The sequence below is a fragment of the Motacilla alba genome, chromosome 8, assembly GCF_015832195.1.
Source record: "Motacilla alba alba isolate MOTALB_02 chromosome 8, Motacilla_alba_V1.0_pri, whole genome shotgun sequence".
Lineage (NCBI taxonomy): Eukaryota > Metazoa > Chordata > Aves > Passeriformes > Motacillidae > Motacilla > Motacilla alba.
In genome coordinates, this window is record NC_052023.1 from 4,946,113 (window position 1) to 5,207,373 (window position 261,261).

Consider the following 261,261-nt stretch of genomic DNA (forward strand, 5'->3'; position numbering starts at 1 on the left):
ACAGATGTGCCCAGGAATAAAACATGCTGCTCCTCTGTAAGCTGGAAATACTCCTTCAGAGTAAAATAGGTGTGCAGAAAGGCATTATTAGCACACAGATACTGCCTGGAAAGTGAGCAGCTCAGATTTTATCTTTAAGGTGACTTAGCAAACCAAGTTCTGATCTGTAAAGAAACTTACAGGATACAGTGCTGCATTTAGTAAAACTCCCAAGTAATGATACTGGGAATTAAAGTTTAGACCAACAGCTTTCTGTTCAGGGGGTAGGAAGGATGTTTGCAGCACATCCAAAATTTTCAAAATGGTATACATTATTGGTAGATTCTGTTGAAAAATACTGCTTTTTTAAAAGCTTTTAATCTGAAAACCTATTTAAATAATTTGAAAATTAACTACTCAGTTCTTAAACAGACCCCAGTTCCTGTGATACCTATATTGGAAAATGTGTGGAGTATGAAGATGAGAACAGTAAGCTAAATGGTCTTGAAAATGAATTTAGTTTGATAAGGGGAAACAAAACTATCATTTTCCTTCAGTGCTGTTAATCCTATGGTTTTTGTTGTGTTATTTTTTTTTTTAACAGAGGACCCAAGATTTGAGGATGGCCATGGTGTTAGTTATGTTGATGTGATGTGGCTGTCTAGTAAATAGGGTGTCTGTAAGGTTTGGGTAAAAGAGAAACCCCTGAATCTCCAGTGAGACCTGCATATTGCTTTCTTCAGTACAGAGAGGTAATTTTTTTTGTAATGCAGACACTGCAGATGTTAGATGTGGTAGTGAAAATGAGAATTATATTGTTTTTTTTGCACTGAGATGGCCCATAGCAAATGCAGTAAGATGACAGATAGCCTTGCACAGTGTTTAAAGGTTAAGCTAAAGCTCCCCCACACTTGACTTCTACCACAGGTAGAAGGGTAGCCCCTTCTACCTGTGGTAGAAGTCTCTTGACTGCCTGACTTTTTAAATAAATTAATTTGCATATTTTTTGGCATTGCAATGTTCACCTGATGCTGTAGCTGGTACCTCAGGTGCAACTGGTAACCCAAATACTGCAGATGAAAGTTTCAAATAAATTTTTCAGAGTTTTGAACAGGTGCAGTATTTTTTTTTATTTCTCTGGTATTTTCTGCAACAATCCCACAGCCATAAACTGCAAGTTCTAATTAAATGTTGCAGTTCTGAACAATGGGCTTAAAATGTAGATGACTTTTTGATGGCAAAGTGGTTGAGGCCTGTCCTTGTGTTGCAGCAGAGATTTGCATATATCTGCTAATGTGTGTGTGATTCATGGCATTCTCCCTATGACAGAAAAGCTTTCAGAAGCTGATTGCTTTGTGGTTTCTTTAACAGCTCCAATACTTGAAGAGCTGAAGACTTCTCTTTTTTTAAAGCCTTAACTTAAAAGTGCATCTTTAACAATATGCCTGTGAATCACAGTGTACAAGAATATTAAGTGTATTTTGGGTGCCCTTTGAAGTTGAGTAACTGATAACATCTTACTCTGGTTTTGGCTTTGGGAATAATTCTGTTCCCCTGGCAAACTGTGGTGGTATTTCAAGTCCTTTTCTATACTTTTGTCTTAACATAAGAATCAGTCTGTGAAGCCTCTGTGAGGTAGGGGAAGAGTCTCCTGAGTTCAATTCTCCATTCTGGGTATTGAGAAAAAAAATAAAACCTTTTTACAGTTGGTTTCTGTGTAGCTGCAACTGAACTGGATCCCTCAAGCCTGATATTTTCCATCTGTTCCATCATCTCAAAGCTGAGCTGCATCTTGTTGCTGGATTGCCTGCTGCATGCACAGGTGAAACAGTATTCTGGTAACCTTGTGAACAACCTGCCTCTCCCACAAGTGAACTGCAGTCAAGAGTACCTGAAATAATATCCACTGCAGCTGTGGAGAGGTACGTGGTTGATGGTTCAGATCCGTGTTCCTGTTACAGTGGAGTAATGAACTAGAGGTTTAAGCTCTTGAGCATTCGGTTATAAATCTGAAAAAAACCTATCTTGCTTCATTTTCTGAGATACAGCTTTGAAAATGCAGACTGTGGGTGGACAAATGCAGAGGCCCTGGTCCTTGAAGCTCTTGCACACTGCTGTATCCACGGGAGGCAGGCAGGACTCGCTCCCTCAACAGGAGCTCTGCCACTTTGGAGAATTGTCCCGGTGCCAGTCGTGGCTCCAGGCCTGAATGCCCCTTGAAATGAAGTGGTTTCGATTCTGTTGCTGCGTGCTTTGAACAGAGGCTCCATTGTGTGTGCTGTGCTCGGTGTCCCGAGGCCTGCAGCAGCCATCTTCCACCTCCCACCTCGCTCCTGCGGCTCCCAGGGCAGCCAGGGAAGCGCCAGGCTCCTGCTGAAGAATGTTCTGGTACCTGTTCAGTCACAGGCAAGTGGTGCAGTCCGAGGGCTCTGTGCTCGCCAGGCCTCCCCCGGCTCCTGCACGTGGCCACCCGGGGATGGGTGCTCTGCCTGGGGAGGGCTGATGCACTGGGGGGTGGGTGGAGGTATGGAATCCATAGGAGGTGGCCTCAGGAGCGCCCTTGGCTGTGGAGGTGCTTTGCCACATGCAGTGCTCTCCCCTTTCCCTGTGGGATGAGTGGTGGCAGCTCGCAGTGCTTTCCCTGTTCAAGCAGGTGTGTTGTAGCTGCAGGGCTTCACACACCAATGGCAGCCATGTTCCCATCACTCCCATCACCACCTCTCCCCAAAGATGCAATAAAACAGTGAAAGTCTGTGTGGAATCATCACAGACACTACACTGCCAGTTGAGAATCCTCCCCACTATCCCCATACCCTCCTCCCACTGTGGTCTTTGCTATTTTCCATCACCAGTACTGTGTTAATGTATTTGCTGTGTGTATTAAATGCATTTGGGTGCTGTGGACATGCCTGGAATGTGGTTTGCCAAGCTCTTGTGTTGTAAGGGGATGTAGAATGTTGCTTTCCTTTGCTGCAGACTTATGGTAGAGATTTGCATCGGGCAGATTGGCCACAAATGGTGCAGAATAAACAAATAGTGCAGCTTCCTTGTGTCTGAGGGAACAAAGCCTGCACCATGCTCAGATTTCAGAAAACAAAAAATAACCTAGAGAAGATATCTCCTTTCTGTCCTTAAAAAAATCTTGGGACTACAGTTGAGCTAGTCAGTCAGGAGACAGATGAACATGGTGTCTCTGGAGCCTGCCATGAGAACAAAACACAAATTCAAGTGGGAATAGTTCTCTGTTGGATATGCAAGCTGATTCATCGAATAAATGGTGATGGCACAGGAATTTCCTCTTCAATTTCTTTTTCTGTCTCCCTAAAGAGTCAGTTCTTACAGTAAGAATTGCAGAGCAAACTCTGGCCTAAGCCACATGTATGTACTCATGCAATCATCAAAGGAACCAGTGCTGAGTGTACTGAGCTCCTCTCTACCCCTGCCCAAAACACACAAAAAATGACAGGCTTTGCCTTTCACTTCTTGAATAACTCCACTTTTAAATCTGACTCCTAAGACACATGGCTGGGGTGGGCTGTTGTATATAACTGCATCTTGTCTGAAAAGGTATGACAAGAGCCCTGGAGGAATTTTGCAGGAATTAGGAATGGAAATATATAACTGCTGCAAGTCAAAGATTGTTGAGGACTATGTGTAAGCATCATTCTCCGCTCTTGCTAAGCAAATTCCAGTTGTGAGCTTACTAGTGTTTGTAGTTTCAGCTCAAGAGACAGGCTCTGTGCCCACCTCCAGGGCAAGCTCTGAGGAGCAGGGAGATGGGGCAGGAGCTCTGTAAGGCACTGGGTTTCCTGTCTGCTCACTGCCAGAGGTCGCTGCTCAGAGCAGGTCCAGACTGTGGACCTTGTCGGGGTGGTAAAAGTTTTGGGTTGAGCATGGCTGCATCTCAGAGTTGGGTACTGAGGGGCTTTTGACTTAACACACACTTGCAATCAGTTCTGGGAAAGCTTTATCAGGGACCGCAGTGTGTTTTAAGAAGAGAAAGTCCACTCTTGTAATTAGTGCAAGCTGGAAACTGCCAGGGAAATGTGGGTTTGTCTTTTCTGTGCTTTGCATAGAGATCCTGTGCAGCACTTCAGCTCTTCACAGGTGGCCACTTTGCAAGTCTCCCAGATTCTGCATGTTCTGTTTGGGACACCAAGGGCTGAATTTAACCAATGGAACTAGAAATGAGTTTTACCACAGACAATGATGGGAAATGCTAAATAACCTGGAGCGAAGGGTGAGGGAAGCAGTCGATCTTTGTCACAAGTTTAGCACTTAAACTGAAGATTTTGGCTTCTGGGCCCCTGTTGAAAAATGGGGTTTAGCCTAACCCCACCCACCCTCACCTCCTCCTGATGATAATGAAATGTTGGTGTCCAAATCAGTAGGCTGCTGCAGTGATGGACACCAAAGCAATGCCCTGGAGTAAATGAATAATTCTGTATTCTGCACAGGGCTTGGCTGGCGTTCAGTAAATACATTCACTGTGTGGCCCAGACACTGTGCCAATGAAGAAAAAACAGAAAGAAGAGTGACTAGCTGCTCATTCAGCAATCACTGTCTTCAGTGCATTCAATATATGGAACCCTAAGCAAAATAACTGGGGGTCATGTTATAACTCCAGTTCTGTAACTCATTTAGAGTAGGCATGAGTCAAGTTTGTACCAGCAGTTCTAGTCCTGGTACATCCCAGTGCCAAGGACTGGATTTTACAAGCTGAACATTCTTAAGTTGTGCTGTTCTGAGGGGGGTTTGTTTGTTTGTTTATGACTGAAGTTTGTTTTACTACCTGTGTTGTGTATACATAATGTGAGAGATTTATATATTTATGGATTGATGCAGAGAAATTGTACAGATGAATGTTTGAGGAAACCAACTGCAGGTGTAAACAACCACATCCTGAATGGAGCCTGGTTGGACCCTTCTTTAGAGGTGTTTTCCTCAAAGCTCACAGGAATGATCTGGTAATTAACTGGAGAGGCAGGAGGGATCTGCAGTGTCACAGTGGCTTTTAGAGATGATGGTTGTTTCTTGCAGTTTCTACAAGACAGAGGTGGATTCAAGATTACCATGTGATTTTCCCAAAAGATGCCATTGTAAAGAGGTTTGTTTTTAAAAGATTAGTCAGTACGATCTGAGGAATTTCTTTTTTCTAACTACAAGAACTATAAACAAATCAGCAAGTTATGAGGGAATAGTTGAATCCATCACTAGATAATGTGTGGTCAGTTTGACCCTGCTGCCTTAATTTAGGAGGTCATTTTCAAACCACTATAAAGAAGGGCTTTGTGCTGCCTTAAAGGGATATGGGCAATCCATAAGAAACGGGCATACTCACAGAGACAATTCCTTCGGCTCAGTTTTTGTTTGGTTGTTTCTCTTTTGCTATCTGTGGTGCAGTAAATTAAAACAAAAACAAGTCTGGACTTGGCATGCCTTTGTAAATAAACTGCTGTGTGTAAATTGACAGTTCCTTTGCAACCAGGTTATTTATAATAAAGTTTGTTATTCTCCCACCAGAGAGCTTGTTTTGCCCGGTATTAAGAGAATGCTTATGGTAACACCTCCCACCTCTGTCTGCACTGCAGCAGTTACACAAAGTTCTCACAATTTCAATTGTGTCCTGTTAAAATCTCGTTTTGTTGCCTGCTGGAATAGATGACTTCAATATGTGAACTCGAGATTAATACTTCACCTCTGCTTTTTGCTCTGCGCACTCACCTTAACTGTATCCGTTCTGCCTCGCTCCTCTCCTCCCACGGAACTGCTGGGGGAACGGGAGGTTTCAGCTGCTCCGAGTTTCTCCAAGATCCGGTTTGTGACGGCGGCCGGTTACAGCCGTCGCTTCCTGACAAAGGTAAAGAGCTTTGAAGGCTGCATTTGGTGAACTGGAGTCTCCTTCATGCAGTGTCCTTTCCCCCCTCCCCTTACAGATGATCTCTCACTGTCCTCCTGTGTATCCAGCTCTCGAGGCAGGAAACTGTGTCTCTGCCCGTGCAGCTGTGAGCACAGGGACAGTTCAGAGCAAGGAGGTCGTTGAGCATCTGCAAAAGCACCTGTAGTCCCTGAAAACACTGTCATGGCAATGATCTGATCATGGCTGGTGTCTGTAGGGAAAATGTATCAAACTTTTAAAAACTTCTTCTCCTTACTGGTACAATTTCACTCTGGCCCAAGCTAGCCTTAGACTACTGCCTGTTCTCTCTTTGGTCACCAGCTGGGAGTGAATGGGCAGATGGGCAAGTCTCTAATTACTCAGCACCTGTGTCCTACCCACTTGACCTAGTGGGAGGATATTCAAGCGAGCAGTTTCATTCCTCTAGATGCTTTTTATACTGAATTGCAACCCCACCTTTCATATGTGACTCAGAATGAAGCAGGGACTAGCTCCAGGGACTGAAGATGGCCAGTCTGCCTCAACTGAAAGGTTTGCTTTGCTGATGGTGACATCACTAATAGAGGAAAGAGCAAAGTGGCCTAACTGTGAGCCCTGCCATGGCCAATGACCACAGCCCTTGGCAACCAGGAATGTTGAACAAGAAGGCTAATACAGAGAAATCCCCCCCACTTTCCTAAGGGCAGACTATTGCTGTCATGGGGGAGAGAGGCCACTGACTGGTTTTCCCAAGGACACAAGAAGGGAGACACCCATCTAGCTCATGGATGTAGTGACAACATAGGGTGAATCAGAGTGTGCTGTACAGCTCGTGCATGCAGCAAAGTCGTGGTGACCCAGGGCATGGAATAGTCTCAGCAGCCATGATTGCACTTGCTTGACCTTTTTTCCAGAACCAAAACATGAAGTGTTTTCTGATTCAGTAGGAAAAGGGACTACTTAACTCTTGCATTAGTACAGTTATTCAAGGAGCATTTGTTTCTCCCAGCACTTGTTCCTCCACGTCTGTGCACTCACCAGAGGGACCAAGTCGTTGCTTTTTAACAGCTCCAGGAGTCAAGTCTCTATCAGACACATCCAGGTCTGGAAGAGAATTTCCATCCACCACCTGTTTCTCTTGCTCAGGGCCAGGGCTGGGCATCGCCAGCTGCATAGTCCCACTAAAGACAGGGCAGCTGCCAAATGCCTTACTCGAACCTGAGGAAACAGTGCTGTGAGCGCAGGTCTGAGTCCACGGAGCCTCATTTCCCGTGGGAGGAATATGGGGACCTGCAGCTTGAGCTATGAGGTCTGTATTTCTGTGACACGATCTGCCAAGGGGAAATTCATCTCGGTGGGAAGAGCCTTCACCCTCTGTGCTGTTGGAGCTTGGAGCTGTGATGTGCTTCAGTCTAAACCTTTGCTGGCTTGAAGAGGGTGCCCAGCACACGGAGGAGGCTCCGTGCCCGCTCCTGCCCATGGAACAGCCGAGCCCTGGGCGATTGCTGAGCCAGTGGCGGCACCTGCCGGTATTTTGCAGAAAGTTCTGGGTGTCGCTGATAAAAAGAAAGCAGCAGCGGTTCAGAGCAGGAAACACACGACCTCAGGTACAGAATGCAGTGATGAGGGTTAACGAGCTTCTCCCTGCTTGCTGTGGGAAAATCCCTAACCACAAAAGAAAATCCGTCCAGGAAGGTACACAATATATCCAAAACTCCCTGTTTTCTAGGAAACTCCCTCTAGATATTTGGGCAGTATGTATCAATACAGCTGTAATAATTTGCACAAGATGAGCCCACATTCAGGATCCACCTAAATGCTATTTATTTCCTGCACTGGAAACAGTGGGATTTCTCTAGTTACACTGCGTTCTGGAATAATATTTCCCTCTGTAAATTTTTCTGCCTCTTCATGTCAACTGAGGTTTAGGTCGTTGCCGTGGTGTATTTCTGTCTTAAATAATTACTGCTTGTGGTAGTACTGCCAGGTGACTTTAGTATTTCCAGATCAAAGAAAAAGAACAGCTTGGTCCTGAGGGCCCCATGGATGGACATGACTGGGAGATGGGGGCACAGCAGAGCACCAAGAGTGGTGTGATAATGTACACTGAAAATTTTTACTTTGTTTTCATAAATCCCTAAGGTACTACCATCCAATTCAGTATTTGTGCTAGCTAGTTGATATTCAGTTTTGTTTCCTATAGAGGTAAGGTGGGGATTTTCTCCCTTCTTGTAGTTTCTTGTTCCCATTAAGATATTCAGAGGACATTTACCAATTTTCAACCACATTTGACAGACAGCTATTAACTTCTGACAATTTAAGATGTGGTCTTACAGAAGAAAAAGACCCCATTACTGCTATTATTGAGGGGAAAGGCTGGCATGTTCCCTGCTTGGTAGACCTCAGGTCATCCACGCTAGGCAGGAATGAGGGAGGCATTGCAAATGAGAGTCATTAGTACTGCTTCTCCCAGAACTACTTGTTCTATCTCAAGATCTTGTATCTTTTATTGAGAGTTGCTTCCCTCCCACTAAATCCACAACATTCATAGCATTTGCCAAGAAAAAGTCTTGTCCCTGCTGTCCTGACCATTCCTGTACTCTGTACACTGCAGCGTGGCAGACGTTATTAAGGGCTGGATAAAACTGTGAGTGAGGCACTCTGTGCAGCATCTGTGCTACAAGAATGAAGATCTCTTGTCTCGCTGCAGGACTCTCCTCAGGAGGGGTGTAGCAAGATGCCAGTTCAGTAGCTGTCCCTCCTCCTTGTGCTAAATCTCCCAAGCCTCTCCTTTAGGTTTGCTGTGAACAAGCAGGATTTCCAGCCAGATGTCTGTCTGATTTACACCCATGTAAATCAGGGCTGACTCTGAGTCTCTCCTATCTTCAAGCTGTCCTGGTGTGTTACAGACCTGCTGTGCTGCACCTGTGCTGACAGCAGCATGTAGGACAAGAGGGTGCAGACATCCCTGAGCCAGCAAAGTGTGGGCTAGTACAGCTCTCTGGTGCAAAGCTGCACATTGTGGCTCAGCCTGCATTTGCTTGGAACCAGGCCCAAGCTAATAAACCCAACCAGATTGCTTCCAGACCCAAGCTGGCCCAGGAGGAGCCAGTGCAAATGTCACTGCGCTGTGGTGCTTGTTCTGAGCTAGCTTAATTGTCTCTGTGGGCACGGGCCAGCTCCTGCACCTGTAGGGCAGGCAGGGAACGATGCACGTCCATAGACTGAAGTGCTGAATGCAGCTGGAACTGCATCACCAGAGAGATGTCTTGGCCAGGTTGTACCCACTTCCAACACATCTCCTGTTTCCCAGCCCCTGTCCTTGGCAAGGCTTTGCCCTCTCCTGCTGCTCTGCTGTGGCATGCTGCAGTGGCTGTGGCTTTCGCACACCAGTTGTTTATAGGGCAATGCCAGCTGTTCAGTGGCGGGTTGGCTTGTGATGTGTAGTGCTGGGGCAGCCGCACGCCTGAGCGGATTGCCTGGGGAAGACACAAGGATCCTCGACGACCGCGGGCAAAGGGAAAAGGTCCAGGCCCATGGCAGCGGGGCCGCGGGAGGGAAAATCACGGACCTCTCGGGAGGCAAGTGGGCAACTGCAGGGACTCTCCCCACCGGGCGGGCACCAGGAAGGTGCGGACACGGGGCACACCTATTCTCAGGCTGGCCTCGGCCCGCTGGCCCCCTCACGCACGGGCTACGCGCGGTCCCCCTGCCGCGTTCCTCGACGCGCAGCCGGAGCGGGCCCGCGGGCGTACCCCGCTGCCAAACCCCGAGGGGCGGCCCCGGCGGCACAGCCCTCCCCCTGCCCGCCCCGACTGGCCCCGCCGCCGCGCCAGGGTAATGGCCCGAGCCGCCTGCGCTCTGGCAGCCGGCCCTGCGGCGGGGGAGTGGGGCTGAGCCCGTGCGCCCGGCGCGGCGGCGGGAGCCGGCGGGCAGCGCGTCCCCCCGGGCGGCCCCTCCCAGGTAGGAGCGCGGGGGCGCGGCTGTCACCGCGCCCGGCCGGGCTCTCCCCCCTCCCTCCTTCCGTCGGGGACCGGTGACTCGGGGGCCGCGGCGAGCCCGGCGGTGGCGAACCCGCTTTGCCACCGCGTCCGTGGTTGCCGGGGCGGCCGCTGTTCGGATGCCTCAGCTGAAAGGCACCGGCCGCCAAACGACCCGCCCGTGTGCCGGGCCCCCTCCCCGCCCCTCCCGGCCGCGCTCGCCTTCCCGGGAGCGGCTACGAGCAGCCCGGCAGTGTTGCCTAGAGAGGGAGCGAAGCCGACGCGCGGCATCGGCCGCCCCGTCCCTCAGGGACGAGCCGCCGCCGGGCTCCGAGCGCCCCGGGTCTTCCCCCGTCCGGCCGGTGTGTGTGGGACAGCGGGCGGGGGCCGCGGGGTTGAGGTTAGCGCGCTGCGGGCTGCGGGGTTGCGGTTTGCGGGCTGCGCCGCCTCACGCGCGGCGGTTGCCGGCCGTTGGCGGCGCGGGGCTGAGGCGGGAGGCGGCACGGAGGGCACGGGGCTGAGGCGGGGGCTGAGGCGGCGGGTCCGCGGCGGCCGCCCGCGCTGACAGCCCGTGTGCCGCTCGGTGCAGGAGAGCGGCGGGGGCCCTGGCAGCAGCCGCAAGCGGACATGCACTGTGAGCTCGCCGTGGGTCAGAAAGGCAGCGCCCGCGTCGAGGTGAGCGACAAATGCCAGGGAGCGTCTCCGAAGGATCTGCCGCGGGTGACTCGTCCCGGCGCCGGTAAAGCTCACTTGAATCCTCAGATGTCCTTTAAAGTATCTGTCAGTAACGGCAGTGACCACACGGAGCCTCAGCAGAGCCCCCCTGAAATGTCAGCACCTCTGCTAGATTTCATCCCCAAACGACCCAGCATATTTGAGAGGATTCCGATTCTGCCCAGGGCGCAGGAGCTGCGATGCGCTAGAGGCTCGAAAGATTATTTCCAGCAGCAGAAACATCAAAGCGTGAAGGGTGAGTTTGAAAATGCATGAACTAAACGCTGCCATCACCAAAAACCTATTCGCCGCACAAATAAACACGTAACAAGCTCTTTCCCCCACTCCCTCCTCCCTTTCTGGTCTTTAGTGTGTTTCCTAACTTGTTTATTTAACTTTAAGCTTTAAAACTTTTTTTTTTTTTCCTGAGCACCTTGGAAGGACAGGATAAACCAGACTGCGCTTTTCCAGTGTGAAGCTGAGTGTCTCTCAATAGTATTTAAAAAAAATCTTGAGACCAGCATCTTCTTTAGTTGTCCTGAGCGGGTGCTGCTCATGCGGTCGCTTCTCAAGGGTGGTTGTTTTGGGCTTGGTGCTGAAGACTGGGCTGGTGCTGGTGTGTCCTGCGCCAGAGAGTTCGTGTGGGGTGTTTGTTTGTGTGCGTGCCTGGCTGACAATAAATGCCTGGTTCTTATTCAGCAGTTTCACCACGGTTGCTTGGATTTTATAGTTTGTATTTCACGGAGGTGTTACAAATGCTGGATTCAGGCGGTGAATCCTCTGACTTGGGAACTCCTGGAGCCCGAAAGGTCAAATTCTGCTAGTTAACAAATGCCTGGTTTTCAGCTGTCCATCGTTAAAGAAGGGGCACTGAAGTAGGGTTAGGAGTTGCCTACTGAAAATCTGTTCATTACACTTTTCAGTTAGAACTGGTTAACTCAGCTGAAATTCATTAATCAAAATTCAGTTTTAAAATAATCCCTCTAAGGTGTCACTGAGTGGTCTCAGAGGGAATCGGAGCTTTTCTTTGTGCTACAAAGTCACTTGCAGAGACATATGTACACCTAAGGTTATTAATACTAAGACAATGTTTTCTGTAATGTTAAAAGGTAATTCTCTTTTTTCTCTTCTTATCAGTCTATTCCCATTCTCTATTTTAGATATGCAAGTGCAGTTATCTTGTCGCTGTAAGACTGTTCTCACTGGGATTTTTTCCAGTTCTGTCCATTCTTCTGAAAATTAAAAGTAGGCTGCATGCCCTTGGACTAGTGACATTTTCTTTTGTGAGCTTGTTACCTAGGGTGATGGCACCTTTCATTGCCACGAAGTTATGTTAATGAACACCTCGATCTGTGCTAGGTCTGTCCTACAGCCTCTAGGATGTGTTTGTTCATCACCACTGAATACAGACAGAGTGGAGCAGCAGGTTATAAATTACCCTTTTTATTTTTCTGTTTGTTAATGCTGCAATTCTTCTCTCCCGATTTAAAAAAAAAAAGAGGTTGTTAATGTTTGGCAGGAATGAAATGAAGGTCTGTTACACAGACTCCTGTTTTGAGGGGGGAGAAGAAGGATTCACGGAGTATAAAGGGAGAGCTACCAGCTCTTGTATCGTGCTGCTGCAACTGCTGCCTGTGCAAGGGACTCAAGGGCTGTTCTAGTCCCTTGTGGTCCCACGGGTGAGGTTGGTGCCACCTGACAGGGTTCATACTAGCTTAAAATCCTGCCCCTGCATTGTCCTGTCCAGGCAGACTGTTGAAATACTTTAAAAATATCTTTTCATTTGAGCTGTTCAGCCCTCTTTTCATGCATATCGCTCTTGTTCTTGCAGAGGGCAGGAGTGTAGGGAGGGAAAGAGGAAGAATTTAACTGCATTCACTTGGGACTTTTACAGTAGATGCAGGTGGGCATGGGAGGAGGTTCCTAATTCATCTTCCCTGACTGATCAATTTCCCATTTTCACCACTGGGGAAAAAAAAAAAAGTGTTTTACATTTTGTTGCTGTTTTTGTTTAGTATGTTTTCTGTCCAGGCTGTTACCTTGTGGTTGCTTCAGTGCATGGGTGACTTGAGTCATGGGAGTAAGTAGGTGTCCATGGGCAGGAGAGAGCTCGTTTAACTGAGCAGGAGGATTTGATGGATCATGTTGGATTTTTTCCAAAGATGGCAACACTGAGTTTTTTGGGTGGCTTCCTGTTTTTTGTTGGGGTTTTTTGTTTGGTTTGGTTTTGCCTTTTTTTTTCCCCCCAAGAAGACATTTTCAGGAGGCGTTAGGGAAAGTAAAATTTAAAGTAAAATTCTGAGTCTGATTTAAGATGTGTGGGATGTGCTGCTCCTTCTGACCTGGACAGTGTCAGCAAGTGCTTTAATGTCCACTGGGGCATTTTGGAGTGCTCACTGTGCTCCAGCTCACAAATCAGAGTGTATCTAAAGCGGGCTGTGCTGCAGACAGAAGAGCTGCTGCTCTTTCAAGGAGCAGTGCAAGCCATCTCCCACCAACCCTGGTTCTCTGAGGAAGATAAAGGACTGGGATAGCATGTGGATGTGATATACCAAGATAAAGCTACAATGTGGAAGTAAGGGAAGTACTCAGATTTACCCCGTGAAAGGTTTTGGGAAGGAAACTGATGACAGCTTGATTTCAGACCATCGTGCCGTGCGTCTCCTGTTCTCCAGCCCCAGAGTGCCATGTACCCAGTAATTCCCTCTGCAGTCTGGGTTAGATTACAGAATGTGCCTCCTGGTTTTGGTTTGTCCCCAGTTGAAAGCTGCAAGTAGGGAGTGTAAAAGATGCTCTCTAACAAGAGCAAAACTGATTTTTATAGTTGCCTGTAAGGTCTTTTTTTGTAAACTTGTCTTACTTTTTAATTTTTTTTTTCCAAAAAAGAATGAATCAAAATGATACAGTGCTCTATTAATAAAAAGGGCAGCTTTGAAGTAATCACAATGGGGAAGAAGTATCCTGCTGTTGCAATGTCTCTGTGGTGTTACTCTGCTGCTTCACAGTGTTTAAGTTATGATCCTGCAAAATGCTTCCGTGCCTGAGCAAGTCCTTTGGACTTCCTGAAGAGCCAAACAAAAACTTGAGGGGTTGTGGTTCCAATTCTGGGAATTGGATCATTTGGGTCTAAACTTTTCATGATGGAGCTGTTGGTTGTGTGCTGAAAATACCACTGTTTTGGAATTGTGCTTCATATTTTGTTCTGTTTGGGAGCTGTTTAAAATAAATGCCCAGTTTTCAGCCAGCCACCCCCTTCTGATGTGGCTAGCTATGATAGGCACCACGCTTTTCTTGCTCAGTGATCTCCCTGTGTGTAGGTAGTGTATTTGCATACAGACACTGCTTTTTAGAGACACAGAATACCTGTACCACAAGGTATGAAGTCCATTTTACAATGTTTTCCTGGGATTCTGTGGGTTTGGTTCCACGTTGTTGAATTTCACGCTACGGTAGTACAGTTTTGAAAGTAACACAGCAAAATACTTATTGTCTACAGGGAAGAAGCTTTTGGGAAGGCTTTAGTGGTGACAAAAGAGTAATCTATAAAGCTGCCAAATATCTCAGTTTCTAAATGGCATTGATTATGGTTGTTACCAGGAAACACTTTTCCTTTTCATTCTTTTCCAGTTTTGTTCAGTGTACCTAATTCATGACTCAGTAGAAATGACGAGATTTATCCTGTTAGCTGTGCCACTGGGAAATCATCCAAATGGCCCGGACCTTTGCAGCAACCACTTCAGATATTAACTTACAGTGGGCAAAACAATAAGCTGGTCGAGTTGCAGCAGTTGGACGTTTCCTTGTTGAGAGTATGTTTTATTCAGACAAGGAGAAAACGGCTTGGATTTTTTTCTTGTTTGTTGTTAACTGTAGCTGCTTTCAGCAAACACACAACCAATGTATTGAAATGTATTAATTTCCTTCTACTGTTGAGAAGGAGGGGTAAATCTTGCCATTTAATCCCCCTGTGACTGTTTCCTTGGTTGTCAGGGCTGTCCTTGTGAAAGTAACAGCTTATACTGTTGGGATCTTAAGCAAAAGCTTATACTTTGGTTTTATGATTTATTAGGTGAATTGACTGGTCTTGGGCCTGATGTTGCCATTTTCTTTCTTACACCTTATCTGTGTTCACCTGAATTATCCCACTGGAGCGAGTGTGACTGCCTAGAGCTGATAAATCTGTTATGGGCTGATAAGGAGACAGGGACAGGTTCACTGGTACCGTGATCTCTAAACTCTCAGTTTCAGGTAGAGCTGCAGTAGTAATTATTTCTTATTTTCACTTTAGTTCCCTTGCTGCAATTGAATTCTGCTACAAAAAGGAATTGAAAGGTTGGTCTGAACAGAATGTGCAGTTACAGAGCTATATTTTTATTTCACGGTCTCTTTTTTGCCCAATTTTGTTTTGTAAGGGGAGAAAGGAGAAGAAACTGCAAATTGGAGAATGCGTTCATAAATTCATTTGGAATAAATTGTGACTGTCCTCTCCTCCCTTAAACTGCCTATAATGCTTACTTGTCTTGAATAGGCAAATAACTTTCAGTTACTTGCTGCTGAAGGAAGTTCTTCTAATGATTTGTGTTGCAAAATCAGTCACTGACTTGAAGATGGGACTTTCATGGATTTAATTTAAAATAATTTAATTGTATCTAATCATTAAATCCATTGTAATTTAAGAATCATTAGTGGAGAATATTTAGCAAATACAAACCAGGAAATCTAATGATCAACCAGTCGTATAAAGGCATTCAGTAGTTGTAAAAACAAAAAAACTCCTTTCTGCTTCATGACAAAAACTACAGCTACTGGAAAACCTGAAGAGAATAAATGTTATACCTATTTTAATATTGTGCAGAATTATATGGGATATCAGATGTCAGATTACTCTCAACAAGGAAATAAGTCCAATAATTGGAAAAAAAATTATTTTATTTGAGTTTTGTTTGAAGGAATAGAAGTTAAAAATAAGAAATGACTTGTTCTATCTTTAAAATTACAATAGTGGAGGTTATTATATACCGGGTTAAATGGAATGAGAAGAAAAATATAATTTTTTCTTTTATAGTAAGAAAAAATTAAAGTCTACATCTTGCGAGTGGTTTAGTATGTACATTACTGTTCCTGCGAGCAGTCTCATCAACTACAAATTTTTGGACACAGGCCATTCTAAATTATCATTTAGATATAACTGAATACATTATTTGTATCTTAAGGATTCAGCCATGTATACACGTAAAACTGTTAAGTGTATGCTGAGGATCTTTAGTATACTTGAGATTGTATTCTATGAGGGCTACAAGATTCTTTTTTGTGAAACTGCTGAATTTAAAGTGAATGTCTTCTAGGACACTGTACTGCTTCATTGCAGTAAAGTGGTTTGGTTTTTTGTTGAATAAGGACAAAATTTTACCCTAAATTATTAGTATCATTAGGAATCTTGCCACTAACTTAAGCTGAGTCAGTATTTCAATCCTAATATTACAGAATAATTTTTCCTAATCTTTTTCCTGTGTGCAGGGAAAAGCTTGTAGAACAAATAGCAAGTTTCTGTTAAATCCATCTGTAAGCCAGGAAGTGGAATAACCTATGGATTATGAGAGAAACCTGTAGTACTGTGAATATAATTTCCACGCTCCGTTCCATAATTACCATTATTCTAGAAATTCTGCTGTTCAGTGATTTTAGAACGGTTGAAGATGTTGATGGCAGGGTAATTGGAGAGGGAAAATAGACGTAAACCACTCCATTTTGCACTCCAGATTTCTATCATTGTATGTCAACAAGCTTGAACCAGGCGTGCAATCTAGTAATCATTTCACAGTGCCTGAAACGGCTTTTAATAGACTGGGGTTTGTTTGCTCTTTTTTTTTTTCCCTCAGCCACCCAACGTTGTTTCCCAGCACATTGCTGCAACTCGGAATACAGGGCTCCAAAGCCAGGGCAGTGCTCACTGGCTGCGGTACAGCATAATCTTGCCCCACAAATGTGCAAACAATAGCAAAAGTATGTGTTTGGGAATATGGCACAGCTGTTATCTTCTGCCGGGAGCAGGGAGCGTTACAGTGACATAGAAGGACCAGTTGAAACCACTCCGGCCGTTTTATTGCCTGTAAATGGGGCGTGTAAAGAAAAGCAAGGGCCGGTCCCTCCATTCAGATAACCATCGGTGCACACCAGCGCGGCGCTACCTTTCTGCCCAGGCTTTGAAGAATAGAGGCAAAGAGTTCCCCTTTCTCCTTCCCCTCCTATTACATTTCTGGCGCCCTGTATGTGAAATCTTGGTTGGAACCTGAACTTTCTGTTCTGAGAATCTGTGCTTCACTGGTTACCTGGAACAAGGACTTCTTTTTTTTTTTTTTTTTTTTAATTTTATTACAGTCATTAGCTTGACTATATGAAATGATTGTTAATGATTATTTGTAGGCAGAGGACTGCTTGTAGAACAGATGAGACATTTCCAGAGCTGCGATAGGAAATTGATCCAAATTCTATCTTACAGGTTATTTTAAGGTTTTGAGCATTACAAGGTTGATCTCAGTCAACTCAAAAGTGCTTATGGTCTTTTTATTTAAAGCAACTGTTTTGCTTTAACTCTAATAATTATGTTTGACTTCTCCATCATTATGTTTGAGTGTATATGTGATTATCTTGCCGAGTGGATTGGTAAGGAGCACTGTGATTGAATTTACGGCACCAAATTTGTTCTGAGGGTTAAATGAAGGCAAAACATCATAAACTACACTTAATTCTGGCATTTATGCGTGTGATAAGAGGGCTTTGTGAGAGCTATAGAGTTGTTAGTTGTTTTACAATGAGGAGAAAGCAAATTCATTCTTACATGTTGTTCGCATATTGGCCAGAGGGAAAAATGACACTGAGGCGACATCATCAAATACAGTAAAAAACTAACTTTTTAATACAGATGTCCATTGTTGTTTTAAGTGCTTAGGGGGTTGGTGGTTTGGTTTATTTTGGAACTTGCTGAACTATATGAAGTGTGTCTCTAGGGGCCTGGTATTTTAATACCTTGTAGAAGGTTGTATAACAGTAGATGATGTATTTTGCCTGCCTTCCAGTGCTGTAAATAAATTACATGTGCTGGCTTGGGAGAACGTATGTGAGGTGTAAATCAAAGGCTAATACAAGAGGAAAAATACCAATTAGTGATGTCTTGCAACAGGTTAAGGTTTCTTTACTCATTTATACATAATCAAGAGATATAAGAGCAGTAATATGTATAAAAATGTTAACATGAGGCTCTTCCTTAGAAGGGGTAGAGGGTCTAGGATTATTTAAAATAAGTGCTGTGATTCAGTGCTTTTTCACAATTTGCTATGGTTAAATCACTTTAATACTGAAGTCAACAATCCCCTAGGCAAAGAAAGAGAATATAATTTTAAGTGTATTGTTAAAATTGAAATTTGATAGCTTCCACTCTCTAATCCTATCTAAGTCTTGGTTGTATTAAAAGGAAAATAGATACATGTGTCAGTTTTGGAGCATAATCTTTCTTTTGAGTTTAAAGGATGATAAATGTGCTTCAGACAAGCAGCACAGCAGTTTATTGGTATGAATGTTTTGCTAAATAGTACATGCTTAACGCAATCCCCATTCCTTTATAATAAGTTTAAATATTAATTCTTTGGAATGCTAGATGCCTAAAGCTAGATAGAAATGCTGTGCAGTTTCAGATATCTAGGAGTGGGCTTGTGAAACAGGATATTTAACTGGGAGAGATGAGTAGCACATTTCAGAGTTATTAGGGCAGAACAACAATGCAAGAGGATGACTTAAAAAGTTACAAAATTGTTTTCTGTGCATGAGGCTTAAATACCTTAGAGTTATTTATTTGAACCACAAGAGCAGATTTCCTATCTATGTAGGTTCTAGATTGCATTTTTTATTATTATTTTGTTTAACTTCTTAGCCGCCTGCCCCTCTCCAAAGCAGCTGGCTTTGATTTAACCTGAATCCTTCACAGAGAGGGAGGGCTCAGTCACGATGACTGCGAGTTGTGCTCTTGGATGGAACATCTCTGCAGTGACTGAAGAGAGAAGACCAAATAGGACAGGAACTTCAGAAGGACTCGCTTCACTCTACGTCAGCACTTAGTGTTCCTTACGTAAGTCCTGCCTACCTCCCAGCCCCCATCTGTGCTGGACAGGGAAGAGAGAGTTAAAGGGAGAACAGATAAAAGAGGACATTTCTGGTTTATTACCCAGTATTTTCTGGGAAAAACCCAGAAAGGATTTAACCGAAGGTTTCATAACTCTTGCTTTGCCTTGCTGCTCCTGCTGAAATTGCAGGGCATTGACTTCAGGAGGAGGCCAGTATTGAATATTTTTGAAAACTCTTCCATACTCCTTTGGGACACAGAAGATCCAAGTGTTAAATTCTCTCCTGGAGAAAAAAGGGTGCAAGAACTTGTAGCCCAGTAGCTCAGGTGCTATCAGTTAGCACAACATGTTCACCTTCTATTTTTCTTGTGTTCAAGACCATACTGGGGTGTAAAGCTGGTGTGATCAGCCATTGTATGTGAAACAGGCAAAAGTGGTGAAGGATTGTGCCAGCAGCCAACAAGGCTGAGTATATGAATATTTTGGATGAACAGGAGTTCTTGAACTCTGTTCTAGACTGTACTGTTTTATCATTTTGGGGCAATGCTGTGTACTGGTCATGCTATTTCTACAGTGAGAGCATAGCAGAGTGTGGTGTAGAGAAAGACAAGCGAGTTTTGGAACAGGGCAGTTGTTTGGGCAGACTCTCAGGGCCAGCTTAATTTTCTGTGCTGAGAGACAGAGTTTGTTAGTTCAGGTGCAGAGCTGGGATGATGTGGCTGTGCTCTGTTTGAGGTCTGATCTGGTGGTGGGGCAGGACGTGGCATTGCGGCGTGTGGCTGTACCAGCCACGGGTGGCACTTGCTGGAGCGTGGCTGCAGCCCCTCTGCACAGCGTGTGCATGGGCTGGGTTTCTTTCCTGGCTACATGAAGGTCCTGGTGTTTGCCCTGGTTGGTGAGTCTCTTAGCATGAGTGGTGAAAAGTGCAAAATCCATCTTTGCTATCTTGGGGAGAGTAAGGTTTTTAACGCAGCATTTTAGTTGGGCTTGTTGCTGCTTGGCATCTGGACTGTGCTGTCAGTTGCAGAATTGTTGCAGAGGAATAAAATCTCCCGTTTATTTTAGTGCTTGATGTGCTGAGGGAAAGGAGGCTACATTAAGGGATCAGTGTTTGACATAGCCCAGAATAAAGTACCTGCAGGAAGGGAAATTTCTGCCCCCCACTCTCCAGTTTTCTGGGTTGCTCTTGCCTCCCAGCAGATGGGAAAGTCTCTTAGGGTGTGTTGTTCTTGGGCAGAAATCACCCAATGGACTGTGTGTCCCTGGGCTTTTGAGATGCAGGTGGCTACTACAAGGTTCCCAAGATCCTCTCACTCTGGCAGAACAGATTTTGCATGCAGCTGAGACTGTCTCCAGGACTTGAACAAGAAAAAGCAACACTAAATTCCTTCTTTCTGGATATCTGATTGTTGTAATGTTCAGTTTCCTTGAAGTTACCAGAGCTGGTTTATGTTCAACTGAAACTGGGCTGGCCTGATCCCATTGTCCCTAACTCTGGTGCAGATCTGAAGTGATGCCATTTTAAATCCCAAAAGTGTATAAAAAGGAGGCAGACTTGAGCTCTGGAAGGCTTATGCATAAAAAATTGTCCTCCAAGTATGGACTCAGTTCACTTGGCAAAAGAAAAAGACATCTCACGCTTTTAATCTGAACAGTTTGCTTCTTATTTTTCCTCCTGCCAACTTACCACAAATCGGCTTTTCTTCCTTTTCTTTGAGTTCTTGAGTTATTCAAGGTTTGCTGATTTGTCATAGTTTTGTGGGGATAAGCTACAGACAATGATGGTTCTCCTTGCAGAACCAAGATCCCCATGCATTTCAGCATCTCCCTCATTTGGATGCACATGTGGGAAATTTAAGGGGATATTTACTCCTAGAGCCCACTTGCTCTTTGCCTGCCATTGAGTCTTAGTGACCTTTTCTTTGTACTCTCTTGGCCTCCTTACTGAGCCACTGTGCTGTTAGTTTATTTTCAAATGTATATACAAAGGGTTGTAACTTACTTGAACTGTGGGCTAAATGAGTGGAAGCATGGCAACTGGTGTAAATAGCTTTTGGTCTGCTGAATGTGTAAATACTCGAAATCTGTCAGGGTGATTTGGCTGGCTTTTATTGGAATCATTATTCATATGAGATCTCCTTTCTCTTGTACTGCATCCTGTCAGAAGCTATTAGGCAGAGATTGCTGGCATAAGTACTCAAACTGCTTTGTCAAAATGCACTTCTATACCTGTTGCTTTTATGCTTGCCAGTTCCATAGATACTTTTACAAGTGGCTATGTTCTGCAAGATTAGTCATAGAAAGCTAATGTAAAGGGACCAAAACCTAGAAGGTGAGAGCAAACCACTGGGACGATTAATCATCAGCAGTGTTTTGAGCTGAAATGTACGATAGCATTGGCTACAAGTGCAGCTTATTTGACAAGTTAGAATGACAACACTGGTGTGTTGCAGAGACTTGCAGCCTCAGCAGTACCCAGGTTGAGTTTCTCAAAATGAGACTAACCTGCTTGGGCAACTTTCCTTGCTAACGGCTAGTGTTAATGCCAACAAAAATTCTTTTATTAGCTGCTGGAGAAATTGCTGGAAGACTTGAAAATTAAGAACAGTACATATCAGAGGTGATAAAGAAGTTCTGTGCGTGGGGTAGATGTTTCTGCAGCAAGCAGTCATTCTGAAGAGATAGGGAGGTCATTTTGGATCTTAGATAATAAGACTTGAGAGAAAACGTGGTGAAAAATAGCCTCTTAGCCAGCTAGCATTTAGATAAAAATGAATTATGACGCTAACTACCACTAGAGAAAACAATCTGGGAGATTGAATACAGGTTCCAGTGTGAAGGTTGCTGATTGCAACATTTGCTAGTTTGATGAGCAGCCCTGATTCAGAATATGTTATATATGGGAAGGAGCTTCCACACAGAATGATTTGTAGATCAGAGTTACGGTTTGTGTGTATGGTGCCCACACATCTGTCAGAGGCACTGATCCTGTTCTGTTGCTCCAGAAGGAAATCTCCTCTTGCATCCTTTCTAAGATGAGCGTGGCTGTAGGTTTTCTCTGTTGGTAGCTAAATATTTTGTGAAATGAACCTGATCTTCAGCACCTTCTGTGTCTTCTAGATTGGTTTATTCTTCCACAGGGATTATGTGGGCCTGACAGTAGGAAAGATACCTTCTAGGACTGTACTAATTTCTGACATGTGGTGCCCAAGGATGGCATAAGTTGTTTATCCCTGGAGTTTTTAGAGACAGGCTGGGTGAAAATCCTACTGTGGAATGTAATTCTTTGGGCCCAGCTGTCTTTCCTGTGATATTTTTAATTCCCAAACTCAACCGCTTAGGCACTAGAGAGTTAGAAGAGGTCTCTCAAGCTGTAATAGTGCAGGCTTCTATCCTCTTTGACTTGCTGAACAAAGTTCAAATCCCTCCTTGTCTAACATTGGTGTTTCTGGCCACTCATTTGTTTGTCAAGAAAACACTGAGACAGCATACAATAAAAACCAGGCTGAGTGAAGGGCTCGAAGAACACCAGTTGGGAGAGCCAGTGGTGGGACAACTGGGCATGGAAAATGATTGATTTTATGTGCAAAGCAGTTGTGAAATGTTCTGTGGCATTCTGGGGACATGCCATTGCTAACAAATGATTGCCTGTTGGGGATAGAAAATGCCAGCCATTGTTCTGAAGAAGGAAATAGCCTTATTGATACTGAATTAGGCTCACATTGAATTATTATTCATTTTCAGTGCATCCTGTTTTCCAAATACAAAAATTAACTGAAGGCCTGCAGCACTATTGATCTTCAGTTGTTGGTTGTATCTACATCCTTATGGTCCAGGTGGAGTTTAGACTGTTTATATCTGGGCATGGATTGTGGCAGAAATTGGCATTAACAGAGCAGCTGAAGGAAGCTGTTCTTCTTTTCAAAAGTTCATCAAATTAGTCCTTGTTTTATAACAAGCCTGAGAGTGAGGCTGGCAGAGGTAAAAGTGTTGGTAGGTAACACTTAACTTCTGGGATGCATTTTGAATTGTCACATTTGATGTTGATGGCAGAAAAATAGTGGTATAGAAAACAATGTTATTGCCTTTTGGAAGGAATAGAAACCAACTTCTATAGAAATTGATGTGCACACCAGATATAAATATTTTGTACAGTGACTGTGTTTTGTATACAGCTCTGAAAATGTGGGTTTTTTTCCCAGTGCTATTGAATAGTTTCTGCTGAAATCCTAACCATATAGAAAGCCACTACCAGAAAAGTTTGTTCCTTCAGTTCAAGGGAAGATTTTTATTTAATAAAAATCAGGAAGTGACTGGCATTTGGCATGGATTTCTTAAGCAGTCATCAGGAACTGGACAACAGGTATTTTCTTGTGTCGTACATATGAGGCATTACCTTGGCATGGAGGATATAAAGTGTTTTTCTAGGTGGGAGGCTGTATGTTCTGGAAAGCAGTGATACTGAAAAGGATTGGCATGTCACATCTAACAGGTATGAGAAAATAACACTTCTAATAGGGTATGAAGTGGTATGATGCATTATTAAAAAGCTTAGGGAAGAGATTCTGTAAATTCTTATGTAATTCTTCTGTAAATTATCACTCTGGTTGCAGAAATATAGGTTAATGCTCAGACTTTCTTAAATGGCTTTGAAAAGTCAAAGGATTTGGAGAAGAGCTGGGAGATGCTGACCTATGTGTGGTACCCATGGACTAATGGAAGATTACAGGGAATCTGGTCTGTTCCACAGATGCAGTGGAGGAGAAAATAAGTGGTACTTGAGGGTTCTTTTGAGTGCAGAATGGTGTGTCATGGCTGGAAACTGAGAAGGATAAAACAAGAAGGAAGATGGATTTTTGACTGCAAGGGTAACCAAACCTGGCATAGTTTAGTAAAGGATAAATCTTCTGGTATTGAGAGCCACTGAATGTTCCTATAGAAGAAATTATTATTATCAACCACAGACAGTTGCATTCAGTGGCAGAATCACTAGATGGACAAGCTGGACCCTGCCAAGGGCTTCCAATTGCAGTCTGTAAAAGGCTGGATTCCAGGCCATCTCCTTCTTCCAGACCTGGTGCTGCAGTTTCTTCATGTGTCTTCTGCCTTGCAGTCCATGGCCTGGCATCCGGATGAGGCCAAATTTATGCCCTCATTCTGGGTTTTGTGCCAAAGAGTAGGGGACAGACAGGGAAGGAGGAGCATTGCCACCACCACAGTCACACAGTTTGGTCAGTAGTTATGGCAAGGGAATCACTAGCAACTAATGTGTCCTCCAAACCCACCCTGTCTTTTCTCTTGTCATGTCTCTCCCTTCAGCAAGCAGCACCACTCCTCCTGGACTAGACAAGTCTGTTCAGAGATGGGTGGTGGAACCTGCTGTCTCCCAGGGCCTGGGCTGAGACCAGCTAAAACCAAGTGCTGGGTTTAAAACCTGGACACGTGGGGAAAGGGTAAGGGTTGTGATAGTCTCTTGCCAGGCACTGATGATTTTCAACATTAATGTCTTCCCTTTCTTTGTTTTCTGAAATGAAAACCAAGGTTCAGCCTCTTTCCTAGCCCAGCAATAGTGACATACTAACACAGTTATTACAGCAAACATTTTGGCCCTCTCTGGTCATGATGTTTTCTTTCTGTGGGGAGACTGAAATACTAACTCACAAATAATGTCTTTAGAAGTCATATTAGTCACACATTTTTAAGACATTCCAAAATCATACCAACCTCCTTCTGAGCTTGTCTGTTGCTACCAATGATTCAAAGTTTTGAAAACTCTCCTTTAGTTTTGATTTACATTTTGGTCTTGGGCACTTGTTATTTCTGGCAAATGCCAGCTCAGTTTCATTAAAGAAAAATCTGTTTTACAGCCACGCGGCTCAGATCTGCTGCGCTTCTAATAATTGATGGCTGGTTTCCTTATTTCCTGCATTGTAGAAAAATAAGGACCTTGTTAGATCCAAACAAGCCTGCATAAAGTCACAGTGTGAAACATCAGGTTGGGGGTGAGCAGAGCAGCTGTGGGCAGGTTTTACAACTTCGGGCTACAGTTGATCGAGGCAGCCAAGGGAAACTGAGAGATACCCATGTGACTAAAATTCAGCTGAGTTCTTTGGCTCCCTGGCCTGAGATTTATATTTGTGACACCTTCCCCTCTGTCAGTCCCTGGGCCAGACACAAGTCTGTCTGTCTGTCTGTGTATCTAGGGCTCTGCACACCCCGTGTAGTGGCCACCGTGCCTGTTCCTTGCTGTGCCACAACGGGATGTGTCTATTCCCAGTGCTGGCTGTCTTGCTCCTACAGCCCACAACAGTGTGAGCGTGTGCCCTGGGAGAAAGCAGCTGCCATGTGGTGGGGATGAAAAATCAAGAGCAAACACTTTCTGAATTTCTGCAAGTGGGCAAATTAATTTCAATCTGAACTGTCATCACAAGGGCCTTTTTTCCACTTCCCCCTTCCTTTGGGTGGTATCTTTGATTTATATTCCTGAATGAGGCAAGTGATCACATTTTGGTGCTAAGTTCAGTTTCTTTATAAATTTTCAGCTGCAGAAGCCTGTCAGTTTTTTGGTTAATGTGGTAGCTTTTTTGGATTTGCTTGGGGTTTTTGTTTTACGTTGTTTTAAGAACCAGTGAAATTCAATGGTCCCTGTGTTAATTGAAAACAATCGATCAGTTTTAAGGAGCAGCTAATGTCTCTCAGGTATTCTTCTACAATGCAATACCTGTCAGATGCTTCCTTGCCACTCTATAAGCTATAAGTAGAGACAGGATCCTGCTTCAGAGATTCATGGAATTAAATAGCTCCTCGGAAGGCAAGCACCTGAACAATGTCATAAAAGATGGTGTTTCAGTTTTTATTTTTATGCATTTATCAGGTCCAGCCTGTTTCCTTTGAGAACTGGGTGGTTACTTTCAGGAAAGACAAATGTGTGGTGACTCTCCTAGACACTCCTTTGAAGGACTTGCCCCTCGAAGGAGGTGAAGAAGAATTTGTAGGAATTGTAGAGCTACTGGAAAATCAAGCCCTACAGATTGCTTTACTAAAGGCATGATGCTGAGAGGTATTCAAGCACCTAATTCCCATTGACATCTTTGGAAATTCAGTGCCTAAACAGTTCTCTGGATCTGGTGTTTGGTCTTCTGGCATTGAATATTACACAGTTCTTGCTTTCTGTGGGTCTCCTTTTAAGGCATCTTCTGTGAGTGGTGCTGTAGTTTTAATTTTGAATTCTTCCTGTCGTGAGTTCCAGCACGTGATGCAGACAGCTGCCTAGAAAGCTGTGCCATGTGATAATCTATTGTTCCACCAAGGAGTTGAGGCCTACTAGACAAGCAGTGGGGTGGGAGAGTGAGTCAGAGAAAATACACTGCACTTTTATTAATTGTTGCTGAGGGAGGATGGGGCCAACCTTCAGGCACTGTGACTTTGTGGAGTGGGGAACTAGAGTGACATACTCATTTGTTTGAGTGAAAATCCAGGGAAAAGTGGGAGATTTTTGTTGGCGTTTCCTCCACTCAGCACTGATCTTATCTTGCCGGTTTAGTAGCAGAGCTCCTTTGGCTCCTCGCCAGGTGATACCATTGGAGTCTGTCTGAGATGTGCAAGATAAAAGATCTCAGGGAATTGCAAGTATTATGACTTTCCTATCAAACTGTTCTAATGTGTAGACTCCTAGAATCTTCTGACCCAGAAAACTGCCTTTCTTTTAAAAATCCTGTTACTGGAGAAAAAGGAAACACAAGAGCTGGGAAGTGGGACTTGATGTTTATAAGGGCCCTGAGAGCAGCCGTAATTAAAGTAGGTTTTTGGAAGAGACTTGTTCCTTTGCCAGCAAAGGGCCTTGGTGTTCAGCCAGGTTAGATGCAGCCTGAGAGTAAGCACTTGGGAACTGCCTACCATACACTGGTTCTGTGTCTGGCACTGAGAACACGAAGCGTCCTCTCACTTAAAATACTTTGTGTACTCCAGAGTGCCCTGTGAAACACTGCCGAGGGCTGAGTCACTGCCCAGCCATTTGGGCTGCTTCTCTAAACCCTGACTTGTGGAGGGCTGCTCTGCACAAGGGTGCTGCGATGGTGATCCCCGCTCTGGGTGCTGTCTCACTCTTGTGGTACTGTGCAATTGGCACTTTCAGTATGGGCCCACAGTTCTGAAATATGGCCAACTGAGTGATGGGAGAGCCAGGGTGTTCCTGGAATCCCCATTGTCAGCCTCTTCCTTGCATTCACAGACCCACAGCTGCTTTGGACATGAAGTATAGGCCCATCTGCACAAAGAGGTAAGCGGGACTTGCAGGATGTAAATGTGTGGGTGATCAAAGTAGTCATTAAGGAAAAAGACCTTGATATTCTTTATTTTCTTTGTAAAGCTTCAAAATTGATCTCTTGAGTTGAGAACTTGTTTCTCAGGTTTCACGGTGCATGAGAGGAAAACATTTGACTTCCTGTCCCAAGGCCTCTAGAGCTGTTGTCAGTCCAGTTTCCCTGGTTTTAGGCAGGAATCAGAACTGTCCACCGTATTCCATATCCTACAGAAGTCAGTGGGACCTCAGGAAAAGAGGATTGCTTCTGGCAGAGCTACATTTGAGTGAGTTTCCTAGGACTCAGTGGGGGCTGCAGAGGAAGGTGCTGGGGCGTGGATGAAGGACCCCAGCGAAGTCTCTGGCCCTTGTTTGTGCTGCTGTAGCGCAGAAGGCCAGGCAGGGAGGGTGTCCGAGGCAAAGCCCCCTGGGCGCTAGGAGCAGGATGGGAAGGAGCATTTGACCCCAGCAGAGGGTCAAATCCAGTTTGTGGCTATTGCAGGCAGTTGGTGCTCAGTGCAGGGAGCATCTGTCCCGTGCCACCCACAAAGCCTGTAACAAACTGAGATCAGTAGCGGAAACCACCAAAACCCACAAGCTGCTGTGTGCCTTAAAGAGTAGGCAGGATTGAAAGCACTGACTGCTGCTGCAACCCTGGAAAGGCTGGGAATTTCCCTAAGTAAAAATTCCCAGATGACCCAAGCATCACATTTGATCATTACTGTAAATACCAAAGCTTTGTACCTCATGTTATTTGTGTGCTTGGACAATTGGAGAACTGGAGTGGAGGGGCTGGGGAGAGCTCCCAGGAATCCTTTGGCCTTGCTGGTGCTTACAGCAGCCACATTTCCATGCAGTGCACAGGAGAAGGTGCTGCTTTTTTTCTTTCCTCTCCCCCCCTTTTCCTTTCTTCCTCTCTCTATTAATAACTGAAGCCAATGGCTGCTCTGAGTTACGAGGGGGTTTTATTGCACAGTTGCATGGTGGAGGGGCCTGGTTTTCATTGTGCAGTGCGGGATATCAGTTTTAACCCAGAGGCAGTGATGTTATTTAACAGGTGCCTTAAAGGCATAGTGCTTATTTAATCACCGTCTCCAGATCAACATTATGTAAATTGAAATTGCTTAGGTACGCAATTAATTGTGAATGCTTGAGACATTTTTAAAGGCATAAGACAATACCTGAAGTTCCATTTTAAGAATATCCAGGTCAAAGGACACACATGTTTTTATTTTCTTATTTGAGGTATAATGTGTTCAAGGCAGATTTATGGCACAACCTTTGTTTATTGACTTGTACTTTTCCACATGAAACTAATGGAACATGACAGATGATATTTATGAGGCATGTGTTCTTGATTAAATCATGTTAGACATTAAAACCTGATAAAAGAACGTATTTTAAAGGGTGGATTAATAGAAAAGGAGGCAGCATTGATTGGGGAGTTTACACGGAACAAGACATATTGGTCTTAGCCTGAGTATTTATAAGTGAGATATGTGGTTATAAAACTTTAGAAGCTGAACAGAAAAAGATTAATAAGCTCTGGCTCTTTGGAAAGTTCGAGTATTTTGTTTTTCTCCCTTTGTAAGCCACTGGCCACCTTGTATTTTTGGTCTTTCAAGTGAATCTATTCAGTTCTGCATAAGAACCCTTTGTGGCCTTCTGCTTGTAATGTTGGCCCTACGTGCGTTCTGTATTCTCCAGGATTCCCAGTCAGCAGATCTGTGCAGGCAGCCTGTGCCACTGCTAAAAACTGCTCTGTGAACGTGCTCTAAATTGTGCTTAGATGGGTGCAAACGGGGTGAATCAGCAGCAGTCAGATGGGGCTGCTTGTCCCCACCTTGATACCTGGGGCTTTGCACAGAATTCTGAGTAACAGGTTAGCAGGTAATTACCCCAAATAGTGTTTTGCCTGTCAGCTGAAGAGTATCCTCTAAGTATTTCCTGTGGAGAGCAATTGGAGGTTTTTCGTAAATGCGGCAAGTGGGAACAGATTTCCTTGACTTATAAGACTAAAGGGAAAGCAGATACCTGCATTCTACTTTCAGCTACACAGGTGCAAACATGGAATGTTTCCTGATTTCAGCTACACAGATGGATCTGAGGACATACTCTGGCTTGGTGCAGCGTTTTCAGGGCTGAGTTTTAACCTTCTGTGGCTGAACTTGTGCTAACCTGGATCCTTAAAGCTGCATTTTGTCTGGAACAGAAAAACTGCTGCAAGAGAAGATAGCTTTGAGTACTTAAAACTCCTATCAGCTTAGATTTGCAGAAGTAATGTTCACTGCAAATGCAAGAAAAAATTAAATTCTGCAAGTTTTTATTACAGCTAAGTAATTTCATGCTGTGGTGCAGTATTTACCTCCTGCTTGTAACTGAAAGACTTGTGCCAAATTAATAGCTCTTCACTTCTCATCTGAAAGCATTATGTTTGCTAGATGAGGTAGGGTAAAATGTGTTAAAGTGATAGGATTCTAGTACTTCAATTAGTAAATTGCTTCAATATCTTCCACAGGGAAGGAATGCAAATTATAGGCACATTTATGGTTGCTTTTGTTTGGACTTGTCAGGGTAGAAACTAAAAATACTTGCAAAATGAGAAAACGGTATAAGAAATACAGTTTTCTGTGAATGGAAATGCTTTTATGGAGTGTTGTGTGACTTAATTTGAGTTAAGGCATGACCTTGCATCTCATATCATCAAAGTGAGTTATGCTTGAAAAGCTGTTAGCTAAAGTGCACTTCTGCTTTCCACAAATCCAATGGTAATTATATTTTTTTCTTTTTTTTTTTAATTTCTGTTTTCCCCAGCTTGCTCACTAAAACACCGCTACCTACCTGAGATTTTAGAATAAGCATTCTCTCCCATAAGGAAGTGAAAATCTTTGTAATGCAGTTGTTTCCCTGTAGAGATTTCAGCCCTCCTTCCCCATGCATATGGTGTAAGCCAAAACAACAGATGTTAGAGAATAAAAAGAAGAGAATAGAAAATAGCCCTGGAAGTAATATTATGTTGTTACATTAGTATTTTGCCTCCTAAAAGATTTAGCAGAATTTAAAAAGCTTCAAAGATGGACTGAATAATAGATCAGAGACTTAAAAAAAAGAAGTGTATTGAGGCTGAAAAGAAGGGGAGTGATTTTGTTGAGAATTGATATAGATCAAAGATGCAGAGTGTTTGTGCAAATAAAAGAAAGAGAAGGGGGAAAGTGTGATTTTGGAGAAAAGAAGCAACTTCACTCTCAGTCCTATAAAAAGTGGAAAAATTGATCACATTTAGAAAGATGGGATCTTCAAGTGGTAAAATGGATACTGAATGGGAAGGGCAGGTAGAAGGCTATTTATTGTGTTTTACGCTGGTAATTGTACCCCTAAGCTTTGTAAGGGCATCGCAGCTCTGCCCTCTAAGCTGGGTTCAGGTTCTCCTGGAAAAACAGCACTTCTAGTCACCAGTGAAAATGGCTGGGATGATGACCATCACTCAAGAGATGACAGAGATTAGGAAGAAATTCTTCCCTGTGAGGGTGGTGAGGCCCTGGCACAGGTTCCCAGAGAAGCTGTGGCTGCCCCATCCCTGGAAGTGCCCAAGGCCAGGTTGGGCAAGACTTGGAGCAACCTGGGCTAGTGGAAGGTGTCCCTGCCCATGGCAGGGGGTGGAACTGGGTGAACTTCAAGGTGCCTTCCAGCCCAAGACCTTGTATGTTTCTATGATTCTTTTCCCACAAGGATCAATGCTTACCATACAGTTTTTGGTAGTTCATTGCCAAGTCTGTTCTTACACACCATGAAGAACAGAGATTCTGTGTCCCTTCTGTCCTCATGCTTAGCTGTCTTTCACAGCCCTTCCCTTGATGTTCAAACTATGTTTTGTTTGCTAAGCTTCACTTCTCTCAGCAAAATCCATTCAGAGTTTCATGTTGTCATGTCAGTGATAGGACTGGATCCAGAAATCCACCTCTTGACTTTGATTTTTCTAAGTCTAAGTGTAAATTTAAGGAAATTTAAATTTAAACTGAAGTGTAAATTTAAGGAAAAATTAATTCCTTTAGCTCCAACAGGTAATTGCTTCACTAGGAAAATTAGTTGCACTATTAATGATTTTATGTATGATAAAGGAATTTTCCTTTGAGTCAAACCGTTGGTACCAGGCCACCAGGGAGGAAGCCCTGAAGTTAAAACTTCCTCTCAATATGCTTCATACTGAACAGGTTCTTGCTGAGTTCTCCCAGCTTGTCTCCTTACTTTGCTCTCCTGCCATGCTTTGCCAGTGGTTGTTCCTTTTTCACCTGTTGCTTTTTCTGTGCCTGTATTTTTGCTTACTGCTGGTTTGTGTTTCTGCATCTCCTTGCTGTGGAAGATGCAGGCTGGTGGTGCTGGGGCATTGCTGAAGGCAGCTAAACAGGCCAGGCAGGAGGCCTTTGGGAGATGCCTGTAATGGCCAAATCATACATCAGTATCTCCCTGCCCAGTGCCTGAGATACAAGGATGACCTATTGCCTGTAGTGTTGCTTTGTAAAGACAGCTCTGGTGCTGTTGGGAGGCAGCAGATTCCCATTTCCCGCCATCAGAGCTCACTGGGAGAATGTCATATCCAAAGAAGTTTGTGTTTAATCTGCATTTCTAATATAAATGGAAAGAAAAACACGTATCAGCTAATACTGATTAATTATATCCCTGTGCTGGTGGCCAAGAATGGGGGTGTCATGCCATGTAGATTATATGCAACATGTTCTTTTTATGAATCAGCCAGGGAAGGCATCCAAGCTCTTTAAGTTGGTAGGTAAAGGGTTTGGCTAGTTTTCAGGGTTTGAAGCCATCTGGAAAAATTTAACCAAAATTATCTGCTTCACAGTCCCAAGATAAATCATTTTCCCACTTACACAATTGTTCCTCATTAAGCTAGTGGGGTTAGGGCTGATTAAACCCTGATATTATAACTCAGGCTTTTACAGAGCATTTTGTAGATAGAGTTTTCGTGGTGACAGTGATACCGCTCTCAGCCCCAGCTGAGAACAAGAGAAATAATAGTTTCATGGAATGGAATAAACACTCCATGAAACAGAAACAATTCTCTTCAGCTCTGTGTGGTGTAAGACATTATCTTTTCTGACGAATGCTTTATCTAAGCAGTTCAATGTGTACTGTAGTATTTATGCTTATATACTTACATATTAATATGAGCTAAATATATATTATATATAGTATGAATAACCTTTTTTTGTGAATCAAAGATATAGACATGTCCTACATGTGACTGCAACCATACCAACTGTGAAAAGCAACAGCAAGTAATTCTCTCTTAAAAACCAGCTTCATTATATTTTTAATGTCTTCTCTGCATTCCTAAGCAAACGCTTGTAACTGAGAAGCAGAAGGAAGACAAAAAATGAATATTGTTCTTTTTTAAATGAAAATAAATTAGCCTGATGTTGTGTAAATGGAGACATAATTCAGTGATATGAGATGTTCTTGCATTTAATAATTTCCAGTGCTTCTCTGCATTTCAGAAAGCACTATGGAAAACAGCTATTTCAGTTCTTGAAAGATCAGTCTCATACTCCAGTACTTGCAGTCCAAGAGCACTGCATATAAGTAATTATTGCAGCTCAGAGGTTGTTGGAGTTTTTCGCTCTGGAAGAGTGGTCAGAAGTAGAATTTCACTTATTGTGGAACTGGTGAAGCTCCTGAATGCAGCAGCCTGTACATGCAATAAAACTATGTGCAGGGAGAAAGAAAGAAACTTCTGGTTCCCAGTTGTGTCCATGCCAACTGCTACCCGTCCTTCTTTTTTTATTTTTTTCTTTTTAAACTTTATTATTCTTCTCCTTTGGAATGAGGTTTTTGAATGCTAAGAATTACTCAAAGCTCTTAAAGTGCAGGGCTAAGAGCTATAATAACTAGTATTTCCAGGGCACACATCATTATTACTGAAGATGGTAGTGGTGTGTGTGGGTGTCGGGGCACGTGTGTCATTGAGAAATACCAGGGAGTCTTACCAGACAGAGGAGGTCTGCAGCAAAGCTAAGCTGGTTAACACACACTCACTTCAGGCATGTGCTTTAAACATCTGCCAACACTGAAAAAACTTCATTTTCTCATTAAGTTGGTGCCTTAGGATCTGTACCCCAGTGCAGTTTCTCTGAAATGAGAATGTAGACTCTCTTCTGCTCCGTGCTGTTTATGCCTTCACAAGTGTGTGGTTTTCACATGCCCCAGCAGAGGTAATGTGTCAAGTTAAAAAAAGAAACTGAGCCAAACCCCTTTAATTGCCATCCCATTTTGACCTGGGATAATGATCTTTTTGTAGTATTGAGGAGTTCCTTAATACTTCCTTATGACTGATGTGTCCTGTTTTGGAAGAGCAGTGATACATTGCGGTTTCTGTGCATCTTCTTGATGCAGGTTCTGTAACATCAGGGTTTCATTGTGCCGGAGATCTGCAGCCCAGGTGGCCTGAGGGGGCCATTTCTCATTGCAGTGCGTGTCCCTGGTGGGGACAGTGAATGAGATCAGGTGCCTCCTGCCCAGGACAAACGCAGCTCAGGAGGGACAGGCTGTGGTGGCTGGTAGAGGAGCTCTGGAGGATGGTGTGGTGAAAGCAGAACCCCCAGCCTGCATTGGCTTCGGGTTCAACATGGGGTTACAGTTTCTGAGCTAATTCTCACAGCTCTTCAAAAGCAGAAAAGAACACTCAGTTAAACTGGAAGGTTTCTCATCTTCTTTTAGGCCTTTGAAGCTCTTCCCATCTTACCTTCTTAAGTCCCTTTTTGATTTCATCTCAAGGTACAGATTCCTTCTCTTGCCTGAGGTCCCTGTGCAAAGCCTCTTGTGATGGTTGAACGTTTTGAGGTTTCCCTTTTGTTCTCTGTACATTATACTTCCATTATTCCCTGCACATTATTCTTTGTTCTCTGTACATTATTCAGTCTTGCAGATGCTTATAAATTACTTAGTAGACTTGAGAGGCTGTTTTGCCCATAGAGCCTTCTGATACCTGAATGTAGCTCCCATCCATTATGTGCATGAAAACATTTAGAAGAGGGCTCTATCTGTTGATACAGACCCAGCACTGAAGGACTGATGTTGCCGAGATCCTCTACAGCTCCCCAGTAGTAGATTAATTGGAGTTTCAGATTATGTTGAAATTGCAGATTTGAGGTTGTTTCTTTCATTCCATGTAGGTTATTCAGGGTTTGATTTAGAAATCAGACTATGATACTGTAATACTTTAGTCTTAATGCTTATTGACCTCTCCCTTCTAACATAATCCCTTTCTTGTCTGCTGCTAGTACTTCTTTGTTAAAGTAAGCTGGGAAGTTATTTGCGTTTGGAAGGGAATATATAAAAACAAACTAATGAACTAACTAAGGTGCGATTGCAAAATGTTGCAGCTCTTTGAATGGGGTGCCTGCTTATTTTGGAGTGTGTGCTGGGCTAAATGTAACATGGATTTGTCTGTGATGTGTCATAGACTTATCAAAGCCAAATTACTCATTAAAATAATGCTGAATTGGAAATATAAAGCAGTAAACCAGCGGATAAATAAGAGGTTAGCAGAAAGGTAACTTGATATATGAAACCATAAAAGAGATTTCAGAATTAATGAGGGAGACAATATTTCTCCTGTAGAGACTTTAAGACTTGGTTGAAGTAGTGTAACAGCAACACATTATTTATTTCTTGTGTTGCCTTATTCTTAGGCCCGTGGGACCAGACAGGAAGGAATTAGAGAGCCCTATATTACAATTTAATTGCTTGAAGAAAAAATATTATTTTTTATTGTTAACCATTAGCTGCTTCTAGTTTTATTAAAGTCATAATGTCCGTGCTGTAGCACCAATGTTTGCAGCATGCAGTGAAGGCCAGGAAAATTATTCAATTGCTATAAAATCAACTTAGTAGGGAAAAAAAAAAAAAAAAGGAGAGCTGGAACTAGACCAGTGGCTGTTCAGCTGTTACAGATGTCTAAGAGCTGTGTTTTCTTCCATTAGAGCTGTGAAGAAGTGTCCTGATCTTTCACTGAAGAAGTGTCCACCTATACAGCCACAGTTTTCACTGAGCTGAGCCACTGGCAGCAGCTTGTGCTCACAGTTTGTTGTTTTCTCTTCTTCATGTTGCCTTGGGATTTCTGTATAATGTCCTGGGCTTGGTCACTAAAAGGGTTCTTGGTTTTTGACTTTTCTTTTTTTCAAACTACAGGTTAAAATTGTTTGACACCCTTGTTTAATGTACAAGTTTGTGTTTTAGACAGGTTTGGGGTTTATTTTCTTTTTTTTGCAGAGACAGTGGACAATGTCTTCTGCTTTTCTAACTATTGTTCATTTTTCAAAATCAAAATTCTCATGTGCCAGCTACACTGTGATGACTGTCCCCTACTGTGTTCTTGGCCTGTGGGAAAGGAAAGACAATATAACTGAGTTTGGCTCACCATGGCAAAAATATTTGGAGGAATGATCTCACACCTGCTTCAGGCTAAAAATGCTTCTTCCATGAGCAGCCAGAATGGCTCAGCTGTTGAGCTGTGGTGATCTGACCACATGGACAGATGAGCAAATCTGAGACACGTCTGTAATGCACAGAGCACATTGATAATGGAAGCACAGCAGTTCAGCCTGCTTGGGTCCACAGGGAAGGGTTCACAGATCTGTACAGTAATCCATTGCACACAACAATCTGTACAATAATCCATTGCACACAATGATCTGTACAGATCTGTACAACAATCCATTGCATTTTTGCACAGACTCAGGACATCTTCTTTCCTTCTGATGCAGGCCAGCAGATTTTTTTTCCCAGAATGTCTCAAATCCTTGATCCTTTGCTTCAGTTCCAAGAGCAGCTTCTTGGTGTGATGCAGGGAACTGAGGTCTCCAGTTAGGAAGGGACCACAGCATTTCACCATCTGATCAGCTCTGTCTGACGTGGGCTTAGCTCTCCTGATGACTGGGAAGTGAATGGCTTTCCTACCCACAGGTAACAAACACACTTGCAGCAGTGCCTGCAGAAGTGTTGTGCCTTCCTTTAAATTCACAAAATGGTGGTTGTTTTTCTTGCCTTTCCTTGTTAAATTCATCCCCATTGAGTAGTATTTTTACCATCTGTGGTTAAACCACAGTGTGAGAGGAGCTGGCTGCATTACTGAGGTGATGGAGCTGTTGCAGCTTGGTGCTGGAGACTGCTGATGTTGCCTACAGCTGGCTTGGATTCTGTTTTAAACCAAGGGCATCTTCCAATCCAAAAGATTCTGGTGTGTGAAATCCAAATGATTCCCTTGTTATTTCAAAGACAGCAACAAGACAGAACACCTTCTCAAAACGTTTCAGGGACCTGTAGATCCCCAGGGCAGTTGTGATAAGCTGCTGTCTACTGCTCCAGCAATGGCACAGGGTGTGCTCCTTCCTAGAGCTGGGGTCTGTGGGCTTTGGCTCATGTTGGCAGCACTTCATATGTGTGCAGGTCTCCTGAAAGCCTCAGAAATCTGCATTAGGGATGTCTGTGTGTGTATACATGGATGTATGTGAAACCCTCAGGCACTGCCTTCTGCAAGAGCTGCCTTGGAAGCCTGTGAGCTGACTCTGAGTTGTTCAGGAAACATGATCTGCCTGATTTTGTGAAGGACAGCTGAAATTTGAAGTGCATTGTGGCCACTGTGACTGACTCTAGACTGTAATTTTTTCTAAGACAGAGTTGGCCTGTTGATAGCAGGGCCAGCTCTGCTTTTCTACATTCTCACAAACATTCAACAGGGAAGGTGCGCTACTTCTGATGAATACTTCCATTGTTTGCCATGGACCCTGGGCAGTAACTTTGGCCTTACTGGGAAAGATTCCCATTCTTTGATGCTCTGATTCTTCAGCCAACTCCATTCTGTTTGATATAATTTTTAATCAAGTTTTCCTTTTAACTTGTAATGTAACAAGTCCCTAAATGTGTTACTATCCACCAAAGAGGGTTTCTTGGCAGGATTTCCAAACAAAAACAAAACAAAAAACCTCTATTCAGCCAAAATACTCTTTAACAGATGAAGCAACAATTACTTGTGGCTTTGTGAAAATAGACTATATATTGTATATACTGTGGAGCAAGAGACCACGATGTGCGTAGTGATGATTTGAGGTATTGGGAAATTAAGTGATCCATCAGTATTGATGCTTGGTGCCAAGTATTAGTTCAGTGCTCCAATTTCCTATGCAATTGAAAGTGGGAGTAGGCTTTCACAAAAGAGGGTCTAGTGGTTAATGCACTGGGCTGGGCCCTGGGAGGTCTGGCTTTAATTCCCAACTCTCTCCAGGCTTGCTGTTCAACTGCAAACACGTTACTTGAACTCCCAGTGCCTCAGTTCTCCTCTTTCCCTCCCTCACCCACTTCTTTGAGAAATTCCTTTGGGAGGAACTGTCTTTAAGCTTGTGTGTGCTATCTAAACAAAGGGCACTGCATCTCAGTAGGGGCCCGGAGATACTTTGACTATAGAAAGATTTGTAAGTGTTCTGGCAAATATGAAACTGTCATGTACACACGCATGTCAGGCAGGCTGAGTTATGAATGCAGTAACAGGGGAAAAATTAGCAGGCAGAAATGGCAACCGTTACAACCGCGTGTTTTCATTTGGATATCTTGATTATGTGAATATATGGAGCAGCTGCTCCCATCCCGGTCCCTAGCAGTACTGTTCCACTTCTGCACAAGTTGGGATGAAGACATACTTGCTTGAGAACAAAGTTGTCCTTTCTTCTCTACATTCTGAGGCATAACACAGGGAGTGGTAGCTTGAGAGAGCTATGAACTTGAGGGAGAGCAGGACTCTGAACACAGTCCTGCAGCCTGCCCTGGATGGGTTTCCTAAGCCTCTTGTCTTCCATCACCTGTAAAAGACAGGAAGTCACAGTTACCATGATACTTCTCTAGACTGGGCAGATTCATTGCTGTCTCTGGAGAACTCTGGAAATGGTGTTTGCCTTGAAGTCTGACTTAATATTAGCAGTTGTGTTCACTGGAATTTGGGAGCTTGAATAATAAAGGCTCTGGGAGGGTCAGTGCTGAAGTGCATTTGCAGAAGTTACTCCATCTGACTTACTCCAGCCCAGGGCTCGGGTTCCTCAGCAAAGCCTGGAGTCTGGTAAGGAGCTCCCAGAGGTCCTGTCTGCTCTGTTTGCTGGAAGGTTTTGGTTTGAGGACAGCAGAGAACAGCTGTGTTGGCCTGACAGAAAGAGGATGAATGTCCTTCCTGCTACCTTATGATCGTTTAAAAGTAGAAAATGTTTGTAATTCTGTAATAGTTGTTTCTGAGGATAAGCCCTATAACATTATCCAGTATGAGAGCACCAGTTCTGTGTCTGTGCTAATTTTGGCTGTTGGAATAGATAAGGAAGCTTTTCCAATGAGTGTCTGATTTAACATTGCAGCCTAATAAAGACAAACCTCCTCTCTGCACATGAGTGACACAAGAGTGATTAATTTCATTCAAACCAAGGGATTAGTTTTTGGAATCAAACTCTGATTTTGTCATGACTAAAATGGTGGCAATAATTACTTTGCAAAGCAGTGTTTCACTCTCAGCCTGTGGGAAGGCAGGATTGAGTGTCATGTTTTGTTTTCATTAGCAGAATGTTTTGTCATTGGACCTGGGCCTAAACAAGGCAGTGACAGGAGAGCTGTTTTGTGTGAGTAGGTTGGGCACGCGTCGCCGGCTGTGTGCATTCTGCAAGCTGGTTCTACAGAGAGATTTGGCTGCTGGGGTCTGGCCCAAGTGCCATGCCCCTGGATCACAGCTATTGAAGATCACACCTTTGGGGCTAAGAGATTAGACTGCCTGTGTATGGTTCTTCCCACTCCAGAAGAGAGAGTGTTTTGCTTTGTTTTGTTTGCAGTAATGGGTAATAAGATCTCTTCTTGTGACTCCTGTTTCTGGAGATCTGAGTAGCAAACAGTGACTATTCATGTAGATCATATGAAATTATTTTAAGAATAACCTGACAATCTTAAACCAGACGTGCTGTGCAAACAAACAACACTATACTGGAGTGAGCTTTACTGACCTGCCATAAAGAGAACCTTTCTGCCCTACTGGTGGACTTTTACTATAGATGATCAGCTCAGTCCTTGTGAAGTATAAAGAAATGTCCTGGTCAGACCCTCTGAGTGTTTGTTCTCCTTCCTACCACTCATGGTAGAGTTAAATGGGAGTTTTGGCCCACAGAAGGCATGAAACAGCACAAAGAAGGAAAGGTATGGAAAGCAGTATTTTTTTTTAATACTTCTTGATAATTACAGGAATGCCTAGCTCTCATCTTTGTATTTCATTCAGATGTGTAAGCAAGTAAATATATAAGCCAAATTAAAAAGGAGCGTGACTCCAAGGTATCCTAGGACTCTAAAGGTAGAGTCTGCGGTGATTATAGAACCCCTACTTTTCTAGAAGACTTGTATCAGCATCTACAGTCATGCATGCAACTTCCTACCTATATTTAAAAATAATAACTTGCAAATAAATACTTCAAATTATTGCTGACATACAGATGTAGAAGTGGGAATAGAAGAAATGGCTGTTTTGCAAAGGAAATATTTGCAAGATCTTTTTTTCAGATGCAAGCGCAGTATGTGTACTTTCTTTGCCAACAAACGTCTTTAAGGTTTTAGAATAAAGTCAATTTACTTTTTTTTAAATCTCTATGGGAGTTATCTTGATTTCCAGCCAGTAGGATCTGTCTGGTCCACAGACTCTTCCTGATGGACAAGAGTGCTCCTGTTTACTTAAAGCTGTTGAAAGAACCGTAGAATTGGAAAAAATACTTAGTGATAGAACTTTCATCTGCTCGTTTGACACAGCAGTTAATGAATGTCTCATGTCTTGCCATCCAAGGAAGAGATATTTGAAAATCTAACCCGAATGCTGCGTAAAGTTTTTCACAATTAAGGCAAAAGCATTATCTCATTGAGGACTGAATTTTCCCACCTTGACAGCCAAATGTGACAGAGGACTGTAGCCAGTTTGCTCATGTACATGCCCAAGTAGACTGCTCCCTCCCCAAGTACTCAGTCTTCATCCTCACCTGATGCATGGACAGGTGCGTGAATACGGGGACGTGTTTTGTGTCTGACCCTCAGTTTTATCCTTGGAAAGCACAGCTTTAAATCTGACCTTGTAGGAGAGAGACTCAAATTGAAGGTTTTTGAATTGAAACTGTCTTTTAGGAGAGGAGTGGTCCACCTCCAGAAAGCCCTGGAGGGTTGGTCTTACAGGTGGGTCAGGTGTCACAAACCAGACCATGTGAAATTTTTTCTTTGCACTGTAGCTGTGTAAAGCCAGCAGTATCCACACAGTTACACTCAGTACACACTTTTTTGGGTGGTTGGAAGCACCTGATCTCTACCTTGGGTAATGCCTGATTTAAACACATTCCAAACTGCAGGTTATGGCACCAACTCAGTCTGCAGCTAGGGATGTATAGACTGGGTTTTTGGCAGGAACTGTCTAACTTTTGTCTGCAATATATAATAAGTCTTTATAGTGTTTAAGACACATAAATCTGATCTCCCCCCAAACTGTCTGTAGTTCATTTCCTCCAGGGCTGGGGGCAGGGGGAAATCCAGGTAAGTGGAAGGACAATTTGAAGAAGAGAAAGATCCTGTGAAATCATTTGAGCATGAAATGTTGGATTTAAACAATGAAGTAGCTTCCTTTCCTATTCTATTTATCATTTTAATTGCTTAAAGCATATTTCTTGGAAATAGTCAAAATACAGACTCAGACATATTTATATTTTATGCATCCCTGCTGTTACGTTTTTTTGGATGTAAAACGGATCGACAAAACCCATGGAGATGTTTATACAGAAAACATAGTATAATGAAAGTCTTACTGTGAATTTTGTGTTGATAGCATTTGTAATAAATCAGGAGAGTCAATTACTTTACTCTGCTATACGCACAGTAACTACTGTCACATTGCATGAAAACATTACTTATCTACTCACTGTAAAGATGCCAACTATCTTGGGATCAAACTGTGCTGAACTATGAAGTCAGACTTCTTATAAGGAAGGAATACTTGCAAATCATACAAATATATGTTCTGATGATAAAGCCAAAGGTTTCTGACAAACTACTTCATGAGGATTTATCTTATTTGTTATTTTCTGTACTGAGAGGGAGGAGGGAACCCAGATCAGTTCCTTGAGTTGTTCGTGTTGACGTAGTTCCTTGGGGACACAGAGAGATCAAGCATTGTGTATCTTAAGCATTTCCAGTTTGGCAGAGAGAGTCAAGGCATCAGTCTAGGGGGATGTCCTGCAGGGACAGAAATACTGGGTATGTAATGGATGCTCTTATTTCTAGAAGACTGCCCCTTTCTCGGGGTTTCCTCTGGTGTCAGGCTGAGCAGGGAATGAGGGACTCAAGACCAGTATTTTTAAACAAAAAATGCCTTGAAAGATGTTCTGATCTTAGCTCTGAGTAGTCATTGTGGCTCTAAAAACAGTAATACATGGCCTGTAGACCAAGCTGAGCATCTCAGCACAAAATTTAGGCTGTTGGTAACTGCAGGTTTTATAAGAAGTGAAGCAATGTCCCTTTTATGGCATGTGTGAACTTCAAAGCCTTTAGCTCTAGAACCACCAGAGGCACAAATACATTGATGTTCTGGAACCTTTAATCCCTTTGAAAAAGGGATTCTTCTTCTTCTTCTTCTTCTTCTTATTATTATTATTCTTATTATTATAACCCAAAATTCTAGTCACTCCTATTTGCCCAAATTTCTTGATATGAGTTCTTCCAAAATACCTGTAAGCTCTAAGTCATCAGTTTTATTCTCATTTTCAAAACCACCAAGCCTTGGAACAGTGAGTGTCTGAGCTTGGATTGAAGCTGAGTTTTTAATACGATAGCGTTAGAACTGCGCTTGCTTACAGCACTGACAGCTGGTAACACCAAAATTAGCAGTTGTGCTGTTCTGGACTCCAGCCTTGGCAGAGCCAGCTTAGGTACTGCTGAACGGACTACAAGGACCTTCCTGTGAGCTTACAGTTGGCTGGCAGCAGAAGACTCTGAGTAATCAGGCAATTACAGCTGAAATCAGCATCAGCCGCTTGAAGGCTTTTTTGTTTTTGCATTTTTGTTTTGTTTGGAGATGTTATGTGAGTTTAAAGATCTTGAATCATTTTCTAAGCCTCTGCATTCAAATTGATTGAATACTGGGTGCTATAAAAACATTACTTCAGCACAGATACACTTAGACAACTCCCTTCTAATTTTCTGTAACTGCGTTCAGGCACTCCAGCAATCTTTGGTGAAAAGCCATTGGATACAAACAAGTTGTAACTTTTATCCCAATTGGATGGCTGAAGGCGTTTCATGTCTTTGTGTAAGAAAGTGGCCTTCTCCAATAATATATCCAGGCCGTGCCAGGCTGTGAAAAGGTTGCTTGTTTACCATAGCCAGGACTCTGTTAATTCAGTGCCAGAGGGGGTATTAGGCTTTCCCATTTGAGCTGCTGTGCTATTAATGCAGGATTTTTCACTGTACTTTTTTCATCTTCCCAAGTTTCATGTGTGCCAAGTTCTCAGAAAGTGATTCCTCTTGCTAGATAGAGGACACAGAGGCAAGGTGATGTCTGCAACAAATCCTTGTTAATATGCTTCACCCCTTTTGGGAATTTCCAAGAAAGATAGATGTTTTCAGAAATGTCTGTTTAGATAAGGGCAAATTCCTGTGCAGTGAGTATTAATGACTTACAGTTCTTCCTTCTGTAGTCAGGCTCTCGCAAAGATTGCCATTTTAACAGCACACGTGCAGCATTATCCATACCACTGGATGTCCCTTAGATCCACACACAACATTCTCATTATTGATGAGATTTTGTCACAAGTATAGCAGGATCTGGCAAACTCTGTATGAATGTTCCTGTTGTCATCCCCATACTGCAGACATAAAACCACTGGCTGTCTTTTGGAGAAATCCATTGTTTCATCATCCATAATTGTACAGCACTTTCCAGAAATTTTCTGAGAAGCATCCCTTATGAGTTATAGAGCCATAATTTCCATTATCTCATGTTGAGTAACTGGATTTGTGAATTTGTCTTGAGTCATTTTCAGCTACTTTGAAATATGAGGATCAGATTCCGTTTGCAAACAAGATGGTTAAGATTGATTTCAACTTTATTCTTTGCTAAAGGGTATATTTTCAGTTTCTTTAGTGTAGTGGTCTTGCAGTGCAAGCCTTTGTCAGGCAAGATAATATCTCCCACTTACTGTTTTCATAAGGATCTTCCTGTTTTCTTTTTTCTTTAAAGAGCATTGAAAATTTAGCATTTCACCCACATGTTTGTGGTCTTCTGAACGGTATCAGCTGCTTTGCAGTGATCTCAGATAGATTTTAAGATTGTTTTTTCTCCCAGCTGGAAAACATGGATGGCATAACAGCTTCATCTGTGCAGTTAGTCAAAAGTGCAGTTCTTTGGTGCAAGCTACAACAGTAGAAGCCCTGTGTGCTGTGACCACCTTGCAAACCAGACAACTGTTAAAAATCCTCAAATTAGGGATCTGAGCGTGCAGTCAAGTAAGAAAATAATATTTTTCTTGATGAGCTGTAGTTGGATTCTCCTACAGACAACATTGGATAGAACTTCAACCACCAAAAGCTGAATCTTGCTGAAAGTTTGGTGGGTTTTTTTCTCTCTCTCTTTTTTTTTTTTTTTTTTTGCCCAGCAATCAGAAAGCTTAAGTGATTTTCATTTTGGCATCTGGAAGTTACTCTGTGGGATTTTGTGCTTGTTCAGTCACTACTAGCACAGTGATACAGCACTATAGTGGTTTGTTTATCCATTAGGTAATCCTGTCTGGAAAAAAGAAAGTTTTACAGAACTACTGCAGCATTACCTTCCAACAGAAAACGAAAACATCTAGAAGGGAAGCATGAAACCCTTTAATTTCATGGGTGTGGGATTTCAGGCTGCAGAAAGTCACTAAAAAGATGATGGTCTCACCATTGTCTGGCTGGTCACTCCTCATGCAGAGGTAATTCTTGGAGCTTGGTGACAGAAGGGGAAAAAATGGGCAGAGCAGAGGAAGTTGGCCAGACCTACAGCACACAGTGGGTATCCTTGGGAACATGGAAAACACAGAAAGCCATTTTTGAGAGGAGGAGGACAATAGTGAAGAAGAAATGGGAGACATGGGCAGTAAACTTCAGCCAGGCTTAAGTGGAAAGGCCATGTTGGATTGTTCTTCCAGTTGGGAAAAAAAGAGGCATCTAGATGTGGTTGCAGAAAAGGCCCATCCAATCACGAGCCCTTTTTCAAGAGCCCTTGGCTCCATGGGAGAACAACAGCAGACAACACTGAAAAGTTACTCATTTGAATTCAAGCAAACAGCAAAGTCCACACCCAAGGGACTGATCTTGGTGACTTTAATTCACAGAGAATATAGTTTATCAGCTTTTCTGCTAAAGCTGTCTCTTCCCATTGCCCTCCTTCACAGTTTCACATAGAAACAAGTGTCTGCCCCCATGGCAAATCACATGCATCAAAAAAACACATGAGGACCTCTGCAGCCCTGCTCACTCAGGCAGATCCTGAGTCCAGCTGTAAGAAAAATGCTGATGCACCCAACATGCCTTTTGTAGAATTTAGGAGCTGATGCGAGAAGGCTTTATTGGCTGACTGCTTACGTCTTCAGAGCTTGGAATTAGAGAAAAGCCAGGAAGAAATGTGCTTTTGGAGTGCTTTCAGTGCACTTTGACTCTCTTGAGGTGCATAGTATCAGTAGTGCAAACTGCAGAATTCTTGCTCAGAACTGACTGTTCTATTGTACAGACTTTTTCATGCCTTGAAATGGCACATGCTGATCCCAGATGTTAGAAATAATCAAAGCAATGTGACAACTAGAAAACTTGCTATCAAAAGACACAATCTGATCTGCATTTTAAGTACCTTTTGAAAATGCAGAATCAGAGAAAAAAAGTTCTAAAAAATTTGAGGCAACTTTTCAAAGGTGTAGGTAAAAAAGTAAAACTATAAAATTACAAATAGTTCAAAGATTAATGAGAGATTGATTTGTTTTATGTAGGTAATGTAAAAAGTAGAATATTTTTAATGTTACTGTGTATTGGCTAAAACTGTTACCTTGATGACTGTGGAAAAATGCAGATTGTCTGAGAACCAAAGGAAAAAAGACATTCTTTGAGCAGAGGACTTGTTCTCTGCTGACATAACTCTGTCATGACTTCTGTAACACCCACGGTCCTGCACTGATTGATTACATGGACACATTGTTGAAGTTGCAAATAGACACTATTGATTGCAAAAACTAATATTATTTTCTCACCTGTACTTAATAGGATTATTTTCCAGCAGAAAGTTTCAACTCAGCTGTTTATTTTAGCATTCCATGACTCCATGCTAGAGAGGCTTCAAATCTATATTTCTGGTATATCTAGATAACACAGTGGTTTAGGCCTTTGTGTAAAAGGGGACTGTAAAGATGTTTGTATAGAAGTCCTGTTCTTTTCCTCTCTGAGATGTATGTCTCAGGAATACATTTTTAAGAAAAACTCTGATATCTGGGTTCAGAACTTTGTTTTTCTTGCTGTAGTAAAGGCAAAGATAAGCCTTACCTAAAATTATTCAGATGCTTTTAGGCTTCTGGAGAACTGATATTAGATCCCAGATTGCTTGGAGGTTGATGCAGCTCAAATCCTTCTGTTAGTCTTCCACAACACCAAGTGATTAGTAATGCTTTACTTCAAGATGAAGGCTTGGGATCATGGAAATGTGGTTTAGGACTTGGTGTGTCCTCGGTGTGAGTGGGTCATGAGATGGTGCATGGAATGACTGTGCCTGTTCTGTGTATGTTACAGAGCAAAACAAGGTGGGGTCTGATTTAGAGCCAGCACAGCCATTTAGTGCTAGTGTGTTACAGTATTTCCCCCTGATCTGAAAGGTGAATTCAGGGATGTCTCTGGCAGTAAATGCGACTGCCACTCACAATTGCTTTTAGTAATAATAATAATTTTAAAATAAATGGGTGAGGAGAATTTTTCCTGATATCTGTGTGCCAAGGCACACAGGTTTGACTGCAGCTTTACTTGTTAGATAGACTTGGATTTGCTTGGGAAGGAAAGACAGTAGAAAGGCTGGCTCTTAGCAGCATGAGATGACATGCTTGGGACTGTCACACAGCTGCATAGACCACCCCTTGTAGCTCAATGTGACACCTTGATGTATTGAAGGGCAGAGAGTTGGTGAAATCATCACCTGCCTGGGAAGATTTCTGCTGGGGAAGATTTGGACACAATTTACAGAGTTGAAAAGATAACAAACATCTTAGGGATCCTTCTAATCTCTTTTCTATGAGACAGATAAATTTGATTGATGCTCCCTGATGTATAAACACCCATCCTGGAATAAAGTTCAATATTCTCTATATTAATGGAAGTGGCAGCAAATGCTGAAGGAAGAGCAGAAGGAGTCAAGCATGTAGTCAAACTTCCTGCCACTAATAGTGTCCAGCCTGGGGACTTCTTGAATTAGTGCTCATGTTTTATAGATCTTCATCTGTCTGGCTAACCCAGTTTTTTTCTAGTTAGTTTTTTAAACATATGCATTCACAATATTCTCTGGTGGTTTTTCATAGCTTAGTTGTATTTTAGTGAAACTCCCCACTAAAAGCTGACACATTGTGATTACACAGCAGCTGCCACATGATGTTTGCATTTGGTGCCTCCTCTCCTTTGCGCCTTACAGGAACGTGAGTGGAATGGTTCATAATCCATGAGCTGCTCAGTAGTATTTTACTGCTTGGATTGCACAACATATAATGACATGTTAGGGATGGAAATTTGTCATTTCTTGTCCTGAAGGAAAGTTGTCACAGGATTGAAATCAGTTGGCTGGTATAAAACTCAAACTTGAATTTTATAGCATGACCTTTAGGGTAGGATGAGATAATTTGAAGAGGCCATCATGCTCCAGGGAAGTCAAAATGGAATGAGAAGTGGAGGGGAATCATTAAAAACATGAGTACTAAATTGTTTTTGCACTGTGTTAGGTTCAGATATTTGTCCTAACATCTGGTTTCTCTACCACTTTCATCTTAAATCTAAGCTGGATTTTCTTAGTAAACAAGCAGCAAATTCATCACTGTGAGCTTTCCAAAAAGCTTTACAAGTTATTTTAAAGATCTTTTTGGATCTTTTATTTTTATTGCACAATAAGCTTCCATTCATGACTAAAGATGCCTGCTTGAGGTGTCAACAACCATTTTTCTTTCCTGCACATCAGCCATATTCTGTGAAACTGGACCAAAAAATCTATTAAATTAGATACGCCAATAGAAATTGATTTTAAAATGGAGGAAAAAAATTATTATTCCTTCTGATATCCATACAGCTGTGAATACATCTTGATTCAATTTGTACCAAGCGGTGGGAAAACACTTTTTGAACAGTTTGAAAGCATTTAATAGTCCTGTGATGCACAGTTGATTTACAGTTGAGCTGTACTGGATTTCAGTGCCATGTGTCTGAAAGTTTGAAGGTATGATATGGAAAATTATTACCTTCCCTGTTATTCTGAGTAATTGCTCTCTAATGGACTCTTCCAGCTTTGAGACTGTTTTATTGCTTAAGGTAACTGTTAGCTGGTGCCAGTTAATACAGCTGTGATTATTGACCAGCCCCTGGGAGGATATTGTCTGTTCCCTGGGTGACAGGAGCCCTGTGTGCTCTATCCCTCTTAGCTTCTAAACAACTCAGAAAATGAAAAGAGGAAAAAAAAAAAAGAAAAAAAAAGAAGCCCTTTTTCTCTAGGAGTGATAACTTAGGATAGCAGAAACAAAGGCCATGTCAAAGTGGTTGGAGGGTTCCATCTCAGCCTGCAGTGATCCTGGATATCTCAGAGAAGGTGCCGTCGTTTTGGGGTGGTTCTGTTCTGCTGAAGTCTTATTGATCATCTTCTTGTGATACAACCTTTACACCATTCATCATGTAGCTTGGTCACCTCCTTTTATCTCTGGGTTTGAAATAAAGTTCCAGATCTCTGTGGGATCTCTTACTCCGAGGTACATTCTCTGCCTTTGCTTCTGTCTGCCGTCCCCTTGTTTGTACAGTGTCCCTTTTGGCTGGAGTTTAACTGCAATCCTGAGAAAGGGTAGCCATGGATGCATTGAACACAGGTTTTTCTGCTATTTCCATTTTTTGTTTGCAGCCCTTGAGTGCTCCTCCATTGAGTTTGTAGCATGGGCATGTGCCATCTGAGGTTCCATGGACTGAAACAGTCCATAATCCATAACCAAAAGGAGTAATTTTAGGTACTTGACAAAGGAATGGTTTGGAGGGCAAATCACACATTTTTCTTGACTGGAAGAAAAGCCTGTTCACCAGCCACACATGTTGGAAAATCATGGGCGCAGCTCCATGTGGCCTTGGATGAACAAGTACCCATCTGAGTAAGTACTTCACTCAGTCAGGCATGCTTTTGTGTATTTATTCCATTCACGCCTTATCCGGCCTGATCCTTGTATTTCATTTTTAGTCTGAGTGAGGAACCAGATTGTTTCTGGTTGAAACTTCATGGGAAGAGAAAGGAAATATTTTAAATAATTGAGAAATAAGGTTGCTGCAGGTAGGCTATGAATTACTGAATATTGTGTCAAGTGCTGAAAGAAAGAATATACTGAGACTTCTAAAATCACACAAAAGCATCTGGATGAGGAGCTTTATTTCTTTGGAGCTATGGAGGGCAGTGAAAATTCCTGAATATCAACAAAAAGCTGAGCTCTAAAAATACTGTCATTATTCGTATCTCTTTGAATTTGAATAGTTTTGTGCTTGGCAGAAAGTAATTAAAGCATCTCCAGCTGAGGCTTTTAGCCCCACTTGTTTCCTTTTCTTTTCTAGGACGTTCTGCCCAGGTAAAAAGAGGGAACATCTCTGAGGTTTCCTGAAGTCCTGTTGGCTGTTTAGGTGTGCAGACATATTCAGGGAAGTATTACAGGGCATGGAGTCAGCTTGTCCCATTCTGTGCATATCAGACTTTCTGTGAGTTAATGTTCTTGTACTGTCTGGCGTGCAGGCACACTGGGGATATTCACAGGTGGTCTTTTGCTGAATAAATGAAAGAGGAGCCAGTAATTCTCTATAGAGGTACACAACTGCCATGGGGCCTTTGTTGTGGGTTATTCGTGTTCCAAGCATAAGGCTTTGTCTCCTGGATAACTTAATCTGCACCAAGGGAATTCAGCGGCCTTCCTGAGGGGAGGAGATACAAGTGATGTTCAAGTTGGGAGGCAAAGAAATGGGACTGCAGGGTGGGAGCTGCATCATGCTAAAGGACAAAAAGACAGAAAATGATTATTTGAAATGTGGTGATCCCGGTCTATAGACTGATGCTGAGAACACAGAGGAGTGTAGGGGGAGGGCAGGGCTGTCACTGAATGATCCAAGCCATAGGAGACCTGTCTAGTTAACAGAGCAGTAAATCTGGGCTTTCCTGTGTATATTTATTTTCACATCACAATCTGTTTAAGCAAGAAAAGCACATTCTAATTGCACTCTAAACAAGGATTTCTCCTTCAGCATTTTACAGCTGTTTCTTGTATGCAGTGCCAAGCTGATCTTGGTGATGAGGTGTTCTAGCACAGCATGGACATGAGCCCAGTGGGCAGATGTTTCTTCTGCTGCGTTTTCATTCACTGTTTCAAGGGGCAGCTGAGAGACTGTTTTACTCCTTCAGAAAGGTTTATAATTCATGAAGCCCATTACTGTGTACAGAGCTGCACATCTGGCATAAAGCACTCTGGTGGCCCAAAGAATGTGCTCGAAAGAAATAAGATGCTTTTGTAGTAAATTCTGCAGTCTGACTGGAATTAACTTCATTTAAGCCTAAAGAGCAAAGATAATAGATAAGATAATGGATGCTGGAAAGGTGATACCGGGGAGCTGAGTTGAGTTACAGTACCTGTGACATCTCAGAGCAGCGTGAAACGCTTTGGGCTGTAAAGCTCCTGCCGGCAGTTATCAGATCATGTACGCGGCGACCTAAGGATTTGATCCCGGCACTGGCTAATGAGGACAGCGTGAGCAGCAGAGCAAGGGCCGTTCGCTCCCTGTGGCCGAACGTCGGTAGAAAGCAAACCTTTTATCGCTTTTTCTGTCGGTGGCTCCGGGACGCGCGGAGCCGGCTCGGCCACCGCGGCCCGGCCACCGCGGCTCAGCCTCCGCGGCACGGCCACCGCGTCCCGGCCACCGCGGCACGGCCTCCACGGCACAGCCACCGCGTCCCGGCCACCGCGTCCCGGCCACCGCGGCACGGCGCTGCTCTCGGGCCGCTGCGCTTCCCCGGCACAGCCTCCGCCCCGGGAATGTCACCGCCGCACCGCAGTGCACCCGGCTGCCGCTCCTCGTCTTCATTCATGCGCTTAGCGGCAAAAGCCAGCTTCGCAGAAAGCAAAATTTCCCCCCTTTGGATGCCCGCTGCAAAACGTGCGTTTGAAAACTGCAGTCCGTGTTTGTTAATTTAAAACAAACAAAGCGAGACAGTGATTGTGGAGATAAAAATATTCCAGTTGAATAATCAAATGTGCCATAAAGTCCCTCTGGACTAAGACATCTTACTAGTGGCATCCCAGCTAATTTTAGACTTTAAAATTAAAACCATTTCTGCTGAGAGGCCAGATCTGTGGGCATGTTCTGCAGTTAGTGAAAAGACAAAGATACTTTCCAAAGGTTAATTCAGACACCTAAGATCTGAAGTTGTGGGTGTCTCTCCTGACTCTTGTAAAAGGCTCTTGTGCTCCCAAATTAGACAGAATGAGTGCAGGACTGAATTTAAGTGTAAAGTTTAGGGTAAGCTGTAGTGAATTAAGGCACAGATTTTGATTAGCTGTCAAAGGAGCTGAAGCCAGGCTGGTACTTTTTGGCACAAAGGGCTGGATAAAGAGTTTTTATGGACATGGAGAATCTCTCTAGAGGCTGACAGTAAAGTACACATTAATCAAAACAGCTCCAAAAATTATATTTCTTAAATAGAGCAGTACGAATCCTGCTGACTTTTAATGTACCTTATATTCCAGTTCCTTCTGTGATCCACTGACCACAGTACACCACAGTCCCTGTATTTGTGAAAAGTCCTCTTGATCATTTGGTTACTGCAGAGTGTCTGGGAGAGCCTTGCTGACTTTGTAATAATCTGTACCAGGCAGGTGAATGACAGCTCAGGGGAGGGATGAGTTTGATATTACATTTGCCTTGGGAACCAGCAGCATTTGGAGATCCACAGTCTAGCTGCAGTGCTGGTTAATATATTGACGTTTTCAGCTCAAAACAAGTCCTGAAGTAAGTGCTGCATGCTTTTCCTCAGTTGTCTAGGAAGAATAGGGATGCTTATCAGAATGTGGCAGGAGATCCCCAACGGAAGCTTTGGAGTATTCATTATTAGAGAGCAAAAATGGCACAGTTATTTTAACAGGTTGTCATCAAAATCATGTCAGGGACATCATTGTCTGCCAGCTCTATTGGAGGAGTTGCAGGAATCAAGCCTAGAGAAGACCAGAGGGGAAAGAAAGCACACTTGAGTGGAGTCAGTCATAACTCTAATTTATGGATGTGGAAAAGCATCCCATTTGCTAAACAAAATATTTTCCTGCTTTGCTTATTTTCAAATTCCCACACCAGTCACCTACTGATCTATTCTTAATATAAAATTGTAGGGTAAAAACCTCTCTTCATTTGCTCTCATAGCATGTACTGTATTTATTCTATTTAGTCAGTTAGAGTGAGAACAGAATTTGGCTCTTCTGTTCTGGAACAATCAGTGTTCTCTATTTCAGCCTAATAGGTACTGATTTAGCTTTATTTAAATATTATCATTTTCTTCTCCTTCTCTGAAAAAATGGAGGGAAAAAGTTATTTTAAAATTTTGACTCACCCAAGGGCTTTGTAAAACTGGAATGTGCAATTAACATAAAACCAATTCTTTGGTATCTGAAATTGTGGGGGGAAAGGCAGAACTGATTCTTGATGCCTCTCTTGTGCAACCCAGCATTCCTTCAGAGTAGAAAGATTCCAGTATTAGTGGAAAGCGTTTTTGTAAGACATCTCAGCCTGTGCCAGCACGGCATGTAATGCGCACCAAGCAGCCAGCTCATGAAGAAAAACATGTTTACAGAAACTGAAATGACTTCTTTGTTGTTTACTCGTGCAGAGGAGAATGGCGTCAGGAGTACTTCGAGAGAGAATGTTGCTTTTAAATTGCCACTGAGCCAGCACCGCGGTGTGACCAGGCAGAATTTCCGTGACCTTGAGACCCTTCCAGGGGCTGCTGAGCAGATGCCCCATCGAACAGTTGCTGTGTGGCACAGAGAGGGGCATTGTCACCAAAGACAAGGCAGTAGGCTGGACTTAACCCTGCCCTGTCACCGCAGGGAGAGTGACTCAGTGCTCGGTCACAGCAAACCCTGCTGCTGACATCACCCACCTCCACAGCACTGCCAGGCTCTGCCATGTGCCTGTGCTGATGGAGCCAGCTCACCTGAGCAGTTCAGAGCTCCAGCATGTGACTGAGATCATCAGTAATGTGTGAAGGTTTAAATGCAGCTGTGCTGCTTGTGCTGGCTCATGCTGACCTCTGAACAGTACATTGTGGAAATCTTCCTCCGGGTTACAGGATTTTGGAATTCCTCTGGTTATTTCCTGTTCACTTTTATCTGCTCCCCTCTAGGGATCTGTAATTGCCTCTGAATTTTTTTACCTCTGATAGATATGCATCATCAGTACTTGTTAAAGGTGGGGTTTGTTTTGTTTTGCTTTCCCTAAAGAGCAATTTGTAATTCATGCAGTGGATGTATCTTTTGGCTCCAGGCTTGAGATCGTGGTGATCCCACCCACTGTGGGCACAGGCACTGTTCATTTCTGCTCACCCGGGTGTGGAAGGTGTTTTGAGTATTGCCTGTGCAGTCTATCACATTAGTTATTGATATCCTTCTTTTTGTAGTGATAGCTGAGTGTTTACCAGGGTTACCAAGATCCATGGGTGTGCTGACAGTACCTGGGCAGGGGGCAGCTCAAGGCAGAAAGAAAAACCTGGCAAAGTCAGAACTACTGACTGTAGAGGATTACTTTACCTTCACCTTTCGTGGTAGAAGAGCTGCCCCACAGGGCTTCCAGCTAGTTGCTGAAGGGGTTGTCACCATGAGCAACATTAGTGGAAAGTACTTTTGTTGTGAATGTCCAGCCAGCACAGCTCTGAGTGGATTGGATAGTTTGTGTGAAGAGCATGACAGAAGTGTGCACCTTTTTTCTTCTTTTGTCTTTTCCTTTTTTATTTTTTTTCTTTTCTTTTTTTTTTCTTTTTCCTAAAAGGAGCAGGTAATGGAGAGAGGGGTGATTCACACGAGTTAGACATCACTTACAGTAAGTGTGTTGCCTTTGAAGAGCTTAACAAGGCAATTCTGCAAACACAGCAGAGCTCTTGTAGGGCTTGTCATGATTTTTAGGTCCTTACCCTTTTCATTTTCTTTCTCCTCCTGGGTGGTACTTCTTGTCTTTGCTCCACCTCCCATTTTAGCAACAGTATTCTTTACTCTTCACAGCATCTTGTATTGCAGGCTCTGCGGTTCATTTTCATCTTTACATTACCCTTGTGGCATGAAGTTACCCCTGTTTGTAAGTGGGGAAACAGAGGCTGTGTCCCCAGATCCTTTGTCCATTCCTATTGATCCTTATGTACAGAAGTGTTGTATGATATTCTCTATCCTAAATTCTGCCACAGAAGAGTTGTTTGACTAAATGCTCCTTCTGCTACTGTGGAATTTCTCTGTCCTGGAGAAATGTGTGTAAAACAGAGTAGATCTCCCTGATCAGACTGTAATTACCTGCTTTCTGTCCTTAATTTCACCCTGTGCACTTAGATTCATGCTTCCCTTTTTAAACAACAAATAACAGCGTGTTTTGTTGGATCATTGCTGTCTACTTGCCTTCCTCCCTCCAACCACCTTCCTGGGATGCATCTCCTGTTCTTTCTCCTCAGATTAATGAAACTTTGCTTTTCAAGACCTAATGTCAGTTTTTCACTTTATAGGCCTTTCCTGTCCATACTTCCTGTTTCTCTGACTAGCTGGAGTGATCCCCTCCTTCTCCTGGTGTCTGCTCTGAGGGCAGGAGCTGTTCTGGTGCTTTCTCTTCTTCTGCAGTGGGAGGTGAGTGACTGGACAGCCATTGCCACATAGCTGTCTTGTGCTGCCCTCAGCATGGCCTGGAGACAGCCTGGGACAAAGAAACTACAGGGATAAGAGGGGAACGTGGGGGTGAGTCACATGGGATCAGAAGTGTGACACAAATCAGTGTTGCAGCAGTAGCAACTGCTTCATCCTCAAAAGCTGATGGCTCTGTGGGAAGCAGATTGCCTATGACTCAGTTGGCTTTGCTGACTCCTGCACAAGTTTGAATGAAGCCCAGGCTGACCCCAGAGGTCTGCAGTGAGTTCATCCTCTTGATGCACACAGCTGGGAGATGTCTGATCCTGTCTCCAGTTGCAGTACTGGCAGGAGTTGAGATTGCTACCCTGTGCTCAGAGCTGAGCATGGGAGAAGGAGTCACAAGCTCACTGTGAAACACTGCTTCAGAGGAATAAATTAAACGGTAATGAGGATCTCAGAGATCCTCTTATCTCTTAAAATGAATCGTACTACTAAAACCATAGGATAGCTTTCCTGAGGTGTTTAATAGCCCTGAGAGGTTCTGACAGCCCCAGCTGCTCTGCAGTGTGTACCTTGGATATAGAGCAGCTACTGAGACTGACTGTGAGCAAGGCTCACACTCCATTTCTTTTCCTTTCCTCCACCTCGCCTCATTTCTCCTGTCTTTCTGTTTGATCACCGTGTACAGAATCAGTGGGTGTCTGTTTTGTTTCTGGCACTAAGGAGCCATGGCTTCTGTGACTGTTGTTGGACACTGCTGTTAGTGTATCACATCATTAGAGTGGCTCTTTTCCTTATGCCTCAGACTTTTACTGATGGCGTCGCTGTGAAAAGTAGCATGAAATGGATTTTGGACCAAAACATATAAAAATGAACACATGGGGTGGTGTTGAGCCAGTTAATGGGACTTCATCAAACCATGATATTGCCAAATATTAAGTATTTAAGAACAGGCATGCAGTTAGTTTAGCGTGGTTGTAAGGAAAGTGCATCTTGTCCAAGAAATCTGATGTCAGATTTCCTTGAGGTTATGAGGTTAATGGCTTGAGGTTTTCTTAAAAAAACCCTCAAACAATGAAAAACCATAAAACCCCCAACACACATCATGTGATATTGCTCAAACATTTGCTAAACAGATAAAAGTGCTGTCTCAGAGTAATTGACAGTAGCAAATCCAAAGGAGGTGGATCCAGTGGGTTTGTGTGTGCAGTGGTCAAACCTTTTAACACTTGAGGCTGGAGCTCCTAAACCATTGCTGATAGAACTTCCTGCGGGATGTGAAGGGGGATTCAGTGCTGAATCATGACAAGAGCAGAGTAGTGTAACAGGTACATTTTCAGTCATTTGACAAGTTGCAACCCATTGAGAAAAAATTATTTTAGCACAGCTAGGTGTTGTATACTGCTGGGGCAGTAGGAGAGACACCTTGTCCTGAAAGCCTGAACTCTTGAGGTGGTTCTGAGTTCTGGGCAGCAGTGGCAGTACAAACACTGAGGTGTTAGAGAGTTTTATGCTGTTCCCAGTAAAACATTGCAAGTTGAAGGAAGTGCATTAAAGAGGAAGAAACATTCCTGGACCTGAGTGCTTTACCTTCTATCTTACCAGAAAAGTTGAGTGACTTGATGACAATAAAGCTCTGTACATTAAAGGATTCTTAATGTAGCAGGAAAAAAAAAGCATAGCAAAAACTGGGGACTGGAAATTGAGTTCAAATAAATAAAGTGAAAAAAAAAAGTAATAAATTCTTAGTAAGAGATGTAAAGCATCCCTGGAATAAATGAAGGCTCTTTGCCTCCTGAAATTAAGACTGGATACTTTTTTGACAGTTGTGTTCAGCTAGGGTGTGAGTTTACAGGGTCAGAGTAACTGAGAGAAATTCAGGGTCAGGCAGTGGGATTCAGTAGGTCCAGCAGTCTTTAAAAAAAACGGAAGTCTTGAAAAATTGTATCACCTACAGCACAGGGTCCGGCACAGAGCCAGTTTTCTCTCATGGATGCTAAAGGCAGATGTTAATCATATCACATTCCTGCCAACCTTCACCAGATTTTCTTTGTCATCCTTAAAAGGGTATGATTTTGCTCAGTGGGAGGGTTTTCATTGCCTTCAGTGGAGATGAGTGAGTCAAAATAGCATTACTTTTACTCCCATATCAGTATTCTGGTTTGGTGGTGTTTAGATATCAAGTGTGAGGGATTCACTAACACCTTTTTAAACAGGTGCACTTTTGATGCATTTTTAAAGCGTTGCAATTTAGTTATTTGACAGATTATCCTTCCAAGAGCTGATATAGAAATTGGAATTTGGATATTGCATTTTGCAGTGTCATTTGGTAACAACTACAATAAATTTGATGTATTCCTGCCCCTATAAATTTACTGAAAGATCAGAATCAGACTTGTTTATATTTTCATGATTGAGTCATAATTGCTTTCATGTCTTTGCTATTCTTACCATAGATATCTCCTTGGACTTTTGAGTTTAAAGAATTATTTTGAAAAAGGAAATGTGAAGAGAAGATTGAGAATAAAGGCAGAGAGAGAGAAAGCTTGTCTGCAAGGCAGATTGTTTTCCAGTCTCTCATAGCTATTTTAAAAAGTACCTGGAGACAAGTTAAAGGAGAGGTATTCCTAGTCCCAGCACAGAACTTACTGTTGCTCATAAAATCAGCATAGCTGATGGTGCCTAACAACATCCTTGGGCAGCTCGTGCTTGAGCAATTCACCAGGTTATTGTAGAACAGATTATCCACACTGTCTATCTCCTTCTGCCCGGAGGAGAGGCTGCCAAGTCCTCATCAGGGCCCAAAAGCTGCCTTTACTACCTGTTTCCCAGTGATAGGAGAGGAGATGGTATTTAATTTGAAAATAGGTTGTGTTTGTTTTGTGTGCTATTAGACAAGTATCCTTTGCAGGCTCAGCAAGGATCTCTGCTGCCCTTGCAGAATTCCCGTGAATGCTGATGGATGTGCAGGGGAAGAGGCCCGGGAGGGCTTTGGAGGTCGGTGCAGAGTGAAGGGCTTGCCAGGTTTCTGTCTGCTGCTGTGTGTGCAACACAGTCTGTGGCCAGGATGCAGCCTCTGCCTGCCACAAGGGCCAGCAGGAAGGCTCTGCTGCCTGTCCTGTCCTAGCAGGAGCTGTGGCAGGGAATGGAGGGGAAAGAGCTGAATCCCCCTGGGTGGTAAGAAGAAAGCAGGACTAGGGGCGCTGAGTGGTACCAAATGGGATGCCCATTTGTAGCCTCAAGCCTTATCCCTGCTCTCCTCAGCAAGGTCTTCCCATGTTTCCTGATCTTGCTAAGCTGCTTGATAACATTTCTGTCTCTAGTTAGCGAACCAGAGTGCCCACAACTGGAGGGCAAGTAATTCATCTGTGTATTGACACAAACCATAATAATCCTGAAAATTTGCTAGAACTACACTAAAACAAGTGGTAGCAGAAATGTAATGGGTGAATGCTGCCCTTCAGAATTCCCTGGTCACCTGGATTTAAGGCAAAGCAAAAGGAAAGAAGATGGCTGTTCTGTTTCTTGTGATGCAGGTTGGTGGAATTTGTCTGATATCAGACCCAGCCTTTCTGTCCTCAGATTGCCACAGAGTTTTACATTTGACACAGAAAGAAGAACACATTCCTGGTGTTTCAGTGATTTCCAGATTTAGTCCAGCCACCAATATGTAATTGGTCTCTTTGGCATGGAAACTACATCATGTTCCTATCTTCCTCCTCATATGATTTTGAAGCATGACTCGTTGGTCCAGCCTCCATCTGCAGGTTGCCATGTATGTAGCACCTTTTTTTTTTAAGGACACAAAAGGAATAAGTTGGCTGTTAAATCACAAAAAAGATGGGCAGCTTCTGTCGTTGAAAAAATTAAGTTATGATAGTACAAATAATACTTCTGAAGTCTAGTTTTTTGATACATTGACAAAAAATTTGAGTCAATCCTTTTAATTACGCTTAACAAATCAGTGCACAGTGGGATGCAGGGCAAAATTAAACAAGCTACAGTCTTACGGACAACCTAGAAATGCATTCCTCTGTGTCAGAGCCATCCACTGGTTCCTCCAACCTATTTTTCAACCACATAAGATTTAATTGTTGCAAATGGAATACTTGTTCTACAGAAGTCCAATAAATCTGCAGTCTGTCTTCCCAGTAATCAATCACAGATTGTGAATTGCATGAGGAAAAATCTATAAGATATGTTCTTCATGTCTAGTACGTTGGGTTATTTTCATGTCTTGTGGTTTGAATTTGGCCACTGTCATTTTAGAGGAATTTCCTGCCATCTGCGTTCAATTGAATTTTCTCACAGATTTGGGCTTGCTTGTAAATACTGGGATCTGGCAAAAGGAGTATCTTTGTTCTTCAGGGGCATATTCAAAAACCGTTAACATGGTGTTGGCAATGTGCTGGGTTAGGGAAGATCCAGGAGATAAAAAAGGTATAAATTCCCCCCTGCCCCTAACAGCTGATGATTTATCTGTGAAGGAAAAAGAACGACGAGTGCATGAGTGTGTGGTAGAGTTTTATCTCAAGCTATCATGGTATTTCATATTTTGCTTATTATTAGGGTGTTGGTCTGACTCTTTGCTTCTGACCACGTACACAGGCAGCAGGCTTAGAGTAGCCAAAATATTACAGCAAATTCCCGGGGGATCTCATTGCATGGTCCCAAACAGATTGGGAGTTGGTTTACCACCAGCTCTAATTTGTGTTTTGGCTGCTGATTTTGCATTGAGTTAATATCCAAACAGTGATATTGGCATATGTAGATTCTTAGAAATCACACATACCTTGGGGCAAAGGGGCTGCTCTGTCTTCAATTTAACATATCAGCTGCAGTGTTACAAAATTCAAGGTAATCTCATCATCCTAACTGAAGGATGGAGAGAACCCTCTGCATTCCTTCTGGAAAGAGTGTGTATAATCAAATAAAAAAAATCCAAGCACTGAGGATCAAATTTAAACCAACAAAATCAAAACAACTCAGAAGGGAGTTTATTGCTGTCTTGAGCTTAACCTCTCAATGAGAAATAGCAGATAAAACGAATTTACATGTGCACTCAACTGTGTTACTCGTTAGAGATGGGAGAGATGTCTCAACTCAGAAGGAACCTGCTTCAATTTATCTCATTTTGCATATTTCAATTTGTCAGACTTTGTGTTGTTTGGGCATAAATCAAGGGCAGTTCCAGCCTTCCTGTGAAGTGTAGGCCTGTGAAAATGATGGCAAAGGCTTCTAGATTTACCACATCTCTGGTTTCTTAGCAGCCTATTCTGTTTGTAGATGGAAAGATGTGTTTGCTGACTGCCGGTTTCTCAAACTAACTTTGGTCTTTAGGAGCGGGTTACTTCACCCTGTGTGTCACTTGGCCAAGATTAGATCTTCCCCAGCTCCTTTCAACTTGAGTTGTGCATTTAAATATGTGCAACTGCCTGGAGTCCAGCACAGTGATCTGTTGATAATGCAGCAGAGGGAATCCTGCTTCTGCTCCCTTAGTTCTGCAGGAAGGGAGAAACAAGTGTTTTGGCCAGCAGTGTCCTTGGAGTCCCTGTGTTGTTTAGCCTTTGGTTTCTGTAGCAAGCATTTCCCGAATTCTGTCAGTACCTGACAGCAGTCCCGTCTAAGATGTTATAGAACAGCTCGGCCCAGGCAGCCAGAGGGTGTCATTTTTGCATAATTTATTTTTTGGAAGAACTGCAGCATGAGACTCAACGAGTTGTTTTCAATATTGCATTTTCCATGGTCTGGAAATAGTCAGTGCCTGGGAGGCACTCACTTGCTCCTTGCAATAGCCTCAGACACACTCAAAACTCACAGGCTTTGTCACTGCAGCCTCTGCTCTGCCCAGGGATGCTGGGAGCTGGGCAGAGCAAAGCACTTTACTCTTACTGGCACGAGCAGCTGCACTTGTATTTATTTCTGTCTCTGGCTGCTTTCCGGACAGGCAGCTTTACCAGCAAGGAGCAGGGTTTGCCCCGATACAGGGAGAGATTGCTGCTTCACGTGAATTCTGGGGAATATCTGCACTCCTGCTCCAGGCAGGCTGGCAGTGAGCAAATGGGCGCAGTTCAGCTGGAGCAGGGTGATGCTGTGTGGTTCTGCCTTTTGGGGTGCCAGTGTGTCACCCTGGCTGCCATGGACCTGTTCACTGCCTGGGAGGAACCTCTCACGTGGAGTATTCCCCCAAGGTTCGCATATGTCTCAGGTTATCTTTCCAAAGATTCCAAATCTTAGCAATATTTTGGAGGGATTATCCAGTTCTTGCTGGGCATACTTTTCTTTCCTTTTTCCCTGTTTCCTTATATTTTTATATTAGTCTTCCTGTCATAACATTGGTATAGATACTTGTCATTTTTCAGGGTATTTCCAGTGATGTAACTCTTCAATTAAGTTCTAATACATCAGGCAGCACTATTCTGGCTTCATAAGGAGCTGAAGCTGTTTCTTTATGAATAAATAGATGTTTATTCACTACTTGTATTTTAGAAGTAGTGCATAAAGTTAGGCATAACTATATTAGCAAAGATTTGACCTATTTGATCTTGACAGCAAAGGCCATGATAATCTGGAAACACACCTTCCAACTTTAAGCCATGACTCTGAGAGAGAGAAGCTCCTTTCTTTATTTAAGTAAAGTTTCCAAGATTCTCTGGATCACCACTTTAATTTGCTTGTTTACCAAACAAAGGGTTGCATTTTACACAAGCCAAATGAGCCTGGCACTGCAAATAAAAAACAGATTACATTCGTTGCCATTAGTCACTCAGACTTAAAGGGCAGCTCCTCCCTGAAAAGCAGCTCTAAAAACGGCATTGAAGATTTCCACGGGTTTTGTCCTTTAGTATTTCCAAAGCATAAACACTAAAGCAATACTTCTATTTCCTTGTGACAGTCTAGCACAAATTAATTTTGTTGACTGAGCTTCTACTAATAAAGTGTTTCACATTTGACAGGCCTGTCTCCTGTTCACTTATGCGGTTCACTCTGTGCAGGTTTTGTCTCTGATTATTCTGAGGCAAATCTGAGTTCTCTTGAGTCAAGAAGAGCTGAAACTCCTTATTTCTTAATGATTTTTTTTTTTTTTGAGTGGGTGAATGATGGATGGGATAAATCTTCAGAATTTTCTTCCAGTGATAAGATCCCGTCATGTCCTGAATAAATCCTGTTGTTTGCTCCAATGTTCCTTTGCTTTGGGTATAATATTTATTGCTTTGTCTTCAGGAAAGTTGATAATTTGCTTTGTCCCTGATCCTTTGTCACTTTATCACTTCATGCTGTTACCCTCTTGTTCCCTCTGTTGTGCCTTCACACGCTGTAATTTTCCTCTCTCAAACAACTATCTCCCTTCCTTCTGTGGATTTCCCAAACACATGCCAGCTCACTGAGTTCATCTGCATGATGCTCTTCATCTAAGGCTCTATTGGAGACCAATAAAACCTGTAGGGAATTAGCTGACAAAGCCAATTGTTACTGTTATTTCATAAGAAAACACGCTTGAATTTTCTTTCTCTTTCTCTGAATAGCTAAATGATCCTAACAATAGTTCTCTGGTTCTTTCTCCTTTATTTGCTTCTCCCTGCCGTTTTGTATCACGAAGTTAAACTACTGATATGTCTTGTGTGCTGAAGGGCATCTCTCAGGTTTGCCACATGGTTACTGCAGAAGAAAGAGCATCACTTAAAATTCTGTATGGTTTTGATAAGAACAGGATGTTTATCCTATGGGTAGTGAAAAATTCCTAATGGTCTTACTGATCAAGTCTGGCTTTCAAATGCTTGGGGTATGTTGTAATTTTGGTAAGTAAATCTGTTGTTGCTGGGAAGCTTCCCTGGATGTGCTAATTCAGTTTTATTTGGATCCTGAGCTGTATCTCAGTAAGAACACAGACAGTCTATGCTGAAACATTGTGAGATTGTGCATATGTATAACTCAGAAGTTTCCGGAGTCAAGGTGCTCCAGCAAGATGGAGCAAAATAACCTGGAGTCTTGCCTTAATCTCCCACTGTACACCTGAGAATTGCAGGTGTTGATGTTGCCATGAGAACTCCTGAGCTACTGATGAAATCAGATGAGCTGAGTACAATTTTGCAGTTACCCAAATGTATTTGCTCAAGCCAAGTGGATTAAAACCATATCCTGCTGCTTTTAATGTGACTACACAGAAAGGTTGTGTTGTCATTAAAGATATTCATGTGGCTTAGTAGTCTGAGCTTCAGAATACATCATGGAAGATTGCTGTGCTCAAAACTCGGTTAGATAAATCCAGGAGTAAAAACTAACATTTCTATTAGGGGTTTTCACAGATCTTCACCAAATGGTTGGCATAAATCTGTGTGCCTGAACTGTGTTTAGCCAGCTGAGATTTTGACACGGATGGCATTGATCGTTGGAAAGTACATTTGCATTTCACTTACCTATAATTTTATAGAAGCCAAATGCCAGGTGAGTAATTTAAACCATTGTGGACTATACACAAACCAGAGAGTAAACAGGTCATTAGAGTAAATTAGGGGTGAAGGTATAGAATAAAACATACCAGCTAAAAGATTTGATACATTATTCTTACAGTTCTCAAAGACATGCATAATTATCATCCTGATACAGGCGTCTTAATTTAAGTCAGAATTTGTATCTGGAGTTAGTATGAAGCTCTGAGAGATGTAGGAGCCATGGGAAGTGCCATCTGAGAGAGTGGAAAGCTCCACAGTAGGGTAGCTGTGAGTGGTGCGGGGATCTCTGACTCCAGCCATGTTATTATTAGTTTTTATGATGTGTGACTTGTGCTGTGACAGATTAGAAATCTGTTGTTGGAAGCTCAGAGAAACATAGATACATAAAGTTCTATGAAAGTGTTTTAGAAACCAGTGACATTTCCTAATTATATGCATTATTTTTTTCTAATATTTTTTCCTGTCGCTTTGGTTTGTGGTTCTTGATAAACAATTGGCTTTATTTAAACTGAAGCGCTCTTCTCCTCAAACCCTCAACTTTCTTGTGAGTTGGATGCTCAGCCTGTCATTTGTGGCCTCACCCAGTTGCTGTGGGGATGTTTAGGACTAATGTCATCGCACATCTTGCTTGTTGTTAGGTAGGAAAACTAAAGAGGTTGTTGAGGATATAAAAAGAATCTGTAGTCACGGGGAAATTACACCTTCAAGCCAGCGCCTTTGCTCTTGGAAGGTTGAGAACCTTGGGGAAGGAGCTGTTAAAATTCTTGGTTGGGTTTGTGTTGTAAGCTCACAACAGGCTGCAGAAGGTGTGGGACTGTCAGGCTGTTCTCAGCTCAGGACAAAAGCTCAGCTGCCCTGAAACCAGCAAAGGGAGCTGAAGTCAAGGCAAAGCCCAGTACAGAGAAGCTCTCAGAAATCACTCCTTTGCCAGAAGTCTGCACTAATGCCCAAAGTGATGCTGATACTGCCAAGAGACAAGAGGGCTGTGACTGTTCCTCCTCAGCTATTAGTATTAAACCAACATGACCACGGGAGAGATCAAATTGTATCTGCTGGCAGAAAACCCCTCTAGCTTACCCTGCCTCTGTGCCTGCTGGACGATGTGGCAGGGCTGCAATATTCGAGTAATGAATGTTGCTGTGCCATCTTCACTTGGAGCTATTCCCTTGCAGAACTCCTTGGGAATGATGTGGTTAACAGGGTATTTGTTTAAGAGGCAAGGGGGGAGGGAAATTAGTATCAGGTAAAAATGTATATGTCTGTGTGTATATATAAATTCCCAAAGCATTTGCAGCCAGCTACTTAATAGTTTTCATTGAATTAATTTTAAAATGTGAACCTTGTTTCCTTTATTTAATAGAACAAAACGGCTTCCATATTCTTGCCTGTAACTAGCAGGGTTTATATAGCATTCTGCAAACAAAGTAAGCATTAAAGTCCCTTTTGTCCATCTGTGGAATGAATAATTTTGTGCAAAGTATTTATTATAAGCTCACGATACACTTAAACTTTTTACTGTAGTGGTGACAGATCCAGCACAGAACTGGATTGTTAAGTAGCAAGCACACCACGCTTCTATACTGTATAAAAATTTACTGACCTTTCTAAAGGCTCCTGGGTTCAAAGGAAAATGTTAGCTCACTTGGCTAGCTTTTGGGTGCTACTTAAAACAATTCTGGATGTTGGAAGCAGTGCACAAGAGCCTGTGAGGAGTTTCAGTCAGAATTGCACAACTTCAGGAAGGTGAAGGGAAAGCTTTGGGTTGGGTACGCGCGGGCACTGCTCGCCTTCTCCCTGGGACTGCACGAGGCAGCAGCTGGGTACCCCTGCGTTAGGTACCAAAGCATCCTTGGGAACAACCTCAGAGAAACTTCAGGATTTCCCTGTTACTTGGCAGAAGTTGGGACTAACCCAGAGGTGACGTGTCACAAGTACCTCCCACTAATGTAGCTGCTTTTAGGATGATTTATGGTAGGTTCTATAATGTACTAATGTACGCACACACCAGTCCTATTTGCTGTAAGTGAAGCAGTCCCTTCCCTTCTGGGAGTTACACTCTTGTACAAGGCAGTTAATTGCTCCCAGAGTCACACTGTTCCCCCTCTGGGATTCAGTACGTGTTTAACATTCAGCTGTCTTGTAGAACCCAGACTTTGGGCTCCCCAAAACATCCTTCACTTGGGTCTGTATGCAGAGAGCCACATTCAGGCAGGGCACGAGGAGATGAGATTTATGGATTAGCACAGGCACAGGGAAGCACACACCAGGCTGGAGGGAGTCCCAGTGGGGATGGCACATGAGCCCAGGGCTCTTGGAGGTGACCTAAGTCACACCACTGCAGATTTCCTGTAACCTTGGTTATGCTCACCTCTAGATTTGGCCCATGGGCTCTGCAGAATGTCTTGAACATGGCAGTAGGGGCAGCTGGTTTAGTTTGTCTCTCATTGTACTGGTGTGACTGGTTGGAGGAGAAAAAAGAGACAACTTTTATGAAGATGTATTGCCAATGTTTTCTGGCAGACAAAGCAACAGATTCCTTTCTGTGGATCCCTTGCAATCTGCTGCCCACCCTTTGGAATTAGCTGCCTGCCATGCATTTACAGTTGCAGGGCCAGTCTTGTCTCCGGCAAAGCCTCTCCCTTATTTATTTGAATTTCCCAGGGATGAGCATTCAGGGACAGCATCTCAGCTGATGCCTGAATCTGCCTTTCTCCATCTATCTGGTCCTCTTTCCAAGGGCGGTTTTCTTTGCTTGAATTGTATTCACAGTCAGTGATAATGAATTCATGCCCAAACCCATTGTACATAATTCTTTATTGTCTTGATAGGGTTGCTGCAGTTTGATGTCTATTCTGCCCTCTTAAGTGAGGTTGTTTGTCACTGACCTTTCATCTGTGAGGGAAATGTCTTCAGCTACTCTGCTGGTATATTCTGCATTTTATGCTAGAAAAGTTCTTCAGGATTTGCTGTGGTTGGGTTATGTCTGATGTGGAGAATGGCACTTGAAGTGGACTCAGGGATGAAGAATGTGTCCCCTTTTGCAGCTGTAGCACCATCCTTAAGGCTCATGGTGGGCTGTCCCTGCAGCTGTTCTGGAAAGAAACCTTCTGGACACAGAGCTTGTGGAGAAACTCTCAGAAGAAACATTAAATTCCTTTCTGCATCTTTGAAATACAGCTGAAGATCAGAGTGGGGGTACTCAGCTATGGTAGAGGATAGATATTGTCATTTATATGCAACTGCATTCTCTCATAGGTGGCATTTTCCCCTCAGGCTTATGGTTAGTGGAGAAAGATCTCTGGATCTCTTTCTCAAAGTTCAGCAGGAATGCTGCATTCCCTTTCTAGCTTTGCTGCTTTCAGGAGAGATTTGCTCTTGTGCTTGCCCAAATCCCAGAGGGATCTGTAAGAAAGGTGCAAAACTAGAGGAGCATTGAGTTCCTGTACTGTCTTTGTGGATCAGGAAGGTGGAGGAGAAGATATTCCTAAATGGAGGTATCTTCATTAAGTTTCTGTGGCTCCAGATTCTTGGAGCCTGTGTAGGTGCCAGTTGAGCTAATGCAGCAGAGGGCAGCTACTTCCCAGCACATGCCATTTGTCACATCCTTGAAATCTCATGTTTAATCTTCCCAAGATTGGAAATCTCAGCTTTTTTGGTATGCCTTTTCTAAAATGTCCTCAGATTTATACCGTGCAAGGTTAGAGGCGTGGACAAAGACAAGGAGGGAGGAGCAGTGGGAATGTTTCATGTTATTGTGAGTTTGGGGAAATGTCTTTGGTGTGTAGTTGGAATGTATTGTTGTAACCAAGAACAATAAACATAATAGCTGAAAATACATAGAAGTATTTCAGGATGTTAAGGAGTGACCAAAAAAAAAAAAATTTCTCCTGTTAAAGCCCATTTTTTCTGTTGGATAATGATGTAAACTCTGTTTATTTCCAAGCAGGCAATTTGCACATCTGTTCTGATGTTACTGTCCAGGTTTGTTTGCTATTATTCTTTGATGGGAACACCTAAATTGTTTACAGTTCACAGCCAGACCTATTTAGTTGGGTCAGTTGGTTTCTTCATGTGTGTAAGACATTCAGGGAGTTGTTTAATATGTAGGTAGGAGGAGTCTGATGAAAATATGGAGAAATGGTGAAGGTGATTTTTACTTTTATTGAGTCCTGCACCTGACCCAGCATTAGCTCTAGGTTTAAATTCAACACTCGTGTCAAGGAGAAGCTTGAAAATAAGTCATGTTTTATAGTCTCGATAATGTGGTGTCTGTTCCAGCTGATACTTTATTTCTTCAGTCCTTTGATTCTTTCCATATGAAGGCAGCAAATACTTCCATCAGGTTGATATAGCTTTTTCTTTCCTTAGAAGTTGGATACCTTTAAAATGGCTCAAGCGACTGCATCTCTGAAATTTGCATAAATAAATCAACTGTGTACTGTGGCTTTTGTGATGTTCAATGTCTTTATTATTTGATGATTAAACGTAATGCAATTTACTAATGAAGAGATGTATTTTGAAGAGCAAAGGTCAGGGCCAGATTTGAAGACTTCCATTGCCTGAAATGTCTAAAGTAATTTTAATCAGGGAATTTACTTGCAATCATCAAAGCACTTTTCCTTTCATGATTTGAAAAAGTCTTGCTGCTGATGTTTATAATTATGGAACACCACCATCAAACCCTTTGCTCATCAAACTTCATTACAATGATTTATTTGACATGCAGTAATACTTGTAATGCAGAACAGAAACAGAGCTATTGATTTACCAGCAAATTCATTAAAATTGTGTAAGTATTATTGCCAATAGATACACAAGGAACATAAATTATTTTATTCTGTTTTTTGAGTTACAGAGGGTCTGTCAAGGAGTTCCATATAAAGCAGGGTAGAATGCTGATATTTCTGTGCATTAGCAGACTCTGCTGGAATAGCTTTTCATATTTAGAGATCTCATACTGTCACATTTTGCTTACAAAAGTATTTTGGCTGGTCCAGTCCTGTCTTGGAAGGAAACATATCTTTTGACCTGTAATGAAGTCAAGAGTATGGTGAGTGAGATATCAAGACTATCTATTTTTTAGATACTAAATAGATTACTTTATGGGGAGGGAAGATGGTTTACATTTTTCTGCATCACAAGTTTCAAGTTCATCCAGAAGCTACCATGTATTTAAAATATTTTTCTGATATCAAGAACTCTTTAACTTGTTTTTATTTATATTAAAATGATTCCAGAAGTGCAGAGGAGGGCATTTGCTGGTATTGTATCTCCAGACTATTCTTTTGTGTCATATCTCTTAGATTTTGTAGGATGTTCTACAGCACCTGCTCCAGTGGAGCTGCAGGATTGATCAGGATTTGCCACAAAGTGGTAGTGACTTTGCTGTTGTCATTAGTGAGTGATGTGAATTGTTGGTACTGTGCAGGAAGGAAAGCACCATCCTGTTACACCGGTAATGGAACTCTCTAGAGAAATGTGAAAACTGAGCTGGGCTCTGGAGTGAGTTTGTCTCTGTATAGGATTTACTCATGGAAGGCAGGATGTTGGAAGGAACTCCTGGAGCACTTAACCTGCGCTGAGTTCAAGGGCACATTTTGTTCTTCGTGTATCTTACTGCTTTCCCTGGAGGGTTTAGATTTTTTTTCCCCTTTGCTCTTTTCTCTAGGTGGTTCCATTCTGTGCTTATCAGGGCTCTGCCAGATGCCACGCTGAACAGTGTGCTTCTTTCCCCAGTACAGAGCATCTACTCCACTGTTTTTCGGTTTCCTTGCCTAGCCTCAGGCAGGATTTGTTTTTTTAATTACAAAGTTAATTTTTTTCTTTGGACACAATTCAAACAGCTAACAGTAACGCTCGTATATCCCTTAATGCCTATGACAGGTTTTCCATGTAAACAAAAATTGCATCTGTCCTCAGGGACTAACTTCTGTGAGTATATATCATGAAATGTTGGCTATTTTTATAAGGTATGTAAATGAAAATGGAAAATACTGAGAGGCTGTCCTGGAATGTGAAGAGCTTATATTTCTGTCTGAACTTGGGTAAGCAAACCTGTCCTTGCTTTTAGAAATGGTTGTTCTGTTTGATTCAGGGCTTCGGTTTTGGCTGGTTGGTAGTGTATGACCCTTCAAGTCAGTCTGGATCTAATGGAGATTCCAGTGAAATCACAGAATTGAGCAGTCAGGAGCCACATGAAGCTGCAACAAGCAGATAGGAGATGAAAGCTGAGTTATTCATTGGCCCTAAAATTGGGTGGTTTTGCAAAAGGAACTGGAGTCAATGCTGAAGTGCAGGGAATTCTGGTGATTGGCGTGAGCTGAGAACCTGTCCCGTGGTCTCCCAGCAGCAGGATTTGAGTGGGCTGTGCTGTGTGTCAGAAGATGGAGGCAGCAGCAGAAGTTCTGGGGATCTGTGTTCTGATCAGCTGGATCCACAGAACCATCCTGGGTAAGTCAGGCAGTCTCACACAGCACAGCATGAGAATGGCTGGACAGACAGTATTTCCTTCACAAGATTTTCTCTGAACTTTACAGATTTTCCAAGAATATCCATTCCATGTGTACAGTCATTGCTCCTGAGGTGCATAAATGTCTCTGGTTCTGCTAGGAGACAAATTACTATTGTGTTGATGTTTCGGCTCTTTTAAAGAGCCCATGGATAGGAGCAGATGTGTTCATGGAGGCGCTGGGCCTCAGGGCTTTGGCATCAGGATAAATTACTAGAGAGTAACAAATCACCTCGTGTCAGTTGCTCACTTGTGAGTAACCACATGCACACTCTTTCCCTGCAGCACCGCCTTGTCACTGAAAAGCACTTCAGCTCTCTTTTCTGTAAGGAGAGCTACCTTAAATTAGGTTGCACTTACTTCAGGAAAGTGCCTGTAAGAGACTGTATGAAGTGGTTGATAAGTAGAAACTTGCCACCTTGCAGTGTGGTGGAATTCTGGATCTTTTGAGATTCCTTTCACTTTAAATATAGTAATTTTTTTTTTCTAGTTCAAAAGGAAATCAAAACCAGTTTAATCTTCTTCATCTATTTCTGACTTCAGAGCATTTAGATATCTCCCTGTTAGTTTCCTTGGGAGTTCAAAACTGCTCGTGCTGTTCTATTGAAGAAAATACCCTTCCTGAGAGAATTTCTGATAGCATAAAAACTTGGCAATTTAACTTCCATGCTCAAATTGTAGCATTCCCCTTGGAAAAATAATCTTTCTTTTCCTTTCCTGAGTGCTCAAAAAGAAGAAAAAAAAATAGCAAGTTCTTCTTAGGTTTGGGTTCTGTTGATTTGATTGGCTGATTTCCTTATGGTGTTTCTCCAGAAGAACATAGGATCTGAAACTCAGTGTTGATCCCAGAATCACATAAGTCCTCTAAACTGGATGAAGCAGAAGGAAAGGAACTGAAATGGGAAGAAAGGTGTCTTCCTTTTTAAGCAAGTATTTTCTTTCAGCTGTTTTTGTGCCATGAGCACTGCCAATCTCCAGACTGCAGTCTGGGGAAAGCTCTCTTCTCATCTACTCTAATGTCAGCCATGTAAGATCTCTACACCCAGTCCTGGCCAAAGACTGTGTTTGAGTGAGGTGTTTGGCTTTCTCTTGAGCTGGAATCCAGAGCAGTGAAGGACTGTTGGCACTTCATGATGAGAGACCCTGGCCTGGGCATATCCTTAATCTTGGAGCAGGGTGTATCCTGCAGCCATTCCTGCTTCCTCTGAGGGTCTGCTGGCAGCAGTCATTGGGATGGATGTGGAAACTGCAAACATCCCAGATTCCCAAGGCAGGCTGGAGGGAGGGATGTGCCAGTTTGCTTCCCTGGTGATGACAGGCCTTGAGGCCTTGGAAATAAGGGTGTGAGGCATGGGATGGGAGGGCTGGGATGACCCAACAGCAAACAGGCTGGGGAGGGAGAAAGTGGTGACAGGGACTCCAGGGCTTCTCTTAGTTTTCTTGCTTTTGTCCCTTTCTGTTGTTTCTCTCTGTCAATGCAACGGTGAAAATGTGACTAGGCCACAATTAAAGGTGAATGGGAAGTGACTGAAATCTGATACTACAAGAGAATGTGTTAAATAATTGTCTTAGGCTGGACTTTTGTATAGAACCAGATCTCAGATTTGATTGAGCCTTGGGCTAACTGCATTGTGCCTGATTTCTGGCTGCTCCTTGGCTGGAGCTATTACTTCATTTCCAGCAAAACCCTAATTCTCAGAAAGCATTTTTCAGTCCTTCTATCCTCTGAGTGCTAAATTCAACGTACTTGCCCCAGAAAGCCTCACTGAAATGTGCTCTGGCAAGGCTCTGGCTACCTGTCCTTTCTCCAGTGGGTGATGTGTTGGGGAATGGGCTTTGCCGTGCAGTCTGAGCTAATGTGCCACAAATGAAGACAGATTGTAAAAGGTACAGCAGCCTACTCAAAAGAGCTTTCTTTCTCCCTTTCCCTTTGCACCAGTTGATTTGTTATAGGAGGCATGTCTGTGAGGTACACTTGTACTGATGATTCCTTGGGATGCTTCTGAAGATCCTTTCCTGTGCTCTAAAATTAACCATGGAGGTTCCTCCTGTCTGGCAGTGACAGCAAAGGCTTAGGAGGTTTAGAGTTCAGGCTTAGCTCCAGTGAGCATCCCAAAATATATATGTCTCTGCAATTCTGGAGCCTGTTTGAATTATTCAGACTTATTTCTGACAAAGATCGTGCAATCCCCTGTGTGCTCTCTGGCTATATTTTAAGATACTTTTGGTGAAGGCTTCATATTAGGTCTTGCCAGCAAATACATCAAGCATTGAAATGGGGGTGGCCAGACAGCAATGTTTTGACAGTAACTTCTCTGTGTAGGGTGATTGTATGGTCCTGCAGAACTCAGGTATCTCTGTCTTTAATATATTTATTTTGTTAGTATCCCTATGAGATACAGAAATGCTGTTACTCCCATTTTACTAGAAAGCCATGAAGTGCAGGCTGAACTCAATGACTTGCCTGAGGGCCATCTAAAATGTGAATTATCAGCTCCAGTGTTTCAGTCTTAGCTCTAATCCAAGGACCATCTACGTTCCAGGCCTTCAAGTAGACACAGGCACCACAGCCTTTTAAGATAAATCATATCCTGTTGAAGGAAAAGTTGAAAGCGTCCTAACCTTACCTTAATTAAGGTGTCCTGAGGAAACAACAGTAAAATACATCAGCTATGATGGAAGTGTTGAACTTGATAGGGAGGCCTGAAAGATTCAGACAGTAAAGGGCCATTGTTGAAAGGGTAGTAAAATATAGGGACTGTATGGAAGAAGAGTTCCATTAACCCCTGAAAACATATCAGTCCTATATGTCATTTTTGTTAATTGGCATCTACAAGTGTTGCCTGCATTGAGGTGATGCAGTAAAACTTAGAGGCATTTGTACAGTTTATTTCATGTTGCTGGAATCTGTCTATGCTGGACTGGACAGTCACATTTACAGAACTTGCAGTTTGAACAGCCTGTGATGCCTTTTGCTCTCCTTGTTCTGTTGGATGTATTTCACTGAGACAGAGGCTGTTTCTTGCTCCTGTAATGTCATGAGCTAAAGCAATCCTACAGTAGTTTTATTTGTTTCTTCTTATAAAGGAAGAACTCTTCCAGAATTGCAGTTAGTAGTTGTTGCTTAAAAGCTAATTTTTGAAAATAGTACTTAATTGGGCTTTCATGTGCACATCCTTTGTATAAGCAGGGCCTCTGTTTGCTATTTAGGTCAAGAATTGGTATCCTACCCTCTGATAACACTAATTCCATCCAGGAGCATCCAGAAGGCACCAATAGCAGTGGAACATGGAGCTTGCTGGGTGTCAGAACCACTTGCTGGTGCCTGAGACTTTAATTTCCCACCAAGCCTGACTGTTCAATGTTGATGAGCTTGCAAGTCGTGTCAAATTCACAGCATGAGTTAGGACAGCGACAGTACTGATGCATCTGAGGGAATTCTGGCCCCATTGACTTTGGCAAAGAATTGAGTGGGTTTGAAGATTTAAAAAAATATTTGGGGAATTAGCAATCATTTTTCTCTACATAAAGTATCTTCTCAAGAAAATTCGACTGTGTTAAAAATCTTAGTCTCTGCTAAACTTCAGCTGAGTTAATAAAAAATAAATCTTCAGATTTATCCAAGCTACTAAAAAGTTGGCAGGATGAAAACCTAAGGTAAAAGAAGTAATTTCTGGTATGATGAGTTCTTTTTATTTTGCATTTTGTTACATTTATATATGAGTCCATTGTTACTACTTGGTTGCAATAAAAGGCAGTCATTACACAAACCCTTATTCTGGTCACTGAGCCAATCTGCAATCTTAACAAAAAGATTAGATTCAGATAACTCAACTGACCTTTCTCAGAAAAACAGTCTGAGAATATTGAAGGACTGCCTTGACTGATTGTGAATTTATCTTCCAATATCCTTATTAAAGAATCAACAGAGAAATCTCAAGCACTTCACAGTAGAGAGAGAGAGAACTAAAACCCCATAGTGGTGATGACTGTTGTTGCAGCAGAATGAAGACAGACTTTGTCTTGCAGTTGGTTTTTTTTTTTGCATTGTTCTGTTTGTGTAAACACCAGCATTTCAGTGGAGAATCGTTAGGAGACTTTTAGCAGTGAAATGCTAAAAGAAATATCCGTGGCACACTATACACTCATGTAAAGTAAGATCCCCTGTGCTAAACCCTATAAAGTATATAAAAGAGTATTGTTTTGTTTAAGCTGAGGCCCCACCATTGATTTCAGGGTACGTCACAATGCAATAAAACCGTGGCCTTCTGTATCTCCTGCAAGCATCACTGTTCTGTGAATTACACAAGAGACATTAAAACTTGATGGCTGGAGAACAAGATGTAACATGCCTTAGAGGGTCAGGGTCATAGTCAGTGTCAGCTTGGAGACGTAATGTTTTTCTGGCAAGACAGCAAGCCCTGCCATCCCTTTGGATTAGGAGGAGAAGGGACATTTATAGGTAGAGCTGAGTTTATCCTTGTGAGAACCGTGCATCCTTGAGGGCTGGGAATGGTATATTGAACACAGGGGGAGAAATGGTGCTGGGATGTGACCAAAGGTCTGTGGTGGGTGCTAGTGCCTGAGGGAAAATAGGGATAATTAAAATAGGTGTAGTCAAGGTAAAACTCAAAGAATGAAAACCCAATCCCTGTAGTTCTTACTGATTTTTTTGTTTATTAGATAAAAAACTCACAGACTTTAAATAAGGTTTTGGCTGCAAGGTCCGGGTTTGATTTGCTAAGTATTTTAAATTACTGTTCCTAATTAGTTTCTAATAAAAAAAAAGGTTAAGTCCCTGAGAGCTGAGAATTAACTTTTTGATTCTGCTTCAATTTCTTGTTTTTCAGAGGGAACTTTGTCCCGTGTTTCTCTTTTACAAAATTCATTATCAATGTAAATCTCATCCCCAGATGTTTGCGTATCTCTGTAAAAATGCAGATATCTTGGAGAAACGATGTTTAATTTTATAAAAATCACTTTTTCCTTAGTGCAACCCAGACTGCTTGAATTGAAGGGTCTTCTAGATAAGAAAACTTCTAAACTTTAAAAATGTAAGAGGCGAGGAAGCAGTGCAGCAGGATGGAGATAATAAAACACAACAAAGACACTACAAACAGATGTGTCTGTGCTTCAGCAGCATCCTGTGAGCTGTCAGGTACGACTTAGCAGAGTGTAGCTACATTTGTGCCATTTGTTTTTTCTAAGAGCAGAGCATGTACTTCAAGCAAGTTATTCTAGCTAAACCAAATAACTGCTGTTAATTTTTGGTTAATTTTACTATTTATTTACTATTTTAAGTTTTGTGCGCATGTTATTTTTCAAATGCATTTACCTTTGTATCCTTTTTAGTCTCCTGTTCTGTACATTCTGTGTGAGGTTATGGCTTGTCTGTCTTGTTTTGTTTGCACATCACTAGCAAAAGAAAATTGACTTTATGACAAAGATGAATAGAATAATGAACAAGTACTCAGTTTCCTGTCTCCTTATCCCAATTGATAGTGTCACTGTATTGCTGTGAAAAAGAACTCTGTATATGGCACAGTGCAAATTAGGAAACTGGCCTCAAAATACCTTCATGTTTTGTGCTGAAACCCCATCCTGACAGGCAATGCTGAATTTAGAGTGCTAGGGTTTTAAAAATACAGGGTTTCTAAGCAACAGTGTTTAGAGAGGGAACACTTCTTGTTCCCAGTTCTGCCTTTGACTGCCGTATCTATGAAATAGCCTAAACCAACAGGTTTCCATGTTGCAGAGTGATTAATTTTGATACTAATGAAATGGGGCCCTGCTGCCTTCCACATGCTCCCGTGTACTGGCAGTGTTTTGTGGGCAAGGTGCAGGATCTTTTGATGAATGGGTTGCTTTGGGTGCTCTCTTCATTTTACAAAGCATATTGTTCAGGGCTGGTTTTGTGAGCAGCAGCTCAGAGATCCATAAAATAGCATAAATTTTAGGATTAGAATTTGCAAAGGAAAACTTGGCATTGATGAAAATCTTAGCTGCATTTTAAACATAATATCCAAAGGAACGGGAGAATGTGATACCACAAACTATGGAAAATGCTGTTTTACTAAGAAAACAAGTTCTGCTTGTCCCAGTGTTGCATGTCTTCCCCCCTCTTCCAGATGATTTATGTAGTAACTTTCACAAGCCTCATGGCAGTTCTGTTGAATTCCAAAGGAACTGACATAGAGATGTGTGTGATAGGATTAAAACTCCAGCATCTGTCATTTAAATGCTAATCTCTGTAGATTAGGAGAATTTGGCAGTATTTACCAGAGCCAGTGATGGTGCATACTGATTTGAGGTAATCCCTGATGTCCAGTGCCCTGTGCTGGGGGAAGAACCAACACCACCCTATGTCAGGGCCAAAGCAAGGAGAGATAATAGATATTGTAATAGATACTGGCTATGGATGGCCTTTCAGAGGATGCAAAGTCCTTTTGCATAGGAAGGCTGTTTGTTAGACCCAGGTGCTGGTGAAAGGCTCCTCACTGCCTGCTGTGGCTGGGTGTTTATAAAAAGCAGTTTAGAGTAACTAATGCATGAGATCACTTAAAAGGAGCGCTGGGATCTTAAGCAGCTTAAAGAAAATGTTGCCTGTTTTAATTCAAAATCTTGATTTCAAAGATAGTCTGGTAAGATTTAATGATTAGTCCTGATTTTATTTTTTAACAGAGGGTGTAAAACTTGGAATAGTGATTTGAGACAAAGGCAGAACTGTTTCATTAATCAGTATCAAGCTTACTTGAAGAGAGTCTTACTTTGCTGTATGTCTAGATTGTTGTAAGGGTATTAATCTCTACAGAGTGTCCTGAATCCATGAGGTATTCCCACATGCTAATGTTTGCATTGGCACATTCATATTGACAGATTTATGTGCAAATCCAGTCTTTTCCCTCCTGATTTGGCAGTTTAGGAGGCTGCTGTGACAGCTATTTCTCCTGCAGCCTTTGGAGACTTCCTCATTAAATCTTGGTGAGTTTACTATCAGGTGCTGCATTCTGAGTCATGGAATACCAGGGTGGAAGGAACATCATGGATCATCTGGTCCAACCATTTTTGGCAAGAGCATGCTCAAAGAATCATAGGATTGTTTAGGTTGGAAAAGGCTTCTTAAGATCCAGCTTCTATCCCAGCCCTGCTGGGTCCACCATTAACCCATGTCCCTAAGCACCACATCTACACAGCTTTTAAATTGCTCCAGGTGTGGTGACTCCAATGCTTTCCTGGGCATCCAGTTCAATGTTTGACAACCCTTTTGGTGAAGGAATTTTTCCTGATATCCAATACACACAAGATGGCCTAGCACCAGCTGCATCTTAAAAGTGACCAATGTTGGGGAATCCATTTTGGGAGACCTCACCCTCTTTAGGGATTTCTTTGGTGTCCAAACAGAATGTGTGGCAGCACACTGAGAGCATAATTTATAATTAAAAAAAAAAAAAAAAAAGCCAGGAGGTGAAAGTTATTTTTCAGTGCACCAGTTTCTTGGGCCTTTGTTTATTATGTATTCTTCAGTAACTAATTCCTCCAGGACAGTTTATGTCAAGATCTCTTTGGCTTCAGAAGGAGCGTGTTGAGTGAGCATGGAGTGGAGTGCACAACACACAAGATCTAATCTAGCAATGGCATGAGTGCAAATCAAACTCTGTATTCATGCATTGCCCCGGGGATTTCACTGGGGCTCTGCCTGGGCACCCAGTTCTGCCTCCATGGGATAAATGGTAAATAGGAGTCATGTGTCTGAAAGCAGCACAGAGCTGTCAGATGCTTGTTTTAGCCAGGCTTTACTATTTGTGTAAACACTGTAAGCACTCTACTGCAGAACTTGGAAAACATTTTGCTTTGCCGTCTTTGTTTTGGTTTGATTTTATTTGCATGCATCATTTTACATTTGAAAAGATTGACCCATTGTAACCAACCAGATTGGACAAAAGGTAGAAAAAGGTTTTACAAGCAAAATTTGTTTTCTTGTGTCCTTTCTTTCCTGGAACATAAGTTCACAAAAAAACCCCTTATTTGAAACAGTCAATGATTTGCTCATAAGGAATGTTAAAAAATATAATCCAGATATCTGCTGATTTGTGAATGTGGGTTTGCGCTTTATTGAAAGTGGATCAGGCTGAACTGTTTATTTTAGACAATGATTCTGAATACTGAGATGTACAAATATTAGTCTTCCATCTGTCTTCAGAACAGGCAAATACTGGGAGATGAACTTGCTCATACTTCCACTGCCACTTGGGTAAAGTATTTTAGACAATGAGGTACAAATTTGCTTTTTGCTGTCAGCCTGTTTTTCTCTATATCTTCAGGATAATAAATATTGAGAAAAGATACATTCATTATTGACTTCCTAGAGACTGGCCATCTGATTTATGGCTTCAAAGTGTCTCCATTTTATCTGTCAAAACTGATTTTAAACTTCATTTGTCTTCTGGTTTTGGCAGCGCATTTTACCTTGAATTCAGCTGTTTGACATGCATTGTACCAGAGTCACATTTTAAAAACATTTACAGTATGTTGCAGAAAAAAAGGTTCAAGTTGGTACATCTGCTTTCAATATTATGCATCTCTCAAAATGAAAACAATTTGAGAGCTGGCAGTGGGAATGTTCTTGTTGTAGCTGTAAGCACAGCATTTAGGTAACTTAGAAGAATAGAGTAATAATTACAGAAAATGAATTGTCACAGAGTAACATTCTCCTGTGATTATCACCCATTACAGTTAGCAGCTCCAGCGGCCTTGGTGATTAGATGCAGAGCATGGTTTCCCTAGACTGAAAGATGGGCCATTTCTCAAAAGATTTTGTTAAAAATTACTCTCAGAGGTTGAATTCCTGCAGATGGGACATCATTAACAGCCCCCTCGGGCCTGGCACAGGCAGCGCAGAGCGACTCAGCATCTCTGGGGCTGCTGGAGCTTCCTGCTCTCCCTTTGCCCCAGCAGAGCAGAGCCTCAGCTTCGGGCTTCCCTCCAGCCTCTCGTTGAGGCACTGAGCACTGCTCCTGTCCTGACTCCAACCTGAGCTGGGACAGTGGGAAGAGAGTGCATTGCAGGTGGAAGAGTGCTCCAGCATGATGGAGCTCAGCATCAGGCGACGCCTTCAGCAGTGGTGCAGCTCTGAGAGAGGGCAAGAGAGAAATCTTGGCCAAGTAGACACAGCTCCAGGGTCCCTGGAGTGCCTGTGCCTTTTAATCCCAGCTGCATAGGCTCGTTTTTATCACAGCTCCCTTCATCAGCCTTTCCCCATCTTGCATGCTTTCACCTTACTGTCACTGTGTATTTGTTCTGTCCTGCACTAGGCTGGATGATTATCAGTAAGGGAATATTGCATGAGTAAAGCTCATATGAGAGGATGTCTAGAAAAAGAAACACAGGGTAAGGGAAGCTGGGTGGATCTTCTAATGGTGCAGGTTGATGAGAAAAGCCTTAGGAATGGTCTGCAGAAAGGCCTGGAAGTGGAGTGAGGGTCGTGAGTTCCAAGTCAGAGGTGGAGCCTGTGTTATGAAGACCTCCTGGCAGAGACTGTTCAAAGAGTGAAAGAGAAGCAAACTGAAGGTGCAGCTGGTGGGAGCTGCCTGTGATGATTAACCATTTATTAAGCAATGCCAGAGACTGAATTTTTAAAGTGCTGGTAGGCAGACAGTTGTCAGTAGAAGCAGCATAGTTACGTTATGTTTGGATCTGTAATTGAGATTACAAACCAGATTGAATGTGAAGGTGAAGAGGGTGAAGAGACACAGAGAAAGAGCTAAGCTCTTTGAAATTAAGAGAGAAATGGACTGAACAGGATCCATCCTCTGGACATTTCACTGGAGTAACTTCTTCTCCCTGTGACAGGGTTTGTCGTGATTCCACTGCTTAGAGCAGAGTACCCTGGTGTAGATGTGTGCAACCACCAGTGCAGGGCAGCCTGCTGAGGCTGACACTCCTGGTCTGCACTTGCCTCAGACCTGTGTTGGGGGTTTATTGCCTGTGTTTTCATCAATGTTAGGAAGGATTTAAGCAGTTTCGTTTGTTTCTGCATGTGCCTGATGCTGAGACTGGGGTTTTTATTCTTTCAATTATGCTCTGTAGCTTGGAATGCTTATAACAGAGCCAGGCACAGGCAAGGCACAGGGATGAGAGCGCTGGAATAGAAAAATAAACAGTGGAAACCCACAGCTGAACTACCAGATGCTGGGGTTTGTAGAGACTTTTTTATAAGAACACAAGGACTCTGACTGGGTCATTATCACCCATGCCCATCACACTTGTCAGTGTAAGTCCCTCTTTCTCCATTTTTCGTTTTTCCCCCCCATTTATCTCCACTCCTCCCTGTGAAATGTCCCAGTCCAACTGTGACTGAAATAACTGATTAGTTACTACTTCTACTACTTCCCTGGAAGAAAGGGATGGGCCCAATGCCCATCCAGGCCGGGTTGTGCAGGCCACCATGTCACCTCTGGAGACGTTGCTGTGGCACTGGGCTTGCCATAGACTACAGAGAAGCAGATCACTGTAGGATGTTTAGGCAGATCTTACTTTCCTTCTTTACTGAGGGGAAATGTGAGAGGCTCCGTGCTGTAGGGGCAGACCATGGGCTCTGTGTGTGTGATCTCTCCCTGCCTTTTCTCAAGGTCCCTTTCCTGCTTTCTGTCCTGCCAACCATTAACTGCTGGTCCTCACTACCAGGCCTGAGCCCACCGTTGTCTCCTGTGCTTGGGGAGGTTGGATGTGCTGTGTTTGGCCCATGATGCAGACGAAAGATGGAGACACCTTTAGTTCCAGTTGTGCCAAGGCCATTGCTGCTGTGCTGAGTGGCACTGCCTCACCATTCCCTTGAGCTCTGCTGCCTGCATCTGTCAGTCTTTTAGGCTGTAACTTCCTGAGCCAGGAGCCACATTTTGTGTCATTCCTGTGCAGGGTAAACTGCAATGGCATTATAATCCTTTGTGCTTTGACAGTATTAATGAATAAATAACAGGATATGGTGTAGAAAGTTCTCACTGAATGTCCAAAGAATTGTCCCCTCTCTGGTGCTGAGGGGAAGGAGGGCACAAGGTTCCCTCACACCTCTGCCATGGCATGTCTGTGTGCTTTGGACAAACACTACCTGTGCCTCAGAAGCAAAAGCTGGGCGTAGGTCCTTCGATGTGACTGCCCTTCAGTCAGGTGAGAGAGGCCATGGATGATCCTGAGCAGACCACAGTAATTCCAGTGCTCTGGCCTCTGCTGGATGGATGTTCTGCAGCAGAGAGTGGAGAAATAGCAATGGCTTTAAAGGGAAAGCAGACCTGAAGCAGGTGACTGTAGTGCATAGTCATCAAGGGTCTGAGTCCAGAAGGAAGGTCAAGAGAGATCCCCACCAAAGCCAGTAATTGTTTTCTTTTTTAGCTTGTTTATTTTCTATGCAGTTAGCAAAACGTGACTCTTCATTACGGGTGGTGTAACCAGTCATTAGCTGTATACACATGGCTGGGGTTCAGTTTCACAGAAACAGGATACTTTGCTTTTCTACGCTAACTGAGAAGAGGGAAATGCACTGACGTACAGGGTGTGTAGGCTCGAGCTTTGGGAAGCCACTCTTGCTTGTGTGACTGGTTTCTGCAGCACACGAGCTGGTTCAGTAGAGTTTTGTGCTTTCTAAGCATCTCCCCTGTGAACGTGCCTGTGGCTGACAGTGCAGTGCCTGACCTGGGCTGGCCTGTGAACTGCTCTGAGAGCCATTGTGCCAGCTGAGCCCAGGCTGATACAGCCTCTGGAGACAGGCTTGGATCCCCCCTGCAGCACCAGGACTTGGGAGCAAGTCCCACCAGCTTAGACACCCCTGCAGCATGCTGTGAGGAGCCCCAGCTTGGCTGTTGCTCATGTTTCTTTCCTTGCTTTCCTTTCTGGAAAGCTGCTGCTGATGATTTGCAGAGCAAATAATGCATGAGACTTGCTTCTGTCGTATCACAAGGAGTGATTTTGGAGCTGTGCTCTTCTCATGCTTTCCCTCTTGCTGACTTGCTGACAATGAGAAGGAAAAAATTCTTGGTTTTCTCTTTTTGGGAACGTCCAAAGGTTGCATTCCTCCCCCCTAATCTCAGCTAATTTCTTAGTCAGCATGCTCAGGATCATATGGATTTCTGCCAGGTAAGTAGGGATTTTTGTGAGCTGTAGTCTGTTCAGTCAGCAATCATTTTAGCTGTAAAAGGCCATGGCTTAGCATGGGGCTCAGATGACACACACATTCAGCTTCCAGCTCCTTTATTTTTTAAATTGCTTTAGTTACTCCCTCTCTGCTTATTTTTTGCAGCCTAGCCATAGGGTTTAGATCTATTCTGTAAAACTAGTGCTAAACCAAACAAGGCAAACTTAAGAAAGGCTCAATTAAAATAACAGAAACCTCACACTCACTGAATCTATTGCTGGAGCTCTTTTTGCCTGTAAACAAAAAATTCAAATAGCTGTTTTCCCCCCCGCCCCCAGTTTCATAAGTGGTTACTGAGCTTCTGCAGTTGCTACATTCCTTAAAAAGTTATTATTTCTTTTTTGGTCACACACTAGGGGACTCCATTGTTTTCAGTGGTGCCTATTGAGTTAGGCCCATCGACAGCAGAACTCATTCTGGGTCATTAACTTCGGAGGCACAGTAGTATAATTTGGTGACTTTATTCTGTTTCTTAGCAGACACTCGTATTAAAGTCACGCACACACAAAACCAGAATAACCATCCTTCTCCCTTCCTGAAAACACTGAGTCTTAAAGGACCTCCTAAAGATCTTCTAAAGGACCCGTTAAAAGACCATTAGAATTGGTAAAGTTGTGTTTAGGCACATATTAAGCAGAAGTAGCAAAACAATGCTGCTGTCTTATGTTATTGATTCTAGTGCTGTGCTGTTCTAGTGTTGACAATTTAACAAGGTTCCTTGGAAAAACTGGCTGTGTTAAGGGGAAGATTCACACAAACGATTCATGATCTGGAGAATATACTGTAGTGTGAGAAAATGAAGAAAGCAGACAGTTAATCAGTGAAGGTAGGAACCAAGGCTGAAGTTATCTACAGAGGGAGTGAGTACCAGGTATGTCGTGTGTTTTCACACACACAAAGTCATAATGTGAGACCCAATGCCTGAACTGAAGTCAAACAAGCTGAAGCTATTTAAAATTCATGCTGAGAGCCATGGAACAAACTGCTACTGAAGCAATTCTCCATCATTTAAAGATTCCACTATGAGATTTGATGTCTTGTTAAAAGATGCACTCAAGATCCAACAGTGTGTGGTTAAACTAGATGGAGATATCCCAGAGGAAATACAATGCACCAGGCACAGTGGCATTCTTTCTGGGCTCAGCCTGTAAACTGTGTGGTCTTTGGAAGTTTCACTCTATTCCAGTGCTATGCTTGATATTCACAAACTCAGTCACTTCACCCTCGAGGTCTGTTTCTCACTTAGAAACAGTTCTTGTAAACATTTGGTCCTGACATTTAGGGAACCTCACACACCTTTTGGCCACACTTCGTGTGCAGTGAACATTTTAATCTCCATAGCTCTTAACTAGCTTTTTTTTTCCCCAGCACCAACGTCACATAAAAATGCACATGATCAAGGTTAGCAGTGTGCTAAGGTGATGGCAAAGAGAAAATGAAAGGAATGGAGTGTTTGCCCAGACTTGTAACAAGCTGAACTTCCTCCGTGACCCTCAAATCTAGTCTGAGTAGAAGTTTGTTCTGTCCATGGCTCTTCGCTCACTTTGGTTAGTCAACAATATTTACTGAGTTCCTGGCTGCACTCCTTGTATCTCTAATTGAGCGCTGTTATTAAAATGCAGATGTCAGAATTCTGTGTGCGTCTTTGGATATGCAGTTCTGGAAGACTTCCTAACTCTGGTCTTGCTTTTGCTAGTTTTGTAGGGCTGTTCACTTCACTGCCTGTGGCAGAGACTTCTGACTGACAACCAGACAGGAACAGAACTGGGCTCAGAGACAGTATGATTAATGAATTACTCTCAGTTCCATGGGATGGGTTGGATCAGCATGCTAGAATGACTTCATGCCTTTCACATATTCTTGATGGCAGGGATGGTCAGCAGAAAAAGTGCTGTAGATCTGAAGAGTCAGCCCTAATTACAGTTTTGAGACTTCTCTAGCACCAGAGTCTGGATGTTGTGCAAATATGAGCACGTTCCTGAGAGTTTTAGCAGTGTTTTATGCTGCTAAATTGTGTTTTGGTATGAGGGGACCTTGGTGGAGGCAACTTTTACCTCTGCATGTGTGCATTTGCTAAGTTCCATTCTGGGCTTTCGTGGCATTTTTCAGAGGGCAGTTTGATGCAGTAGGAAAAACCAACAGCAAAACTGGATCATGCCAAAGGTTCATTAATCTCATTATTCTCTGTCTTACCCAAGAAAAAAGAGAAATTAATCCAGATAAGATTTGACTGCTGGATCTGCCTGCCATTGTGCTGCTGGCTGTCAGGGAAAGAAGTCTCTGTCTACTACCAGCTGCAAAGAACAGGGTCTGATAGTGAAAAGTGTGGAGAAAAAAGGTGTATAAAGTGCAGAAAAAGGACTGCTGGAGACAGTTCAGAAGAGAGACAGAGGGAAGAGATCAGAGCTCTGGAAAACTTGATTTATGAGAAAAAGACTTGAATAATGAGAGCTGTGTAACACTGGCGAGAGAAGACTGAGTGGAGACAGCCTGCAAAAACATAAAAGGTTGCTATGGAGGGCAAGAGAACAGACTCCTCTCCGTGTCCAGTTTGGACAGGACAATATGTAACAGTCTAAGTTGTGCTAAGGGGCTTTTAAGTTAGACATAAAGAAAAGAATTCCTAAGTCAAGTGAAATGACTGAATAGTTTGCTGGAAATGCTGGGGAATTGCTGGAGCCTGTGAAGTAGATTGGTCAAACACCCCCTTGAGTTTGTCAGGCTGAATTATGCTGTAGGGACACAGGACAGAGTAAATCATGTTCTGAAGACTCTTTCAGCCCTGTTTTTCATAATTGCATAATGTGTTTGTCAGGGCAAAGGGTTTCTCGTGGCTACAGTGATTGTTCTGTATCTGTTTCTTCACTTCATGTAATCCCTGAGATACCTTGTTCACGGGGCTTGTGTGGAAAGCGCAGACCCAGTTTATTGAAGGCAGCATTGCTAAATAAAAACAGAGAGTACTCCACATACCTCCTAATCCATAGCAACTGCTCACTGTCATCACTGGAAGATTCACAGAGGCCTTCTAGCAGGCGCTAAACTTCTCATTGTTGTTTACTCAGTGTTCATGTAAGACAGCACCCTTCAATGAGAGTATGTTCCCTTTTTATAGCATTCTGTGTACTCTAATTCTTCTTCATCCTCCTGTCTCTGCTTTTCTTCTTCCCTGTGCCTTCACCTCTTCACAGCAGATTCCACAATAGCCTTGTTCTTACTCTGTTCCACAGTCTGCTAAAAAACCCCACAGCAGAGCAGATGCTGGTGGGGGCGCCTTGGTTACCCCCAGAATCTGACATTTGGAAGAGATGGATACAATCAGGATGTTCAGCCCTCCCAGCTGTTGTCTGAAGCCGCCCCATTTTGGATAGACACCTGAACTAGTTATATTTAAGTCAGAGTAGAGGGTTTTTTTTCTGTGTTACATGGCATATAGATATTTATTGCACCAAGAACTCATGTTTGACACTGTCCTTCAGCAGACTGTGCTTGCTGGTGATACATTAAGTTGTGTGTTTAACAGGCACTGCATATGTCTGCAGCCCTAAAACTGCAGTCAGAGGAGAGTCTGCAAGAGGCCCATTCATTGGCACTGAGTGCAGAAGGGTAAATTCAATTTGAGTAGAATTAGTCCCAAGCATAGTTCTGGTAAAATAGAAAACGACATTGCAAATCACTTGATGTTAAATATATTTCAAATCAAGCCATGAAATAATGCCAAAATCCTGGCAGAAAGAAATGTCAAACAATGAAAACAGCAAATGAAAAGTAGCAGGGGTAGGTTGTTGCTCTTTTCAGCATATGTTGTGGAAACTGTTTGTTTGTCTTGAATTTTCTTTCTGGCAGTGTTAATTCTAAGCTGCAAAGAGGCCATTACTGTATTAGGTATCAAGTGTTAAATGATCAAGGAGATGGTGTAGGTGGAACGTTTGCCTCTTACGTGGTAGCAATTTGAGCATTGTTAAAAATTATTCTCTGTAAGAGTACAAAGATTTTGCTAGGGGATGTGGGTTACTTGTTAAGTGTGAGAGGTCTGCAGTGAGTCTGGATGGAGACTGTGTGCGTGAGGATGTCTCCTTTTTTTGTAAGATCACGGAGGAGCCAGTGCAAGTATTTTGGGAGAATGTGGAATCTTCAGCAACCAAATGCATTTCGGCTGTAGCTTTTCGTCCCTGATACCTAAAGAACCAGAAAATAATGTGTGGAAGCTCTTGCAGCAAGTGAGCTTGAAGCAAAGGTAGCTGTGGAAAGGAGAGGCTCATGAAGCATCTCACAGGAAAGGAGCTTAATTCACACTTCTGGGAGGACCAGCAAAGGGGAGACGACCCATAGCTGGCAGTGATGAGCAGGTTTACTAGCTAACATGGTATTCCCTGTACATGTTGGAGCATTCCTATCACATAGCAACGTGGCAAGTTCTTTGTAGACTCCAGTGCATTTTGATTCCTGTTGTGACTGATTTTCTGACTCTCTTGCCTGTGAGTGGACTGGTTTCCAAATGTATATATCAGAATTACATCCACAAGACTAAATGGGCATCCACATCCCACCAGACCTTTTCCTCCACCCAGCTTGTGTTGCAAAGAACAAAATGCTTTCTAGTTACCAGTTTCCTCCATTTCTCAGTTGCTTTTTCTGTGTAATCCCAGGTGATCTACAGTGATTCTGTCTTTGTGGCTCTTACTGACTCAGTGACACTTCAGGCTCCTAAAAATTTGAGCCCAACATCTTGATGGAAATATTTTTTGTTGTGGTGGTTTCTTTCTTTTCTAATGTATTTAGTGTACTGCTGAGCCAGGCAGACATGAAATTCCTTCTTGGAGTATGTTTATATAAGACATATGCAAGGTGCCATATGGCAAAACCCCAGCTTTCATTCCCTGCACATCCTTGTGTTTCAAATGTTTGGGAGAGCCCAAACCCCTGTGGAGTCTTTGCATGGTCTGCTGGCTAGAACTTCCATGGCAAAGAGAGACTAAATGGGCTAAGTAAAATATGGGGGAGTGGAGATCTGGGAGTTTAAAAGTTCAGGGCTTAGTAAGTAAATGGGAAAGCAGTAACCCACATGCAGTTCATCGTAGGCACGCTCTGGCTTTTAGGGAATTAAATGACTTAGAGGACAGAAGAAAAGGAATAGATTTTCTCATTCTCTGCATGTATGGAAAGATCCTGATTCCCAGTGCAATCACACAATCAATTACGAAAGCGTCTCTACAAGGAGAACAACTCAAGTACCTCATCACAAAATGTGTGAACTTCTGTCTTGAAAGACTTGCTGGATTTCTTTCAGCCCACAGGCTCTGCCTAATGACAGGGTGCTGTGAAAACCCCGGTGTGTCCTTTTAGAGCAGCAAAAAAGACAAACCAAGGGGGCCAAGGGCAGGTAAACAGTGTATAGTTGTCTTAAAGCTTACACCAAAAGCACAATGGCATTTATTTGGAATGCCTACCAGAAATTCAGAGAATTAAACCTATTCCAGACTTGGTCTTCTGAAAAAAAAAAAACAAAAAAAGAAAAAAAAAAAAAAAACCACATCAAATTTCATTATATTGAGCTTATATTCTCCAAGTGCCCATTAGGAGGGTTTGGGGATTTCTTTTTAATTAAAATAATGTTTGTTGAGCTTAAATTTTTCCTAAAACATTTATTTTTTTATGTATTTTCCCCCATTACTAAAATCCAAGTAGTGAGGAAAGATAACGGACCACAAGAAAGGCCAGATGTGCAGAGAACAATATTTTTCAAATTGCCTGGCAACAGGAAAAGGGTGATTCCAAGCTGAAGAGACTTTGTAACAATGAATGTAATGACAAGACCTGTGTTTCATCCAGTTATGAAAGGTTTTGTCCTAATTATTACAAAAGAGGCCAATGGTCATTTTCAGTCTGCTCTTACCTCTGTTTGGGTGTATAATTTAAAGGTCTGAGATCCTAACAGAAGCCAAGAATGTCAAGTTTCAAACCTGCTTGTAGGGAAAGACTCCTTTTGATAGTAGACAGTGTATTTCTCTATTTTTTTTTTTGAGAATCTATTCACTATTGGCTAAAACAGTTCTGTCCTTACACACCTAGAGTCTAACATCAGCTGAAGCTGTGAAGTCACTGGAACTTAAGCTCATGGCACGTGTTTTCCTGAATCTTGTCTGTACTTGCTAAGTTGAAAAAGTGTTGTGCAGGTCTCAGATGGAAATCTAAACTATGTAACATTGCAGCAATGAAAGATGTAGTAGATTATTGTGTTCTTTGCTGCCTTTAAAATACCGTGATAAAGTCAAATATGGGAGCCAAATCTATCCACATGCTTGAAAGTGAAAAGGTTACAGATCTATAAACTACTGAACTGTTTTCAAATTGTGTTAAGCTGGACTGATACAAAATTAACCATGTTGCTTTATTCGGTAGTGCCGCCCATCCACATTCACTCTCCTAAAATACTGTGTGCAGTCTGCAAAAATAAATTCCCCAGAACAGACATATAATGCAATCCAAATAACTAGTTTTAAAAATAAATTGAACATGAAATAACAAATATGGATGTAGCCAACACTCAGGGTCCAGAATTTACTAGAAAGACACACATGGCTTGTATTTATCTTCCATGAGTTTTCAAGATTGATACTCGACAAATTATTTCTCTATCTGGGTTGTTTTAGTTTACAAGGGTTTCCTGAGCCCTTCTGTCTTCACTCATACATCAATGTGAAAGTAAAGGAATAAGTATTTCGGTTGTAGGATTTTATTGCGTGGTTCATAAAAACTTGGAGAAAAGAGACCCTTCTTTTTTATTTTAATCTTATTCGGTGCTATTGGTTTTAATCCTAATATTTTATATATTGTTGTCATCTGTATCTGTTTGGAAATAGGCAGAGGATCTGCCACTCAAACTCCAGTGTAGGACAATTTTGTTTTTCACTTGACTCTCACTATGTAGTATGGTCTGCTCCATGGTGAAGAATGTTTTGGCTCTCACTGTGTTTTTATTAAGGTAGTGTACAAGCATTATAAATCAATGAAGACATGTCTCTATCAGCTGTATGAAACAGACCTTCAAATGTGAACAGGTTGTAACTGATACAGAGATCCAGGGTGAACCTGGGGTGTGGTGTGAGCTGCTTTGTTCCTCTTTGACATAGGAACTCTTGAATACAGCAGTGAAAATTTAGTGCTGCTACTGTTAACCATTCCAGTCCTCAGGGAAGGCAAGCAGCAACAAAAGAGACTCAGAGTGCAGAACTTTCCTCTGTGAAGGAATGAAAAGCCCAGATGTCTAGAGCTTTGTTGTGTATGAGGTGGTGCAAATGATTGTGAAGAAACTGGCCAAGAAAAAATCTGAGCATTCCATCTTTTTGGATCTGAAAGTCCTTGTTTAGGATGTCTTGTTCCAGGATCTAACTGAAAATACCTGGATAAATACTGAAAAACCTGAAAATACTTAGGTAAAGTCTGCTAAGGCTGTAATGGCATTTGTGGCTGATCACTCCAGCTACTTCTAAAATGTTTTTCCTTCTCTTGTGTCCATAATAGAAAAATTTAGACCTCAAACTCATATCCCTGCTAAAAGTGGTTCACTGAAACAAAGAAGAAGCTATATTTTTCCACAAGGCATAGAAAATCTGTCTCCACAGTCACACAGTCGGGCCTGCCTTGTAAGGGGTGTAAGAACAACTCTAGTATCTACTTCCCATCCTTTGCTTTCTTTTCCTTTGCTACTTTTCTGCCCCTAAGGCTTGGGGTCACAGGATTAAGACAATTCCTCCCATTCACCATAGAGAATGGCATGACAAGCATACAAAACTTTGGCAAAGTGTTGATTTTGTTGTTATTGTTGAAAATGTCAAAATGGCCTATTTCATGAATCACTTTGAAGATGCTGTGTTTTGAAGCACTCAGTTCGTTCATTAGAGCTTTCATTCAGCAGTGCAGTGCTGTGCATCTCTCTGCATGGGTTTGAATTACTGGCTGTGTAGGAGGTGTGGCAAACGTTCAGGGCTGTGGATTATTCAGGACTCGTTGTATGGAATGACCTGCTGAGTGTGGGTATGGCACCTTCTCTCCCATAGCTTTGCTGTGTTGGCAGCTTTTGAGTTAATAATTTCCTCTCAGTGGAGGGATGTGGTGGCCTCTTCCATCGTGGATGGTTTTCACTTGTTTGAGAAAATCTGGTACTGTTTGGTCTTTCACTCGTCTCACATGACTCATCCAGCTGCCAGTAATGGCGTTCCATTTCTCAGTGTTGTCGTGGTAAATTTTGGACATCGCATCCAAACAAAACCAAGAATGGCAATTTTTTTTTTTTTAACAAGAAGTAATTAAAGAGAATAAGCAGTAAGAAAAAAAAAAGGCAAATGACCTAGTTTGGTCTTTGCCGCAAAACCCACAACTCTCTGGGGATATCTAGTATGTTAGGCAAATATTTCAAATCTGTCTCTATTTCGAATGTGAGTCATTTCAATTAGACATCTTTCAGTTATTTGTTCATTGGTCTTAATTAGGTAAACTCCAAAGCACTGCAACATGCGTTTATTGTTGAATAATTACCCTTTTGGTAAGTTTTCTTGTTCTTATCTTCTTAGCCTTAATAACTAATTTTGTCACTAAGGGTGCAGCCTTCCTGAATGGTAAACAAGGTGTTCCCTAGGGAAGAAAAAGAGTTATTGCCCTTTAGTAGGGATGTTTGAAATGTTGAAATTGTTGGACAGGTTTAGTTTTGTGTAAGGAAATGTTCTGTTTTGTACTAGGAGAATTAAGAAACTAAGAAACTAGGGCTGGCCTACAGGTCCTGACCAGCCAGAGCTGCTCTTTCCGAGGTGTGTAGCCTCATCACAGTCCATGGGACCAATTGTCACGTGACTTAATCTGGCATAAATCAAGAAAAAACTCCCCCAAAGTCAGTTACCCCAAAATGAAAGAAGCGAGATATCCAAAATTGAACTCACTTGATTACTCATATGGAAGGAATTGCCTGATTGCAGCCTTAGCACACTACTGTATCAGCTCCTTCTGTTCCCTTGTGAACACTTAAATGTGAAGATATAAATCAAAACTGCAGGACACAAAAAGACAAAAGTTACCTTGATGGATTCCACTTCCATGAGATCCTTCTGGAAACCATTCTGCTTTTATTAGATTTACTCTCTGTAAATTAGGATTAGTTTTTTTATATGGATTTATGGAATGGCTATGGTATAGTGCAAGCAGGGTGAGCCCTCTGGTCGAAGGCAAGGGAGTGTGTGCTCTTTTCATCTGTTACTGGTAAGTTACAGAATGTAGGTTAAAGGCCCCTCGATACCAGTGAAAGAAGAGATCTGGTTCCAGACATGGAAAGTGCTTAAATCTTATGTGTGCCAGCCAGTGATATTAATATTGTATAGAACAGCCAGTTGTCAAAGGGCCAGATTCTGTTCTCAGTTAAAGTGGTGTAAAGTGGATTTTTTCCCTTTTTTTCAGAGGTAATGAATTCGCTTTCACATGTGCTTGGACACTTGAACACTTGGGTTGTCTGTGTTTGGAGATAATCTCACAGTTCTTTTTTTAGTTGCTTTGGGGGAAAAAACCCACGAGCTGCTGGTGTTGTTCCTTGTCCATCGTTGTTCCAGCTCACATGTGGTGAGCACATTTCAGAGGCTTTGGTGCAAGTGCAACTTCACTCAGGGCACTGTTGTGCAAGAAATTTTTAGCTCATACTAATTAATCTGTAAGGTACTTTGTGAAGGCAAATGGATTGGCTGAAACGCAGAATTTCATGGATTTAGCATAAGCGTTCTGTTCCTTTGCAGGGAGCGAATGTTTTCTCTGATTTGACAGCTACAAGAGAAGATAATTATTTTTGACAGCACAGGGATAGTGTTCATGTTATTCTAGGAAATCTCTGTCTTCACACAAACAGGTATCAGTGTGTGCTACAGTTGGTATTGCTGAGCTTTGGTGGAAGCTTCAAGTTTCTATGTTTTGATAATATGATAAAATTGGTAAAGTACATATTTAGAAAGCCCTAATGAATTTCAGACTTGTGTCATTTGGGGAATGAAAGAAAGTGTTTTATTACAAGTCCGGTATAAATCTTAAACACTTAAAAAGGATCTATAGTATTTTGGAGGGAAGATACATCTTGACTGTATTCCAGGTAATTCTGCTGTTGGAAAGGGAGGAACTGTGAATTGGGTATTGTAATATGATTGATTTACCATCTTCTCTTGGTGGTGTGGCCTTTAAAAACTTATTCACAGTGTTCAACAGTGTATTTAGATACCCTTCAAATGTGATTCATCTACTCCAGCTAACAGTCAGAAATCCTGCTAAGGTAGGTATTGACCCTGAAGTGAGTTAAATTATGATGTGATAAAGCCAGAAGAGGAATGGAATAAAGCCTGATGGAGTTGTAGACTCCAGATGATATAATGATAATTTATGTCATGGTTACAAGTAGGCCAGAACTGATAGTCAGAAAGACCCACTATAAGCTGAAAGGCATCCAAAGTGATCTTAAACACCTCAGTCCAAACCCACTGAATACAACTGACTGTGCAGGCCAGAAGATGCTTCATTTCTGTACGATGAGAAATAAACAACCCCGGATCCAAATTCCTTGGCTATTAATTTTTGTTTCCTTGTGAATCCTTTCATTTCCACTGCCTTGTTGTAAAAATGAGAATTTTGCAAGCCAGTCCAAAATGAGTTTACAAAGTTGTCAGTGGAGAGAGTTCTTAGTCAAAACCTTATCTTTCTTTTACTTACTTTTTTGACAGTGAACGGTGGCTACAGTCACTGTAATTTGATCTCTGAGAAGAAGAACATGATGGACATGGAGATGACGAGTAGCTCGGTGCCTGTGTGCAGGCAAGGTCTGTTCCTGCACACGGGGAACTCCCTGGTGCGAGACCACGCGCTGTCCCGGGAGAGGCTGCTGCACGTGGGCCAGCTCAACTTGGCGCACTCGGATCTCAGGTACCGCTCCGGGTTTTACCAGCTCATGCCTTGGCTCCACCCCAATGCCACGGTGTCACCAAATTACTGCCTGGGAGGCAGGGATGATACTTACACCCGACCCAGCATCCCCCACACAGTGATTTGGCATGCCACCATCAAACCTACAGGAAGCCAGTGCCGCTTCTATTTCTACAGCATTTCCCTTAATGAAGTATTTGCAGAGTTCCCATACAGCCACATCCTTGATTTTTGCTTTTAAGGCCATAATGTGAAAATTTGGTCTCTGGTTTTGATATATACACTGTAGTTGGATATGCTATGAACAGAATCTCTATTTAAACATTTGCTATAAATTAATTATATGAAAACACAGAACTCCATTATTTTTTGTTGTTGTTACAAATTTAACATTACCAGATTTTAAACAAGTACCCTAAACAGAAATCCATTGTGAATAGAAACCTGCTACAAATTAAAATCTATCCATCTATTTTAATTATGCTGCTTTTTGGCAGTGGATGTAATAGGAATAATCTTGACCTTTTTGAAGAGCTGTAGAAAAGAAAAGCCTCAATTAAGTTGCAGCCTTTATCTTAGGTACTTGGAATATTTGGCACTCCGTGGATGGACCTATCAGGCTCTGAAATTTCCATAGTCATAGGAAGGGGAAATATGGCCTACAGCTTCATCTTGAAAATCCGACTGTTCCTGATTTTATTATACATATTCATGCCTTGCTTCCCCTTTACAATTTACTAGTGGGTTAAAAACATCTGTGTTTTCAGGAGAAAGAGGCACGGTAATGTGGCAAGCAAGTGGAAAGGCTTTTTTACATGTTTATTTGCTTGTTTGTTTGAAAAGGATAAATAATATCCATGCCACAACACAATGATCCCCTATTGCCACAAGGATTTGTGGATGTCTTTGCAGCTGGATGTAAATCTGCTCCCTCCTGGTTTCTTTATGGCTCAGTGTGGGACTGGCAGTTACCAACCTTTTTTTTTTTTTTTTCATTCTGTCAGTGAGGACAATTATAAAACAAAGATAATTAGGGCAGGAGCAAACAAAAGGAGGAAGAGAATACTCTGCTTAGATCTTTTTGAACCTTTTTGTAAATTTTATAATGAGGAAATGACAGATGCCTTCATACCTGGCATCACTGTACCCATCCTCAGAAATATGAACCCTTTCCAGCCTCCATTTGGAAGAGGATTCCCAGAACAACATAAAGGATTGTTGACTGCATAACATGAGAAAGTAGCAGGTGATGGGCCTGACTCCCTCCCTCTGCTTTGTGGCATGGTCTAAAGCCTTGAGACTCTGCTGCCTCTCAGTTTGGGAATGTTTGGAGAATATCCTGAAGGACATTACAGATTGTTTTGTATCCCACTGGTCATGCTCTGCTTGTCTGTCCACCTGGCTAACAGTGCATTTGTGTGCATGGGATTTGCAAGATGAAGCCAGTGGCCAGCTCTGCTCTGTGGTCCTCACAGACACAGTGTCTCCTTATATCACATGCTTTTCATGGGACACATGGCACAGGGCCAAAACCTTGGCATTTGAGAGAAGGTGGACAGCATTTCAGACCATTTCTTTTCATGTTGTTTGTGATGCTGAAGATTCTTGACAAGCAAGTAACAGAAAACAAGGTCCTTCCCTGAAGGACTGAAAGCAGGAGAATGAAGTCACTCAGAAGTCACTGAGCTGTGAGTGATGCTCAGGAGAGGAGTGAAGTCAGGGGGAGCCAAGGGTGCTCTGTGCCTCCCCAGATCTCAGCTTTCATCAGAAAATGGATGAGAGAATTAGGGCTGCAATTGTCAGATATTGGAGCACATGGACATCAGGGCAAACTCTCTTTGCCTGTTCTGGCCAGCTCTAATGATGAGCACAGAAATAAAGGGAGACATAAATTCAAACAGTATCGCTGGGCAGAACTTTGAGCCACTTTGAATTTCTAGGGAAAAGCCAAACAAACCAGGGAGCACCTCCCCTAGCAATCAAAAATCTTATTTTAGCATTTGGGGTTTTGATTGTCTTTGTCCTTTTTTCTCTTAAATGCACTGGAACTTGCTATCTCCTTCAGCTTCTCCCTGAAATTGTTTTCCCTCGGAAACTGTATTCTAGGGATGACTGCCTTAGTCCAAGAATCATGATCCCTTTTCTTCCTGGCCCCTTTTCCCCACTCAGTGAATAACTTTTAAGCTGTGCAGCATAATTGCTGCTGCATTCTATCTGTGGATGCAATGTGTGTGGGACTGGAAGAGTCCCAATACCTTCCTCACCACAACTGGAGGCAGCACACAGCTAATGTTGGCCTTTTGTCAAATAATCCATTATCAGCTACGGCAAACCCGCCCACACTGCGCTCAGTGCTCGGCGTGTAAAACCCAGGGAGGACATCAGAGCACTCGGATAGTGTTGCACGGGGTCCCTGGATGTGCAGCAGAACAATCCCCTCCAGCTTTTTAAAACTGTCAGTTATCACCGGGTGCACATTTCCAGTGGCAGTTGAAGGCATGTATGTTTTGTAAATAATCCGGAGATTTCAGATACAGTCATCTTTTCCTCTGAGGGCAGTTGGGAACTGCAGTGCCTCTGGCGTGGTGCTACTGGCCTCGTGCTCTGGCTCCAATTACCACGTAAGGGAGTCTCTTAGGAAACACTGCCTCAGTATCCTCTGAGAGGCTGCTGTTACTCTTCAAAGGCCTTACACTCAGCTTTCATGAGCTTCAGAGGCAGTTCTGTTCCCTTAGACTGTCCATCCCTGGTGTGTGGATGCTCCCTCTGAAGGGAGGTTTGTGGGGTATCTTCTTCTGCTGACCCCACTGTCTTTCCAGCATTGCTTATCTGGAAGCCCCCGCAGAGCTGCTCATGCTGATCCGTGTGTCCATGGTGCTCGTTGCACTGCCCTGCTCTCCTTTGTCCTTCTCATCTTACCTGTTTATATCATATGCATTTTTATTTATATTTGGATACTGTCCAGAGGTTGTGAAATCCTTACAGCCAGCACAGCCTGTGGGTACCAGGCCTGGAATCTGCTCTGTGGCTGTAAGAACAAGATGCCAGGGACAAAGAGTCAGTGGGTACAAGGGGAGCCACCCTGCAAGCTGGGTGCCAGACCCCTTGTGTCACTCCTGCATTGGTTTTGTTTCTGTGCCCCTTCTCCCTTCCACCCCCAGCCAGGACAGGGAGAAATGAGCAGGGCTTTCCCTAGAATAGGGATGGCAAAGTTCTGCCAGGAATACAGGAATTTTGTATCAATGCACCTTGACATCGGGTACCCCAGCACTCAAACATCAGGAAATTGAAGAAATGTCAGATTTCTCCCAGCAGAATTAACTAACATGGGATGTATAGTGTATGTAAATGTACAGTGCTACAGAGAAAACTGCAGATCCTGGAGAGGACTTGGTTCTGATCTGCACAAAAGCAGCCCGTGCTTATCATTTTGTAGGCAGAGAATGGATAAGACTCATCTGTGGCAATGGGAAGCAGGACTTTAGTGCCCTCATCTCATTTGCTTTTGAAGTAAGGCATTCCAGCTTGCCTTGTGGTTCAAAACTCTCTTTTGTGTGTCACAGAATCTGCACTGCAATATCATATGAGTACAGTCTTGACTCTGACTAAGATCCTCTGCTGGAAAGGTCACTGTTCCCGAGGATTTTGGAAACCTAGTATTTCTCAGGACAGGGATGTTTGTGTCCATCCTGCAGGTACACTGCACTGACTCCACCTTAATCAAAAACCAAACTTCTCTCATGGATTTCTGGCAAGATGGGAGCTTTACATAAAGCTTAATAATACAACACAAATTATCACAGGCTGAAATGTAAGGCTTGGGTTAGCTTTATATGATGTAGGAAATGTGTTGAGTTTACTTTAGCCTGAGGCTTTGGGACCACTAAACTGTGATACAAACTGAATTATTTAGAAGAGATTTTGTACAGCAGAAACCAAGTAATAGGAAATGCTGTGCCTGGCATGGCATGCTGTAAAGCCTTTCTCAGAATGAGTTTAAAACGCCACTCCTTCACTGAGCAAACAGAGCAGGGTTTCCCAAACATGTGCAATAAAAGTATACTTATGCCACATATTTTACAGACATATGGTTCTGTACATGTTAAAAAATAATGTATGAATGCTGTTTGGTTTGGTTTTTTAAAATATAAATTTGCCATCTGCAGAAGCAGGTGCTTTACGTTTATCCAGAGACCAACTGTGCAAACCTAAAGGGAGAAATTATAAACAATGGTTTATGGAAACCTCTACAATTTTTTAATGTACTGTTTTAAACTTTCTGGTGGAAAACGAATTATCTGATTTTTCTGTATCAGTGAATGGTGGGGAATTTAACATCTCTCATAATCTTAAAGGGGTTTTTACATTAAGCCCTATTGGAACTTAGAAACCCGTCAGTAGTGAATGCAGTGTTCCCAGTGGTGTGCCTCGGATAGGTGCCAATTTTTGACAGCCTTAATTTCATGGGAGGGAAGTATTTTTGAAGCTTTTGATTGTTGTTATTTTTTTCCATCCCTTTTAGTTCTTTTGAGAGCTATTACTAAGGAAGTTTTCAAAGTTATCCCAGCTTCCCATCTTAATATTATTGATGGATTAATGGAAATAATAGTGATAAAATCATCTAAAGTATAAAATAAATGCAGTTTATTCAGCAGCTTCATAGTTTAGTTTATAAATGTCCAAAATACTTTTAAGCACATGTGTTTCATGCTTTAAAATGTGTCAGACCTGCCTTAGCTGTGGTGTCACACACAGGCTGCCAAATGGCTGGGTTTTCTTCAGCTTTTGTGCTGCTAGCATCATAAAAGCATAAAATTCATTTAAGTGGAACATGTCAGCTTAAGAGCCATGGGGCACTTCTCTGGAGGGTTTATTAGCTCAGGTACAGCTTTCCTGCTCACAGATGTACTGTTTCCTCTCCTTGGTCTGGCACGATGAAGCCATAGGTTAAACCCTTCCATGCTTTAGGGATATGTAAGGAACACCCTCTGCTCCTAAGAAAAAGCACACAGTTGGATCATCCACAGTAAATGTTTATAGCTGAGATAAAATGTTTTATTTTAAGCCATAAACCAGTTGCTAACTGCTTGGAAGAAAACGTTAGGAGGAAATGTTTCTTAATGCAGTGCTTTTCTGAAAAGTCTTTTGTGGAGTTCCTCAGAGTTCTGCTTCCTCAATGAATGGATTCAACACACATGAAAAATGATGAAAAATCACTTCTGCAAAACAGAACTGTGATTTACAGTCCCATGCACTCTTTATTATGAAAAATGGAGATGGGAGTACATAGGCTGCCATTTTAAATTTACTGGCTGTGAACTTTTTATTTTGTGGAAGTAAATGCTCAGCTGTTCTCTCATTGATTCTGGAGTGCTGGTTGAAAGCAAGCAGTTCTTTTGCTGTATTCCTTTTTTCTTCAGTGATCTGGCTCCTTTTCTAATTTAGCAAAGGAAAGCATGTCTCTAACATGTAAGCAAAGCTCAGCTAGACTTTTTTGTGTCAACAAGAATGCCAAGGCATTTTCCCAGTGTGCTCTGAGGAAAATGACAATATTTGAATAATTCAAAAATGCCCAAAGTTCTCAAACTTCATTCTCAGCTATTGTTTTGCCCAATCTATTATGCACTGAAAGCCTCGATTGTGATTGATGAGCTGCCTGTAGCAGTGAAGGCTCTCTGTTCCGTGTGTAACCCAGTGTGTCAGATTAATCCCGTGTAAAACGATGCTGTCTTTACACAGGTTGGAGAGGAAACATTGCAGGTTTTTTGGTGTAATTGCTGCATTAGACGGGCAACATCAGCATAGAGCAAATGCTTCCATTCTGCAGGCTTAACAAGTGTTGTGTCTTGTGCAAAAATCATAAACCCTGTGGTGGTTAGCGATGCTTAATGAAAACTGTATTGCAGGTCACCCAGGTTTCAAGACTCAGTAGATTCTGCTGCTCCATGCCTGAATGGAAGTCACTCGGCTCAGCACATTAAACAAGAATGCCCCAGTGATTATAAGGTTCTGTCTGAGGCTTCCACACATAGGAGGATTACAGAGGGGATGGAGCTGAGAGCCTCCAGTAGTCTGCATCCTGAACTAGACCTAATGAATAATAGCTTTACAAATTCACTTTCATCCTACTTGTTTAATAATGAACACGGCTCCTCCCTGGGTCCTTTGTCACTTGGCACCCCTCAGCACTCGGCCAGGCTACAAACAAGCAACCTGAAGAAGAGATGCATCTCTGTCGTGCCGTCTTCAGCCGAAGGAATCGATATTACAGCGATCATCCGCACGTCACAGACGTCACTGGTCACCTGTGTGAATGGACTGCGAGCTAACTCAGCTGGCATTTCCTCTCATCCTGTGGAGATCAGTCATCACAGTGCTCAAAAATCCTCTCAGCCCCAGTCTTGCTCTCAGCCTGGAAACCCTTGCAGTATTCCCTCCCCTCCAGCATGTCTTGTACCTCTTTCCACTGAATGTGACAGAGGTGACTGTGAGCAGATACAAATGCAGCAAGTCGAGGAGAATGGCAGCCTCAGCCTTATGATGAATGGCACGAGCCTTCCTCACCAGAACTCCTCGCACGGCACCCAGAAGGTGAGTTTCTTAAAACAAGAACCGGCTGACGATTATTCCTCCACTGCTGATCTTTTTCGCCATCACCAGGGGCTGCCTCCCCCTTACCACCTCCACCAGCAGCTCAGCCAGACCCCAGGGACGTTGCCTCACCTCAACACCTCCATGTCTCCCAAGTCCCTGCAGCCCAGCGACGGCGATGAGCAGGACCTCAGCGGTGGCAAGCAGGTCTGTCAGTGGATTGACTGCAGTGCCACTTATGACCAACAAGACGAACTGGTCAGACACATAGAAAAGACTCACATTGACCAGAGGAAAGGAGAGGACTTCACTTGCTTCTGGGCAGGCTGTGTCCGCCGCTATAAACCCTTCAATGCTCGTTACAAACTGCTGATTCATATGAGGGTTCACTCTGGAGAAAAACCAAACAAGTGCATGGTAAGTCTGGATTATATTTGTTTGAATAGAAACATAGCTGCTATTCTGTCTTTCTCGCTCTCTCTTCGATCTTATTCCAATATAATTGTTGTGCTTTCATGTAACTTAGTCTGTAGCAGGCTAAAGGGGAATCGGAGAAAACCTTAATCTAGAAGGAAATGATTGAGTAAGAAATACTGTAGTTCTTGGAAAAGGGATTGGGTTTCCTTATATGAGAGCTTAACTTTTAATACAGCGCTTTGTTTTTTTAATATTCATTAAACCACTAATAAAGTGATGATCAAAGCACGCAGCCGTCATTTAACGTAAAACAAAGTCACTGAGCCTCGGGTGACATTTTTAATCAAGAAACATAAAACACATCTAATGAAATTCTTTTCATTCCTTCAGCTGAACAATAACCCATAGAGTTGTAAGTGCAAAAGCTTCAAATGTAGTTTGGACAAAAGAAAGAAACTTTTTAAAGGATTTTAAACAGTTAAAAGACTAAAAAGAATACATTTAATTACATTTTCAAAGGTTGTTAGGGGCTTTTTTAATTTGCAAAACAGAGCTTTAAAAATAAGTAAAAACCATTGTTCTCCTCTGATCAAGAAGATGTAAACAACAGCAGTGTTCCAAAAAGAGGATCTTGGGAATAACACCATCTCTGCATCTGCCCACCATGATGACAATATGGCCAAACTAAAATAAAAGTTAATGACTTCCATTAAGCTTTCCACATGTTTGAAACAACAATGATATAAGACCCTGACTGAAACAGATGAAGCAAAACAAGTTTGACATAAGCTTCCAAATTGGGCCATGAAATTTGGAAAGTCGCTTTTGTAACAGCCACACGCGTGTGCACGCATGCACACGCACAAAAAAGTGCAGACAAAGGGAATGGTTATGGCAGCAGGTTGGGGTTCCTGATAGGCAGCATTTTCAGCTATATGTCTATTTTATTGTTTTGATCGGAGCATGATGCAATGGAAAATGCTTGTAAGGATGTTAGATCATGACAGACTTTTCCATGGTAAGCTGTAGCTTTCTGTGGAGGAATAGGAAAGAATGTTTGTAGAAAAAGCTTTCAGGCCTGTGATGGTTATGGAAGGGAGAAGGAAGAAAACAAGAGTATTCAAAATGTGTTGTAGAGAAAAATTTTCTCTGTGAGTGATTGTCCTGATTATCTTTTTACTTCCATTGGATAAGTGAAAAGCATTATCTTAATGTCTGCACTGTTTAGTGGCTATTCCCTTAGATAATACTGGAAACATACTTAGAGAACACCATACTTGGAGTGCACATACTTAGAGAATACCATCAAATTGTCCAAGATAAAATGGAAACACTCTAAGACTTACATGTTTCTTTTTGCTTTGAAAGCAAGAACTGAGTGGTTCTATTCTGGAAGTAGCTCAATGACGTTTTCTAAATGTACAAATGAATTTAGCTTCCCCTGAATAGATCTCTTTTAGTTATAAATTATTAAAGGGTAATGCAAGTTTGCTTCTTTCCAAACAAAAGTGTAGGTAAGTAAATTGAAAGCATACTTAAAACATGAAGCCCTGATTAGTTTCCTGTGGTGCTGAAAGATCAGTAGACTCTGTGGATAAGGGAACCTGTCTCTTTTCCTGAAAAATGCCTATTTAACAGGTATTGTATGGCAGATTTCTAATGTTACATTCCCATTCCTACAGAAAACTTGGTAAACCAGAGAAATGCTGTAATATCTTGGTAAATGCTAAAAATGTCATACTTTCAATTAATGTCATCTGCAGTAAAGTGCCAGCTTTTGATAACACATCAGGGTTTTGTGGATAGGTTGGAAAAACCTCTGCATCTGATATGGCAGACAGCCTTTATGTCATATTTATATAGCCTTGGCATGTAGTCATATAAAGATCTCTTTTACTGGAGCAGATATTGTAGTTGTTCCCATACATGGAACAGCCCAATCAGGACTGGGAGCTCCACTTTGCTCCACTTGGAGTTAACTCTTCTCTTCCCAGAGTAAGAGCCATCCACTGTCCACAGAGGTGTCGTGTGTTGAATGTTGCAGTCAGGAATTCTGCAGGGAGGGAAGTGGATCCAAGAGAATACACAGAAACCATGTCTTCTTTGCAAATTTAGTTTTTCTACTCTGAGAAGAGCTTGATCTAGCAGGGGCAGGATCCAAAGCTGCAGCACAGCTCGTTGAAGTTACTAATATCAAGTGGGGATTATTTGCCCAGTGAATTCCATTCCACATGGAACAGGGGTTGCTGTGCAGTGTCGTGTTGTGCAGTGATGTCACCTCATTTTAAATGATGGCTTTTCTTTTGATGTGGTAATAATTGTGCTGTTATTCCCTCAAATTAAGAAGGCAATTCATTCTGTCTGTAGAGGTCTGAGATTTCGTTTTGTTTTTGCTGTAGTTCTGTTAAAGCAACTTTGCATCTCTTGTATTTGTGGTGGAGATATTCTTTTGCTGTTCACAATTAGCCATTGTACTTTCTTTTTAAGCCCTCGATTTCTCTCTTGCCTGTAAGATTACTGCCTGACTAGGTACTGCACTGCTCAGGAGAAGCTAACAGTGAACAGCACCCCGCCTTCATACATAAAAGTACTTTTCCATGTAAAATTATTAATTTCTTATGACAGGCTTTGCTACTATGTACTGTAATAGACAAAGGAATTTTGGAATTCAAGCTACTTGAGAACAGGAAATACATGAGACATTTTGATTGAAAAGTAAATGGTTCACTAAAACTGCAGTTAATCCTTTTATTATCTTTCCAACAGCAGTTTCCACAATACTTTCATGAGGTAAGCCTCCTTCAGTCCAACTGTAACACTCTCATCGTTGCAGCTGGTTTGAATTTAGTGATCCTGCTTCTTTCTTTGCTACAGACAGGCGACAGGCAGAACGGGATCTGGTGTGGAGCACTGCTGATGTTTTGGGTCCATATTCTGCTCACTGTGTTCCATTGCCAGAGCTGGTACTATGAGTATTCTGTTTTCATATTTTGTTAAATATTCTAATTAAGTGGTGCCTTCTCATCATTGTGTCCTTCAGTTTGGTTTTTCCTTGGGCTCTGCAAGTAGTCTAAAGGAAACTACCTAATCTCTTTGCAATATCCTGTTATGTTTCATACTTAACTCATGTTATTTTAGTTTTATTAAATTTGGGGTTCATCTGCATTATAATCAAAAATATATCCAACAAAAATAATGATGCAATGCCTTTAAGACTTTAACTTCTGAAGATTAATTTCATGCTTTTTTAGATTTGATGTCCCAGACAATTGGAATTTTGATTGTCTGAGACAGCAAAAATTAGCAAGCTTAAATGGTTTTTATTTTAAAAAAAGGAAGAGAAAAAGTTTCTCATAGCTGCATCTTTTGCTGCCTTTCAGTTCTTCGAATACTTTGGTGAGTAGAAGCATGCTGATCTCCAGATACTGCATCCTTGGTTTAAGCCTCTGCTTGCAAATGTAAATACAGAGCTGCTCATTTAGTTGTCTAGAATTGTTTGATTTGGACAAATCTGTACTTGGCTTATTAGTTTACCCTCTTGTGCTCTTGTGGCTTCATAACGAGTAGAAAATATGTTCCCATCACTGCATTCATGTGAGCTCAGGGGCCTCCCCAGACAGGATCGAGGTAAATGATTTATCTTCATGCAGTTGCTACAGGTGTAATTAGTGTTCATAGAAATTGGCTATCATAATGTATGTGACATCCCTGAAAGGAGCTGGACAGGGATAACATTTATGGTTAATGTCTTTAGTTTTTGTATTTCAAGGAAACAAATGCCTCCTCTGTGTGTTCTAGACCTGTTTCTCTGTGTTTGCCTAGAGAGTTAAGACTTTGAAGCAGAATCTTTTTTTCATGTATATATTCAGCATACTCAGCTTGGGAGGAATCTGAATGGGATTATTTGGGTGCTGTATTGTACACAGTGAAATTCAGCACCTGTGCTGTTTGTAGTCAGTTCTTTTGAGTCCCTAAGGCTGAGACACCATAGGTACTGCATTAAACATGGGGAAATTGAGACAGAGAAGATAAGTAACTTGCCTAAGGGTGTCTTTAGGCAATTCCAGCATTCCAGGGCAGATCTTCCGTTCCAATCACCATTTCACACAAACTAACAATTTGCAATTTACTGGTGAAACAGATTTTTGTACAGATTGCACAAAAGATTGGGCTCTGGCTGAACTTCCTGTTAATTTTTCACTGCAGGTCTCTGACGCAGGTGGTTTGACATGATGTGAGTGTGTGAGAGCTTTCATCAGAAGGCTTGGCTGCATCTGTAACAGTTCACGGGCAGCATCCTGGTTATTGGGAATACAGGAGAATGCCTGTGGAGCAGATTAGTATTATTGCTTCTGTTTCTGAGGAAACCAGTGTGGCATCTCTGCTCTCAGTAGATGGCGAGTCTGATGCCGTCTGCAGTCCATGGGGAGTGCGTGTCCAGCAATGCAGGGAGGGAAATGAGATCTCTACAGGGCTACAGCTACAGAGGAGTCTCAGGGACAGCCCTACATCTGTGGGGAAAATGGGTCTGCATGCAGCAGCTTATCCGCTTGTGAGTTACTTCACCTAAACAATGAGTTTCCGAGGGAATGTTGTGGAAGTCTGGAAAGTGTTTTCAGCTTTTGGAGTGGAGGGTGTCATGCGCCAATGCCAAAGAAGTGCTTTAAAAGAACAACAGTATTATTGGGCTCACTTTCTTTCCTTTGAAGTCAGTAGTAGGAAACATCCATTCTATCAAAGCTGCCTCACCAGAGATCTTTCTTTTTATTAAGTCTCTGATGGCATTTCCCGATACTGTCAAGGAACGTCAGCATTCAAAACACTCTGATTAGTGGAGTAGACAGCAATTCAGTGGTTTTGTGGAACACAATGTTTGTTTGTTTACAAAGCCCACTGCAGATTCCAGGGCAGTACAAATGGGTTTAAGCTTGCCCCAGCACTGGAGGGCAGGCCAGCAACAGGCTTTAGGCTTGGCTCTCTCTCAGCTCATGCCCAGCCAGCTGGTGAATTTGAACTCGTGTCTGCCCACAGGAAAGCTCCACAGTAACAGATCTTGCAGAGCAAAAGCAGCAGAAATTCACTGGGCCCAGATTCCATTTTGAATGGGATTGTGTTCCAGAGCAGCAGGACAGAACTGCAAATGAGGACAGTGCAATGGCCCCGCACTGCCCTTGGAGGCTTGAGACCTTGCCTTGAGCTGGGCTGCAGAGTGGGGAACTGCCAGGGTTTTCCTGAAAGAATATCAGCCTCCCAGTTTGGTCCTGGGATTGTTGGGCTTGTGTGATGTGCATCTGCTTTATCAGGCTGATAGAAGAATGAGACAGGATGCTGGACCTGGTGGAATTGTGCTCTGAGCAAGCTGGACTGGCTGCCTTTTCTCTTGCTTTCCAGCAGTCTGATATGGGTTAGGTCTGGCTGACTTACTGCCGGGGTTCTTTTTGCGTAAATCTAAATAAATTAAAATGAAGTAAATTCCAAGTCTTGCTGCCAGAATCCAGAATGGCTTTCAAGTTCACTTGTCTGCCTTAAAAATGTTATGCAGGATGCTGAAGAGATCTGAGAAATGGAATATGGTAGTTAGAGGTATAGCATGAAACTTCCATGGAGGAGGCTTTCAGATACATGCTTTTATTATCCTATGAGAACGTTTAATTCCACAAGGTTTAATTTAATTTAATTTAATTTAATTTAATTAATTTGGGACCTGTTTAAAACATACTAATCCTGAAGATTTCCTGATACATTTGTGCAGATCTGGTGACTGTGTGTAGGTATTGCTGCTGAGTGTGTTAAATAAGAAACAGAGTGGGGTATTAACAGTACTATCACCACATCACAGTGAGCGCTCCCCCCGTGAAACTCCCTGCCATAGGATATAGTAATTAATTACCACTATTATGGTTCTCCCAGTGTTGGATAATTTCCACTAACAATACTTGGTATCTGCTGAAGGTAAGGTGATAGGCAGATAGTGGTTTAGGGAACAGATAGCCTTGTGACAAAAGCATGGATATTCATTTCCATCCTCCATGATAGGCATTTTATTAAGTATTCCACCAGTTTTTTCAAACCAGCAGTAGGATCACAGTAGAGCTTTGAGAAAAAACCATTAGTGGATCAGGGTTGCCTTCATTGAGAAGAAGTGATGGGGGACAGTGAACAGGACTAGAGGATTTTGTTACTATTGACATTTTATAGACAATGTGCTATTTTGGAAATGTTTCAGTATTTCAACCCATCATTTTTTACTTTCTGTTTCAGGATGAATAAGGTTTAAACAAAGACACTTCTTTTTGTTGTTGTTTAAAAGCTTTTCCCATTTGATTTATTCAGTGTTTTTATTTTGTTAGCAGAGTCCCCAAACAATTATATTTCAGCTCATCCTGGACTGATTTATCTTCTCTTCATTCTTCAGTGTTCTGATTTGGCTACTGAAACACATATTTTTCACCACACTTCCAACTGTGACCTGATTTGAGTACAAGGAAAATGATCCATTTGCCTGCAAAGCCACAAATATTTGTCAGAATACTAAACACTGAGCTTTTGACAAATACCTGACAATGCTCTGATTGAAAGACAACATCTTCAAGTAGAGAACAGTTTAGTATTAAAAGTGGTTCTCTCCAGGGACTGTGCTGCTGGCACCCTTGTGGCACACAGGATGGGCTCTTGTACCAGAGCTCCTCCACGCCAAGCAAAGTCATTCATGCTCTTTGTCAGATAATATGGGCTGAAGTATGCCCAGCTTCAAAAAGTGAAATTTATTAGTTGTGACCTGCCCTGTCTGGCTGCCAGACAAACTTCTAGGCATGTCTCCCAGGTCTTTTTTGGAAGATTTCTTCTAGGCTCCTTTCCCTTCCCTTTGCCTAGTTTGCATACAAAAATGACATCTCGATACCATGTTTTTATCTTTATCCTCTTGTCCCATAAGACTCAGCGAGTAGTGATTCTTTCTCATATTAGGACGCTCACAATTATTTCCAGCTCTGCTGTGGCCTGGTTCTGCATGTAGATTTATTCAAACCCCAGTCTCAGCACAGACCTATAAACCTCTCATGAGGCATCACCTTTTGAAGATATCTTGCAAACAGACTCCTAACTCCCAATTCATTCCAGCTGCACCACAAGATCATTTTCTTTGCCATGCAGATCAATGGATTTTATCAAATAATCACATCTGAAGAAAAGGAAGGGAGAAAGGCTTTCCAGCCTCTAAGCACTGCATTTGCACCAACTCTTCAGGATTTCTGTAGTTCACCATTTCCCATGCAGCCAAAGTGTGACAAGGTTTCTTTCTCGCTGTCTCCCCTGCCTTGGAGTGAATCATCCATGGGTTTCACTGTTTGAATCTGCTCAGTAGTAAAGATGAGTGATACACCCTCAACTCGTCAGATACATTCTCCACTCTAGTAATAGAGTAACAGAGCAGGAAATGTAATTGTGAAATACCTGTTTCGTGTAGGAATACCGTAATACACCTCAAGAGTACCTCAAAGATGTGTCCAGCAGTTGTGTCCTAAAACCATAATTCTGCAGGATCCATTATCATTTTGGGAGGGTGAGTTGTCTCCAGAAGATCAGGGTGCATTCAGTGATTTGAATTTCTACAAGCAATGAGAGATTAATTTTATTTTTACCCCCTGAAATTTAATTTATAAAAAACAACTTCCACTGAATATTATTAATCCTGTCATTTGATGGACAGCTTGGCTGCTTGGTGCAGAACTTGTTAACTTCTAAAATTTTAAACAAAGTATTTGTGCTTGTGTTCTTGAGGTTAAGTGCTTGGCTTTATTTTATTCCTTTGTATGTGTTCTGTGGGGATTATTAAAAGTGGTAGGAATTGTTCAGAACTCTCAGTGATTTAGCCTCTCTGAACAGTGATTAACCTCAAGAAGGAAAAATAGTTTGTATCACCTGGCAGAAGGCTTGGTCAAATTAAAAAGCCATAAAATTAAATATTGTTTAAAACCTGTGCCAACGATATACTTAATAATATTTCTTATTAGGCCAATACGTTTTAATACTCCGTATTAGTGAAACCTGTGTCATTTAATAAAAATGTTAATCTGCATTTGTAGGCAACAGAGAGACTGTATAGTGTAGTCTCGGGGGAGAAAGAGGAATTTAGTGCACATAAAAAACTTTATACAGTCATTTATGCAGTTTTATCTCAGTTCTCAATGTGATGCATTTGTTTGTTGCTTTGGGGCAAACCAGCAGCAGCTGGCCTTTAATATCAGATGAGAAATGAAAAGCCATCATTGCGCAGTGCAGGGTCACATTCTGAAACCTTCGCTGGCTCATTTAGCAACTAGTCCAGTGGGCCTGGTAAAAAAACAATGTGCTGGTTGAGCTAAATGTATCAAAATGTGACCTGCTGGCATCTGACAGCTCACTCTGAGCTATTTCCAAAAGCAGGCCTGGTTTTGGGTAGGTTTGTTTGGAGGTGCCCTGCTCTGCACCTCTGAAGTTGAGGTCCTCTTCCTCTCAGACCAGGAACTGAGTTGCTGAAATGTCGTGAAAACTTTGGGATATTGTCACCTTGGATGTTCTTTTCCTTACAAGTGCAATGAAATAAATTTCTTTGGAGCACAGTGAGGGTGAATGATCACAGTGAGGTACTGAGGCCAATAACTTAATGTGCCCATAATGCTATTTTGCATCTCTAATCATTCCTTCTGCTGAGAATCTCAAAGCTCTTTCAAGCTTTTGCCTGCCAACAGCATTTCCTGTGTGATGAAAACTCTTGTGCCCAAGTTCTGGATACAGCTGAATAAGACAAATTACTCTGCTGCTTTCTCTCCCTGTTTAAACTGGTGTCATTGTAAAGAACACATGAAGTGTCTGGTGAAACAGGCAAGGAAAAGATATCCTCCTTCCCAAAGTATTTCCTCTTTCATATATTTTGTAAAGTTGGTGTAAGACTGTGCACCTTTGCCGACCAGAAAGACCCTTCTACTTTAGAACATTATTCTCATGAGTAGAGGTGTGCAAGACAGTGATTTTATTCAGCTGTACTGTGGCTTTCAAAGAAAACATCACCATTGTAGAGAATTCAGTGCCCTGTGTTCTGTCTTACACCTGTATTTTCTGTATTTGGGTAAATCAGAAATGGCTGCATTTCAAATAGCTGTGCATTTAATCACAGATATTTTTCAGTGCCTGACTTTTCTATTTACATCCCTGGCTGACTGTGGAGTCAAGGAACAATAGGAGTTTTATTTCAAAGTCTGCTGTAGCTGTCTATATCAGTGTCTTCCCTCCATCTCCTTCTTTTATTGTTGTGTACAGATAACATATGTGTGAAGAGATCCTCTGCTCAGGTACAGTGGAGCTGCAGTGTTAAATAATTGATCTTGATCTGTCTTTTGAAACTGCATCCAAGGCATTTAAAAGTGGGAAATGGAAAAAGCATGTTCTCATAATCCAGCTCAGTAAAGTTTGCACAACTGCTCTTTGTTTCATCATGCCTACAATAAATCTTTCATTTTTGCCAATTGAGAATGCCTACTAAATCTGCAAATGATTACTTCCCTGAATTGTGTTGGGATTCTTGCAATACATTTTTCTTACATGGGTAATGATAAAATAAGAGTCCATCAAAAAATATTTTATTGCCTGGCAGAGAGAGCCTTTTATGAAATGGTTTTGATTCAAGGAGATTCTTCCAAGTGTTTTAGAGCCGTTGCTTACAACTTCCCTTTAACCCTTGCATGGAGGGCTGCCAGGCCCCAGGAATGTCAGGAGCAGGGTCAGTCAATCAGCAGCTGGTGGAATGCAGGACCAGGGTATCAGTTTAACCTGCAGCCCTCGGCCTGAGAGCGCGAGCTCCTGCTTGTAAAGGGGATTGTGTTACCACGAGATTAGAAAGCTGATGAATGTCAGACTGGTGGGAACCTTGTAAAACTAATCTGCTGTATCCATGTTGATATGATTGCACCCCGCTTCAGCGGGAGAGTGAGGAAGATGGAGTATTCCAAAAAGGAAAGCACGAGGCAGAACTGGTGGGGCCATCTGGGTCACTGAGCCCAGGCACCACCTTACAATAATCCTTCAGTGCAGCCAGAGGCACAGAGCGCCTCTCTGTCCCTGCTTTCAGGAAAGGTGTATTGTCAACATTGTGGCTTGTAAGTCAGGATCTTTCAGTCATGTGAAACAAATCCTGCCCTTTTCCCCCTTGGTTTCAGATTGGGCACAACCACGTTTGTCTGCCTGTGCTCAGGAACCGGCCAGCTGTAGAAATTACCCTGCTTTCCTCACAAAGAGACATAGTCTCAACCCGGTTCCCTGCGGACCTCGAGCAAGCTGTCTCTACATAAAACAAGGCCCAGGGGGATGTTTCTGGAATGGTGCAAGTCATGATGCCTGAAAACACATTCAGGTAGTGCAGGGAGAAGGGATCTGGCAAGAGATAGATACCTTGTGGTACTTGCTTGCACTCACAAAACAGCAGCAGACCTGACTCGGTGTGGGGTGCTCTCAACAAAACCACATCTATTGCTTGACGTGTTGCCCACTTGCCTCCATGTAACAAACTGTCCCCTCAGAAAAGACATGGGAGATCAGGGAAAAAAGCAGATTGTGTGAAAATACTTTTAAAGACCACAATTACTTGCAGGGTTTTATTTTCCTGCATATCCTCAAATGTAATGACATTTTTAATTGCATGGTCGTGGTGATCTCAGAGTTCCCTGTTTACAGTACTTTGGTCCAGCTGAACATTTTTAGGTCATGCTTTGTCTTCGAGGCCAAGGAGTAAAAAGCTGACAACACTCAGGAACCAGACATGCATCAGATGAACACATCAGGGCATACCAGCTTAGTCAGAGTAATTCTTTTAGCCAGGTAGGTGATAAATAATATGTTTTACATTTCAGATTAGCAAACCTCCGCCTGCACACCTTGCTTCTGAGCTGAAGTGACAAAGTTGTCTCAGTTGATCACTGACCATTTCTGTTTAGGTTTTGAAAGGAGGCACTCAGGAATACTTTCAGGCGTGACGAGACTTTGCTGAATTTGGAGGGAGAGGTATTGGAGGTAACAGTGAACATGATGGGGAAGGCTGGGTGAGGGATTCTGCATCATCCCTCCTCCCAGATGGATGTTGAAAAGCAGCAAATTTAGGACTTCCAAAAGGAAAGGCTTTTTAACACTGAGCCAAGTTAAATGGATCAGAAGGGAAGGAACCTTTGTGAAGCTTGGGTCTTCTTCTCAGGGGACTGTGATACCCCCAGCCTTCCTCAGTACCTCTCAGGCAACTTGTAGCTAGGCCACTAGAATGACAGCACGTTTAAAACATGAATATTTGTAGCTGCATTACTTCATTTCTAGTGCTGTAAAAATACCATTCGCATAATGGGGTAATGGCCTGCAAGTTCTCATGATTTCAACTGTTTTGGAGTTACAGGAGTTCTGTTCCTTTGTGGCAAGCATCCATTTTTCATTTTAACATCTTTGGCACTTGCCTAAAGGATGGGAAATTAAAAAATGATTAAGGGGACAGAGAGACTGTCTTTAAAGGAAAGATGAAAGGAATTAAGCTGAGGCTGGGGTGGGGAGAAAAGAAAAGGGAGGGATTGTTTAGGAAAGAATAGAAAACAAGTAGGGATGATCGGGCAAAATCAGGCAAAGCAGAATTTAATTTTTCACTAAAGGTTTCCCAAAGAGGAGGTCTGTTTTAGAGTGGAATTATTTCGTAGTGGAAATAGAAGATGCCCAACTGTATGAGTAACATAAGCTGTCTTACAAAATTGGAAAATAAATTGTAGGGAATAATTTTGAAAGCAAAATTACATCACATTTCTGCCACTCTCTGAACACAGATTATTGCATTTCTAGGTGTAAGAGAAGGAAGTGCATTAGCAGGCACAAGGATACAATTTAAGCCTTCAGATGCCTGCACTCTGACTGTATTATTTGTGTATTTTTGTCCTGCTGATGTTGCTATGAGGTAGCTGAGGATGGTCCCCATGCAGAGCACCGGGTGCTCAGCACCCCCACAGCTTGGGACCCCACTGTCCTGCCAGGCCACACTCTGAGACCTTCTCACAAACAGGTGCTTGCATTTCACAGTGGCAGGTGTGACGTGGGGGATGACTGGCTAGAGAGTCCATTTGCCAAGAAAGATACCTTTTGTTTTGCTTTGCCTTTACCAGGTTTGACCTTTATAGAACAAAAAGTTTCTCCTCACCATGAAGGAAAGTCTCACTATTGATTCCAGTGAAAGCTAACACACCTCATGGAGCTTTGTGCCAGACAGAAACTCTGTGCCATGACACATGGATGCTTTATTTCTGCTGTGAAACAGGGCAGAGAGAGATTGTTGAGCACAGCAGCAGCTTCACCTGCAGTTTCTTGGTCCAACTCACTCAAAATTCAGGCAGTGAAACTCAAGTGCTGGATCCAGCTTGTTTGGTGTGCAGTGGAGGGTGTCCAAAGCCCTGGGGCTGGGTCGGTGTTCGGCTGCAGAAGGGAGCCCTGGGCATGTGGGAGCTACACAGGTACAGGACGACAGGCAGATGATGGTAAAAAAAACATGGGGAGAGGGAAAGAAGCCAGATCCTTTGCAGACATCTCTGCTACATCTGTATCTGGGCCTACATTGGTCAATTGTTTGCTCTTTGTTTGCGCCAGCCATTTTGAATGAGTTGTTCCCTCTAGCAGCTTAAAGCACTGCCATGGAGAATTTACGTGATGGTAGGTACCATCGCATAAATTTTTACAGGTAGACAGGAGGGTGCAAGCTTAGAAGTTAGGGTTGAATATTTCAGCTTGTCAGATATAGCTTCTGATACGTGTCAGTTGTTTTATGAAAATCAGGGTTGGAACACATCTCTGAATGGCAAGAGAAATAAATGGGTATCATAGTCATACCAGAGACTTTCAATTTTGATTGTTTATAGCAACGCTGACAGAAACTAACACTATACACAAAACTGGTTTTGAAACTGCCCTTTTTTCAGAGTTAATGACCCACAGGCTAATGGAAATTTGCCAGTTTTTACCAGCTGGGATCTGGCCTGATTTTGCTGGGAAATAAAAGTGCAAGGCAAAGAAACCATTTGGATTTCTGAAAGTCTGTGATGGTTCTCTTCTCTCATTATAAAACCTTCACTTTTTTTGTACGTTGTGCTTATAATTGACGTGTGCTTAGCAGAAATGCTGGCTTTGCCCAAGGACAGCATACCCTGCTCGCCCAAGAATTCCTTTTGACAACTGCATTTAGATCCACTGCTGTGCAAACCCAAACCCAGCCCAGGCACTCTGAGAGGAGTTGCATTAAATCATGGCTTTGAGGATCTGCTGTCACAGCTCAGCTGCTCTGGCTCCATCCAGTAGAGGGTAGTCATTTTATGCATTTTATGATCTGCTCCTCCATTTATTGCACTCAGGGCTTTCCCAGGTATTACCTGGGGACTTCTCACATGGTAGGCACGGTTGGTTTGGTTCCCATAATTAACCCAGGAAAGGCAGACTCTGTACCTGAGTGCATTTCTTTGTAAAGTCAACAAAAGAGGGAGAGTAAGCCATTTGTACTAATTGTATATATAAAAAATAATCCCTAAAGGCAAGACTGTATAAGGTGCATTATGTTCAGGCAAGTGTGGGATCATTAGTGTCATTCATGATAATTTGATTTACCCCCATGGCTTCCAAACAATACATGGCTCGTAGCCTCGTGAATTGGTGTGAGTTAAGAATTGCATGGCAGCCCTGCATTTTTAGAAGGAAAGCTCTTAGGTCTTATTATGATGAAGGCTCTTTTGTTGTAAAGTTTTCTTTACCAAGATAGATGTTACTTCAGTTCACACTAAACAAATTGACTCTGGAGTTTTCAGTCTCGGTTTGCCAGAAAAAAATTATGAAAGCATCTAATTGTAGCCTAAACAAAACCATATTTTCCTTAAAAACATGGCAGTGTGTCATTCTAAATCTGTGATGCTTTGCCCAGGAGCCCATTTCAAGCAACAAAAAAAAAAAACCCAAAAAAACCTGGGCAAATTAGCCACCTTAGACAAAACATCTTAGACTGTCAAACCTGTATATTAAATTGAGTGGTTTTGGTAGCAATGCTGCACTGAAAATGTTTCATTGTTTCAACTCTGTCCCTCCATGCAAAGACACTGGTGTATACTTAAGAAAATGGTAAATACGGAATGCTGGCAAATGTAGCTTAAAAGAATTACAAGTAAACAACAATATCTAGACTGTCAAATTTCTAGGACTTATTGCAGCCAGTTTTAGATTATGAGGGATGAAGAACACTGAGCTTTTAAATCACCGTTCCTAGTCCTTTACAACATTTATCAGCGTACAGTGGGTTTGTTAATGATCTGAGTCTGGTTCTGATAAATTTTGAGAACTGTTTCATAATGTTATTGTAGAAATTATAGCTGCATCATTTTAGCCATCAAGTCATTGTGCTTATGTGAGGGAAAGAGAGGTTGATGGGAAGCAAAGGGGCTGAGAAGGGGTTGATGGGAAGCAAAAGGGGCTCAGCCCTTTTGCTGAGAGCAAAGGGGTTGATTCTTCTGCTAAAAATATAGAAATATTTGCTGATGAGAAGTCAGCTCTGTTGTTGGGTGTGCAGCCAGCGTGGCCATTGCACTCCCAGGTGGAATTGTAGCTGTTCTCTCACCTGCACTTGGCTTTGTCCTGTCCACTCTGGAGCACCTGGTGAGGGAGAGACACCTCTGCTTCCCCACAGTGTCCCCACCTTTGGTCTCCAAGCAGAGCAGGATCTCCATCCTTCGTGCACCTGCGTGGAGCCTTCCCAGCTGCAAACTGCAGGCTTCTGCCAAATCCTAAAGGCAAATTTCAGCTGTGCTGAAAGCAGGGGCAGAATTCCCATTGACCACAAACAAGTGGGAGCACAGCCAGGGCTGGAATGATACGAGCTCAATAATCAATCCCCCTGCCCAAATCCTGAGTGGTTCTGCTGCAGAGAGGGATGTCTTCCCCCTCCTGGGCTGTGCTTTCCACAGCTCCCGTGTACAGCACCTCTGAGCTGCTCCCCACGCGTTTGGAAACGGGGTGATTCAGTCTGGTGATTCAGTTTGGGAGGCTTTGAAGGTTTCAGCTCAGGTTTAGGGAAAATATGCAGCATGAATCACCCAGGCACTTTGTTTTCTCAGTGAATTCTATGGTAATTGCACGTTAGAGCAATGTTCAAGGCAAAACAGAGTAAGACATTGGAGCCTTTTGTTACAGCCAGTCATATCCCACTGAAAGCCAAGCGTTCCTCAAATTCATCACACACCACATGCCCGGTGGTCATTTGGGAAGTGAGAAGTGACAAGAGGAGAGGGCATGCCTTACCTGAATGGGTCAATGTGCAGTGCTAAAAGGAAAAGAAAGGGAGCAACTCCTATATCCCTTCTTCCTTTGTAAATCCAGCCCTATCTGTTTCATGATGGATGCAGAATTCTAAGTTTACCCCATGGAAATTGTTCTAATTTTTGGTCTTGGGGCAGCCAGGAGATGAAAAATTAAGAGTAAGAATTAGTGGGAAAAGGATGGTTTATTATATATTGGCACAGTATATTAGTTAATTCAGGAATTAATAAAACTGCCAGCGGATAGTGGTGCTAGGGCCCATGTTTTAGTTGTATCCCATCAGTATCCTCTGGATGATATCACCTTAAGCTGGCAAGGAGGCACATGCTGTGGGAAAGTGAGCATCCATGGGGACTGTCTGACCCCAGTGACCCTGTGGGGAGACCTTGGCAACTACTGAGGTCAGCAGAGAGTTTTAATACTCTTTTTTCACACAGATTTTTTAATGGTCACTCTCTCAAGAGAGCTGGTGGAGAACAGGAAAGGAGCTATGAAGACCACTTACATTTATTGAAGCCTAAAGACTTGGAAGTGCCAGAGATGGGGTAGACAGAGCTGGTGTTTGGCATAGGAGAGGAGGTGATCATGTTTGGGTTCAGGACACGGGCTCTGTTTCCCCCTCAGGAAGGCAGCAGGTAGCTGTGTGGGAGTTCTGTGGCTCAGCCACAGGCCCTGTGTGTGTTTTGTTTGGATATTTCTGATCTTGTTGCCTCCTTGGCTGGTATTTTGGGTTTGAGCAGCAGTGTCCTACGCAGTATTTGTTTTGGAGCTTGGCTTCCTGTGTTTGTTCTGGGTCTATTAATTAATAATAATGGAGTGTCAGATCCTAGCTCTTGTTTTTTGAGTTATCAAAACAAATGCAGTCTTTGTGACCATTTTCAGTCTTTTGTGGCTGTATAGATCCCTTGTTATTCAAATATTTGCTCATCACACTACCTTTTTGCTGCCTTTGAGGAATTAAGTTCAGTGACAAAGGAGAGAGTTTCTCCTTTACTTCCAGAATTACTCATTGCATGTTTGGAAAGACAAATACAAGGAGAACACAGACGAAATGTCAAGAACACGTATACAAGCTAACGGTCTCGCAGAGGGAAAATAAGAAAATCTGAGGTTACATCATATTATTGTAAGAATACATTATTTTGTTTTCAAAACTGTTATTTAACAGTGGGATGAATCCTTTAGTCATTTAGTGTTGGAACTTCCAAAATGGCTTGTGGTTGTTCCATCGTTCTTCTCACACAATTCCCAAAGACACAGACGTTAGAGGCAGTGATTAATCTTTCTGTATTAGTGGCCTGATCCAGCATTTACTGGTGTCAAGAGAAAGCTCCTCGTGTACTTCAACAGACATTGGAGAAGGATGGTGATTTTTAAAAAACAGATGTAAGCAGCAAATTAGAAACAAGTTAGAGAAATCTTTCCAAGTCCTGTAGTTTTAAGAAACTGCTGTATTCTGTTGTAAGACTGTCTAGAAACCTTAAAATGTATAATAATACAGAAACACGGGGCTTGGAATTCATTGTGATCCTTCCTACCTTTGATCTTTTGCTTTACTTACCATCACTTGTGTGCATATGTGTGGATGTGAGAGTAAACAACATAATCCTAATTGTCTGAAAATATACATATGCTTATATAATGCCATAAATGAGCAGAGTGTTGGTATGTAAATTTCCTATGGTGTATGTGGCCAGTATAAATAAATTCTTGTCACGGTAGTGGGGTTTATCTATATATTTTCCTTATAAACTAGCAGGTAATAATTTAATTCAAAAGCTCCTTCCAAAAATGCAATTAATGTCTTTTGTTATAGTTTCCCTGGGTTTAATAATCCCCTCTTCCAGATTTATATTGGTTTCTGGAAAGTAATGCTTATTAGAGTGTTTTTCCAAATTGGCCACAATAATCCACTGAAATCTGCCAGCTGAATCATTGCTATGCTTGTGAAATTGCCAGGATCGCCTGACAGTTATTACTGGGGTAGAAGGGGAGGGGGAAAGGGAATGAAAGTTTCATAATATGTCACTGTTATTGATACCTTGGCTATGGCTCTTGGATTTGGATTGATATGTTTACCGAATTCTGTACGAAAGATGGAATGCCTGGTGCTGGATTGGCAGCTGCTATAAGGGAGAGAAAATACAGTAATTTTTTCAGACGACTGTATTTTATTCTGGGCATATTTTAAAGCATAAATATGTATGTGCCTGTATGTGTGTCTATATGTAAGCATACACATACATATATATCTATGTGTGCGTGTGTGCAAACTGCCTCTACCTCCTTCCCCAGCCTGGTTCATGAGAAAGGAGGGGGATGTATATTCCTTGAATCAGGGTTGTGCTTCACATGCCAAATCCCACCACTGTGCAAAGCACACAACCAAGTCAGAGTTCAGTCATTCACCTGCAGCCATCTTCATGTACTCATTCTCCTCTGTACACAGCAGGTGATGTTGGAGGCAGGGATGAGTCTCCGTAGCTCCAGTAGGTGTTGTTTTCTCCCGTACTTCCAAAAGAATTGAAAAGGGATGATTTTTGCAGTGTCTGAATTCATAGTCCTTGTGAAGTCCTGCACAACTGGAGCATAACCCTCCTTCTGAGAGGGATTCCCTGACACTGGAATGCTGCATCCTGCTGCCTAGATGAAAAGGTACAGAAAAGAATAGCAGGGCTCTGGCCTGCCAGGGCTGGGCCAGAGGGACAAAGACAAAATGCCTCTCCCATTACGAGCCTTGGCACCACTGCTGGGACAGACCCATGTAGGGATGACTGCTGCAGGCTCTGGGTGTCTGGGATAAATATTGTGTCCAACAGCCATCCCTGGTGAGACTCTGCTTGGGGCAGTGCCCACCCCCATGCATGGGATTTATATTCTGCTGGTGTACATGAGATTTTGTTAAAATCATCCATCTGAATTATGGAGGGGAGATGGGAGATGGAGCAGCTGCCTGGGCAGCTGGGCAGTGCTGCATGGACATACCTGGACACACTTGCAGGGAAAAATTGGTGTTTTCTGGGGGTGCAGGGCTGTTATTGCCCTGCTCAGGTCAAAAGTCTTCCTGACACAGGGGATAAAAGCCATTCTGGCTTGGGTTTTTTTGTTTGTGCTGTTGCAGCTACAGCAGCTTGATGATGAAAATTTTGCCTTTTTTTTTTTCTGGTTTTTTTTTGTAGTTTATGGGCTGAGATAATGGATGCCCAGTTCAGCATAGCCAGAAAAATCAGATTCTCAAACATTCTTGCATTCCCCAGTACGTGATTAAAGAGGATTTCCATCTCAGCAGACATTCATGTGTAAAATGATGCTTTAGACCAGTATCCCTCCCCTAAGCTTTCCTTGTGAAGAGAAGTTTCCCTTAAACACCAGCCAGTGCAAGAGGCACATTGCTTTGGAGGTGGCTGTGTGATCCCTTCTGTCCCCTGGCATTGCATTTGGGGTCAGCTTGAGTGCTGCACACTTTGGGGGAGCAGCCACATGGACTTGCTTCCCTCTTACATTCATTGGGATCTTTCTGGACAAGCCTAAGGGACAGGCAGCACATGAAGAACCCACAGTGCCACTTACATTTGAATCCCAAGCACTAAGTTAGCACGAGCCAACTGAGCTGCAGAACCAGTCATCTTCAATTTTTACAGCCTTATAATTTTTAAGACAATTTTTATGACTCTGATTGGAACAGAGATGATTTTTGTAGTGTCTGTTTATGTCATTTCAAACTTGAACATAAATCTCATTTTTTAAGGGGATTTTGTGGTTTTGTTGGCTTTATGATTTTTTTTATCCCTCTTTTATGCATTCTGCTAAATTAAACCAAAATAAACTCGGGGGAAAAAGTGATTCTTTAAAACAAATATATTATTTTATCCCTTCTTTGGACAGGAATTTTCATCAGGGAGACAAGGATAGAACATTCTATTCAGCCTTTGCCTGCTGATTTATGCTGCCATCATTACAAGAGCCATAATGACGTCCAATAACCAGTAACAGGAACTGTGAGCAGAAGCTTTGTAATACAACACTGCTCCCCTTCTTCTCCAGCAGCTTTGTTGGTGGTCTAGAAATAATTCCAAAATGTGTTTGATGGTTCTCAGCGAGAACCGTGCATCTTCTTTTGGTTCAGGAGAATCCAGGTCTGGGGTGGCGCCGTGTGGGCTCCTGCAGTGCTCTGAGGTGCAGTGACTCCCTGGAAAACCTGCAGGCAAAGCAACAGTAGCCAGTGTTTTTCCTACAAAGCAACCCATGGATTCTGTTGGGGTGGCTTGTAGGGAATGCTTCTAACCATGCTGTGGGATTCTGCCTCAAGTGTTAGGGATAACCCTGAAGATTAGAGTGTCTGCACAGCAGTGTGTGCCTGCAAGCCTGATGGATTGCTACAAGAAACCAAAGGTATTTGATAAACCCAGCAGTGGTTTATGGTGACAGTGTGTTGATGCCTGCAGTTCTGTTTGACATGTATTAGTACTTCTAGGAGGTCACAAGTGCTATCCAGCTGCGAGTTTGATGCTCCAGTGTGTTTGTTGCTGCAAGGTGGTAAGAATCAGTTGTCCCTTGAGGCTGAACTTGATGGTGTCTTTCAAAAGGTCCCATTTGAGCTTTGCTGTGATAGCAGAGCCAGTGGCATCAAGGAATGAGCCTCTGCCAGCATCTACCACAGAGCAGCAGGTGAGACATGACTGCTTTTCCTGTGTTTATGCACAGAAAATGACTGTGGTAACCCTGTGGGATCTGCTAGCAAATGCTGATTTGTTAATGTTTCCCAATATAAGTGGTTGATATTTTATCGGCATTCCGAAGCTGCATTTTAAAATTTTGTTTAATCCTGTCATTTTCAGCTGTTCATTATTATGGTAGTATGTTGTTTATGGAGGTTGTTTCCATGTGGGTAGCTGCAGTTGTGTGTTGGATGAGGGAAAGTTGGCTGTTTTGCCTCTGTAAGTGTGTATATAGTACTTGGTTTGGGTTTTTAGGGTTTTTTTTTTCAGAGTAAGATTGCTCCCACTGCAAAAAAAGATGTTGGCCTCCAGTCTTGATCACAAGTGTACTGCACTTGTTAAATGTTAAGATGAACAAATGACATTTGCAATAAAAAAAATCCTCTTATATGGAAAATTTTGGTAAAAATGTTTATGCCAAAGAAGTATTTTGTTCCTGACTCTCTATTCTAAGTACCATAGGAAGGTCTCTGTGGCTGCTTTGGTACAAGTGGAATCAGAATGCAGCCTTTGTGCCTGGTATCCTTTGATTGACTAAACAATGCAAAAGACACATGCAGCATCACATTGGTTTAGCAACTAATATTTGACAATTTAAAAAAGTTTTTTTTCTAGGCTGAGTTTTATGTAAAGCTGTTTACATTAAAGTGACATCCAATTAAAGTGTATCATGTAACCCACATCACAGTTCAGCACACATTTTCTATTTTAACTGACATATGGCCCTATTTATGAAAATAAAAATCATCATGTTTTGATGATATGTTCACATAATTTATGTGGAAAAGCAGAGGGAGAGAAGCAGGGAGAGGGAATGCTTTTGCTGTGTAAAGCTATTATTTTCTGTGATTCATTAAATGTCTTTTAACCCATATGCACAGGCAAATCCCTCCTCCCCCAGTTCCTGCCCAGCCCCCTTCCCTGCAGTGTCCGCTGGACAAAGGGAGTTGATTTCTTCTATGGGCAGAGGCAGCAGACAGAAACATTTTGTGCAGTATCATCCCATCCCACAGACGTTTTTACATCGAGGGATGCTTTAGTATTCTGTAGAGGAGATACATTGGTTAACCTAAAAACAGATCTATGGACAGCAGAGCTCATACAGCCCATTTTCCTTTGGTTGTCCTAGGACTGAGAGGATTCTCTGCTATCTGGGAAGATTTAGTCATCTACTGATGCCTTTTCTTCAGTCTCCCCCTTACTTAGCTGCCAACTTTCATAAAAACGAGTAAGAACTTAATATCTTTGCAACCAGAAATCCTTGGTCCTTTGGCCTGGAATTTTCGTTGTGTGTAGAGAAGTCTGTCTCTCTTGCACACCTAAGTGTTTCAGGAAAGCCAGGTTGCTTTCATTAAGGTAACCTATTGATAAGATAAATGATTCTTTCTGTAGAGTGGCCATGAATCAGAGACATGTCAGCACAAACTGAGGTATCTCAAGCCATCTACAGCCAAGGCTGGCAGTTTGGTATTTCTGTCAGCACCCTGAGTCCTGCTGACACTGACCCTGCAAAAGAGAGTAGGGTTCTAAGCTGTTTTAAATCTACTTAAGGCAAAACTGTGGCAAAGCATTATTTAAAAATATATCTTTGCATTTTCCCCTTTTAACAACTGAGTATAACCCCTCAGGCTTTATATTTTTTATGTAGCAGCACATCAGTGGAAGAAAAGTCCCTGCCAGCCAACAAAATCCCCATCTGCAGAGCGATCACCCAGTCAGTGTGCACTGGAACCCAATTAATTCCTAGATTTCCCACAGAGACTGAGGGATAGATTACCTTAAAATGTAAGCAATGCAACTACAGTGAATCTTTTGTCTATCCCCTGTTTTGGGACCGAGCGCTGAGGATTGTTGTTTAAATGGTAACTCTTGTTGCACATCAGAGGGCAAGACTTGGTGGTGGTGGTAGTTGGATTGCATGAATCAGTTTGCCATCTTCTCCTTGCCAAGGTGAGCTGCACTGTACACGTGGATCCGGGTTATGGGCAGCATGAGACTGGCAAATGAAACCTTTAGGCTGTATGGTTTGATCAGTAGATGTTTGGCCACTGTCACAGAGAGCCATTGAGTCATGTCCTCTGTGAGTGCACTCTTTATGCTCCTACAAAAAGCACCAAAGAGACATCACCCAGACATTGTATTTGGACTGTCCTGTTTCTTGATAGATGTGACTGTGAAACCTTCCCACCATTTCTCATTTGTTGGAGCAGGAACAGAATCCTGTCAGTTTTAAGGTATTGTACTCTAATCACTCTGCATTTCCTGCTCACTAATGGCTTTTTAGAATCATCATTCTTGACATAAGTTAATGCATAAAGGAAAAAGCCCCACTTTCTCATTTGTCTCTAACAACGAAAAAAACCCATAATAAATGTTGCCATCCAAAGTCCAGGGGGATCTAAACTTCTGATGATAACATTAAATCCTAAAAAATGTAAGAGCTCCAGTCGACTATGGCAACCTCTGGCAGAACCTTCTTTTTCTAATGAAGTCTCTGTGTTGTGTTTAGTTGGCTGGTGATCCTAATCAGGGTACTGAGATCTGTGCATTCACTCTGGTTTTGATCATTATTGCCAAGATTAAATAGGCATAGAGCCAAGATGTTGCAGTGTAATAACCTGGGAGTTGAGGAGGAGGGAGGAGAGAGTGAGGGATTATTTATTGGTTGGATAAATGGGGTTAGCAGTTATTGAATGTAACAGAGACTTATTTTCCTGAAGTCAATGGCCATTTAAACAACAAGGCTTATGAATGAACGATATCTGTCAATTAAGAGAGTAGAAACAGTATCATGAGTGAAGAAGGCCAAAATCAGGCCTTGTTACCCTGAAGCAGTTTTCTTTATGGATTTCTAAAAAAAATGGTTGAGGAGGATTGCAGACTCTTGGATAGCAAATATATGTCCACTAGTAATCAGCTTTTTGTAATGGTGTTTTTTGGCAGTCTTGCAGAGTTAACCTCAACACTCTACAGACCACAGATGGAAACCCCCACAATTTTTCTTTCTGAGGTGGCTGTAGGTTTGTGCATAGGAGTTTATTCAGCAGTAGGCAAAAAGAATTATTTTCCATCTTTTAAGAACACAGAAATCCATTACATATGCTCATAAGCTTCGCTTTCACCAAGTTCATTAAATACAAGTAGAAATTCCCTTCTCAGTGCAGAATTGTGCTGTTTCCCATCAACTCATCACCTCAGAGAGGCTTTCAGGTTCCCTGGATAGGTAGAGCAAAGCTGGAATTGTGACGTCTTCTTCTGTTCTGTAATTTGATTCCTAGAGTTCTGGCAGTTTCTTTAAGGAAAATAATGTTACAGGGTTGGGGTTTGTTGGCTTTTTTGTTTTGTTTTGTTTTTAATTTAAAAAGGCTGAAGCTTTCATCAGAGAAATCTTTGTACCCATCCAAAGGAGGAAAAAAAGCTTGCAAAACTACCCTCAAAATTGTTCTAATAAAAATTAAGGAACACTTAGAAGGAACAAAGGTTAATATTCTTAAGATTTTGGCTTGCTCTGATGCAGAAGTTAACAAAAGCTAATGGGAATGTCATGTGTTACTTGGGCATAGCCTACAACATGCACATACAACGTGCACATGGCAGATCTAATAGTTGGCTTTCAACCCCTCTTGGCAAAACATTTCACTTTGTTTGGAAAGCAGAGTTAGTGGTCAGCGCTCTCGGGATATTCTGCACAAAACAGAGACTCAGCTGTGTTCCTGCTGCTTCTCTGCTCTGGCACGTGCTGGGCTGCTCCCCCATTTCACCTGACCCAGTCTTGAAGCAATTCTTCTCATTATTTGATGGGAGGTCAGCCTCGCTGCTGTGCTCAGGTGGTCTGTAAGAAAAGGAACATGTTTATTTCAGCAGGGACATTTTAATATCTGTGCCTCCAAAAAACTGTTAGGAAACAACCAGTGACTGAACCAAGTGTCAGCACAAGGGATAGAGAGGACAGATTTTTACTCGAAAACAAAGTATTCCAAGTTGCCAGAAATACAGTTTGATTAAAGTGAGAGGTGGTGTCTGATGAAGAACACCTCAGGTTTTTTCAGCGGTTCAAAGCGCTGAGCACCTATAAAAACAGACTACTTCTAAAGGTGTTTAAATTAGGATTTAGGTGAAGAATTTGGTCTAGTTTCAGTTGAAATTAATGACTCAAGCAGACTTAAACAAAAATATAAAAATTTTCAGAATAGCAGAACAAAAAAACCATAAAATTAAGTTACCTGCAAATTTCAAATTATTCATTGCAGGTGGAGTCTGGAAGGTGCAGTCTGTGGCTGTCTGATTAATACGACAAATTCTGGTCTGTTCTGAAAGGTTATTTGCCAGGTACAGTAAATCTGCCCTCTGCTGCTGAGTTGAGAACTTCTGAGAGAGCATTTCCACGTGCCCATGAGGTGGCACAGGGATGTGAGGTGGATACAGATTGCCTTCCAGTGAGGTTTGAACTGTGTCTGTGTGCCCCTCGTTCCTGTGTGCCCGCTCCCTTCTGGGTTATTGTAGGTTACGAATTGCACATGTTGTGTTCAGCTTCACAGGAATGTGTTCTTACTTGAGTTGGTGAATTCTCTTTGGAGACTCTGATTAAGAGTAAAGTTGTCCAGAAGACAATGAGTCATGTCCTGCTGTCTGTTCTAGATGTCCACATCTGACTTTGTCCCTCTTTTCTCTTCTTTTACAATCACACTCTAATGATTCAGTCTAAGGCTTGCTCTACCTTTCCTGTTAAAACTTTCCAGTTGACATTTTCTTCTCGTCTCAAAGGACTTATTTCCTGTTCCAGAATAATTCCCAGTTCTGGTCAGTGAGAAACACCTGCCAACTTGACGCTGAGGAAAAGCTTCACAAAGGACCTTTTCCCACACTGTAGTACTTAATCCAGTTGTTCCAGGAGAAATACTGTCATGCTACCTTCAGTTATCAGGAATGCCCTAAAAGGCAGATTCTAGACATTAAAGGCTTGAGCCTGAACAAGGTGGTCAAATCAACTCAGAGGAACTCATCTGAGATCTGTCTTTCTGGCAGTGCAGTGTGATTTTTGTCTGTTTTTCATGTCTGACCATCCTAGACACGTAGGTTTTTGGGTAAAGCTGTGCTAGTGTTTGGTGGAGGTGAGAAGGCTCCAAGCCAGCTTCCATGGCCAGTGTGCCTGTAGCGCTGAGCTTCTAATCACACATTTTGAGTCATCTACACTGCAAGACTGAGCCTAGGTTAACCGTGGATGGAGAAGATTGCGGTTGAATTTGTGACAGAAGTAATTTTCAGGTCCTGCATTAAAAATAGGCACAAGCCAAGTGGAGCCTGCAATGTTCTGCTTCCATGCAGACAAGTCTTGTTTGTCAGAGGCATTCACAGTTGTGATTTGAGGTTAGGGAATTTATGGAAAAGGAATTACGGTGGTCATAAAACAGGACTTAGCCATACTTATTCATCTGTAACAGTGCAAGCATGCTGCTTCTGTTTTTTCTTCTGGAATCAAGTTTACTGAACTCACTTTAATAACCTGGCCAGGATGAAAGGTTAAGTACATACACCCTGCAGAGCTGCTGAACTCCAGGACCCTGGGGACTTTTTCAGCCTAGATGAGATCCATAGGTTATCTGGGACTGTTAAAGACCTCTTCTTTTCCAGCTGGCTGGAAAGACACCACCGTTACTTAGCAGCCTGGTGAGATGTGCCACAACTGTTCCCCGAAGAAGAGGTGGAAACATGCTGAACAGATTAGAAGGCTCATCTGACAGCATGTCCTTGCTGAATGGTGTATCACAAAGTGAATACAGCTTTTAAATCTGGAACACATGGCCTCTGTCTTCATTCTCTGCAGGCTGACATTTGAACAGCATCACCATGCCTAAGTCTACATTACATTTTTCTTTAATAAACAGGTAGAGAATCAAAAGGAATAATCAAAATGATTTCCAGAGATTTGTAGTACATTAATATCTTCACAATTGACTTTGAAAATAGGCATGAATTGAATGAAAGGTAGACATCAGACCTGGATATGAGACTTGGAATTGTTGATCTTCCTAGGCCACATTCCATGTTCCAAGAGGTCCAGTTTTTTAAGTTGCCTCCTTCTCATGCCTTTTAATGCACGAGGCTTTTCACTCTGTCTATAACTGACATGGACAGCACATCTTGAAGGCCATGCTAAACAAACCAGTGTGTTCAGATCATTGTCTGAATAATGAACCATCTTCCGTGCACTTCAGCAGGCTTGGGGTGTAGGGCCTGTCCCCTGCGCATCGTGTCTTCTCTTCAGTGTTTTCCTCTCTCATGGATTCTCACAGGAGGAGGCTTTAGGAACTTTCTGTCAGCCTAGCAGAACTCCCAAAGCATCACGTTCCATATTTATTCCTGAGGTGTGTGTCACTCAGCAGCAAGGGCTGTCTCTGCTGCCACAGGTGCGCCAAGAGCGGATCAAGGCGTGCGGAGGAAAAGCTGTTTGGAAAAAAATAATTTTAAAAAGAGCCTTGCATAACAGCTCTGGATTCAGGACCTTAACAAGTTCATAAAAGCTTGTTGCTGGTGTTGTAAAACTCTAATACACAAGTTCATTCCACATAAGAACACGGCTGTAAGTTTTTAGCTCCAGATGCCAGAGAGTGATCCCAGCCTGTTTAAAATGTGTTAAGCTGCAACATGCTACATAAGTTAATACCAGCTTTTTACTTCTTACCTTTTCTACTTGGGGCTGTGCCAGTGCTAGTCACTTACATACTCCTTTACCTTGATTCACTGTAGGAGATGAGGCTGCCAAGGCAGATATTTACCTTGGGAACACACATTCTTATCCTGTAATGTTTCATCAGCCACAGCTAAAGAAAAGATTTATGGACTTCGTAACACTAAGATTATTTAAGTCACTTGTTAGCCAAAAATAATGTAAAGACATACAGTGCTTGTTTCAAAAAAGTTTGTAATTAGGAGCCCATACTTTGCTCTGATTTACAATGTAAGCTTGGTATCCAATTAGCAATAATAGTGTTCTTTTAACTAAAACACATATCCTTCCAGAATTATGCAGACTTTCCAATTACTGTGCTATGATGAAATTATAGCTAGAGACTCATAAAGTTGTGCATAGTTTATAAATGCAATATATTCTTAACTGCCTTGCTGCTCAGTATATACTAGCAGGGCTCATATGTTCTCTGTGTTATGGAGGCTTGTTAAAGGCACATATAAGATTATTGAAAAAGTATGTCAAATAATATTTATGTACTTACTGCCATTGTGATAGGCTGTTACTGGTCTTTCTGATTAACACTTCTGGTCAGATTCAGCACAATCATGTGACTCAATCTCTAAAATTCAAAAAGCAGTTTAGAAACTTATCTTCAAAGCACCTGGAAACTTAAATCCCTGAGGATTTATTTTTTACCTTGTCATTATGATATCCCCTTTGTTTTTCATAAAAGGAAAAAAAGCTTTTGCTCCTTTTTAAAGCACATTGTAGTGCCTCACCAGCTGATACACAGCATCTCCTCATGCTGTTCTGTAACCAAAGACAGAGCTCCAGCTACTTTTGTTGATGTAGGAGCAGACTGATAATGAGAAAAGGTTAAATGTTGTCCTGCAGTTAAAATCAACAGGAGAAAAGGCAGAAGTGCAGAGCAGCCTTTAGGTGCTGTCCTGCAGTGGAAGAGGGGAGGGAGGAGCTCCTTGCTCTGTTTGTAGCAATTCCTTTCCAGTCCTCATGCAGAGGATTATTGATGAGAAAACCATGTCTTTTACAGGAATGGGGGAATGACTAAGGCCTGTCCAACGCTGTGAAAGTGTTGGTAACACTTAATGAGATGACTAAACAGGCTGCTCCAGGGCTTTTGCAATTTATTTATTATTATTTATTACCCAGAGTTTGCTGAGGACTGCTAGTCCCAGAAGGAAACTTCCATTCATCTTACAGAAAAATGCTGGGGAAAATGGCATGGATAGAGACTAAGAGGAGAGTGTGTGCATTGTATTCTCTGTGACAAGTATGAATGACTGTATGTGTATAATCTTGCCTTATTAGACTAATTCATGTTTGCTATTACTGTTCATTAAAAATTATTTCAACTTTGCCAAAACCTTGTGAGCTCTGTATGATGGGAGTGGACAGGGAGAGGATTCAGTGAGAATGACTTGGGCTGTTGTCATCCTCAGCTCTGTGGCCCGTCCTGTCTCACCCTCCTCTTCCTCAGCCCTTTAGCAAGGCCTGGTGTGGGATGTGCTCCATGTCAGGTTTTAGGGGAGAGGTTTTTATTCCTGGGGGGATGGAAAAGGAAAAACCAGGTTGTTAGGTAGGGCTAATGCCAAGCCCCATGTGGTACCTTCCCTGTCCTCAAAGAAAGGAAGGAAGAGCAGGCTGCCCTGTCAGCAGCAGCTGGAAGGCCCTGCCTTAGGGCAGCTGCATGGCTTTGCAGTGTAATGTGGATCAAGAGATTAGAATTAAAAGAAAAACTGTAACCTATGAAACTCCTGAGAGCTTGCTCTTTCTTTAAATCTGTCCTTATTTTTACAATTCTTCTAACTTAATAAATGAGGCATTTTCTTTAGTGTGAGTCATTTAGGGGGACAGTTTGGGTTCTTCAAGTTTTGAGGCTATTTTAATTTCTCAGGCTATTCATTGTCTGCATTTGCTTTGTTTCATTTTGTTTGGTTTTCATTCGAGCTCTCAGTTCTATATAATATAAAAGCACTCAGAGCTGTATAAATTATGGCCCAAGATGCCTCAGGGGAGTTGGTAGTGAGTTCCAGCACTGTGTGCATACAGTGTCTCAGCTGCTCCGATTTACTGGTCCAAGTGGAAGAGGCTGAGAATCATTCCAGCTTCAGGAGTGCCTGATGGCTGATGGCACTCGGTGCAGTCAGTAAATCCAACCTGTGCAGACAGGGATTCCTGCTGCCAGACTGCCCTGGCATGCCCACCTGAGGTGTAGGGCTGATGGACATGGAAAACTTGATTGCAGCATTTCAGGGTAACCTTAGGATTGTCTGCTTTTTGGCCCTGGGATGGCTGCCTCCAGAACCATCCTGTGTAATTTCTGGAATTGGCAGCCAAAGTCTTGGTTGTTCCCAGTGCCACCCACTGCTCAGCTCCCTCCCTGACCACCCTGGAATTTGTCTCTGACTCTCTCTGCAGGTTTGGCTCTACCAAGAAAAGGGACTAATTTGAGAAGAACGCACTTGGGTCATGTCTGCTCTACAGCTAGCTGGTCTTGTTGTGCCAAATGAAGTTCTCCAGTACCTTGGAATCAGAACAGTGCAAGCAGGATGGAGAAGAGACAGAATATTAACTGCCAGGGGAGCAGTCAGGACAGGGCAAAGGAAGATTTAGGGTAGGTGGGGTCCACGCTGCACAATGATAGGCATCCAGCAGCTGTGGAAAACAATAACAAATGGATAAAAGAAAGATTTATGGGAAGATGGTGTGTGCAAATTGGGGCATCAGAACTGCATTAGTTCCCATTCAATTATCTGTTGAAAACCTCAACAACACAAGACAGGCCTTCACTTCAAAGGCCCTAGGTCAGCTGAGGAGCTGTGCCTGGAGAAGGGCAGAGGCTCCTCACAGCTGGGAACAGGCCCTACCAACAGTATGGAAGCACTTTTACATTCATGCTTGCAAATATTTACACATTAGGTCATGGCAATTAGGAATAATTAGAGTGGAATGTACCTTGTGTTCACGGAGCCAGGAGCTAGGCCCATAAACACTGAGTTTATTTCTGTTCAGGCTCAGCAGGATAGGACCTGGAGTCTGTGATGCCTTCCCAGGGCTGCTCCCAGTGCAGGCACACAGTGCTGGGAATCCTGCTGGGGACTTAAAGCTCTAATGCAGTTTGGGGTCTTGAGCTATGCATTGCAATCACTCTTCATGCAACTGAATTTTTTCATAGTATCAAATAATTTGTGGAGTGATATCAAATACTCCCTCCCAGCTACCCAGCAGCAAGGTTTGTCTTCTTACAGGAATACATAATTAGAAGCCTTTCTGTCAATGCAGTTCTTCCCAGACTTCCTGGAAGAAAAACCTGCTACAAATGAAAGTCAGATTTAAGAATAACAGTGGAGGGGATTTATGCACTGGCTGGCAAAGGGTCCAGAGAATTACAGTGACCAGTTCTAGACCAGCTTTGCTGGTGGGGTCGTAAGTGGCACTGAAACTGCTCTGGTGTGGAAAACACATCCTTGATAACTATTAGGTGTGCTTTGCAGTTGGATTGCAATGGGAGCTGGAGATGGTACTTCAGGCAAATCTGATTTGTAGGAGCTATGGACCTCTCTAGCAGCCAGGACTAACAAATGGCTGCTTTGGCTTTGCCTGGACCACAGCTCTATTGTTACTTCATAGTGTTGTGGGGCATCGTTACTCATAATTGTTCATAAATCTGGTGATTCAAAATGACAGTGCACATAAACTGCTTTTTAATACTTTGTATTTATACCAAGCTATTTATTAATTATGTGACTTGCCAACATATTATTACTTCACCTTAATTAGTGCCTGGCAGTGTGTTAATCACTCCTCTGCCACTGCACCTCAGGGCTCTCTTTAATTGCCATTGGCTTTCTCCCATGTTTGCTGTTAGCGTGTGCTTGGTCATCTCTGGCTTTGGGACCCTGGGGACAGGACGTTGTTGAGGAGGTTGAAATGCTTTGTTTTGTGGACAGTTTTAGCACAGGAGCTCGGTGCTGGTAGAGCAGTTGAGAAGGTCACCAAACAGGGTGAGACACAGGGACAGGTCACATCCTCACCTGCACCAGAAGTGCCTGGGCAGCACTGCCAGCCCCAGCCTGCATCTCACTGACCCAGGCAAGTGGATTCCCTCACTCCCCAAAGGAATGATGGCCTGGGGCTGTGCAGCTGTGCCTGAAGGGTGACAGTTAACAACAGGATAATCAAAATCAACTGTGCCTCAATACTGTAAAGTACTTTCCTGGCGTGGGGAATACATTGCCGACTCTTCTTAATGTTAGGTGTGTTTTGAAGTTGGACAGTGATGTGAGTAGACTGTGCAGTTTTAAAGTGAATCCAGTCTTTAGAGATAGTTGAAATCTCCAGCTACCATGAAATACGTTGTCACTTCAATTACAGTTGCAAGTACCTCTCTCTTATTTGTTTCCTGTAATACCAGACAGACTAGGTAAATATATATCTTTTTTAAATGAAGCACAATATAGTTTTTAAATGGTTTATATCAAATTGTTTCCAGTTTCTTATAAACTCCTGATTTCTAAATATCTCATTATTTGTTCCATATGTTTCACTGAAGTCATTGTTACCAGTACAGCAGAAAATACATAAATAATCTAGTAATTTAACATAAGTTTGTGATTTTTCTTAAGTTACTGTCAATCAAATATCATTAGTATAAACTGAAATCAAAGTAGAGCCAAAATCTGTAATTAAATCATGGAGGATGTACTGAGACAATGAGAAAATCAGGAGTGCTCTCACAGGCTGTTCCACACACAGCTCTCACTGTGTGTGCTGGGAGAGAGAGCCCAGAAGTCTGGAAGGAGGGAGTTCTTCACGACAGTGACTGCCCTTTTGTCAAACAGGTTTCCAAGTACAGTCATGACAGTTGATATTAATCCATTAATTGTGTTTGGTTTTCACTTAAGTTCAATAGCCAGAGTGATATGAGGGACTAAAACCAGCTCATTGTGTGACATAATAGGAAAAGTAAAGAAAGGTTGTGGAAGATGCTCCCAACCTGCTGTTTGAACCTGATGAGAACGAGACCATGTTGTAGAAAGTCTCCATTCAGTGAAAAAAAAGGTCACAGAATGGAGTTGGCAAAAGAGTCAAGGTATGCTTCATGAAAAACCTCAGCATTTCCTGAATGCTTTCCAGAGCTTTTTATTGTTTTTTCTCCTCCCTCCTTTATCAGCAATGAAAGAAGGAAAAGGAGAAGCTACAGATGATAAGAAGAAAAATATGGAAGAGGAAAATAGGAAGGACAAATAGAATATTTAAAAGTTTGTGGAAATCCTTTTACAAACATGTAGAAAAATCTAAAAGTATAAGCATTTTCAGATTTGGGAAAATGTCATTTTTAATCAGAGGTGAAAAAGAAAAATCACACCATTCCAGGCACTAAAAATGTCAGTTTTCACAATGAATGTAAGACATCACTCAGGTGAATTATTTATGTGACCAGTGTTCCTTTTTCTCCATTAAATGCATTTTTCCAGGCTTTGAAGGTTTCTTGGTTAATAGTACTTCACTTTGTCTGAGATGGTTTTCATCCATCTCGGTGTCAATACATCAGCTAACAAACCCAACTGTACTTGTCAATCATATCAGTAGTTCTAGCTGCCTTTAAACCTGCACATTTTCCTCCTCACCAGGCTGTGTTGTTGTCCTTGAGCCCATCTTTGATTCTGATCAGTGCAGAGGTGTTTTCAGACAGGCCATGTAAGTAGGGATTAGGCTGTGAAGAAATTGAGTTACTTTTGTTCTGTGGCTAGGAACCCTTTCCTGGTTTTCTGTGATGACAAGGTTCTCTAATCAGCTGAGGTGAAAATCCTGGGCAAATTCAGTGTATTCCCATTATAGCTTTCAGTTACCAAGTTCATGGAACAGCCAATCTAATCACATCATGAGCACTCATCTGTTACTTGCTTGTTCTCTGTGATAATTTTCTTCTTTCCAGTTTTCTGCCTCCTCTGAATTTCCCTCACTGCAGATGGTAATCCACAGTCACCCTGTGGGCAGTGACTGAGGGGTGACAGGGAGGACATTTCTGCTGCCAAGGTGGACAGACAGACAGACAGACAGAGGCCAACAGTGGGGTTCAGCCCCACGGGGGAAGGCAGAGATCTGAGAGGGAGAGAGGTGTTCCCTGAGGGTGAGCTCAGAAATCAGAGCAGGGGGCAGGACGCGCGATGGATAACACAGAGTTCCAGTGCCCTGGGGTGGAGGTGGGAGGTGCAGCCATTTCAGTGATTCTGCAAGTCCCTCTGGAAAGCCAAAGTGATGCTGAGGAAGAGGAGGAGGGGATGAAGCTGGACTTCACCAGACAAGGGCAAAGCAGCATGTTAGGGCTGCTGCAGTGATAGCTCTTCCAGTGTTTCTGCTGCAAGCTCCATTTTTCAGGGGTTTATAACTTGCTCATAAAAATTTACTGCGAGCCATAATTTGGCACACAGGGCTTCAGGCTGTGAGCATACTGCTTTCCTTATTTAAACTGCATTTGGTTTATTGACAGGCCTGTTTTCAGATTGCAAAAGAGTGACGAGTGAAATAGAAATCTAATTGTTTCAGAAACTCTTTTTCCCTTTTTTAGGACTCTCTAGCCCCCAAACAGCTTTAAACATCTACTAGTGCCTTTGAGTATTAAAAAGAATTAAAACTAGTTAAGAAATTTATGTTTAAATAGAGGCTACTGTGCATATTGAGGGATTATACCTACAGTGTATAGCATCTTTCAGCCTGAATAATCCCAGTGCAGCTTTCCAGCCTTCTAAAACACAGCTGAAACAGAAATACAGGCAGGATAAAAGGAAGCAGTTAATAATGTAGACCTGTATAGCAGGGCTGATTGTGATTAGGGCCAGGCTGTTCTATTTAATGCATCTGCTCTTGCAAAAAGACACCAGAGATCCTGTGGATCAGATTTTTAGGTACTGCCTTTCTCTTCTGGAGAACACAGGTAGGAATGAAAGTGATTTTGCATTTGCAGCTTAAGCCATTGCTGGATCAAAGCTTCTGATTTAAAATCCCAGTCATGGATATACATCTTACTCTGTTCAGCACTGATGCTGCAGTGAGGAATTCAGGCTTTGCAGATCATGATCATGGTGTTTGGGTGAACACGGGGTGACTTAATTCTGGTTGTTTCTCCAGCCCTTGCCAACATCCTGGCCCTTCCCTGAGTGTTTCAGTACAAGCTCCATCCTATGTTCCCACGAGTGTCTAATTCTGCAGCTTGGAGTTACATGCTCTGAGCTTTTGAATTCTAGTTTTACAGTGAAAGCACCACAAAAATACCTGTGTTTCTTTTTGGCAAACCAGTTCACATTTTTAAACCAGCTTTATTTAATTCTCCTAAGTAAAAATATGCTGAATATGTGTCTAGGTTTGCAGATGATCCTTGCTTATGTTTGAGATTTTGGCCTTGAGCAGGTTGATGTTTTACTTAGAGGAGAAATGTCTGAACAAACGAAAGTGTTTTGGGCTGGTTAAGTTGATTGTCAATATCTAAGCCAATGTGAAATGGTGTCTTTCTTGACAAAATAAATTTCTGAAAACATGTTCAGAATGCTTCTGTAGTGTCCATACTGCGGTAATGTGAGAGCAGGGGAGATTGGCATTTTATGAATTCAGCAGGTGGGACCTTCTAGGTGTTTTTCTGGACCTGTTGAAAAACTGGTTGATGTTCCTCACTGTCTTATTGGGGACTTGGGGGCTCAGGCTTGCTAGATAAATCCTGTTTCAGACTTGAGTTGTTTGTGTGGAATGTCACAAAAGTGTCAGATCTAAATCTTCCTCCTTTTACCCAGAAAAAATGAATTTTACCATCCAAAAGGTGCTTTTGCTGGGTATTTGTAGCCTCATGAAGCATAAAACTGTACTTCCTGTACCTCCCACCTGGACTGCTCTCACTCTTTTGAGATTTGTCTTGGCTAATCCACAACTTCTGTTGCACTCTCGGGGATACAGCTCCGAATACTTTTTTAATAGAAAAGGTTTGACTACATAGGTGCAGACCAAAAAGAGCAAACAGAGGAATTTTCAGCCTGTGTGTGGTCACAGTACTTGAGCAAATCAAGTGGACAAATTACTCTGCTGCCGTATCTGTTTCTCTTGGCAGAACTTGACAGTCTTCCGGCCTCCCCTGCAAGCGTCTTCTGCTCTTTGTGATCAGATTCACTCTGCAGATTGGGTGTGCGTAGGGATTCACCTCCTGATCTGCATGGCTGGCTTTAGAGAGGCTCTCCTTGAAAGGGAATAAATTACAGATGGAGTGGTCTCTGTCGATGCACTGGGGAATATCTGAGCATTTGCAGTTTGTTCCACTCAGGGACTGCTACTGCACAGAGGTTGTGTGGACTGAGGCGCTGGGGAGAACATGGAAGTTGGTGCAGCTCAGCACTGTGGGAGGTGGAATTCTCCCGTTCTCACAGAGCACCCCGTGCTCTGCACCATTTCTGTGCCACCTCCCAGCTCCTCTGGTGTCTTTGGGAGGAAGCTGCTCCAGGAGGGAGGGTCAGGCAGCACTGGAGAGGCAGAGAAAAGCAGACAAGTGAGACAGAATGGGCATTGTGTGGCTGTTGCTGTCATTGCCCAGGGGTTGAGGGAGTGTAGAGTGAATGAGAGTGATGAGAAATTACTGTTTTAAATAAATGGCACAGAATTCTGCTTACAGATGCCCAGTGGCTAAACTACACCTTTGAGATTTAAGACATGAGGAATTCTGGTGTCAGTTATCCAGACCTAGTTGACTCTTTTAAAATAAGAGAGGGATGTGAAGTTTCTTAGCAGTCTTGATCTCTGTAGCCACAGGAGGATTTCACTGCAGATGTACAGGTGAGTCTCAGCTGTTCAGCACCACCCTCCCCTTATTTTATTAACAGAAAAAACCTAAAAACTTGCCAACATGAACCTGTATTAACCTGCAGCTACAGTTGCCTAGTGGCAACTTGCTTTTGTCTTCTGGGACCTCCAGTTCAGGTAAGCACAAGCTTCTGAAAATCCTGGGAGAGAGAGTTAATGTAAGCTGGGCTGTGAACATCCATGGCTGACACAGACTCCAGCACAGCCTCAGCTGTCCTGCAGGAGCCACTGGACATTGTCTGCCTGCCTTCCCTGTGCACAGCTGACAGGCTGTCCATTCCACAGTGAAGGGACATGGGCAGTGTCACCTTTGCCACCCTCTCATCTTCTCCCCGGCCAGCGCAGCGCTGGGCATCAGGCAGCAGCTGCAGCTGCACACAGGGCTTGCCTTCCTCAGCACGGAGCTGTGGGAGCAGGGCTGTCCCAGCCTCTTCTGCCTGGGCTGCTCAGCAGGTGGGCAGTGTGCTCTGTGCTCCTAGGGTTTGTTTTTGTGGGCAAACCTCAGCCTTTGTGTACTTCAGTTCATTGTAGCTCAGCTCACTTGTGTTTGCTCCGACAGAAAAGCCAGAAAAGCACATTCTGCTTCAAGAATTCTTCAGGCCACTGCACAGAGAGGGCTGAGATAGGATGGCTTTGCTGAGCAGTTTTTTCTGGTTTTCAGGACATTAATTTTTTTCCTCTTGCCTCTGCTCTTCAGGTGATGCTGAGAAGAAAGCACTGAGAGTTTATCAGTAAATACTAGAGCCACACAAAATGCTTCTTATGTGCAAAGATTTGTATCAGGATAATGTCATGCTCTCTCTCTGTGTTACAGCAAGGAATGATAAATATTACCAGGACTTTTTTTTTTTTTTTAATTTAGCAGACATTTCTTATCTGTGCTTGCTAGAGGATGGGAAGCCTAATGTCTCTGTACCTGTGAAAATGTAAGGTCTTGAAAATTAATAGAAATTGTAAAAATAACAATCACTTATGTTTGTGTCGAGTCTAATTTCAACAGGTCTGAGATTCATCAAGGCACAGGTCAGGAACATTGTCTGTGGAACACTGCAGGGCATGGAGACTTCTGGTGGTTTAGGGTAGGAAAAGAGAGATCATAGAGAGCTGAGCAAGGATCAGAGCGTAAAGCAGGCTGCAGTTTTACTTCATAATTGGTGTTTATTTAAAAGATTGGGAAGTGATTCCCTGTGCTTTCGATTAACACCCTGCAACCTTGGCTGGATTAGGCCATTGCTGCTCCAAACACAGTTTTGCAGTGCATGGGCTTTCAGCAGGGCTTAAAAAATTTTCCCTGGCTATTTATATGAATAAATAACCAGGGTTTGAATGTTGCTGTCCCTTTTTTCCATTATTTGTCTTATGGGATCCACAGTTTGAGTTGAACAGATGTGATTAAAAGGGATGTTCTCTGGTTTTTGCTCTGGGAAAGTCACTGGTCTGCTTCACAGCATGACTCTGCAAACACTTGCCATGACTGAGCTGAAGGCATGCAAAACAATGGAAGAAGGAGTAAAAAAAGGGTAAAAACAGGGGCAGGAAGTCAGTATTGGTACCAAAGTGCCTGCTTTGTGACACTGGGCCCTGAGTTGAGGTGAGATGACACCTGCTGAACACACCTACAATGGATTTTTGTCATCTCTGGATATGTGACAAACACAGTTGACTTTAGTGCAGTGCAGCTCATCCAAGCTCTGTTTGCTCTGAGAGAAAATTCCTTGTTCAGCACCATTCAGTGCTGAGTGTGACTGCCAGTGTCACACTGGGCAGGGAGGGCAGTGGGGGATGGCTTTGCTGGGTGCTGAAGGTAGAACAGCATTATTTGAAAACATAAAACAGCATGTACTTAGTGCTCTGAAGCTCCTCCCTCTAGAGGTGAAATGGAAAGAGACCTTTATTCAGTGCATCTTCTCTTCCCTCTAATTGTGGTGGTTAATGTAAATTCCTGGTTCACACTGAATGTGGCAGTCACCAAACAGTGTTGGGGTGCAGCTACTGTTTTGATGCTATCTCAAGTAACCAGCCTGATATTCAATATTTAATTAAAAGCAGAAAACTTGATACAAATAAAAGATGGGAATCTGAATGGCATGGTGGCCAACCTGATATTTCTAACATACTAATTGATAATTCTTGTTTTACAGCTGCATCTGGGACCAGTCTTTGTATGCCCTTTATCTCTTTAATTCTTTTTGCACGGAACAAAACAAATTGGAAATGAAAAACACTGGCTTATTGTATTCATCTGAGGACACGCTAATTGAAAATGATTGTTTCATAGTGGGCTGGATTCAAAAATATGTACATCTCTCTTTTACACATAAATCCATTAATGTGTTGAAATAGCAATTGCTAGGTCATGGGGAAGTGAGATAAGTAAACTTAAGAGGTAGCCATACAATGAGGCAAATTCCTAGGCCAGCTTCCAGATCCTTTGGCACAGGTATGGTTGCCTGAATCTACGTTTTCATTAAAAGCAAAACAAAACAATTTTTTTGTTTTGAGCTTTTAGGTCCACAGGGATAATTTGGAAAATACGATCAAGAAAATACTTTTCTCAAAAAAGAAAACCTTAGATTTTCTTAAGCACACCTAAAGCTACTACAAAAGAAGTGTGGTGTGGTTTAGGTTATTCTGGAAGAGGATTTGATGGACAAGTAGCTTGTACTCTGCTCTTCATCAAGTTTCAGTTTATTTCTCAAATGAACTTGGAGTTGTAAAGCAGTTAATGAGAAACCTTAATAAAAGGTTCTTGAAAAAAGGTTCTTCTTGAAAAAAAAATTAAAATACTTTTAATAATTAAAATAATTGTCCAAATTTTGGTATAAATTCTAAAGAGATTGCTTTCACATTCTATCACCTTAGTAGAATGACTTTCAGATTAGTTGGAGTTTAGGGATTTTTGTGGGGAGAAGATTGCTGCTGATGAAATGTGTATCATGGATATTGCATGCTGATAGTGTCAACTTGGAGAATTAGAGTGAAATAAAAGACCAGTTAATATTCTAAACAAGCCAGAGCACTGCAGCACAGAGTGTATGGCCCTTGTGTTATAAGAGCACTTTTCCAGTTGGGATTCCTGTGCACACAGCCAGAGTATAATGTCCCATACACAAGAGCAGATCAAAGACTAGCAGTAACTGTGTGCTTCAGCTGAGAACTGTTCCTGACACATCACAGATCCGTGGGCTCCTTCGTGGCTCAGTTGCCAGTTACTGAACAGTGGCCAACAGTAAAAAGTGAGTCATAATGACTTCTCTTTCCTCTGCAGGATTACATCTTTTTGTCTTGTTTATCTTTACCATTATTATATTGCCATTTACATCCTAGATCACCTACCCTGCACTGAAAGGGCATGAAATTTGGACAGTATTGTGCTGTGCCTAGAGTTTAGAATTCTCCAGTTTTTCACAACTTCCCAGCTGCCATTAAAAGAAAAAAAAAACTTCTAAATTTTTTTAAAATTTACTGTGATCCCTGCCTCCAGATCCCCGATCCTCCCATCAGTGTTAGCATGTATTTGGAGCTGGACTATTGTGTTTGGCATTAAAAATTTTTGGATTTGTTTGTTTGTTGTCACTTTAAGATATCAGATGAAGTGCCAGTGGGTTTGTATCTTGGACAGCTGTGTCAACTTTTTACTAACAGTCCAAGCCCACAGCTTAAGGGGAGAAAGGCAGGATATCCCAGGTGAACTGGTGAGAGCCTGGATTTGTTGGCATTGTGTGTGGACCAGTGGACTTTGCATTTTTTATGTGCTGGGCTGTTTGTCAGTGGGATTCCAGACAGAGAAGAGGCCAGTCCTGTGAGTTAGCACCCAATTCATCCTTGTCTGTGGGAGATGGGAGAGCTGAGTAACTTGACTGTTTGAACAAGAAAGGATTCACAAAACTTGTTTTGCTAGAAAACAAACATGACTTTTCAGAACAACCTGCAAATGAACACAATAATGACGTGCTTTTGGTAAAAGCAAAATCATTTCTTCCTACACTTAGACCTGACAGCACACTTGCTCTGTTGGTTCAGCCGTGTGCAGGGAAGGCCAGCCTGGGGGAGAAGATGGTTTAACCCAGAGCTTGTACAGGGTCTCTCCTTTGTTGGCCAGATCTTCTCTGTGTGTGATGGAGGATCATTTACATGGTCACTGGTGTTGTTTGCCAGAGATTGCTGCGTGTGGCTTTTAATGGTGAGCTCACAGATGTGTCTGTGGTAATCTGTTGGCGTAATCCTTTGTGGCTCAGTGTGTCCTGCACGTCGTCCTTGTGCCAGGGCATGCTTTAACTCAGCCTGCGGGCTGTACTCTTATGTTTAAGAGCTGTGATTTTGTCATGGTAAGTTTTGAGGGAAAATCATGTGTTAGTTATGGTGGAAAATATCAATGGAGAACCAAACAAAGTAAAGAAAAACTGGGGTATGTTTTGTGCTGCCTGACACGGGGTATTTAGGTGCATGAACTTGACTGGTCTTGAGCAGAACTGGGTTTACACATCAAAATCATTGGCACGTTGCTCATTGTACACAGGATTCAGAGGCAGAAGGAGTATTCTGTACCCTTCTTGTAATTTTTTTCGTCACCATCCTGGGTTCTGATTTTAAAATCTTTTCAGTGGGCACAGTCTGCCCCATGGGTTGCAAATTAACTCAGTAATTGTGTGCTTTTGGTAAAAAGCAGCCCCATGGGTTGCTCAGCATTTGTTCTGCTTTCTTTGTCTTGCCAATCTGGTTTTCTTGGTGAACCCCCGCAGTGAAAGCAAGATAGTGAGTGCAGTTGACTTGGTTGAGAACTGCTCCATTTTCTCAGCTGGAACCCCCCATGCCCTGCCTTTCCCAGCCCTCCAACCCAGCCAGGCTTGGTCTTGTCCTCCCAGAGGGATGCCACCATTCTTTCCCTTTGTCCTTATTTCCTCCATGAAATTGAGCTCTCTTGCTTTCCTGGCTTGGTGGGAAAACGTGATGAGATTGATGAGGTGGATTATTTGGCTGTGTACAGGTCCTGGCTCCTGGTGAGGATTAGGAAAAGGCGTTCTAACGGTGATGAGCCATTCTCAATTTAAGGAGTCCATCACTCTGGCTGTGCTTTAGGGGCAGACAAACCTTGGTGCCGGAGCTGAAGCAGTGATTTTGAACACCTGTAGCGCCGAGTCTCAGCAGGGGATCACGGTGGTGCTGGCTTGAACCCCAGCTCTCTGTGTTGCTGTAGCAGACTGCCATCCTGTAGCTCAAGACTCAGCTTTTAGAGCAGATCTCTGCACATTTTCTACTGAAAGAGGCAAGTTCAAGAGATTGATTTAATGCTGCATCAGTAGTGGTGTGTGTGGTCGCACATACAAGGGCTCTGTAACCAGTTATGCTTCTCATCATATGACAGAAGCACGACTGTGCAGTCCCTGTTTCAGAATATGCAAAAGATTGATGCTGGTGGGTGGTTTCAGAGATAAATTTCTCTGGCCAGGAATGTTTTGAAGACATTCATTGCAGAGAGAATGGCCCTGTTGATGTCATATCGTGTAATTGGTGAGATCATGTGTATATAAAAGTCACGAGAACAGGAAAGGCTAGTAGGTTGGTCACTCCTGCCCCTTTTATTTTCCTTGCATATGTTTTCCAACTGCAACTTGCCTGTCTGCTCTTTAGCTTCTCTGTAAGTAAAGACTAATTAAAAAGGCACCAGCCTCCAGTATGAAATTTAAAGAGTTTTTGCCTCATAGGTTCCTGTTTGGCAGTGAGCAAAGAACACATAAAGCTCACAAGAAAGATGGTGACGGTTTTTGTCCACACAGAATATTGATCTGGGATTGTCTGGACAGAAAGAAAGGCTGCATCTCTCCATTCCTGTGGGCCCTGGCATTTCCAGGATTGCAGTCAGTGGGAGAGGAGTTGGTGTAGGAGGGATCTGAAAAACCATGCCAAGGGTGAAAAGTGAAAACCAGAGTGGAGCAGTCCTGGGCAGAGGCTGTTTCACGTAGCCTGCTCTGTCCAAAGCATTCCCACTCCACCCCTGAGGATGGCTGCCAGCAGCCATTTCCCTGGGTCCATGGTGTGCCTGTGCACTAGGTGGTGCCCATTCGGGAAGCTTGGCACTGCCTGCTGCACAGCTGGAAGTTCACAATCCCAGCTGTGGTGTCCTGAGTCTGGATAAACGAGCTGTTTGGAAAGGCAGAGGGGAGCTCTGCCACTCTGTGCTCAGTGTGGAAATGCCCCCAAAGGCCCCCGTGCCCATCAGACCTCTCTTTGTAGAGCAGTGGAAACTGCATGCATCTGTCTTCTCCTTCTCTGGCTACGATTCCTTGCAACCAGTCTGAAAAGAGCTCTACATGGAATCACAGAATGCTTTGGGGTGGAAGGGATCTTAAAGATCATCTTCAAAGAATGGATTTTATGCTGGGAGCCTCTCTTGTCTTTTTCAGCTGTATTAGCTGGGCTAGTAAAAGGTACTGTTTCTCCCAGCAAACCTTTCCTCACTGGCATTAAAATACGTGTTTGCTTGCTATGGAGAGTTGAGGTTGTTTTGGATATTCTTCTGGGGAAGGAGAAAAAGACACGGCTTTTAAAAAAAATGTTGGCAGCTTTTGGGAAAGGTCTAATCATTCATTAAATGAAAAAAGTTCATTCTCCTTTTCAAAGAACGCATTGTGATCCCAAAGATCACTGTGAAATCAAAGCAAGTTTGCTGCAGAACTCATTTCTTACACAGAAAATTAAACTTTTTAAAGTTTTTTTCTCAATTATGAGGTGACTGAAGAAGAAAGAGGACCGGTAGGGTTTTAAAAAGACATACTGTAGATTAATTTAGAGTTCCAGCCTTTATTCACGTAGCCTATAATTTGAAAAAGTTTATCAGAATTCTTTATGAGTAAATGATGGGCCAAAATAGACCAAAATTTTGAAATAAGAAATGAGCTGTGAGGTTCATCTGTGAAGGTGCTGGTAGAATTGGAATAAAAGAACAGAATATTTTTAATATTTCAAGAGAGAATAATGGAAAGAAAGTGCCCTGCAGAAGAATCACAAAGCAGTGTGGCCTCAAACTGATGAAAATGAGCCTTTTCTGGGCATCTGTATGAAGAGCAAGGCTGGAACTGTCCTTACCTGAGGAGTGCTCACCCAGTGCAGAGATCTCAAGAGGCTTTACAGAATTAAAGCCTCAGTGAATTAGAGCTCAGTACAAGCCAGAGAGACCCAAATGCATTTATTTCCCAATTTAGTAGTTGATGAATGAGTCACAGAGAGGACACATTTAAGAGTGTTGCTTTGAGTTTGGAAATACAGTATTGTGCATACTCAGACTGGAGGCTGTACATTGCCCGTGCCCTTGAAATAACCTTATTCATCTGCACCTGGAAGTTGTTCTCCATCCACAAAACCCAGTGGGGCTGTTTAAGGCCAATTCACAGGTGTCTGAAATTTTACATATAGAGGTGTGAGGCTATTTAAAACATATGTGCAGGTGTTTACATTGCAGAGTGCAGGAGCAAGGCCGTGCACATCCAATTTAAGTTTCATGTTGAAAGACTGGGCTACCTTAAAGGAAGTCCAGGAACAGGTGGCAAGGTTGGGGTGCTCCTAAGGTGTTAGAAAGAAGATAAGCCATACTATAAAGAGCTCATTTCTATGCTACATAAATTTTTGCTGGTTGCTTGTTCAATGTTGCTTTCAAGTATCCAGGAGAATATTAGAGAGCATAAAAGGGCAGTAAAAACTACCCGAAGATGCTGATGTGTGCAGCATTCTCTCCAGTGTTCCGGTTATAGATCTTCTGCTGGAAGTTCTGATTCTCCAGACCTCTGCTCCTGGCTCAGAGGCTTAACCCCAGTGACTGATAAGATCAGGATACTCAAAAAACACCTCCCAAGTGGTGATGCAGTCCCTCTGAGGAGGCGTCCGAGTACAGAACGCACAAAGGACCAAACTCTGCACAGGCGTTGAAGTGATTTGCTCAGGGTCACCCACTGACTTGGCATGACACCAGTTGCAAGAACAGCTCCTGGACCAGGTGTCAGTTGTTCAAAAGTGTCCTGGGCTGCTGATGGCTTCTGCTTTTCAGAAATACTGCTGCTAGTGGCTGTTTTGTCTAGTTGGAGATGGGCAGTTTTATAAGGCAGTAAATTCTGGAAAGCTGATGGAGCAGAGCACTGAAATTGGACATTTCAAAGGATGTCCAGGAGAAAAGTTAGGTCTTCCTGAAGTTTGTGGTCTTGTCGAGTGCCAAGGCTGGCACCCCAAGGAAGCAGAAACGTTCCTTTCCTGTTTCAGAACCCAAGTGGACCGGCCAGGTCCATGTATAGCAAGTCCAAGCCTGCAGCAGCTCAAGTGCCTTTTCCCTCAAGTGACACAGAGGACCCAGGTGGAGAAGAGAATGATTATCAGGAATTACAGCCCCATACACTTCCTTTATCCCAGTTAATCTCTCTGGGAAGCGAGAGCAGAAGTACAAATGCTCACTTGTCTTAAGCACTTGGAGTTTGCACACAGAACTGACAGGAGTTGGAACAGAAGCTCCATTTGGGTGTGGAGTAGCTTTGCAATAGCCACTGTCCCAGAAACAATTAGGGCAGGTCCCACCAGCGGCAGAGGCTTCTCTCCCTCACCTCTGTAGGAGCTGGGAGATCTCCTGTGGGTTGCTTCTGCCAAACCTCACATGAACTGAGCAGCACCAGCACGTGGACCTCTCCAGGGCCAGGAGGTGCAGAGTCAGCATGCAAAGGTAAAAATGAACCATTGAGTTCCTGGGAGGTTTGGTTGGGGTGTGGTCCAAGTTCTGCCTGTAGTTTTGGGTCATTTCTTCTTGATTTACCCAAGTTGCTCTGGCCCATGCTTGGCCTCAGACTCCTCATTCTGACCCCCTAGAACAGGACTTGGCAGCACGTTGTGAGACACAGCTCTTGTGCCTGGTGCTTTTTGCAGAGGTGGTACCTGGGAGCATCAGGGCTCCCAGGACAGTGATAGGAGGAACAAACAACTTAAAAAACAAAATAAACTCTTGCTATCGGAGTCACAAGGCAAGCTGTCCAACACAACAGTGGTCTCTGATTTTATATTTAATTTTAGAAGCTGAAACTAAATGTTTTAATTTTATATTATTCTCAACATAATGCTAATTTGCTCCAGATGTCCACTCTGAGCTGAACACTGCCATTTTGCATAGAAAGCATGTGCGTCAGTGATTTATTCCAAATAGCTTCTATTTTACTGCATTTCATTTTATTCTGAATGAAGTACTTAACAACATGTTTCTCTTTAAGAATCTTACTTAATCATATGGATATAATTTCTTCAATTTACGTTTTCAGTTCTTTAGTGTGGTGGCCACAGGGTGTTTCTTAACCTAGGAAGATTAAATGCACATGTTGAAAGCTGCTTATATTTGATTTTGAGGCACTTTCATTTCAAAGTCCTCCACGTAAGGTACAGAAGTGATTGTGGTTTCCTGCTAGGTTCTGGGATAGAGGGATAACTCTCAGGCAAACCTTGCAGATACCTTCTAATAATCATCCATGACAATAACATAATTTCATTTCTTTCAAAACTGTGGTCTACCGAGAGTGTTTAAGACTTTTTTTATTGGGGTTCAGGAGAAAAAGAGATTTAATTTTCTTGTCATTTCTGGGCTACAGTTCAACGTTTCAATTTAAAACCTATTTCCGTTGAGCTCCTTTCCCAGTTTTCCCTCAAAATATTATCTTAGAAAATGTCTTTTATTCAGTTATTTTTGTGTTTATTTAGCAGCATATTAAACATTATGTGAGACAGCTCAATATGAACCTTTGTTATTTGAGCCTGGCTCGCTCAGCCATTCCTGTACATGGGCTGCCATTGGTCAAGTATGTCAGGAATGTCCTTTGGCAGTGGCCTGGGTGCTGCGTCACGGGTGTGAGGCGGCTCCGATGAGCTGCTCTGAACCTTGGAACAAAGTCCAGAGAAGGTTTTTATTCTTTCATTTTAAAGCTGACCCAGGGTGTGTGGTTTGTTGTAAGATGGGATGCTTCAGCAGTGGTCACACAAAATGTAATATACCAGATTCCTCAAATATCAAAACCTACTCTTTGTCCCTTTTAAAAATAATTTCACTCATATAATCCCTTTTCCTCCTAGGCTTTTACGCTGCAACCTATGCCATGGGATATAAATTTCATGAGGTCCCCTCATTTGTGAGGCAGGTTTCTCCCACCTGAAATAGTGTTCATCTGTGTTCATTTACATCTTCTTTTTGCATTTCTTTTTCAATCTTAGCATTTAATTTTCAGAACTAACCTTGCTGTTATTCTACAATTGTATTGGTTTATTATACTGAATTGTTGACACAGCTGGTAGGGAGCTAAGTGCTGTGGTTTCACACAATAAAATTTCAGACAATATGTGTAGCACTTCTTTTTCATACATATCATTTGAAAGCCATATGATTCACCAATATGTGTTATTGTTATCCACCCATGTGGGACACAATCTATTTTAAATTAGTGAAGTGACTTGCTAAACTCCCTGTAAACAATAAGACTGTGGGAACACATTAAGTGCTATTCAGAAAAGAACATTGCTGTACAGTCTTTTATCCAGAGGATCCCACAGTGCTGTAGAGAATGGAGGGACCTGGCACTGCTCTTCAGCAGAGCTCATCTTCTCAACAGGCTTCAGGAGGCAGCTCCAGCACTGGAAACTGGAGCAGGGCTTGGTGCAGGGTGTCAGTGCCCACACCAGTTCAGTGGGTGTGGTAAATCACCCTGAGCAAAGAGTAGCAATAGGGCGTTCTTTAGCAAAATCTTGATTTAACATCTGCTTTGGAGAGAAAACTGACTTCCTTTAAAGCAGGTTGAGGTCTTGAAGCCATTTTCCTAGGAATAGGTCTCTCAGATTTTCTTTATGTTATGAACATGGCCAAGCAAGACAAAATGCAAAGACTGCCAGACTAGGCAGTGACCTAGGGTAGAGTGAGGATGAGTTCCTTATTTGCAGGAGAGAAAGAGCAGGTTCTCTCAAATTATCCTTCTCCGTGTGTTACCCTGAGCTCTGTGGGATTCTGCTGTAGTGTGGTGAGCAGGTCTGTAGGTGAAGGAGAGAGCTGTGTCTCTTGGGGTTGATTTTAAAAAAAAATTTTTTTAAAGACAAATGCTTCAAGCTTGAAGATTCCAGTGCTTTAATGTTTTAGAGACAAATAATGCTTTTTTAGAAGACAGCTAATAAAAAGTACAAGTATTTTTTGCCCAAGAGCCCAACAGTCGTGGCACAAGGCAGAGCAGAATGAGGTGACCAACCCTGCAGAGAGAACCTGCTCCCTCCCGCCCCATCAAGCAGCCTCCCAGTGCTTCACCAGCTCCTCTCGTAGGGCTCTTTGGCAGAGCTCAGCTTTACACACTGAGGGAGTGTCAGGTAGAGTCACCGGAGCAGATCCCTTGCCTGTCTTGGGTCACAGCTGGGACCTCAGTCTTCATTTCTGGATAATCAGATTGGCCCAGCATGGCACAGAAAGAGCAGGAGCCCATCTGAGCACTGAAAGTCCCACTGGCTTTTCTGCTCCACTGCCGAGAACAACCTTGGAGAAAATTGTGTGTTCTTCTCATTGCTTTGTGCAGATGAACCCGGTGTTGGCAAGTTCGTGCAGTTTGTCAATTTGCAGGGAAACTTCACTCTTCGGAGCTGAATTTCAAGTTGAAATAACAGTTTGAGATAAAAGCTCCATTATGCACTTGAGATAAAAGCTCCAATGAGAACGGGTAGGGTATGAGAAGGACAGTAGGATTTAAAAATTCCACCCTCTCTAAAATGGGAGAAAACTCCAGCAATAAAACTCCCAACTTTGTGAAACATTTCGTGAGGAAAACGAACAAGCTGTGATGAACCACGTACGGAAAGTTGGATTTGCAACAAAAAAACGTACATAGATGGGCAAAGAATTACCTTGCTGCTATTTTTCATCTTTCCTAAGAGAATTTGGTTGTGCTGGAGTAGTTTAGTCAGCTGTAGCCAGCAATTTCCCACTGTAGATCAGATTTCATCCACGGGATCCTCCTCTGTTTGATCTGCCAAGGGCAGGAGCCACTTTGTAAGCTGTGATGACACGTGACAAGCTATGACTGTAAAACATATTTATTTATTGGTCTTGACAAAGGTAGGAGCTGGGTTTTCCAGAATTATAAAAAAATAGGAGTCCAGGGGGAAGGAGTGGGAAGTTAGGATGGACACTCGCTGTTGGCAGATGACACTGTGTTTGTGACACACAGGTTTGTCACATGCTGGGCTCAGATCTTCCTGTGCCTGGAGACAGACACAGCACAGACTCAACCCGGGCTGCTCTGTCTGTGGTGCACTGGAAACTCATCCCGTTCCTAGACACACTCTTGGCATGGTACGAAGGCAGACTGGACTATGTGAGGATCTTTTTGTTCCTTTACTGGTTCATTAAAAATGAAGGAAAATATGAAATAAAGAGGGAAGCTTTTCATTTTGGTTTTTTCCATGTGTTTGTTAGTGAATACATTCAGGGTATTTCAATAGTGTCTGATGCCAGTATAACAGCTTAAGACTGTTTGCTTAATTCCTGAATATGCGCATTGTTTTTAGCAAACATTCTTAATTTGTGTTTGTCCTGCCTCTCTTCCAATCTCCCACTGGATTCAGAATGTAAACCAGCACAGGCAGCTTCTCTGCTGTCCTCTTTGCAGATGTCTGTCCCAGACCCAGGGGTGAGAAGTGCCCTGTGCTGGGCACAGAAGGGTTGCTGAGTTCCCCAGCGCGCTGAATGTCCTACGCTGAAAGAGAGCGCTCAACACATCACAGGAACAGCTTACAGAAGCAGGGTGTGTAATTTTTAATAACTGGGATAAAAACCCTCAGTGACATCTTTAAAATATAAATGCCTTTTCTTGTTTCTTTTATTTCTTTGCCCCCCCTTATTTTGCCTTTTCATCTCTTCTCCTTTCAATTCCATTAAGCTTCATTGTACAATAATGTATCGCAGTGGACTTTTTTCAATTATGTTTTTGATTTTTTCCTCCTTGTTACTATAAAACTCCAGATGTTTTGAGACTTCATGGTTCTCTGGATTATTTTTTCCTTTATTTTAATCTTCTTTTGTAACATGCCACACATGTGGTATTTTGGCCTTTTAAGATGCTAGGCTATGCTAATCAGCCATAAGTTTTGGAGTAGGATTTTTTTTTTCTTTTTATAATTACTTTTTTTTTCCCCTTGTTTCTGCTGTTGTCTCTTTAATTATTTTCTTTTTTTCTATTTGTTTTATTTTTTGTTACCCCAACTGGTTAGTCCACATCAATCGTAATGGATTCTGCCTTTGCTCTGAGGCTGCATTCTTTATGTGAAGCAAATTAATTCTTCACTCCAAACTCTCAAACTCTCATACCTGTAAGGGGATTATGAGCACCTTTTTCACCTTGCTTGTCAGGACAGAGCTGTTTGCACTGAAATTGGCCCCTCCAGACCAGGAGCACAGACGGTTCTTTAAAGATTGAGATGGGTGCAAATAGGTTCTGCTTTAGATGCAAACTGGAATGGAGATGTTTCCTTGGAAATTAAGACAATGAATTACTGACCCAGAGAAACAAGTTTTTGAAGTACATGTAGGAAATGATACTTTTTATTAAAAAAATCTAAAAGTACTGGAGGGAAGCATTTTAATTTATTTGTGGTTCTTTGTTGGCATGAATGGAGAGGGTTTTTAATTTATTTTGTTCAATCTTAATTTTGTCCCCAAAACAAGCAGATCTGGCTTCAGATATTAGAACAGCAAATCTTGGATTGTGTGCTGTCCTTTAATTTCAAATAGCTTGTAAGCTATTCAAAAAATCCCAAATAAAGAATAGCTTACCAATTACATCTGAGGAAATAAAGGGGCTGACATGGAGTGTCTTCTTCCCTTATTACATGACCCTATGAATTTTGCATTTTGTTTTTTAAAATGTTGCCTCATGTAATGTTATTTTTGCCTGCAAGCCATAATACTGCATTCAGTCCAACTGTAATGAGGTTTCAGAAAATTGTTTGCTTTCCAAATGACATATTTAGCAAAACCTTATGGCAAAATCTGTGGCTGTCAAGCTGCCGATAGTAAAATACCCCAACTTTCCTGGTTCATTCTCATATGTTGTAGAAAACAAATGCAACTACCCCTGTTTTGACAAATGTTTATACTTCTTCTTGATTAAAGAAGAATTACTAAAAAGAGTTTTATTACTAGAATTCTGGTCTTGTGAAAAGGATAGGATGCTCTGATAGTTTCCCAGATATTTTGGGTTTGCTGGAAAATGTATGGAAAGCTCTGCTTGCTCACGGAAGTGGGTGACCTGCTGGCACTAGAAGAAATAAATGTGTGAATATACCAGTGCTGGAAGGAGCATTTGCCCCGTGCAGGGGATGCTGGCAGTCAGAGGGGTCTGTTCCTGTGGGAATCACCTCGTGGGCAGAGCCAGACCTGTCACTCTCGAAACCGCGTGACTTAAAGGAGTCCATCCTGGGCCAGGTCTGCATCCCTCATGGATCCATCGCTCCTGGTACTGCCCAAGGGGCACAGGAACGCGGGCTCAGGGGCTTAGGACATTAATAAAATGGAAATAAAAGGGACAGCCCAAAGTCTTATTTAAGTCAGAGATGTTCAGACACCTCCTCCAGGGATTCTCAGTGTATTCGTGTTTCCCTGTTTCATGGTAATTAGGAAATACACAATCTGTCTAACATCATAAAGAAAAATGAACTATTGGTGGACAGTGTGTGGATGTCAAATGGTTGGCCACAACTGCCCTAAACCCCAACAATGTGAAGGATGTATTGCATTTATACTGTGGCTCATTTTTCTTTCTTCTTCCTGTTCTGAACCTTTTAAGCTTTTCTTACACACTAGCTGCTGTACAACACTCTGGCTAAAGCCTTAAATGGTTTTTTTAAAGACAAATAATTAAAAGTACAAGCATTTTTGCCCAGGACTGAAATGAAATAGCATGTAGTGTCACTTTGTAAAGATAAATTGTTCAGGCTTCAGAAATAAAACCAAACCCCGAAACTGGCAAGTCCTTTTATGTTACAGTTACCTTCCACTGTCTTGTAATCACAAAGGGGAAAAAAAACAGCTTTAACAATTTAAATGTGTAGGTTTGAATCTGACTAAATAAAGTTGGATTCTTTAGGATGTTAAAGTCTCTTTCCTAAGAGTGACTTGTTATGTACTCAGATAGTTCTGTTGAGTTTATTAAAACTCCTTGCATGAGCCACGTTGCTCGTGCGCAACTATTTGCAGGATCAGGGCTTTACATTGTAGCTACAACAGCAAATTAAACAGTAATCTAATCAGGAGTTAGCTGGGAAAAACAAAGCACCAAAACAGATACTGTGATTGTGGTGTGGAGTGGAACAACTCAAGTGTTTTAAGTTCCTGAGGTTCATAACAGTTCAGAGCCCTGTGTGCTTCCAGCCACGGCCCCAACATTGGCCTCAGTGTGCTGTTAAACATTGATGCTATTTAAAGAGTGGTGTGGCTGTTTCCTCCCCTCCAGAAGGGATACGCAGCCTCAGGATCCTTTTTCTCATAGTGTGTTTTTCAGTAAAATTTTCCCAATTTTGTAATCAGTTGGGAAGAAAGAACATTTCACAATGTTCGTAAGGCTTGTGGATGTTTTGACCAGACATCAGATTTCCTATTGATAGCATTAAATGCTTTGGAATGAAATGTTTTGGGTTTTCCATCTGTAGGCTGTCTGAGATGTCAGCAGCCAATATGACCTGCTCTTTCCCTTTTAGGTCTATAAATAAAAGGCAGCTTGTTTAACTGATCTTGCAGCAGAGAGCAGAGGTGTATATTAATGAGCTTGCTCTAATGGCACACTGGACCTATTTAGCACTACGACTGTGAAGGCTTCTCTTTTTCAGTCATAACTCATTTCCTAAGAAAATGTCAGTTATTGCTTCAGCCTATGGTCTGAGCTGGTTAGTTTATAGTTTATTTCTTCTGATCTGCACCACTGACAGATATGCTAGACATGACTGTGATTAAATACGCTTATGAAAATGGTAAACATTTGATAATATAAACCCTCTTGGGAACATGCTGTTATTTCTGCGTGGCAGCATTCTCAGGTGCATTCAAAGTATAATCTGGAAGCAAAGAAAAAACATTTTAAGCAATTACAGTTATTAGATTAAACTGCTTTGTTGGGAAAATTGTGATGTGTTTAGATCACCGTGAGATAATTCTGTGTTTTTATAAATATGGCTTTTGAATGTGTGATACTGCAACAGCGACACTGCAGTGAGATTCTAGTGTGAAATAAAGATAACATATGTATTTCCATATGGTAACAAACCAGTTCAGTCAAATAAATTTCTACAAGGTATTTTTTCCTGGTAGAAGCCCTGTTCTGAAAGCAGCAGTAGTTATAAAACCCAATAACTGCATTGTGTTCTTCCTGTAATCATGTGGCATTGTTTTGTGTCTGTGTTGGGTGTGTGCAGCATTAACGATCTCACAGCAAAGACAAAAGTAGTAACTGCAATATAATTATTATTTTTATTGGTGAAACTTGTTTAAGAGTTCTGTTGACATTTACAGACTTTGAGGATCATGCAGCATTTGTTACACTTATCCCAGGCATCAAACGTCCACAAAATGTTTAGGATTGTAGGATTAAGCAGTGACAGATTGGGGCCAGATGTCTGGGAGATCCCATAAGTGGCCTTCTCAGTTGATAAAATAGCTCTTGCCATCCTGAAGCCCGTTCAAAACTGAACATTTGTTCTTTGTAGTTGAAGCTGAGACACTTATGGGATGGCTGGATCTTCCTGGAGGGTATTTAAGAGGGAGAATGAGCACCCCATTTTTTCTAGAGTAGTTTTATATAGTGGAAATGTAAATATAAATGCACTTCAAGTAGTAAGAGTAGGTGGAAGGGTTACAAGAGTTGGTGAGTAGCAGTTAAACCCAAGAACTACCTTACAAAGTTGTCTTAACAACAGCAGCCCAGTTGAAGTTGTTGCACCACTTCAGGGAAGCTGTTTCCATATGTGGACTTCAGTAGGGACAGACTGTGAGAGATACAGTCAGCAGATCCAGAAACCAGAGAGCTGAAAAAGGTGTCCTTCAACGTGCAACTGTTCTGCAGCTCTGAGTGGATTCTCAGCCCCACCCTGCTCAGCTCTTTGCACCAACCCCATTCCTCCCTTCCTTTGAGACCTTTCACCTTCAGCTTCCTCTCTTCTCATCACTTGTGGCAAGGCTCTTGTCCCCACTGCTTTTCTCTTGAATGGAATTCCTGTTTCACCAACAGCCTTTGCCACCTTGAAAATCTGAGTACTGGAGTCACATCATTCTCTTTGCTGGTGTATTTTTCCACCTGACATGTTTATCCTGAATTTATCCCTGCATTTGGACCATCCCACTGTCTGTTACCCAGTTTAATAGAGCTGGGTAGTACAAATAATGTGAATTAGAAAATAATAACATAAATAAGAAAAGCTCTGAATGTCCAAGCATATGTGGTGATGGAGGAGCCTTACTGCTGAAGGCATTGGACATACTTAGCAAGAAAAGGCAGCTGACCACAGAAGAAGGGTCTGTAAACAAGCCCATATTTGTTTGAGTGTTGCTGCTTTCATTGCAGCTCCGAGCATTTCTGGTAGGGCCTGCTCCTTCTCTCCCCGAGGTGTCGATCCAGCAAACTCTTAAACATATGTGCTTTCATGTGTTTTAAATTAAGCTTGTGTTTAGATATTTTAGGACATTTGCTGTTGGAATTTTTGCTACTGACATCAATGAGAGTGGAGCTGGACCTTTAATGAGTTTGGATTATTCTCCATACCTTGCTACTTTGCATTGGGCCCCAGCTATGGAACTGAAGACTGGTAATCCGTAAGAAAAACATTCTGAGGGTCAAGATCCTTCTCTCTAAATTGGAGAGAGATGGATTTGATGGCTGGAGTGCTCAGGGAAGGAGGAATGATGGTGACATCCGGAGTGGTGAGAGACTCAGTGTTCAGATGGGACATGGGGGACAGGTGGTGTCCCTTGGGGGTCTGTAGTGGGACCAAGTGCAGTCTCAGCAAATTCACAGGTGACACCAAGCTGAGTGGTGCAGTTGACACTCCTGAAGGATGGAGTGGCATTCCAGAGGGACCTGGACAAGCTCCAGAAGTGGCCCATGGGGTTTGAACAAGGCCAAGTCCAGGGTCCTGCAGCTGGTTCAGGGCAACCCCTGGTACCAACACAGGCTGGGGGATGAAGGAGCCCAAAAATGCCCCAAGGGGTGGAACACCTCTTCTGAGAAGAAAGGCTGAGAGAGTTGGGCTTGTTCAGCCTGGAGAAGCCCCCAGGGAGACTTAGAGCAGCCTCTCAGTGCTTGAAGGAGACCTGGAAGAGAGGTGAAAGGGATAATACACTGTGGCATCTAATCAAAGGAGGTTGGAAAGGAGGAAAATTGAGAACAAAAAGGAAAAAAGTGATCTTTAGGACCTCAGAACATTCACTCAGCTTTATGGAATGTCCTGTGAGAAGTATGAATTTGCTGAAATCTGCTCTATTTTTCATAGACTTCAGCATTTTTGCACAATTCAAATTGCTCCATCCTGAACCTTAGTCAGAGTTTTAGTGATGATTGTGAAGACAGTTTGTTTCTTTTGAAGCCTTGGTAGCTTTGGTCATTTCCAAACCCCCCTGCCTCCTTGCACCAGCTCAAGTGTTCAGAGGTGGGTCATGGCCAAACAAAGCTTCTGAACTCATGAACTGCACGTCTGCAGGTGATTTTGTGGATCTGACACAATGGCTGTGATGAGAAAAGAGGGAAAATACATACACATCAGATAGTTGTCTGTACACATACCCAGTGTGCCATGCAGACAGGTTACTGCTCAGGGCACTAAAATACTTATGGCAGTAAGGGCCACATTGGTCCTTTGATGTGTGAGTGGCTGGGACAGGCAGGGCAGTGCCAGAAACCCCTCTGCCTGTGGCGTGCAGAGCTGATCTGCATCCAGCCTGCAACACGAAGTGCTGGCTCGAGAATCACTTTGGTTGCTGTGCTGAGGTGTTTACAAAATGAGGGACAAGCAGGATGTGGTGGGCCTTTCTCCCTCCCCTTTGGCAGGCCCTGGGAGATCAGGTGCCTCCAGGCTGTAGCACCTTCAATGCTCCTCCATCTGCAGCTGCTCTCCCTTCCCATCTCTCCCCCTGCCCTGCTGGATGCCACAGCCAGTCTGCAGCTTGCCTGCCCTGATGTGTGTGTGACAAGCAGGATTGGCAAGGTGGTGATTTCTGTGATGACATCCGAGGAGCCACAGGTTCCTGGAAAGCTGCTGATCAAAATCTTGACTCAGCAAAAGGAAGTGACAAAGCACTTTCTGATTTTGTGAGAGTCAGGATTTCACGGTTCATGAGCAAGAACCATAGAAAAAGTTGTGGCTTCTAGAAACAGTGGTTGGAACGGGTTGCTCAGAGAAGCTGTGGCTGCCCCATCCCTGGAATTGCTCAGGGCCTGGTTGGACAGGGCTTGGAGCAACCTGGGATAGTGGAAGGTGTCCCTTGCCCACGGCAGGGCTTGGAACTAGGTGACCCTTAAGGTTCCTTCCAACCCAAACCATTCTGTGAAGATGTACCTACTGTGTTTCAGAATTGCACTTAGTGTTGACAGGAAGGTGGATTGGGCTGTGTTTTTAAAATACATTCCTTGAGATCACAAGTTGTCAAGGAACCAGTTTTTTATCTGTGTAGAGGCATACATAAGAAGTGCCAGTGCTGTTAAACAGCAATATGAGCAGAGTGGGCAAAGGATATGCATTCCTTCACTCGAGTATTTGCATTCAAGTATTTGAACATGTGCAAGTGTCTGAGTGCATCCGTGGGTGTGCAGGTGCACGACTGTGCACACACGAGTGTTTGTGCTCACCTGGGAGAGTTCCCATCCTACAGACAGTGCCTCCACTGCCTGTTGTCTGTAACACTGAAGCTTAGCAAAACACCCTGCCCTTGGCCTAGTAGCTGGCAATTTTACTTATATATTTATTCAGATTTAATTTGAAGCAGTGACTTCTGTTATGAAGGCTATGCAGCGTTTTATTGCTGAGCTCCCTAATGAAACGGGTGCTTAAGAAGTCAGAATTGCTCAGGTTACTGGTTGTATAAATGCTGAGAGCAGCTCTGAATGATACAGCTAGTAAAGAAAAGGGTGCAGAATAACAGCAGAGTTCCTTTGGATTGATCTTCAAATGGATCAGGTCTTCCTGTAACAGTCCGTGCTCATCTGCTCCAGTGTATAATATTTCAGACACCTGAAACCAGGTTCTAACCCGCCAGCTTCTCTTACTCTCTGTCTGTAGCAGCTAATTGCCACTGCCCACAGTGGCTCCTGTGCCAGTTCACATCTCAGAGGACCCCTCAGAACACTCGTTCTTTCTTTAAGTTTTCTGCTCTGACACCGTGTCTTTAAGTGTTCAGCTCAGACAGAATGTGTGAGATATTTATAACCCTTGTATTATTACTGAGCTTGCACACCGTGTCTTCGGTGACAGATTAAATGAACAGCACAATATGTTGTGTTTCATCCATAAATTTCAACAGATGTTTGAATGTTGGTTGATTTATTGCACGTCCAACTCGGTTCTTACACTGTTCTCATTGTGGCTGCACATGGTTTATTTAATAGAACCTTACAATGATTTTTTTTTATGACGTTTTTCAGTTTGAAGGGTGCAACAAGGCATTTTCTAGGCTTGAGAACCTCAAGATTCACCTCCGGAGTCATACTGGGGAGAAGCCATACCTGTGTCAGCATCCTGGCTGCCAGAAAGCTTTCAGCAACTCCAGTGACCGGGCAAAGCACCAGCGGACACACCTGGACACCGTAAGCATGATTTCATACTGGGAGCTGCACCCGGGTTTCCAGTGCTCCTGGTACACAGTCGGTTCTGCAGCTGCAGGGGGGCTTGCCCTTTTCTTGAGGAGTCTTAGAAAACTCAGCTCGGAGCGAGTGTGTTTGGTTTTGACCTGCATGTGCTTTGAGAAATGAGAAAGCCTCGCTCACAGAGAGGCAGTTACGTTGTGTTACTCATGCTGAGGAGTGAGTTCCGCAGGAGTGAGTTACTCAGCAGACTCTGCCATTGTTCCTGTTCCAGTAAGAGGAGGCAGCAGCGCAGTAAGGTGCAGCTGAGTCACTGCTGCTGCACCAAATGTGTGTCATCGTCTCACTTCCTGTCCCCTTCGGTGAGGGTTCTGAGTGAATGCAAAAGCTGTTCAGAGCTTTCAGTGGAAGGTAAATGCACCTCAGCTTTGGACCGTAATTTTGTAAAAAGTGAAAATAAATTTCTCTCATGACTCTGTGGAATCAGTTAAGTACCCTCCATCAGAATTAACTGAGAGAAACCCGCTTTCATCCTCCACAGTTGGCACATCTGGCTTGACTCTGCAGCTCTTCTCACTTGTCTCACAGAGGAGAGGAGCCTGTCAAGTGTCTTGGGCTCTACTGAAATGAAATCACCAGATCACGGGGAAAGAAAGCAGTGAGACAGCTCTGCAGAGCAGTCGTGTCTCAGCATAAAGCTTGTAAAGAATAACAGGCAGAGTTGTTCCTTTGTCTTTTTCAAAGAAGTGAATATGTGGTTTAGTTTGGCCAAGTGTTTATGGGGCAGAACTTTTGAGTTTAATTGATATTTACTTTTTAAGCAGTTACACATTTCAGACAGTGCAGCATTAAGGAATGTCTAATGTACATTATGCCTTGCAAAAACAAACAAGTAAGAGAAGCAAGTCAGTCACATTTTCCAAACCAAAGCACACTTAAAATAACAATGTTTTATTTATTTGAAAGTCAACCTGAGATATTTGAATTTGTAATTTGTATCTCTTTTGAAAGTGGATATACTAAATTGCATGTAGTTTTTTAATTTATTTGCCTGAATCTAGTAGATATATTTTTAATTAGCCAAACTCACAAATGGAATGCCATCTATTAGTTTTAAGAGAGAACTGACATGGTTACTAAAGTGAGCACAAATTCTTTGTATGTGTTGTCTGTGCAATATTGAAGACAAATGTCTTAACTTTCTATTTTCTTTTCTTCTCTTCTCCCTTTACCTCTGTCTTTATTATCTGAAATGCTCATAAATCAGGAAAAAGGTACAGTAATCATTTTCTAATAACTTTCTTAAATATCTAAAACCATCCTCCGTGCTATTCCACTGCAAGTTCTCTAAAACTGTTTCTGTAGTCCTGCACACAGTAACTGAGTTCCACTTACCTGATTTAACTGAAGCCCTGTGATTTAAGCTCAGTGAATTGTGTGCTTATGTGAACATGAAAAATATGAGCTACAAGATGGTGCTGCTGCACCAAACAACTGCCTGGAATGTCAGAGCAAATAGCCATGAGCCTTTGTAAGGGTGATCACATTCTCATCTAGTTTCCCTACGGCTGAGTTGAATGATTTTATCACTAATTTGAGTGACATCACTGATTTGAAAAATACTCTGCTAGTTTTTCTGCCAAGGGATTTGTTAAAGTTTTCCATAGCTTTTCCTCAGGTGTCAGTTCTCTGTGTTCCAGACACTCCCAATAAATCTCCTTTGCCCTGTAACTTTCTGGGTAGGTGCTGTGTTAGCCTGTAAGGTCATGAATTGGTGAATGATTCTATTATTCCTTCAGAAATTTCCTGCTGCCTGGACAGAGCAGCAATGCTTATCCTCTGGAGGTACTTACAAAGAAAGGGGGTTTATAGAGGCTGCTTTTTCCTTACTGAGTGCATTTGGAATTGGTTTTAAAGCTTCTCAATGTAGGTCACTCCACCATTTATCTTCTCCAAAGGAGAATCTGTAAATCATTTCACTTACTGGTGTATGCTAGTTTGATGGAATCCCTACTAAATCATCTGGAAGTAGATCCTTCTCCTAGGCAGGAGCAGAACAAAGGGAACCTGTCTGTCCTTGTGGTAAAAAGGGCACATCAGCACTCCTCCAGGAGCAGAGCAACTGGGTTTACAGGACCTCACAGTCACTTCTCCCAAAACTGGTGGGATTTTTTCCCTTCTGTGCATCCTCCTTCTGAAACCAAGGGGATTAAAGAATGTGACATCGAGGTCATGGCAAGCCAGTTTTCTACCTTTGAGAAGACACCAAAAGGATTTGCTAGTCCTAGTGAGAGGGCTGAGGTAATGTTGATAGATGAGGCAAGAAAACAGAGGACAAAAGAATGTTCCATTCAACTCGAAAGCTTTGTGAGCTGTGCCATGCTGCACTATTTTGCTGGCATTTAAGACAATGGTCACTTAATAAAAGTGCCTTTGCTCATTTTGGCAATTGCACCTTCATTTGGAGTTTGTTCTGTAACCCAGAGATCGTGTTCCATTTGTTAGGAATAGGCATAGCCACAAGAAAATTCGGTGAGGATTTCAGTCACTGGGAAGGTCCCCTCTGAGCCTCCTTTTCTGCAGGCTGAGCCCCCCAGCTCCCTCAGCCTCTCCAGACTGTTCCCCAGCTCCATTGCCCTTCTCTTGACATGCTCCAGCCCCTCAATGCTTTTCTTGTCAAGAGGGGCCCAAAACCGCGCCCAGGATTTGAATTGGGGTCTCACCAGTGCCCAGCAATCCTTGTAAAATTTATGTAAATCAGAACTCAAAACCAGAATGTCTGTCTTTATACTGGGTGATGCCATGATAATTTTGTTTGCTGTAAAGGCTAGGAAATAAAGAAATGCTCTCAAAACCCATTCAGTTCTACCTCACTAGCATTTAGCTCAGCCCAGTGAGCCATATCCAGTGTGCCAGTGCAGAATCACTTCTGTTTGCATCGTGCCTGGTTTGTGAGCTCAGAGGGGACAGAGCAAAGAGAGGGAACAGCTCAGGTTCAGCACTGTGTGTGCTCGCTGTGGGCACAGGGGTGTGACATCTGTCCCTCACTGTGTGTGCCCCTCCTGCAGCGCTCCTGTGCTCGCTGTGGGCACAGGGGTGTGACATCTGTCCCTCACTGTGTGTGCCCCTCCTGCAGCGCTCCTGTGCTGTCTGGGGTGGGCACAGGGGTGTGACATCTGTCCCTCACTGTGTGTGCCCCTCCTGCAGCGCTCCTGTGCTGGCTGTGGGCACAGGGGTGTGACATCTGTCCCACACTGTGTGTGCCCCTCCTGCAGCGCTCCTGTGCTGGCTGTGGGCACAGGGGTGTGACATCTGTCCCTTTGCTCATTCCCAGAAGCCCTACGCCTGCCAGATCCCGGGCTGCTCCAAGCGCTACACCGACCCCAGCTCCCTGCGCAAGCACGTCAAGGCTCACTCGGCCAAAGAGCAGCAGGTGCGTAAGAAGGTAAGAGCAGGCAAGGAGCAACACAGCCCCAGAGCTCCTCAATGCAGTCATTTTTAATTTACCTCTAATTCATACATTTTCAGATCAGTTTTTCTGCAGTATCACAGATGAAAACTCAAATGGAGCTGACTTTCCTGGTTTTTAATCACTGCTGTTAAGCAAACCACCTTATATATGCGCCACCCTCTAATTTCAGTTTGCCCCACACTCTCTGTCCAAGCCTTTATTTTCTTGTTCATCTTTTATACACAAGCCCAGATTGTGCTGTCATTCACATAAAATGTCCATGCACTGAGTCTCTGCAATCAGCACTAACTGATGGTATTTGCTGCAGTACACGCTGGCGGATCATCTAAAACACAAATGAAACCGAGCAGGGGTACAGTCGAAATGTAGGAAAAGAGGACTTGAAATAGAAGAGATGTCCTTGTGTCAGCCATGCCCCTTTCCCTCCTGCTCCTCTTGTAGAGTTTTCAGCAGTCTGAACGTAGAGTCCCTTTCCCAGGACAGCTGTGTGTCCCCAAATGCTGCCTGTAACCCTCCTCTCTGCCAGATGTGCGCAGTCTGAGTAGCAGTTCCCAGCACGTCAGTGACCAGAGCTCTGCACGCTGTGGATCACTCATTGCCTGGTGAGCTTTGTGCCTGGGAGACACATGGCCCAGCACCTCCAGGCGTCCATGGAATCCAGTCTGTGCACGTATCAGCACCAATCAAAACTTTCATCTAGCCTGGCCACTGCCTAGTTTGCCATCCCAGTTTTGTATTACCAGGCCTTGTGGTTTCCCTACAGCTTTCAGCTTTAGAAGGTTCCACAGGACGTGCTCTGCATGCGTGTCCCACAGATCCCAAAATTCCCAACACTTCCCTAGTTTAACCTTTATCTCGTAATGAGAGTAAGAGTCAGAGTGCCATGGCAGTAATTGATTAATTCTATGTAATTAATTCTGTGCAATGAGAGTCAGAACGCCATAGCAGTAACTGGGCACAAAAAGAGGGTGACTGTGCCACCAGCGTCTTCTGCAATTGCAAGATCTTTGTAACAGGAAGGTTTCTTACATGAAATTCTCAGCAGATTGTGGAAAGCACCTGTGCTCCCTATTCCAAAGAAGAGAACTTCCCCATTTTTCCTTCCTGTGGTTTCTGGCATGCATACTTGAGAGAAACAAGGAGGGAATTACTTCCTAACACCAAGCCTGGGTGTCATTTGTTCAGCTCTGTGTGCTGAGCTGAAGGCATTAACATGTCACCATCCTTCAGATATAGGGACAGCCCCCACTGTTACACCTTGACACCTCCTGAGGCCTCGCTCCATTTCTGCAGAGCAAGGTGGGGAAAAAACCCCAAATCCAAACTTTGTGTGAGGGGGCACAAAGAACTTCCTGCACCAGCAGCAGGAGGCCTGAAGCACAGAATCAATCCAGGACAAATTTGTTAACAGCTGCTGCAAACCCAGGCTGCTTCGATGCACCAAGACATCAATATCCAGGGTTTCATATCACTTAATCTCCTGCCTTGAGGAATTTTCCTGTGTGCATGTACGCAGCCTCGTATAGACTTATCAAATCTATCTTACAATAATGTTAGTAACTTGCCTCCCCCACCTTATTTGGTAGACCAGTCTAAATCTGCACTCCTCCAGTGGTTTGAAATCATCTTCAGATTTCCTGTCTCATTTATCCATGATAACTTTATGAATACTTGATCCTTTGACTTTTTTTCCTCAAATGAAAAGGCACCTGAAATAGCAGCAGATTTTTGTGGTTTGTGTTTTGGTCAGGCTCTCTTAAAAAGGATCAAAGCAAACCTGGCTGATAAACAAGAACACCCCCCCCCCAAGTATTTCACTTAAATATATTAAAAAACCCCGGCACCTTTCACAACTAAGTAAATCCCAGTGTTACTGAACAGCCTACTTTGGATTTCAGATGTAGGAAAAAAGGGAAAAGACTGTTTATACTCACTTGCTCATTTTTGGTTATAACTCAGCAAAGGCAGTTGTCTGTTGGTATCAACTTCCCAAGAGTTCTGAGTGGAAATGACCCAGCCAAGAAAGAAAAATTAACAAGCTGTTCTGCCAACGTGTCTTGGTTGAGACATGCTACCAAAATGTGCCATCTCTGATACAAAACAAAATGCCTGAGCTTTGACTTGTATCAAAGGAATCCTGAGCACTTAGTTCATAGCTTAGAGGATTAGTGCAGTGGTGAGATTTGGTTGTTCTGAAAGGCTTTACAGAAACAAAACAGGAGAAAGTTAGCTGTTAATTTAGTAGTAGTTTAATTGGCTGCAGATGCACTTGCCATCCAAATGTCAGATGTTTATCTCGAACCCACAAATGGCTGTAGAGCAGAATTCTGAGAAGGTTTGCCTGGGCCCTTTATTTAGAATCCCCAAGCCCAGGGGAGATGGGTATGTGAGGCTGTACCCATAAGGACAATAACTATTTATTAATGGCTGTAGAATATGATGGCTGTTTGTGTAATGCGATCACTCTGTTATGACAAAAGCTTGGCAGCATCAGCATGTTTGAAAGAGAATTAGAAATGCTTTTCTTTCTTAATTCTCCTCTCCTGCTGTTTTTAATATGATCGACATTGTGGTTTTTGAGAGTTTGCTTCAGACCCTTTTGCCAGAGCTTTAATTTCCGTGGAGCACAGCTGACACGTGAGTGGTACCTCTTCCCCATCACTGACAGCGCCTCGCTCTGCCACTTCCAATCTGATCAGCACAAACGCTTTTCTTTCCCTATCAAATGGCTTTCCAAGTGTCACAGTTACAGGCTGATGCAAACCTTTTGCCACAGAATCCAAGAAACTACAGAAAATGTGCAGTTTAATTACTCAGGAAGGTTTGAAGGAACACAGGGTGCATTATTTTTTGAAGCAAACTAGTTGTTGATGTAGGATTAGCACACTTAACTTGTGCACTTTAGAAAACCAAAGTAATCTCTAATTACAAGTACCAAGTACTAGACACATCTTTAATTATACTGAGTGCCTAAGAATGGCGTTTCTTCCTTCTCTATATAACCCTTAAGGAGATAGATGAAGTTAATTAGAAATAATTTGGTTTTACCATGTAACACAGTGTTTCTTTTATCTTCCTCTTGTAGTTAAAGTCTTGTACTGATATTGAACAAGATGTACTCAGTGAATGCTTAGCTATCCAACAGCTCCACACATCTTCACAGCACATCCTGGATGGGAAGTGTGGCAGATCTGTAGGTCCTCATGATTTAATTACAGGTAAGAATACTTCTAATAAATAAGTGTGGTGCTAAATATGTCCTACAGCAGAGGATTCAGAAAAGATTTGTCACTCTGGAAGGCGATAAAAACTCCAGACCAACAAATAAGATGAAATAGTTATGTGTGTTGTTTGCTAAGGCCTTTTTTTTTTTTTTTTGTTTTGTTTTTTTTTGTTTTTTTTTTTTGTTTTTCAGAATTAGTCAGAGAAACAGCTCCTGTTAATTTCATGTGAAGGGGCAGCAGCCCTGCTGAGAGTCTGTCTCCATCCCTGTGTTTCCTTTCCAAGTGAGCCTTGGCCTGGGCAGAGGCAGGTGCAGGAGCTGTGCTGAGTCTGGGTGGATGCTCTGGCACAGAGCCCCACCAGGAGAGTTTTCTTCAGGAGCTGCAGGAAGCTGAGGAGGCTGAGTGTTATGATGCACTTTGGATCATAACAAAAAATATGGTGATACATGAATGGGAGAAAACGTGAATTTGAAATTCAAGTCAAACCTTCTAGTAATATTCTCTAGTATTTAATCTTTCTTTCTGTATTTTCTTTCATTCTGGTGGTTTGAACAAGAGTTGGTCCTTTTCAGGGACTTTAGACTCTTCTATACATTTCACAGGAAGAGAAAAAGAGGATTCCATTCTCTTCTGTGGCAAATAAGATACAGTTTCACAGTTTTGAGCCCCAGCAGAGGATCCTGAATCAGGGATGTGCATTTTGAGGCCCTCTGTTCAGGTGGCAGAGGGAGGCACTCCCAAGGGCCAGCAGTGTAATTGTAATCTGCCTTCTGCAAGAATCTCCTGCTTTTCTTTGATTACTCAAAATCTTCAAAACAAAAAATGCATTTTGCTTAACATCTCCTATCCTCTTTTCTAGTTCAAATTGCATTAAAATGTTGGAATGCAACTGGTGAACAGAATGGAGTAGAAAGGGAAATACCCCATCATTCTGATGGCCTTTCCCTGGCAGTCTACACTCCGGGCTTACACGTGGCTCCTTGAAAAGTGGGAGAAAGCTGGAGGGATTTGGAGTTAATTTCCAGTCTCTGCCTGTGCCACCTGCTCTGAATAAGGTCTGTGAGGGCAGCAGTGGCCTGAGCTGTCACCTTGGCAGCACCGTGTAGCAGGAGCATGGCTTGGCCTCCCCCTTCCAGGCAGGGCAGGAAAGAGCAGTGATATTTTCCTCAGAACAGGCTGCACTTCAGAACCTCAGAAACAGCCTCAGATTTCAAGTGACAACAATAAAACAGGAAAAGAGTTATTAGCTCACAGATAAACAGACCATCCCTAAGCTCTCAGTGTCATTTCAGAGAATCTCTTGTGAAATGAAGGATTTTATCTGTCCATAACTCCGGCGTTGTCTGATATGATTTCTGTGCTGATTGTATCAATCCATCACCAGGATGTTGTATAAAAACTGTAAATCTTCCCTGATACTTCCATCAGGTCGCTCCATATGAGACCCCATCAATGCACAGTATGAACAAGTGCCAGGGAAAAATAAATCACGATTTGAAAGACTGTTTGGCAGTGAAACAGAAGTTGCTTCATCTTATGTGCAGTACAATCCACAGGCAGAACTGTTCCTCTGTCATTGTTTAGGGCTGAAGCATGAGGACATTCCTGCTGCCACCTATAGTCTGCAGTGATTGCACATTTGCTCTTTCAAATAAGCTGAGGTAATATTTTTGAGAAATCAGTTATAATTCTGTATGTAGGCTATACGTGGATAAATACAGTGTATGGTATCCTCATATTCCACTTGAAATATGAAAACATTCATGGTTTGGGCTTTTGAGTTTGGTTTTTGTGTTATTTTTTTTCAAAGAAACCACATTATTAATGTGCAGAGCTCTGGGCTTTAGGGACCACTTGGATTCCTGGAGAATTTCAGTTTTGTCTTTCTCCAAGTTAAAGCACATTTTAAATATGTCAGGGATGAAAGCCCATCACAGAAAAAAAACCAAAATATTAAATAAGGCCCCATCCCTTGTGTCTGACTTCAAAGTAGGTAAGACAGTGAGCAGCGGAATGTTTCTGCAGTCAGAAGAACCCATTGTTTGCTGAGATCTTCCTCCTTTTTCCCTCCTCATAACTAAGATGCTTCATGGCTGCACACATTTAGCTCAGCCTGTGGACAGGAGCTTGTATCACTCTGGTCCCACTCAGGCATTTTCTCTGGGTTTTATTACTGTTTGCCTGCTCTCAGCATAAAGCTGAGGGGAAGAGGCTGCTGGTCGCAGATGCTCAGGGCACTGCTTTGGCCACAGATGTTAAGGGTAAAGGCCAAGCCATTTAAAACACTGATGGATGACTTCTGTTTACAAGCTGAGGTGGTCAATGTGTGAGGAGGCCCAAGGTGCACAGGCCTGGCATGGGCTGAACTTGCAGGAGTCATTCCCAGCAGCTCCAGAGGCTTCTGGGTGACTTCAGGTACACAGAATATCAGTGCTCAGTGCTGAAAAAATGGAAGAAAAACTCTAAAAGGAAAGAAATTTTGGAAGTACTGAAAACTGTACTGAGAGTGGATTAGCAGCTGCTCTTTCCCCCTTGACTTGTTGGTCCGTGGGGAGGGAGCTGGGTGAGGCAGCACAGAGCATGGTGTGGGTGGCTTGGGGGAATGTGGGGACAAGGGACACCACGTGCCAAACTGCGTGTGAGTGGTGCTGCACAGAGATGTAGGGACAGGAGAACTCACTGATGACAAACCGTACGTCATGTGTTTCACCCACCCTCAGTGCACAGGTCCAAGCAGGGGCCTTTTCCCTCAGAAAGTGGGATCAGGAAGTCAAAAGATAGATCTGGGAGAGGATGTCCCCAGCTAGAAACTCTTCAAGCCCAGCAGTGGGCACTGGGTGTCCACCCCAACAGTTCCACAGATGGGTAAATCCCTCTGCAGAGAGGTTGGGGGTGGCAGAAACTGGAGGTGCCAGGGATTCTGGTTTCTTTTGGTTTTCTCATGCAGTGGGTTTGAGTTCAGGGATCACGTGGGACTCAGCTGCTTCCCACACAGAGTTGTGGGGTGGTTTTTTAAACATCTTCTTGCTCCTCTAGAGGGTTATGCTGTTTGTAGGTACTCAGCTACTCTGTCTCTCTCATCACCTCAAGGAACAGGCCAGTGGAGAGACATCCTGAGCATGCATGAACACTTCAGGGGTGGGATTGAAAGATAAACCACGGAGTGTGTTTGCTGGCCACCACACTGCTAAGATGACCCTTTTTTGAGGGCTTTTTGCACAAGTTGCTGCTGGGCCCGCAGTGTGGGAGCCTTAGAGCAGGAGCAGCTTGGTTTAGGCTCTGCAGTTTCCTCCAGGCTGTGCTGTCAGTACACCTGAACCGGTGGTGTGGGAAACAGAGCTGAAGTGCAAAGTGACACTGAACAGTCGAGGTCAAATTTGGCTCATCTTTCAAGCCTGACATGGAATGTATGAACAGTGAGGATCTGAGGGAAGTGGAAACTGTTGTATTATGAAATGCACCGAAGCCACCAGTGGAAAAGCATTTCCACAATGTAGCATCTTTGCTACTGGCTTACTGTTACCAGAAGAGGCTTTGACAAATAAATCCTCGCATCACCTGGGAACATCTGATTTCTTAAAGCCCCTTCTGTCTGGTGTGCAGTGCAGAAAGCAAGTTGTTTTCACTGGCTGGTTGACAAATGTTCTGTCTAGCTGGAGACAGAGATGATGTGGTTCAGTTTTGTTGCTTTAGATCTGTCAGCAGCTGAGGACTCATTGTTCATGAGGGGTTTTTGACTCATCTGAAGCCCCTGACAAAGGTGGCTGGAATCTTGCCTCGGTCGTTCTGCTCTTCAGTCACACACAGAAACAGATGCTGACATTCAGATGTTGCTTCTCCACTCCAAGGGTGTCACACATTCCCCACATCTCTGGATTTTCGTGTTGCCTTCTGCTTGTTCCGTGTCACTGGGAGGGTTCGGGAGGGCTGCAGTCCAGAGCCCTGCCAGTGACACAGCTGGCACACGGCTCTGTCCTGGATGTGCAGCTCTGCACACGCTGAGTGGGAAAGAATAGATGAAGGTACAGGAGGAGAGATGGCAAAGACAGGCCCCAGAGGGGTCTCTGTGCTCTAGAGCTGGACACTGGGAGCTGGCAGACCTCACTTGCTGCTCACAGCCTTCAGGTGACAGTGTGAGTGGCAGTTCTGGTCCTCATCCGTGTGCACGTTCCCTGGGAGGGTGGGACAGAACTGTGGCAGATGTGTGGTGGGCAAAACTTGGAGAAAGGCAGAAAAACTGGGAAGAGAAGGACAAGGACTAGACTTTTCCCAGAGCAGCATGACCAGGAGCCAGCCCTTTCCCCCTGCCCTAAGGTGGCATTTGCACGCTGCGTGCTTGCGCTCCTGTGATGTCTGTCACCACAGACATGTCACCACAGAGACCTGCTCTCAGTGCAGCCTTCACACCAAAGTCAGAGTGAGGGCCCTGCAGGCAATGCCTGTCTTGGTGCATGGTCACTCTTCAGAAGGGAGAAAAAACTTAAATCAAAAAAAACCTTAATTCTAGCATCTTCATCCAAGAGCTCTGGACAAAGCTTCCTCAACAAAGGGTGTGCTTGAGGGTATGGTAGGCACTTGGCTGTTGGTGCCTTGCTGCCATGGTAGAGGGGAATCCCCTAAAATGGTACATCCACACTCCTTCAGTAATTCTGAACTAGTGAACCTGTTTTCACGATCTCATTAAAAGTTCTCCTTGTTCCTCTTTGCATTTAATTTATTGGGGTTTCCTTTGTATCAATATGTGATATTTGTAAATGGTCTGGGATGTCCAGCAGCTTAGTAATGGAAAGTCAAATTACAGAGTTTGAAATGAGCAACAAAGCCCCAGGGTACCTTGGTCTGTTCTGCTGTGTGAGCTCCATCCCCTGGGCACTGCGGGTTCTCTCTCACAGCTATGGGAAAGGCAGGGTGGGAGTCCCACCAAGCCCTCATGGCTGTCAGGAGGGGTTAGGGTTAGGGTTGCAGGGTCCTGGGACCCCTGGGAGGGTCAGAGAGGGGACACCCACATGCCAAAGTACCATGGCACAGCTGCGAGTGCCACTCAGGCACAGGGGTATTCACTGACACACAGGGACTGTTGTGGGATTGTGGCTCAGGTTGGGGGGATACAGGGAAGGAGTTGGAGACTCCACAGGTCCTGCAGGTCTTATTGATGCTTCCTTGCTTATTTCGTTTTGCCAACTGCTGTGTGTCCCCAGGCATGTACAGTGGATCCAGCAGCAGCCACAACGGCCCCTCCCCAGCTGGGCTGCCACCTCCTCATGACATTCCTTCAAGGCACCTTCCCCTCGACTCCGCCCTGCCCAGCCCACATCACCACCAGTCGCCGCTGGAGAGTGCCAGGGACGGGTACGTGTGACGTGAGACATGCCGGGCCGCTGTCTGCCATGATAATGGATGATGAACTGTTTATTTTACTTTGCATGGATGCTGTTCAAAAGAAAACGCTGGCCCAAACAAAGCAATTTTGTTTGTTTTAGAATCATGGAATAATTCAGTTTTCAAGGCACCTCAGAAGGTCATGTCATCCATGCCCTGTGCAAAGCAGGGCAGACTTGGACATCATTATCAGGTTGTTCAGGGCCTTGTCCTTGTCTTTAACAAAACACAATGGGATTTTTTCCTTCACAGCATGCAGTTACATTTAGATTTTAATTTTGTTTTTTAATTTTTGTCTTTTAATTCTTGCAGGATGACTTCTCATAGGTTTGGATAAGCACAGAGAACTTTTCTCAGCTAACATGAGAAACCTCTCAGAGGGTGAAACCCCAACTGTGACTCACTCAGGAATCAGGCTGTGTTTGCCTTAGTAAGGCTCACTCAGTGTCAGAGCCATGGGCTTTCTCACTTCCTTGCTCTCTGATAAGGTTTTCTGCCATGCACCTCTCAGCAGCAGGCCAGATCCTAATCAGGGCAGAGGGTTTAATCCCACTGATTGTATGGATTGCACTGCTGCAGCACAGATACAACTGCATGGCTGCAGGGTGTGAGATTCTAAAGCTCCGTGTGTCAGGGCTCTCATACCATCTCAACAGCAATGAATCTCTGCAAGCCACAAAACTGCTCTAACCTTTTTACTCAGATTTCTTTGGTGCCTGGCCTCATGCAAATTCAAATTCATACTTACAGTTTTACTTCCCAGCACTTTGGATGGGGAAAGGGCTCTGATTTGGCATTACTGATGGGAATTTAAGATACAGAGAGATTAAAGGATTTTCTTTCCCTAGGAACATGTTGGTGTCCTTTAGCAAATACAGCAATTAAATGTAGAGTTTTCCCATCCTAGTCCAGTGACTGACCTTTACCTTCTTTTATGTGGTGCAAGGAAAGAAGGCAGAATGCGTGTGGCATGGGAGAGGTATGGTAAGGAAATTTACACCTGAGGTGGTTGGAGAACAACCTGATTGAGGAAATTCGATTAGGAGCAAACTAATCCTTCTTATTTTCCTAATTGGGGAATGAATTGTGCAGCAAGCTGAGCTTCTGTACCCTCTGCTCCTTCAGCCTTCTCTTCTGACCTTGGCCAGTAGCAGTATCAGTGTCCCCCTCCCAGTATGACAGGTAGACTTATCCTGTCCTTGTCCCATAAAATGCCTGTGCCCAGCCCTTCTCCTTCCCTGCCCTGCCACATTCCCAACCTTGTATTTCCTGTTGGCAGACTCATTCCCATGGCAGAGTCATGGCCAGCAAGAGGCACTGGAAATTACTCCAGATAAACAGGAAGTTTTCTGTAGCAGAGAAGGCAGTAGATCAAATAGGAATGGAGACAGACATTGCAAAGTGAAGGTGATCCATGAGCTGTTCTTCCCTGCAGAATGGGACTGCCTGAGCCTGTTGGAGTGGGATCCCTCCCTCTGACTGCTCCCAGAGTGCCGCTCAGCTGTTTCCTCTTGGAGCTGGTTCCTAGGGGAGTTAAGGCAAAAATCCCAACCAAGATTGAAATAAAGTAAGGATATACTATGGGAAGGATTTAGCAGGCTGTCAGGAAGGTGGATTTGTTTCTAAGGCACTTTATGTTCTGGTGCTGCTAATAAGAAATGAAAACAAAGGCCTGACCAGGGTGAGGGCAGCAGACAAGTTTGCAGTTTGAGGGGTCAGAAGCCCCCAGATGCATTCTCATTCCTGCCCCTGGTGTCTCCATTCCAGAGCACAGCGCTTCCCTTCCAGCAGGAGCACCGTGGTCAGTGGGCTGAGTTTCCATCAGAATTGTCTCTGCCAATTCCAGCTTTAGTGCAGTTCGGATTCTTTCTCTGAGGAGACAGCAGTGCTGATTTCTTATCTCAGCGCTCATGTACCTAAGTAAAGTCTTTGCCCAAATATCCTATGACAAAATGTGGGAGTGAGATAACAGATTCCTAACCATGAGCCAAACGTCAGGGAATGGAGACTGGAATGTATTTCTGAATAGTTATTTTAAAACAGGGCATCCAGTTTCATGACATAGTTACTTGGAATTTTTCAGCATCTCAAATACCGTTTTCTAAACTCAAAATAATCTTCATTGAGCATTGTCATTCCCAGTCCAGGATCCTTCTGCTGCATTTAATGCTTTATGCTTGCATTATTCATGGCTGCTGAAATGCAGCCCGTACATGACGTCTTAATTCAAGTGCAGAAACTTTGTGTGAACTAATTAATAGTCCTTGAGTTTCATTTAGCACAGTTTTCTTTAAAGCATTCATCCATTTAACTGGGCAAAATCACTTAACACTCTCCTGCTGGGAGCCCCTGGATTCCAGGGCTGTTCCCCTTGGGCAGCTCGTGGCAGTGCCATCCCTCTGGAAGGTCCACGAGGTTTGCAGTGGGAAGGGAACCCTGCCCCCCTGCGTGGGCACTGCTGCAGCTCTCTGCACGCACAGAGGGTTTGCCCTCGCTCCTCAGCTGTCTCAGCATTCGGGTTTGAGCAGAGAATTCCTGCTCTGGGGATCGGGACCGTGACAAGGCTGGATCGCATCGTGCAGTCTGTGGCAGGAACCAAGTGATTACTATCAAGAAATCTAATTACTGAGTCATCAAATGTGCGAGATGCCAAAAACTACATGAGGCAGAGTACAAATAGTCTACTCAAGTTTGACATGAGATCCAGAATTTGATTTAAAGGCTTTTTCTTTTTTTTTTTTTTAACAAAAAAGCCCTGTGTTACACTGTCCTTTGCCAAAGTCAATACCAAGCGCAGCAGTCAATTTTCCCAAATGGTTTGCTGAGACATTTAAATAGTTTGACAAAATTATCTAATTCACTTGAAAATGTTCTAACAAAATCTGACCTCATTACCGAATGTATTTATACTGGCTGTATTCAATATGGAGCACATTTTTTCAAATTCTGGAATGAAGTGTATGCTACACTAAAAAAATCTACTTATATTGATATTAATTTAGCTAAAAGTGGTTGGCTGAGAAATACTTCAGCGTGCAGAAAATGGGCTTGGCATGATCCAGATTAAAATGTATATTTATTTTTTATTTCAGGTAGCAAGGGTTTATTTTAGCATTTCTTGTAGCATTTGCCATGTATAATGTCAAACTGGGTTTCATTTTGCCCATTGCAAAAATAGTCTATTTTGATTTGTAGCAGAGTGAGGACAGAAAAACAGCTTTTAGTATTAAATCTTGGGCGAATGTTGCACTTGGCTTGCTTTCTACTATTTTTTTAGCTGTTATTATCCAAGTCATCTAAAAATGTACTTACTTTCATTTGTAGACCATCTCTGTAAATTGCAGTTTAGAACATTCAGTGTGATAAATTATCAGCTTTAAAATGAAACTGATCTGACTGAAGTTAAGTGACTTTGAGTGGTGGCACCAAGTTTGGGATTTGCACCAATTTAGTGCAATGGTCCAACAAGGTCACTTTGTAGGACCTGAACACGACCCCTGTGTGTGTGACTGAGGCTCTCTGTCACTTGTGCTGCTGTGACAAACAGCACTTCTGTTCCCAACAGGAGCTGGGCACTGACAAATAATGACTTGATTGGGAGGGTGATGTGTCTCCAAGGGAAAGGAAAGTGAAACCATTTTTTTAATACTCCTGTGGTAATTTAGGTCGTTTCTGCTCTGTAAACACACCAGTAAATGAAGTAGTAGGATTAAGACATCTGTGATGTACAGAGGTGGTGATTAATGAGGACTCTGAGCCAAATCTGGTGAGCCTTTAATATAAAGGATTAGCTCTGAGCAAGGTTAGAGGGAAGGGCTCACACACCTCCCTTTGCCTGGACTTCTCCCCAGCCAACTGCAGCCAGCTCAAACCAGGGGCCAGACCCCCCTGAAGTGACACTGACCCCCACAAAAAATCACAAGAAATGGGATTTAAGAACTATAAGTGAAAAGAGACATTTTAATCAGGGCGCTTAAACATCAGAGTTTTTGTTTGCTTGCTTCTTAGCACCTGTTATTTCAAATACCACAGGAATACTTCAGTGTAAAGAGTTCTCTGTTCAAGACCTTCCCTTCTTTTTATGTGAAGGAGCATGAGGTACACAGAGCCTCCCTTCTGCTCTACCAGGGAACACCAGATTTGAAATCCCTGATATTTTTAAGTCTGAAACGAAACACACAGGATAAAATCTTGTCAGTTATAGGAGGGAGATTCTTTCCTGTGCTATTTCCTTGAACTGCCAGGATCCAGGCCAGGTAGAAAAATACATTTGTGCCCCTAATTCTCATTATTTTAAGAGACAATTATGTGTCTTAGCCACTTGCATCTGATTCTTATTAACCTTGTTTATTGATTAATCTTTTAAATTAAGTTTGTGAGCTCATAAAAATAAATGGACTAGGAATTGACACGTTGGTAGGATCTTTGTAGGAAAGAAACTTTTACTCTCTAGAAGTGCTTTGGAAAACTAAATACCTGTGCAGCTTTTCCTACAGACCAAGGAGATCCATCCCTCATTCTCTGTGGATTCCATCGGAGAATACTCTTCATTTATAACAGAATACACAAGTCAGTGGTTTAGTCTTCCCTTCAAAAGCACTAAAACCAGTAACAAGAAACAGATATCTCTGACAGCTGAAAACATTTTCAATGGAGGAAGCCAAGAACCCTTCATAATTTATCTCAGTGTTATGGATCTGAGCACGCAAAAGGGGCATCAGTACATCTGTCCAGAAAGAACAATGTACAGGTGCTGCACTGGGCCCCACCAAACAAAGAAAATCAGTAATTAAAAACGTCTGCTTTCAAATCCCAAGTCATTTATCTCCTTGGAGAAAATGTGATCAGAATTCATTCATAATCATGTCCAGATAGGCTTATACGGGTCTCCCCCTCCCCTTAAAGCAAAATTAGCATTAGCATAGGCTTATTTCAGCAGTTACATGCTTAAGGATAACCTGGTGCTGCATCCTGGGGTAAATACTGTTTGTCCATCAGCAGAAATAGGTGGCTCGTGTTACATTTGAGTTTCTGAGAGGGCTGGACTGACACTCAGGATCCTGAGAGCCTCCGCCAGTGCCTCTCAAAGAAAGGGCTGTGGTGCCTGCCCAGAGGAGACACTGTAAGGAAAACTGAGTGAGAAATCAGAGAGTTACAGGAGAAGGTGGGAGGTTAAAGGAGATGGTCAGAGTAACTCAGAAAGCATTTAAGATGAATTCAGCCGGAGCTCTTCTGCATTACATTAATGATTTTAGCCATTACTGGATTTATCTGTAGTTAAATTTACACTAAACATCTGTAAAGCTTTTTTCCCCTCTTTTTGTCCAGATTTTGTTTTGTTTTTAAGCAAAACTGCTGCAGTTTGATGCAAACCATATACACCAAACACAGGAGTTTATCATGGTGTAACAAATAATGAAGCTAGTTTAACATCTCCCACTGTTGGGTAGTGTGTTCTACCTGGCAGACCTGAAGAGAGCAGACATCAGTACCTGTACAGAGCCCTCCTGGAAGCATCTTGCTGCCTCTTTGCCAGAGAATAATGACCTTAAATGACTGAAATAAGGTAGATCAGTCAAGCATGCAGCACATGCCAGATAATCTGGAGTAGACAGTCTCTGTGTTTGATTACATGTCTTTGGAATTGACTTCCTGGCAATCACTTGAACCTAAGGCACTGCCCTTTATTTAAATATGCTTTTATATTTCTTTGACCATATTAATGAGACTTTTCTTTCACTCCAAAAAACCTTTTCCTGCTAGATTGTAAGCTAGAATAATTTTTTAAATCTCCCTCATGTAGTGACTTCCACTGTAGGGACTCATCAGCTTCATTTCAGAGGTTATTAAACAAACCCTTATAGATACAAACATCCTTTGGAATGGCACAGTTCCCATAATGATCCGTGTGAGGAACTGCTCTGCAGAAGTTGCACATCTCGGGTCAGAACAATTGTAGAGACACTCATTTGACACAGCAAGTGTGTTTGTGTGTTTTGTGAGCTTGTGTAGATGATGAATGTGTGACAAACACTGAGTTATGTTCTATGCCCACTCAGATGTGCACGTGTGTTTGGTGGAGCAGACAGGGAGTATTTCAGGAAGCCCCTCTGGGCCCAAGAGCAGGCCCACACAGAAAACCCCTGAGTGAACCAGGAGAGGACTCTTAGGGCTCCTTTGTGATTCTGAACATGAAATTGCTTTCATATCACTGTTATTGGTATCACTAAAAATATTCTAAAGCAGTGAAATGACCTGTGACTCTTCAGTCACATGAGAGTTCCTATGGACAGTGTTCTCCATAATATTTATGAAGCCCCTCTTGCTCCTTAGAGCTGAGCAGCTCCTCACTTGTGGACTTGGCTCAGTGTGGGTGAGTGAAGGTGCAGAACTGGACCCAGGTAATCCAAGGCAGCATTTTGAGAGAAAATCAGTGTTCTGTATTTGTCTAAAAGCCAGAAGGCTGCCATTGCCTCGGCAGTACTTTCAGGATGTCACACACAGCTGAGTCACAGGCTGCAGCTGCAGCAGAGCAGGGACAGAGCCTCGGGCCATGCTCCTGGGAAAACCAGAGACAAGGTTTTGTATCTTGGTGTCCCTTGTGGTACCCTGTGTCACAGCCCTGCGCCACGGCCTCGTGTCACAGCCCTGGGACTTGGGTGCTCATTGTTTTTAGGAAAAGGTAAGAAATGCAGTGATGGCCAGCAAGGTGATCTGTGTTGAAGGATTTATTATATATCAGGGAGAGGGGGGGAAGAGGAGAAAGAGGGAGAGAAGGAAAAGATTCCTTGCATTCCAGAAACGTAGCCAGAGGCACCTGGCAGTGATTAGTGCAAAGGTTCACCAAACTTCAGATAGAGTCTGTCTTACAAAAAAGTCCAGAAGAGTGAACGGTGTAACTGTTTCCTGAGCATGTGCTGACAGAAATTCCCGTAGGGCAAGACCCAGAACAGAAACACGTGGCCAGAGATTGGGCTCTATCCAGGGACCTGATTAGCAGAGCTTTACACATCATTTTTAATATTATGGGAAGAGATGAAAATCCGTGTTAACTTTTTTTCCCATTAAAAAAAAAATAATCTCCTGGTCCTGGAACTGAATTGGACTTTCTCACAATATCAGTGACTATGATGCTTGGGGGAGAGATTTTATGAATGAACTGGTTGGTGTGCTGGGTTTTATGGGAGAACCTCATCTGATGGAAACTCTCAGTTCCTGTAAGTGCCTGCAGTGCTGCACTCCAGATAAAATGTCGAGCTGCTTTGGTTTGTGCTTCTTACTCTGGTGCTTTATTTGCTATTTTTCTTCATGTTAATCTGAATTAAATCATGATTCTCAAAAGTCACGATTGTTGAATCCGGCCGTACTGCTGTGCATGGAACTGTTGCAGAACGGTCTCATAACCCAAAATACACAAAAAATGATTTGACATAAAGGACAGATGTTTTTCAGCCTGGATTTGGTCCCGTTTCCACTGAACTTAATGGGATATGGGTTGAGGTTCTTTGTCTGGTTGAGGAATCTGCCAATCAAGCCATCACACCATTAAAAAAACAACAAACCCAGACAGTTTTCATATTGGAAACATCCCTGTCTTACATATTTCCATTTGCAGTTATACTTCATTCCTATTAGTAATTCAAAAGTCTTATTTTGAATTAATTTTTATTCTTTTTCAATTTTCAGTTGCACTCAGTATTTACTAAGTATACTGTATGTAGTGTTTGGCAGTCAAGGTCTAGTCAAGCCCTCTTATCTTAAAGAAGCTTCATAATTTCTTATTCTGTTAATTTGTCCTGGAACTGGTATTGAACAAAGACTAAAGCAGAGGGGTAATCTGTTTCCTCCTCAGACTAAGAACTGTGGATATATAGAAAACACCTATCCAGACATTGTGATGGAAATCTCAGAACAATCCGTGTCCATCTGTATTTATTTTTTTGGTTCTCTACGTTGCACTGATATTAGAACGGGACATTTGGTGTGCATTGGGAGAATACAGAGATCCTTAAACACCCCTGCCTGCTTCAGGAGGCTGAGGGTGCAGAGAGGATCAACAATTCTAAAGCGAAGTCATGGTACTTGTGGCCTTTAGGTGTGTTTTCTGTAGGTCACTGCTAGCTCATGGCATACACAGGTAGCTCCCTCACACAGGCCTTATTTACAATTTAATATAAACTTCCACCATCCAAAAGTTATTGTTAAAGCATGATCACAAGAAAAAGTTTTAGTGGTTGAGATTCCTAGCGTGTGCACTTAGAAAGTGAGAGGAAGATCAATCTTTTCTGTTTTGACTTTTAATTTTCCCTTTTAAAAAGTCCTTCTGTTCGGACCAAGATTTCTGAGTATTTCCATTGATGTGACAAATGCTTTCCAGTAGAGCTGAGGAACTGGTTTGTTGTCCATGACTGCCGCTTGGTTTCATGATTCTTTGTGGGTAGAATCCCACTTGGCGGCAGGAGTTCCTGTGGGAAGGGCTGTGGAGCTGGGCATTTTCAGGCAGTGTTGGTGCACAAATGTGCGCAGCGCCGCAGACAAGGCGGTTCCTGAGTTAGGCTCAGTTATTCCCAAAGTTTCCTTTTGGTTGTGTGTGTGAATCATGTAAGATTTTTATGAGTAGTCCTTTTCCTTTATTGCCTGCTGATGCCTCCTCAGAGGAAGTGCTGGCCCTGCAATCCCACCTGAAATCTCAGCTCCCTCAGAAAGGAATTCCATCTCCAGCTCCATTGTCCATGGGTGCTGCAGGGGGAACTGGAAAAGGCCCCCACTACGTGGTCAGTCACCCTGAGCTGTGGTGAGTGAAGAGAGCAGAATTCCTCTCCTCCTCCATGGGCGATCACTTTACATCCTGAAGCACAAGATGTGATTACCCCTCGCTTAGCACGGAAATGTTGGTTTTGGCCATTAAATTATTCAGTCCCTTAGTAAAAAAATAGGTATTTCGTTTGATTCTGTGGCTCCTGTGGCTGTGAATGGCACAGGCCAGGGCATGCTGTGTGAGCAAAATGTTCCTTTTGTTTCCAGGCAAGCTCCTTCTCTCCGTGGTGCGTGTCCTGTTGCTCCTGTGTCTTGGACAGGGTGGAGAGGAGGCTCCCCCATCACACCCTTGTATGGCCCTCAACAGAAATATTCCATAGAGCCAGGAGCCCTCAAATGTAATGAATTAAGGAAGGATACAGATTTTTTTCATGCCTGTGAGAGTATTTATATCTCTTTATATATAGCTATATATAGGCACAGATATATATTAAAAGGCCCCAAAGGACCTGCAAATTTAGTGAATTATGCGAGTTACAATTAAGGTAAAATATATGGTATATATTTATTATTACTTTCCAAACCAAAGCAAACTGTGGTTGTAGTACAGTATTAACAGGAAATGTGCAGGCTATTAGTTATTGAAACACACATGCCTGAGCTGCTGCCTGGGAATTTTAGTGTATCCAGCTGAGTTCCTGCCGCAAGTCTTTCAGTGTTTCATCTTCCACACAGAAGGCATCACCTTTCAGGCTCTAATGCATTATCTGTTTAATTTGTATCAGGAATGATTCCTCCTCTTTTAACAATCTGAGTATCACAGCAACTGAATTAGTAGGCAGATACTCAGGAGAGAATTAAAAACACGGCACTGGAGACTGGACAGTCTGGCTGATGAAAATCTCCCTTTGAGCGTGCCAGAGCACGTTCACACATGCACACACACAGAGTAATATTTTAGGGACCAGCTTGAGCTGTAGGGATTGTGATGAATATTTTAAGGACACAGATCTCCATGTTGGCCACTTGTGCTAACATGGCCAGATTTTTCTGCTGAGCAAAGTTCTTTCCTAGCTGAAAACTGTGCCTTAACTTCCAGGAAACATACTAAATTCCTTGTTGGGAGAGCTCGAGCAGAACGTAGCAGATTTTTACGATGAACTGCTCAACTCTGTGAAACTCTTTTGACGCAGAGAAGGCAGCGATGCTCAAATGTTACCCGGAGCTGTCAGGGTTTCAGCTCAGGTTCCTGCTCCTGCCCACAGCCAGCAATGTTTGCTGAGCTCCAGCACCGGGGCAGCCGTGCCCGGCGGGAGCAGCGAGCTGGCAGCTCCGCACGCTGCTCAGCATTCCCAGCTGGAGCAGGGCCTGCACCCCTCTGGCCTTGCAGGGGACCTCTCCACCCTCGAACACTCATCTCAAAGGTTTCGAGGCACAAACCCTGTTGAGCTCACACACAGGAAAAACAGGAATGCAAGAGTGTGAGTGGGGACAAGCACTGCTTTAAAAAAATAACAATAAAAACTTAAATTCTTCTCCCATGGTTAAGATTTAAGTAGCCTCTGGGAGTAGTTAAACTGGGTAGGGAAGCTGGGATTTTCAGTATTCCCACAGCTGGATACCTAAGTGTACCATTTTTGTTCGACAAAGCAGCGTGATTGCATAGAATTTAGAAACACGATGGCTCATCCTAACAAAGCACTCGGAGCAGCCCGGCAGGTCTCTATGGGGTGCTGCGTTTCCCAGCAGTAGCCGGGACAAGACATTCCAAGAGCAGGCAGAGGAAACCCAACACAGGCAGTTGCAGAGGACTCGCTCCCCAGCAGCATTTCCCTCCCCTATTCAGAGTGGTTTCTGGCTCATCCCGGCACTGGTTTCTGGCTCATCCCGGCATTGGAGTTTTTAGTACGTCTTTTGTTTCTCTTTTAAATGTGTGTGTGGTCATTACCCATATAAATGTCACTATCATGAGCCCTTTAGCTATTATCTTTCCAACGAAAACAACTGCAATCTTTTTCATCTCCTTTCAGATAGAAGCGTTTCCAGGCTCCTCAGAGCGTTGCTGGCGCGGGGAGGACGCTGTCCCTGTGGCCGTGTGCCGGCGGGGCCGGTGGCCGGGCCGCGCTCCGTGCCCGCGGCCGGGCGGTGCCGCAGCCCCGGGAGCGGCGGGCGAGGCTCCCGGGCGAGGTTCCCGTGCGGGTGCCGCCGGTCGCGGCCGGGAGCAGCGTTCTGTACGTTCGGGGAATGCGGCTCACGGCAGCTCCGAGTCCGACCGCGGCCCCGCCGAGCCCTCTGCGGAACAGCCGCGGCCCAGGGGAGCTGCCCCTGGCGTTCGGCTGAGCTGCCCGAGTAAACGCGGTGTTTGCCCGCATCTGCCCCTCAGCAGCGCGGCTCCAGGGAGCGCTTGGTCCCCGAGCTGGGCGGAGCACAGGGGCCCCAGCATCCCCCGGTCCCTTCTTGGCACCTCTGCAGCCCTAGGCCTTTTCCAAACCACAACAAATGGGACGTTTTTCTCCTTACATGTTCACTCCTTTAATTTGACAGTAGCCCTCTTTATTTTACATATTACTGATCAGCACTTACTGGAGGGAGTATCTGTATCACAAAAAAAAATTGTTTTCCAGTTCTTGTTATTTGACTTGAAAATATCCTTGCCTTCACCCATTTAGCAACACTAGTTTAATTCCTCAGTTTAGTTTGGAGAGATTCAGTCTTTGTAGTTTGTATTACAATTCCTTCTTCCTTGTTTTGGGAGATGGAATTCTCTGAGCATAGGATGGGCTTGGATTGGTTGATTTAAACCCTTTCTGATATTTAGAGTGTCACTGTGACAGCTTTTGGCAGCGTTCCTGTGCCTCTCATGTTAAATTTGGTTAAGCTGTTGTCACCATTTATTCACAGTTTCCCTCTGTTTACCTCTTGCACGCTCTCATGTAGTGCTCAGCCCTCACTGGAGCACAGCCTTGCTCCCTGGGTCAGTCCAACTGCTCCAAGAAACCGTGGTGTGAAATGATGCTTTATGGTGTTTGAACAGCTTGTGCAGGGGTAGGGGAAGACACCAGTGAGAGATTGGAGTTTTTATTTAGTTAATTTTTGTCTGCCTCCAGTGGTTTGTGCTTAATATTTTTTCCCAGCTCAGTGGCATCTATTACAACTTGTAGAGGTTGTTTAATTTTTTTCCCTTGGGTTCTGTAGCTGGGAAGTTTCCACAGGGTGGCTCTCAGACAGTGAGGTGGATTTTGCAGCATCTGAAGGTCCTGGTGCTGCTCAAAGAGGTCCTTCTTAAGTTCAGCAAAAGCTCTGGAGGCAGCAGAGAGGGTACTGGGAATTTCCCATGCTGCCTGTGCTGTTTGACAGGGCACGCTGGGCTGTGGAGCACGGGGCCCCTTGTCAGCTGTAGGAGATCCACTCTTGGCTCATCTGCAGAGTGAAACTAACGCTTGTCTTTGTCTTGGCTGCAGCGTGACCCTGTTACAGCTTTGCCCCGATAAGCTATGAAGGCACTTAAACAATTTACTTGCATTTACCCATTCTAGCTACATTTTCCACGTCTGTTTCTAGACATGTATCTCAGCTCACAAAATTCTAAATCAAATGGAGCTGTGTTTGTTGCTCACTGTGCAGTGGCGTCATTTTTATCCAATGGCAAGTGCAGGAAGTCAGTGTAAAGGAACAGAATTCCTTGTCTAACTCTTGTTTCCTAGCAAATATCTGAAGGTAGCACTGCATTATTGTCCTTTTTTTCAATATAATTTATACCTGCAAAACAGACTTCTCTGTAGTTTAGCCATTATGGAAATAGCTCATACAAGTATTTGATTTTGCCATATTATGATGTGATATGTGAAGTTTGTCTGTATTTTCTTTTTCTAGGCTTGCTCCCAACATAATCTCTCCACTTGTCAGCCCCCTGAAAGCTTTAGTTCCACCTTCCCTCTTGCAGAAACACGGCTCTCCATCATCCCACAGCCAGTCACCCAACGGGCAGCAGTTTTCTGGGATACCAAACACACCGTACGCCCCATTTCCCAACCAGTCTGTACAGCAGGGATCTCAAGGTAACTCTTCCCTCTTTTTGTTTTTTGCAGCTTTTCTAATTTCTAGCGGCAGGGAAAGAATTTATTTTGCTTTTTCATATTTGGCCAATAGTGTCAGCATTTCAGTGGGAACTCCAGTTTTAAAATTCGATTGATGTACATACAGATGGAAATTTTAAGACCGGTCCATGTCATCATAATGGGAAAAGCTGTCCCAACAGCAGATTTATTGCATTTATTCAGGTCCTTCAGTAGAAGGCTGCTGACCATGCACCTCCCCTGACTGGTCATCCAACCTGGAGTGACCCTGCAAGAGCCATCCAGTCCCAAAATACACAGGCTGAGGCACACCTTGGCAGTGTCCTGCCCCGTCCACTCATAGAGATGCACAAGACATGGAATTAGACAAAGAAAGCAAACATTTTTTCAGTTATTATTTGGAAGTTTGGCTTGTTTTACGTTATATAGTAACATATAAACGCACTCTGCACAACTGCAGAGTGCCTGTGGGATTTGAGGACAGGAATGGGAGCAGCGAGCAGCTGTCCCACAGCTTAATTTGAAACATTTTTTGTTCTGAATTAGTCAGCCTTTTTAATTGCGAGCTTACATACCTTTTCTGGAGCTCTGCTGTGGGAACTAATTAATGTTCCTGAAATTTTTGAGGCACAAATTAGCAAGAGATATTATTATCACAGATTCTTCCAGTAACAGGAGCTTGCATATTTCAGAAATCTGTTATGCAATCCAGATGGTGAGCTGCTAAAATGTGGTAAATATTCCCAATAAAGAAGTGTGCAGGACATCTGTCTGCTTGCAAGAGCCTGAGCACAGACCCGTGAGCAGCTCCCAGCTGGGATGGGGTTGGGTATCCCAGCAGTTCCCTCTGCCCCTCGTTCTCTGAGCAGTGTTTTTGCTCTTTGGTTGGAAAGGCTTAGTCTGAAGAGTTAAAGCATATTATATTTAATGATTTGTGCTGAAGGAAAAACTAACTCAACCTGATGCTCAACAGATTATTCAATTTGAAAAGATTAACTCTGTAAGGGAGAAGTGGCAGATTTATGATAGCATATAATGATATATGATTATGTTGCTATAATGAGCTAAATAACTACAAGCCACAAGAGGAAAGTTTAGCAGCTCATTACTACGGCAGAAACAAATGCATAGACAGAACAAGTTTTGAACCACTTAAATAAATTGACTTTATTCCTTAAGAAAACCACATTTCCTTTTGAATGAATTGTTGCTTTCTAAGTGTTATGTCATGTGGTTTTGAAAAAGCAATAATTTTCCACTTTGGCCAAATGTTGAAGTATTATTATAAATTAATTATGGAAATGGTCATTCCAAAATCAGTTTTGATTAGCAGCCTTTGAAACCAATTATCTGTAACCTGTACTTAGCTGTACTTGCTCTGCTTTTTCTTTTTTTTTTTTTTTTTTTTTGCCTCTCAGTTCATTAATAGCACATTTTCTAATGGAATCCGTAATAATTTGGGGGTTTTGAATTTTTGCCAAAAATAGGTACAGCACATAAACCTAGTGTAGGACCAGGCATTTGTACAGAAGCACGTAAACAGTGTGGATGTGGAATTTTTAGGAGATGGCAGCTTCATCAGGCTGGTAGCAGAAATATTGATAATGAAAGAACAAGCTGACATTATTTATATGCTTTAGTAAGATCACATGGAAATCATTACATGCTGAAAGAATTTGGCAGGCACTGGAATCCTGTAGTTATTTATACCTGACATGATTTCTTGTCAGAAATTTTATGGAATTTGAAAAGCTGAGATTTATTTGCAAATACATGTAAATGACATGACATAACAAGATGGCATTTAATAGCCATATTCCAATTATTTGCTCATTACATCATTCATTTTAAAGCTGCTTGAAGTTTTCTAGGCTGTGCCTTAGAGAAGCAGAGGCAGCCAGTGCACTGTGTGAAGTGGCTAAGTGCAGCTTTTCTGCCACAAATTATTTCAAAGCAAAATTTTAACTAAATGTTATGTTTGGAACTCAGTTTATTCCTTTATGAACTGTTATATTTCTACATCTACTGTACATAAAACACTTAACAGTGATCATTTAAACTGACAGGGCATTTGGTAAATTCTTCACTTGAAAATAACCTCAGAAAATTCTTGATTTAAATCAAAGCTGAAGGGAAACCTGAAATCCATGTGGCAAAAAAAATATTGGTGAAACACTTATTGCCAAGTTGGTACTTCAGATTTGCACTCTAGAAGGAGCAGGGATGACTGCACTGGACCAGCCTTCTTGCTTACTTTGTATTTTAACCCCTGAAGGGAGTCTTCTAAGAACTTGTAAAAAATGCTCCCTGTTCAGTTTAATCAACCATATGTGGTTGTTAACCCAATGCTTGGTTATGGGATTTTAATCATATTTTAATTCCCCAAATTTCTCAATGAAACATTTAAAGAAATGTAAAGGAACCACAACTAAATGCATGAACCCAAAGGGTCAGAAATCCCATTTTTAGTGTGATGCTTGTTCTACCTGACTCTTGTTCCTGCTGCACCCTTTCCCTTCCTCATTCCATGTATTTTCTTTAGTTTCATACCTGCATTTATCCCACCTTGCAGGCAGGTTAGAAGAGGGAAGGTGCATTTCTCTGTATTTCCCTGTGAAGCGCTTGGCAGAAATCAGGTCCTGGTGAAGTCAGCAGTGCAGTAGCACCGGGATTTTCCTACACCCCCCTCTCCACTGGGTGGTTCCAGGAACACTTTTCCCTCTGCCTTTTCAGATTATCTCACAGTGGTGCTGAGGGATAAACACTGCAGTCCAAAGAGGATTTCATTGCTCACGGCAGTTCTTTTCCAGACTGATTCTGAGGCAGTTCTCTGCTTCAGGTATTTCCAGACAGTGTAACTTAAAACACTTCAAAATAACCTTTCCCCACAGGTCTTGGGAAAACCCTGGATCCAGCTAGTTTCAATCCAGTTCTGTCATGCTTGGCTGCTCTCTGCTTTTCTAAGCCACTGTGCCAGCTCTGTAGATCATGAAGATTTTTAATTGATGTAACAAAGGCAAGCCTGGGAGCACAAGGGAAGGACAGCAGTTACAGGGACAGAGAAAAATACACGTCCTGCCTTCCCTGGAAGTGATGTTTGTAGCAGACATTCTGGAAAAGGTTCATTTTTTTTTCCTCTAGCAATGCATCTAAGTGTTCTCTGCAACCAGTTGTGCCTCCTTTGAAGCCAAGTGTCTCTTTTTTTCAGTGCTCATCTCCAAAGGATGTATTTTTAGAAGGCTTACAGCAAGGAGTTTGTTTTGTAAACAGAAAGGATAAGTATCAAAGCCAGTCAATAACGCACTGTACCTAAAACCACATCAAAAGAGGGCTGTGCTACCTCTCATAAGAGCTCCTTGGTTCTTTGAGCCAGACTCTCCAGGCAGTAAATAGAGGTGGCTGGCTGTTTGTTCCAAGGAAGGACATGCATCATTTAATGCTCAGCTTTCCAAATTTTTGGGCTGCCTTTGCCATAGCAGCAAATATGAGCAGCCCTGGTACAGAGTGTGTAGTGTCTAAGAGTCATCCATTAGGACTTCTCTAATCGTGGACATCAACAATTTAGGTGGTTTGTAGTGGATCATACATTCTCAAGAAATTAAGCATCTAATCCTTGCAGATTCTGCCAAAGCACATCTTAACCTGGGAAGCTTCAAATCTTTCACCACTCAATGAGCTGATTGCATTTCTACTCAAGAATTGCCTCACTTGGCCTTATTTATTGCTAACTTAGGAAATATGAAGTGACCAGACCCTGAGCTTTGCCTGGTGTTGTCTGCTTGGTCAGACTTTGGTAGTAGAGGGAAAACAGAGAAGTGTGAGAGATCTTACTGAACAGGACACTGCAGGAATTGTCAGGGTGTTCAGCCTCACAATTCACCCCATACAGCCCCAGCTGCTCTGGGGACAGGCACAGGGATTTGATTTCTGAACAAACAGACTGAGGAGCTGCACAGGCAGCCCTGCAGCGCGGGTCTCTGCTGTGAGTGGGGCCGAGCTGTCAGCTGGAAACGGGGAAACGTGGCTGTGACTGGGATTCACTGAACTGCCCCGAGCTTCTGCAGGAGTTCCTGAGGAAATGTTTCAGTCTCTGTAAGACTGAGGGAAGAAAGACAACAACTCCTTATTTTTTCTGCCAGTTATAGGAAAATCTTGAAGCACATTCTGCTAGACTTTAACCTTAATTTGGTTGACTCAGTTGCATTTAAGGGAAGGAGAATCATTTCAGAGAAGGCAGGAAAAGGGGCAGCTGATAGGAATGTGCAGTTAGTGTGCATTGCACCCAGAATTAGGAAGAGCTTATTGAGGCAGGAGGAGGGAAGAGAATTAAATCAGGCCATGGTTGGTGTAAATATTGTGGTGCACATTGAGATCATCCTTATGGGAACAAATTACAATTTTTTAGGATGTTGGAACAACTTCTAAATTGAAAATTTCCTCCCTCAGCAATTCGTTCGTCCTTTACTGTTAAATGTCTTCTTTTGTTGTCTACAACTCATTCACAACTTCTGATGGCAAAACCCAAACTGCTGGGTACTGATATGAAAGGCAAACATGCCCCAAAAGCAGAATGACTGAGGCAAGCAGAGACCATAGAGATCTATCTCAGCATCTTCCAGAAGCAGAAGAGCCTCTGGTTGAACTCAGTCTTCACCTGACAACTATCTGGAGTCAGTCCTGCACTTCTAGGCACACTGTGGTCCCCTCTGTCCAGTGCAAGAGGGTTCATTTGAATCAAGAACAGTCTGGGAAAGAAGTTTGAGGAACCTGTGAAGGTGTTTAGGATAAACAGCGCTGTGTCCAACAGTGCACAGCACACACTGGATGGCAAAAGACTTAACTGAAAACAAAGCAGTGCTGTTTATTTAAATATTGCATTATTGTATTTAAATTAACAGTGACTCATTACAGAGACATTCCCTCAGGAGCTGAGCATCCTGGACCTGATCCAGTGAGGGGTCACTGCTTACCTTGGATCCGAGGGTGCTGTTGACTATGTTCAGCTGATCTATTGCTTGAAATGAAGCCCATCCTTGAGATTTTTGCGTGATGGGGATCACAGTCCACAGCACCTTGTGGGACCGAGTGTGATGCAGCTCTTCTCTAACTGCACTTTATAGAACAGGAGGATCATTTTTCCAAAGTTAAAACTGAGGAACTAAACCCCCCAACAGCAAGGAAATGCTGTGACAGAAGTGGAGGTAGGACACAATTGCAGGATTGAACTGTGTGCAATATCTGCTTTCAGGTTACCAAGGCAGCTTTCACTCCATACAAAACTGTTTCCACTACGGAGATTGCTACAGAACAATGGACCAGTCTGTCAGCAGTGATGTGCTCACAGGGGAATCCCATTGCTTCAATCCTCTGAGGCAGAATGGCTATCACATACTCAATGCACCTTTAGCTTCAACAGGTAATTTATTCCACCTATAAATAATTATCCATATGATATTTGTAGCAGGAAGAGCAAAGAACACAACATTTTCTTTTCATTGTTATGACAAAAATATGTTTGTATTAAAAACAGCCCTGAAATTAATTTTCATCTATAAAAACCCTAGAAGGAAATCAATTTTTTTTAATCCTGCTGTATTTGACTGATAGACAAAGTCTCTTCCGTTCTGCTGGATGCCATAGGCAACACCCACCTTCAGGAGAGCTGACAAGGCACTGCCTGCATTTTTGTGTGGTTTGTTCATTGCACATTTCAGGTACGCTCAGGAAGGCTTTTATATTCAGGTCAAAGTTATAATGGCTGCATTACTATAGTACTTCAGTATTGTAGTATTCTTTTTTTTTCTATCTTTAAAATTAATAATTGACAGAATTGCTGAAATCAAACAAGACGTGAGTATTGTCAGAGCCATAAAACACAACCATTTGCTGCAATCTTTACTTACATATGCAATCCTTACTTAGATATCTCCAAGAAAGTTCTCTTCATGTCTGCACTCAGGAGGGCACCTCGGTTAAGGGCGATACTGAAAACATATGTTTAAGTGCTTTTTGAATTGGGGCCTGAGTCAGACCACAAAATTAGAGTTGACTTTCCTGTTTGTTTTGTATTAAAGGAGACTCTGTTCAGAGCAAGTGTGCACGCATTTGTCTGCTGTTCCATTCTGGGAAGTGCATGCATCAGTAACCAACACAAGGGAAACATTTAAGATGAAGTTTCAGCTTCAACTTGGAATTCTTTAGTGTTACTCATAAGTTTGATATTACTGAAACATAGGGTTTTTTCATGTTAACATCAAATTTCAAGCTTAGATTGACAGCCTGCAATATTTAAAGAACAGACTAAATAAACTTTCCAAAAGAAATTGTAGCAGTAAAGAATAATACTGTGGCAAGACACCAACTTCAACAACAGTTGATTTTTCTGTCTGGGCCTAAACTATCATGAAATGTTTCTGTTTAGTATTTTTGTTTTTAGAGTGGTTATTGAGGCATGCAAATACTTAAAAGGCTGAAACATAAACATGTATGAAATATATATATCTCATCTCATCTTTTAGTGTGTAAAATAGAACCATTCAGGTTTGCAGGATTCATCAAGGCTACACATTAATTTTTTTCAGGCTTTTATAGCACCATTAATATTAAATGAGATCTCATCTTGCAGGAATGCCCAATGTGACTGGCAAACAGCTGTTCCATGAATCACATTAACAGTCAATAAATTTTTATTTTCTGTTCAGGACTTTGGATAGTTTACTTTATCTGGAATCTAATAATGATTTCTGGGGTGTATGCTTATCTTGGGTTTTATCCATCTGTGGTTCTGTATCCACCCTGTATACAGGCTCATCAAATAGAAATTAGCATAACATAAACACTCACAAAACTTATCAAAATACTGGTCACTCCACTTGGCCCGACAGAGATAAACATGCTGAGGTCATCCTCCAGAACCTCTGGACATTCACTGTGTGCCAGATTCCTGCAGACAGTAGAATCTGACCTGTAAACCAACAGTAAATTAATAAGTCATAGGAAAATGCAGAAATGTAAGTAGAGAATTTGATCTCAAATAATAAAAACATACCTAACAGTAAAGTAGCCATAGTGAAGTGGACAGGTTTTCCTGCAGCCAGGACTGGCTGTGTAGGATGCAGGATCCGTCCCTGGCTGCTGGTGTGGTGCCACTTAGCCCCGAGGTCCCTGTGGAGCCTGGGCAGAGTTTGGCTCAGCCCCACCCAGGCACACCTGCCTGCAGAGGTGGGGGCAGGTGGAAAAGACAAGGGGAAGGCTAAAAGAAGGAATGGCCTCGTTTTCCACCAAGGCCCAGAAAAAGAGTCATTTCCCAATGGCCCCACAGACCCCTCAGTGGGACAGAGAGTGGAGCCAGGTCTGGTGCTTCCAGCACGAGGATCAGCCCTCCCCAGTGGAGTTCCCTCTCTGTGTCAGGGCTTGACTTCGTGTGTCAGGCACAGCATTTGCTAAACTGCATCTTGTTCCATGTGCTCCCTCGGCTGCTGCTGCTGCTTATTCCAGTTGTGGTGGGTGGGCTCTGGGGTCCCTGGGGGCTCAGTCCAAGGGTCAGAACATTGTGCTGGAGTTCACACAGATGCTTTTCTAAAGACCCAACCCAAATCAGGTGGTATAAAGGAAACCAGAATCTGTAGAAAGGATGATGCCGAGGGGGTGACGCAGCAGAGGGGAAGTAAGGAGGAGCTGGACTGCAGTGAAATTATCATGTGCATGTGGGCCTTGACTGGCCAGTTGCAAAAGCAGGCTGTAGTGGGTCATAATAGGAAATTTTCGTGTCCTTTGGGGTAGGCAATAAATGCCATAGCATCTGGTAGAATGGCAAACCTGCTCCTTTCCACAGGGATGTGCAGCTCAGGAGGTTTGTAACAGCTGTGGAAGTTTGGTGTTATGAAAGAAGGACGGAGAAATTCTTCCCTACTGCCGTGGCTTTCTGGTAGCCTGGCAAGCAGCAACCAGCTTGGCCTGGTGGGCTTTGGTGGGCTGAGGTTCACAGCTCTTTCCATATGTCCTGTGAGCCTGACATGCCCCAGCCATGCTTCCCTAGACCTGCACTATGTGGAGAGCCAATAAATACAGGATCCAGATTGCTTCTGCATCTTCAGAGCAGCTGGGAGACACATGGAATAGTTTTTCAAAGTGCTATTAAAAGGAAAAACCCAAACCAAGAGGACTGCATCACTTCTAGTGCACACTTAGTAGGATCATTGCCCACTCATTGTTTTGATGTCCTGTTCAGATAATGACTGAATCCCAAGAGAGCCGTGCTCTGATTCTTGCGCTTCACTTGCAAGTGCACAGCTTTGCCCAGAAATGAATGGGAGTGCCAGCCATGATGACACAAACGCCCACTGAAAACTGTGCATCTCCTGGCAAGGCTTTGATGCTGAGCACTATTGTCCTTCCATTAACGCTGTGCCGTGCTGTGCTGTGCTGTGCTGTGCTGTGCTGTGCTGTGCTGTGCTGTGCTGTGCTGTGGGATCCCAGCCCAAGCTGTGCTCCCCTCCTCTCGTGCACCGTGGCACTAACTCGTGTCCATGTCCTTGTCACTCCTCCAGGCTATGAGGGGATCTCCGAAGCCCAGTGTGTATCTGAAGACATGGTCTCCAATGGAACGGATGAAAATGGATTCTTCCAGAACAGTGCCTTTGATCACTGCTTGAATCACATTCCTTCCATCTACACAGATACCTAAGAGCAGTGCTGGCCTTGTTTCCTTTATTATACCTATAACTGCGTATGTAATAACAAAGGTGTTGTTCAAGTACTTTTATTTAGTCTGTATCCCTATATGTGCTCATTTAAATGAACACCTCACATTTACCAAACCATTTTATACATGAATAGTCTGTATAAGATAATATTGGAACCTGTTCCTTTGCTGTGGCACTTTGAAATTCATGCTTTAAGGGAATGAGGAGCATTTCAAGCAGCTTGTTTTGTAAGTTCTCTCAGTAAAGTGTAAATGTAAGTTATATAATAAACTTGTAAAGAAGATGTTTTCCTTCCAGGAAACTAGGCTTCAATTTGAGAATGTTGTTCCCTTTAATCAGTTTTCATTTAACTTGTTGGTTCGATCTTCCCTTTTTTCTTTTTTTTTTTAACTAAAAGGATTTTTTTTTTAATCAGAGACCTCATGTATATAGAGATCTACATTTGCTCAGCTGGTTTTGTATTTTCAGTTTTACAAGAAAGCATTAAAAACTGGAAACAAGTGTACTGTCATTTCTTAACACCACTGGGCTCCCTGCTACTGCATTCTTAACACGCCTGAGAGGGATTTTAACAAAGCAGTGACATCTCAGTCACTGTGACATTAAAACAGCCCACGTGTATGTGAAGAAAACCAAGGGGCTTCCAGTGCAGCAGGGTCCCCTGCAGCAGTTTGGTTCCCTGTCACTGTGGTCCTGGCCCCACTGGGCTGCACTTCCCAGTGTAGTGAGGATTCCTGGGAGAGACACATCCTGCACGGGGCCAGGTGCCCCCAGTGTGTGCCCAGCAGGCCTGTTAGAGCCGAGCTCCTGCAAGTGTCCCGCGGCGCTCCGGGAGAACAGTAAGGGAAAACTAACTGGAAAAAAAAGTTCTCGTTCACAAACCACTGCCAGTTGGGCTTAATAAAAGCTGTCCAGACCCTGCATCAATCCATGTCAGTTCACTCACAGTTACCCAAGCTGCCACAGGGCACCTTGAAAAGCCTGAGCTGGGTTAAACCCAGTCTGTGGCTGAGGATGTGCTTTCCTTTTTTCATCTCTTCCCTTCCCAGAAATGTGGGACACAGCTCAGGGCCCACAGCTCAGGTCCCTCATGTGCCTATGTCCCAGTCCCAGGACCCCACAGCTTGGCTGCTGTGGGAGCATCAGGATCCCTGGTGCCCCTGTGCCTCTCCTCAGCCCCTGCAGCCTCTGCAAACACAGGAACTCCCCTTGTGCTGAGGCTGATCAGGGTAACCACAGAGCCAGCACGGTGCACTTGTTTCTCCAGGGTTGCACCTTGTTAGTGCATTTGAAGGGGCCTCTGTATCCAATTTAGCTTTCTTTCCTCAAGAAATTTGAATGAAACTTAGACATTCAGGAAGTTTTAGTCACTACAGAACAAGGTTCCTGGGGTTACATGACCCGACCCCCCCGTTTTAGCGAGGGTTCCTGAAGCTCTCTGGCTCTCAAGGACACCCAGTGCCAGCTGCAAACCCATTAATTGTGGTCAAGCAGCCCTGGCAGCACTGACTCATCATTCCTCTCCTGGAACCCAAATGCAGAAAGGCCCCAAACTGTGCTCTAAGCCTGCACATGTGGCTTTGCTTCTGATCACGGCCACATTTGGCTTTCTGTGCTGTTTGTTTATTCTGATGCCTCAGAATTGGGTTTTTTTTGGTCTCAGACATAAGTGGGCAGAACTCTCTCCCGGAACATTAAACAAGGAGGCAGGTAGCTTAACAACTGCCAAGCAGGAAGAACTAGGGCTTCTGAAGGAAGACTTGGAAAAATATCCAAAGCCCCACAAAGCTGTAATGTCTGAGACAAAAATCAAAATAATTCCTGTGCTGCAATTAGTTGGAAACACAAAAAGGAAATCATGGTTTAAAAACAAGATTAATTCAATTTCCTAAAAATTAAATAAATTCTTCTAAAACCAATTTTTTTTTGCTAAAAATATAAACCAACCAATCCTAAACATATTTGATCAATTAAAAAAATTCTTATGTCACAACAACCAGGCTGTTCAAAACCACACAATGATTCACAAAGGTTTGGGAAACTTAAAGCATAGCAGCTGGGGTGATGATTTAATTCCACAATCTGTGTGAATCAGGTTTTCTGTAAATTAAAAGGATAGATTCAGAGAAATGCAAAGGCACTTGTTTGAGCCTCTATGGTTTGGAAAGTTATCCATAATAAAGCCAGTAAAATACACAATAGCACAAGTTAATGGTTACTCATGTGCTGTGTACCTTATTATTTCCTTTTATTACATGTAAGTAGGGAAGTATCTCATGTAAGCTTTTCCTAAAGACACAAAGAAACCTTTCAATGGAATTTATTACTTGGCAAGTTTCTCATTGTGGTGCTGTAAAAACCCCAACAACTAATATGTATAATAACTGGGCTGAGGCTTTATATTTAATAGTAGAAAATTATTACCCTGTGGAATTAAAATGGAACTGCTGGTTCCACTTGACTGTCAGATACTTTTTCAATCTAAGCAACAGAATTCAACTAATAAATTACAACACTCCTTGAAAAATAGCTACAAATCATTTCCCCAGTGAATGCAAACCCCAGTTACCCCTGTGCATGTACTCTGTGTGTGCAGGACGCTTTAGGAACAACTGAAATAAGATGACCTTCAGTGGCTGATCAAGCTGGGAGAGAGAAAATTAATTTCAAGTTGACACTGAAACAGCAAAGGCACTTCTCTGCTCTCTCCACCAGCTGGGCTGGAAGCCAAACATTCAGCAGGACTTCAAAGCTTTTAATATAATCAAGCTCAGGCTTTTCATTGTATAGAAAACCAAAATGCTTGCTCTGTTCCCATCCTGCTGCAGCACCTCACAGGTTACAGAGTGATGGTCCTGCCATGCTCCAGAGGGGCCTTTGCAGGTGAGCTGGTGAGATGTGCAGAGGAATCCCAGGAAAACACCTCCGTGATTATGGAGTCCAACGCGTGGCATTTAATGACAAAATAACAGTCTTGCAATGCCCTCATTCTGATGTGGCAACAGGGCTCAGGAATGGTCCAGCCCAAAGGCTCAGGTGTGCAGCAGGAATGGCCACAGCCTGCTCAGGGCTCGGATGTGCTCCCAGGGAAAGGACACGGGCGTCGAGAGCATTATTCTCAGGTCATCATCTCTTCTTACGTGCACACCCAACAGCAGGAACTGCTTGTGGAAAGGCTCCTCTGTTTCTGAGACTGTCCTTTCAACTGGATACATTTTCTAAATGGTAAAAATCCAAAAAGCCGAATTCCAGAGCGCAGTAAGAGCACCGGTTTGATACTGCAACAGCTCTGAGTTACGCAAGCAGTGCAAAAAAACCCCAGTGCTTAAAACAACAACCAAGTATGTGAAAATAAACAGTGACTGTAAATTGAATTTAAATTGCATAACAGAAAAAGATTTCAATGGGTTTTGTTATGATCTTATTAAGACCTACACGATTTTAGTTCAGCTCTCCAGTAATGTATTTGTACTAAATTAGGTCAGTGCAACAGAAGATGAAAAAATAGCCAGCCTATATAATTTAATTCACTGACAGCACAAAGCCATCGGAATATTCCCTCCTGAGATAAGCCCTTCTGAGATCTGCAGAGTTACACTAAAAGCTCCTCTCTGCTTCACTTTCAAAGCAAACTGCAAACTCCCTGAGGTGATTTGGGAGTCCATGCCCGGAGTCAGCAGAAGGAGGGCTCTGGCCATAGGCTGTCACTGCCTGTCTCGGCTCCGTGGGCTGAAAACCACTCAACCATGACAGAATTTTTCTTTAAACCATTGAAACTGTACTAAGTCCCAATCTAGCTAAAGGCCTTGTAAGACTGAGCTTTCTACTGGATTCCTACTGAGATGAAAATTGCCCACTCCTTTGGCAAAATTATTTCTGTAGTGGTGATGAAGCCAGAAGAAAATAAAATAATTCTTCTGGGCAAATACAGATTTTCTGGCCAGTGCCAGTAACTCTCATTGAAAACCAAGTGACTCAACTTTAAAAGTGCCCTGTGTTATACAGAAATTCTCTTCAATTCATCAACGACACCAAAAAAAGCATGATGCTAATTTTTAAAACTCTTACAAGTTTAGGCCTTCTTGATTTCAGTGTTTCTCCCTCCTTTCTGAGAGTCTGCAACCCTCCGAGTGTGCCTGTGTGGCAGACACTGGACCAGAATGAGCTGCTGGGCACAAGGACAATAGAGACATGGCCTGTGGAGACACTGGCCTGGGACTGGGCTAGGCAGGGAGCACACTGTGCTGTTTCATTGGAGGATTAGACCCATCTCCCCACACTTTAAGGTTCCCCTCATTTCAGAAGGGCAGCAGGACACGCTCATCCTCAGGGCAGTGAGAGCCCCAGAGCTGCTCTTCCCCTGCCAGCACCCAGGATCGGTGTGTGGGTCAGACTGCAGATCCAGGGTTTCAATCACTCAGGGAAGGCTTCCTTTCCCCTACTCCTGGTGTCCATGAGTAGTCAGATCAGCACCTTGGCTTCCTCTCAGGAACTGAGAAGGAAAAGATACCTCCAAAAGGGGTGTCAGTCTGTCCCAGGAAGGTGCTGAGGAGCCACTGTCTGCACTGATGGACATGAAAATGCAGATATAATAAACACCTCCCAGCACAGCTCCTGTGATAAGGAAGGCTGTGCCTGTGCCAGTATTCCACATCCTTTCCTGAACATCCAGTGCTCCTCTCTGAAACAGAGCATGCCCCACACAGCAATCTGAGCAAACCTGGAGACCACTGGGACCAAATGAAATCCCTGGAGTTTGCCCTGTAAGTGACATTGCTGAATTGCAATGGGCTGAGGAACAGATTTTTAAAGGTGTCTGAAAGCCTAAAAACAACAAAAAAATGGACTAAGTGGTTTGGGTTTGTTTGTTTGCTTGTTTGTTTTTAACACAACTGCCCTAAATTGGTTTAATTTCATCTCCAGGATTTTTTCCCTTCTGAGAAACCCTCTTAGGTGTCTATTTGCATCTTCAGGCATATTCTTCAAATCTGGGCTATACTGCATGAAGAGTTTTCTTTCCTATCTCTTTGATTCTCTTTGAGAATCACACATTTGCCTAAGGAATTCTCTGTGGGGCTGAAATCTGTTAGGATTATAAATACAGGCTGAGCTGGGAACAGGCACTGGAAACTGCCATGAAGACCATGTACAGAAAACAGTGATTCTAGTCACACAAGATACCTGATACAGTTGGCAGGAAGGCAAAGCTAAACAAATGCAGGTTTACATTTTACTATTTAAAGAATAAAATATTCAACTTGAGTTCCATTAACACCTGTCAGGACTTTGGTACCTACTCAAATCCACATTTCTAATTTTACTGCTAAATAATCCCAAACTTGGCAGTTAGAAGGTAAAGTAAAATACCCAGGCTAAACATCTGAAGCAAATTGTAGCTTTCTGGAAGAGCCCTTCTGCTGCATAAATGAAGGTCATATGTATAAATGATTAGAAGCTTAAGGAAATATGTCTTCTGCTTTTCTAAATTGATAACATACATATTGCATTAATATTCCCACATCAATTATTGGACATGTTCCCTGCTCTAAGAAAAATGATAATTTTTTTTAAATAATCCTGTGGAATAATATTCTTATACTAGCACAATTAACTCTTGCCAAGCAGAGGGAAGAGAGTTTGATTTAATAAACTACATCCTGGAAAAGCAGTGTGTCAGTCCCTGGAGGTGCCATCATCTGGGTGCACCCTGGTTTTGGGGAACAGATGCAAGAGTTGTCCTTTCCCTGATGAAAAAGGGACAGAGGTGACAGGTCCTGGTAGGGATGGGGTGGAAGGAAGCAAACCAAATACTTCAGCAGTGGTATTAAAGTCATAGCAGCTGCACCAATGGCTAACCCAGCAGCTCTGCTTATTTATCAGCAGCAAAATAAACCAACAAACGGTGTAGAAGGCTCTTTAAACGCTTGTTTTCTCTGTGGAAGGAGCAGCTCCTCCTTGGCAGTGCACATGGGGCAAGGTGGGACCCCAGCAGGAAGTGGGGAGGATCCCCAATTCCCAGGCATGATGGATGTGGCCCTGCCACAGCTCTCCCCAGAGAAGTCACATTGCTGCTGGTGACTGTCACCCCTTTGGCTGCCACTAAATCACACCTGCCAGAAAGAACTTAATCCTAAAGCTCATAAAAATACTTCTGGAGCAGTTTTTCCCCTCTGAAGTGTACCAGATCTCATGAAATACCAAGTATTTTCCATAGATGTTCCCAAGCTAAAATATACCTAAAGACCTCTATAGGGTCACCAATGTCATTCTGCTGGATAATGCCCCCCATTATACCCTGAGCAGCCACTGCATGTCTGGAAAGGAGGTGTCTGGAAACTCCTCCTTTCCCAAGGGAGATGGTTTTGGCATGAACATGAGGGAGCCCAGCTCTGGTGCTCTCTGCTGAGGATGGCAGCAGAGTCACCAATTCATCACAGCTGATGCTGAGCACAGAGAACACAAAAATGCAAACAGTATTTCTCACTTCTGACAGATTCATTTCTTTTCTGCTTTTTATTAGCTGACATAAAGTTGGGCTTTTCTTTTGTCAGAGACAAAAGTCACTGGGGGTGGCGGAACAGAGGAATTATTTCCACTGAGAAATACTCCTATACTTTTATCAAGCATCAGAACCCCGTGACACATCACAGCTAAGTACAAATTATGGTGCCACTTCCCAATTTTGCAAGTTGCTAGCTTCAAATCCCCTGTTTTCCCCTGTTCTCTTGTCCCAGTGGATGGAGGTATGTGCAGACTTACAGGAAAGGCTGTGGGGAATTGCTTCCCTGCTGAACAGCACCTTCACTGCACGTTTCCAGTTGACAGTCCTGCACTTTTCTGATATTTCTTTCTCACAAGAGGGAGCTCTGGCTCTGGCATAACCGTATGAAAACGTCCTACCCAGGCCCTGCTGCCTCTGAAAACGCCCATCTCTTGCTCGAGGTCAGGCTTGCAGGACTCCTTTTGCAGCTAAAAACCCATCAATAAGCACTTGAAAATCAACATTAATTTCAATGATCTAGAAAGCTGTCATTTTTAGAAACTTTCAAAGTGATGGTTTTGAACAGTGCCAGAAAGCGAAAAGCTTGTCTAAAAACTTATCTTCCTCAAAAATCAGATGGGTGTTATGGTTGAGAAATGAAATCTGATCAGTCAGAAGTAATAAAATGGAGTTATAGAACAATAATACAAATAATCCTTATGATGTCCATTTTAGTATTTTTCTAATGCAAAGACCCCACAGCAAATCCCAGCTAAAGTAACATTTTGCACAGTTTACCTTAGCCCCTCCCTCTATCCAAGGCCAATCCTGCTTCTTACCCAGACTTACGGACAGGTCTCTGTACAGGTCTGCCAAACTGGTGCACCAGAAGGTCATGCTGGCACACCCTGGATTTCTGTGCTGATCTCGTTATTAATAATTTTAATTAGTCCCTTCCCCAAAGAGATTCCCATTAGTAACACCTCTCCCTCTAAGCCCTCCTCCTTCCAGCACAACCCAGGTGGCCCAACGCAGCCGCTGCACAGTTTGGGGGCTTAAAAATAAGTTATTGCCACACTCAAAAGCAGAGAGTTTATGTCAGGAACACTTCAGCACCCAGAAAACGGCGTTGGTCTGAAATCCGCAGCTGGGACTGCGTGTCCTTGGGCTCCCTCTGCTGACCCCAGAATTGTTTACAGATCGAACCCAGGAAGTGCACTGCCACCACAGCGATGTCCGCAGCATCTCCAGGAACACAGAAGGATTCCCCAGGCTGGAACCAGGTGCACAGGGCTCCTCTGGGGCAGGGAGTAGGGACATGTGCTAGAGGCTCCTACTTTTTAGGACAAGCGAGTATGATGGACCCCACGCATTACCCAGGCAGGGGTCAGTGCCCGACGTGCAGGCAGCAGTGACAGGGGAAGGTCGTGCAGCGGTGCCCCCCGAGAACACACTGACAACGGGGCATCCCACAGGAATTGTCAGGCGAGGCACGGACGGGCTGCAGATCCTTTGGATTTATTCCGACAACAGATCTTTCTTGAAAATATAGCTCTGCTAGGATTTTCTGTGACCAGCAACCCAAAGAATTCCGTATTTGCCGGAGCCTGAGGTAAAGGTAAGGCTCGGCAGCTGAGGAGCGTCCCCGTTCGGCGCCGCACACGAGCCGAGCCGTAATGAAATGCAGCACGGGCCCGTGACAGAGTGCGAACAGAAATATAAAAAAGATTAAAAGGCGACTGTGGAAAGCTAGCGTGCTCCTCGCGTAATTAAAACAAGTTGTTCAAAGGCTGCTGCTCGCCTGCTAGCACAGGCTCGGGCAGGTTCGCAGGAGCGTCTCTGCCTTGTCCTCAGCACAGCCCCGGGATCTGACAGCCTGAGTCTGCCTCAGTTTCCCTGCCTGTCTCACATGGCAACATGCTCGCTCCCGGTTTTAGAAAATTATTTTATATCCGTGGATTAAGGATGTCATATCTATGGATTAAGGGTCTAAAATTATCTCACTGCCTTCCTATTCAGCTCGGCTTTGTTTAATTAAGACTATGATTAACTGAGAGAGGGAATACGAATTTGGTGCTGGCTAAAGGCTTCTTCAGACAATGACAAAGTCTGCCTTTAAAAATACCCACTTTGTTCACAGTCTATGGTAAATACAAAAGCAACAGTCTAATTAATACAAAATGGTTTTTGAAGTACTGTTAGCACAACATAAAAGCTTTAGCCATGCAATACATTCCCTCTAATCCTATTTTATTTTTTCTAAACATTATACGTTATTTCTGTGGAACATTCATTATACAGAATAAATACAGAATATTTCACTGCAGCAATATTTCCCAACTGCCATTTATATTATGCATTATCAAACACTATAATCAATATAAATACATTTTCCTATATTATGTAAGAACAACATTCATTTAAAGGAACTTTAAAAATATTTTTTCTCTTTTTCCCAATAAAACTAATACCCTATTTCCTTTCTTAAATCCATTTCAAATACCCAGCAGATTCCAACAGTTACAAGTTAAACATTTGAAAATGACAGAATTCACCATCTCTCTAAACTTAAGAATATAAAAACCACATGTCGACATCTAAATAAAAACTGTCAAATGTTGAACTTTTTGCCAAAGTGGTTCTAGCAGTTATAGAAAAATCAAAGTTTATAGAAAAGGGTAGAGCTTGCTTTGGGGAAAAGAAAAAAAAAAGGAAGTTCTGCAGCTTGTATTGAGTCACTTTATTCCCCTTCCAATTTGAAATTTTAGGAGAAGGCTCACTGGCTGATTGCATGTGATGAAGCAGCTACCTGAACTCCAGTCAGCTCCGAGCTGAAACTCCAGAGTATTTTAGCCAGAAAAATTGCCGAGCCAAGAGAGCTTTGAGTCCCTACCCCAGCAGTCTGCAGGGGTGTCTGAACTGCCATCCCTGATGTGAGCTGGCTGTCCCAGCACACTCTGATCCATGGAAAGTGCCCCAGAGCTGCAACATGGCCAAGCAAAGTGCACCATTGTTTACTTAATGATGCAATGAAAATCAAAGGAGAACTGGCAAATCCAGAGGTGTTACGCTGGGAAATTAATTATTCTCTAGTATGCCTGAAAGCACCTCAATTTTTTATTTAGGGATTACATTGGTGAAAACAACTGCTCCCCAGGAGCAATCAGCAAACCTGCCTGGCCACCTCTGTGGACTTTGTAAGTGGCAGATGCCGGTTGTGCTGGGTCTCCATTTTTCACTTTTCCAGAGGTGGAAAGTCATCTGCAGGGAATATCAACAGGAAAAGCTGGCAGAGTTCAAGTATCCTTTGAAACACAGCTCCCACCTCTCTGCCATTGGAGCCGCTGGCCTTTTTTTTTTATAGCAAGAAGGAAAAAAGAGGCTGAAATGCACAGGTAGGTGATGGATTCCAATGCTCTGCTTTCAGGACTAGATTTCTTCACACTAATGTGCATTTTCCCATCTTGCAAGCTGTCTTGGACTTCACTGCACAATGAGGAACAGGACGCAGTGCCAAGCATTTCCCTTCCAACCACCATCCTGTGACAGCAGCACTCAACATTTGCACTGGAATTCAGTATTACAGCAAGGATGGAAAAAAACTTGTCAGGGAACAAATGAGCCTAACTGGAGAAATGTCCCTAACCCATTCACTGCACCAAAACAACACAACTTTCCCTCTGATCCTCTGCAAACCTGGTCCTCCCATGAAATCCTGTTTGAAAATCAGCCCAAGTAGAACACTGAAGCTCTGATGCTGACATTTTTCCCTTGAATCGCTTAGCAAAGTAGTTGCTTTTCAGAAACTGGTGGAGCAGAGATGAAGTCAATCACAGAGGCAAATTAATGAGAGAAATAATTAAAATCCTGAATGTACCTTACAGCACATGTGCACTTGTGTATTTATGTTCCTTTTTGTAGCATCTAAAAACTACACCCACCCCATGTAAAATTAAATGCTGTATTATTTTTTCAGAAGAAACCATAATGGTCTTTTGTAAATAATTTTATCTACTGTTCAGCATTTTACAGTCTTGCTATGTTATACTACAGCATTTATTGTTTTACAAGTGTTAGTGTTCTCTGGTGGGAAATGCTGTAAAAAACATAGAAACTGAAATAATTTTTTCATCTCCTGGATTTATAATAAACATGGGACTCAGCAGACAGCTCCTCAAGCTGGAAGCCATTTGGTTTGTGTCAGGGGAAACGTTGGGTAATCAGGACAGCCTGCTGCTCTGCACTGGCTAAACTAAGGGAAACATACACAAAGTTAAATCTCTTTCCCTCTATATATGGGATTTCACAGCTAATGCAGCTTAGATTGCCCAGTGCTCTCCCAAACCTCTTAGGGATCCTGTCCCAAGAGAACAGGGGCAATGTGCCTGGACAAAAGCAATTCTCATCTCTGGGCACTTGCTCCCAAAGTCTGCAAACTGTTTGGAAGCCAGTCTGGCTCTGCCCCATCCTGCCCTGGCTCTGCCATGGGATTTGCCAGGACCCTGTGACATCCCTCCCCTTGGCAGGACAGCCAGGATGGCCCAGGTTGAACAGTTCACGGCACTGAATGAGCTCCTGGCACAAAATCCCACTCCCAGACTGATGGAGGTGTGAGGCACTTGGTCTCAGCTCAGTGTCAGCTAAGTGAGTTTTCACTTTTTCATGCACTTTCGGATTACTTCAGTCCTAGGCTTTTCTCTTCTTTAAAAAGCAACAGATTCTTAAATTTATGAACTGTGGTTCCTTTCCCTGGTATTTTTGGCATTTCTGTGTGCTGTACACAGTCAGATGGCTTCCTACTGTTATTTCATCTTTTATTTTCTCATTTCCTCTGGGGTTTGGAGGATTTTTTTTTGCCTTTCCCTTGCATTGTGAAGTGACCTACAGGGTCCTAATATTGCTTCACCTTTTGGGCATTTTCTGCCCCTAAGGTGGTGGTGGTTTAAGATGTACATCAGCAGCAAATGTTGCTCTCTGAATTGTTCAGACTCTAAAAAAATGCCTTTAGTAGGAGCATGAGTTTTGTTATTAGCACTTTTGAGGTTCATTGTGCCAGTCACAGTGAACAGAAGTGAAAAACCTCACAGCCCATCTCTGCCAGAGTGAAGGACACCTGGAGCTACCTGGACATCCCACTTGGGGACACTCATTAACAACCAGAAAAGCACGTTTTAATTTTGGAAGGCTTTTTTTCCCTACTGGATCTTGCAATTGAATGCATTTGGTGAGCCATCTGCTTTGCCTGGGGGCAAGGAACAGCAGACCAGGGGCCAGAGGAGGGCTCCTTCCCAAATCCAGGGCCCAGCACACCAGGACAAGCAATGAGGGACAGGGATTTGGGTAGAGAGCCTGAGGCACAGCCCCAAGCTAGGATTCATTTTTTATCTGGGTCTTTGAAAATCATTCCTAGTCACTCTGCTGCCACAGGGGGATACATCCCCCCTCTCTCAGCAGCACATATTTTCCAACATTTCATCAACTTCTTTCTGAAATAGAAACTGTCATTTTTATATGATTTCTCCCAGTATTGTTAATGAATTACCAACACTGATGTGGTATTTTACTGGTCATGGTGTTCATTACTAAAGATTTCAGATCTCATTTTCAAGTGCCTGCTTATGTTTATTTAATTAAAAATGTGATTGATTTCAGGGCAATAATTGTTAAAAGTTATTTTCCAATTCACTTTTAGATATTTTGCTAATGAAAACCACATTACATTCATGGTGTGCTCTACAGCCTTTGCTTACCCCAAACAATATACTACATTTACTTCATGTTCATTGTAGTTAATCTTCGTGTGACCCCTACCTGAAGCAGAAGTATAATTTTGGAAAGTTTAAAACTTGTAATGTGAATAAGTCTCCTTCTTTACAGCAGCAGATTTGTGGGGATTTTAGTGAGAAATGGGTAACACTGCAGAGACTGCTTTTCCACATACAATTATTATCAATATAGACAGTAACTATTAACATAATGAATTGCTTCTGATTACCTCATCATGTCTTTAAACAACCACATAAAAATAACAGGTAAAGTCAATAACTATTCAAAATATCAAAACCGGCAAATTTTGAATGCTCATCTAAGAAGAGATAAGATTAGCAGTGGGGGTAATGCAAGAGACAATTAAAGGCAATGCAAGAGAGACAGAGGAAAAAAAGGATTATGGATATGTGGAAGGAAGCCAGGAACTGGTATGTGGGTGTTTATGATGTCTAGCTAACAGCTTTCTTTAATGAATATATTATTAGACAACATTTAAACACAACTTAATAATAGCTGTATGTCAGAAATTATCCTAAAATCAATTGCTTCAGATCTAGCAAGCTAATATTAACTTAAGGCCAAAACAGTGATGCAAGAAGGTTCCCAGAGAAGTTGTGGAAAAATAAACAATACTGCTGAAGATATTTTAGTGCTATGATACTCCTGTAAGTTTCTCCCTCTTGGAGAGTCTTTGAAACAGTCAGAAATACAATATGACAGCTTAGAAATGCTGCTGTCAGACCGTGCTCCTTCAAACAGAAGGCAAAAGACAAAAAGACACCTTGAAAAAGGTGACAGATGCCTTTGATACTTGTGTCTGTTCTCACACTGCTTCTCAAACTACCTCAGCAATAATCACTAGACTAAGTGAAGCCTTACAAGTGCTAGAACTGGAAGGTATGGAAACCAAAAGGAAAGGGAAGACAGTTTATGTCCTCTAGGCAGAGTTAAATCCTGGCAGATTAAATTGGAGTGAAAACATCTTGTCAATTAATTAGTGCCTTTATTATTTTAACTGACACTCTGCAGGCCCTGAAGGTTCATAGCTTTTAAACACCAAAACTGAAAAGTGAAGCTCCTCCCTGAAAACCCAGTGGGCAAATTCAGAGGAGAAAATGTGATCTGAGCTAAAGCCACGGGGGCTGCTGAGCTGATTGACTGGGAAAGGAAGGGACAGTGCAGCATGTGGAGGGGCTGGAAGGAGTGGGATGTGCCAGAGGAGTCCCAGTGAGGAGCTGCTCATCACAGGCAGGGCGAGCTCAAAGCAGCCACGCTGGTGCAGGAAGGTGGGTGGGAAAGTAAATTGGAGCAACTGGAGGGAACCAGAACAAGCAGAAAGGCAGGAGCTGAATGTGAATTGTCCAAAACCTGGAGGTAACAGAATTAACACTGAGCCACACTGGGCATGATTGGAAGTACAAGAGCCAGTGTATCTGCAAGAAAGATACTCCTGCAAAGCGGGCATCTGAGGAACCATGGAGAACGACCCATCCCTGCTTCCCAGTCAGCCCGCAGCAGAGGGCTCTGAGCTAACACTAGCGACTGGGGCTTTTAAAGTTTCTTTAGACTCAAGCCAAATTTTCTTAAGTTTATTCAGAATGTGCAAAAAAGGCACCCAACTCCATAACCCTCCAGAAAAGAAAAGGCAGGTTCTGCAGGCAGCTTTTCAGAATATGACACTCTCCTCCTGTTTGTGTTGAACTAATTCCCAGTTTGGTGCTGGGGAAATTGAGCTGCTGGAAAGACAATCTTTCTTACAAGAAATACAACCAAAACCTTGACCATTTATTTTTCAGCAATTACATCATGGTACTTTAAAAGAAAGTAAGAAAAATGAATTTTAATCTTAAGGTCTTGGCCAGCTTGTATTCTTCCTCACCAGGAATTTCAGCAGAAGTGAGTCCTCATGGGCTGCTGGATGTGTCAGGAGGGGAGAGCAGCCAGATCCTGGCTGGCAGTGCTGCTCCCCTCCCCATGGCTGAGGGCAAATTGCCCCACGCTCAGCAGTTCTGGGCCTCTAAAATGAAATGAATCAGCTGCAAAACTGGTTTAATAAACTGGATGAACCAGGCTTAGGGCTGCACAGACACCAGCAGCTCCAGCAGAGTCACCAAGTGATGACAGTGCTGGTAACAGGCTGACAACTGAATGGGATGCAAGAGAAAGAGAGGTATCTGAGAGCCAAAGAGAAAATGCAGGTTCTTTGCTGGCACTGATTCTCCCTGGGATAAGTACTTTGGATGCAGCATTGCTGTTTGGAGCGACTGAAAAGCAGGAATACAGTCACAAGCTGCCCCAAATGGCTGCAATGCTGTGAGAAGCCTGGGGGGAAAAGAGACAGAGAAGAGGGAAAAGCCAAAGGGGTGAATCCAAAATACAGGGAAATGCAGTAACAGTTTTCTGACCAAGACTGCCAACAGGTTACTATGTGCATGCTGCCACAAGGAGCAAATGAACATTTTTTTATTAAAAACAAACTGAAGAACAACCCTTAAGAAGCTTTAGCTCCTTCCCAAAGCAGAGTCCACAGACTACATGCAGAGCAAAGCCCAAAGTGATACCCAGGCTGGCAAAGAGCTGCCCCGGCTCTCAGCGTCCTGCTGGCATTTCTGACTGTTTCCAGTTAGTTTCCTCAGTCTCCTGCTGGCTTTGTTCATTTTGCCAGTATAATTTTTTAGAGCAAAAGGATGGTGGTGTTGCAACTATGGCTTAGCTAAGTCTTAGATTTGCTCTCAGTGCACACTACTGTAACACAAATAATCATCTGTGATAATGATATGCAAGTGTCTTGTGGATGATCCACTCCTGGCCCCAGATGAGGTGCAAATCTCCATTTTCAGGCTTCCAGATTTCTTCCCAGTATCTGGTAACACTGAGTGATGCAATTGTCTCACCATCAATATCCCAGAGGGACAATCTCTAGAAAGCCCACAACTAACTCCACTTTTTATCATCTGAAAAGGGTTTTGTTTTCTGTTTTGTGAGGTTTTTACTATACCTAATGGAGGGCTGGCACATAAGCAGGACGTACATAAAGCTTGGACTGCACGATGATACAATAAAGTCAGAAGCTCAAAGAAGCTTCAGTACATTCAATATCTGAGCCTGGGCTGGTTCAGTGTCTGGTACAGTTGTTACACAAGGAGACAGCCAAGTGTAAACATTAAGCTGTGAAGTGTCTCACTACTTGCCAGGTCTTCCCACTATGCATTACAGAACATTTAATGACAGTGTTTTGACTAGAACCAGCTTTTTCCTTTCAGCCAAGCAGAAAAATAACAGAGTAATTAAAAAAGTAATAAAAAGTCAGTAAAAATTCCTTTAACTGAGGACCCACATTCAGTTATGATTTCGAAGAGCATATGTCAAGGAAGACTCCTGCTAACTGTCATTTAGCAGGTTGTTAAAAAGTTTCAAAAATGAAATAACAGTTGATCCAAGTTATGAGGTTTATTCTTTTGTCTGAATTTTTAACTATCTTTTCTATATGGAGCCCAAGTAGAAAGCACAAAACACAGTCAGAGTAGTAACTCAGAGAATTTCGTCTTGTGGCTTACAAAGTTGTTTTATGCAAAAAAAGCCATGTTGGCCTCAGTGGAAGAATTTGCACAGCCAGTACATGTAGGTGGCAGAATTCAGGCCCAAAGCTTTGGAATATTGATTACACTTACAGGTAGCTGCTTTGCAGGAAAATCTTCCTAGGAAGTGTGGCTGATATTTCAGTATGCCAGACTCTGGGTTGAAAAGCAGTGAAGAAAGCTTCCTTTCATGGCATCAAGAGGTGCTGAAAAGATGGTGGTAATTTAAACCATCATCACAAAATGTATCCAGCCTTATGCAGATAGTCATGTGAATTTACTTCTGCTGTCAAAAGCTTGTTTTTAAAATAAGCCTTGACTTAGGGTAGCATGTAAAATAACATTTTAGACTGTAACTTTTAGGCAGCAATCAAAGTCCTATTCCTCATTTGCAGTCAAAGTCACAGTACATCAAAACATTAATTTAATCTAGTGTTTCTTTCTTTTATGGGAATTTATAAAATATTATATAGGAGAAACATAGCAATCAGGCTTAGCCCAGAATACAAAGGGCTTTTAGGTCCTCTAATGAGTTGTGTAAGAACAGTGTACTGCAAAAAGGCCTGCATGTCATACATCTCTCCCTCATTGTAAAACATTGTTCTTAGCTTTTACTGCAGCCAAAACAACTTCATCTTTTTAATTAAAAAAAAAAAAAAAAAAAAAGGCATCCAATTTCATTCTGCTTGTGCAGGATGAATATGTTCTGAGTTCTTGAAATCACACTGCAACACCAGAGAACTGAAAGAGCCAGGAGTGCAAGAGCGCAGAAAGGCCAGCATGAGCAAAGCCACTCTGGTCTCACTGGTGCCAACTGATGCTTTCTCACATGTCATAAATAAAATATTATGTAAAATATTATCTCAAAATATTATGTAAAAAAATACAAACTCTCACCTTTTCTGGAAAAGTCAGCATCATTCCATTCCTTTCCTCCCAGAGTTCCTGGAGGAATGTGCTGTGTCCTCAGCATACAGCCCCTGCTTGCCTTCCCCTGCCAGTGCTGAGCATCTTTGGAGCTGTGGAGCTGACTTTGGCCTTTAGGCATTATTAGAGCACAAAAAGAGCACAAAAAGTGCTTTACTCTCCCAACACGGCAGAGCTGCCCAGCTCTAGGTAACGAAGCCACCTCAGTGTCAAACCCTTCATGCTGAAGATGTCTCAGCTACTGGGGACACAGGACAGAGAAGTGGCATAAAATAAACAGGAGGTGTTTAGAACAACAAGACTCCAATTCTAGTAAACACCAAATAAAGAATAATTTCAGGGTTTGGGTTTGCATGGGTTCTTAGAAAACGTGAATTTCTGCCCATTTTGTTGTGATTTATTCTGTTTTGACTTTCTTGAAATTAAGTGATGCATACAGCAGGTCAGTCTGAGGATACCCATGCACTATTCCAAGAAAATGCTATTTCAGTCACTGCAGTGAGCAGCCTTTTCTAGCAGGACTGGCTTCAAACAGTGCATACTTGTAACAGGCAAAATCCCACATTAAGAGGTTTAGTCCAGCTGTGATTGTCAGAAGCTGTCAATCACAATGGCTGTTTCTCCACCATTCAGAGAATTAACAATGAATATACTTTTTGACATGCTAAATGAGATTTTGGGACACTTTACAAGACTTGGCTCAAAAGTGCTACCTCAAGAAATATAGAATGCCAGCAATGTTGACACTGTATGACAAATTAAATGTTCCTTCATATACTGTGTCATTCCATTCAGTTTTATAATTGGCACTGACTGCAGCTGAAATCTGATCCAAAGTATACACAATTAACTGGCATTTGTTTTGTCCCTCAGCATTTTCTATGCTATAGATCTTGGTAAATATTTACTTAACAGGGTGGCATACTAAATTTTCCCATAAAATATACATGTCCATATTAATGATATAATTATTCTTTTTTGTCAGATGATGGGCTAGCTGTGTACAGCCAGCACAGACTGCAAGTGATGCCTACAGAGTAGGAGCAAAGACAAACCTATATAATAAAGATTTTTGCACCCTTTGACTTCTGCCCACTTTGTTAAAAACACTGAAATTGCAGAGGTTAATAGCCAGCCCATACCTGTCCAGCAGAAAGATTTTCAAGGAATCACTGTTCCATGGAGAAACACCTTCAGCATTAAGTCCAGGGTCAGACCAATTAAACTCCTGCTTAGTGCCCTGGATATTGGTGTGTAATGGTTTTGTGGGCTCCTCCCTGTTATTTTATGCAATTCCTACTGAAATAATTTCATCTTTTGCCACCAAGCAGCATGTACCCTGGGGTCCCCTGGCTTTTTGCAACCGAGTTCGTTTAGCATTTGCTGGCTCCCTGGTGATTAGGGTTCTGTAAATCTGTTACATCCATTCCCACATCTCTGAGGGCTCGAGTCCCAAGCAGCTCAATCCCCCCAGCATGGAAACAGCTCCTCTCCACTGCCTGCCCCTGTTCATGCCCAGCGCCCTGTGCCTCAGGAAGAGTTGCAAGGATGGGCAACAAAGTGCTGAAATTCCCAGGGATGCTGGGGGGAGCTGAAGTCAGGGCTCCATCTCCTCACCCCACCCCCATTCCCTTCCCCCAAACAAATCCACATCTGGACGCAAATGACTCACTAATCCTATTAGAAAACAGCATTTCAGACCTGTGCTATAGTCCAAGCTCCATCTGCGTTCACAGCAATGTAACTCAGGACTGACCCAGATTTAGAGTAGATAAAACAGTGATGTAATGCTAATATGAGCTAAGAATTATATCCTCATATGTAGATATACGCAAATAAATAAATAAATGTATAAATAAAATACATACATCTCTTGGAGAACATTGCAAACTCCTCCCATAGCCTCTTGGTAGCGAAATCAAAGCATGTGGTTTGCACTTTTCTGGAACATTAAAACGCCATTTCCTTCTTAACAGAAGAAATTCAGACTACGGTTGGCTTTATTTTCCCCAGAGCTGCTCAAAATCATTGTGGAAATTTTCAGAAGTCTTGGAAGCACAGCGTTCTCCCTGGCACACCAAGCAGGATCAGTGCTCACAGGTTTGTGTTCGGACATTACTTTTAGAACCATTTCCAAGGATTTTTTTAACTGGGCCTAAGGATGTGCCAAACAAGTGAAACTTATTATAGCCTCAAGCTCCTAGCATGAGAATTATTTGAAAGGGAAAAAATTTGCACTGGTTTTAATTTACAAAGAACAGAAACAGCCCTTTGGTTTCATTTTGATTGCAGATATTTTCAGGAATTATATATATATATATATATGACCTCTAAATGATGTTGGTCTGGTCAATGCAAGTGTTTCTTAAACATCATTTTCTAAGCCAATGTGTGCTTCTTTCCTCATCTCTTTCCCACGTAGCTGTTTATTGGTTCACTTTTTGTCGGTGCCAAATGCAGTAACATTTTGGGTAGCAGCACACAATGATCACCAGAAAGGCAGGGATTATCCAGGCTGCATTATGTGACACCCAGCACGTGCATCAAGCCCCTTCCAGGACACCTACCCTAATATAAAAGAATGAGTGGAAGATTCCTGAGCTGTGCTGAATGCTCACCTCATTCTGACAGCCACACTATGCCGTCACTATCTTTATTTATTTTTTTTTATCATAATCACTTGGGCCTCTGGGTAATTGGAACAATTAGGGTGATTAATTGCATGTTTGTAATAAAAACAGAAGACCAGGGAGCGTTACATTACAGGCTAAATATTTTCAGAAAACTCTATCAGCTGGTAGACATAACAAATGCGATCAGTTCAATGCAACATGAAGCTGAGCACATTGTGCAAACTGGTTTGCTCTGGAACTCGAATCTCCTCAAAAGGAGCCAAAGTGTTTAAAAAAATAAACGAAGTCAGAGTGCACAGGGGGAAGAGAAATATTGACATGTGAGGCGGCTGTACTTCTACCATAAAGAAACACTGTTTTCCCTTCGGTCCTTTTATTGTCTAAATAGAAAGTGCAAAGCAGGGGGAAAGCGCACAACAAGGCAGAGTGCTCAAGGGAAGGGCAGGAGCTTGTGCTTGGAAGCAAGGAGTTACACTGAAAGGAAAACTGGAAAAGCACACAGCGGGGTACCGACAGAACCAACACATTCCTCACTGGCAGCAGAGGGCAAACTCACTGCCTGCCACTGCACTCGAACACCGAGGGTTTTGGAGAGGGAGGTCAAACCCAACAACAGAAGATTCTCCCACTGAAAGTTTCATTTGTTGAATCCTCTCTTACAAATCCGGGCTCTCGACTTCTCCACAAGATGCTACTGAAAGGCAGCTTCAACCCATGCCTCTTTCTGGATTCCCTAGCAACCACCTGGTCTCCCAAGACCCACTTGAGCTAAATGGGGCGCGAATGCTTACTCACACACGCTTCCCAAAGGAGAAACAAGAGTCAAGAACAAGCATTGCCACCCCTGCCATGAAAGCCGTGCCAGATTCCCTGTTAGGGAGGGGATCTCCCACAGCAGTGCCAGACAGGCTCAGCTATCAGTGTTGCTATCGTGGCCATCCCCTTCCTGAAGAATGTGACCACTGCCATTGTTGTGCAGCTCAGGTGTGCCCTGCAGGAAGGCACAGGGCTCACAAGCCAGGGGATGGCTGCACACCGAGGCAGGCAGAACCCTGACAGCTCAGGAGACAGCTGAGGCAGGCAGAACCCTGACAGCTCAGGAGACAGCTGAGGCAGGCAGAACCCTGACAGCTCAGGAGACAGCTGAGGCAGGCAGAACCCTAACAGCTCAGGAGCCACAGCTCTGGTCATCGCCTGCAGAGAGATGTCTGTCCCATGTTCCGAGCCAGCCCTGGACATCAGTGACCCTACAGGATCTGGACCATAGTGCTCATCAGTTAAGAGTCTTATCTTTGGCTGAGCCTTCACCAGGCTCCTCGGTGAGGCGCACTATCAAATTTCTACACAAATAAAAAGCCAGCTTCTTATATTGCCCACACCCCCACATACCTGCCTGGTTACATGGAGAAAGTGAATAGTGAAAGGTTTTATGTTCCACTTGTATGATTGGAGACTTTGTGCTTTAACACAAGCACAGGGTCACAGGGCAGGAACAAGGTGTTTTCTTTCCAGTCAGCATGAACCTGACATTTATTACATGAGGGTTTTGTTCTATTTGTTTTAAGTCAACTACATTTTAACTCAGTTCAACAATGCTGGAAAACCTGACAAAATATTCCAGAGTGTTTAATCAGCATGAATGGACAAACGTCCAAAAGTTAAAATAGAAGCATATTGCAGTTTGTTCTTTACACCAGTAGGTCTTTCTTGTTCCAGTCCCTGACAAGCATTTGTGTCTCTGCCTTTGGGAAATCTGTCTTAAACATTTCTATTTAGTTGGGAAAAGTCTTTTCAGAGAAATGCCAATGTTTCTTGTGATTAATTATTGAAGAAATTGGCTTTTATTTTCAATTTAACTGTGGAATTTTTGTCAGGCCCATTAAAGTGCCAAGTGCTCACTTGTTCAAGAGAATAAGCAACATGAATCTGTAAGAGGAGTGGAGGGCAGTGGAGGAGTGCTGAGCTACACATCATCAGTATTTCTGTACATACCCTTCAGAAGGGGCCTGTATTTTCCATATGTGTTTTCAGGTATCATCACATTCAAGTGAAACAAACAAACAAACAAAAAAATGGGCAGAATTAAAGGACTGGCAATCCAAAGAGGTTAAACTCCAAACTTCTGAAGGCATTTTCTTGCATTCTCCGTGGGACTCTCACTTATTACACAGGGGTAAAGAGAGGGACAGACTTAAAACATATGTACACACACACACATATGTATAGACTACATATTAAAGCTTTAAATTTCCTTCCCTTAGCTCCAGGTTGTTACTTTTCAACACAAATACATTTGTTGTAGATGGGAAGAACAATCCTTCTCCAGCTTAGACCAAACTTTGCATTTAAATATCCAGTTTGTTATGGGGATATTGACTTTGGTTTGCTCACTGCAGAAAAGGCAGAGAAATGCTTAGTCCTTTAATGTTTCAGCACTTAATTCACCAGTTACTGAGAAAAATGTTCTGAAGGCCACGGAGCTCTGGCTTCATGTAAAACCAAGGTCCAGAAAAATTAATATAATCAGCAACAACCAGTTCACTCAGAACTTCTGCAAGCATTAGAATTGTTCATGAATATTTGACTAAAATGGTTCCTAAAAATGCAAAGCCATTTCAGTTCACTTCTCACTTATTATTCAGTACCCTACTCCTACCACATTTATGTCTTGTAAAATGCTCCTCAGCAAGGAATAGAAAGATGGCTAAAAATTCTGCTTTTCTGACACGACAGTTTTTTAAGCTGTAACATATACAGCAGCTTTGTTTAATGGGTAGCGTTTTAAAATAATGAATTAAATTTGCTACTTGATGTTGCTCACACACATGAAAAATTAACTACCTATTGGAAAAGATCTTATTTTCCCAATCAGGACAGTAAAACCAGCCTCTCAAACATGAGCTTAATTATGTAAATATACACAGTATCTATTCACACAGAACTATTCCCTGAGGATACATCACTTTGTGGAGAATTAAAAATTAACTTTTGGTGATGCAGAAATTATCCTTACAGAAGATAGCAGTCTGGCCTCTTAGTTTTAATTACAGCTCAGGTTGAAAAATTTTTTTACCAGTCAGTCTAAACCTGCACATTATCCACTCTAAACACACTTTGATTATTTTACCTGCTCAGCAACCTGGTCTAGTGGAAGATGTCTCTGCCCACGGCAGGAGGGTTGGACTAGATGACATTTTGAAGGTCCCTCTCAACCCAAACCAGTGTGTGATTCTGTGACAAGATGCAGCTCACACCAAGTCAGACACTTCAGACTGCATCAGTTTGTTGTGTGTCCTCCAAAGAGTCTCATTCCTGCTCCTGCTGAGGAACTGCCCCTCACCATCATCATGCACCCGGGGTTTATGCTTTTAGCAAGGATTCTGTTGAAAATGGTAAATTCTGCTTCGGAATCTTCCTTACGGAGTAACACTGCTGGGATATTCCAGCTGAACGTTTCCTCTGTCCTTTGCCAGAGATATTTACAGTTTTGCTTTCAGGATCACACACTGCTCATCCCCTTGGGAACAAACATCTCATAAGGGTCTGAGCCTGCATTCCGGTCATAGCTCAACGTTCAGTTTTCCTTGTGTTTTTTGAGAGCTAGCCTGTGTTTTTCTTGTCTCTCACTGTATATCTCTCCAACAGGGACTAAGCTCACTGGATGAAACACTGGCCCTCCAACTGCAGTAATCTGCTTTGCAAGTTTCTGGTTTCTTCACCAAATTTATTTCTCTCGGCTGTGGCTCTCATTTAGTCAGATGTAAAAGATTTGTATTTGCAAGAAGAAAGTCTTGTGTCTGGTATAGGTGAAGTCAATCTTGTACAACTGCTGTGCTTGAATGTATCAGAAGACATAATGTAGGAAATCACACTTGAAATACATTAAGTTGAGAAGTGAATTGTGGCCAGTATTAAATACGTTTGTGTGACTGCTACAAGGTCCCCATTGGGTCTTTGTAGCTCTGAGTCCTATTTTCTCTGGTTTTCCCAGCTGGAGATCCCACTGCACTGTGATACATTCTAGCTCTGTTTCTGCAAGGATTCTTTCTCTTCCTCTCACTCAACTCTGAAAACAGAATGCCTTTTTCTTGGAAGGCAGGCTCATACTCGAGCAGAAAAAAAATAAAATCAAAACTACCTTTAATTATAACCTGCTGCTCCAGAACACTAGCACAAGGGACACCGTGCACACAAAGTCTGTACACAGGCTGTGCTTCCATGGGTTTCTGTAATTTAAACAGTTCTCAGACATCATTTTTCTGCAAACATTTCAAGCCCAAAAAAGGTGAAGACCATTGGTCTGACAAAAGCGGGACAAGAAGAGAATTAACTGCCTGACTTTACTCAGTAGGACTGAGGTCAGGTATTGAACAAAGCCTTCCTGACTCAGCTTCAACTACTACAGCACCCTGCCTCATGAATCACCCACTAAGAGCTGGCTTATTTAACATCTACTTAGAATCTGTATGATTTAAACACTGTAATAATCACTAATCAATTTGACAAGCTTGAGCTTAGAGGGGGAAAGCCTGAAACTTGGTATAAAAATATCTTTGACCAATTCTTTTCCTACAGTTACGCAAAGAAGTTAATTTCTTTATATTGCTATATAAATATAGGTAACTCTCATGCAGAGAGGTCCTCAAAAACAGAGACCTGAGGGTAACACAATCATACTGAAACAAATGGACAGTCCTGAAGGCACAGCACTGTCCTGCTTGCAGTGCCCTTTCTTGTAGCACTGGGTCCTTTCAGCAGGCAGATTGAAAATTGCTTACCCCAGAGGGCAAGTGCCTTCTTGAGCTCCAGTCCTTTCTGTGGCTCCAAGAGCAGTTTGGATTATCTATTGCATGAAACACACATTTCACCTCAATTTCTTCAATATAACCCACCTGCATGTTTTCTAGAGAAACTTGCTTACGTGGTTTAAACTTAGAGTAATGGAAAAGTCACACCACCCTGTTGGCAATCTGTTCCCCTGGTTAACTCTCTTCCTCTAAAATTTCACTTTTGAACTTGGAAACTAGTGCCAACAAGCCAGATTTGTTTAGCCAGTATGAAGCACTGTAAAGACATAAACTGGTGTGAAAGAGATTTCATTTGACCTTGAATCTTGGACTGTAAGTTCAACAGGAATCAGCACAAGTCCCATTAGGGCTAAATGTCCATTATAGCTAAATTTAGGTCCAAGGAATCCAAAACGAAGAATAACTGTGTTGAATTACTTGAAAAATAAAGGCATTCTAGGTTAAGTCTTAAATGTTTCCTGGTTTTATGCTACAGATTTGGTGGTTTTTATATTTAGACTTCTCAAATTGGAAGAATAATCTGAAAGCAAGAACTTTTTTAATGGGTGTCAAATATAAAGCTGTATCAAGTATGGGTAATGTCTTTTGGGTTTGTTTTATACTGTGAAAGTCAATCCCATAAATGCCATCCCAAACTTGGGTCTAGCTGTGGTTATCGCCCACGGCCATCCTGCCACCATCAGTGGCTCGGCCTGGGCGCACACCTTCCCTGCAGCACCGCCAGAGGCTGCTTCTGCCCCGGCCAACAAACACCGAGGGACCGCGGGATAACCTCCGTGGAAATGTTCCTCTCAGCACCGCCAAGGCTGCAGAATCACGGAATTAGTTGGAAGGGGCCCACAAGGACCACGGAGTCCAGTCCAGAGGGGACTGGCCCATGCAGGGACAGACCCCGAGCCTTGGAGCTGCAGACGCCGCTCCGAGCAGCGGAGCTCTCGGCAGGGCAGGCTGCGACCAGCACGAAGCCACCGCTGGCCTCTACCCACACTGAGGAACTCCGCATCATGTCTGGCTACCGCGACAGCAAAACTCCACGGGACTCACGACTCATCCCCCGAGCCTGCACCTGCTTGCCCAGTGGCGTGAAAGGACAGTCCATTGGAGCCGAGCCGAGGCGGGCCCGACACCGCCAGGGAGGAGCCGCTCCCTCATGAGGCAGGAGCGCCATGGCCGCGGCCTCGCCAGCGCCCCCTAGCGGAGGGCCGGCCCCGCTCCCTCTTCTTCCAAGGAAACGAATCGGGATTCGGGTTTCCCGTCTCCCTCCACAGAGTTCCATTGGAGCACGCCAGGTGCTTTGCGTCGGAAAGTGAAAATTGTTATCCCTCTTGACCTTTTCTTGAGGTTTGGCTCCGATTCATTTGTTGCGGCGGCCATGAAAAATTCTGATGAGGTGTTGTGAGGGAAAGCAAACCCAGCAGGGAAGGTGGCCCAGGCGGCCGTGGGCTCCGCGCGTCCCCGCAAAGCTCCGGCACCGAGGGCTCCAGCCTCGGCCTTTGTGCCTGGGACACAGGCAGGAGGGATCTGTAATGCCCGCGCTCAGGAACATCGGGGAGCGAGGCAGGGATCTGTAATGCCTGCGCTCAGGAACATCGGGGAGCGAGGCAGGGATCTGTAATGCCCCTGCTCAGGAACATCGGGGAGCGAGGCAGGGATCTGTAATGCCCGCGCTCAGGAACATCGGGGAGCGAGGCAGGGATCTGTAATGCCTGCGCTCAGGAACATCGGGGAGCGAGGCAGGGATCTGTAATGCCCCTGCTCAGGAACATCGGGGAGCGAGGCAGGGATCTGTAATGCCCGCGCTCAGGAACATCGGGGAGCGAGGCAGGGATCTGTAATGCCCCTGCTCAGGAACATCGGGGAGCGAGGCAGGGATCTGTAATGCCCGCGCTCAGGAACATCGGGGAGCGAGGCAGGGATCTGTAATGCCTGCGCTCAGGAACATCGGGGAGCGAGGCAGGGATCTGTAATGCCCCTGCTCAGGAGCATCGGGGAGCGAGGCAGGGATCTGTAATGCCTGCGCTCAGGAGCATCGGGGAGCGAGGCAGGGATCTGTAATGCCCCTGCTCAGGAGCATCGGGGAGCGAGGCAGGGATCTGTAATGCCCCTGCTCAGGAACATCGGGGTGCGAGGCAGGGATCTGTAATGCCCCTGCTCAGGAACATCGGGGAGCGAGGCAGGGATCTGTAATGCCCCTGCTCAGGAACATCGGGGAGCGAGGCAGGGATCTGTAATGCCCGCGCTCAGGAACATCGGGGAGCGAGGAGCCATGGCACATCGTGAGGCGCTCCATGAGGAAGGGGATGTGGAAAATCGGCCATCTGCAGGTACACGAGGCTTTTGAATTGGTGGAATTTAAGTGTATGTTTACAGTTGGAAGAGCATGAGAAACAGTCCATTTGCACCTTGATCAAAAGAATCCATTTCTTAATGAAAAACAGAGCCTTCTGTAAAAAAAAAAAAAAAAAAAAAAAAAAAAAAAAAAAAAAAAAAAAGAAGGTTCTCCCAGGGAACTATGTATATGGCTGTTATTTAAACCACATTCTCTGGAAAGAAGACAAATTTTGTAAAAAGAAAGGAAAATTTTGTAAAAATAATTTCTAGTTTTGTAAACAAGAAATTTTGTATTTGCTGTAGCTTCTGTAGCTTGAGCACTTTTGAGTCCCTTGTACCAGTAAGGCTATAAAACCCTGACAGTAATTATTAAATGTAACCAGAAATGTCTCCACTGAAGGCAGTTGTGTAAAATAAATAAATAAATAAATAAATAAATAAAACCTGTGTGGAATCACAACTAGATCCACAGGGGATCACCCTATGTAATCAGCAGCAAGGTCACCACTAACGTTGCCTGGCTGAGGAGAAGATCCAAAGAACCAGCAAGAAAAAGTAACCCCTTGTAATTAAAAGTAATGCCAAAATAAGTCTGGTTTTTGTGGGAGCTCTTTCAGAATTGTTGAAGCTGAGCTTGCTTGTGTATGGTAAGATGTACACGGTGGGCGTGTGGACATGGCACTGCCTGGGCATCTGCAGTGGAGCTGGAGCTCTCTCTGGGCTGCAGTACAACAGGCACGCAGCCCCTCTCTGATTTCAGGAACAGTTTCCACAAGATCTCTCTTTACACTTGGATTTCTCCCTTACATTCTGGCAAGCTAAGCAGAGACATAACTCCGTGACTAATGCTAATGTTGCGGTAGTAAAATATTGGGCAAAAAAATGGGAAAAGCAGACCCACTCGCCTATAAGAATGATTTAATTAAAGTTTTCACTGTTCTAAAATAGTTATGTTTCACATCGTAAAGAATTTTTCTGTCATGAAAACTATTTTTTTAAGGGGAAGGAGATTTTTCTTTGCTGCAAGTGGACTTTATTGGTAAGCAATTAAATATTTCTTTGGATTGCAGTTCAAAATTAATTACTCATTAATGTGGAAAAACCAGCTTTAGTCTTGCTGTGGACTCAGAGGTTTCCAACTGGGTGCATCTAATTCCAAGAAGAAAAAAACAAACCTAGAAGGAGTATTATAATTACTGTCATATGAAAACCTGCTTCAGTCCAGATGTAGAAGCCAACAGACCAAGAGTGTTAACATTGAGCAATCTGCTGCAGGGAAATGACAGATGAATCCTACATATGTTTGCAGAATGGACATATTATACTACCCTTCTAGAATCTCTTGGGTTTGTTTACATTTTTCTAAAGTGTCTACCAAAAAGAAAAAAAAAAAAAAAAAGCAAATCTACAATCTGAGAGGTTTGAGTGTCACAGATACCTCTCCATAAAATCTGGATCCTAAACTTACATAGCTAACCAATGCTGTCCACTCTCTCTGCCCTCACAAGGAATTCCACTGAAAGTAAGGAAATTAGTGGTGGGAGTAAATGTTAAAGAGCTGGCTCCTAGTTCCAGGTTTTCTCCTTCAAGGAACAAAGAAGAGCTCGAGGCTCTGTGAGGACCCAGAGACCTGGAGCAAGGACAGAATGGACAGAAGTATCAGGTGTTAGGAATCAACCCTCAGAAGTTCAGCTCAAGGGAGTGAATCCTCAGAAATCCGAAAATACTGATGATGACATCTGCATATACACAGATTTCCTACTGCAACCAGTAGCAGCTGGTATGCAGAAAGATTTCAGAAGCAAAAAGAATCCTTTCCTTTTCCTTCACAAATTTTATTAATTCAACCAAAGTCTGTGTCAATTCAGCCTTAATAAAAAACAATAAAATTCTGGGATGATTTAGGCTGGAACAAGCTCTGAGTGACTTGTCTAATCCAAATCATTCCATTTCAATCCAAACTGATTTCATTATCCCTAAGTCATTTATTTAAATAAATGGAGTCAGAAAAGATCACAGAGTTTAATTATTGGAAACACTGGTTGGCACTAAGTTTGGAATTAAAATTGCTCACTTTGAAGTCCTTAAGTGCACAGTATGACAACAGCAGTTGTCAAGGAATGGTTTTTTTCCCTTGGTTAAAAAGGACAAGTTGAACACAAAGTGGAAGAATGAAACCTTGAATTATCCATGTAAGATAGTTCATCCTGTCAGCTGGGGAGTTACCCACTTTCAATTCTCTTTCCAAGTCATTTACATCTCTAGGCAGGAATGGGTGCAAGAACTTGAGGACAAGTTTCCTGAAATGTGCAAGTCTGAAATGACACCACACAGGGTTTGGCTGATGACAGGGTTAAGCACATTAAGCATGACTGGCCTCCCTGTTTTCCTACAGCTGTAGGAACACAGAGTCTTAAGCTGTGCCAAGGGAGATTTAGGTTGGATGTTAGAAAAAAGTGTTTTACTGAAAGAGTGATAAAGTACTGGAATCATCTGCCTGGGGAGGTGATGGAGTCACCATCCCTGGATGTGTTTACAAAAAGATTGCATGTGGCACTGGGTGCCAGGGTTTAGTTGAGCTGTTAGGGCCTGCGTTGCACTCTGTGATCTTAAGGGTCTCTTCCAACCTGGTCATTCTGTGATTCTGTGAAAATCACTTGACCCTTTACCCCAGTCACCTTCTTTTCCTTCCAGTGTATAAAGTAGCAAGGTTTGGTAATGGTTTTACAGCTGCTCTGCCATACCTGATACGTTCTAAAACTGATTTTAGACTCCCCCTATAATCAACTTCTCCATCTTTTCAGTTTAGCTGCTTTTCTCTGGCTCTTTCTTGAACTACTTCCCTCTGGAGATGCCCATTTATCTGCAGCAATGCAGCGAGGGAGACCCTTGTGGAGTGCCAGACCATCCTTCCAGCAGCCAAAGTAAGGGCTTTGCTTCACTGGATGATAGTTCAGAAAGATGGAGGAAAAGGAAAATAAGGAGTTTGACTTGGCAGAATGGAAGCAGTCACTGGCCCAGTAAAACAGAGAGCAAACGGTGCTGTCTGTGCAGTGTATCTGCAGTGCCTGTGCATTACAGTCAGTGAAATGGGCTGGAATCCTCCTTGCTTTGAGATTTAAGGAGTAATACAACACTGAATACGACTTTAGAAAATATCTGGGAAGGAGCTGGTTCAAGTATTCATCCTGAACATTGCTGTTTTCTTAAATAATTGTTATAAAAACCAAACCCTCCATCCACAGAGGAACCTGCTTTGTGGGCACTGCTGGTATGTCTGTTTGTAGATTATTTTATTTTGAAAAGAAAGAAGTATCCAGAGCTTTCCAAGCAGACAGAAGTTCTGGAACACTCTGGGGAGCAAAGATCCTATTGTAAATCTAAACTATAACAAGTTGTACATCAGATTCTTTGCTCTAGATAAATGAGTTTTTTCTGTTTTTTTCTCGTGGCAGTTCTAAATTTGCCACTTTCACTTTTTTTGCCAAAACACTGAAGTGCAAAGCATTCCAGCAGATCACCTACTACATTAAACAGAAGATAAATGTTCAGCTTAGCAGAACTTCTTTCCTTCTTACAAATATCAGAAAAGAAGTCTGTTTATTTCACTGCGCTCACCTCTACAGAAGCAGAAAGATGTAGGAAAAAAATACCAAGGCCTATATCTCTCTCCAGACAAGTCTGTTACACAGAGCTGTTCAGGGCAACATATGACATTTGACTGGAAAAATTACATGCAGACACACATCAAACCATAACAACAGTTTAATGCATCTTTTTTAATTATACAAAAGCCCCACCCCAATTATTCAAACATTAACAACCGATCCACTTGATACAAAACCAATTAATCCAGGAAAAACAGTAGAGGAATATGCCATTCATTTTTAATTAAAGATTATCATTGACAATCATAGTATGGATGGATTTGAGTAATTATTATTGTAACTGGTGTTTTGTCCTGGGCAAATCTCTCCACACCTTGGCTATGCCACAGTGCACTTCCAGTACACACGTGTAAAACTGTCTACAGGAGCCCTTTAGAAACAAACAGCACTGCTCAGTTTCAGCTGTCCTGAGTGAAACAACACTGAAATCATGTATAAATCATCAAGGATATTCAAAATGTCAGATGTGAAGCCTGTGTGACAAGAGGTGATTTGTCCCCATCCTACACAGCAGTTGCCTTAGAGGACCCAGAAACAACGTGGAGGCACCAGGCCTTTCAATACACTCCTGCTGTGTCCTTGCAGGCAGCACCCACCCTTCCTTTCCCCTGCTCAATCCTGTTCCTAGGCAGCCAAGTGCATCAGCAACCCAGGCTGTCTTCTCATCCTCTCTCACAGTCTTCAGGCTCCACATCACTCAACTCTTCTGCAACATTCAGAACCAGATTTCCTTTGTAGCAAACTGATACAAACAACATCTTTGTGACTACTGTCACGAACATGAAAATGCTGCCGATTGCACATGGCTCAGAGACATGGTCTGGGAGCCGGGTAACCTCAGCAGAGGAACAAATTCAGAGTCATAATCATTTGTTGCTGCCACTGAAAAACCTTTCAGGAACATGGGCTTTGTAGTGCTTGGGAGGCAGAGCTGTGAGCCTGGTAGCTCAAACATTGATCATAAAGTGAGGCAGGGGACTAATCCCCTTCTAGCTGTTGTGACTGCTCAGTGATTAAGTGTCACTCTACCCTCATTAACTAGCACTCAGAAATGGAAACAGTGCTGCCAGCTCTCAGCTCTTCTCCAGCCCATTTATTGTGTAGAGTATACAGATTGGTCTCTTCTTGTTTATTCTGGGGAAGAAGGAGGTTGGCCACATTCATGAACCACCCCTGAATCCTCACTGTCAGCTTCAGTGGCTAAAATGAAGAACAGAAAAATGTCAGAGTTGAAAAAAGAAGCAAAAACCCCAAAGCCTCTGTTTCAGTTCTTGTTACACCTGGAATCAATCACATTCCCACATTTGAAGCTGCACTGGAATAGAAGTATGAGGCAGACACTTCTGCCCACTTACCCACAGTGAACCTATGCCATGCCTTTTTAACACTCCTGTGAATTCTCAAAGGCCTCCACACTGATTTATAATCCATTTTCAAATGCAACTAGGGATTTTATTTTATAAAGTATTTACTTGGCAATTTGCATTAAAAACTCCCTCATCTCTTCACAGGCAACCTGCGTTTTGGGTTTCTGTGGCTTGCTCTTTTAGAAAGCCAACCATTTGCAACCATCAGATGCTGTACTGGCTGTTTTACTGGACATATATTGTGTTTGTTTTGTTAAATCTCTGTAACATGACCAGTCAATACTGCACGGAATAGTGTAACAACATGTCTATAGTTCACACCACCCCTGTAAACTGAACTGGCCTCATTAACTCAGATCTTTCTGGAAACATCTTCTACCCTAGGCTTACTTCAGGTAAGCCTTGGAGTTTTTAATTTTTTGTTTTTATCTGAGATTTCCTTCGGGCAGAGATCACAGATACTTCTCCTCACCAGCTGTCACCCTGCTAGGGCTTTCTATATCCATCTTCCCGCAACAGTTTTGCCAGAAAGCCCATTTCACCTCAGTTCTAGAGGTTTCTGGAGAAAGGATGCTCCCAAGTTTAACTGCAGGCTGGAGTCAGTTCCATTTTGAAAAAAGAAAAGACATTATGCAACCCTAACACATCCTTATGCATTACACATTACAGCCTTTCTCTTTTTTCAAGCATCTTGAATTCCAGAAAGAAATTATTAGTTTCACTCTTCCCTTTACATCTGCATCTTCTGCTGCCAGGCTATTTTGTATGACCTCATGCACAATTATCCCCCCTCACTGGGTTACAATTGCAAATTCCTACATATCCTGGAGCACAAATGCTATGCAGTAGAATTAATTTCTGCTTTCTCCACAGCACTAAGGAAACTGGATTGTTCTCTGAGCAACACAATCCATAATGCATCGTTTCCCATGGCGCTGTGCCTGGCCTGTGATTTCCCTGGTGTGTGTTAAGGGCTGAGGTCATTAGATGGCATTTTGCTCCTGGGGGAGGCTGCTCTACTGATGTTTCTTCTCCACTTGGCTGTTTTCATCAGTTTTTGGCCAGTACATGTTCACTCTACCAGCGCAGGACTGGATTTCCTATTTCCCTCATGCCTTACTGTAACTTCACCATGTCCCCCATGTTTGTGTGCTACTCCCAGTTCCTTCCCTTCCTTCAGAGTCCAACAGAAAAGCTACAGCTCCCTATATGTTCTCTGCCACTGCAGCATCCCCCAGATTTTTGTCCCTTCCAAATCACAAAGCCCATTAATCCTCACACACCCTTCCTGATTTGCAGGCTAGCCCATGTTTTCCTCTCTCCCCCTCAAACTCAGCCCATATTACTTCACCTCCAGTGCACCAGTATCTCCTACACGCTGCCTTTATCAGTATCTTCACATTTCTACAATGTCTGTACACCCCCACCCTGCATATTGTCCACATTCCCCTTGTCCATTGTATCTCCTGCTTCCTTTCCTTTGGCTTTCCAGCCAGACAAGGAGCACAGGGATGCCCAGGGTGCTCAGGGGATGTGTCCCCACTGCTGGGCTGACTGGCAGGCACTTGGTGGTTGGCCCAGGGACACACACCCCAGTCAGGGACTGAGTGCACGGTCACAGCCAGCCCCACACCACAACGTGGCTGCAAGCAAATGCTTCAGTGGGAGGCACCTGCTTCCCTTGCACATCAACATTGTGGAGGCAGGTGATCACAACAGATATGTTTGGCTGAAAATAGCTAATGGGTTGAAGAGTTATGAGAGGACTGACATTAACAAAAAACGAGGCTGCACGAGCCTTATGTTGTTGAGAAATTAGGCCAAAAAACCCCAATTTGTATTTTGTCCTACATCATCACCACCACCTTTTCAGTTGAGATCATTCTACTTCTATTCTTTCTCCTCCCTCTTGATTTTTCAGTGGGTGATTTCTGCAATTTACTTCATGTAATGATTTTTGTTCTCATGTTCAAGAAGAGAAATAAAGCTATATTTATTTATCTGCACTTTTAAAAATTTAAAATTAAAAAAAAATTAAAATAAAACATCCAGTATTAGTGGTTAATTCTCTGAGCAGCTCTACCCTCTTGTGGTCACAGCTTAGCTGCAGCCAAAAAAAGCTTGCTAATATAATCACAAATACGTCCATATGTAGACACAGTACATGAAAGAGACCTAAAATAGAGGGGCATAAAGACCTAATCTATGGCAGAAATTTAAAATTCTGTGGGAATCAGAGATTCTGAAGATTCAATCTTTCTTTTCCAGCATTTAAAATCTAGGATTTTCATATAAGCAAGAAATTTCGTATTATTCGTGGTGTTAGTCCGCATTATTTTTTAACAATTTGTCTAAATTTTAATACAGCCAAATAATTTTTAAGAAATGCCCTGAACACTAGCTATGTAGAGAAATATTTTCTTTTTGAGAACATCAGCAGATCATTTTCTGGAATAGCTCTGAGTCTTGGGTGAGGTGCTTGTCAACTGGAAAGGCCAAGCATGCCAGGCTGCCTCCCCTAGGTCAGCCCTGCCCAGAGCTCTACAGTCTGGCCCAAGAGTCAGGACTTCAGCCTGGCTTCAATCACAGAGGTCAAAACTAGCTGGGATCAGGGTCTCTTGGGTTTCCATCTCTGTGGTTAGATATTGAAAGCAGGTTAACAGTGACTCTCCCTTACCATGCACTTCCTTGGTTGTTTCAGCCAGGATGTTCAGTGAAACCGGAGCTGGGATGTAATGAATCCCTGTCAGGAAACCTGGTGGGATGAACTGACGCAGAGGAGTGTAGTATCCTTGAGGGAAATCTCCAGCTCCATCTGGAACCTGGGGAAACACATGAAGCAGATCACCTTCCATCGAAAGACTCTCCAGGATACAGCTGCATTATCAGGCCATTTCTGGGGGTTTGTCCATATGCTGCCAGGTCAGTGCACATACTGGCATGTGGAAAGCCTGTGCACAGGATAATATGCTGCAACTGAGAAGCAAGAACTTCTCAGACCATGTCAGAGCAAAACTGACCTTTTTAAGTCCTTGTCACCTGTTCTAGCATCTCATTGGAGTAGTTGGTTTAAACGAGGACCAGCCATCTTCTTTCTCAGTAAGCCCCAGAATGTGACAGGGAATTTCTATACAAGCATAACAAAATCTGCTGTTTATTGTCTCGAGGCAGATCACTCTACCTTAACATCAACTGATGAATTGTACTGAAAGCAGGTCAGATCATTACCATCACTATTTGCTAATGTTTTCTTCAGTGCAATGTATCAAAATGCTATGAAGTAACTGATAAGGAAAAAGACTCTTCATGGTTACTTCAACAGAGAGAAGGCAGCTAAAATAAAGCAGTATTAGCACAGGTAATTAAAAGCATGCTACTCACTGATACAGTGGTTGCATTCCCTGGCACATAGCTGCTAGGAATGTGTCGGAATCCTCTCTGAAGTGATATCCCTGGAGGTGATGGAGCTTCCCCACTGCTTGACTCATTGATGGCAAATCCCAGGGAAAACGGGTGGTAGGGATATACCCCAGAACACCCCGGGTACACTTTTGGGATTTCTCTCTCCAGGTATTCTGGGTTCACAGTGTATTCTGGAGGAAAAGCAGGGTGACCTAGGGAGCAATGAGATAAGAACAAATAAAATTATCCATGTAATTTTATGGAGTTACCTAGAAGTAGCTGCAGGAACTTTTCTGTCTTGTGCACTGTGAAGTTTATCCTTAGTAAAGCACTGGCTGCAGAATCTTATTCTTTCAGTAAATCAACAAGAGCAAAACAGCCTGCCTTAACTTTTGACTCTAGTGGTACTTAAAACAAAATTCCACAGAAATAGTTCTAACTTTCTAGTGTTCTAATAATGCAGTCCTATCTGTCACTTCTTAGGTTAATTTACAACACACTCAGTTTTAGGGTCATACACAAACAAACCAGAAGCAGAAATTAGTTAGTTCACTTTTTATCCTGCATCTTGACTCTTATATGGCCTCTCTGAAATTTTAGGAAAAAGAGTGGCTATTTGAATGTAAATAGGGTCCTTCTTGTCTGCCCGTCCTCCGATTGGCAGTGAAGACAAAGAATTTCCTTTGGAAGGTTAACTTCTGGAGTACTGTAATTTGCGCCTAATCTTTTTTTGAAGTTGGTCAGCAGGTTAGAAATGTTAAGGGAAGGACTGACAGACATCTGTAAAGCTACTGTCATCTATAAACATACTTTTATTCCAAAACAAAGCTAGAAAGGATTAGTTATTCACAGTATTCTTTGGGGAGTACAGATGTCCAAAATAAGTCTTCTCAGGACAGTATTTTGTCTTGCAGACTACCAACCCTCCAGAGGCTCAGATTCATGACTACTGCAGTCAGTAAGAACTTCTGTAACATTCATATATAGAATGGAGTTACGATAATAAATTAGACAAGTCACATGAAAGACTCTATTAAAGGAAGCCATTTAAGAGATGACAGACCATACAACTGCTCTACCCGAGAACTTTATGTCCTGCTCTTAAATACTAAATGCACTTTTACATCAAGTCATCCCAGCCAAATTTTATTTTTGCTACAGGTACGAATTAAGGTCAAAAGGTCTTTTACTTTTACAGTGCTAGCATAAAATGCTAGTTACAGACAACTGCAGCAGTACGTTACCTATTTACATGCCATCACTTTAGCATTTTTGTTGCTGGAGTTTTGTGCCTGTGAGTTTATAAAGACTGTGACAGCACTCAAAGAAACAAGCGGAGCAAATCCACTTTTGTTACACTCCCAGATTAATTTCCCTCTCAGTGAAAAGCCACTTTGCCCAAGCCTCGAGCTCGCAAGGGGCGGCGAGGCCGGGCACGTTGTTCCCGCCCCGCGCTGCGAAGCCCAGGGACGGGATGAGGCTGCAGAAGCGGCATGGCAGCCGGGGAAGGAGAGCAGGACAGAATGCACGAACAGCCGGAGCCTGAGGAATCACCGAAATGGACAAGGGGACGGGGGAAAGAGAACAGAGGGAGATGCTGGGAAGAGGCTCTGGGACAGGTCCTTACCGTCGTCCCTGAAGGGAGGTGGCGGTGGCGCCCAGCATGCCGTGCCCTTGCCGCCGCTCTCGGGCTGGGCGCCCTTCTTCCTCTCGTGGCTGCAGTGCTCGGGGGCCCCGTCCTCCCGGGCTGCCGCCCCGCGGCCCTCGCCCGACGGAACGGGCTCCGCGCCCGCCCTGGCCGGCGGCTCCGTCTCCTGCTGCCTCAGCGCCTTCTGGGCTGCCATGATCTTCTGCCGCTCGGTGATGAGCGAGCACTTCTCGCACAGGCACAGCTTCCAGCGGCAGTGCCCGGCGTGGCCCTTGACGGGCACCACGAAGCCGTGGTTGCGGCAGCGGGAGCACTTGGGCGCCCGCAGTGCCTTCGCCGTGGCCTCGGCCGCCTCCATGGCACCGCTGCGACCGCCCGGACCCCCCGTCAGGCTCTCCCCGTCCTCTGGGCTTTTATCCGGGACAGGGGGGCTGCCCGGCGTGTAACAGCCCGGGCCGGGGGGCAGGAGAGCCCACGGCAGCGGGTGGGGAGCGCCTCGGGCCCCGCGGCCTCCCTGCCCTGCGCCTGGCGCGGCTCCCCCGGGCACCCCCTGCGGCCCTTTGGTGCGGGCGGGAGCCGAAGCCCGGCCGTGGGGGCTGAGCCTGCAGAGCTGCGGGGGGCACGGGCGCCACGGGCGGGTACACCGCTCTGTGCTGGTGCTCGCGGGGGTGGGGGTTTGGATGCACCTGGTGTGCACGGACGGGAATGTGCTGTCCCTTACGGTAGTGCCCTACAAGATAATTTTCCCTTTTGGCACTTTAACATCTGCGCCCACTTTCATACACCTCACGCATTCGGTTTTAATATGCACGGGACTACAGTCCCGTTTTGTTTCCAATTTGCAGCATGCTTCTCTTGATGAGGAGGAGTGACTGCCTCAGCAGAAAAAGAACACTTTCATCCTTCTGTTTTTCAAAAGAAGCTACTAAGACGAAGGTGGAAAGCATATGTCATTCCAAAGACCTGTCTCCTTTTCTCAGAATTCCTATTCTCTGGAAACAAAGGCAGGCTTACAGTTAGAAATACAGGAGTGCTTCAGTTTTAGTATTGCTTTTAAAGCACTTGTTATTTGTTACTGCTGGTAGCTGCGAACCCATGGTTTACACAGTAGCCTAGTTCAGGAGAAAACTCTCCGCTTTGCAACGTAAGGCACGACACTGCTGAATTTTCTCACCTATACAACAGCTGGTTTAAAATCTTAAGGTAGCTGTAGCTTCTGTGTTAAAGAGAACACGATAAAAATTAATCACCAAGTAGTTGTGAAGGTTTCTACTAAGTTTCAAGAGAACCAGGTAGCATCTATCTGCTTGCTCCGAAACAATTCTAACTGCAACGGAGTTTGTTTCACAAACCTGGCAGAAGCCCTTCCCTTGGTGCAAAGAATCCTGGAAAGCCTTTGTGCAGCCTTCAACACCTTGGGGGGTGAGGCCCCAGCAGAGCAGGCCCGTTAGGGATTTGGCAACAGTGTGGTTTGGCAACGAGTCTTCTTGTTTGCAGTGAGCAGCCAGCCCCTGTGCCCGCCAAAGCCCAGCCGAGATTTCAGGCTTCTCACTTTGCAAAAGACCCTGTAGGATTTTGCACCTAAGTCCTGCAGGTTTCCAGTAGGATTTTGCCAAGGCCTTGATCTTCCCATACTCATTCTAAATATTGACTCTGTATTACATATAGACCGATAAAATATTCCTAATTTTATGCTCCATATTTTTACTGAATGCTCGGGTCGTGCTAATTTAGCTGTAGAATGAAAGAGGATGGATGACACATTTTAAAAAACTGTAATTATATCTTTTCATAGATACCCAATCTGTGTTCCTTTGTACACTTGAGCAGAGGGGGAGAAAGGTAAGCTACATGTATTTTCTCCAGTAATTTTCTATTCTGAGTCACATAATACTATTCTTCAAGACATTTACTCAAACACACAGAAATGTATCTCTTCTCTTTCTAAAATGGGGTACCAGCCATGGGCTGTACCAGTTTTTTCACTAATTAAACAGTATCTTTCAAAGCCATGTGGATTTTTCTTTTGAACAACTTTCACCTAAACATTCAAGATTTATTATGCTCTCCATATAGTTTGTTTCAAACATAACTAGACTTGCTTTTTGTAGAAAAGTGAACATTTTACTTTGCTTGCTTTATTTCTGCTGGCAGTTCAGAGAATTCTGTTACTCCAATCCTGTTATTGTTTTTATCCTGTTTTTTTAATATATATTTGAGTTAGCCTAATCACACACTGTAAGAAGACCATAACAGAGAAGACTGAACAATTTCTAAATACATTTTTGGAATGAAGTGTAGACTTTATGTGGATGCAGCTTCATGTCTATTATAATTTTCTTCTTTGTTCATATTTGAAAGAAAATGAGGCCCAGTAAAGACTCCTCAAAACTTAGTTTTCTCTAGCATTTAATGTAACATATGGTGGGAAAAGAACATAAAGTATGTAAAGAATTGTGTATTAAAGTAGCATTTATAAGAATTATTATCTTGCCAAAATGAAAGGAAGGCAACCTGCTGACTTTATGATATTGAAATAAATAGCAATAATATCTCTACTCCTTTCCAGCTTCTGAATAATATAAAGTGTGTGGTTTTGGTATGCAGTTTGCTTTGTACATGAGACAGTGAGGAAAAGCAATGACTTAGCTAAAAGGGAACAAATCAAAAGACTGTCATAAAAGTGAATAGCAGAAAATTGGGGTTTGGATTTTTTTCCTCCTTCTCAGACTTTCCAGCTAATATTCATACAATAAATGGTTTTTGGCAAGAAAATTGTTCTGTCACAAGAAAACTGTTCTGACATTTCAGAGAGCAACAGCAACTTAATCAAGAAATTTGTTCAGTCTGAAATCTCCATTAATAAATATTTCCACACTTGGTCAAAATACATTTTCTTATACATAAAAAATCAAGAGTATCTTTCAAATTTTTAAGACATCACATATGAAGTTTAATATCCTCTATTCAGAAATTACCTTTTAATCTTTGTAGTTTGGAAATATCCATTATGGACTGTCATAAGTTATTTTTTAAAAATTGATATAGTGGTACTACTATCAGGTCTTCTCCATTATAACTGTGCAGAACTGTATTTGCAGCTCAGCCAGGGCATAATCAATACGTGGAGATACAGCTGCAGAGGCAGAACTGCCCAAGAAGAACTCTCACCTTCACCTCTCCCAGAATATCATTTTAAGAAGTAGCATATTTAGCGTCCTCATAGTTAGAAGCTCCTTATAAAAAATATGAAAGAGTTTCAGACGTGCTGTGGCTGACCTGCAGTACCAAATCCCCTCTTGCTGCTGAGCTCAAAGCAGCACACATCCATCAGCGCTGCCACAGACCTGCAGGGCTCAGCTCTCTGCTGACAAGCTCCCGAGCTTGGCTGATCTTGCCCAAAACAAGACAATGAATAAACTTCTTCCAGGCACTTCCGTACACTGTATTTTCCACTTTTCTAATCAGGATGAAATTGTACTGTAGAAAACTTTTTTTTTTTAAATGTGAGCGAAAGTGCAGCATAGAAACAGTGAAATATGACTATATTCTAACTACCTTAAAATTTGAAATGGCTGATATGTGTTCGGGTTAAACCTTTTTTAAATCTGGTTGCAATTAAGTTCTTTAAATTGAAATAAACATATTTAACTTTTCAATTCAATTTCAGCATCAATTCCTCTATTTTAAAATGTTGTCTTCTGTAGTGAAAGCAGGAATTCCACTGAGGTGTGTGGGGTTTTATTGTTGTTGTATTTAAAACTGAATTGTATTTTAACCAGAGCACCATTAGACTTTCATCTGCTGTATCAAAAAGGTGAAACTCTGTGCTGTGATCAGAGAAAATTGGATGGCGTTTACACATATTTGAAGTCTTAAAAATGTATCAAAGTTATATAAGCACTTCTGGTTTCTTTAACTAACACAACTAAAATAAATCTTGAGTACTTAAAATTGAGTATCTTTTTAACATATAACAGTTCTTAAATATGAACAGCAGAAACTTTATTAGCAACACTGCTGTTTGTTTATTGTAACAAGATCTTTATTTAAGAGAAAAACAGTGATTAAACTGGAAACTCTGTGATCTGGCTATTTCATGAGTTCCAGAAGGGTGGGGTGGACCTGGAGAGAATTGAACACCAGCAAGGAAACCAAACACGTAGCAGTTCTTATTCTGCATCAACACACCTCTCATATAAGCAGGAAATAAAATGCACTAAGGGGAAAAAAGTGAGACAGACATTAATACACATGCACACACAGGTGCTTTCCCCAAATAAGTGATAGAGTATTTAAAGATCCCTATCTAGAAAAAAATAGACCCATGGTAAAAAACTCCTGGGGGAGATGTTCAGTCAGTTTGCAATAAATAAAGACCACTGTATCATCACAGCCTGATTGTTTGCTTATTTTCCATGTCTAAGAAAATAATTATTCCTTCAGAAGAAATCTTTTGTTTCTATAGAAGGTCACCTTTGTAGGCATTAATAGAAAAAAGAGTAACTGAAAACCCAAAGGATAGTCCACTCTGCTAGTGCTATGGCAGCTGCAGGCGTGCCTTAGTTACAGCACCATTTTACTTCAGTAAGCTCCCAAATTCAGTGAGTTTTATACTGGATAGCACTCAGCTTGTCAATCAGTCTTCTGCCTAGAGAAATAAACACATTTCTAATCCAGAGTCCTCATTCTCCTTCCCCTCAGCTATAGTTCTTGTCATATTATCTTAGACACAAAGAACAGAAAATCACATTTGAATTCTCCCAAACAGCAAAAAAAGGATTTCATGCAGAAACAGTCACGCTCTCCACAGTAAGTAGGTGGCCCGTTTAGAGTCATCTTTGCTTAGCACCTACTTTGTGCTGAAATTGTCATATTACCTTGTCAGCAAGCCTAAAGCAATGCTAATAGATGGATAAGGCAGGAGACAGCTGAAAGACCACTACAAACATCAAGTGTACTTGCTGTGGGCAGGATTGCATTTGTGATTGTCAACACTGGTACATATCCCACATTTTCTAAATGCATTTCTCCACCTCGCATCTGAATTAGATTTCAGAGTATCTGAAGTAACTTAAACAATGCAAAATAAATAAAACCATCTGTTTGCCATAATTTCTTCCTCCTCAGCCTGGACCCTTCATGGATATTTCAGTGAAGCCAATAAAAATGAAATTACCAAATAGTCGTTACTTACCAGCATAGAATGAGAGACTATCATCAAAATGTTTAGCTTGGAGACAGAACAGACAAGAGTAGTGATGATTAATCTCTGGCATGCATGCTGAAATTGATTTCTGGTATTCACACCAATAGAACATTGTCTGGTCTTTGGGGATGATTCTGGGAATTGATAGACTCCCAGTGAGATGATAAAGCTTCTTGCTGGCTCCTTAAACCTCTGTGTCAGAGAGAAATTGGTTTGTAGTGGAGAAGAGAATGCAAGTACCAACAGTGATGAATTTGCATTAGCTCATTCCAGCCAAGTATACTGCAGGATGCTGTTTAAGAAGCATTCCTTCTCTTTGTTATTTCCACGAAATTTTCTATGGACAATGACAAGATAATCTTTCCAATTTAATATAATCTTGTAGATTATATATACAGTGAATGTACATACATTGGAGATACATTTTCACAGGAGAGGACTTTTGCACATATGAACATAAAAAGTTAAGTTGAAAGGATACCTGCCTGTTTCCAAACTGAGGGAGTAAAGCTCTCCTGCCCTGACAGACTTATGTCCTTGCTGTGTTAAGACAACTTGCATTTCTCTCTTTCCAACATAAAATATGTTGGTGAGCTTCTTCAGCTGGCTCCTGGAACGTCAAAAATCCACCCACACAATGTAGAAAGTAAACGGTGGAATAGGAAATAAAATCAATGCATTGATAGGACATCATCCTCTTTTTTACCTCCTTGATGCAGCAAATTAAAAAAGAAGTCCACTTCTTCAACAGTGAGCTGCAAGTCACCTGTGGCAGCAGAGATTATGGACAAAGAAGACATGAAAGTAGCAGACAGCTGACCAGCAGCTTTAACAGATATAATGATAAGCATGCACAGGTGTGAAGCCATTCTAAAGTACTTTCACCACAGAAACAAGAGGGAAACCAAAGAGGCACATTTCCTTGGCAATTAATACTTTGCTATCATGAAACCAGACCGTCTTTCATCACAATAAATGAAAATATTTGCAAGATTAGCTATTATGAAGCATAGAAATAACAGAATCAGACAATAGGTTGTTAGCAGTATTTCCTTTGAATCTAAATCAAACTTGATTTTAAGTCAGTAAAGTTTAGTTTGATCAACTCCAGAAAACAAATGGAAAAAGACACCAAATCATCTCTTCAATTTCCCTGGAGCTGTGGGACCCAGCTGTCACAAAAGGTTGCCTGTAGCTGCAGGCTTGTGCTGTTGAAAGATTGACCTCCACAGCAGCGGCTGCTGCCGGCAGACCCTCGTTGAGCTTTCCCTGGGCAGCAGCCTGCTCCCCGGGGCGACTGCTCGGCTCCAGCCCTGGCCCCTGCGGAGCGCCGCGCTTTGGGCAGCCGCGGCACGGGGACGGGAAGGGATGGGAAAGGAAAAGGGAAAGGGAAAGGGAAAGGAAAAGGAAAAGGAAAAGGAAAAGGAAAAGGAAAAGGAAAAGGAAAAGGAAAAGGAAAAGGAAAAGGAAAAGGAAAAGGAAAAGGAAAAGGAAAAGGAAAGCACCCTGCAGGCCTTCACCCATGCAGAGCACAGCTGAGATGAACCTCTCAGGCCTCTCCCGTGCATGGGAAATAACAGGAAATACAAGGCCAGCAGTGGTGGGAAGTCACGGTACCTGATGGTTGAGGATGAGCAATGATCCTGCTTAATGATCCCTGGCTTTGGCAGAACAGCGGCAGGTGTCTCTTTCTACGTGTGTATTGTCATCTTTAAAATACCAGTACCAGCGAACACACACATTTTTATTTAAAATTAAGTACTGAAGGGTTGAAGTCTTATCAAAATCACACATTTAGGCTGAGGACAGGATGTGCATTTGTGGCAGGAGGAGTGGTATGGCTGTTTTGTGACGCCAGGGCAATAACCCCGGGACAGAGAGTGGATTTCATGCACAGTGTCCCATCCATAGTGCATTGAGCTCTATCCTCAGCCTCCACCACCAGAAATGTCCTTATTGCCAAAGCTGAGTTTCCTCTCAAAGCAGTTTGAGCCCACAGATTTCACACTCTAATCAGTTTGCACACAACAGGACTGTTGTCTTAAGGTTTATTAGGATTCCCTTAACATACGATGCCTGTTTTCCCTGGATGATGAATCTGAAAATGTTGATTTGGAGCACGCTGTTTTTCAATATTATAGTAAACTTCCTCACATATTTAATAGAATATTTATCTTTCAAAATTTATTGGAATGAAAGCACTAACATGAATACACGTAATGAAGTGAATTAATACATTCACATAAAGATGAGTGTTCCTGAATAAAATGTGTATCTACAAAGTTTATTGAAATTGCGTATTAACAATATTTATATTTTATCTTTCTTTACCTCATGACTCACACAAAACCAAACAAGTTTGGTATTCTTAAGCACACAGTATTCTTAAATTTGGAGTGTTACTGATAGTGACTCTTATTTTCAGTTGGCAGAAATGTTCACAGAATATTTACTGGCAGGCATCCAAAGGTTTCCTGCTCCTTAATGGAAAATCTATACATGCCTGTACTGTACAAATCTGTACTGCATTTTAAATTATCAACCAGAGATAGAAGAGTAGATGTAATATATGCACCAATTAGACACAATATCTATCTTTTACAAAGGTACAGGTTAAGAAAAATAATTAATTTTCTTTAAGAAATAAGACAACGTCTTAAGTAAAATAAAATATTTATGTCCATTCTTAATTCAGACAAGCCTCAGTTGGTACACAGATCTTAATCTTCACTTTTCCCAAGTGTTATCTGTTAAGTGTTACCATTTTAGAAACAAATTGTTAAAAAGCAAATAAAAACATCATTATCTGTAGGAAATCTTATCTAAATGAGTTTTGCTTGCTGTAAAAAGTAGAGTTTACCATGAATATTTGTGTTGAGGTAGTAAATAAAATGTAATGTGGATCTTTAGGGGAAAATAATTAGGTATCAATCCTCTCAAAATTACATATTTTAGTGTTGATTTATTGGCCACATTATCATGACATTGATCTATCCAGCAGTCTTGTGATTCAGAATGGTGAACTGGTGAATATTATAGATTTTTAATGCCTTGATAATAAGTCTGGGGGAAGAAGATGAACTATCTCCATTATCTCAGTAAGAGAAGCTTTCCCATTGTTACAGCACACTTCCACCTAGCCCTCCCACACGGAGAATAAAAATAAATGTTTTACGTGAGATTTCAGGAAAGCCTTGTACAGTTGTATTAATATTTTCATATATCTATTAGCAATACAAAAGCTAAAATATTTTAGGATTGTGTTCATCTTTGCCACAGATGTCTTCACAGCAGTGACTTACAGGTAGCCTCTGTTCAGCTAATGGATCTGTTCCGTGTTTGGTTTCCCAGTGCTGAGCTCCTGCTGTTGGTTTTTCATACGTATATTATATGCTTTTAAATTTCATTCCATTTCTGTTATTCCAGTTGTCACAATATCTATTTCTTTCCTGTTTGAGCCTTTAATCCTCTTCTGTGGTAGTAATATCTCTCAGTGTTTGCTTTCTGCAGAATTTCATTAGCGTACTTTTTGGTGGCAGTCATTACTGCAAATATTAAATAAGGCAGATTCCAGTACTGATCTTTTAAGAATTACAATAATATCCTCCCCTGAGAAAATAATTCCTCTTCTGGCACAACCAAGGGCTTTTCCTGGTTTAGCATTTTATTCACAACTTTCTTTGCAGAAGCCTGATAGATCTTATCTGCATCACTTTCTTCTCATTAAAGCAATGGTTTTAATCAACAGAGATACATTCACTCAACCTGCTTCACCTTTGGTAAACTTAGCTTGCATTTTGTGTCATTCTCCATTTTTGTTCTACTCACATGGATGTTTTTCTTAAAGGAAAAACCTTCTAAATTCTTGAATATCGTTGAGGTCACTCTGTTTTCTGGTTATACATTTTTCCCCTTTCTGAAATCCTGGCGAGGGGTTTGCTTGTCAGCAGTGCTCTGCTACCAGTCAGCAGCTTTATTAAAAATTCTTGCTGCTGGACATGCAATTTAATGTGCCACTTCTTTCAGAACCCAGGGACAGAGATTATCCTGTCCTTCCAATTTCAGTGCTTTAAGCTATTTTTTTTTTTTACCTCACATATAATAATTTCCATTTCGATATCCACATTTACATTTTTGTGTTACATTTACTTGTTACATTTTTTTGTGTGGATAGTTTTGTCTTTAATTGCAAAGTCCCTGACAAAGAAATTCTTACTAGGATTTATTTTCATAATAAAGGTCCTTTGATAAATTACAGTCCTATGTGAATTATTAGGGCTTTGCTAAAACAAATTAAAACCCCATCATTTTAGGATTTGTGGGGTTTTTTTACAACCAATTTGATATATAAACTTTACTGTGGAAAGAAAGAAATAGTTACACATATATGTATGTTATGCATGTAATAGTTCTGTGTCATCGTCACTACTATCAGACCATGTGCTATTTAGAATACAAATGCATCTGAAAATAACTTGATTTGTGAAATGCAAATGGCAGAACTGAACAGGAAACACTGCAATTCAATGACTTGCAGGATTAGGGAATTCATTCTGTTGTCAGAGTGTTTAATTCAGGAGCCTGCACTGCATCCCTCCAAGCTCCACAGGACAGAGTAAGGATTTTTGGGAATTACAAAACCTCACAGATGTACCAAGTTTACTTACTCTATACTTAATAACAGGGAAATAAGGAGAAATTGCATGACTATGTACCTGGCAGAAAACTACACACAGGTTTCAAAGTTATTCATTTTCCTGGTTTGAACTCTGGGCAATTGTAGATGAAAAATGACAAAGCAAAGTGTCTCCCTTTTACTCTGGTTTCCATGATGACAGTGGGGTTTACAGGGGGAAAAGCATGAGAACAAAATGATGAAGAACAGAGTATGTGGTGAAGGAGGACAGATTGAAAATGGAGTAAATTAAAATAACTTGGAAAGAAAAAGTGCATCTGAGAAAAAAAGTGAAAGAGAAGGCAGAAAAAAAATGGAGGCTATTTACAGAATTTACAGAATGAAGTGAAAATGAGAGATGTTGTGCTCAGGGTTTTCAGCCTGATTTAGATCAGTAGATGACTAATAGAAAAGAAAATTTATTTGGAAACCTGCAGGAGGAGTGAATCTATATTTTTAATTTCTTTATGCTCATAAGAAGACTTCCAGAATATAGAAATATATTGTGAATTAAATACATAAAAATAAACTAAAAAAGGAAACAACAGACTTGTTACTTAGAAAGAGGTCCCCTGTCTAGCTGGCAATCAGCAATGAAATATTGTATAACAGTTCTCGTGCTGTGGATATGCAGTTTAGGCAGTGTTAAACCAGAAGAAAGAAGAAACTGGTTGATATCTATCTCTTTTCAGTAAAGACTATTGAAAACAAAAATTATTAAAGACAAAATCTGACCTTATGTATGATCATTTTAGACTGACATAATACAGAAGAGTCAGCTCTTACTTCTCAGTAGAAATAAAAAAAGCTCTACTAAATTAAATGAAATTGCATTAAATTGATACCAGTACTGTCAAGAGCAAAAAAACCCCAAAAAACCCAAAACCAAAACCAAAACCAAAACAACTGATGAAAGAATCATACCAGTGTACATTTCCAGCGGGGCAGAGTCTGACTCACAGATGTCCATATGCAGTGTTTGCATGTAATACATGTACAGACGGATAGTCAGGCAAATAGTGACTGCTAAAAGCATCATTTCCGAGAAGACTTAAAAGGAGAGTTTCAGTATATGCTCGGTTATTTTTTTTTCCTAAACTTTGGTGCTTTACTAAATCTTTTCCTCTATCAGAGTGATGACTGCAAAGACAAGGAACATCCTCAACTATGGCTTTTCCAAAAGAAAAAAAGGTTCTATGTAAGCATGGAAGCTGGGCACGGATTATGTGGAAATTTTAGTCAAAATGCTGGGAAGGAAACCACAAGGACTGCTGACTCCCCAAATTCAGCCCCTCAAACTCACCGGGGGCAAGCAGAGCTCCTGCAGTTCATGTTGCAGCTGTGAGGCCTGCGTGCCCTCACTGCTGACTGTTCTTTGTGTCTGCACGATGGAAGCTTGGATCCAAAAAATGCAGCAGTTGCGTTTAAAGAACGAGGCACTGCAGCAGCAGCAAGCTCTGCCTTGACCTCCCTCACGGGGCCCCTGCCCGCCCTGCCGCCATTTTGACGTGCAGAGGTGTGAGGGCAGAGCGCTCTCCCCTCACGGCATTCAGCTGAGCCTCCGGCTCTAGGGCTGTGTGCACCTCAGGGCAAGGCGAGGGACGCTTTTATGGCAGTTTTCTTGCTCCTGTGCACGTTGGGGTTGCTCAGGGGTCCCTGCACACCTGCCAGCCCAGGTGCCTCAGCAGGACCCTCCCTGCACCTCAGGAGGGGCTGAGGTGGGAAAAAGAACACGGTCACCTCAGGGGAAAAATGGAGGCCAGAGCTACTGCGGCTGTGTGTGGCACCTCCGGAAGGGAAAAACACCCCAGAAGAGAGGAAGAAATGGAAAAAGAGACACAAAATATGGAGTAGCTAAAGTGGGCGTTGCATTCCTTCCACAAAGGAAGCATGAACCCATCCTACAAGGAGGTGCTGCGCCAGGGGAGGCACAACAGGGCCACCCAGCAAGAGGAGCTCTGCCACCAGCCTGGCAGATGGTGCAGGGCAGCAGTGCCCAGGAGGAGCAGGCCAGGCTGAGAGGATCCCAGCCCTCAGGGGAAGAAGCCGCCGAGGAAAAGGTTAGTTTTTTAACTGAGGTGTTTCTTTCTTCTGGCTCTTCTGGCATTGTGAGGGTTCTTGGCTGCAGCCAGCATCATGGCGCCTGCTGGTTTTGTAGTACCTGGGCAACAGTACATGGCTGCGGTGGCTCATTTACCACAACTCAGGGGCAAAAATGAGAGGGGGAGAGGGAAGGGAACCAGGCTAAACCTGGGTGGTTACATTTCCTCAAAAAGTCTCCTGAAGGCCTCAGCTCCTCAGCTCTTCCTTGGGCAAGGAGGTTCTTCAGCCTCCTTAGCCCTGGCAGAGTTGTTCTGTGCTGTGGTTATAAACTCTTTTGAGGATGAAGGGGCAGGGGCAGGAGGGCAGCAAGGGCAACCGGCCCTGGCATCACTAGCCCTGCTCAGGAGCCTGGCATCAACAGATTTATCCTTGGATTGCCAGGTCTTTTTTGTCAGCCAGGGCCCTCCCTGGTAGGAGCTGATGTGCTGCTGCTTGAAATCTGTGAAAGCTTGAGACAAAATTTCTCTGTGTGGGGGGTGGATCTAGATAAAGAATCCATGGAATGGGTTGCAGGGGAGGTGGGTGCTTGTGCTTTCTCAGCAGAGTGCTGTTTCTAGAAATTCAAACTAAACTAGACAGTTCTGTCAAGAAAATGTTATAAGCTCCTGATAGATTTTATTCCTTTATGCCAGGCTTTTATGCTTTGTTTCTGTCACAGTTGTAGGTGGAATTTTCGTATGGATAAAAGTGTTCTTGGCAAGGAATAATTAGCAGAACATTATGGATTAGGTGGGTGTTCCCTGTGCAAGGACAGAGCCAAAGCAAAACTTGTGAGGAGAAAGAAAAGGCTGCAGTGACAACTTTGTCCTGTTGTTGGTTGTATTCTCAGTGACCTGTAAAAATCAACAGAGCTTTTAGTGTTTATAGTGCATCAGGCATAATAATAAAAAAATTGTACATGTACAATACATTTGGAGAGAAAGGAGTTGAAAACACTGCTTCAGGAAGTGCAGCCATGTCCAAAAGAAGCTGCTGCTCTGTGCATGCAAGGTCTGTGTACACGACCCTGGATTTCAGAGTACAGTACTTGTGCCCCAGGGCCCTTGGTTTACTGGCTTCTTGAGACAGCTGAAAATCGTCTCATTAATGTCATTATTGATAGCAAAGGAAATGTACCTAAATTGCTTTTCAGAGAGGATAAAATACATAATTAAACATATTTCAGAATTCTTTTTAATTATATGGAGTCTATTTTCTTTATCTTTTACTTGAGCTCCTGAACATCTTTGTCTATCCAAGCAGACAATACATTTTTAATTAATAGCCAGTAAAGACCTCAGGATAGAAATAGAATCCTACAAAAAGATTTCTGTTGTGCTTTATTATATGAACAAATCTCCAAAGAAGACTTTTAATGTCCTAGTTTTTCTCTTTGAATATTCTTATTCCTCTGAGTAGAATCCAGCTTGGACAGAGGTTAGTGCACTTGATGCCTGGCTGGGTCATTTTGCTGTCAGGTGTAACTGCACTTGCCTCTAGCATTCTTTCTCTTTGTTGAAAAAATGGAGTATTTTTGACCCCACACATCCCCTTTTCTCTCTGTTGCCAGCAGGCTGTGTGCAGTGCTAGCACAGCCAGAACATTTCCAGAGATTTTCCTGCAGTGGATTCCTCACAAAACTCAGAGCTGATCGGGCACCCCAGGCTATGGAGCGAAGTGTTGCTGCTGTCCATCCCTTCACTGTTACTGCAGTGATAAATATTCCTTTTGGGGACCATTCTAAACACTGGGAGCTGTGTTCAAGATGGCAGAAGACCGAGTTCATTTGGGCACTTTGCTTTATTTGGGCATTTTGCTGCAAGCAAATGAATTGATTAGAACTTCTCTGATCAATGCAAGGTGCCACACCAGGGAGGTTCAAGTCACATCTCATCCATCCTTTCCTCAGAATAAAGAAACAATAGGATAAATTTATTTCCAAATCTCAGTATGCAGCCACTGCTCTGTCTCAATACAGTTAATTTCAAAGAAAGTGTTTGTTCTTTCTGCCTTGTTTCCAGTGTTTGGAATTTTGGATGTAGTCTGTTTCCAGATGCCTTGTTATGGTTCATACAGGTTTAATTTTCCTAAGTCTCTCTGTAAAGCTCTGGTATAACTTATTCGATAAAACAATTTAGTTCTTTTTAAAGAGAGCTCACATTAAACCTGTTTTGATTGATTTTCATGCTGAATACAAAGACGAAATCTTGACTGATTTCTGTTTTCTAAACCAGAGTGCTGAATATCTTTTAAGAAAATGATAATGGACCAAAGAACAATGACTTTACTCAGATACATCTCATTGAGTCCAACTGAAGTGAAGGTGGAGCTGTCTGACAAAAAAACTTATGCAAAGATACTTGGGTTTCTGCAGAGAGATCTATTTGTCTTCATTTTTTAAAGAAGCTTCAAAGTGTGTGACAGATATTAATTCACTCCTAATGTGCTCAGTCAGTGCTTTCCTCAGACTTGGGGAGCAGGAGGAGTGTGGGGAACTGGTGGGCGGGCTATGCCTTCACCCCAGCCCCTGGGACCAAAGCACAGCAGCTCTGGCGGAACGAGCTGCCCGTTTCCTGAAAAGCCTGGGAAGTGCCTGCACAGCGGTCACCGTGGGACAGAGAGGGCTGAGATCGATGTGGGCATGGGATATATAGGATGCACCTATAGCTGTGCGTCCCAGCAGCTCTCGCGGGTTTATAGGTCCCTCCTGACAGTGGGATTGAGCCAGGTTGGAACCAGAGCTCAGGTCTGAAAGCTGTGGGATGGTTCCTAACAACGTCGTGCTGCCTTCGGATCAGTAGATGGAGCTCCAAGATAAATCGTTCCAGCTCTGAAGCGTTGCAATCAATTAAACATAACAGTTGTTAAGAGACCACAGTAATTACAAGGCTAAATGATATCCTTAAATAATCACTTGGGATTTATACATCTTATTCCTTAAATCTTATCATACATGCATGGAGGTTTGTTGGGGAGAAAAATAGAATTAATTCTGTGCCTCTCTGCTAGATCTCTCTGGTGTCTTTCCAAGTGTTTAGGAGACTGAATGATAGCCAAAGTCATACATGTACTCTTGGCTACAGTGCTTTTTCTTCAGCTGCCTACAGAAATCCAGTTTGTAGAAACCTGCTTATGATAATGTGCTTTATTTTTAACCCTCTTAAATTCACTGCATTTTCCCAATATAATATGGACAAGTAGAACTGACTTCTGTGGTTTTCCCACTTTACTGTGTTGGCCCTTAGTATCCCAAATTATAGTCTATATTTAAAGCTATAATAATTGTTCAAAAATCTGACCCTCTACTTCAGGGTAATTCTCATTGTAATTAAATTGTCTCTGACCTCTACCATTCACATATACACTAATTATTCCCACTGTTTAAATGCATCCCTTAAAACTTTGGGAAGAGGAGATTGTTGTTAACAGAACTTCCTGATAATAGAAGAAACATCAACAGTGAGAATTAACACCTTAAACTGTGGTGTCTACACAGGATGCAGTTGTCCAACAGTATTTTTGTTGTGACAGCAGTAAAGGATAAACTGTCAGGGCATGAAAAAAATGGTCCTAAAGTTATTAATTAAATTACTGAGCATATGAGAGGAATGACAATTTATTTTATGAGAATTTGAGCTTTGGTAAAATAATTGTGAGAGATAGAAACTAATCAGAACATAGCAAGAAGATTACCATGAAGCTTCTTTCCAGGTAAGTGAAATTAGGAAGAGTTCGGAGGCTGTGAGAATGACATACATGTTGCAGATCAATGACAAATTAATGACTGACTCTTGTAGGAAACCTGGATTAAGCCTGAATTAATGTCCTGTTGTTCCCGACGTGGGATGGGAAATGCTGCTGGCTCTCTGATAACCTCAGGCAGTGCCAGTGAAGCCAGGGCTACTCTACATGAATTTGTTGAGACTCTGTTTGCATCCTGTTAGTTAACTAAACGTGTTTGCATCTTCTGACATGTGAGAAATCCACAGAGAAGCATTAGCCATATTATATATTAATGTAAAATGAAATTAGTAGTGATGTGAGCTAATAGGCTGGGCTTTGAACTTTGGCTGCAATAGGGAAGATTTCTTGCTTTTCTTCCCCCTCAGAGAGATGGTAAACTTTAGGCAGGTGATGGGAAGATGCTGGCATCCAGCACTGGGAAGCCCAGTAGCAGGAATTGCTGAGATGATGGATCACACACCCTGGGGACCTGTTTCCATCTTCTCTTAAATTCCTTCTGGTGATTTTGCCAAGGCTGCACCTCACGCTGCAGTTTACCTTCCTGTTCCCTTGAAGGAATGAAACCCAGCGTGAGAGGAGCAGATTGACAGTGAAAATGATGGGACACAGATTTATTATGAATATTTCTCAGAGAGGTCATTCATTAGAGTGCACAGCTGACAATGAAAGTTGAGATCATGTTTCTTCCCATGGGAACAATGCTGAGATAGAGAGGACGGAGCCCCTCAGAGCTCCCTGCTCCCCCCACACTGCAGGCTGCTGTAGGTGTCTGTCCTGCTCCGAGTCTCTGCTGCAAAATGGCAGTGATTTAGGGGACCAGCTCCCCCCTTCCCCCAACCTTGGGCCGTGCTGCAGAGCCAGTGCACATGAGGAGCTGGGCATGAGCCATGTTTGCTAGAGTTTAAGCAATGTTTGCTAGAGTTTTGCAGTGGAAATTTTCTCTGAGGTTCTGCAGAGTTCACCTGCTGCGACCTCCTTGCCATATTTATGGAAATGTTGGGCTGTTCTTGTGAGGATCTGTAAATCCCCAAGAGATCTTCATGCAGGATTTCCATTGATGCCACTTACAGTTAACTTTCACCAAATCCTTGAGTATCAAAAAAAGACCTCAAAGGGGAAGGCTTCAAAAAATTAATTGGGTGGGAAAAGCAAAACACCTTCCGCTGTTTGAAAATTCAATTCCATGTAACTGTAACCCTTGGTACTGAGAGCAGCAACTTTAATCAGAACTGTGGCTGATTTTTTTTAGCAATGTTTTTTACTGCAGCCCAGCTTTGCTATGAAAACCCATTCTTCCGTTATGCCTTGGAGGAGAGCTGGCTCTGTTGGGAATAACATAAAGCATGTATATTGAATTTCTTTTTTAAAAAAAAGAGGTTAGAATAGCAATAGCAACCTTGTCAAAGAGCATTGGCTGGGGAGCAGCTTGCAGAATCCAGTAGCCTTTGGGCTTGCCTTCAGTGGTCCAGACTCACAGGTGGTTGTCAACCCTTGGAAATTCTGACAGTGTTGATTGTTATTTTTAATTATCAAGTTAAACATTCTAAGTTAGATGAGAGCTAAGAAGCATGGCTTGTCAGTTAAACTGAGATCTGAAATGCATTAATGGTGAAATTTTCATCTTCTAAAACCCTCTGGGATTTTTTGGAAGAAAGGAAAGGACAGATATGAATATGATGAAGTTTAAGCAGAGAAGTAATATGATTTTGGTAAGAAATTGCTATGGAACAGAACCTGAGTTCTTAAGCGAGCACAGGTGAGTTCAACCGCAAATTTCCTGATCGGAGCTGGTTCAGTCTCTGTGTACCTGCTGAACAGCACCTTCGGGGAGAAAAGCAGATAGGGAAATGATTTCTATTTAAAACATTTCATTGCTTCAAGTTGAGTCTGGTTGCACAAAGTGGAGAGGTAAGCTGAATAAGAATGATACCATAAGCTTCACAGGTGAAAAGGCAATATAGAATAAATCAGGAGTGTCTGACATTTCCCTTTCCACTTGGCATAAACCAGCAGAGTAGCAAGCTCTCATTATAAGCAGTGCTGTAGGAGAAATTCTCCTGGAAAGATGCTGAATGTTCATTTTTTTCATTGCACCACCTGCCCCTAGGCCAAACCTGTCCAGAATTTCAAACATGCAGTCCCAGGCAAAAGTGTTAAAACCAACTACAACTTATTTTGCTTTTCTTGAGTAGGAGCAGTCTGGATATAGACACTGAAGTTTCAGGGAACTTGCTGTCACATGTTTTGTTAACGTGAGTAAAAAATCCATTGCTGAGCCAAAGTCTAGCAGCAACAGGAGGGAAGAACTAAGGGGAGGAGACCCCTGTGCTACTGAGAGCAGGAAAAAAAGACACTATATCCTAAATATCCCCTACATCCTTTCAGCAGGACCCACAGATACTGAATGCTCTCTGGCCAGAAGGTGAGGGAGGCGAAGAGCAGAAGCACAAAACTGCATAACAGAACTGCTCCCTCCTTTGTCTTTCTGCCTGGGAATCCTGGAGTCTTCATTTGTCATCCTGCAGTACTGAAATCTCTCCCTGGAAAGGTTTCAAAGGAATTAAGAGCAAAAAAATAAGGAAACAAATCTAGCGACAGAATTCCAGCTCCTCTCATAAATTGCATGCTGGCCTAAGCTTTAGCTGGAATTTCAAGGCAAATGTTAATGGACTGATAAGACTTAGAGTCAGGGGAGGGGTTTTTTAAAATGGAAATAGCATTGATAATACAGTGAATGGTTCAGGAAATGATCCACTTTAGACTAAAACTTCAAAGATAGACAGGCAAGGCTCATTTACTGGAGAAACCACCCATGTAAAATAATATGCCTGAAATCTCTCTGACCAAGGAGACAGCTTATTTCAGAGATAGTCATCCAAGACCTCAGCTAGTGGAAATCAGCATAGCTCGACTGATTGAATCCTGTGAAAACATAATTGGGTAGAGTATCCCCTGCACTCCATTTCTTAGAGAGGCGTAAGGACAGGTCCAGTTCTTGTGGTGAAGAGGGCAGAAGCTGTAACAAGGCATAATCTACAGGAGAGACATAATGAAAGAGAAATAAATTTGTCTGTCAAAGGATTCAAAACAGTTTGGAACAATAAAGACATGCAATATAGCTGTTCATTTTTGAAAAAAGTGTCATAAAAAGGCTGATCAAAAACTCCATCCAGCTTTGCAGTAGAAAAGATTAAGTAAAATGATACCATTTTCAATAGAAAATTGTAGAGAGAAAAAAAGCAAAAGAGCTCAGCTCTCGCTCTGCAGAGTAATTACTAAGAGATACCTACTCAAGCTTTGTTCTGTCAGAGATCGTGATAACACTTACAGAGATACAGCCAGACTGTCTGTTTGGCTAGACAGCACTAATATAAGCTACATAATTTAGAAACTACCTCTCCAGATTCCAACTCCAGATAGAAATCTGCTAATGAAGCATGATTCAGTTATATTCCTAATCAGGAAAATGTCTTTCAAGCTGTATTCCAACTGGGCAGTGTTTTGCTTCCTACGTCCCAAAGACCAATTAAATACTTTGTGTGCAGCTATGCTATAGATAATGAATGTACTGTACAAATTAACTCAATTTTAGTAAGAAAAATAGCTTATGTTCTGCTCATTTCAGTAAAAAGCCAAACTGCTGATTTGCAGGACCCCTGTAAAATGGAGTCCTCCGTTGAAGAGAGCAGGGATTGTAAGTCTGGGTGGCAGCATGACAGTTCATGGGATTGGGCACTGCAGAAATTGGTGCCTAATCTGATTCTGCAGCATGTCAGTCACACAACAGTAATACCACAGTCTGAGTGGGCCTCCAGCAGAGATAGATCTGGCCCACTTAACTCAGGTCTGGAAAGGATGAAGTCCTATCAGTGAAACCTGGAAATAGCTGGGAAGTATAAATTCATCCATTAATAGAAGGCAGGACTTTGTAACCCTCTTCTGTCATCACATGGGTCTGCTCCACTGCTTTTTTACCAGGTTGGAATTCTGCATTAAAATCTTCACTGCCTGAGTTTAAATTAAATCCTCTCCATCCTGGCAAGGAGAAAATACAGAGGAAATCCTAATGCAAAAATATCCATATAGTTCAGAATCAGGGCAGAATCTAACCTCTGCACCAGACTTCAGACAGTGAACTACTATTTTAATATAATAGCTTTTTTGGGGAAGATCATAAAAAGCTTTCACAATGCTTCTCTCCTGGTACAATCAGGGAAGCCAATTCCCTGTCAGAGAAGAGCCATCCTAGCAGCATCTTAATGTTAGGATTTAATTGGCATCAGACCATTTGTCATCCATGTTTCTCCCCAAAGATAATTGGGTTTACATATTGGTCCACTAAAGATTAAAACAAAATGTGTTCAAAACACAGGGGGAAAAAAAGCTATTTGTTTGTATCCATGAAGGCCTTTGGTTGCCAGATATTTTGGAGCATCTTATTTTTTAGCCTGTTTCCTGATGGCTTGAATTCTGATTACTTATCCTCAGGAACTCAGTATGATATTAGTTCCACTGATCTTGTTGACTTTGCTTTCATGTGCAGCGGGTAACGCTGGGGAAAAAGCAGAAAGGATGGAGTCATTATAGATTCTGAAAGAAGTAAAAACAAACACCCACCACAGAACACTTGGAAGAACACAGGAGACCCTGCAGCACAGCTCTGCTGTAACAGCCCACTCATCCCCACAAGCTTTATCTTTTTGAGTGGAAAATGTGCTGGCAACAGAGACAAGCTTGTGTGAGAAATGCAGGCTAAGCCTCCAGGTAAAGGTAAGTAAGTCAGTGCTGCTTTCCAACAAAAGAAAAGACGAAAAGAAATGCACAATGCTGGACTGAAAACCCTGACAGATTCCTGTTCCCTGGTCTACCCAGTCGTGAGGGAGGTGTCACTCTAGGAAAGCATTAGTTTCTGTCCCCATATACTCAGTCCATATTTAAATGTTTTTAATCAGCTGTAGAATGGACAAGATTTGCAGTTGTTCTTAGATGCTACTAGGTAGATTTAAAATTTTTTCCAAGCTTAGGGAAAGGAGATATTTAGATCCAAGGAAAGTCAGGCAGGATATCTTAAAGAGATTGCCCAGATAGTTTGTGGAGTTTCCCTCACTGGAGATACTCCAGAACGGTCTGGACACAGTCCTGTGCCTTGTGCTCTGGGATGACCCTGCTTGAGCAGGAAGGTTGGACCAGATGCCCCCCTGTGGTCCCTTCCAACCTGACCCATTCTGTGTTTCTGTGATTCTGTGACTGTGACTTTCCTGTTTGGAGAAGCGCTACACTGGATGTGTATCTCTGTGTTATGAAATGATTTTGAAAATCTGATCCTTGTTTTGTTTAGCTCATGCTGCCAAAACCCTTGTTCCAAACACTGCAGCTCCCAGGCTGGACTTAGAAAAATCTAAGTTAATAGAAGTTGATTAGGAAAGTGTCCATCAGGAGATAGAAAGCAGGAACACCCCCTCCTATTCTCACACCCCTCTTACCAGACCCATGTGGAGCCTGCCACATACTTACCTACACATCTTCCTAAATGTAGGTTTAAGGCACAAGGAGAGACCTCACCTGGAGATGTTTGGGATTTTGCTCCTTATTATGCCCTTTAAGGTGTAGCAAATATGATCTTTTTCAACTGTGAACTCAGCACTGCAACTCCTTATTAAAGAACTATTCTTCTTTCCTGAAGAATCAGGAATTTCTTGGCATGAGAAGGTTCCTGTCCCTGATAAGGCTTTTGTTTTGTTTTGTTTTTACAAATTGAGGCTGCTTTGTATTGCAAAGGAAAATCTGTTTTGTGTGGCCTCTTCTTCAGCTTCTTACATGGTAGAATGCTTAGCTAGAAAGCAAGAGGGAGAATGGGAGCTCTGGTGCTCAGGGAAGAGAATGTTGATGACATTGATTTTGCAGATCCTCATGGTATCAATCAGAGGAAATGCAAATATTTTACAGCAAAAGTGTGGCATACAAAACTAACCTACCAGTGGAACCAAAGGTGAGCAATCCAGCAGTTATTAGTATTTTCCCTATGCAGTGCTAAAAAGCCAAGGTACTGAAAAAGCAGCCAGGAAAATCAGAGGGAAAACATGCACCCAAATCAATGCATATTTCAGCTGGGAGAACTGGAATATCTTATTCACAGCACCTGCCAGTAATTGCTATTTTACACCTCTCCAAACTACATTCGCGTTTGCATTGAGGCATTTGCACATTGATAGCTTTGCACCGAGGTCCTCTCAAAACTGTTTCCCCAAAATCTCATTTTGCCCTGCTGAGCTGTGCTGATACACAGCTCTGCACACTCAGATGGTGACATTTGAGTGACCCATTGAGGATCTTATTGGCTAAGTGCCATGGGAAGAGACTGAGTGCCCATTTGATAGAACCAGGAGATGAAAACAGGTGCTCAGGCTTTGATCCTTCTGTTTGACAGCTGGACTCATATCCTTCAAAATCTCTCTATTGAATTGGCATCTCCCAGGGAAGCAAAAAGCCCAGAAAGACAAGGGCAGAACTTCAGATGAGAGGAGAAAGCTGAAGCAAAGACAATAAAATATTTTGCCTGGCTAACAGATAGATGCAGAATAATTGATTTTGAATTCAGAATGGCACTCTAACTCAGGACTGAATGATGAGGTATTTTGGGGGTTTTCCATCCCAGCCTGTCAAAAGGGCTGAAGCAGGTGGGCAGGTGCATGCTCATCTCTACCATTGCAGCTGTGAGGGAAAAAACTGAATTTGTGTTGCCTTGTATTTAGAAACCCTCCTTTACTGGGCAGGGCTCCTCTGCTGAATCTAACAGGAATATTTTTATTTTCTCTGAGACACAATTTAAGGCTCCTGCAGTATTCAGAACAGCTGTGCAATGTAAAAAAGGGAAGGGATTGTACAAAATGAAAGGAAAAGGCAGAGTTAGTGAAAATAAAGCTGAATGGGACAATAGTGAGGTATGTAAAGAAATGCAAGCATGACTCTTGCTAAGGCTGCAATCCAGAGCTTGTTAATTTGTACAGATGTTTTCCCTTTTATTTAGTGGTCTTTTAAAACCCCATGTTGTGGGTTAGGATCAATAGAACTTTTTTTTTTTTTTTTACCAGTTTTCCAGGGTATGAATCCTACTGGTACATAGAACTAGAATTGGAAGATGTAATAGTGTTGATCCCCTCCCAGAGAGGAGGAATGAGCTGCACCATTGTGGAGAGCCCATCAGTATACTCAAGGCAATTCATAATGAGATTTTGTGTGGTGTCAGCAGAGCTGCATATCAGGGAATGGAAGGACAGAGCAAATTATTGAGACAGACAGGCAAAATTTGCTTGAAAAAGTAACTAGGCAGTTGGAATTTGTTATATGGCAGCTACACAGGACTGAAAAAAATCCAGTAGAATATTGATAAATGGCTAAAATGAGGATTTTTTTTATGAGATCCCCATATCCTCTGCCTTATCCCAGATAGAGATCATTCCATCTTCCTGTGAAAAGTCCACAGGGAAAAAATCTACAGATCCAGAAACTTTGCCAAGAAAGGACTCATGAACTTGTGTGGAGAGACTTTGTAATTGAAGGAGATGCTACCCTTGCCCAAAACACTTTCTGTAGAAGGAGCTGTTGAAGACAAATGTTATGCTTGGAGAACTACTTTTATTAAAGAGGTAGACAGTTCACAGGCAATGTTATTAGTCAATTTTTAGATGTCTTGTGAAAGTAATAAATAGTTTTTAGCAGTAAATGTGCAAGTAGGGGACTGTACTGTGGCAGTCCTCTGCAAAACAAAGCAGTAAATACAAAACAAAAAATACAAAACAAAAAATTACAATGTTTCAATGTATAGCAGCTCCTAAAGGGTCCTGTCACTGTGGTTACAGTCAGCCAGGGATTGCAAAACACCAGAGCTCCTCTCAGACATTTCATGTTTCTCTGCTGTGGCACAGCAGCAGTCTTGGGGCAGAGCCATCTTGGGGCATCCGTGGCTCTGGTATGAGAGGAGACACTGAGTGACAGGGAGGCAGTTGCTGCAGAAATCATCAGCTTGGTTTTCCTAGCCAGTCATCCCTTGGGAAATATGCACTCTTACTGTAAGAGTGAACTTGTTGGATTGCAGTTCCTAGTACCAGCCTCTGCTCACCAGCCTTTCTCTAAAATAAAGTAAAAATGACAGGCAGTCAGCCTAGCTCTGGATTAGAAATTATTATGGCTGAAGAAATCATGTTTTCTGTACATAAAATGGAAGGATCTTGAGTATGTTTTGTGCCACCTAAGCAGCTTGATGTCCTTTATTAAGTTCTTTGTGTAGAATATATAGAGAGAGAAGAATTAAAAAAGCATTCCAGTTGTGATAAAATGATAAGCTGATATATCAGTCCATGAGGAGTAGAACCACAGAGTGCAAAGCTGTGTATGCTACAGTGCAGCTGAAATTACATTATTAAAGAGTAGATTTGGCTTTGTTCTGCACAGCAGAGCCTGAAACAGTAAAAAAATGTATGCAATTATTCTCTATTTTAGGTAAGCATTAAACATTCCGATGTGAATTCTGACAAGCAGTATCCTGTGAAAGAGAGAGATCCTTCACCAGTGTGGGGTCTGGGGAAGGGAGACTGAGCAGACAGTTCTTAAGTCATGGCAAGGGCACAAGTGGCTTACAGTTCATCCAGCTTTTGATTTAGTGCCCCTCTCTGCTGATTTCTGGTGTGAGCTTCAAAAAGCTGTGACAGGTGACTGTAGAAACCCTTCTCTAACTGTCTGTAGTAATTCCTGCTGGAGGTGCTCACAGTTACTCCTCTCTGCCTCATCTGAGAAGGCTGAATTCCCAGATGTGGGAGCAGTCACGGTGCCCTCATGCTTCGCTTCCCATGGCAGGCCTGATCTCAGCAGGAGCTTGATGTGTCACTGACAGTGAAACCCAGAGCCAGCAGCCCAGCCGGGTGCATGGGGGAACGGCTGACCTTGCTTCATCCCGAGGCAGGGGTGATACTCAGTGCTTATCTTAAATGTAGCTGATAAAGATCAGAGGCAAGTGGAACATGAACTTACTTCCCTTTAGGGAGAAGCCTTGAATTTTTCCTTCTCAGGAGAAGCATGTTTAACAAAATACAAACTTCTCAATCATATGTGCAACCAGCTGCTGCAAAAACTGCCACGACTTTGCAGCAAAAAGAGAAAACCCTGCTTTTACAGATATAGGCTTGCAAGCACAGGCATTTGTAGGGACTCTGTGCCCCCTCCTGCATTTTGCATCCCATTTTTACTACTTTATCTTGGATTTGGACTGACAGTATTGATGCCTCGAACCTGAGTATCACTGGAATGGTCTGGGGACAGCGTGCCTAAGTGCAGGTTTTTACCTGCAAGACCACCATGTCAGCACAGCATTTGCAAATGTTAGTGCCACAGGACTGCCTTGGGAAGGACTCATCAGTATGCATGCAGTAGCTGCTGAGCACAAATATGTATGAAATTCTGATCATTGGTATTGAAATGGTGATCCTGAATATAAATTAGGAGGCTTCTAAATGCATCAAATTTAAGTTAAATGAGAGCTAAGTAAATACTGCATTTTAAAATTATAGTTGTCTTCCATTTAAAAAAGGAAATCTGATGGTAGTTGGTTCTTCAGACAAGCTAAAGCCCTTCAGGAATGTAAAAACCACATTATTAACAGAGACATTTAAATTTGAAAAATAATTGCCTAGGCATAAGCAAGACTTTTATCATGCATGTGAAGCTTTTAAATCTTTAGATCTTGTCGAGATATGGCAGATAGGTTATAAAAATGCTTATCTATGCAATACTTTTTTGCTCACAGAATAAATTCTCGTAATAAATATCCTAAACAAATAAAAAAACCCTAAACAGAGAGAATTCACTGTATCTTGCTCCAGCTACCACTTGTGAGGGCTTTGTCTTCACAGCTTGCCTGCTATGGCAGCTCTCTGAAAACCGTTAAACACTGGACATTTTCATCTTCCCCCAGCGTTAAAGAGGAGGGAATTCCCATCATCAGGGATATAGAAAAAACACCATCAATTTTTTCTCAATTCCCTTTGCAGAGGAGCTGAAATGCACTTTCCCTTTGCATTGTCAGCTGCAATCCTGGGAGCAGCTCTTCATACACTCAACAGACAACCCCACATAGAGAAGACACCAGTAACGTTTTTTTTTTGCTTTATCAATCCTCATGTAGCAAACCTCTTTAATTTCCTACCTCTGCAACAGAAGTTTTTAATTCAACCAATGAGAAACACACAGTGTGTTAGTACTGCATATGTTCAAATCACCATGGTGTAAATATTTGATTAGCTTTCTGTTCATCTTAAGCCAGTCTATGCTCAACATATCAAATCACTGTGGAAAAGGAGAATGCAATGAATAGTAAAAGAAATAATGGGAAAGGATGCCTAAAATTCAGAAGTGTCTGGGAGTAGAAATTCAGAAGGCAGTCTTTTACTCCTAGAGTATTATCTCAGTCTCTCAAATGAGAAAGGTACAAAATCTATCAGTGCAATCGAGCACTGTCTTTGTGTATCGACAGAAGGGGATTTGGGATGACAGTCAAAGATGCATAAGAGAGCACTGCCTTCACTCTTCTCCACAGTTCAGAAAATATTGTCATGTCCAAATTGTGGGTAGACAGTTGCAAGGCATTGAATGCTTGTTTTTAATGATTATAGCTATACAACTAGATTTCTGAGCCAACCAAAATAAGAAGCTTTCTTTTGCTGTATTTCACAGTTAAATGCTAAAACAAGGGCACTGCTGGAGGTACCAGAATACAAAACACACATTGCTTAGTGTGCAGTGCAGGCATGTGGCAGCACATATGGCATTACACGAGAACACCAAACAACGTGCTCAGACCCCAAAGAGTTTGCAGGAAGTCAGAGGAAACACAGAGGAAGTCAGAGGTGACAACAACAGTGTGCAGCGTAAGAGGAAAGTGGAACCAGTGGAGCATGACAATGCATTCATTCCCCCTGTCCCAGGATGGAATACGGAACACAGCTGAAAGCAGAGAGGATTGTCTTCAGCACATCCAGGGGCTGTATCTGGGACTGTCAGGATAACTACAGCTGTTGGTTTGTCGGTGTTTGTGTTGCCATCCTGAACTTCTGTGGATGCTCACTCAACACCCTCTGTGATTATGGAATGAGGAAACACTGGAAAGCAAAGGTCATTTTTGGAGGATCCCAGCTTGTACACAACCCATAAGGTACAGCAGCAGGCCAGAGTGCTCATGCCTGACAAACTTAAAGTTAAGCAACACTATAAAGATTTGAAGCTGCCTCATTTACAGTTCCACCACAAAGACAGTGGCTCCATTTCACAGATCAACTCGTGCCAATGCTTTTTTGGAGACTGAGCTAATACTGCTGCTTGTTAAATCCTCAGTCTCAGGTAAACTCTTATTTGAAGTCTGGTTCATGCCAGTAGCAAAAGTCTCTGTTGTGAAACAGAATGAAAACCTTTAAAAGTTCATTTACGCATCATTTGAAAAGGACTTTTATTTGGAAATGGCACTATACATAACAATCTTGATTGAAAGGCAGAGCTTTCAGAGACACATAAATATACAGCAGAACACCAGGTGAGGCAGGTGTTTCAGCTTATGGAAAACTTGCTTTTTGTGCTTTTCAGTGCTCTCAGACCACCTCTCATATTGCACAACTTTTGCAATCACATAATTTCATTTCAGTGGAGTTTTTCCACTTACACTGATGAAATAAGGAGGACACTGCAATGCCATATTTGTACTGGGAGTCAGGGCAGGATGTCAGGATCACAGTCTGTCACTTGCTGTGGTGGGCATAAAATGAAGATGATGTCAGGCCAAAGAAACAATCTCCAATATCAGTCTTAAACCCAAGGATTTAGCAAGCAGCAATTAAAACCTGTGTTCAATACAAGAATCAACATGTCAATGGCATTAAGTTCTGTTGCTGATTATCTGGTTTTTGTGATATTTAATTTCCCAGTATTTCATGGCAATATATTTCCTCTTTCTAGTTGGAGTATGTGATTAGAAGTAAAATCAGGAGCCTTTGTAAAGGTGAATTCTTTGGAGTGGCTGAAAATCATCCCTCTAAGAGACAAGTACTTACAAGCACAAATCCTACTGAAAATTAGGAGACATTGCAGACACTTTGTGCTAGCCCTAGGAGGGGATCCAATATGTGTTTTCATGGGATCTTTATGGTGATAATATTTATACAATCAGTAAGCAATTTTAAGAAGAGAAGGCTTGGGAAAAACTAACAACACTTCAGTGGAATGGCATTTCCACCTGCAACTGTCACAGTTAATGTTTTATTGACAAGATGCAGTCTTGCTGACTACCATACATATCCTTCACTTCATTTCCTTTGCAGGCAGCAAGAATCCATCATTCACATTTTTCTCTTGGCCTACATCTGTCTAAGGCAGTATTCTCAGCATATAGCACTGGAACAATATCATATCTCATATTATTAAGTTGATGTTATATGCCTGATCCTGTTGTTTAAGCCCTCTCAGCGGGCAAAAGGGCTTCACAAAATTTTGGAGGTGCATGAACATCTGAGACTCTTGATTTCAGAAAGAAAAACTGCTGATCACCTGCAAAAACAATCTATTATTTTTTACCATTCTCTCACCCACAGTGCAAAACTGAAGGTGTAGACACAATGAACAATGATAAAAGTGTCAGAAAAAATTGTGTACAAAGTCATGCTTCTTTCCAAAGGTGCTAGGATGGAAATCTAAGAACCAGTGACAGAGTGGGTTCAGCATCTCCAGTGAGGCAGTGTCTGTTCACTGACAGCAAACTTCACTCAGTGCAGAGACCTGTGCACTGTTTCCACATCCCTTCGGTGCAGTATCAGCCCTCGCAGTGGGAATAAACGAGTTCTTCAGTTCACTTACCTTCATTCTAATTTCCAGTTCACTGACTCAACTCACTGGTCACTGTCATCTCTTGTTTCTGTCTGGGCATCAGAACTACTCCTTACTCATAGGACACTGTTCTTAACTGAGTTCTTTTTCACATAATTGTAGAAAATAACTTGTATTTTCAGTAAGGGCATAAAGAGAAGCTTGACTTGAGGTACAACATGGAAAATTAGCAAGGGAGGCCTAAACTTCCCCCTGATGGATAACTTGATAAAACTGCACAGAGGGTTTTTGCATGTGTATCTCTGTGACTCTAAAAGAAAACTGACAGTGACAACTGTACAGACTCATATTTTGGTTTTTCTTTAATTCATGTAAATTATAAAGTTACTAACATGTACTTTAATAACATGTCCTGTATCTCACACCTATTTTTGAGAATGTTAAAACAAGAATGAACTTTGTGATGCATAAAATCATCAGCAGAAACAGCTCAGTAGAACAAAGCAATGATTACTACAATGTACAAACATGAAAACTGCCCTGAGGACATCCCTTATATAAGGAATGATATGAATTGAGTTTCCCGTGTCACTGAAGTCTCCTGCTGCAAAACTGCCATCACTCAAAGCAAAGCTGGAAAGATGCCTTCTGGCAGAGTGGAATCCCTCAAGAGCATGGGGATAGATCACACCCAGCCAGTGGAGGACAGCAGAGAAACATGTCTGTGCCCATTCTGGGTCACTACTGTTTTCTTATTAGCCAGCAGCTCCAAAACTGTTGCACATTTTCATTAGATATGCTTCCACTGTACCTTCTGTCTTCAGTCACACGTGTCATTTCAACTCCATGGTTGAGAAGTAGATCTGGGGTCTCTGCTCAGTGCTCTTAGAGCGCAGTTGCTGAGGTCTTGCCTGGTTGTTGCTCTGCTTTCTCCAGTGCTGGCTTCATTCAAGAATGTGTAAGCATGCATGTGTAGCAAAGAGTTCAAGAGAGCAGATAGGGATGAGGAAGAGAATAAACTAAAAAGCATTAGCCCTTTCTTTAAATTATTTTCTCAAAAATGTCTGGATATCTTCTTTTTTTTTTTTCATTTTTCATTTTCCCAGACTTTTTACCCTGCTTAACAAGTAGGGGAATCTTATCTTCCCCTTCAGAGAGACAGAAAAATTGAGACAAACAGTTATGCCAGAAGGTATTATGGAATTTCTCTGTTTTTTTGTTTGTTTTTTGTTTGTTTTTTTGAATATTCAAAAAATATATTCCCTCCTCTAATTCATGATATTCAAAATTTCTACATACAAAATTTTTTTTTTAATGGTTTGAGCTATATATTGGCCTTAAAGTGTAATTCTTTAAGGTGCAGGGACTGAGTCATTTGAAAAAAATGCATTTAGGTAAAATCCAAGTCAAGATTCAACAGGTTAATGCCATCTGAAGGCACCTTTGAAAAAGATAATTACCTGTCCTTGCTCCTAGATTTCTGTTTGAATCTGTATATTCTCATCTTTGGAAGTTCTAGGAAAGTTTAGTTACAAGTTTTGTTTTTCTGTTGCAGCAGGAACTTACCACAAATGATATTTTAAAGCGGGTCAGTAAAACTTTGATCTCAAATTTTCAAATCTAGCCTGACATGCAGCACCTTAAAGAGGATCTGATTTACAGACAGTGCAGGCTCAGCACTTTCGAAGACAAAGTCCCCCTCTTGTCTTTCAAGCTGAATGTTCAAAAAGAGAAGCATCCCAAAACATCAGACACATTTTGGAAGTCAAAGTGAATCTTTGCTATGGCATATTTGGTGTCACTGACTGAGTTCCTTTTTTCTCTGCTTTTCCAGGGACTAAGATACAGAGATTACGAAGTCTTTCTTGTAGCCCCTGTATGAGGAATAGATAAGAAGCCCTATAAAAAACCTCTCATGTTTACGTTCATTACTTTCAAGAGTTCCAGCTATTTCTGTGTCTGTAAATAACCATTTAGCAGCAGTAGGAGTTCTCCATGGAGCAAGTCTGTTCCATTACTGTCGCAATACGACACGGAAAGACGACACGGACACTGCTGCTCTCCAGGTGAACAAAAAAAAGAGGGACCTTTATTTTCTGACTCCAACATTTATAGTTTTCCAAAAGTGACAGTGGATTGGAGGGTGACAGTGCCACCTCTCCAATGACACTGGACAGACTAAGAGTCCATTAATTTTCTCCTCCTCCATGAAAGAATGCAAAACATAAGTTATTTACAGAACTGTGTGTGAGAAAGTTTGTTACAAGAATGCAAACATCAGAAGGCTTAGCAAAGTCTTAAAAAGCAGGGTGACACATTACACTGAAGCACCAGCCTGAAGGAGCATGCCTGATCAAACTGTCATCTGCATCTTTCAGACTTCACACCTGCTTGGAGTCAAGACAGTTTTCCATTCATAGGCTCTCTCCCCTCATCACGCTGGCCAAGGCGATTCTTAATAGTAGCACTGAGCTGCAACAGCAGGTAATTCAGACTTGCAAAGAAAGGACCAGCTTCCACTGATGCAGATGCAGGCAAAACAACACAGTTCTTACACTGAAACCTTTTCACTGCTAATACAGCCCCAAAGACAGAGTCTGACTTCCTGCCATCATATGCATTTATTCATTCCTTTATCACCACAGAGCAAAAGTGGTTTTCACCTGTCACAGAACTCCTGGAACTCGTCTCCATGTGCCTGTGGCAGAAGGGTTTCTTTGAAAGTCTCACGGGAGAGCCATTTGCATGCAGCACGTCGTGGACGTGTTCCAAATGCTGCTGCACCACAGGCATACCAATGCAGAGGGCTCATAAAATAGTGTTTGTCGTGGCTAGTCCTTGAGAGGTGGCATATTGGGAAGAGAAAAATAAAGGTATTAACTGAGACTGTAGCCATTCTCCCCTTAAGAGAAGCGTGTCATCTGCCCGCCATTGGCAGTGCGAGCCAGTGCCAGCTGACTGAGGCCTTCACACGAGGAATAGCTGAGGAGACAAGTGGGAGTGTACATGGACAAAGGGATTAATATGGAGTCACTCCAAAATTTGCACATATTTCTAAGACCCTTTATTCAGGGGTGCAGATGCACATATGAGGGCATTTATAGCTTAGTTTATGTCTAGTAAGTAAAGAAGTGGCAACTGGGCAATTAAAAAAAAAAAAGGTCTTTTGTGGCACAGAAAGAACTTGCACAACTGTGTTACAGGATCCATACAAATGCAGGGATTCATGGACAGAAAGGCACAGAGTTGAAGAGTGTACTGTACATTTTCAGCATCTTGCTTTTTGGCTATCACAGATCCTGTAGCTGGCAGAAATAACCAGCAGTGCAATTCATCATTTTGCTGTATGGTAGGTCCTTTGCATTTATCTTCTTTCACTGATGTGATATATAAAACCTGGTGATTTCTGGGTATTTTATTTTCTGTTCAATAAAATATGTTTACTGTAGTCTGAAGGTATGTGCAACTTGCAAACAACAATTAAAACACCAGGAACTGACATAACAGTTCAACACAGAATTTCCCAGAGAGGAATAACAAGAAATGTTAGTGTTCTGACCATCTATCTAGCTGGCATAAACATATTTTGAATATTTCAAAAATATTTTGAATATTTTGAATTGTCTATCCCCTGCCTATTTGAGCACTAATTCATGGAATTGCATTGGTGGTTCTGCTATAAGAACAAAGACTCCAAGACTGAAAACAAGACACTACTACCTCTTCATCATAAGAGAAAAGATACACACATTGGTTGAGGCTGGAGCTCTGAGTCAGGAATTTTTTGTAGAAAGTACTTCAACTTGGGGGACCAGAAAAGGTGGTTTAAAACCCTGTTACCAGGAATCTTAAATTTGCAATACATGGAGCCACATCCCTACATCAAACAGCTACTCAGGCTGGAAATGTTTAATAACTTCATTAGTGATTCACTGAGGTATTAGGGAACATGATTGTTAAATTTGCAGATCAGCACCAGGATTGAAGGGCTGCAAGCATTTTGGAGGCTAGGATCAGTATTCAAAGCTATGTTTATAAATTAGAGAAATGAGCAGAAAAAAATGTGAAGACAACTTGATAAGAACAAGGACAGCACAGGAAGGAACGATGGCTGCAGCAGCAGAACGGTGAGAGTTCTGCAGGCAGGAGTGCAGAGAACTTCAGCACATCCTGGGTTGCTCTTTGGTCAGCAGTGCTGTGCTGCTGTGCAAGTAACAAACAGCACTTGAGTGTCCAATCTGAAGGCCTGCAGGTGAGGTGTATAAATGCCCCAGGCTTCCCTCTCCTCTGCTGGAATGCTCTGACCCACCTGGCACGTTGCACTAAAGGAACACTTGGATCAATTAGTCCTCAATGATGGTATCGAGAAGGATCACAGATCTAAAAAAACCATGGGGAACCATAGGAACCATTCCTCAAACCATTCAGTTTGAGGAAAAACTGAATAAATTGAAATGGTCCAAGGATGTCAGGGCTGATGGGGGAGGAGAAAAAACACATTGCCATGTAGTGAAAAGAATCTTCTTTCTCATATCTGTATTCTGTCAGTGGTATTCTGTTATCATTGGACTTCTAAAGAAATATCTCTAGACAGCAGCATTTAGCTTTTTTTGCTTGTCTACAGTATAAAAATATTTATATTAGTTTCCTTACCAAATAGATGGGGGATGTCAAATAAGTCCCATTTTTCTAGGCCAGTTTGACAGAGAGAATTAATATATTGCTGTTTATTGTTATGCAGTATGGTTTTAAAGTTGAAATTCAGTCAAAATGACTGACTTTGTGGTGGAAATATCAAAGTTGGAATTAGACTTTGTGTTTAGCTGCCTCTAGTAAAAGAAGTTTCCCATACTTACTTTCAAGTTTCTAACTCAGCAGAGACAGGAAAGTTATGAATGTTGTTAGTATGTGGCCTGTTAGCATTTTACATTTATTTTAATCGTTTATTTTGTGGTATTTTTTTATAGGATGCTGGAATCCACACCCATTAGGGCAGTAGTGGTTTTCCTTTTCCTTCTCTTGTCACGATTTTCCAGCAATTAATGCCCTCTCTTTATCTGATGAGCCCTGCATTTATGTCCAGAGTATATAGAGTTGTCTACAAAGAGATAGACAGTGCCCTTCATTTATAAACCAGCTGTTTATTTTCAAGGTTATTTATTAGGGGCATAGCTAACATTTCTAGTTAGGACATTTTATTAAAAGCTGAGTCAAAGTTTTAAGCTTTAGCCAGCTAGGAATGGATAATCCCTTGCAGGGCACCTCCATTAATTATAGCAATTTTCTTAGAATAACAGGCTCTTCCATGAAGTGCATTTGTAATTATTTATCTAGTTAATGGGATAATCTGCTTTTATCAGCATGACCATGTGAAAATGCATTTCAACATACAGACACAATGCTAATGCCTTGTGTGTGTTTTTATGACTTTTTTCAGCTTTTGAAGTATTAGTGAGTTTAGAATGGATCTGTGCAGCAAAGATACTAAAATAATTTCCTGTCACTGTCCTAGGACTAGTATGTGTATCATCATGCAGGTGCATGCAGCTTCACTGAACTGCTTTGCCTTGGTATCTTTCATGCTGCATTTACACAATGGTTCTTTTCCCCAATATTCTTTTAAGGAAAATTATTATTTTCTTATTTTGTTTTGGTCTCATCCTTTCCCTTTTTTAGTCTTTCATTTTATTCACTAACTTAATATTGTTCAGGTACAAAATTAATCTAAATCTTGACACTGGACTTTGCCTTCCTTTAGGTCAGTGAGGTTTGGAGATTTTACAAGAGCAATTACTAATTCTTCTATTCCTCCTTGAGAACATGATCTGGTATTTTCAGGAATTCAGTGCTGCATAAATTTGCTCTTTGTCTAAAGAGAGGCTTATAGTTTTGTTGCTAATGTCTGGAGACATGCACAGAAAGCTGTTTTGAAGTATTCTTCTCTGAAGTAAATTGCAAATTTCTACCATCACTAAGTTTGAATGAGTATTCAGCTGGCTATTTATCCAGCCAGCAGCAGAGGAATAATGTCTGCAAAGAACATTAGAGGTGTTGCTCATCTCCAAGAGCTGCCCCTTAGGGAAGCTCTGAATTTGTATCCTGGTGCTTGTCCACTTTGACACGTTTTCATCTTTCCCTGTTTCTTCATAACTTTATCCCAGAAAACTGACCCTACTGCAAATCAGTTCCTGTGAGATGTATAAAAACCTGTCCCCAGAAACTCAGGAACAGTGACTGGTATCGGAGACGAGGAAGCTGCGAGGGTGAATTGAAAGGATGTGACATCTCTGTTCTCCACTTCTGCATTATGGCTCCTATTTTCCTTGAGGAAGGACACAAATGGGGCTTGTTTCCAAGCTAGTGAATATAAAGTTGAAGTAATTGCATCTGCAAATATGTGGTCATGGTTTGAAATAAATGACATTGTGTCTCAGTGCTCAGTGATGCAGAAAACAGTGTTAGAGACAGAAGCATAATTTTTTTCTTTTTGTCTTCTCCCTGATTAACCAACAAGTCGCATCTTCCTTTTATCTGAACTCTGCCTTATATGATGATAGCCAGCTGTGTGTTCATGGGGTAGAATCGGCAGCAAAACACCTGTGACACAGACATCTGCAAGGTACTTTAATGGTGCTCCTCCAACATTAAACGTGGTCTGATTTGTTATTCATTTTGTGAGATCCTGAGCATACAGCACATAGAGCAACATATCAATTTGTTGTGCTTTAGCAAACAAACAGTGTTTGTAAAAGAGCCAAAACAAATCTGCTGCTTG

General features: G+C 42.6%; 2 protein-coding genes across 5 annotated transcripts; one reads left to right on the forward strand and one right to left on the reverse strand.

The window, feature by feature from the left end:
- The first annotated feature begins 9,706 nt into the window (after nt 1-9,706).
- Nucleotides 9,707-189,803, forward strand: GLIS1 (GLIS family zinc finger 1). 4 transcript variants are annotated; one of them, XM_038144217.1, is made up of 11 exons: nt 9,707-9,820; nt 10,427-10,807; nt 92,049-92,247; nt 98,154-99,255; nt 155,532-155,693; nt 159,025-159,135; nt 162,248-162,380; nt 167,585-167,735; nt 180,396-180,580; nt 185,847-186,014; nt 189,148-189,803. In XM_038144217.1, the coding sequence occupies exons 2-11, from the start codon at nt 10,465-10,467 to the stop codon at nt 189,282-189,284; spliced, it is 2,691 nt and encodes an 896-aa protein (XP_038000145.1). In that variant the 5' UTR covers nt 9,707-9,820; nt 10,427-10,464; the 3' UTR covers nt 189,285-189,803. The 4 variants fall into 4 exon arrangements, with proteins under 4 accessions (XP_038000145.1, XP_038000143.1, XP_038000146.1 ...); XM_038144215.1 differs by lacking the exon at nt 9,707-9,820 and adding an exon at nt 9,835-10,199; XM_038144219.1 differs by lacking the exon at nt 9,707-9,820 and adding an exon at nt 54,041-54,158 and having other exon boundaries at nt 10,705-10,807.
- A 30,767-nt stretch (nt 189,804-220,570) lies between these two features.
- Nucleotides 220,571-226,709, reverse strand: DMRTB1 (DMRT like family B with proline rich C-terminal 1). Its single transcript, XM_038144512.1, is given in 6 exon segments — nt 220,571-220,698; nt 223,543-223,687; nt 224,247-224,479; nt 225,895-226,296; nt 226,299-226,601; nt 226,706-226,709. Coding segments are annotated over 6 exon segments (1,158 nt in total). The 3' UTR covers nt 220,571-220,627.
- Nucleotides 226,710-261,261: the final 34,552 nt, after the last annotated feature.

Bases quoted from the DNA above. Each gene is read 5' to 3' on its own strand.
- GLIS1 (XM_038144217.1), top strand. From the start codon at position 10,465: ATGCACTGTGAGCTCGCCGTGGGTCAGAAAGGCAGCGCCCGCGTCGAG. The intron at 159,136-162,247 runs GTAAGAGCAGGC...TTCCTCTTGTAG, and splicing joins AGCAGCAGGTGCGTAAGAAG to TTAAAGTCTTGTACTGATAT. The intron at 167,736-180,395 runs GTACGTGTGACG...TTCTTTTTCTAG, and splicing joins CTGGAGAGTGCCAGGGACGG to GCTTGCTCCCAACATAATCT.